The sequence below is a fragment of the Stigmatopora nigra genome, chromosome 12 (assembly GCF_051989575.1).
Source record: "Stigmatopora nigra isolate UIUO_SnigA chromosome 12, RoL_Snig_1.1, whole genome shotgun sequence".
Taxonomy (NCBI): Eukaryota; Metazoa; Chordata; class Actinopteri; order Syngnathiformes; family Syngnathidae; genus Stigmatopora; species Stigmatopora nigra.
In genome coordinates this window covers 7,467,874-7,708,831 of record NC_135519.1, presented here as the reverse complement: position 1 = coordinate 7,708,831, position 240,958 = coordinate 7,467,874, and the positions used below count along the sequence as shown (strand labels likewise).

The window sequence follows — 240,958 nt, the reverse complement described above, 5'->3', positions numbered from 1 at the left end:
TAGGAAACAACAGTGAGTTTTGAAAATGCTTTTTAGGATTTACTGGTAGTCATTTATTTACGACTGACCATGTTTAAAGCACTTGTATCCCTCCTTTCCATGAGACACCGTATTTTCAGGGCAGTTCCCACATCTGAAGTTTCCATTTGGAAAATCTGATTGGCACTTTACACCTCGGAAACACGGCTTGCCTTTACATTGGTCTGCAATGTTCCCACAAAACTTGCCACTGAAACCTTTTGGGCATAAACACCCTAACACCTGAGACATGAATGATAAAGCAGAAAATGAAGACAAAATACTAAATGGGTAAATGAAGGAAGCAGCCTTACCAATGTAATACATTTGGAGGTGAAAATAGAGTGTATATGTTAATAGAAACGTTCACCTGGAACTTTCCCTGCAAATGATTTTCAACGATGCTGTTAGACAAGCACGTCCCTCCATTGAGACAGTTGCAGATACGCAGAATGGGTGTAAACAGGGAGCTGGAGCGCATGTCGGAGACCTTAATAGTAAACTTGACCGGCTGAATGTTAAGGGGTGTCCAACTTAAGTAGCCATCAACTAGATTGGAAAAATACGAGTAGTCTGATTGCACTTCAATCATTATAATGCAGTTGAATAATGAAAAATGATCTCAATCAGAGCTTATCTGCCTGGCTCATCCCTCAGCATGGATAAGATACATGTTGATATGTGTGGATTTGGGTCTCACCACTGCCAATGGAGGCCTGTCGGGGTCTTGGTGAGAGTAGTGAATAAAAGATGGAATCTCCATTAGGATCCTGAGCAATGATCCGTATGTTGAGTGGAGAGTTGACCTGAGCATGGATTAGTGTAGGTTCTGTCACTATGGGAGGTGTATTGCCTACCAGAACACACACATACAAACACATACACGTACGTACACAACGCCCCATCGAATTTAGTCAAGGGCATATCTGATATTCTTGAATTACTAACAGACGTCTTACCATAGATTTGGGCTAAATGTTGGTATTGTTTCTCTGCATTCAGTGTTTGAAGCCCCAGGCTAGGGTTGCTGGATGCAAGACTGTCATGTACACACTGCATACTGTCTTGACAGGTTCTCCTTAACTGCTCTACTACATCAGGACTAACGCCCTCCAGCAATTCTTTGAGAGAGACTGGTTCAAGTGGATTCAATGGAGGGGAGGAAATTAGCAGGCTCTCTGGTGGTGGGACTGCCCCTATTGACACAATTACTGTAATTAGTATATTAAGTTTGGAATACAAAAGTCTTACATGCACAAATTATAATATTGTTTTTTTCCTCCCTATTGGGCACTCATTTATTGTTATTATTGGCTGCCATTGACGGCAGTGTTAGTTGGTTACATAAATTATAGTTGTATTGTATGAAACTATGAATGCTCTGAATGTAAGGCATGTCATTTGTATGCATCTTTGTTTTTTTAGCAATTTCCTCACAGGACAAGCCAAAGAGATGCAGTGCGTCTTCTGAGGGTGGGTCACGGTCGGTTGAAGACAGAAGACGACCATCAGACATGAGGAAGTCATCTGAGCGGTTAGTACTCCACAGGCCCATGAGACCAATTGTTCGGTTGTAAAATGTCTGGGGAACTTCCACCAGGGCTGCTAGTTGTTTGTGGCCTTCCACACGCCACACCAGCACATGTAGCCCACCAGCATACAAAGCTGCACAGCGATCTGCTGAAATGCAGCGTACTGCAAAGTCTTTCTCTCCTACGTGCACGACCCCTGATAAAAAATAATTTGTTGCATAAAAAGGTTATCGGTTTCAATTTCACACAAATGCCCGGAATTAAAATTTTGCATCATGAGTGTAGCTGTTACCGACAGTGACAAAAACTTCAGCATTATCTACAAACAGCTGCAGTCCTTCTCCTTTCTCAGCACATCTCCATTCAATCTGTAAAAATCAACCAAATTTGTGTTTTTTTTCTTGGTGTTGTGATCATTTTTCAGAAAGAAATCCAAATATTACACTTTTTTTTCTAGTTTCTATGTATTTGATACTGTAACTTCTAAAAGGAAGTCTGCTTAAGGAATGCAAAACTCAAAAACCCTGCACTGAACTCATGAATACACATCCACACTCACTTTCTGGTGTTATTTTTTCCATACACACACAAGAAGACTGACCTTGCCAATGCCCTGGTGGAAAGCAGCCATGCGCACCACCGCTGGGAAGTTAATGCTCCCTTTTTTGTGTGTGTGCAGCCGCTCAGTCTGCCCTTGCAGGGTGAAGATATTAGATCCAGTGTTGGAAGACAACCGCACTATTACGAACTCTCCCAATGCTTTGAAGGAGTACTCTATCCCATCGAAGGTGATGAAATGAAGGCTGCCATACACCATCGCTGAGTTGGGACAAAATCCATAAATTGAATTGAAAAGAGTTTGAAAAAATAGCTAAATATGTTACTGTATTTAAATGGAATTTTGTGTATGCAAGTCTTTGCGAGTTACATTTTAAATTATTTATTGTTATTATATTTTCTGTTTCGTTTTTTCTTTCTTTTCTTTTTTTCTGCAAAGAAGCGTGCTCATTACCAAGACCCTGTGTTGCCCCGTTGGATGACTTGGAGCCTTTTAAATTGAACGAAGTGTAACCTTTGCAGCGGTCAACGGGACGCTTTTTGAGGTAATGGTGGCAAAGAGGAGACTCAATACAACACCACTGGAAGGGTAAAAGATCTTCATCTGGAAATTAAAAAGGAATTGTGATGCCATTGTATATAAAAACCATAAAATTAGTTTGACATTTCAACAACTTCATTAACTCTGACTCTGACCCACAAATGTGCAATTGCAGGTATTATTACCAATATGTTTCTGGGCACTATGTCCTGAGAAGTAGCGCTCATTGTAGCCAGCCAGCAGTGGTCCCTCGGGGTCATACACACATCTTTTTCCTGATCCAAATTTGTTGGCCAAAACTGATCGGAAGATATGACCCTTTGCACCACCCCATCTCTGAGCTGCCAAAGTCTTCGGCTGTGATCCTTGGTCAGCGGTATCTTGCAAAAAGGACAAATCTTCCAGAGCTTGGGTCCGGGTACAATGACACGAGGGCAAGCCATTAGTCCAGTCAGTAGGATCAGGCTCCTTCATTGCCCATGCTTGGCACTTGAGTCCAGGGTCAATCTCAGACCCGCCACTTAGATCATACACCAAATGTCCAAACTTCCCCAAGGGCCCTTTAACATCTTGTGGTCTGTATCTTCCCCCCGAGCCAAAAATATTATCAGAGGTACTACTGGGCTCCTTGTGGATGTTTGTTCCATCCATATAGCCGATAACAGCATCATGATGTTCTCTCTGGTCCGGCCCCCATTTCATCTCTCCATAATTTAGGAGGGCAAAGGACTGTACTCCATCAGTGGCAAGAATACATTGAAAAGTGTTTGTCTGTAATGAACACACGTGGTGTCAGTAAATATATAGATTTCATTGGGCTGTACTAGAGCAAACACATACTATACAATACCACTATGCTTCACTTCATTAGACCACCACAAGAGGACGCTTACATCCAATATATTAATCAGTTAATCCAAGGTCAAAGCTTAGTTATGGTTTTAGTGTGCATACAAATGACAAAAGTGCAACTAAAATAAATATATATATTAAAAAAAAAGTTTTCATTACCTCTGACTGATTGACATTCTGGAAAGACACAGCCATTACATTGTCCCAAGTTATTTTTAGGATCCAAGAAGGTGTGAAAGGGACCTTTCCTTTCAGCTCCTCGAATTGAGAAATGTCATTGGCAGTACGATTGAAAACTATGTGGAAGTATACATCTGACAGATCTGACTCATGGTATTCCTTTGAAGAGATATAAATAAATTAATATTAGAAGTTTTAATAAAGGGGAGAGGCAGAATGGAAATAATTATTGTTCTAAAATGACCTCTTTAGTATGGAAACTAACCTTGTAAAATAAACGTCCATCGCCCTGGGTGAGGTCAACATCATCCCAGAAGACAGCCAAAAGAGACACATTCATATCAATGGGAAAGCCATGATCACCTAATGGAGCTGGAAACAGATACTGCTCATTTTCAGCAATGCACTGAAACTGGACGAGGCCATTATCAGAAAACTGAAAAGAAAAGAAAAAGATAAACCATTCCCAATCAAATTTGAGAAAAAGCAGCATTTCCTCAACTATGTCTATTTTCAAACATATATTTTATAACCTATGCCCTATACCCCTTTTTAAGCAGATTTAATACACGGGGGGAAATATTTTGTGGTGTTTGTTATATCACACCCTGTTTGTCTATTATAAATTTGAAGAAAATACAATTATATGACCATACAACATGCAATAAATTAGGTTAATGCACATGTTTCACATCCCTTTGACATAATAACTTACATAAAGTCTGTCACATAATTTCCCCATGAATGGAAATCCTATTGGTGGTAGAATATATGGAGAATTTCCATCTTTTGTGTCCATGAGTATTTGTCTATCACCAACATCTGCTCCAAATGGGTACAAGCGACTTTCTGTTGGTGCAGAGGAAAGATTTGATCACTCTGACTGTCAAGCAAACAAACTAAATATAATAATATATAATAGCCAACCATTCTGAGTCATGTTGCACACTACATTATCTTCTGGACAGGAACAGGAATAAGACCCTGGCAGATTTTTACAAGAAGTTTGCCCTGGACATATGGCAGGTGAGACGCATTCATCAATGTCCACACATCCTTTTTCCCCATAGCCATTGTCTTTGCTTCTACTCCAGCCTTGGTTGCAGGTGCATTTGAAATCGCCTACATGATTAGAGCAGGTGGCAGCAAAGTGGCACTGCCCATGGCCCTGTTGGCATTCATCAAGATCTACACACAAGTGCCCGATACCCACAAAGCCCTTCATGCATAAACATTCAAATGACCCGGGGGTGTTGTGACATTGAGCTCTGAGATGGCATGGGTTGGTGAATGCTACACACTCATCTACATCTTTGCACCATGTGCCATTTCCTGCAAAGCCCTGAGGGCAATGACACGAAAAGGAGCCAGGGGTGTTCCAACACCGTGCCAAGGAATGGCAAGGTAAATCTTCACATTCATTGGTATCAACACACTTGCCTCCATCCTCATGGTATCCCAAAGGACAAGTGCAGTTGTACGTCCCAAGTACATTGGTGCACACCTGATCCAAGCGACAAGATGTATTGTGTTGGCATTCATCTATATCTTTACAACTCAATAGAAACTGAACGGATACTGAACTGAACCCAGAAAAACATTCACAATTGAAGGATCCTGCTGTGTTTTTACAGAATGAATTCCCCGGGCAAAGACTAACACCTGGCTCTTGACATTCATCGACATCTAGACATTGGGTGCCATTAAGAATAAAACCTTGATTGCAAGGACAACGGTAAGAACCGAGGCTGTTTACACATGTGGACTGGGGTGGGCACACTGTTAAGTTGTGAGTGTCTGAGCATTCATCTACATCAACACAATTTGTTCCATTGCTCCAATAACCACTAAAGCATTCACAATAATAGGATCCGATTACATTAACGCATGTTCCATTGCTGCATATGTCCTCAAGATCCGCGTCATTGCACTCATTGATATCCATGCATACTTTTTGGGCATGGTAAAATCCAGTGTCACATATACAATGGAAACTGCCATTGGTGTTCAAGCATGTGCTATAATCAGGGCAAGTGAAGTTGTTCTGGCACTCATTAACATCCTCACACTCACTGCCATTGTTTTGATAACCTTCCCAGCACTCACAAGAAAAAGACCCCACCGAGTTGAGGCAGGTGGAGGAATTAGGACACTGAGTATAGTCCAGAGAGCATTCATCCACATCCAAACACATGGACGCATTGTTGGAGAAGCCCAAATCACAAATACATTGATAGCTCCCATTGACATTGCTGCAAGTACTGTTGTCCGGGCAGGTGAAATTTCCCATTGCACATTCGTCTATGTCCTGACAGTATGTCCCATTTTTGAGAAAACCTTTCCAGCATTCACATGAATAGGAACCATGTGTGTTGAAACAGGAAGAAAATGCCGGGCAAATTTCAACTTGGAATTGGTCACATTCGTCCATATCCGAGCATTCCAAACCATTGCCTTGATAGCCATCATTGCACTTGCAGTAAAAGGAACCCTGAAAATGGTGGCACTCAGAGAGGGGATGACAAATAGAGTTGGTGTTCTGGCAGGTGTCTTGTGTCACACATGTTCCTTCATCATACACCAGACCAACAATACACTGACAAGAGTAGGAGCCGAGGATGTTGATGCATGTCATATTCATGCCACAAGTTGTGTTATCTTGGCATTCATCCACATCCTGGCAATGAGAGCCATTTCCGTGGAATCCATCCAGGCACTGACATTGGTAGGCCCCATATGTGTTGAGGCACAAAGCCTGAGCGCTGCAGTTGTGTGGTAAAGTGGAATTCTGCTGGCATTCGTTCACATCTCGGCAATAAAAACCGTTTCCCTCCATTCCGATGGGGCATTCACAGATGAAAGATCCGGGGACATTCGTGCAGCTGGCAACCTTATGGCATCCTCCATTTTGGACTTGGCATTCATCAAAGTCTATAATTCATCCAAAACGGGATATCGTCAGCGAAGCAGCACCAAATAGAAATGAATAAAGCTGTCAGGATAGTAACTCTAATGGAGCAAAATAGCAAAATTGTGCAATGAATGGTTACGTGGAATGGACACTTACCAACGCAGTTCTTCCCATCTCCTGTGAAACCACTAAGACAAATGCAGACATGGCTTCCCACTGTATTGTTACACTGTGAAAAATCACTGCATTTATGTGTCCCTGTTTCACACTCATTGACATCTGAGGGATGAAAAAAAGTTGTTGGCTCAATATGAAAATCTCAGGTGGCTTAAGAAATACAATAGTATGGACTTTTGTCATGTCAAAGGATAAAAAAAACCCAAGATAAGCCTAACTGTTAATATCTCCATCTATTTTACAGAAGGACATGCAAACCTAACACAATTGTTGTGAAATATTAGGGTACCAGAATTGCATTTTTATGAAAAGCTGACTGTCTTTCAACTAGTATTGCTTTGGATATTGATGATAATAATGGTATGAAAAACATAGCAAAAATACTACCACTAATAATAAGAAGAACATGTTTATCCTTACCCGTACACTGAGTTCCACTGAGAGTATAGCCTTGCTTGCAATCACAGGAATATGAACCAGGGACATTTAAACATTCGGTATTGTTATTTGGACAAATGTCTTCCTTCTGGCACTCATCAATATCAAAGCAAGCTACGCCGTCGCCAATATAACCCAGGTCGCAAACACATTGATATCCAGCAGGTGTTTGGTGGCACAGTCCATTAATGTGGCATCCCGGGCGACAGAGAGGACTGGGTGGCACACAAGTGTCATTCAGGACCACTGTACCATTCAAACACGAGCAAACATGCGCTCCGGGGGAGTTGACACACGTCGAGAAATGTGGACAAAGTGTATCAAAAAGGATACACTCGTCTACATCCCGGCAGAAGAAGCCGTCCCCTTCGAACCCCTGCCTGCAGGAGCAAAAGAAGCCCCCGATAAAGTTGGTGCATACAGCCCGTGGATGGCACGTGTCCACCACAGAACACTCATCAATATCATTACACTGTGTTCCATTCCCTGCAAAGCCACGCTTACAAGTGCAAGCGTGAGAGCCGATGGTGTTGAGGCATGACGCATTAACATGGCAAGGATTTTCTGTACACTCATCAAAATCAACACAGTCCATGGTGGCAGCAGGTCGGTAATATCCACTCTGGCAGGGGCATTCATACGAGCCATCAATGTTTTTGCATTCTTCATTTATACGACATAGATTGTCTTGTTCCACGCATTCATTTACATCCTGGCAAAGAGTCTGGTTAACCAGGACAAATCCGTTCTGGCACAGGCAAGTAAAAGAGCCCAAGTTGTTTACACAAGTGGCCTTATTTCTACATCCTCCGTTATCTACCAGACACTCGTTGAGATCACTGCACTGGTTTACACCATCTCCAGTGTAACCCATCAGGCAGCTGCAATTGTAGATACCAGGGAGGTTGGTGCAAAGAGCATTGGAATGGCACTGAGTCGGAACTGAACATTCGTCCACATCATCACAGGTAAAGCCATCCCCTCTGTAACCTGCTGCACACTGGCACGTGAAGGAACCGAATGAATTAGTGCAGATAGAGTAGGGGCTGCACCGACCTGCTGCACATTCATCCAGGTCTTGACACTCCGACTCATTGAATATGAAACCACTGCCACAGTCGCAGAAATATGACCCAGCGGTGTTGACACACGTAGTAGTAGAAGGGCAAATGTTTGTTGCATCACACTCATTAATATCTTCACAGAATCTGCCATCTCCAACAAACCCCTCCAGACAGGAGCATTCATAACTCCCAAGTCTGTTAATACACACAGAATCGGGATCGCAGTCGTTGTCCTGAATGCATTCATTTATATCAACGCATGTCAGGCCATTCCCGACAAAACCGCCATTGCAAGTACACTGGTACGACCCTATGGTGTTCAAGCAGTCCGCATAGAGACTACAGATGTTGCCTGCACATTCATCGATATCCACGCAGCTCTTGCCATTACTCTCAAAGCCATTGCTGCATGTGCAACGATACGTTCCGGGCAGATTTTTACAGCCTTTGTAACCAAGCGAGGACGAGCACACCTGCGGAGTCTCCGAACATTCATCGATATCCAGGCACAGGTAGTTCCCGTTGCCCTTGTAGCCAGCATTACAGGTACACACATAAGATCCAGGGTTATTGGTGCACGTTGCATTCCAGTGGCAAATATTCTGGTTGGCACATTCATTTTTATCAGTGCACTTGAAGCCGTTTCCCTCAAAGCCGACTTTACATCGGCACCGACGTCCACCTTCGAAATTGCTGCAGCTTGCGTTGGAGTGACAGCCCCCGTTTTGTGTTTGACACTCATTTATATCCTGGCAGTTAGTGCCGTCTCCGATGAATCCATTGAGACAAAAACAAGTGTAGCTGCCGAACGTGTTATTGCAGCGAGCTTTCGCGTGACAATTGTGCAGGCCGCCAAGGCATTCGTCGATGTCACTGCACTGAAGACCATCACCTTGGTAGCCCATGACACACGCACAGGTGAAATTGTTTTGGACTTTAAGACATTCCGCTTGTTGATGACACTTGCTGCCTGCAGCTTCACATTGTTCCAGGTCAGCAACTGATTAAAATAAGAGAGACAGAATCTTGTAATTATGTAGGATTTTTTTGTGATTTTATAATTCAGTGTGTCATGTATGAATGAGGAACCTTTATTTACCTGCAGAGGCATATTTTAGCATTGCCAAGAGAATGATGAGACAAAAGAGTAGAAACCTGTAAGCAGGAAGAAAATGGATTGGAGGAAAAAAAATCTGGAATCATTTACAAACATGGGAATATTCCTCATTCGTTTTTCCTACATTATTAACATTCCGCTTACTCGTGTTATTCTATTATATATTACAAATGTTAGTCTGGGTTTGTACAATGACAAAATATATTAACTCATTGGTTTCCAGATCTAACGTGTAACTTCTAATGTATTGTTTGAGGGCTGTTTATTTACTATGAATGAGGAAGTTACAAATATGCTGAATAGCCACTTTCTCATTCTTCTGCTGTGAAATTTTCAGATTTTATTCATATTTTAATTCATTTGCTTCTATTAATGGCAATGGGCACCTACCAATGACAAACTGATTTAAATCTACAGCAGAAGAAGAATAAGAAGCACATGATTAGACATCTATCTCCGTCAAGGCCCGTCAATGAGTTAACTTACCTCGAGGGGATCATTTTGTAAAACATATCCATTGTGTGTAGGTAAATGTCTGACAGGGGAGACTAGTCCATTACAGAACATATCAAATAATAGGTCTGTATGCTGGTTCTGATTGTGTTACAATCTAGATGTCAATTTTCCCTTTGGGGCATGCACGACTATTGTTTGTATCCAAGGAGGAGTACTAAATGGTTGAACAATGATAATACTGGAGCAGACTCCAATTACAATTATGAACTCAAAATCAAAACTCAAATACAGTATGATCTAATTTTAAATACTTCTTTTCATTTTTAAAAACTAGAAATCAGAAACGATATAAATTACAAGATGACTAGTAACTCTACATACATATTTTTTTAACTATCCATACTTTACTGATGTCTGGCTGTGTTGTGTTCATCTTTCACTCAACAAGAAAAAATAATATCATGTTGCACCTCATATACGCCACAATATCATTTATTTAATTTATCAAGGAAAAATCCCAACACATTTGTGCTTTGGGGGAATTCATTTTCCGTGGACTGAATTTACTGCAATAGTTGAAATTTAAAATTATGCATCATTGAATTGAATGGATGTACTCACCGCATAATTCCCCTTCTCCTGTTGATCAGTAGTTTGTGGAAAAAATGTGTATTCCCCACCTTTGGATTACACTCTACCTACACGTACTCCTCAAAAACATAACTTTACTCTTCGAGTGCTGGCATCAACTTCTATTTCCTCCTTCTCTTCCATCGTGTTTATTCCTTCACCCCAGGGAATTAGGACAATAATGTGTACTGCCCTGACATCTTAAACCTCTGGGAAGAGGAACACCCATATTACCCTAGTTGTGTGTCTGCTTTTGTACACTATACTGTAAATGCATCGGTACCCTCACACATTTGTTTGTCTTTGCTACTACAATCAAGAATGAAAGACATCAAAATTATCTTTAGACGCTCTCACTCATTGTATTTTTTAAAAATAGGCCTGTTAAACATTGTATCCAATCAAATCGATGGAAATGCAAAAAAATCAATCCCCATCTTACTGTTATGGTTTTTCAATGAAAAAATGTAATCAATTAAATGTCTTCATTGCTATAATTGGACTTTTGATTGTTATGGAGACACAACATTGTGAAGAATATTTCCCATGTAAATAATCACTGAAACTGAGACTGAGTCATATGCACCAACTGTGACTCACAACAGCTCATCAGAAGTTTCTTGAAACTGGTTTCAGACTTGAAACTTATTGACGAAATAGCACAGTTCTAACACGTCATTACGTGACAGTTTTGAAATCCAAAGTTTCTTCTGATGAGAAGCCATTCTATGGCACAGTTTGAAAAAGGCAAATTGATTTGAGTATCTTAAACTTATAACTTTTCCACCCTAATTTAAAAATAGAAGATTTAATTGGCACTTCTCCTTAAAATGCTTCTGTAATGTTTTAACGGGAGTCTTTTCACTCTAAATATTGTCACAAAATGTTGTATAATAGTAAACATTTGTGGCACAAGCCGAAAGTGCGATACTTAAAACCAGTTTTCAGGCTACCAAATATGGTCACTCCGGAAAAAGCGCGTCTATAAAAAAACGCCCACCGCAACACCTATGTGAATTGCGTGACGTTGAAAGCAACTTGGGTTATAAATTCACTTCATGACTGTTTGTCTTGTTATAGACAAAAAAAGGCGGATTGAGTCAAGTCAACCAAGAGAGTTTCCTTATAAGACACGCCTGTTGCTGAGCGAGCCTTTACCTGACTGCGCGCGCGCGTCTTTCTGTCCAAACAGGTTTGACGAGGACACACCTGTAGGAAATAAGACTAGGAAGCTTTGTTTCTCAGCTCATTTTTTCAACCCTGTGGACGACGCTACTACAACAGCAAATTGGGGAAGCCTTTTTTTTTGGTTGTAATCGTACTCGTTTTATATCAAAAATGAAGATGTGGATTGCTCTTATCCTGGCCGTGTTTGCGGTCGGAGCTTCAGCGCAAAGTTGTAAGTCATGTTTTTTTTTTACCGTTTACTTGAAAGATCGCTTTCATAATCAAGCTTCATTTGAAGAAAAAAAGACGCACAATGCTTAAATGTTCCTTACATTTGAAAACGAAGACATTCGACCTTCAAGATTGAGATGATATATAGAAAAGTGGAATGAGTTTTTCTTTACCTGTTTAATTTACTTGCTCACCTGTTTGTTTCAGTAATGATAAATCAACTTGGCTGAATCTTGTTGTTTGAAAGCAATGGATGTGTTTTTATTTAATACGCCGTGAGAAGTTTGATTTCATATGTGCCACTTACAAAATGCATTTGGTTTCTGTGCTGAGTGGGGGTTGGGAATTGTTTGTACTCGCTGTCCCCCAGGATTTGTCTGTTGGGAGAAACCAACGCCCATTGCTGGAATCGTCTTGTGCTGATCGGTCGGGACCATGTTTGCTTTGGCTGGTTGATTGATAATATTTTATACACTGCTGTACAAGAAACCTTTATGATATAATCCATTGTTTTAGGAATTCAGTTTGGGCCTTTTCAATCGTTTTTTTTTTAAATTAAACAATACCATCATGAAAAAGTTCATTGAGTAATTTAACTTTGATCTCCTATTAGTTATTTTAACCTTATTAATTCACCCTCCCATCTTTTATTTTGCTGTACAGGTTCATGTAATACTATGAAGTGGGCCAGTTGCGAGGGAAATCCTTGCCAGTGTACTATACTGGTTGGTGATATGATGAAACAAAAGCTTGACTGCAATACGTGTAAGATTTTTTTTTTTTTTTGAAGAATCGCCAGTGTTTGATTTGCGTGACGTGTGATTTTTACACTTTTCATTTTCAGTGATCCCCAAATGCTTCTTGATGAAAGCTGAGATGTACAGAGCCAAAAAGGGCCTGAGCACCCGTACTGGCATTGGAGGAAAGCCTGTGGAAACGGCCTTTGTGGACAATGACGGAATCTATGATCCTGAATGTGAAAATGATGGCAAATTCAAGGCCAAGCAGTGCAACAACACAGATGAGTGCTGGTGCGTCAACAGCGCTGGTGTTCGCCGAACGGACAAAGGAGACAAGAACCTCAAGTGTGAGAAGCTGGTAGAAACCTAGTAAGTTGTTTCCGCCTCCTTTAGCAGTGGGGAAGCCCGGGGGCAACCTGTCATTTCTTTGTACATTCCTAAAATGTTATTTCTTGTAGCTGGGTCCGTCTTCAGCTGAAGCACAAACCAGTGACAGGTTCTCTGGACACTCAACAACTAAAGACGTAAGTACATGCAAAATTTTGATCAACAGGTCAAAATGGAGTAAAATATCTGTTTATACATACAAAAACATTTTTAGTAATGATTTAACGTACTCTTACAGTGCTATTGGTGATGCCATCCACAAGCGTTATAGCAATTTTAACAAGGACATGTTGAAAGAGATTGAGGTAAGTGAATGCTAGACTTTTTAGTTTATAATTTGATGTGTATTTGAACACCTGATGTTCTAAAGTTAACATTTTTTTTCTTCCGATTGCAGTATGACGCCGATTCCCGCATGATCGTAGTGGATGTGAAGAAGCCCAAGGGAGAGCGCCAGAGTGATCTGACAAAACTGGCTTACTACATGGAGAAAGATGTACAGTCATATGTAGTTTCTCAACATTTTTCCAAATGTTTGTGTTCTTTGTAATAATGTCATGACTCTTCTACTCAGATCAAAGCACTCCCACTATTCAAGGATCAGGAGAAGTTTGAACCTGTGGTGGCAGGCAAGAAACTGGAGATGGAGAACATTTTGGTGTACTACGTAGATGAGGAGGCCCCAACATTTACCATGAAGAATCTTACTGGTGGAATCATTGCAGTCATTGTGGTGGTTGTCCTCGCTGTGGTAGCTGGCTTGCTACTCTTGGTAAGTTTAAAAAAATAAAAAATCTTCATGTTTAATCTATGTCACTCACAATTTTATGTGTTGTGTTTTGTAGTTCTTCTTGAGAAGACGCCAGAATCAGAAGTACAACAAAGCTCAGGTCAGTACAACTTCCAAATGCTTGATATACTTTGTTTTTGCCTTCAAATCTATTCATAGTTGTTCTTTTTTTTTGTAGCAAAGAGAAATGGACCCCATGTAAAAAAATTTCATCGCTATAGGAGGCCAGAGTCATCGTCATAGGGGCATACTTGCAGTGTGCCATTTTACTGTTCTAATTTTTTGTAAAGGAACAAATATGAATTCTTGTTATTGGCTTTATTCATACTGCCTTCTATTTATAAATTTTGTGTAAAGTTTTCAGCACTCTACCCCTACTATACATGCGTTAATATCTCTGATTAAATAGCTGTGTTTTCGACACTGAATGGTTTAAATTCTGTTAGCTTGTACAGTTTCTTACAAATGTGTGTTGTGTTGGATTTTTTTTTTTAATAAAAATGTTTTAAAGGCAGTGGTTGAAGCTTATTGCGATGCATTTTAATAGACTACTAGGAGATGACTATGATTAAGAACGCTAGCAATTGTCATCCTTTTGGGGAATTTATAACAAGACTTCCAATCCAATTGAATATTTTGCACGTTCATTGGCAGAAAATATGAACCTCCTTTTTGTACTTTCAATAAATGGGTTATCACAACTTTTTGTTGTCTGTTTGACACAATGCGTTCCTTTTGAATTTGCATTGCTTCTAAAACTGATTTTGTGGAGCCTATGAAAACTTTTCATGCATGTGGCTTGTTTAGTTATTTAATTGGGATTTATAATTGATTATACAGTTATTTTTTTTCTGCTGCTAGTGAATGTTGACTGCAAATGGCCTTCTGGCTGATTTGGTGTCTGTGGATTAAATGACCTTGTCCTGTATAGTCAAATGTGTTCCTCAAATGCTATAATTCTGGCTAAAATCATAAATTTTTTTACTCAACTTGTATGGATGTTTAGGTGTCACTGTCATTTGTAGCTTCAAGTATACAGCAGTTCTGTTGAATTTACTCGCAATACTGATTATGAATCCAGCTTGTTTGGCAACAAGCCATGGTAGTGTTAAGTGGGAGGTGTGTACTATGCATTTAGGCTTGCTTTGTGTTCAACCTGACAGTCAGGTTTTGCCTTGCTTGTCGAAACCACCGTTTTCATGGAACAAATGACCACATCAAGACATATGTAAAGGAATTGATAATGCTGGCAAAATTCAAATTCCAAAGTGGTCAAGTCAAGCAAATCATGCAAAAAAGACAAGTTATTGTGTTGCCTCCTACAACTTAAGTAGAATACTATGGTGTGGTGAACAATCCATTGTTGTTTCCTCTCCCTAGAACAAATTGCTGAATTATAAGTGTTTTTTTTTTTTTAGAGTGAACAATAGTTGGTAAATATCTCAACAACCCCAATATTTAGTATTGCATATTTTGACATAATATTCATCGTTGCTTATGTCCATTTATTTCCTTTTCTCCTCACCAAATTACGACTTCCCCTTTGGCCTTCCCTCTTTTTATCTCCATGGCAACTGAACAAAAGCAAGTCTCAAACGAGTTCAGGCAGCTTAGGTATCGTATATCCTCCCCCTACCTTGGTTGAAGGAGTGCTGGAATGAGGGAGTGTCACTTGTAGTCAGGTGCCGGTTGACAGTATCAATACGCCACTCCCATTCACCCTAAAAAGGCAGCAGGGGGGTGGGGGTGAGGTTTTGGATGGTGTTCTAAATTTTGACCTGAGTGTTTAATCGCCATTACTGAGATGCTTTCCTGCATGTGCTGATTAGTCAATTGAAGACCAAACACAACGTTGTTATAGGTTTGTACTTTATTTGTCATAGTTTCATCACTTATACACTTTCCCAAATCAATTAAATATAATGTATTCTGACAAACCTCTTATTAACAAGCAACAGTGGGAGTATCGTATTAAAGTACCCTTATATTAAATAACTTCTATTTCCAGTTTTTAATTGAATTATGTGTATGGTAAGTACAATACCACAAAACAACAAAACGACAAAGCATCATTCTACAGCTTTTAACAATTCGTACGGGTGTTAGTTTCCCCTCCTCTTGGTTATTCAGTAACCACAAATGCCTGTTTCTCATTTAGAATGACTTTCCTGCAACCCACTTTGCCACTTCCAAAAGTATTTAGATTTGTCGAAACACAGTTTTGGCTCACTACTGACTTGTTAGACTATTCGAAATACCTTTCCCTTACCTTTCTACTTTCATGACCTTTCTTTGTTTATTAAATAGCACTATCTTCATCAAAGAATAATGTGCGCTCATCTTGGCACAGTTCCACACAAAAAAAGTCTAAATGTGTATCATTTTGATCATTGGTAGTTTTTACATCCCTCTTTCCTCCTCCTTAAACTTCAATGTCAGTACATAAAATGCAACAGACGCTGGAGATTAACGATGTGAACATTAGAGTAGTTAATCAGTAAACATGGTTGATTCTTCAGCCACTAAACTCAACGGCAACACTTAGACTGAGAATGCTTCAAGTTTAGTCTTCACCTTTGTACCCAGAAAGCTAGCGGCATCCCTTTTAAGCTGTATGTCAACTCCCAGACATTACCAGAAAGGAAATTCTCAAGTGCTCCCTACAGAGGGCAGACAAGGACGGGCCAGTTTCTCGAACCTGAGAGGAGGACTTTACTTTTACAACAAGGTTGGGGTCTTACTGGGACGGCCCAGTGCTGGTGGAGACTTGCTTCTGAGTTCTTTGCTCTTCAGGCTGATTGGTTGGGCCACCATGAGAGCAGGGGCAGATAGGTGGTGTGCTGCAGCCTTCTGCTGATGTGCACTGTTGATGTAGCTAGAGATGAGGAGGGTAATCTCTCTGATCTGGTGATGAAATCAATATTATTTTGATATTTAGCTTTTTTTATGACGATTTGACTGATTTCATTTTTTTTTGTGAAATAAAAAGACTACATTACTGCTTATTCACCTTGAACTCATCCATTGCAAACGTATGGGTTTCTGAGGGTCTCTCTTTGGTTGTTTTGTTGATGCTGCTCTTTGCCATCACCAGTAAGAAGTCCTGTTTGCAGCCGCCAAATGTCATCACATTTTTGTAAGGATGGGACACCAGTGGTTTCTGAATGAACAGAAATATATCAGCAATTTAACATATTTTAATTGAGGTTACTACTATGCTCTCAATTTTTCGTTTAATCAGAAGAACAGAGAAGCTCAGCAGATGCTGTAATAAACCAATGCGGAGGTGATGGGAAAGGTAGCTTACAATGGAGTTGTACTCCAGAACACTGATACCCTCTTCATGGACTGCCAGCCAAACACGTGTTGCTAGGTCTGGTGAGGAAGTGATTAACTGAAAACACATTAAAATCACACATTTGCTGATAATTATCTCATGAATTGCAATGATGCTAATGCAAGTGTAGTATGAATGAACAACATGGTTTAACATACAAAAAAAGACACTTACTTCAGCTTCAAATAGTTTGGCACCAAAGAAAGGCCACTTTTTAGCAACAGTCAGGTATATCCTTACACACTCAGATGAACTTCGACCCTTAAGTGACGACCAGCGGGCAGAAAGACGTTGGAGTAATTGTCTAAAAGACAAAACATTATGGTTATAAATTGTCCAAAAAAGATAGTTTTGTTACACAATTTAACCTCTAGTAACTTAATACCCGCTGTTGATCGTTTGAACTGGAACAGGTACAGTGTACATTTGACCTATCTTTGAAGATACTTTGCAAATTAATGTATTTTACTACCTAAGTTGTTCCTCGGATGCGGTCCGACGGTAGTGTTTGGGGTAGAATCTGTCCAGGACCTGTTTCAAAGTTTGGTTGGATTTAATTTGAACTGGTCCAGGAGTTGAGAATGGACGTTCAAAATCTGCAAACTCCAGCTGATAGGTACATAAAAACAGACAATAAAAATACAACTGGTATTTTTAAATGTTTTGATTTCCAAATGAGAAATACTCAAGAACTTTCAGACCTGGGCAAGTAAGGCAGCCATTTCCAGGGCCAACTCCTTGTTGACAGGAAAATGTCCTGCTATAATGGCTTCATTGATCTGGTAAGCCAACAATAACCTTTCTCGCTCTGACTCTCCTCTCACCTGACTGGAGAAGTATAGACTGGAAAAGTGAAGAGGTCAAAGGTCAGTTGCAAATCCATGAACGTTAAATGTGCATGAAGCAAAAGTGGAAGCATTTGGATAAATGTGATCGTTTAGTAGACGTGGGAACAAAAACTGCAGTATAATTTGTGGAATACCTGTTCTTGTAGGTGAGGCGTACGGTTCTGGTGTTTTCTGACTTGCCAGTGTTTTGCTCTTTGGACGCTTGTTCCCATTTGGATATAATATCACAAATCTGCCACAGACATGCAATTCAGAAACACCACACACACTTTCCAAGGAAAAATATCCACTAAGCAAACACAATAGTTCGGATGATTAGAAATTCACCTTGATGCTTCCTTGATGCAAGCAGTGTTCCAACTCTCGTCCAGTTGGGTCATCAGTGTACAGACTGAAACCTGACTGTCCAGTTTTTCTCATGCCGGTGTCTTGATTGAGGCGACACTGGAACTCATCCACTGTAGTTGACCCATCAAAACTTACCACCTATGAAAAGGCAATCAGTTTTAGCAAGATTTAACCCACCAAGCCGTTTCAGAATTACCATGAGATTTTGAAATGTCTTCATAACAGGCCTGCCTGAATCAATATGATCTTTTTTTTTTTTTTTACCTGGTACGTGTTGTTGAGAAAGTGAACCGGCACACTAAAGGGTAGGGAATGGTGATAGGGATTCCTCAGCAGAATAGATAGGATCTCCATGCGGGATGGTCTGGCTTGTCTTTCACCCTTCTGCTGGGTGCGTTCCATAGAACGCTGGCAGTAGATGGCATATTTACCCACCTCAGTCCTAGGCAAAAAGAAGGTATTTGATAATTTATATGGAAGTAAAAGTGTATTGTAAACATTTGCACAACCCAATGATACTACAATTGTATTATTTTCATGGGAGATGGCCTAGACAAGGGTTAATTACTTTAATGCTGTTTTATCACCTTGAGTCTGCATGTCTGTTGAGATGAAATTGGAGAAGCCAGAGGTAAAGATGCTGAGGCAGAAAAAGTCCAACACACAAGGCTAAAAACTGCCAGCCCTGAAGATTGACAAATTGGTTTAATGAAATCCAAATTTAGAACACTTAATTATTAAGTGTTCTAAATTTGTTATATTAAGTCTTAATATAACAATAACAATCAAATTGTATCTCAACGAGTGACTCCTTGATTTCTCACCAGTTAGAGGCATTCTAAAAAACAAGCCCATGCTCCAGGTGAGGTTTGAACACACTACCTTGCCATTGCTCTACAATATAATTGTTTATAAGTACTGCATGCTAGCCAATTGCACCACTAGCTCCCCAAGAAGTAGCAATGGTACCCCTTATTTTTTGGAAGATCTAATTTGCACTGTCATTTACTGTTCGGATTTCAATTGCTTCTAACAGTGGAAAATAAACATCTGAAAACACCATTCAGAAAGCAAATGTGCATGAAAGAATAACTGAACACAGTACAAAATAATACAGAGTGGTCTGATCTATTATATCAAATCAACTGTTTGATATCAGCTCCAGTGGCGCAATCGGTCAGCGCGCAGTACTTATACAGCAGTACTTTGTAGAGCAATGCTGAGGTTGTGAGTTCGAGCCTCACCTGGAGCATCTTTTGCTGACCCTTGTTCAATTTGGGCCATCAAGCATCTGCAAGCTGGGCAACAATGTGTCGCCCTCTCCCGTCTGCTCATGCTTTAAATTTAGGGATCAAGGTACTGTTGCCATCAGGTGGTGAGAATACGCACCTGCAGAGGTCCAGGGTGGCTATGGTGCTGCCTCTTTCGGGTTTGCTTGATGAGCTGGCAGTAGAATTCATTCTGAAGCTCGGGGTGGGCCAGACACACCTGCAGGGCGCTTTGAGCCAAAGAGACATGATAGTCGATGGCAGGGGTGTCGATGGCCACATTGATGAACAACTGACAAGTCTGAAACCCAGTACACACACCTAGTTGTTCAATATACACTTTCTATTGGAGGTTTGAAATCAACAACAATAAAATACATAGTGATTATGTAGCCACAAATTACCAAAGTACAGAAAGCGTATTCATGTAACACACCTTAAATAGTTTGATGGCTTCTGTTTGTAGTGCCTGGGAGGGCAGTGTGGTCAGAGGTGACAATAGACCCTCCTTACTGAAACATAATGTTGGATGACTCCACATTTGAGAGTCTGCAAGTCAAGCATGCATTAAACAGATGAAGAGAACATTTCAAAACCAAATCAAAGCAGAAAATAGTTTGAAAAACAATCAGCACTCATTCAAAAGCTATTTTTTTTTAATTAATTCAGATCTTAAATAAGCATTGTCACTTGAAAAGCTTGAAAAGCCTCACTTGTATCTCCATCCACTTGGAAGAGTTTGCCCACTAGTTTTTCAAACTCAGTGCCTACTTTGCCCATCATGGTTCCTGCTGCGACACAGAGGTGATACAACCACGAATCCTGAACAATACAATGGATTTTGTCATTTGGACATCAAAAGTACTTGCATTATTTTTTGGTTCTTGTATAGATGTAGAGTTAAAAGGCTGACCTTCTCATGGTGAGACTCGATGAGCAGGTACGTAGGTTCTTGATCTTGTGAATGGATAGCGATTGTAAAGGACGCTACCTGCAATGAGCCTCCACATGATTTCAGGCCATCTTCAGTGTCCCGAGACCTGTCCACTTCTTCTACTTGGGCTTCCCAAAGCTTAATCTGACCGAGAGGAAACTAAAAAACACACAAAAATAAAATGATCAAAGCAGGATGGAGTATATTTGCTTTTTTTTAAATAATACTCTTGGCATTTCTGGATGAAATTATACTTTTAAATAATGATGGTTAACATAATTTCATAGTAGAAAATTATAGAACATTTTGACCAGTACTGTTAATTTTGAGTTGTAAATAATGAGACAAACATTTCAGAAGCAATAAATCAATTGAATTTTACGGATGAAAAAGTGCAATCAACTCAATGTTAATCAATTAAAAAGTAGATAAATATTACTGCGTTTCACAAATTGTACCTTGTCCTCTTGGTTGCGAAAGTAGTACAGAGTTTTGCCAATCAGTGCACACCAAACCCGCTTCGAGTACCCATGCTTTACCTGCCAAGGACAGAAGAAATATACTGTATGCATAATGTAATAAAACATAGTGTGAAGAGCAAAATGAAAAAAAAACTTGGGAGTAAAATGTATAGTAATCAGACATCTTTCAATTTGGTCAAAGTTGTACAATAATGACGTAAACCTTGAGAAGGTGTCCCTTTGCACAGGGCCGAAAATCTGGCCGAGTGAAAAGTGGACTTGCAGCTTTAAGTCTCAACACGCTTTGCAGCACCATAAGCCATTCTTCTAGGAGGTTAGGGGAGTCCGCTTTCAGGTAGTACACTCGTTTACCCGTGACTATCTACACAAAACAATGATAAAAGTGGTGTTAAATCAAGCAAAAATTGTGTTTCAGCATCTTATATTTGGATTCCAAGATAAGGGATTTGGAATGATCTTAAACAGTTAATAGTCTGTCTGGTACACAGTCTGCTTGAATGTATAAATACCTGGAGCACTTGTTTTCCTTCCCCTCGTGCAATGCTGCTGGTGGTATTGACTTCAATTTGACCTTGAGGTTTTCTGATCACATCGCTCTGCGGAAACATGACTGAAAACAGTAAGGGATGTGTAGTAGAGAATCTCAATCCTTAGTATGTGGCAACAGTAACCCAAGGAGATGAGAAATAGCCTTATGGAAGAATACTGCTGCATCAGTCGGTAAATTTGCTACTGACTATGAATCACAACCAAAGTATCTAATAATTTTAAAATGAAAGCTTTGCAAACATGTGGAACTGCTAGATGTGTACTCACCGGGGATTTATAATATAGCAGCTCTCCATCTTTCAAGACAAACCAGCGTCGTTTCCATGTTTTCTTCCATGTCTTCACCATTTTCAGTAAGTACCCTGATTTTTCCATTGATTCCTAGAACATGCAATACTGAAAATGAGAATGAGACTGATTTGCCATCCATCCATGAGCAAAACGAATACGCACAGTCTTGCTGTTTTCTGCAGATGAGGAACATGTTTTGGGGAGTTTTTGCTCCGGTTCAAAACACTCAATATCGGTAGGGTAGGCATCAGGTGGGATGGCATAGTCACTCTCTGACGTCATTGAAGACATGGACACAGCTGCAAATGGGGGAATTTTCATTTATCCTCATTTGGGTAGAAGCCTATCCCATCAAGAGAGCGATATGAATCGCCATCATAAATACACTGTATACTTTTCTGAATGTATATCCCAAATACCTAAGTTTAAATTATTTCTTCTGTGGTCATTTTCGCCCATTATAAAAGACATGCACCTCTTTTAAGAGAGCGTGGACTTCCTGGATTGCTGCCCTTGAGAGAGCTGGAAGATGTGTTAGAGCTGCATAAGGAACCATCTTCCTCCCCAGAACTAGATGACTCCTCAGAACTGGATGACTCATCTAAGAACGGATTGTTGCTGAGCAGAGTGGCTTTCTTCAGGTGTTCACAAAGACAAGCAAAATATTAAAGACAGACAGACACTTTTGAACACTTGCAGGCACAACACACAGCATGAAAGTGTTGGATGGATGGACTTACCCCTTTCAGCGTTGTATAAACTGGTGCTGTCATGTTTTTATAAATGAGTGATGTGTATATGACATAGGCAGGACAGGATGATTGCAGAGAGGGGTCTATACATAACAGAGTTAAATAAACAAATCAGGCAGGGCTAGACTTTGTCATTAGGACAGTTATGTTTACTACCGTACCTTTGCTAGTTGAGTCTGTGCAGGATGTCTCAGACAATCTTATTCCAGATTTAGCCACTGCATAGATGCGACTCTCCTTTAGAGACATGAATACAAAATGTATTTAGGATGATGAGAAAATAATTGTATAAACCTACACATAACATTTTACAAATAGCATTGCATTTGAATCATGTAAAAACAATTTTGTTCAACTAAAAAAGATGTTCCTTATGTTAACTTATTGCCTGCCACTAAAAGTGACGTCAATTGTATTTGAACTGAGATGGCTGGCATTTAATAATCTTGTACTGACCAATCTGTTAAAATAAACAATATTACCTTAATTTAGAAACACAGTCTGACGACCCAGTTGGAAGTTAGTTGTAGATTGCTAACAAAAATACATTAAGTACCATTTTCACCCCCACAATGAAACTCTACAGAAATGCATATAAAATAAACAAGAGTCTTCACTTTCTTACCCAGGAGGGGAGTCTGTGTAAAGGGGGTGTTGGAGGTGGACCGTGACTGTCCAGGTTTATTTCTGGACACACATCAGTAGGAACCGGTGTGACGTGGACGGAAAGCTTTGCGGGTTTGGTACGATAGCCGAGGCCAATGTGAACGGGTGGTTCCTTTCCTGTTTCCATGTTGACCTCCTGCACTTGGTCAAGGTCAGTTTCTTGTGGCCGAGAGGAGCGCAGCATGCTGAGAGCATTCCGTATTTGGCTTTGCGCTGCCTCACTGCTTATTGGTGGCTGGCTTAGGTGCTTCTTGGCCATAGCGTGCATCAACCCCAAACCTGCTGGGTTCCTCAGCCTGGGTTGTTTGGGTGAAGCAGGGGTATCTCTCGGGTCTTGAGGTGGGTTAGGCCGCTTGGGAATGAGAGCTGGTGTGACAATGGGGCTGGGGGTATTCGCCTCGCTGGACGAGGATGACGAATCTAATCGCTGTGACTGGAATCGTTTGTTGAGCTCTTCAGAGGAGCAGTCCTCATTCCTTTTACATTCCCCGTGCCCTCCACTTGACACATCCAAGACGATGGGGCGCTCTGCTCGTTGCATGTCGTCGTCAAAAAGTGAGCTGCTGTCATCCGAGGCTGTCAGGTAGGCTTCACTGTCAGCGGGACTTAACTCCAGACCTCCATCTCTAACTTCACAACCACCTCCAGCTCCCGAGAGCACTGATGAAACACTACATGACTCTGGCCGGTTTACTCCATAATCCAATGGAGTAATATTGTCATTCTCCTCCACTTGCGTATCCAGCAGTCTGGTTTGATCTTGCCAATGTACTTCTGCATCTGCCGTTGAGGAGGCTGTCTGATTTGTTGTGTTATCTGTTAGAATAAAAAGGAAGATGTGTCAAACGGTACCTTACAAGTGCTAAATTTACGGGACATCCATTTGATAGGCCTTCATTGAATGAGATAAAATTCTAGACATCAAGGCTTGTAGTTTAGGCTCTGTACTCAGAATTGCATACTACCTACACCTATCCCAGCTGTAGTTTAATTACTTAAAGCATTCTTACCATCGTCTACAGTGTCGCCACTCTCAGTACTGAGGCTCCTTTGGGAGGGAATGGGTCCTTTCAAAACCTGTGCGCTTTTTCCATTCACGTGGAAGCAGCCAAATGTCAGGCTGCTAACACGTTGGGCTTCACCTGGCTTGCAGGGAACTGCCCGTCTACCGGAACATTTCCGTTCACATTCTGGAAAAATAATCAATGCATGAATTAGCATGGTAACAAACAAAGATATAACTTTACATGTCATACAGACCTTCCATTTTTTTCTTTAGCTGACTAATCTGTGCTTCCTGCTGTTTATTTGTTTCTATTAGTGCAGCATTCTTTTCCTCAAACTAAGAAGAAACATGAATTTAATGGTGATGAATATAACGAATACTTCATTGGCTTGAAAACAATTAAATTTATGTCATATTTTTCTTGATTTTTCGCTACCTCTGACAATTTGAGCATCACCCATTCCTTGATCTTTGCTGCTTTCTCCTCCACAGTCTTGGCATCTTGAATTCTTGACTGTTTCTTTTGCAAATAAACAACACCAATTTGCTTGGGATTACCAATACTTGGAGGGGATATTATGTTGTTGGATGCATTATTTTTACATTTAGCAAAATATATCAATTGATGTCTTGAGTATTTTACCTGCTCTTCCAGCTGCTGCTCTAACTGGCTGATCGTATCTTCCTTCTCCTGCACTAAGGCCTGAAGCTCTTGGCATCGCTCAAACCAGAGCTTCTCTTTGTCTTCAGGCTGAATGTCCGGAGCTCTCAGCTTCTCCTCCATCCATTGTACCTAAAGTTTTACACAGGTATGCTAAACCGAATCTGTAGGCCAATCTGTCTGATGTGTTACCTGCTGCTGAGCGGTAAAAGCTCGTTTTTCTGCATCAATCACTTGAATCTCGAGTTGCTGAATCTGTAACAGAAAAGCAAATTGACCACTTGTGCTAAATTGTTGTTTTCAAACGTGTTGCATAAGAGAACCAAGGACCCATTGAACAAGTACAGTTTTATATTCAGCCTCTTTGACCAGTTACATAAGGATTATGAGGTGTCACCTTTCTCCAGGTACAAACAGAACATTGTATGTTACTTCACCATGCAAAACTGTGCATGTCTGTCAATAGAAGAGTAAAGGAATGACCCTGAAATCTTCTGCTTACAGTTGTGAAATATGCTGGGAAAACTTTTTCGACTCAAACGCTGGATGGAGGATTATGTGTCAATGGAAAATCATAATGTGTTCATAGACAGTAATCCCCAAATATGTAGCTATATCTGCTCATATGAAAGTACAAAGACCAAGAGCCTCCTCAAAGTTTCCAGTGATCCTAATGAAGCTGAAACAATCTCCTTGCAAGTAACTCATAAAAAAAAGATATTTACTGAAAAAAAGGCACCGGGGACTCATATTAAGACTAAAATGAGGAAAATGAGAGGCAAGCTATAGAAAATACTGCAGAGGGACACTGTACTGCATTCAGGCATATTGTGGATGGCTAAGGCTGCCATGGCGGTGCTCCCACTTTCACTCTGCTTCTGCTCACACCAACAAACTAAACTCCTTGTTCTCGGAAGCAGCCACACCCTGCCAAAGCCATTCATAGTTTCCACAAACCAGACTGCCTCTGGACACATGACCGTTTCTGCAGCTTGACCCTCATTTTATGTCAGTATGCAGCTAGAGAAAGAGTTTCTTCAAACCTGGGTTTAGGAGATTATGCCACTGAATAAACCCACAGTCGGGTTTGGAAGTTGCTACTAAAAATGTATGTACCTCTAGGTATTATTTAAGGTTCTATTTAGCAAGTCAGAGTCAATTTACTTGGTTTATTTGATGATACTTTTATTTATCTATCATAATTAAGTGGAATAATAAAAGACAATAATTCTGTTTGTTGTAAACAAACATTTAAATAGTGAGTCTAACTCAGATTTTTCAATACACACTCGGCTTCTCCTCACAGTACCACAAGCCGCACGTCACCAAGTTGCAAGTATAGCATCTGGCAAAGAAAAGCATGTTAATTACAAGGCATCAACGCAGCACGCTATAGTTGAATTCTACACAGACACACACACACACACACATACACACAACTACATGCACGCGCAGACAGAAAAGTTTTAAAAAACGTGGCGTTTATAACACGATTAAATGCAGGCGAAATCAGTTCAAGGTGTGCACTTTGTCACATCCTGTGCAGCTCAAATGTGATTAATGGAAAGTATTGGTTTGATAAAACATTAAAACAAATATTATTCACTTCTAATATGAGTACCCATGGCTAGTGTTGTCTAGACACAAATATCACTTTCGCACCATGTCACCTTTGCAGGCCGCTCTGTGTTCAGATCCAAATTCTCCTTTGACTTTCATTCCTGGAATTCCACAACTGGCTCTCTGTGTCCAACCTCCCCTGAATTCTAACCATCCCTCCCCCGTCAGCAGCCAGCTCACAAAGCGTCTTTCTCTGCAGCTATGATTTGTCAGACCAGCAATAAATTAGCTATAGATACATATATACACACTGAGGACGAAAGGGATGCAGTTCAGCTGGAACATATTGCCCTTAAATGCTCATGTAACAATTTAAAGTAAAAGAATATGACATTTTTCCAAAACACATTCAATCATTTGTCAGAATAGGGGAGTACACCTGATCAAGAGTAATCTTTCCTAACATTATAAGCAGTTTTACACTATAAATTTTTATTGAGTCTGTCGTGATTGCAACTGGTGTTTCTAAAACAGAATCTATAAAAGAGCAACAGTAGTAAGAATGTTTCAACATTCAGAAGTTTGTGTTTTTTTTACTGTATCAAATGGCTATACAGTAGATTATTTCATGAAAAATACTTTGTTTCTTTTTGTAGCTATTACTCGGTATTTGTGGGCTGTCAGCACAAATAGGGAGAGTTTGAAGAAAGAAATCAATGAAGTTACATTTGACTGAAGTAAAATAAAGACACGTGCAACAAACTCAAAATGACCCCGTTCTTCAACAAACGGGTGTAAAAACGCATCCAGTTAACCAAACTAGCTATTTCCTCCCTTGGGGAGCTTAGTCTTTATGGGCCTCTCCCCTACTCTTTCTACTTTATTTTCATGCCCTCATTCTCAATGCGTCTCATGCTTTCTAGGATTTTATTACATCGCCAAGTCTGGAAATCAACAGTGTCTAATGGAGTAGTCAGCATGGAATCAGTGCACAACAGAAATAAACAAAGTTTGACAAATACACTGCAAAAGGCTATGTACAACAGATCTGCAATTTCCTAACTCATCTTCAGCGATCAAAAAGGGAGTTGCAGAGGCCTTTGTGTATCACCACACAGCTTTAAAATAACATGTTTTGTTCGCAGGGCTGGCAGTGCGGTAGCATAGCCCAAACATAAGCAGGGGACTGTTATCCATTACCTCATGGCATCAGCAATTTGGCCTAGACAGTGAGGGACTGACTATGTACGTAATAATTTAACTATTTTCTTTCCGAGAATGCCTGTTGATACGAAAATATGGACATAAAAAGAACATTTCTAACATTGTACTAAGATATTAGTGTTCATGGTGAAACTTCTGCCAGCCCAGTACTTATTAGCTCAAGATGGACAGCTCAAACGGTCCTTCCTGATTCATGTCACATGACTAAAGTCTTTATAATGTCTACATAACAACATACAAACCAATTGAAGGTATGCCCCACCTACCCCGAGGATAGGCAGTATGGAAAACGCTAACCCAGCATACAATTTATTATCACTTCTTTTTAACTCCTATTACTTGAATTAACTTCGATCCCCTTTATATCAGCACAAGTGAACCAGTTCCAATGTAATTAGGGGCCATGTAAAATACAATGTATAATAGTAAAAGTAAAAGTTAAAATAGAAAAAAAGAGCTTCGACAAACCTTGTCGGCAGTCAGCGCTCGAATTTTGATAATCTGAACCCTGAACTTCATGAGCAGAGCTTCGAGGACCATACACTTGTCCTTCCAGTCCTCCCGACTCATGCACTCCTCACCTTCTGCCATTATGCTTTCTCCCTGGAACACACACACACACACATAAACACATACTTTCACAATGAAAACGTTTTGACGTATATTTATTTTAAAAATCCAGAAGTCCAGATGTTTTGCTGTTAGTCAGCACCTGAAATGTTCCAATGCTGAGGTAAACTAGTCCAATGTAGGCAGTGGGCATATCATTTTGTTCATCCATGTATAGAAAATCATCAGTATAATTTTCCACTGCTCTCATTGGAAAACAGATAAAAGAGAATGACGGATGATGATTTTTAATGGCGGGTGAACACAAATATAAGCCTGGATTTCTGCTTTATATAATAACCTCTCATTACACAGCTGGCGTCTGAGCAACGAAACTACAAACATGCTGAGAAGGACTGTATGTTGGCTTCCACAGGGTTATTCTAGCTTTCACAGGGTTATTTTTGTCGCTTTTTTGCTGTGGTAAAGACGGATGATGGCAAAGCAAAAAAGCCAAATTTATTTGAATGTTTATCGTCTTTCAAATTTGTAACCTGTTTTTGAATGCAAGCTAATTACGCCTCAATCACGTCAATAGCTTAACAATATTGCTTACTATTATGTAGTATGCTGTTGGGAGAATTAAAACTGATGTACAACCCCTGCTGAGAAGGTCTGGTTGGTGAGCCATACTGTTCTCTAATAAGAGACATTTAAACCTTTGTATTCACCACTCATGATTTTTATTTAAGCTATTGTAGTGCACTGATTTAACAGATCGGCTGCCATTGTCAGCGCTAGACGTCCCATTCAGTTTCACCGGGAGGGGCAAAGGAAGCCAGTCCCAGCTAAATATCTATGGTCAATGGCACTAAAGCATAATTATTCATTGCCAGTTTTCCCCAATTTAAAGTAATTGGATGTCTTCTTTTTTAATGACCAGAAATAGTGACTTGCTGTATGCAAGTTTAAAGGTTGTGTCAAGGGACCACCACTGTTCCTGAAAGAGTTAACGATGCTATAATCTCTTATAACAATAATTTATTAGCATAGAAAGAATTTACAACGAGGTTATTCAATATTTCTTGAATAGATAACCAAACCTAAACTCGATGATGAAAAAGGATTACTTGAATAACACACGCAGACTATTGAATATGATAGTTCATTAGCATGGTTTTTAAGACAACAGCTAATATATAACATATCACATTTTCATAGTTTAGTATCTGCTTTTGAATAAAAAAAACAATGACTCATGCTATTCACAAAAAGTACATCACCAACTGGTACCACCAGTCCACTACGCGATTGTCCTCGAAAACTGTGACGCTGACACTAGAAAGAAGATTAATCTTTTTTTCGATTTAATTCAGATATTTATTCATTGATTTCTAACATCAGATTTTAAAGAGTTTCCCGACTTACCAGTGAAAAGAAGTTATGGGGGGCCGCTACACGCGGCGTTTCATGCCATTTCCAGGTCCATATATTTTAAAATTTCCGTAAAACGTCTTTAAAAACGACTTTTTTGTTTTCCCTTAGAGTTTCTGGAGGAAAGTTGGGAATGGGCTGGCGATTCGATGTGGTTTTGTCAACAGATCCAATCACACAAATTGTGGGAGTTTCACTGCGTGGGAGAAAGCGACGTATGTTGGATTGATGGAGAATTTCGACCAATCAGAACACTGAGCGCTATTTAAGGATGGGACCCACTTCTTACCGCGTTCAAATATATTTGCCTGTTACTACAAGGACGCAATCGTATATAGTTAAGCCTCTAACAATCCAAATATATTATTATTAATAATAATGATAATAGAAACTGTGTGATAATCCTTTGAAAGACTGGAAGTAGCAAATAATGTTCAACACGGACTTAAAAACTATTCAACAGTTTTACAGTCTACGGTTCAAACATTTTAAGATCATAGTAAAGCCAAGGGCGACCCCTGACGACGTTTCAAAAAAAGAAGATATGCACTACTTTAAAACGTTTGTTTAATTCTGAAACTAACACCACCGGAAAAGACGCAGTCGGAAGCTTGCATGGTGTTTCGGAAGTTGCTGCCACATGCGCAAGAGGAGGGGACGCAGTATACTTTTACACACGTTGTACAGTATTTACATTTTTTTTTCAATATCTTGACAATCCAAGTCATCTGTGTTAAAACTTTACTGAATCTCTGGGCTATTTAGTATAGGACACGGGGTGTTACAGCTGTATAGCTTGCAAAACGCGCATGTCCATTTGTATTACATTTGGAATTTTATTACGATTGATGTCGCTTATCACATTTGCGCACTTTTCCTGGTTGAGTTGAATGTGGCATCATGGTAAAAAAGAGAACCCCTAAAGTTGAAGCTTTAGTCTTGGAGGAAGAAAAATTGCACGAGCTGTTAGGTAATGTGTGGGGAGATCATTTTAATTATTGATGGACGGATAATGTTAACAGTTCTGCATCCTTGCCTATAGCATCTCTTTCTGTGGATGGAGGGGACGATGGCGTCAGACAGCTTGCCAAGACTTTGCACACTTGTTTGGAGCTCAATGATCCAGTACAACAAATCCAGCTGGTCAAAAAGGTGATCACAACTAACTAAGACAATGCATTGTTGTGCTCTCAATGGCAGGTGATGTCATATATTGGATGTTTTTATTCTTCATTAGGCTGGTTTGCTGCTAGAGGCGCTGAGTGAAGAACCAAAAGATGGAGAAATTTTAGGGTCTTGTCTACAGACATTGTCCTTGGGTTACATTTTTCTGCAGGCCAAAAACCCATTGCGACGTGCCATATCCAGGTGCAAAATAAGACTTATGACTGAAGAGTCACATGTAGGCACTTGTACTTTTTATTTGAAAACCGGAATCATATTATAACCCTGAAACACGATAATAGTAGTATATGATAATAATTTAAAATAAATTTAACTGACATAGACTTACCAGCAGTTTACTTAAACACTGGTACCATATATAGTTTGTCTTCATGTAGCATGTTTGTCTGTGTGCCTTTATTCAGTGCCCTCAGTTCAGTTCCAACCTGGCTTCAGGATCGAACCACAGTTTGTCTCTCCATGTGCCTATCAGACTGTATGTCAGTTTCAAAACGTGATCAATACCCACATTTTATAAACACCATTGCTGGCTGTTTGGATGGCTTCCCTTTAGGTAAGTGTGAAAGTTCTTGATATATTATATTCCATTCAGAAAATAACAAACCATCTGATCTAACAATGTTTTCAGGGGAGAAATGCATCAATAAACTCCTTCCAGAAGGTTTGTTTTTCTACAAAGGTTGACATCTTATATTTTGTGAGTGATTCAGTATTAACCTTGTTGTCTTCTGTGTAGTTTTGCAGTTTCTTCTTAATGGATTACATGAATATCTTGATCAAAACAGGTGTGCATTTAGACCACTGTTTACTGCATAAAATACGTGTTCACTTCATGTATTTTTATTAAAATCCCTGTTCATGTCGCCCTCTGCTGTTTTGTTTAAGGGTTGTAGCAGGTAGTCACATTGCTCAAGCCCAGTTGATGCATTCATGTCTGGCTGCAGTGAAAACATCAATCCAAGTCGTCCAGAAATGCCAAGGTTCTATTACTTCTACCTTGATGAACCACCCGACGCTAAAGGACACACTTAGCAGCCTGCTAGATTGCTACATACATATCATCACTGATGGTATGACAAAAATACTCAAAAAGAAACAGCAATAGCTGTCAAATATTTTACATAACTGACTTTGCACGTCTTTCTCTCTTTTCGTTGAACCCAGAGGACTTTTTGCAAGCAATACAGAGCACATCGGGCATGGCAATAGTCTTATTAATCCGCTCGGTAATGGAGTCTGGAGATGGAGTTGCATCAGTGGTAAGTTTTTAAAACACATATTTGAAGTGATTTGATCCGCATTGCTGGAACACACATAAAAAAAAATCAAAAAACAATTATTTAAAAAATGTGATACACTGATACATACTTTTTGTTCTTCCGTGAAGAAATAATTGAATGCATTGTATTTCTTTTTTTTGTTGTGGTAGTAGTACATGATTTAACAGTTCTTCATGAACACAAGTGAGTATTATATCAATATCCTTTGTGATTTCAGGTGTGCAGTTTGCTCCGTTGCTCGTCGCATGGCTTGGACTTGGCACCAATGTGGATTAAGCAGAGGTGTGAGAGGTTGTGTACAAGTGCCTGTCCGCCATCTGTGTCGATTTATCTGTGCCATGGTGCCCTTGCCATGCTAAATTGGAAGGGCTCTTCCACTGGTCAACACTGTGAGACTCTGCTCCTGTTGATCCCAAACATTCTGTTGGATCTAGATGTCAAGTATGTAATCAAGTTTTCCAAAAATATGTTCGGGATAAACTGCCATTGTACCATTTTTTAAAGCAGTACATGCACTATAGTTTTCTCTGGATCTCAACATAGATTCCTTGTATTTCCAAATATTTATGTTTCGTTTTTGTGTATTTTTCTGTCTGCAGCATTAAAGAGTCTGGTGCTGTAATGGTAGTAGTTCGTGTTCTGATGCTATGGGGCAGTATTGCCTTGGAATACCTGCAGGAAAGAAGGCATCTCTGTACCCTCAGCTTCCAGCAATCATTCAGTGGAGGCTCTAATTTACACCAACGTCTACTGGAGCATATCTACTCCCACTGGGAACATCCACTGGATGGAGTCCGCCACCATACATGTTCCCTGTTTCGCAACCTCCTCCTCCTTCATCAATTTTCAAAATTCCCGACCTCTGAGGCAAAGCCAGACAGTTGTGTTATAGAATTAACAGAAAGACTACTTCAGCTCGAGTGGCACATGCGGGGAAAATATGGAGCTTTAGGATGCCTTGTGGAGCTCTATGGTGCTGCGTACCTGCTTGAAATACAGCCACAGCTTCCTTCATGCCTCCTAAAAATGATGAGTGACCAGACATTAGCTCCATATGCCAGTGACCTACTGGAGAGGCTATTTATTAGCCATAAGGAACAGCTTACTGCAGATGCCTCGGCAGATAAACTGCACGCTACAGAAGACTGGATGGAATGTTGGCATCGAATGTGGGTTACGCCCCTGTTACTGGTGCTGTGTAGTGCAGGAGTGGACGAGACTACTTATATTCTGGATTATTTTCTACCCAAATTACTGCGCTGCAGCCCAGCCAGTCTAACATACATGGTGCAGGCCTTACAAGACAGATTGCCCTACTGCAAAGGTGAAAAGCACAAACTTAAATAGCTCTTAGGGTCTGTTACTGAACTAATCAACTTGTCCAAATTGTATTTTTGGGGATTCCTAATGGTAAATATTGTTTTCTTGTGAACATTTTCTAGGTTCTACTGGCAGCAGGGGTGCACTTGGCGCCCTGATGACATGCTTGCGGGCAGCTAGATCTCAAGGAGTGATGCAATCCCAAGCAGACGCTCTATGGGAGCAACTGGCACTCGGTCCAGTTCGGCAAGCGCTAATACATAAACATGATCAGGTAGGTTTCAACACGTAGTTATTTTTCAAGATATCATTATTTCTGATATATATCTTATATATATTCTTGTCTATATCTTGTCTCCTAGGTAAGGATGGATGCTTTAGGTCTGGTGTGTGAAAGCCACCGGAGTACTGAAGTTTTGACCTTGCAAGAAATGGCCCTTGTTCACCATTTCTTACTTCCCAACCTCAACAGCCAGTCACCAAGTGTCAGGCAGCAGGCAATCAGTCTTTTTAAGAAGGTCAGAAAATGGTCACATTTTTATCCCTGAATTCACTCACCATCACCCATATTTTTTGGGGTATAACTTAGATATTGGTAATAGTACTCAGCCTCTATTGATCATTTACTTATTACTGTTGCACAGATGCTTTGCAGAGTAAAAGATAGCACACAGATGTTGCTGAAGAGACAGAGCCCATTACAAGAGCCTGAACAAAGAGCCACAGACCAACATATTCTATGTCTTTATAAGGTACATTGTATACTACATTTTTCCTACATTAGCAGAATCAATATTAATTTGTGTATATTTTTGTGTGCTAGGAATTCCTGCACGAGTTATCTACAAAGTTGTTCAGTGTTTTGCTTCCGGGTTCTTCTTTCTCCAAATGCCTCATGTCACTCCACTTGCTTGGTTTGATGTCTGAACTCTTCACTTTTGGTACTGGTATGTAGTACACACTCAAATTTTGCTGGGAATATACGTTAAAACATGATGCTTGAACTTAAACCTCACAACTCTTACTATGGTAACCCAATGTCAACATCTTTCTGCCACTGTCTTCTCCTCAGGGCCTGATGGGTTTGCTCTTGGTGACGTTGTAACCCCTGCTTATGCTCAGAATGTCCTTTACTGTATAGCAAACAACTTCTTAGAAGTCAAACTACTGGCTACAACATTGCTTCAGAAACTTCCCGTGTCAACAGTGGGACTACAGGTTAATATAAGGCTTGTCTCTCTATTCACATAATATGCACCAGACAATTGAATTTAGCCATTATTTTGTAAAGTAATTTACATGTTTACTCATGTAATCTTTCTGATGTCTCTTTGGGGTTTAGGATCCAGACATGATGTGTGGTATTCTTCAGGCTGCGCTGGATTTAAGCACCAGTACCAATCCCTTTGACAGTGTAACAGCTGCCCATCTGCTCAATCTACTACTTGACCAGCCCAATTTAAGCAATGCGCTACTACACTCTGCCCAGAAGCAAAAACTTGACTTTCAGCTTCCCTCTACATTAACACTTGCACCTGATGATGTTCAAGAGTTAAACACGTTTTCTGGTAAAATTGTATTTTGGAACTCAAGCGTGCCATATTATTTAATTACATTGCTATAATGTATTTTTTTATGTTGTCTTTTTTTATAGTGATTCAGTTCTTGCTGTGCTGTCTACAGTTAGAGGTCTCCAAAGCCGAGCATTGCCTCCTGCAGGCCGCTGCCAACTACCCACTCTATGGCCGAGCCCATTGTATCACAGCAGTCCTTCAGAATCTTAACACAGAGTTAGCGCTCAAATTTATTTCTCTTATTTAGGCTAATCATCTTTTGACCCTTTGCCCTCTCGCTTATAGTATGCTTGCTTTTAGGTGTTTGCGTAACACGGAGGAGTGGAGGCGACTAGTGTCGGAGCTTATCGCCGTCTGTTACAGATTGTCAGATGTGGTCTCTCCTGTTGTCCAGAGTTCTTCTCCTGAGGGGCTTATACCCATGGATGCTGGTGCAGGTAATTTCTCTTTATATGCTGACTGATTACAACTTGGCGGAACATAATTTTTGATAATATGTCCTGATCATGAAACATTCACTAAGGGTGTAGTATTTGGGCTGCAGGGTATTGGGAAAAAAAGCAATCTTGGAAGTGGTGTGATGAATACAATTTCAATGGCAGTGTGATGATTGAATAGAAAACATGTCTGACACAAATAATTTACAGTTATTCATCACTTATTTTGTTTTACTGTTACTCCCCAATTGCTGTCTGTATGTATATAGCAGACACATCAGCAGGACTGCACAGAGTTCTGCAGGAAATTCAGCCAAGGGACACCAACGATTTCTTTAACAGTGCCAGAGAGCTGGATACACATGATGAAGAGGAACAGGAAGAAACTCATACAAAAACCCAAGTAGCACTAGACACTGGTAAGTTCCACATGTTTTGAAAATGTACACTCCAATATGTTAGAGCTAGACATGGTAACACAACAGAAATGCAGTAGTTGGACCCAATATTATGTAAGTTACTGTTACTCTGTTAGTGTGGGTGTCCCCTTCTTTATAAATTGTACAGTGGGATAGTGCACATTGTTTATAACGTCGGCATGACTTGTACAACCACAATTTTATATTTTGAGTGCTGTATGACTCATTTCGTTGTGTTATTTCTAGCGGCTATGTTAGTGATCTCCTGATGGGGGCAGTGGTTGTCTTCTTCTTTTCCACTCATCTGTCTCTTTTGTGTCCTGGAAAAGTGATGAAACTTCCCTTTTTCCTCTGCTTGTTTGTGCACGTGCATGTGTGTGGGCATGCTGCAGATGGTGAGGGCTACAGGGTGACAGCCCAGATGGTGCTGGTGTGTTGCTGGCGGAGCATGAAGGAAGTGGCCATGCTGCTGGGGCAGCTGTGTCAGAGCCTGCCACTGCACTACACCAGTGACAACGCACACACACGTCCAGGGCTCATCACAGAGGCACAGGTAACTCACTGATATTTCACTCCTTATCCTCCTGCTATTGCCCCATGTTGCATTTCACCAGGAACTAGGTGAATTAAAATTGATCGTTCTAAAAATTTAATGCAAAGTGTTACTATTTAACTCTTTTCCTATTCAACAAATATGTCAGGGTGTGCAATTGTGCTCAGATCTCAGAGAAGAGAGAGCTTATCACTTCTAAATAAATCGGACAGTCAATACAGACCCCCAAGTAAGCATACATTTATAACTTAGGGTATCAATTGTGCTTTGAACCCTGAAGTTTTTTGGTTCCTAACATCAACGCTTGTTTCCAAAGTTGGACAGAGATGTGACTTGATAACAAAAATATGTGAATTTGACCAACCTCGACTGCCATTGTGGACGTGTAATGGCAAGTCTAGACATTGATTGTGCTTTTACCAAAACCACCGCAGTGCCTCCCAGGGGCCCTCTGCTCTATTTTCAAGAAATGTCAAGTCTATTTTTGACAGAAGCTGTGTCATCTTGTATGGGGCAAATCAACTGAGACCACAAGTCTGACACTAAACTTCAAAGAATATACTAAAGCACATAGATTCGCTGACCCCTACATTTGTCTAACTATAAATGTGGGATCTGCTAATGCTAAACAGATAGTTTAATTCACCTTTAAAGAAAGAGAACTCCACAGTTGATTGCTCTTTAATTGGATGTCTTGGCCAATGGCGTTGGTTGTACTAAAATTCCCCTTTGAGAACCACATTAGTTGCGACTGGGTCCTAAAAACAAAATCAAAAATATATAATGATCAAAACAAAACAAACAAACAAAAAAAAACTAATATACAACAACTGATGAAAAACAGATTTATAAGACTCATTAATTCACAGATTCATTTAGGAATGCCTTGCCCAAGCCAATGTAATTCAACAAAAATGAAACCATAAAATCAATTTGATGCAAACCTACAAATGGCTTTTATACATTTACATTTGGAATCCACTCCATCTATCAAAAGTATGGGACATATTTCCGTGCAAGGTTGCCTTTAATGATTAAATATGTAAAAAATAAGTCTGCATTACCACTGAAAATTTTATCTTTATACACTAGTTGTAGCGAAACAGACAGTTGGTGGGAGTTTGTCTGTGTCATGCTGTGCCCTGTACAATTAGCATCTTCCCTCGTTAGTGTCAGACTTTCATTTAGGCACGACCCTGCTGCTTTAATGACCCTGATTCCCCTCCCTTTTTACTGCATTCTTTCCAAATCACTTCCACCACCAGCATGAAAACACTGGGCAATACGATTGTCTACAGAGAGAGACAAACGTGCCCAGGAATAGTTGTCTGAGTGGTTCAGCATGTTAATAAGAATACCAGACAAAGGCCGTGTTTGCTTTTGTAGACAGTAAAGGGTGTGTTTACGTGTGTGTCTGGTTGTTTTTACCTGTTGACTTTGCATTCAAACTGTGTAAGTAAGTGGGGAGTGTTATGTGCTGGATGTGTGTCTTTGTGTTAGGTGTTGTTTGAACACTGGTGTGATAATACACTTCATATTTGGGTGGTATTTTTGGTGGGACAAAACCAATTCACTATGTAACATAGTAGGTGAAAATAATACTTTCAAACACTAAACGGCGCTCAAGATCTTGTCTTTAGTTCTATACATTATTACATGAGAGGAAAATAATAGCCTCTCTTTCATATTCTCATCCAATGCTTTGTTTATGTATTTATCATGTCGACAATATACGCAAGGGTGTCATTTATACGTGGCAATCTCGGTCTGTTTTTGGAAAGTGGAGTGCAGATTCATTCAGCCCTACCACAGTGATGACATGCATGTAGTGTGTGAGTGGCTATTTGGAACTATAGCATGTCTCTCTCTGTCAGCCAGCATTATGTGTTTCATCTTCGTTGGCCCAGTAACAGTGGAGATGTTTCTATCCTTGGGTGGCACTATTACAACGGCACCTATTATTGCAGTATGATCAACAGAGTTTGAGATGCTATGTGCTGTAGTTAAGTTCCATTTAATTTACCTTAATGTTGACCATTCAAAATACAACTTTGTTGTATTATTCATACTACCACTGCTGATGTAGCTACTGCTACTCAGGGTATTACTAATACTAAAAAATGACTTTTTTGCATGTAAAATTTCACTGTAAAATTCAACAATCACAGACACTGTGTTAGGTCAAAAATAATGAAAATATTTGCAGAATGTATGCAGAAATGTATACTGATATAATATTTGATTGCAAAAGTGGTGTATGATATACAAACAAATCTTTATGAAAAACATTAATCACCATATGAGATTGTTTGCATTAAAATTATTGCATTAATATTTGTGCTATATTTAAACTTTAAATTCATCATTTCATCCGTAGAATGCAGTTCAAGTAGAAAGAACAACAAACATGGTCAGAGCACCGTCTAACCCATTTGGTCCAGTGTCACGGGTTGATCCATACATGTAATTAGACTTGGGAAACTTCTCTCTCCCCACAGGGAAGTTTTTCAGGGAAACAGGCACGCATGCAAACAGGAAGTTGATGTCTAAATAAATCCCTTCCCCCGCCCTTGCTTGCTTGGCCTTTTTTAAAATGTTACACAGACGGGAAGCTTCAGGAAGAAAGCTTTAAATACGAGGAACAACAGCCCGACTTGGCCTCACTCAGTACCGCAGTGGTCTGGGCCCGGCAACCTTGGGCATCTAACATGACTGCTGTTTTTACTCGCGTGAGGTCAGACCTGTCTTGGGAGTCCATTCTCTAACCTATATGTGATAAGTCATTGTGCTTTGTGCAGTTGTGGTTTAGTCATTCCCTGCTTTGGTGTTTTAGTGGTGTTTTTTATGCCTCCAGGGTCAGGGAAGTTTACTAAACTGTGATTTCGCTAAATGAATGGGCTGTCTCAGCTCTTCATTTTGTTTCTACATTCCCCCAAAACCTTGTTTTTTTTTTAGCCATCCATCCGTTTATTGGTCACAGAGTATGAGTACGATGTGTTCACATGATTGGAAATAGGGCCCGATTTTGTCATTTTCAGAGGATCACAATGGGGGGGAAAAATGATTGGGTTTTTAAAATGTATTTTTATTTTAAGCTTAACTCAATGCCAATGATGGAAATTGACATCCAATCCATTTTGACTGGGAAGACTGGTAGCCATGTTTAATCAGTCGAGTTGGATTGGGCGTCTATCGTCATCAATCGCAGTGGACCACAATCATTTTTGAAATGGGATTAATGTATACCACTTTCATTAGGTGTGAATGTCTTAAGTGCTGCAGACAACAAAATAAGGATAAGGAGATCCAAAAAAATGTATACATAATTCATATTGTTGCACTGGAACAAACCTTCCAGAACAAATAGAATTAAATTATGTGTTTTTTTCCCCCCTTGTTTAATACATTTTGGTGGTATTGGCTCGAGACTATCATCAGATCCTCAAAATCAGGTGACTCACATGCAAATATATGTGATGGTGACAGATACAACAAATCTCAATGATTCTTCAAATCATTTTTTGTTCCAGTTTGAGCTCATGCCAGTTATTATGAAATAAACTGTCACATTGTTAGGGCTTGTCTTTTTTTAATCAAAGGTTAATTGGCAAAGCCTCAGTCACTCATGTAATTTCTTTTTTCCCCCTCGGTGGTTTCAGTTTGTTTTTGGTTAAGATGCTGCGTCAAAGCCACATCCCAGAAAGGGGTCGTTTTGGAGTTTTGTTTATTTGTTTGCTTTTACACTCTAACCTTGCCATTCCTCTGTGTGCCCTCTGTGCCACCCCAGACTAAGCCAAGAGTTGGCGGCCTTAGTGGTAGTGGTGACACCACATCTTTAATGACAGGGCAATGGAGCTCCGCGTCCGCCTCGCCCTGCTGCCTCACCTGCTACACACTCACCAGTTTACATACTGCCGCAGAAATGGCACTAGTGTGTGTATGCATGTGTATAGTTAGAATAATGTTGCTAACACTATTACTAACTGGATGGTTTTACTTAGACTGGTTATTATGCGGATGTCTCAGCATCCTTATTTGAACACACTTGTCACGCTACTGCCATGCTCTTATGCTGGACGTAGTCGCAGCTCACTGGTCAAAAAATAAGTGGTGTCTCTAAAACAAGCCTGCTGCCACTGTTAGAGCGTTAGTTTCAATGCCAAGTGGAGAAAAGGGTAAAGTGTAGCTATAGTTCTTTTGACCATTTTATTGTTTGCCTTTAATTATCCTTGGCCATTTTAAAAGTGATATATTGCTGTGTCAGCATTTGCTTGTGGGATTACATCACCATTGGGGGAGTCAGATTGTTTTGGAACAATGGTTTTACTATTAATTTGTTTTGTTGCAAAGTCACTCAAACAAACATGAAGGACAATGTTTATAGGGGTGTTTTTTTCATAAAGAATTTAATGACTTCCTTTTTGTTTTAAGTGGACATCTGGAAAATATCTGGTTGTCTTGCTCACAGCTTTTGATTATACACCCACCAGCAGGACTCATTTCGCAATTGTTGTGGAAAAGTTATCTGAAATTTAAATGAACATGGAAGTTAAAAGTATTATCAAGCGGCATTTCAAAACAAATAGACTTCTGAGTGGGAGTACAACTCAGTCTACCATAGTGATCTACCTGTTGCCTGCATTACAAAATATCTTATTTCATCATGTCTTCTCTTCTCTCTCTTACAGGTGACTTGTATTGGCCTGTATTTCCGTCAGCAGCTTCTGCAATCCCGTCATCGTGGCGCCTTTGAACTGGCTTATGTGGGCTTTGTTCGCCTCACTGACATGCTATGCAGGTATGTGTTAACATACAGTGTTGAGGGCCTGAAAGGCTGCGGACATAACCCTGTGCATTAGAGATAACTACAGTAATTACTCACTAGGCATATTCAGTCACCTTTAAACCCATGGAAAGGTACCATAAACAATGATGGGTGAAGCAGTTTTTGCATCAGCCTACTGTTGTAATATATATATCTTTTGTTCTTGTAAAAGTCTATCGTATGAAGGATAGTGTCTCATAAAAGGATGTTGAAATTGTAGCGGTATGTGGTGTGTGTGTGTTCTGGTCTGGGATTCAAGAAAAGAAAGGCAGTGTGTGGATGGTATGCAGGCTGTGTGCTGGGTTATGGAGTGTTGATTGCAGGGTGCTTAGCCACTGCCTTTTGATGATCTGTCATGGGATCTGGCATTGGTGTGCCCCATTATGTTTTCAATCTTAGACGGTATCTCTGATGTGATCTTTTCTTTTTCGCTCCCCCCATCTTATCGTAGGTTTTCTATTTGTATTTATTTTTTTCATTACTTTTACTCTCATCTAAGATGAGATATAATACCCTGGACTGGTGTCACCAACGTAGACTGACTGCAGTATATATATACTGAAGAGCTGATACCTCTCTTTAATTACTATCATGCAAAAAGTCCAAAGGCTCGCAATCATATATATAGTATGTTTTTGTATGTTTAAGGAGCGGCAGTAAAGTCCTGCAACAGCTTCCTGCTAGCTGGCTGTCCGAAGTTTTGGAAGAGGTCAAAGCAAGTGACCCATCGTCAAAACTGTGTGCCACAAGACGCAGTGCTGGAATACCCTTCTATATACAGGTAATTGTGTTGAATGCTCAATTCAAAATTAATATTATTAGTTGACAGATAGTTCAAGTGGCACACGTAGGTGCAAGGACTAATGCACATGATTGTTTCATTTTTAGTGGTCTTTGTCACCTTGTGCATGGTCTTGTTTACTCTTAAATGTCGTTGCATGCAAGCTAGATACTGCCCTCTTTATTTTTGTATAAATAGAAAATCGTAACTTTGAAATACTGCACATGAAGTTGGTTCCTGCTATTTTGGGATTTTTGTTCCATTTGGTAAACACGACTCTATTTTGAAATCACTAGTATATTTCAATATTAAATCTCGTTTGACTATTTTATTGGCAGTTTTTATATCCAACTCTGCCATCAAAACAACAGCTGCAACATTCAAAATATAGATATACTAAGCCTAACTTCAGATGTATTTTTAAAATCATTACAGCTCGTAGAAATCCTTAAATGACACAGACAGCATATGGCTAATAGTAGTGGTCACCATAGCAAAAGGATGGGAAAAAGGGGGGTAGGGTTGAAGATGTCAGCTGAAGAATATACAAGCGCAATGGAAATAGTCTGAGGAGAAGATGAAGTCGACACCTTGGCAGAGGTTTGGCCTTCATGCTGTAGTCTCGGAATGACAGAGTCAGATCCGGGAAGGCTGCTTCTTGCGCTCCCTTCTCACTGGCCTGGACCAACCCAACAAACACTTCACAGGAACCAGACTATGTTTTCCTTCCACCTCCTCTCAATCCCATAGGATTTGTTAGGGCCAAACCTTGTTTCCTTCTTCTCTCCCCCTATCTCCAACTCTCCATACTTCTCAGGCCTAATTTTTAACCACAACTGAGGCCAGATGTTTCCCATCAACTCCCTTCTCAAGATAACTAACACACACACCAACCTTGCCCCAACATTACCTCCTCTCCACACTTACAAACTATGTCCTCCAGTAAAGCATTTGGTATGTCGTCATCCATCTTGTATTTGTATACTGTTTGCGTAGTCCATCTTGGTATGAAGAACAGTCCTAAATGTAACTAGTACCCAATCACGGACTTGAATGGTACTAAATTATTCCCATAATTTATTCACTTCAGTAATTTTTCAATACCCATTATGACTTTAAAACTTTTTATTATGCAGTGTATTGTTGAAAATACAGTGATCAATTATTATTAAGAGCTCTTCAATTTTCTTTTCCGCAGGCTCTTCTATCATCTGAGCCAAAATCTTCAACATGTAGTCTGTTGAAAATGACAATGAGAGAGCTGATTACCCTCGCCATGCCGTCTCCTGATATAAATACAGATAGTTCCACTGTTCCTCAGGTTTGAAAAACTTTTTAATCTTGTCATTACATCGATTGACTGCTTTCCATACTGTTAATTTGTGTTGCTTGCATTAATATTTCTTTTAAACTGAGCTGAATTTTGATTAAAGAGAATAAGCTTGTTAGCCACAAAAGGATCCAAGCCATTAGTAACATTTTACTGTACTGCTGTATGGTTGCATTAACAAAATTGTGACCTAATACCCAGCCATGTGCTTGGCTCAGCTTAATACTTAAATGCTTTCATTACAGGTCCATGCTCTGAACATCCTAAGAGCTCTTTACAGGGACACTCGTCTGGGAGAAAACATTATTTGTTTTGTGTCGGATGGAATGCAGGCTGCTGTACTTGGCTTCACCTCTCCTGTCTGGGCAGTGAGTTCCATGAATTTCGCCCCTCCTCGACAGCTGAAATATATCATGGCCACTTTAATTTTAGCTAAAAAGAAGGCCCCATAAAACAAAACAGAACTAAAAAAGTTTTGACTTCTAAATGTAGATCTTGATTAATTTGGCAGGAAATCTGAAAACTGGTGAAATATTGGAACTTCACTGCTGTGATTTTTTTAATGCATAGTTTTTAGAAGGAAAATGACTCTCACCTTTTATAGTACGGGTTTAATTTTCTATTTTTTACATTTTTCAGAAACAGATATTCATTGTCCCATCATGATTTTTTTTCGACAAATTTACTTGCAAAATAATTAAAAATACCACTTTGTTTCCCCATGCCATATATTCCTTCCATGTTTTTTACTCCTGTTTTATTTCAGGTAAGGAATTCCTCAACTCTTCTCTTCAGCACACTGATTACAAGAATCTTTGGAGTGAAGAAAGGGAGGGATGAACGTTCGAAAAAAAACAGGTCTACTTTTTTTTTTCTATTCCCGGCATAAAATGATCCATTCATTTTGACTGACACTTCGTTGTTTACAATCAAATTGTGTAAATGGCATCACATGATTAGGAGTAACAGAATCTTAATTTTTTTTGTTAAAGCATTCACTCCGCAATTGTTGTCAAACACCACCAGGGGACAGTATTGTAATACTATATTGCTTCATTATTTTGGCCAACTAACAGTCCTTTTTTCAGCCAAATTTTTAAGGAAGTTACATTTATAGTGTCCTGCTGGTAGAACTGCTATGGGAATAGTATGTAATATAAATTAGAGCAAAATTTAAAAATAAAAATTAATAAATAAATAAACGTAAACTCCTGTGAACTTTGTGCTTTTTCTGGGTACCAAATTGTGCACTAAAATTTTTAAAACTGCTTCAAGAGACAATTCATCAATACTCGGTTCAATACCAGTGATTAAATGCTCCATGATGACAGTTTATTCTTGTTTTGTTTGGGTAGATCATGGAGTGAATTTTCCTACAGCTTTAATCGGACCCCACATCATTTCTTACCCTTGTCAGGGTTTTTTATAAGACTTTGCGTCTTCTGTTTACAGGAATTTCCACCCATGTGTTTTACTTGACTCCAGATGTAATGCATGTGGATCGTTGCTCCATTAACTGAGCCCAGACTAAGGCCTCTCTGCTACGTGACCTCGCATTGATAGCGCTCTGATATCATCTTTTAACATAAATACAACCAGCTGACACGGAAAGATTGCTTACTGAGTTTCATCTCAAACATCTAGCCTTATCACAATTTGGGGAAACTAGCCATCTTCCCTGCTTGTAGATATGAAAAATCTATACACTCCCTGCTTGAATGCCAGAATTTTGTGATGAAAAAAAATGTCTAAAGGGAAATGGTGAATTAAAGTTTAGGCCAAAATGCCAAAATGTAATATACTGTATGTATTAATGTATCCATTTTTCTCCTTTTGTGCATCTGTTTCTTGCTTTAGAATGACTGGTCGTGAATTTTTCACTCGTTTCCCAGCTTTGTATCCATTCCTTCTGAATCAACTCAAAGAGGCAGCTGTCTCAGTGGAAAGGTGAGTGGATTGTAAAATCCATATTAACATTCTCATTTATCATTTTGTAGTGGAAGGTATTTTTCCATCTAGTTAATGCACCAGTTTTGTTGGCACCTGAAGACACTCCACACTTTAAAATTATCTTTAAAACAAATGTGTTTGGAAAAAAGTCAACACCTTAAAATCATTTTGTGAGATAAAAAAGTTCAGCTAATTTAAGAAGAAGAAGAATTTGTAATCCACCAAATATGCTAACAAATTTGCTGGTGTTTTCTGCAGTGCAAAGTTGAATCCACTGAGATTTATCTGCCTTATCTTTGCCTCCTCTCACAAAACTTTCCTTTTAAAAGCATCTGAATCATATAACGACTTTCTAGACAGCCTTATCTGACTATGGATCCAATTAATTGAGGACCCTTTCACAATCCCCCCACTCCCTCAGCTGCTTGTTTAAACATTCATGGATTTCCCACGGAACCAAAATCTCAACTTTTTGACTTTACTACATCTATATCAAGAAATCCTAGACTTAACTAAGAAGAAACAAACAAGACATAAGTAACTGCTCTTAGTCACATTTATTGTCATTTCTAAGTTTAAGCGTTTTATCATGTCTATTTTGACTAGTGTCTGTAGGGCATATATATAGGTTAATATAAGCAGTAGAGATAATGGATGGATGTCTTTTGTTGACAACTAGACATTTTCTTGTTATTTTTCTGCATACCGGGTTTATGTCATGTTTATGTCTACTTAATTATAGAATAGGAGTCTTCCAATTTTAGCAATTGCCTATTTCTGCTTGCAAATTTACACGAGCAACACTGGTTACTTTGTAGCGATTGTTTTTTCTTGGCAGGGAGCTTTAGCTCAGTACATTTTTTAAGCACAGTTGCCAATTGAAAGCTCTGATTTAAAAACAAAAACAAAATTCAAATGCCTTTATTCCAACAAAAAAATCCCATTGATATTTGTCAAACATGTAAAATTTCTTGTTTTTGTCATCCCTCATTAATGGGCCATGCTGACTAAAATTCTACTGCATGACGAGACGTGATCCACAGTAGTTAACTATGTATGTAATGTATGTTTGTATAGTGACAGTGGTCAAGTGAAGCTGCATCCCAGCCTCTTTTTGCTGTTGCTGGTTCTCAGCCGACTTTACCCATCGCCAATGGATGGCTCTCCATCTCCTCTGGGACTTGCACCATTCCTGCCGTTTATCATCAGGTAAGAAGTAGCCAAGTGATGATTCTACTTTAGAAGATAGTTTTCTTGGACATTAAAAAGAAAAAACAGGTATAGGGCCTTCTATATCAGGTAACAAAATCAAAATTGTCACAACAAACTAGAAAAATAGAAGAATTGCAAAGGTGTTTTATGTATTTCATTTAAGGACAAAGCTGAAATCTCTGAACTGTTGTTATTGTCTGTATGTGTATTTTCTGTCTGTGTTGGAGTGCCCTAGAGCAAGCTTGAGATTTGTGTGGGCAGGCTTAACATTCAGCGTTATGTTCCATCTGCCGCGTGTCCCTATTGCCATCGCTATCAATGAGAATGTAGCTTACATGGCAACTGGAATGCTCTATCACATCAAGAGGGTCACACACCTGCTCAGCCAACCACGATAAACTTCTCAAACAAAGTTTTTTCTGAGTTACACTGCCATTCTAAGTATGGAAACATACAATCATAAAGACAAAACACACGTAGTCTAAACGCTCAATGTCAGATTATTTACTTTCCTGTGCTTTGCTCTGGGTCTTCTGCAAATTATACACAACGTTTTATTCCCATAAGATATCACTTGTTTGTGGTCCTCCACAAAATACTGATGACACTAAAAGTTAAACATTTATTTTTCATTGTATAAATATTGTTACAGTCAAAGGCTATTTAATAATTGATACAAACATTTTTAGGAAATGCATTTATTTGTGATAAGCGTGGCATTACAAATAACACTCTTTAAGTTTTATATTAAATATATATGATTTAAATGCTTTTATTGTTTCCCCTTGACGTCAAACCCGATATTTGTCAATCGGCAGAGAAACAAAAAAAAACTAAGGAACTCGCAGTCCCCAAAAACACTGTTGGAGTCGATTTTGCGACTGTTTATGTTTTAAACTATCCTTGTACGTGTCGACTTGTAAGTTTTTTGTTTTTGAAAGGTTTTGTTGTTTGTGCTGTCTAATGTCAGACCTGCCGATTAGATTGGGACTGGTTTTATCTGAACTGCACTTTGTTTACTGGGGAGTCGAGCTTTAAGGCGAATGGGAAACTGTGGTTCTAACCTTCATTTTTGACATTCTTGAGATGGAGAGGTCTGCAAATATTATTCAGACATGTTCATCTACTGCACCTGCAAATCAGATTTGACCTGAAACTCACCCCCCCCCCCTCCATCTGTTTGGCTATACTGTATATAGAAATGTCACCAGATCTCTAAACCTTTCTGGTGAGCAAGTGCTACCATGTCATCCCAAATGCAACTTTCAGTCCATTTTTTTTTAATTAATTGACTGCTTCACTACATCGTATCGTAGTGTTTCTTCCTGTGTGTATCTGTTAGAATAAACCGATAATCATGAGCCTTGCTCAAAAGACATACCGATAATCTTACCAAAATAGCTTTTTGGTAACTTTGGCAAATCTGTTTCATATTGTTTTATGTTTTTGCTGCGGACTTTAGATCACTTTGTTGGAATTGGGACGTAACATGCCTACATGTTGAATCATAATGGTTACATAGAAACATAACACACAGTTTTAGGTATTTTTTAACCTGAAGGTCTCTTTTTTTTAATACTGAAAGACTGATGACGAATGTCTTATCTTCAACTATTTGTTTTTCTATCTCCCTCATTTTAATAGCAAAGCCATAGAGTTCCAAAATTTATATTACCAGTCCAGACATCTCACCTCCTTTTTTTGCTTTTACTATACTCCCCTGACATTTTTCTTTTCTGTCTGTCTCTGTAGTGCCCTTACAGTCTCCTGTTGTAAAAGATGAAAATCATCCATTTTTCTTTGTCGTACACATTTTAATGAATAGCTGGTTTGTGTCAAAACTTGAACTGAAATTAAAGTGCAACCTCGAAGTACAAACAATGTTGAGCAATCTAAACATATTCTAAGCAAATATAATGCCCCCAGCCTTTCACAATTCTTGGAGCTTGAACTGTTTGCATGCCATCTAATAGTAAATAATGGCACCTATCCTTTTACAAAAACTTTTATTTGCCTTTAGCAAGGTTGAAAAAACCAAACAAACTAATATTTATGTTTGTTAGTTACTATTTTCTATTTTGTTCCCATTGATGTAGCAATCCTTAATTTATATGACAAAAAAAATCAAAATCTAATCTTTATTTTTCTGTTATCCTGTTTAGTAGCTATTTTTATAAAACAAGTATTAGTTATATACTATATTAGTTTGTGAACACTGAAGAATTTGTTTCTAAGTAAACACGCAGGCTGTTTTTGTTTTTGTGTAATAGTATCACTTTCAGGGATCTACATTTTGTCCGAATGGCCAAATGGAGCCCTTTAATTTGAAATGAGTCACCACTCCACTTCCTAACTTGTGTTCATTCCCCAGTGACACATTTGGGTTCTTGAGCTTGTTTATCCAACAACATGCTGAAGTTTTAGCACAGGAAACCCTTTGACTAGTTTTTTTTTTCAAATGAAGCCCCAGAAGAGACTTACCCATGCCAGTCAACAACCTCCTTACTGACCCCACTGGGTACAGTTCTGTTGCGAAAATTACACAGTTCCAAACGGTCATTTCCTTTCACAAGTGTTGCATCAGGAAAACGTACAAAAGATAGTTAACACGTGAGCCTCACATGGCAATGAGTTGGAGGCAAAATAAGGAATGATCAACATTGTTATGTCTGTCAATTGTTTTGTGCACTTTTATATATGTACGGGGTAAGGTAATTTTTAGGGACTGCATGAGTTACTGAAACCTCTGTCAAACCTTCAAAAACATTTTAACCTCTTATTTTTATATTAATGTGTTGGTATAAGCCATGATTTTTTAAAGAAAAACTAATTTTAAACAACATTTTTAACGATTCAAATCTAATCATTTGTAGTTTGGACTCCAAAAATCATAAAGTTGTTGTGAAGTTTTGGTGTCAAATTCAAAATCTGGTTTTAAACAGGTTAATCTAATTGTGAAATCAAATGTTTTTTTCATTTGCTTAAAAGTACAGTTTTAGTGCCAATACTGCAGGGTTTTGAACATTTTCTGAGGGTTTATTTCATGAGTTTTTTTCACTCTTCATATTTACTTTATGAAGGTTAAATAAAGTGAGTTAGAAATTTGGAACATAAAAATATGTTATATAACTTTTGTGAAGAAATTGCGGCCATCTACCCTAATGAAATAAAGTGTAACTTATGTTTCCAAACTGGAAAATGTATGTTTGACAGCAAATACTGGAGTTCAGAGTACTTTTTGAAACAAAACAAAAACCCCACCAACGCCACCCTGACATTAAACATGTTGTATGTTTTCATTAGATTAGTCCCAACATCTTCCAGACACCATTCAACCTCCCTCTGCTAAATATCCTAACTGACCTAAGACAATTTTTGTTACCCTTCATTGAGTCAAAAATACAGAACAACAAACTGAGGGCACTAAAACTTAACCTTCTCTGAGTGCTTGATCTGTTAGTTAGTATATAAATATGACTGAATAACCCTGTGAAACCAACTTAACCTTGCGAAAGCAGGCTAGTATTCAACACAAAAAAACTTCCACATGTTCATGCCCATTTTTCCAAATTGTAATACCCCTAACTGCTATCTTTGTGTCCTACAGATGTGGCCGTTCTGCAGTATATCGGACCAGAGAAATGGCAGCACAAGCCTTAGTTCCTTTCGTACTGGTCACCCGTGTTCCATCCACTGTACACTCTTTACTTCAAACACTTCCAGTGGCTCCAGGACCCCAAATCCAGCACAACTACATTCATGGGACCCTACTACAGGTTTGCTTACTTAAACACACAAACATATACATATTTAGTATGTTGAATCATTTTTCTTTAGTATATTATTTAACTGAAGGAAATATTTCAGTACATTTCTTAAGTTCTTGGTTAAATCATTAATATTTTTCCAAATGTGATGAGTCAACTTCCCGTTTTGAGGATTGTATTTAGCTTGCCTCGTAAAAAAAAGGACGGTTGTCGCTGTATAAATAGTGCCATCATCACTTCTGGCATACCCAACCCAACCCTGCTAGTAATATCAACACATGCAGATGATAAGGTTCATGGGATTTCCCCTAGCCTTTAATTAAACACTACTGATATGGTTGACGAGGGAACTGTGAATGTAAGACGCTTGCGAGTAAGCCAATGCGTTAACAGTCAGGACAAAGAATGACAACTTTCTAACGTCCTTGATGGTGCAATTATTCCAAAGATTTCATAATGATAGTTGGAAATTTGTTCATGAAAGGGAGAAACATTGTGATGTTTAGTTACGTCCTTTCATTTCACCCACCTGACTTAGTTTGCAGTTGTTTTTTGTTTTTAATCTCAATTTTAGAATATTTCTTTTGGTATCAGGTCCAACATTAGCCATACACCACTTTTTAATTTCTTACAGGTGAATAAGACCATATTTATTCCCTTATAATTAAGGGATTTATGTGTTGATTGTTACTAGATAAGTCATCCTCTTTGTCCTGTCTTCTGTCTTACGATTTGCAGCCTGACCTTTAGCTACACATTTCTCTGTCACCTTTGTATATATTCCCAGACGTCTAAGTAAACCTTTCACTTTTACAAAGTGTAGGGCAAGACATAAGGCACCCTGCATTTCCATAGATTAGCCATTTACCATTTACAGTGTAGCCTTTGCGAGTGGCTGATGGATGTGAGCATGTTTTGGTGTGTGTGTGTGTATAACGGACAGCAGATGTTTTTGCTTAAGGGAGCAATGACTTCCTCTGTTATTGTCAACTGTTAGTGGAGCAAGTGTTGAGCTGGGAACCATCATGGCTACCGAAGCAAGCTATATACCACACTTCTGGCTTACATACACATTAAAAGAAAGACAAGATTCTTGCACTGTTTTCGGACTACCAACTTAGAATATTACTACACTACAACTTTATGAGAGCAAATCCATGCTGTAGAGCCTGTCATCGAGTAAACTTAATATGGCGTCAGATTTTAAAGCTCAAAGGAAGAATAGTTGCGAGTAATAAAACAAGCTGTAGACAGCAGACTTATCTTATTTCAATATTTTTCATGCTACGCTGTGTTTTTCTTAGCAAATCCCACAAAACTTTTCTTCAAATTAATCTAATTATCAACTTGAAAAACTAAAAACATAGCTATAATTCATCTTTTACATTACTATTCTCCATGAAAATCATATTTTATTTTTTAGTCCCTTGTTATAATTTGATTTACAAAAAAAGTTAACTCACATTTAGGGTTTTTATACTTTATACTTTAATGTTTTTTCTCTTAATTGGCAACATCCACACTTTCCTAAATATTTCTGAAGTTTTATGGGAATCCCAATTCATGTGCCTTATATTTTACTGGACCAAGCCATGCATGGACATACAATTATTTGCTCTTGCACAAATATGCTTGTGTGTGTGCATCCACACTCGCTGCATCATGTGGTCAGTCTGTGGTTGCGGCAGTAGGAGGGACAGCAGGGCAGGCTGATAACAGAGTCTGAGTGGAGCTCACATCCACCACCACTATTTTTACCGGGCCAAAATACGGATTAAGGCTCTTTGCAACACAAATTCTCATACAGAAATACACACACATATGAGTACTAAACTTCATGATGAGAAAACAGCAACAGTGCAGGTTGATAACAGAGTCTTAATGGAGCTCACATCCACCACTACTATTTTTACTCAGCCAAAATAGGGATTAAGGCTCTTTGCAACACAGATTCTCATACAAAAATACACACATGTGGGTACTAAACTTCATGGAGAGAGAAAAAAGCAACTGGATAGGCTTGCTTTTGTTTTGCTATACACATAGGTTTCACAAAATATATGAAACACATAACATATTAGTACTTTTATTAGATTTACCCAGTTATATCAACTGCAGTTTTCCCTTTTTTTGGACCCTCAGTTTGCCAGACCATTTTCAATGGAGTATTATGTAGTGTTTTAACTGAAAACAATGTCTTTCTTTTCTGTTAGAGAGGGGAAAAAAGACAAATGTTTTTCAATGAACTGTGTCCTGGAGTGAATAAATTTAATATCCTGTCTGTCTCCTCCCTTTGGTTGCAGTCATGTTCTGTATTTTATTTGTAAGGAGGAACCGGGAGGCTGCTTTTTCTATAAATATTCCATTCTTTCTTTTTTTATGGGCTGGATTGAGCTGGTTAAAACTCCATACAGGGACTTTCCAGTGTGGTCAAGTAATTGAACTTGGCTAATTGAATAATCTTGAAGACAATGACATGGCTTCCCATGATGTCTGATGACATGCAATACTTTTTCAAGATGCAAAGAAAGCATCATCATTGCTATTAAGGATCTTAAATCAGCAATTCTGACCTAATTTCCTCTGTATTATAAATATGGATGTTGCTGATTTTATCAGATCCAAGATTAGCCATCTTATTGTACTCTAGTTTCACAATTGAAAAGCATTTGAATGGTTCCATATTTGGTTTGGGATTCCGTTTGTCACTGACTTCTTGTAATGGAAAAGCCCTATAAAATGAGGGTCCAAAGACTATGCAGACTGTTTTTGTGAGCCAGTGGGTGTTGCCTGGGTGTGGAGACTGCAGGGGAACAGAAGAGGCAGGACAGGCTGAGTGCTACGTGGTCAGCCTGGTTTTTCCCCACGTTGCCTTCCTTGCATAGTGTAATGAATGGCTTCCTATTGGTCTGTGGCCATGGCCCAGACCTAAAGAGTATACTTACCAAGCCCAGAATATACACCCCAGCCAGCCAGCCACCCAGTCAGTCAGCTAGTTAGCCAGTCTTCTGGCCTTTGAACATTCCCAACCATCAGGGCATTACACTGTCACGTAACTTGAGTATTCTATTTAGTTTAAATATATTCAAGTACAATTATACTGTTTTGTCATAGGATAAATATTGGTATAATCATAAATGAATATTGTTAGAAACTTATGGATAGATGATGACCGATGAAGAACCTTTCGTCCAAGATGTGCCAATTGGTGTTTTATCGGGAACATTTATTGTTAGAAACGCATGCATCGGTAAAAATAAATCCTCTTAAATATTTTAAATAATGTGCAGTGATTTGGAAAATAGTACTTTTAGTCGTAATTTTAAATAAGCAAATGACCTGGAAAAAGTTTGAATTATCAATATATAGGTCTTGTCAGCAACTGTGGCGCAACACTATACTCAATGTTTTATTTTTTTATATAAAATAAAAATCACACATCTGTGTGTGTATGTGTTTTTTTTTTGTGTGTGTGTGTGTAGCAGTACTTTCTTAGTGAGGCATTGGCCTACACAAAATTTAAACCCTAAAAAAAATCAATTCACGTGTTTAGCACCATACCATCACTTGTTGAGTATGGGCAAAATGAGTCTTACATAATGAAGTTTGTTTACATGTGATTTTTTTTTCCTTCAGGTGTTGTTTCTGCTCAAGTCTTACCAGAGTGAGTCTAACAGACCCCTGCCAGCAGGAAATGGAATCGCTGAAGCTGTCCTTCAGCGCATGTGGCTTGCCTCTCGGTAATCTTAGACACATGCATGTACAGATAAGCATCCCTCAGACCCTCCCAACTGCCCCAGCAGAAGAATAGTTCGTTGTCCCTCCAGTCATCCCCTCCCTGGCCATGTCCGCTTCATGTCCTGCTGAGGCTTCAATTTCAAAGAGACTGCCTTCTGTCCTACTTGGACACCGCTCTACCTCTGGACCTCTTACCCAAAATTAAAGTCTTGAGATGGGGCACAGATTACTGTTGGGCCACAAGCCCTCCCCTTCTCTTTTTATTTCCTAGCTGGGGTCAGTCCAGGGTCTCGATTCTTGTCTGTTCAGAGAACACAAGGTTGTTAGTTTAGCAACTGTAGCCCTGCTAGCTTCGCATGAATACACTGATGAGTCTTAATTAGGATGACAAAGTGAATTCTTGCTTAGCAGAGCTGATGGCTTCTTTTTATGTGTTCGTGCAGTCTTCACTAGTACACCACTGATTTGAAGGCAAACACAAACAAAGAAGGGAACCCTCTCCCACATTTCAGCTTAGTTTTTCATATTCACTACTATCTTAAATCCTGAAGACATATACTAGTATGTTTTTAGAAAGCCAGTAAAGGCGTAGGTCTTCTTTAACTAAAAAGAAGTCTTTGAATGACTTATTGTTTTTGTGTCTCTAGCATATTTTAACCTCACTCCTTTAACTCTACCAAGTGAGTTGGGTTCTGTTTGGATTTGTTTTTGCTGGTTGATGATTAATTAGTTCAAGTTAGTTATCAAGTTAGTAGGATTAAACAGAAACGACACTGCCAGTAAAGTGTGGTGGAGCACATGTCAACCATATAATAGTCTTTTTTTTTGTCTTTAAACCCCCTGAATTCTCTGAAGCGTTAATCAATTTCTATATTTATTTTGACTCCAGTCAGAAGACAACAGTTTGTTTTAACTGACCTTAAAATCTGTTCCTAATCTTTTTATTTTTGGGCCACAACTGTACTCAGTGGTCTTTCCATCCTCAAGCACTATCTATTGTCTGTACATGCATGCTTGTGTCTTTAATAACTATTTGATGAAAAAATGATGTTAAGCTCAGACACTGTCTCCCTTGTTCATGCACAATTGTGGGCTTTCATAGCACCTTGGGCATAGTCTTAATTCAGGCTGCGTAGTATAAACTGAACAAACTGTCCACTTCCCAAATACGCTACGAGTCCTAAACACTGATATGAAGCAGCTGTAATATTTTTGTATTATTATATGTCACTCATTTATCAAATATGAGATTGTGCTACTCGGGCACATCTCATGTGACTAACAAGCTACTGCCCTATGACCCCTTTAGTTATGTTTTAGCATTTTTGGTTTGTATTTGAGGAGATGCCCTCTGTTTTCTGTACAAAAAGACGTAATAGGATTTAACTTTATGTTCTAATTTATGTCAGATCCTGGCATGAACTTTAATTTTATCCTCAATTTAAACAAATGCCTAAACTTTAAATGTCTAAATTTATGTTTTTCAAACGACTGATTTTCCTTTTTTTGTCCTTTTATTTTAGAGAAAACGGTTGTGTGGTCACTAGAGGAGCCTTTCTGGATGTTTTGGTCTGTCTCTGTGGGCCAAAGATTAGTCTTCTTTGTGGTGAGTAAATCTAGACAAAATACATGATCTATCCACTATTAATTATTTCAGAAAATATTGTTGTTTCCAAACTGTTACAGTTACATATTACTACATTGTGTATTATTATCTTTATGAATGTCAGCGCAGAACTGTTTGGAAATCATGCTTTCGCCCTAATTATTTGATTTAGCTTATCGATTTTGGGGGGTTTGGTTTGTATGGAACTAGAGTAACAGGTACAACAAACTAAACTAGGCTTGCTTAATCCAGGCCTAGATGTTTCTATAATGGTCTTGCATGCTTACATTCAACATCTCTGAAATGGACATTTAAGTCAGACATTATTCCAATTATAGATTCAGTCATAGTTTGATGCAAAATCATACGTTATCGTAGTTTGTCTTTCACACGGGATTGACACAAACATAAAAACAAGCAAGAAAATCATTTTAAATAAATTAATACACTGTGATCTCAGCTCAGATCATCATAAGCCAATTCAGTGTTTGGGTTGGACAAATGTAACAGGCCAGAAATGCTAAGGAACATATTTATGCAATGAAGGGGGAAGCCCTCATACAGAACCCACGCATGGAAAAGATTAAAAGTCTACACATTAACTCCCTTACCTCAGACTTGGTGGACTAGACTAGTTTTGCTGATGTCATCTTGTCATAGGGATATATATGAGCTCAATAAGCAACAACTGTGTTCCCATCCATTTGCTGGGACTCAAAACAGATGACCCTGGAAAGTTTGCTGGCAAGGCTGTGCACAGCACTCTCCATCTCGACACACTGTTAACAGAAGTCATACCTAAAAACCATTCAGTCAAGCGCCCTGCTGTGTCTTTGTCGATTTGTAATTGTGTGTATCTGTGTGGACGTGTGGCGATCCATCTCAGTGGGGGGCTCCTCAGGAGGAATGTGAAACCAAAGGCACGCAATCTTTGACAGATGGTGGGTTTGTGCCTTTGACCCAGTTTATTGAGTGCGATGGAAAAAGAGAGGCGAGTCAGGAACTTGTGTTTTTGGTTGGCCATGTGCTGAACACATGTTTGCATTTGACAGTGGAAATACCGAGGATTTCTCAAAACAAGCCAGTAGATTCAAGCTTATTCCGTTGTGCCCCCTTACATAACAAAATAAGCGCCTTTTCTTCTTAAGTACACAGCTTTTAAATACCTCTATTATTAGTGTTTTTTTCTTTTTTTTTGCTCAATTCCTCGTGTATTCACTCTTTTGCTAGATTGGAGTTTTGAAAAATGTTGCTGTTTTAAAAAGGTGCTCAAGCACACAAAGTAGTCAAGTGTAATCTGTGCACTTTCTCAATACTGGTACCACTCAATGTATTCCTTAGATTGCATTGGAATCTCAATTTACTTCTTGTTTTTTATGAAGAAAATAGTGCACAATATTACTATGTGTTACGGAATCAGTAGATATTTTGTTTTTTGAGATATATCATTTTACTGGACAGCCGTTTGACAGTAGCAAAACACCCATAAAACATCTTCCCATAATTAGACCTTTATCAACCACAGCACACTTGATTGATAATCATTTTTGATGGGTTTCTTAATCCTATTTTACCCTATAACTGACTACTTTCCCCTCATCGTTGTACTTTGAGATGCAGTTTTATTACCCTCAAATCTTGCCATCTTTCGTAAATCACCACTCTCTGTCTTAAAAACAAATACCGCCAGGCTGTGTGATGGGTAAGTAATTTACTTGGTGTAAACATTCTCTCTTGTCTAAGTTTATGAGATGAGAAATTTGCCCTCCGACTCTTTTAAAAAGACAAAGAAATTATGAATTCACAAAACAGTAACTCCACATTTCTGTATATTTTTCCACCGTTTTTTTTATTATTTTAACCCCCTAGCAAACTGTCAGCCAGTAAGCATATGCAAATGCAGACAAACATAGCGGCTGGGTTTTGTTTTTCACAGTCTGACTAATGACGGTAGAGTTTGATGTGAATTCCAGCTGTTTGCCAGCATTTTTCGACCACATGCCAGTTTTTACAGCGCTTTGGCCTCTATTCTAGATAGCCAAAAACGTTACTAACACAGGCACACATGTAAAACTACAACATACACACACACACACACACACACACTCAACATTTTCCTATTTTTTAAATGACCCTTTTACAGACCAAATGATTCATCTTTATATGCATCACACATATCCACACTCATGCTATACGATGTTGGCACTCACACTGATACACTGTTCAACAAAACACTAAAGGTTGTAAAATATTTCCACCTGAGAATGTATTGTGAGCCAATACATTCTCAGGTTGCCTATCCATTGGGTTTATTTGTATGATCATGATATCTCACGAATTCCCCGAAAGAATTTCATCAGATTTGGCACTATGGTCTACTTGCAACTCAAAAATGACACGATTAAAAGTCATGTTGTACATTTAACACTCTCTACCATTACCAAATAAGTTACAATGATAGTATTTTACACATCCAGCAACTATAATAAACCAAAGACTGCAGAATGGGCATGTAGTTAACAGTACACACACAAAAAAAAATAATACAACACATTATTTTGATATGATTTAGGGGTATCATTGTACGTAATTAGTATTATTTATTATTTTTTATAGAAAAACGGTATATGATCAGAAATGGATGCATGCAGACTCTGCTCCACTACTTTTAAATAGATTTGAATAAACACAAAGCTCATTTGTCATAAAATAAATGAGCATTTTCCTATTTTTTACTTCCCTCAACCGTGAAATCTTTTACAAACTTGTCATGACTTTTGATTTTTGTTTAAAGTCATGATATGAGAGTTTTTCCCCCCACACTACATGACAGGCAAGTAAGTATTCATGACACATATGACCTGGCCTATCTCAGTCATCCTGCCCTCTCACCTCCAATAATCATTGGTGTCATTACTGTGTTTCTGCCCACCATTATATCCATTAGACTATGCCTGTTTGGCCATGGACCTCCCTTTGAGGATCAGGTTCCATAGTAACTTGGCCCGTCTCCTTGGTAAAGTAGCCCATCTTTGCAGGAATGCTGTATTTCCCGCTCTTTTGTCAGGTTCCATTTTGACTTGTACTGCCGAGTTGGATTGAGTTGCATTGGGTTGAGTGTGTGTGTCGAAATGAGATAAACTATGCTGCCAAAGCAGTGATCTGTGTGGAGTATGGTGCATTACTGTAAGCAGGAGTTCACCATTTGTATAGAGTCAAGTTACTATAATGCTGCAGTGCCTCAAAATTCAACTTCCATTTAATTGTGAAGGGTTTGTGTGTGTTAATGTTTATGTTTCTTTGTGTTTGCATTGATCCCAAAAAGTGTGTATATCCACAGATGGCTGATTTGGCATAAACATGTCCATTTCGAAACACTGTTTCATATAAAAGTTAAAAGTGAAATAGCCAGATACCCTTCACTGTGGCTTGTCTGGCGTCAGCTTCATAAAGTGATGTATGAGTTTCTTTTGCTATTAAAGTTATTGCAGTGAATTCTAAGAATATTCATCATATAAATGTCTTCATAACTGATCTTGTTATGGACAGTGGTGTAAAAAATATTTGGTCGCTTCTCAAATGATTTTTAGCTAAAATTCCTGAAGGGGAATGTTGGCAATCAATTTGAGACCTCATCCGTTCATTTTCCATCACTTTCCAATGTAGTGCTTATTAACAATTTTTCGATAAACTATATAATTTCTAAATAAATAAAAACTAAAACGCTAGCGATGGAGGATACAGTGCACAAAAAGGCCGGTGACGTTACTCTTTAGGAATTCTGGCTTTCTGGATACCAGCAAAATGGGATAAAATTGTTTGTTTGTGCCTTTTTGGTGTAGTTTACAAAGAAAAGGACTATGGGTTGTGTGGCGCAGAAAAGTCCAATCTATGGAATTCAGTAAAGTAATGATTATGGTGCAACTTTAAGTTCCTTAGTTTAGTCAAAATACAGACTACAGAATCTGAATGTCAACTTCTGTGGAAATTGCAATAGTAGCTTTGTGGTGACGGTGGATCACTTCCTGTTTATTTTGGAGCATTTTGAGGTGACTGAAAAGGAAAGGAACAGCACAGAAATGGGAAGCAGTTTGCAAAAGTAAAACATTTATTTTGTTGATTGATAGTATGGACTTGACAGTAGAATCATGTGACCGCTTGTATATTTCAGATTCGGAAGTCAGCAAACTCCGTCAAGAGACATTGTCCATCCTGATGACCTCAACCTTGGTGACCAACAATAACCCCAACGACAATCTGAAACCTGGCAATATCCAGTACATGCTCAGCTTGACCAGGGTAGCAGTCAGTGCCAGCGTGGAGATTCCTGAACTTTGGGGGAGGCCTCACCTCACAACTCAGCTCCTGCCATGTCTGTTCAAGTGCCCACAATATGAAGTCAGGGAGTTGGTTCTGGAGAAAGTCTTGATGAGACTGAAAAAAGCAAAAGATCAGAAGAGGATACCAGTGTGGTTAAATGAGACCATTCAATTAAACCTGACAAGCCTAGCTCTCCATGAGACACACACCCAGTGTCTGGCCAAGGTGAGAACACACAGACAAATGAGTTTAAAACACAATGACATTATTTGCAAATTCATCAATTTTCAAATCCACCTCCCTGGGCCTTGCGTGCGACACTAATCGGCCACAGGAGCATGCGTCAAGCACACTGGCAGGGACTTGACTCATTTGGTCTTTACGTCACTTACATACTCAAGAATGGTTTGCCAGGCTTCCACTCTAACAGCTTTTGGAAAGGAAATTGTGGCCTAATTTACTATTTCACGACTAGGTCATATTGCAATGTGTTCATAAACATGGGACGGATTGCCAGCAGATTTGCTGTGTCCTGCTAGGTGGCTTCTGTCTGTCAACGACACAGCACACCACTGCCGGGATTATTTTTCACCCTCCTATTTTGTAAAAGCCTTTTAGTGCATATTTTGTCCATGTTTTTTGGTACTGTTCTCCTGCCCAACACTTAATTTTTCAAGTGTCAGTTGTGTTTATTGGACTCTTACTTGGGCCAGTGTTGTAACACACCTCAGGGTCATAATGTCAATTGTGGTGCTGGATAGTGATAAGATCTTGATTTAGACTCATTCATCCATGTCTATTACACAAATTGCGTTGGGCATAAACCATCAAAATACCAGAAAAAGTCTGTTGTTTTCTTAACGGTTCTTTCTTGGACATGTGCAACTGTGCGAGTGCATACCGGGGCTCATACACAAATGTTTACACATGTTGCGTTCACCCTCTCACCCTAAGCTCCACTCATGCAAACCCTACAAAGTAATATTTATTTTAAAGCCCAAATTGCACATAGGGGCCTCTAAAAGAAAATAACCCCTGATCTATGCTGGAGAAATGTCAACAATAGTTTGCAGGTTTTTTTTGTTTTGTAGTGGGGTCTCATGTGGAGGAAAGCAGTCTTTCCTCCACTGAACAAAGAAAACACTGCATAAAGAAATGGTGGCTGGGAATGGAGAAAAAAGTGGAAAATTCAAAAAATAAAATTGCAAGTGGAACTAAACAGAAGCAAAGATTTCACAGGGGTATAAATGAATGTAGAAGAGTGAAAAATAACTGCCTTATGTAACTTTGAGTGGTTGTTTGAGACAAGCAATAAAAAAGAGACAACATTAATATCTCCTAATTTATCTTCTGTTTCCCCTCAGGTCCTCCAAGTATTGAGTGTGTTGAGCTGTGATGGTGATCTCCATTGGACAAATGGTGTGCAGCATTTGTGTCAGAATAATTTTCTACTGTATCTGCTTGCTCTGGCTCAGAGAACTGCTCGCAGGTAAGAAGACTTTATGAAAAGGTGTGATAAGACAAAATACAGGGAGACGGACAACCATACACACACACCCATACCCTACAACTGTCTTTTGGTTCTAAACAAGCAAGGGGGACCGGCGAAGCTAGGCCCCCTTGCTTGTGTATACATATGTTCAAAAAGCTCTTTGACACTTGATTTTTCTGTTTGAGGTTTTTCCAACTGTCATTGACAATTTGTTTTCATAAGTTCACCAGTCAGACAGCCTCTTCTTACAAGCAGATGTGGCATTGGTAGTATTTGTGCAAATGCAGAGACTGTAATCCCTTTGACATCCGTTGACAGACAAACACCTCCATGACAAGCCACTGCTGCACTTTTCTCACCATTTCAAGAAAGTACAGGCCTGAGCTCAGATCAGGTTACAAAGAATATAAGACCTATAAAGCCTTTTTCTGACCACAATCCCAGACCCTGGGATCCACTTTCCCTTCTAGTGGCCTCAAGGTTATGATTAGATGCAAGGCAGGATGATATTGGGTTGCTAGTTGCCCTCATCTTCTATGCAATTGAATGTGTGTCTGGCTTTTGTGCTTCATGTGTCGGTGAGTACCAGCACACGTCTTTTGTAGAAAGTAAGCTAATACGGTCTTGTTGTTCGCCTAATTGATGTCTCTGGGATTTGCTTCTGCATTGAATCTCGTTATCATATTAAATGAAATACCAAAAAGTATGTATGCAATTCATATAGTTTTTGGCTTCTTAAACAAAAGGGTGGAAACCCCTTTAAATGTTCCCACCGAAAATAGTATGGAAAAAAAGGTTGAGTTTTCCTACATTAAAGGAGAAAACGCTGCTGTTCGTTGAGTAACCTCATGTAAGTTGATATCAACTGACTGCCATGTATTTGTGTGTTTTAGTGTGGAGCTGTATTGTGCGGTTATGACATTGTTATCCCAATTGGTAACCCAGGTTGTGAACTCTGATCCAAAGGTAAAACATCTCATTTCAAGAATTAATTAATTGAACTACTCATTCACTGCATTGACAATGATACATATCAAATCAATTTTAACTCCGATGGCCGCCATTGAAAGATCATGTTTCATTGCCATTGGTGATGATAGACGATTGACTGGCGATGTGGCAGGGATTGAACGATCCTCTCTAGCCCTCCCAGTCAAAATAGAGTGATGTTTATCACCGTCAATGGCAGACAAAGAATTATTAACCAAGTAATGACATTTTGTTTCACCTGCCATCAGTCTGTTAAATGACAATACATTTTAAATGTCTTTTAAATCTTTGCTAACCCTATCATGCAGAACGCAAGTCTAATCGCTTGCTTACGTCAGTGGAGTGAACTAGTGTGCTCATCCTGCAGTGAAGATCAGCCTGTGGATGTAAAACTCACCATTGCAAAGGTTTTGGTCAATGCAACAGGCACACTATTGACCAGCTCTGAGCTACAACTTGGTGAGTTCTGAATCGTAAACTAACTTGATGGGTGTAAAACATTGGCCAAAAAAAATAACCTTCCTGTTGTGTATTTGTTTGTGTTCCTATTTTCTTGTTCAGGGCTGGTCACCACATTGTCTCTGTGGAGGAGTCTGTTTATGCTGTTGCAGGACGATGACCAGGAAGTTCGCAGTTGTGCCTCTGACTTCATTGCTAATGTCCCAACTCATCTAATTAGTGCAGGTACGTGTTCACTGTTGAAATAGTAAAACCACTTAAAATGATTAATGAAAGCTAACTAGTAACTTAAGTAAGCGTGCCTTAGCAGTGGTTTTATGTGAACTTGCCCATCTTTAACTTTTATATTATTTATATCTATTGGAACAGCTTCACTTATATTTATTTATGATGTCACATGACAGATGAAAAAAGATACAGGATGATGAAGTGCTACATTACTTCAATTTCTTTTAGAAATTCTGAATCACATTCCAAAGCTTTGTGATACAAACAAGAGGAATGTAGCACTGTAATGCGGTCTTCTTAATTGAATGTATGACCAGGCCAGGAAAGACACATTCTTCCAGTAAATGAGAAAGCACAAAAAAACCCAAAAGAAATCCCATTCCACTCTCTCTAAATTGAAAACCCACAGAAACCTTGAACTGGAATAAAAAAAAATATATATATATTGTCTCTCCACTTTCAAAGCCTAAACTTGTTTGACATTCTGAAATTAGATGTGTACATATACGACTTAAAAATATGCCATACTGAATCCAAAAGTTCTAGGTTAATTTATGTTCTCTGGTCTAGTCTGGGGAGTATGATTTTTATTTATTTTTTATTATGCCCGGATATAAATATCGAGCCAACTGGTATCTTTACTACAGCCTCTAAACATACTCTCAAGCCTGTGCATGTCCTTTGAAGAATATTTTTTATTCAACAGAAGATAACACTCATATAAATTCCAAAATATAGCATGCCACTCCATCCAAAGGTTATTACAGTATATTTGTGCAATGGAGCTAACCTTTTCCTCAGTTGTCAAACAGAATACATATTTATATGTACTCTTTGTAGCTCAATAGGTTAAGTGTGCTAAATACAAGTAGTGGTGTGACAAAGCTATATATATTGATAAGGTTTTAGATAGAATCATTTCTATCTCAACAGCTTGTCGAGATATCAGATTTTTAAAAACAACAAAATACCATGCAAGAATAATGGTGTCTTAGGTTACAAGTTGAGTCATTATTCTTGTTTGTATGGATACGTTTGTTCAATGGTGAGGTTTAGTTTAGTGCAAAGCCCAATTTATTGGTTCTGTGCTTGCGTGCTAAATATTTGTTACTTGTTTGCACGTCCTTCTCATGTTCTGTCAGTTTACCGTGATGATACATGTTTGTTTGGTGTTTAGGTATTTGTATTTTATTACCTCATCAAGTCTGAGGTGTGAGTTGTTTCAGTAGGATACAATGCTTTGACTCCTTTGATATAATACTGAGGCAAATTCACACACTTATTAAAAGAGACAACAAAGGATCTATTGTCTTGAACACTTATTAATCTCAATTTGAACATATTCCCACACCAACACAAGTACCCGTGTAACCAGTGCTGGCCAAATACCTTTTGGCTAACAAGGCCTGAAATCAAACTCTGCTCAGCCTCAGTGAACCTCTAGCAGTACCAGTATGAGGGTAGAAACAAAGGGATAACCTTGTTCATATATATTACAAAGTAATTACAAATTGGCACAAAATGAGATGCAATTACATTGAAAAGCGATAAAACAAACAAGATTGCAAAGTGACAATAGACGACCTTATTTTAAATCCTCCACTTAAATAAATAAATTTCCGTTTGTTTACTGTCACAACATTGAGATGTTGCTGGGACAGAATAACAAATAAAAAGCACAAATTAATCACAAAGTTATTATACATAATTGCACAGGAATACCTATATGAACTGTTTGGGAATTTCTCACCCACTGTTTTGAGGACACAAAATGACCCACATTTACCAGGCCATTCTGACCTAGTGAATTATAAGACAGGTTATAACATAACCCACTTTGCTGACTGTAAAGGCACAAGTGGTTTTGTGTCATCTGACTTTCACATGTCCTTTCCCTTAGCTAATTCATTAACAGCAGGTGATGCAGCTGAATGATAGTGAAGGAACCAAAGAATCAAGACATTCATTAAACAGACCTTGCTCACCCAACCAGTACACTAGTAGGGCAAGTCCAACAGAAATGATTACGTTCACAAAGACCAGTAACTACTCTTAACATTTATTAGACATGTTCTTCCAGTGGCTTTTTGTGCAAAACAGTCATCTTTATTCATTCATGATGTTTGAAAATATCCATCTTTACATTTGCATAGCACAGTTCTTAGCCTCTTATGGATTATATCGATCTTTACATTTGCATAGCACAGTTCTCAGCCTCTTATGAATTATACATAAATCTGTTTTCCCTTTTGGTAGTGACTTATGAATCCGCTACAGCGATCTTAGACGATCACCGTAACCCGAAACCCTTATTATCATGTTGATTTTCACTCCTCTTCAGCTAATGTTTCCTGTCGGTGTCAAGATTGTTGCATTTGGTCTGCTTACTATTGACCAACAATAAGCGAAGGAAGCCAGAGCTGTAAAGACTGTTTTTGTTTCACACCTCTCTGTATCTCACACTTAAGCTTCCTGGTGTCTCGGTTCCAAAGTGCCTTGTGTGAGATAAAACAAGTTTCTCGTGTGAAGACTATTGTTGTTGGTTTGTCTGTTGGTATTCTCTTTGTTTTATTGGTGAAATCTCTGATATGTCACTTCCAATCTTCAGCAGCCGTTCCCAAAATCAATCACACCAAAGATGCAAAAGAGAAAAATGCAGAAATACGTATGTCCTCACATTACAAAATTACCATAGTGTTGGGAAAAAAAAGATTTAATATTGGAAGAAAATTGTTGTCTAACACCAGCATGTACTTGCTCGGGTGTATGAAGTCCACCAACCATTTAAATAACAACAAACAAAAGTTTCCTCCTATGAAACCAAAGACTATAAATGCAAAATAAAGTCAAAAAAATGTCTCAGTACAAAATCACCAGCTCATATACTTGCACGCACATGGCCATATGCGCACAAAGACACGTTGGTACAGTCACCTAACACTCATGCTGGCCATGGAAAGACAATCTCCTTGAGAAACTAGGATTTAATACCAAAAGCTTAAGGAAGGAAATCACATTACAAGATGTGAAAAAAATGCATGCAGCTCTTCTGACCCTTTGTTTAGAGGCGGTGCAGTTAATGGACCTTTACATCAAGGCTGAGAAGAGGTGGCTTCTTGGTAAAGAAAAGAATTTGTCACTCAAGCTCTTAAACTGCTAAATCTCCTTTAATACTGTACATTTAGCAGCATGTAATGTTCAGAGATTGCCTGCTCAGACTTCAGACTCCGATTTTACGCCTCTGTTCTCTAGAGGAAAATCAATATGGGTTCCCATCACTATGTGGGTGTGTTCTACTGTATGTGTGTTGATGGGGTGCTATAAAACTTTACACCCCCACCCCTGTCTTCTTTTTACTATAGTGGTGGTAGTGTTTGGATTTGTGACTCTGCAAACCCTTTGATGCCAGTAGTGTTATCTGAGTGTAAGCTGCAGTGACAATGGTCAAGGTGGGAAAACAAAAACAACAGCATGCGCTAACACGGTTAGGCCTTAAAAATGCAGTACATTTCACGTGGCATAAAAATATGCAAACTAGACCAGATCCTTGTTTCGGTATGCATACTTTTATGATATTTTTGTTTAGTGTGTTACTTTTGTGAGGTTTGTGAGTCTGGGACAAAGGCTGTGAAAACCCATTTTAGTTTTTCTTTTAGAATAAATTGCAATAAAAAAGAAGAAATTATATTAATCCGTTTTGTTTTTCTGTAAAAACGGAAACATTTGGAATATTATCTAGATGCAACCCATGTTGTATAATGTAATTATTCAATTCGAAGTAAGGAAAGATGTATTCAGATTTGACTTTATATTTATTCTCTTTATTATCTAGTGCTAACTGACAAAGAAATAGAGAGGCCAAGACTTAATGCTACTTTTGTCTATCATATATTCTTTCACCTTGCTTTTTGGATTTGCCCCTTTTGCTTACTTTTCTTAATCTGTTGTGTCTTTGAGTCTATTTACCATACAACAACCTTATGTGCAACGTTAGTCTTTTTAATTATTTTATTAAGTAGAATCTCCTTGACACAAAGGTAAAGGTCAAAGGTAGACTGAACACTAGACCTTTCAACAATCGCTAGTGTGGAAGAACTTGACCAAGCACATTTGTTTGTCTGTTTCCTCACCAAAAGAATTATGGATGTAGCATGTACCTGCAACCTTGTCTGACTCTTTTTTTTTTTATTCAACTTCTTGAATTTTGGTTCAACAGATGTGGAAGGTGTGACAGTATGTCCTCCTGTAGCCCTCGATATCGGTGTGAAGCTCTTGTGTCACCTTTTCGTACATTGGAAGCTGGTACCAGCGGGTGTCATTGCTGTGACGGAGTGGTTGCTAGGAGAGGAAGAAGGCAATGATGAGAACAGCGCAGATGATGTCTCCATTCTGGTAAAGCATTGCACTGATCAGGCTACCAAGCGCTTTACTAGTCCGACTTGTTCACTACAAAATTCACACATATATATTAGACGCAAGGCTTACTATTTAGAAGCTTTTTAATTCATTTTAGTCATGTAACTATTTATTAGTAGACTTCGCTGAATAGTTATAATGGAAAAGTTACTGCTGACGTCCAGTCCAATGATCTTTATAAAAAGGCCAATGATTAAATAAGTCAGCAGCTTCCTGTCCCCCCGCCTTTGATTTTTAATGGCTACCTCATTTGCCCCTTTCCTGCCTTTTCACTACTTCTACACATTTGTCCTTGTGGCCAAGGGTCCAAATGTGCGTGCAAATGTTTGTCCGTACGCTCTGCATGAGTTTGAAAAATAAAGTGGGGGTTGCTTACATAAGACTATTAATGAACACATTTGATTATTTAGGATGAAGAGGATTCATTGTTTGAAAAGGGTGACCTTAACCTGTGGGCTGAGCCAGTCCAGTGGGTGAAGATGCTTCACAGGCACCTCATTTCCCTCATCCTTATCTACAAACAGACCAAAGTATCAGGATGTAATGATCTGGAGCAGGCTCGGCAAATTGATGTACTGGTGTCTAGTGCCAAAGCCAAACTGTTGAGATCTAAACAAGCCTTAGACACCCTTCCAGCTCTGCCCCAATTCTCGTGCCCGATGGCATATGCCCGACGAGTACTGCAGGAGCAGAGGGCGACGTTAGCTCTGGATGTGCTGGACAACATGAGAGGAGAACTTGAGTGATATTGGAATGTTGGAAAAACACTATTCGATACTTTTTTCTTGAGTGGTCATTAATGTGACGCCTAAAGAAAGGATTTTTTATTATCATAATTGTACTCTGTGATTGGATATTTTTCACCATCGTCTGTTGATGTTTTAGATTGAACATTTTGAGATTTTTTTTTAAACTTCATCCCTCTATTGTGTTCATGTTCCTTGTAACAATAAAAGTGACGTAATGTTTTGGAGCTGCTAAAGAACCCTCATTAAAACACAGCTGTCCTATCAGGAGTGGTTCTAGCGAACAAGAATATATCACATTTTCTTAAGAAATGGCCATCTCTACCCTTCTCATTATAGTGTTTAACCCAACTACTCAAAACAAATGGGGCAAACGGTTGTTGAGCAGCTTTGAGCCTATTTTTAGGGTGGTAGTAGTAGATTCCAAACTCTTAATGCACCTCCCTTCACAAACACACACATTCGGTTTCATTTTCTTCTCACCCTTCATCAACTCTTGAGAGAATATTAAATCATGTCAAGAACTGAAAAATCAACTTGATATATTTTTAGATTCTCTTTTGCAATTATGATTCTAAATTAAAAGGCTGTAATGGTTTCTGGTGTGGGAGAAACTGGTAATTTCTACTAGCACACTGCATTTTACTCCCAATCCCATCCATTGACTGCGCTTTGCAAAACAGTCTGATGAGAATACTCTGTAGCACTATATATATACACTTCATTATCAAAAAGTTGTTTTTATTTTAACTACTACTAATTATATTAGAAAATCTATTAAAATGACTGTACACTATAGTGACCACTGTTTCTTAAAGTGTTAAAAGTAAGAACTCTGTCACTATGGCAGGATATTATTTTTATCTCACACCAGGAGGCGTGCTCTCCTGTTTTGTGTCAGTTACTAATGTGATCTCCAGGGGTCAGCATTACTCTGTTATTTAATATAGAAACCACATTCCTTCACTCTTGGGCTCAAAGTGAAAAACAAGTAGGAGGGGATACTTGTGAATAAGTCCTCTTAAAAAAGTTCTTGGCATATTGAGGTTTTGTCTGATTATTGAGCTGTAAGAATCACAGGTATCACTTGCCTTAACTATTCTAACACATTTTCTGGAAAATCAAAACGTCGGCTCAGTAGCTGGGCAGTTTTGATTTTCCTGTTGCTCACTAGGCTGTTGTTACCCTGCTCGGTACATTATGCAACTGGTAAATGCTAAAAATTGTCCTGCACTTTGCCTGGACTCCTCTTTGCTCATACTTGTGGTCTCACCCGATCCACAGGGAGAGTGAGCGAGGGTGAGGCAGTTTCCTTCCATTACAAATACATGCACATGCTTCCAAGTGAGACAAATTGGGAGGGGTACATTTGTGCTTTTTCAAACCCCACAGGTTTGTAGGAAGTCACAGTGTGTGAGGACCCATTTCCTATTACACATTGGGAGCCCTTAGAACAGGGGTGTCAAACTCATTTTTGTTGCGGGACACAATGCTTTCTTCAGGGGGGCACTATGTCGCTCACCTATAGAAATATTTCACTTATTTGGCTGTCATTGAAAAGGTGAGACGTCTAATCCATTTGGACTGTGAGGGATTGGACATGTTTCACTTTATTTAAAAAAAATATTCCCCATTTCAATTATCTTTTTATATATTTTTCATTTTGCATGAATTATATTTGAGCCAAGCAGTAAATGTACTTGACACTTTGGTGGGCCATACAAATTGAAGCGATGGGCCAGATCTGGCCCCCGGGCCGCCGATTTGACACCATGTCCAGAATTACCTAGCAAATATGCAGTGGCTTCAAAATGACAGTCCGTTTTTTTCCCCTGACAAAGTTCCACTCATGTTGATGTGTGATTTAAAAACAAAAAGGGAAAAAAAACTTTGGGATGTGATGAACGATGAGGGGGGGAGGACTTTGGGCTTGTATTTCAAGGCGTGGTGTTAAGAATAGGCGACCAACCGGTGAATGGATGTTTTTTTTAAATGAGGGAAAAAAGGGGAGGAGGAGTTCGCTGTAGCAAAAGTTTTCTACGACTTAGTTCACTTCGCCCCTCCCCGGCCACCGACAGGCATTTATAGCCCGCAAAAAAGGACTCGAGCCCGTAGTGAAGCACTTTTGGCTCATCGCTTCTCCGGGGGAGGAATCCCACTCATCTACTACTCCTCAACATCCCAAACTCTCCCCTGTCTTTTGCCTTCCTTCATCGGTCCCAAAGTTCGCCTGCTCTTTTGCAAGCCACTTTTAAAGAGTTCCCCTTCAACTTAAAATAGCAGTCGTGGCACAAAGCAGCGCTCGTTGCAGTGCAGCCTACTCGTTCCTCCATGAAAGAAGGAGTGCACCAGCAAATTTGGGGAAACGACATGTCTGCAAGCGTCTTATCCGCTTTCTACGACATGGACATGCTTTACAAGGTACGTCTGTTTTTCTGCTTCAACTTGTACTCTGATCGCGATCGATGCCATGTGACCGAGGCACATTTGCTAACACGTCCGCTCAAAAAAAAGTTTAATTTTGTAAAAAAAAATATTATTTTTTTTACCCCCACAGCAGGATAAAAGCACGAACATGAACGCCCTCCACATCAACAGCATGCTGGACAAGAAGGCAGTCGGAGCCCCGGTCACTTCCGCGGGCTCCGGTGGACCCTTCACGCCGGGATTTTTCCGCAGAAACTCCAGCAGCAACATGGAGGCGACAACCAACGGCAACAAGTACCCCATGAGCTCGTGTTACAGCAGCCTGAAGGAGAACACGCCGAGTGGGACGACCACGCTCATGAACAAGGAAAACAAGTTCCGCGATCGCGCGTACAGTAGCGAGAGCGGAGATCGCTCCGTGCTGCAGCAGAAGGCCGGCTCACAGATCAACTCGACCCGCTACAAGACCGAGTTGTGCCGGCCCTTCGAGGAGAACGGCTCGTGCAAATACGGCGAGAAATGCCAGTTCGCCCACGGTTACCACGAGCTCCGGAGCTTGTCCCGTCACCCTAAGTACAAGACGGAGCCTTGTCGCACGTTCCACACCATCGGCTTCTGCCCCTACGGTCCCCGGTGTCACTTTATACACAACGCCGACGAGCGCCGGCCCGCTCCGGCTTCCAACGCCAACGTGCAGGCAGGGGAAGGCCCCCGCGGCTACGGCCAAAGGGACATCCTCCTCCCCCCGCAGCAGCACCAGCATCATCATCAGCAGAACCAGCACCAGCAACTCTGCTACACCCAGAGAGACAGACCAAAGCTTCACCACAGCCTTAGCTTCTCCGGCTTCTCCAGCCACCACGGCCTGGAGTCCCCGTTGCTGGAAAGCCCCACGTCGCGGACCCCGCCCCCGCCCGCTTCGTCCTGCATGTCATCCTCCTCCAGCTTTTACGATGACGTGTTGTCGCCTAACTCGATGTCTTGCATCCACGGTGCCTTCAACTTCCCCGGGCAAGATTTAAAGACTTTACTGGCCCCGCTAGCCGTGCACACCTCCAGCGGCTACTCCAACAACCACTCGACCGGTGGCGCCCACTACGGAGGCCTGCAGGGCGGCATTTGCCCCCCGTCCCCGCCCACGCCCACCTACAACATGAGCCACTTGCAGGCGCTACGCCGCCTGAGTGAGTCGCCGGTGTTCGAGCCTCCCCCAAGCCCGCCAGACTCTCTCTCAGACCGGGAGAGCTACGCCAGTGGGTCCATCAGCTCCTCCGGGAGCCTCAGTGGCTCAGAGTCCCCCAGTCTGGACGCTGGGAGACGTTTGCCAATCTTCAGCAGGCTGTCGATTTCAGATGACTGAGTGGTTTTTTTTGTTTGTTTGTTTAATGTAGAGGAGGATTATGTCAGCAGCTTCCAAGCCTGCCTTTGAGCAGCCGGACATTTGAATCTCTACCAGCCTGAAGGGGTGATGGTCCTGCTCCAGACCTCCCTGGTGGGGGGAAAGTGAGGAAAGTTTCACCCACGGGGATCAATAATTGTCCTTGACCTGGCATTAGATTACTATGATCTTTTTTTTAATTTTTCATTTTCTGTAATATAGCTGTATTAAAAGTTTAGATAGCAAACAGAAGGCATTCCATCAGTGCCTTGCCCAAGGGCTCATGGCAGCCCATGTTCCCTATTGTTTTTTTTTTTGCTCTATCAGGCGAGTCACACTTTTCCTGGGATTAGATGACTTGACAGAAATAGACTATAGAAGCCAGTCGATTTCCTCCCATCCTGCCAAGAATATGCCTCGACTCAAAGTAACTTTTTCTTTTCCCAAACTGCATCTTGTTTTTTTTCTTCCTCTGAACACTTCAACTTCCATTCCATGTCTGTCTTCACACAGCGCCACCCAGTGGTTAGGTTGGTTAGTGTAGGTTGTTGCTTGGTTGAAAGCACTCTTGAGTTGGGTTTGTTTGGGGAAATCACTGCTGATGGTTGAATATATATTTTTTTAGCTGTTTTGAGTGATTTGCATAGCGGTGCATAACTGGCTATGGACTATTTAACTTATTTATTATCTTGTGAAACAAGTATAGGCTACATTGGTAATTTGTGACCATACTATATTTATCAAGTATGATGAAGCAATAGATCTATATTCTTTTATGTTTAAATTATGATCGCCATTATTAATCTGCATAAAGTGGAGTGTATGTTCTTTTCACAGTAATATATATTGTTTTCTCCTTTTTTTGTAACTTCACTTGGTTATTTTTTATTGTAAATGAGTACAAAAAAAATCTTAATTTAAGAAAACCTATGTGATATTTATTTCATTAATTTTGTTTCCTTGTTTACGTTTATTAAAGTTTGCATAATTGCTGTTTGCTTCTGAGCTTGTGTCAATGCTGTAGAAGGCTTTTTTTCTTCTGAGATTTAGATGATTCTGTAGAATGTAAACACAATGTGGTTTTATAGACCGTCCAAATCTTTAGGTTTTTTTTGTTTTGTTATTTTTGAGATCAGCGACAAAGAATCCAAGTCAATAAATCAACCAAAAAAGTATTTTTTTTTTCCCTCCCTCTCTTCTGGTTGCACGAGGTCACACTGTGATTCTAGCCACGTGCTTAAGAATGTAGCAATCCCATGTGCCCCAGTATTATTGTGTAGTGCCTATGGGGCTCACCAGCATGACATGCCTTTAAAATTAACCAAATAAAGTATTTTCTTACATTGCATCTTTTATACGCAGGTTGAAATGAATGTAGTTTTGGATTCTATTTTTACTAAAGGTTGTTACCACTTGGAGACTCTGACGACACCAACAACCGTAATCTCTCTTAGTCCCCATTCCTCTTCATTTAATTTTCTCATTTGCCCTGCTTTCTGTTTATCAAAATCTAGTCTGAGTGTTGAGTTTGCTGCAGAGGGAAGTGGTTGAACATGCCTGGTTTGTACATAGTAGGTACAGGGGGGATGCGCACTATGTACTTTTGACTACTTTATCAGAAGTAAAGCTTTTTGAATGTAACAAAATGGACAAAAAGACAACTAGAGTTGTTTTCGGGGAGTCAGTTCACTACAAATTGAGTGTGAGACTGTTGACTTTGTACTGTACATTTTTTTTTAGTTCTCCCAATAAAAGAAAAAAAATCTTTTGGAAACATCTTGTTCTTCTAGTCATTTGACAATTGAGGTCATTTTGGCTTAATCTGTTGTTTCCTTAAAGACATACGAAGTATTATAACAATGACACCTCAGTTCAAAAAGAAAAACAGCCTTGAGAATTCCAAATCCAGGACACGACAGAGCCCTGTATGGCCTGCGTCACTTCTAGCCTGAGGTCCTCATTGCTCTTCCTCCTCCTTCTTCTTAGAACACATTAAGTTCAACAAGCATGCACTTGTCATTATGAGACACAACTTTGTTCACAAACCAAAGCACTGAAATCTGGAGGTGGCCTGCAAACTCAAGCAAGGCCCTGCCAACAATATCCCACAAACTGGAAAGCTGTATTGTACTCTACTAGCATTATATAAATACTCAAGTACTTGTTCACCAGCTCGAAATGGACTATTCTAATGTCTAGACCACTTTCTAATTCCTGGCCTACTATGAGTAGAACTACAATACCTGTGCCAGTTTATCAGGAACTTCTAAAAGAATACTACAAGTGTTTTCTTCACACTGTAAAGTTATCAGTGGTAGCATAGGCATTAAGAAAATAAGAAGCCCAGCAGTCATGCAGTGCCCGGAGTTCACGCCAAGATAAGGGGCCTGATAAAGGCCCTTGCAAATATTTACCGTGTCCTCAGTATTTCATAATGATGTGTGTTTATCAGAGCAGACCTAAGGGGCTGCACAATGTTTTAGGCCGTGCCAAGTAGGAGACCTGTGGCTTTAATGTGTGTGCATATATGTGTGATAAATTATAGCAATGGGACCAGGATGTCAATCACTAAACCGACAAGTTATATATGATTGTTTCATGTGTGTGAGCTCTGTAAAAGATAATCTATTGCTCCATATGTAGCAATGTTTGTATGCACGCTGGGGTCTTACTGGTTAATGAGTCTAGAGTTGCGACAATGAGAGGAAATTCTCTGACTTGTGATTAGGGCAGGAAGAACCCTGGTTCCTGGCCACCACCCATTTCCACCTCTTCTCTGTCTTGCTGTTTTTCCTTCATCAGTTTCCTTTTTCTCTGTAGTGGTAGCCAGCAGCTTGGAGAAGTTACTATTTGTGTTCGACTGCCGTGTTAGGAAATTCAGCTCGTCCTGGTATTGTTTTGGTCATGCACAGGTCTGACCTGAGGTCAGACAATAATTGCGCCTACTTTCCCGACGTTGTTTTGGTCTCCATGTACCCCAGATGCATGGAGAATTGCCAACTAGGTATAAATTAAACTCCTCAGGGAAGGTTTCTCACTTTAAGACCTTAAACCCCCTAATAGGCCTAATGACTACTGTGTGTTTGTGTGTATGTATGTGTGTGCATGTGTGTGTGTGGGTGTATGTGTGTGTGTTTTTGCAGGAAGTGCTGGAGCCCAGCCAACCACAGGTAGCAGGCGGAGCCTGAACTTATATTTCCTCAAAATGGTGTCCGGCCTTCTAACCTCCACTGTGATTTGTGGTAAAACTCAATCCGCAAATAAACGCTTCAAGGTGAGCCAAGGTGAGCAGCGGCCAGTGAATACTGAGAAAGGTCATGTTGTTTGCTGCCATGTTGGGAGTTGGCTGATGCCGACCCAGTTCAACCGTTGCTGCTTGTTTTCTCCCCTTGATGCCTGCCCGTTTGTAAATATTTACCAAGTATCTTGTGAGGGGCATGAGTGTTTACTGCTGATGTTTGTGGCTCCTCAGCAAGTGTCTCTGTGTGCACGCGTGTGTACGAATCCTGTGCAAAAGGGATGCGTTTTGCTTGCTGCACTGTGTAAACCTTAAATAAATGTGTCAGATGAGGTACTTCCCTTGGTCTCTACTGTTTACTAACACAGGGCCTTGGCTGGCTACCTCCTGTGACCCCCTCAAATAACAGAGGCATGCAGGAAGTGCTTGTTTGAGTTGCCACACTCTATATAAAAGCACTGACATCATGTTTTTGCAGGCAGAACATTTTAGGAGAGACAATTTTCTGTGTTCTTTGCCAAATATATTGGATTCATGCAAAAAAACCCGTCCCAGATTTGATTAAATTCTTGGACTTTAGGCTGTGGTGCGTGGGCAATCGTTTCACTCTGCTGTAGTTAATTAGTGCATACGTGGGTCGGTTTTCATATTTTTCAAGGTCATGATAATCTTGATTGAAGTTTTAGAGATTGTGATAAACTTCACAGAGCAAAGCTTCTTAATTAACACTGGGGTAAATCATCATTCAGCAATGTTATGTCAACGCTCATTTTTCAAACACAACATTTTAACGCCATTTGACTTGACTCGGTCTGTTATTCCTCACAAAGACCGATCCTGAATAAGTGGAGGGAAACGTAGAGCTGGTCAGTGTCATATCACCACTAAAATGGGAATCAGTTATTTGTCAGCAGGAGTCGATCAGGATAACATGGAGGTTGAGAAAAGTTTTCAGGTGAGAGGGTGAAGAGACCAAGCAAGCACATGGAAGTCTGTCAAAACGCAGGCATGCCTCAGGCTGTGTCGTTTGAGAGATGCAGCTGTAAAATGTAACATGTCCCATCTAGTTGAGTAAAGGAGCTTTACTTAGTCCAGGCGTGGCTTCCAAACATGTGATTGGCAACCCAGCTCAGAAGGTGATAAGGAACTATCGGTGAGAGAGAGTAGTGAATGTAATGAGAGAGTATTGATGTTAGTGTGTGGAAGTGTTACAATAATTTTTGACTTTTCATTGTACTTACGCATCTTAATTTCCGCACACAAAATATTCTAATGAAATCTAAAAAGAGAAGTCTGTGGCTTACTTCCATTTCTTTTACCTAAATGCACTCAGGAGGTCAATAGCCTTACGCGAGACAAAGAAGGCTGTGGTGAATGAAGCTTTATGGTCAGTACTGCTGAGCAGACAGAGAACTAAGAATGAAGAGTATGGTATCGTTTTGTGGTGTTTATTTGGTAAATATATCACTATTGATTTCTCTCATTTGGGTGTTTTTGTAACAAGACAACCCGTGAGATTAGAGTGTACAGATTTTTGTGAGAGGATGCCCAAGCACCAGAGCAAGGCAGAATAATTACATATAATCATCCAAATGTTTATGTTGTATAAAACTTCGTAACTATGTTGAGAAGCTGCGTGTTGCTGCAATTGTGAACGAGGCCAGATGTTTTATGATTCACTGGGCCAGCAGTTGAGATCTGATTGTCATGCAGCAAAATTGAAAGACCCCTGATGCTATTCATCACACTTAATAGCTAGTGGTGTGTAACAGTTTTGTTTTGTGTGCATACATGTCATTGTGTTAACTTTAGAGTTGCATGTGATTTTGTCATGCGACTACCTTAACAAAAAAAAATTGAGAAAAGAGCATTTGTGAGGTAAACGTAGACTCAGACAAGGCGGATAATTTGTACATTCATACATGCATATTCAATGTATTGTCGATCTGTTATTTATTTTCCACATAAGGCCATTTATTGTTTAATCAGAAACTGGTCCATGGTGCTATAAAGGTTGAGAACAGCTGCCCTAGTGGGGTCAGAAAGAAAAATGTTAGTCTGATTCTGACGGTACATATAAAATAAGGACAAAGATTTATGGAGACCCCTATTTCTCCAAGAGGTAAAAAGTTCAGGTCACCTTTGAGGTTTGACCTGCATCTGGTAGAGGGTTTAAGGTCCTATTCCCGGATGCATTGTATGTGTGTGAGTGTGGGTGCTCCAACAGAGGAAGAGGGCTGTTGTTAGTTCTGCTAGGTCTAGTTGCAGTGTTCTTACTCACGTCCATATTTCATATCTACAGCTTTCAAACAAAAGGCTATGTTGATATAATCTGCCGGCCAGTCGGAGGAAATGAGTGTTTGTATGCTCACAAATGGTGTTTCTGTTTTTCTTTTGGTGTGATCCTGTTTTTCCATTAAGCTCATTAAAGTGTCCTGCTTCATTTCTTAACATATCCACACATCTATTTGTTCAACAAGAATTCGAGTCATGACCTGCCATTCAACAGGAGAGTTCCATTTGTTTCTGCTTAACATCCCTAACCCCCGGAAAAGTGTGGGGGTCCACTGTATGGGTAAATATTCTTTTCATTCGTTGGTTGCCATTGATGATGACCGATGCCCAATCCATTGGAAAAATTAGAAGCGACTGATGGCAAACTAATTTAAATTCACAGAGAGAGAAAGATGAAAAGGGCCATGATTGGGCATGTATAATCAAAAATGGCCCTGAAAGATGTAAAAATGGTCAAAAAGCCATGGTCACTTCCATTTATCCTCTAGTTGTTTGATTGGTGGAAGTCTTGGCTCTCTGGCAGTTTCTCACCTAACTAATCTAATCTTTATATTTTTTCCCTTTTTTTTTTTACAATACACAGCCAAGGCCTGCTCAGACTCTCTTCAACCATTGCAGGTATGGTCATCCATCAATGACCCCTTTAAGGGATGGTTGAGTAAAAGCACAGTACAGACCACCTTTATCCTGAACTCAGGACACTCATTCATGCTCTAGGGAAGGCGAACTGCAGTATGTGTGTGCCTATGTGTGCATGTACACTTACTCAAATACTACTGGGGAGTGAGAAAATACACCTCCAGCACTCATTTGCAGACTGTGTGTGCATCTGTGTCTTGAGTTTTGCATCCTCTATTACAGTATACACGCTCACCAATTGCAGTGTTTCTAGTAAACACGGCAAGATATTATAATCTTAGGTAGCATGATGGAGTAGTGGTACACACTCCCCTTTATACGGGTCTTAACCGTAAAACATGCTACTCCAATTCACTCAGACTTTATGTAACTTTCATTACCGAAAGAGACTGCTTTTTGTGTACATTCGCTCAGTTAAAAAGAGGTCGTCCCAAGTCACAAGTGTCTCATCAAAGCAACTACACGAGAGAAGAACAATGATTGTTTTCCCTCTCTAAGTGTGTGATAAAGACACAATCTACATAAAGAGATTCTTTCATTCAAAATAGGGCATATTTCTTCAGCTTCGAGGCCTCTCTAATTAAACTCAATGCCCTTTTAACATATTTACACTTGCTACCTCTGAGGTTCACATTTATTAATTTAGAGAAAATATGTGAAATCTAATACCTCTAAGGCAAAATATGAGTAGGATTATTAAGAATTAATTCGCAAATGCCAAGACAAATATATAAATATGAAAATATTTATCACGAATAGCGTGGGACTGTAATTAGAGAATCAACTGACTACGTTTTATTTGTTCATATGAAGCTGCGGCACCCTGTATTTCTTCTTCATGCAGCTTTGACCTACATTCTCCCTTAAACATTACCTGCTAATGTGTAGCACGTATGTAACATGATAAGAGGTGCTTATCTTTGGTACTCAGGTTCAATAAAACCACAGGCTAAGCAATCACTTTATCTTCTCAACAACGGGCCTCACAAACTCAATGGCACAATCTTCAGGACTCCCTAATACCACAAGATTGTCTTTGACAAACAGAGATGCGTGTTTGAGATCTACCTCTAGTACATATGGAACATATAAAAACCAAGGCTCTAACGGTTGTCAAGAATTAGACAGCAGCTTTACTTCATGTGTGCGTGAGTCATAAAACCAAACACAAAGGGTGCTGGCTGATTTTGCATCTTTAACAAGTTTCTGATGGAAACCAGCAGGCAACAAAGAGAAGTCAAATTAAAAACCTAAACGCTCATGTATCAACAAATATTTTAAATGTTTAAATAAGCATATTGTTTATTCAAGAAATCCAATTAAGAAGCCTCCATGAGCCAGCATTCAGTTAATTAAAAGAAGGTGATATGTTTTTGGTACACCAAAATCATATTTATCTCGGTGTTTCTGTCTGTCAATCTGTCTCATTCTTGCTTACTTTAACAATTGGTGTTGACCTCTCCCAGAGCAATTTTCCACATCTTGCATAACAATAATGAATGTAGTTCAGACATAAGCTGGAAAAAATTCATATGAAATCAAAGAAAACATGACATCTAGGCCCCTTCAGGCTCTCACTTACAATATTCATAATGACCCAGGTTGACCTACTTCTCTGGTCTATATTGGGAGAGCCGTCTTTCTGTTAACGCTAACAATGTTAATGTTTAAAATTGTAAGTAGACTTGTAAAAACATCATGTTCTAAATGGATCCTGATGTTTACTTCAGTGATGATGTTATTCATAAGTCAAGATTTGTTAATATTACACATACTACACTATGAACTTTTGAATTTGTCTGAAACAAACTGTTCATGTTTATAGCTTATTTTGTTGTCATGGTGTCTTGGCTTTAATTTAAACTTTGTAGCCATTGAGTGCAAAATGAAATACTGTGCAGTCATAGATACATGCATACATACATACACACGGCATACTATTAGATCAGGGGAGTCAAAATGTTTGACTTCCTCGATCACACTCCAGGGTGTATGCAGAGCAATCTCAGGCCCATCTAATAAAACACAGTGTGATTGTATGAATGCTGACCACTGAGAACTGCTTTTTACATTACCAAATACTGTACATTCCTCCAAATGGTAAACAGGTCCCTGCAGTAAAGGCTGCTATGTATGCAACTGCAGGCACAAGGCACACAACCTGTTGAGTTGAGTCACAGTTGAAGGGATAACTGTTTTTTTTTCTGTTCCAATGATTGTGTGTGTGAAAATAACCCGCCCAGTTGATCTATGCTGTCAGGAAGGTCGTAACAGCTGGAGGGAAGACCTAAATATTGGTTTGTCGCATCACACCTGCAATAGAAGAACGTCACCTTGCTTGCTTGTACGTTCACATTTTTGTTGTGTTTGTGTGTTTCTTGATGATCATTACGAGATAGATTGTGAATTTGGATGGTTGTCTGTTTTTGAAAGTTCAATGTGATTGACTGGTGACCAATCAAGGGTCTCCCCTCTGCTCAATGTTAGGTTGGATAGGTTATTGCTGCTACCTGTGACAACAAATAGATTAAATAATTAAAAATGGATGGATAGATGAAGAAGCAATAGACATTTATATCTTGATATATCAGACAGATGTACATAGTTCATGTGTATGTATGCAAACAGGCATGTTTCTGTTTCCCCTGTAATTTCACAGACAAACGTTTACATTTTTTCGCATGCAAATAGACAAGACTGCTGTTTACATTATTGCTTTCCATTAACAGCCAGACTAATGTTTATATTTTATGCGCATGCTGACATGTTTATATTGCATGCACATTTGAATAGACATACAGATATTTACATTGTTCAGACAACAGATGTAAAACATGCATACTTGTTCTTACATTTCAAATGACTAAAAGGAAATTTGAACGCAAATAATTTCTCAAAATGCTTTAAAAACTTCACCTCAGTCTACTTATATACTTCGGGACCTACTGTTGCTCCAACTTTGCCCTGAGGGTAAAATGGGGCAGTGTCATGTGCATATGTGTCTGCCCAGAGGAGGTGCATGACTGTTTACACACCCATCAGTATGACCTGAGTGTTAATCTCAGACAGCGCTTCCATCCCCCAACCTAGTCATTCCTCACAAGTGCAAGAGCAGCTGAGGTCTTGGGGTTAAAACTATATCTGCTCTCAGTCTGTGATACTGTTATCTGCCCGAGTGTTTGACTTCTCCAGAGAATGATTCCATACACCAGTCTGTTGAAGGTTTACATCAGAAGAATATCAACCAGGAAAGGAACATTTATTGCTAAAAAAATACCTCATTTAGTGCAGTTATACATGGATTTAAGGTGAATCTTTTATACATGATATTTGTATGGAACTGGTTATATCGTTCTCTATTACTATAGCAAATCATCTGACACCCACTGAAAAGGACAGACTACAATTAGTCGCTGCGGCCTTCCCATTTCAAATGGATTGGACATTTAACACCGTCAATGGCAAACAATGAGTAAAAGTGTCTGACCAGGCCTTGATAGTTATTACTTTATTGTCAAGTGAGCATACAGTAATTTAGCATTATTATTTTTTAAATATATGTATTAAAAAAGAAAAAAATGGTATCTAAATAGTATCACTGAGACACTAGTTATTACTAGTAATGGGATATTACGTTAAATGAAAAGCTCCATGCCTGCAGGGGCAGGATTAAGCAAGCAAAGGAATCAGTTGCACATTTAATTGAGTCTTTTCTCTTGACTGTGAGAATTTCCAATCGTTTTTTTTCCTCCCAAAGAAACGACTTATTCCTCATATAAGTGAACCCATTGCACCTAAACTTTGACCTTTTACCTTACAGATCAGTAAATTGATACAACAGAGGTCTTTCAATCATCTGTTAGTTGTAGGTTGACTAGAGGCGACACACAGTCGGGAACCTGTTACAACAGCTCTGCTAATGTTCTCCTATCTTAGTACTTTTCCACCCATTTTTTCAGCATTCTTCAGAGTTAATTTTCACTTACCACAAATTAGTCTTCATGTGATAGAATTATTTTAATGACAAATAACCCCCTGTAAACCATCATTATTGTTAGTGTTATTTTAAAACAAATAGACGACTATGTCCATATCAATTCAGTCTTTATCAGCTCATCAACAACAAGGGAACACATGGTTGTACTGTTTTTTTTTGTAGATTGTGTTGTATAATTTTCTGGCCCTGCAGTAATAACCCTCAAAGGTTTATACTTTTCAAGATGCATGACTAAAATTGAAGTAAAACTCTTTTTTTTTAGTTTATGGTTTAACATTTTTTCAGTTGCAGCTGGTTACTGTCAAATCTGATCAGGCAAAGTCTAAAAAATACATGGATATTTCCAGTATATCTTGAGGCTTGCTATTTGAGAGCCTTCTATTATTTTTTATGTGGATGCATTCGGGTGTGAGTATGTGTGTGTGCTTCTATTCTTTTCATATCGCAAGACATTCAAATGACCGTTATTGTTGGTTATGATGTGTTTGCTTTGTGTGGTTTTCCACCGACTGTCTCAGACATCTCTCACCCTTCGACCCCATCGTTAAAGGTCTGCAGCAGAGTTTGCTGGTCTGTATTCATGCCAGTTTAAAAAGTACACACCACAGACTTTTTAGGTTAGATCCGAACCAAACAGGGCAGGTGTGAATACGCCTTCAGTGTCAGGTGAAATAACAAGAAGGAGAGTGAGAGGAAGGCCTGAAATGGTTTAGGGTTACTGAGGTGACACAGAGTCACTCTCGGCAGGTGGCAAAGTGTGTGTGTTTTCACATATGTACTGCATGCCCATTCTTTACTGGTATTTAGCCTTGCTGCTGCAGAGCCTGTGTTCTTAACCATGACAGCTGCTAATCTCTTGGTCTTCTGACGAGCTGTCTGGCTGGAAATAGAGGTGTTTGCGCAATTGGATGTGTGCACATGTGAAATTTACTACTTCTAACCAACATTCTTTAGCTTTAACTGTGTAACATGGTGCAACAAAGTCTTCTCCAGTACACATATAGGCTTTAGCCTGGAGTGGGGTGAGCTTTTAGGGCAAAGGTTGATGAAACCCATCAACCTTTTAGCCCTCGATAGGGTACTCTTTAACTTATAGCCTTCTATTTAAAGCACTAGACATCTAATGCATTTTGAATAGGAAAGCAAATAAATACTGCCATGCCGACTGGTCAAAATGAATTGGACGCCTATTGCTGTCAATGGCAGTAAATGTTGTTAGTTACTATTCATGCATTCATTTTCTGAGCTGCTTTTTAATAATAATAATAAACACACATATAAGTCATTGTAATTGGGGAGCAGAACTAATGCATTTCTGTCATTTTTCATTCATTAATTTTCTCTTGTAATGTTGCACGGTTTGTGTAAAACCCATCAAGTTAGTGTCACATCATGGTGAGGTTGTTGTTTCTTCACTACCTGTTTTATTTTGAAATCATGGATTTCCTTTCAGAGCACTTCCCTCTCCACATGTCATCCCTGATTACCACATTTTTTTCCACCTGGATCCCATTACTCTTTGTGTAGAATTTGTCAGTGTGTCTTCATCTGCTGTAGTGGTGGCACTGCAAACATATGCTGAGGAAATTACTGGTCTAAGAGCCTTTATTGTAAGAAACTTGTTTCCTAATTAAATTTCATTATAATCTTTGTCCTCCATAGTAGGAGTAAGTTATTGTTTAATTGTTTTTTTCTTTTCTTTATTGGATCAATCAGGCTTCCCCTCTTTAGAATGAGATGCTTGAAAATAAGGGCATTTTTTTTCTTTTTTAACCCACAAGAAATTTAATGCATATAAATCTTGCCTTGACTTCAGTCTTGACACTGTATAATTATAGTTGAGACCTGGTGGTCATGACATCTGGGGTGTCCGCCAGATTTTTAATTAGGTAAAAAAAAAAAAAGTCAATTGCTGTGTAAAAAGTTTGTATTATAGTGTTCTGTATTTGTTTCAGCAAACTATAAGTAATATTTATCCAATCTTAACATCAACATTCAGTCTAGACTAAAGGCCTCTAGTGATACATAAGTCTTAATATCTGAATTAAATTGATCGTCATTTAATTCATCGCCAAGCTGGTCGCAGATGGATTTTTTTTCCCTCCGCACCGCTGTGAAGTACTTAATTTGATGTCCTTTTTTGTGCATGTTCAGCACAAAACCTTAATTACAGCTTGTTTCTCTCCCCACAGGCTCTCTGTTGCTTGGACGCCACATGACAAGCCTCGTCAGTGGGACTGGGTGATTGAGTTCACATTGTGTGCTTGCGTATGCATGTAAGTGAGTGAAGCAGAAGAAAAGAGTGCCCAAAAAAAGCAGGGAAGTGAGGAGGTAGAGATTGACGGGACAACCCGGGTTGTCTGACCACGGAGCAATTCTCCTTGCAAGCCTCAAGACCCACAGCTGATCATAGCACATGGTAATTAGTTTACCTCAATGAACACATGCACGCACGCACACACCCACACAAACTGCGTTGGGCTGTCGGTGGGGAAAGTAGCAGTGTAGTCAAATGACATAGGACTTTGTTACACATTATTGCAGTGTGGAAGTGGGTCAGTGAGTGTTTGCAAAGTGTCGTATTTGTCTTCACATGTGTAGAAAGCAGAGGTGGAGTCACACAAACCAGGGCACTCAACCCTGGAATGAAGCCATGTTGCTCTAGGGAACATTTGAGAGGACATTGGTTTATTGATCACCTGTTCTCTGGTATCTATATAATATGATAGATTTTAAAGAGATAAAAGAAGTATTGAAAATGTGATTTTTTTTTTAAATCAAATTTTGCAATGTGCTAAAATTGAGTAACTGAAGTATTTTTTTTATTGTTGTTTTTGTGTACACCAAGTGAATAGCGTATGTTTCTAATGTGACCGGAAATCATATTTTCTGTTATATTACGAAGACTTTAAGGCTCCAAATTAATTTTTCTTGCTTTTATTTTTACAGTTTAATGTCAAATGGGGCCATGTATGGAGAAAAAATTATCAACAATATACTCTTGTCTGGCAAGTTATGAATTTGGCTCTATATTTGTCTAATTCTAACTAAAGTCTGACAACTGATCAGCTGATTCAAATGTTTACAGCACTTATATGTGCTTTCCAGATTTTATTTATTTAACCTGATTATTCAGTTAATACTTTTTTCAAAGTATGAATGTTGTTTTTAATGAGCTACTGAATTCTACAGCTCACATTCAACAAATCTTATGTCGAAGAGGAGATGACACCAAAACAATAAAAATCTCCCATTGACATTGATGATAATAGACATGCAATCATGTGTCTCTTTTCATCTTTTTACTTCAAATTTAACATTGTAAGTCACTCAGGCTCAACCTTCCATCTTGCAAAATGAAGTCTCGGAAGTGTATGACAAAGCCTGCAGTACCAAACATAAGCCTTCAGGCCTTTCAGCCTTCTGCTATATGCTACTCTTTAAATTTGAGCACCTGCCCATCTAAAGCCCTTTGCAAGTCCGTACTCATGATGAATTTGGAGCGAGACAAAGAGCCAGGGTCATGGTGGACCTGATGTTTATGTGTAGCCATGTAAACACAGGTACAAACCTGTAAAACTAAGTTAAAGTGCACAACTGGTGGGAAGTTTTTCTTGTTTGAACCTGTTTGTGTGTGCAAAACCTATCATTACCGGGTTGCAAAACCACTCACAAATTCTGTCATACTTTATGCGAACTGAAGTATTCATGCTTTAAATGACTACAATCAACAATCAGACTCAGAGAAGCCTTGCTGTTTTAAATCCCAAACATGGTGACAAACAGGGACAGGACTTCTGAGTAGGGTCAACAAGATCAGAATGATAAAATCCCAGCCAGCAGCTCTCCATGATGCACCAAAAGCACATACAGCATTCATTGCCATCTGTGGTCTTCCGCTGTAGTCAGAGCACACAGTAGTACATATGGGTAAGATGACTACTAGCCATGTGAGCTCCACGGACAGGTGGTCAATATTTGGGTTTAAATCAGTGAGAGGATTTGTTTTTGTTCATCTTATTGGCTCCCATTATCGTCAAAAATGTCCAATTTGAAGTGGGAGGGTTGGCAGTGAATGAACATGCGCTCATTGATTGCCACGTTACTAATTCAAATGGATTAGACATCTACCATTGCTCAGCTCATTTCAATTCAATCACAGCCGCCCTGCAGTTTATAAAGATTGGACATCTACTACTGAATAACTCATTTAAATATACAGCAGAAGGATTAAACAAGGATGACTTTAACTCTATGGAGAGAAAAAATGAAACATTTATATAACCTGAAAGGTTTGTAACGTCACATTGGAAATATTTTCCTGGCTTTTTCCTTTCCAAGACATGGTGATTTCCAGTGTCGTATAAGACGGTGCAAAAGAACTGAGTGACAAGCACAAACAGACTAAGTAAACACTGGAGAGCTGGTGTGTATGTATGTGTGACAAGTCAATTCTAGCCTCAGTTATCTGCCTGAGTGTGTGTGTGCTTTTGGATGAGGCATGTGAATATGGGTGTCAGTGCAAAAAAGTACAACATCATGCTGACAGCCCTGTCCTCGGTGTTGTATGGAGAGTTGAATGCGTTGACAGTCTTGTGTTGTTTCATGGTCTTGCCGAAGGGGGCTAAAGGTGGGGAAACACTCCCACCTGCACCCACCTGGTCTTCATTTTGGCAGATGTCAGTCAAATATACAACCTTCCTCAGCATCTTGAAAGGAGTCGTATTTTACGTTTAGCTTTGCACTTATAAATCCACCAAGCGTATGAGGAAATAATATGTATGCTTGAATTAGAGGTGCGACAAAAAATCAATATTGCAGGAGAACTTCTATCAGCAAAGTTCCTAAAAGCATGCAAAGTTATTGCAATGAGAAAAAGAAGCCCAAAGTGTTCCCCCGGCTGTAAAATAGTAATTCAAACAAATGCATATGTTTTTCCTATGTTTACAACTTTAATTTATGCAGCCATCTGGTTTGAAGATTGACTGTGCAATATTTGCAAATGATTTACGTCCCAAAAGAATCTATTACTCGCATTCCTAACAATATCACATTCAAACAAAGGAAGATGCGATTTTTTTGTGCAATCCGTCTCCTTAGATGACCTCCCTCTATTTCTGCCATAATACCTAAACAGAATGTTAAAAAGAAAAAAGCATGTGACCAAAAAGGAAAATGTGTAGTGTTGGCTAACATTCTGCTTACTAACTGGAATCAAGATTGTATTTTTTTTCTAACAGGAGGATTCCTCTGACTTTCTATTTTTTTAATTGGCATACTTGAATTTGAGTAGAGATAACAAATACCACCAAATGGCCACTCGTGATTAAGAAGGATAACAGGATGACCTGAAAAAATGTCTTGACCATAAGGAGAGCAATAAGCAAAGGAAATTATAATTCAAGGACAGACTCAGCATCAGAAAAACACTGAAAGAAAAGGAGCAATCGGTCCTACAATCGCTTTTAATACAACATAAACTGCACGGTCACGAGAAGTAAATCATCTCATGTAACAAACACTTTTAAGATGCTATTAAAGTTTGCGTAAATGAGAACATACAGTCCATTGCAGCAACACGTTGGTCTATGTCAACTGTCCCTGGTGGCAAACATACTCAGACACTCCCTGACGGAACGCAATTATGTAGGATATCATTTACAGTTGAGTGCCTAGGCAATGAAAAGAGATTCACAATGGGCAGACTGTTTAATCTCAAGGACACAGTTTGATCATTTACAGAAAGTTTAATGTGTGATTCCTACTTTAAGGTAAACAAAGGCCACCCTAAGAATTTTTCTCTTTTTTTCCCAAACTGTTTACTGTAACCTTGTTTGATAATAATGTCCAAGTTCTTTTGTAAATTAAATAGATTTGTGCGGATAAAAAATAAAAATACAAACAAAACTCTGCACAATGGAGTGAGATTCAAAATGATTGCTCATTCTAACAATGCACTCTACTTGAGAATAAAAATAGAATAAATGCAAGTAATCCTGGGTATTATTTTCACTCTTCAGGGACATTCTGCCCTAATTACAAAATGGTTAGCAATCTTGCTTTAATATTGTCCATCTATGCATTAGATACCAATCTTTCCAGCAGGAATTTTACCAGTAAAACAAGTTTGGTTCAGTAGGAGGTCAAGGGTTAAAAAAGCAATGGAAAGGGGTAAGAGGTGAACCATAGAGAAGGAAGATGAGAATAACAGGTAGAGTTAAAAAAATAGATCAACACAAGAAAAAATGCACTTTCATTTCCATGTCTCAGTCTAAGGGGAACATTTATTGTCGTTTGTTAACATTTACAGCTATTGTCTTTTTTTGTGTGTAGTGCATATCCATTTATTCATATTTATTTCTTAGGAAGAAGAGAGGGCGATGCTGAAGGAGTGAAAGAAAAAAAAGGAAAGATACAGGGCTCGCAATGGAAAATGATGAACATTAACGAATAAGGGCACATCTGACTGAATGACAGTGAGAAGAAAAACGTGAGTAAAAATGAAACTTTTCTCTAAAAATAGTAGTCTTAAAGGAACCAAACCCAGGTGCACCAACACACACACACACACACAGCAGAGAGCCACGGTAGGTTGAGACTTGGCGAATGATCTGTGGATGGACATTTAAGAAGGTTTAACTTTAGCTCAGATAGTATAAGATAGTATGGACACACACACACGTGAATGCAACTTTTAGCAATGATGGTGTGAAGTCATTTCTATTTATGCATGGCCTGATAATAACTTAGGTCCAATTACCACTTAATGTAGAGCACATCTATACCAAGCTACTTCATTTATTTATACATTAACAAGGAAAGGCTTTGGATTTAAAGACATCAGAGTAAAAGATCTTATCCATATATATAAATGGATGGGATTTAAATAACTTTCATACTATCAGTCCATATTTCCATTTTGTCTGCGTCATTTCTGTCTTTCTGTCTGTCTGTCTGTCTGTCATAAAGCAACACCAACACGCACGGCTACCTACCGACATTTACACACTATGATTTATAGTCGCCATGCTGGCACATAACCGAACACGGGATGGATCCGAGAATGTTTCAATTTCTAAACTTATCTCTGACCCATGTGAAGGCTGTAATATAGACTAGGAACTGAGTAGTGACACCGTGTTTGCGTATGTCTATGTCTTTGACCACCATTTGAGTTTCAAACATTTTCAAGGACAGGTTAAACGCTGCTGTCATTTTCTTGCGCAAGTAATTCTGCTGCAGGGTATGCGATTTGTGTGTTTGAAGTGTGTGGTTTTGGGCAACTTTGTGAATGAAAGACAGACATGTGCAGTATGTGCTTGTGCAAGTGTGTAGTCATACAGTGTATGCCTTCTTGCATGTGCACTCATGCATGTCCTTGGGCCTTGCAAGAAGGTTTTGTACCATCTCACTCTCTCCCCCCCATACACACACTGGTGTATTTTTCCATTTGTGAGGAAAAAGAAGCTTGCAGGCCCGTCAAAAAAAGAGGAGATGACTCATCTGACCTGCATTTCACACACACTCATTGCACTTGCCTGGGAAACAAACATGTTGCTGTTATTTTCAACATCTCCATTTATCACTTCTGGATTGAGAAACCACACATTATACAAGATGAATTGCGCTCAAATGTAGTAATAAAATCAGAGTATATAGCAGTACATGTTACTTTAAAAACCACACAACCATCTTAATTAATGGAGAGGCAATCACTATATTTAGTTAAGCCATTTCTAGATATAATTTGCAAAGTAAGCAGCAAAAAAATGTCTATGTCCGACTTTTCCAAGAATTAACATTTAATCCGCATGATATTTATTGCATAATGTTTCATGTTGGTTTTATTATAGATAATTATATATGTAGTATACAAACGAGCCCATGTCTAGCATTATTGTATTCAGCAGCCTTTAAAAGATCTACCTGTAGAATTATTTCAGGCCCTCTACCTCCTGTCTATCTCAACTATGCTTGGAACGGAAGACATGGCTCACCAAAGGCCTTTGATTCATGACACTTAATAACCCTTTTCCCTTGTACTGTCAGAACCCCCCCCCAAAAACATTTTTTTAGGTCAGTCGTTGTTTTTCTTTGATCAAATTATGACTGAATTCAAACCGGCATGCTCATGACAGTTATTGGCATGTAACTACAGATCAAAGTTTGTCTCTAATTTAAGGCTACATGACATCTATAACTTGAGAAAAACATAATCCATACAAGTTAATACATGTAATGTGTGGTTCACTGCCGCATACTGCATTTAATCAGTATTATATAAAATTGCTGTTTTCTTCACTGCCAGTGACCTCGTATATTTTCACAAGGAAGAATTATGTGATGGCAAGTCCTGTGTGACTGAATGGTATCATTATGTTGTTATACTGACCCAAAAACAGTAATAATATGAATGGGCTTTGACCCTAATGTAAATAGAAATTATGGAGTGAATTATATTAGTTTGTGGATATTCAATACCGTAAGTTCTTGTTTAATTTCAAGCTTCCTTGCCAAGTACTTTTCTTCGAATGCAACTGAATGGATGAATCAAGTGTTGGTTTATAGAACAGCGTAGTCTTAGGCCACAGATGTGTTGTTTAGTTGCATATTCTTATGTCATCTTGATAAGTTTATTCCTACTATTATTTTTATGTGATTTATTACAGTACGTCAAAGATGATCACTGCGAAAAAGAAAGATTGCATGCAGTAGTCTAGACTTTACTCTTTGACAGTCCAAGAATATTTTCTGGTATCCTGCGGATTCAAACATTCAGCACAAATGGCATTTTAATGAAATGGTTTAAAACCAAAGTATGTCTACATCACTTCTTTTAGTTAGAAGAAAGTGTGAAATATAGTGTAGACCAGATAATTCAGTTATCCAACTCCTTTTCTGTTTCCATTTAGCAAGTCCAGTCTAGAAGGAAGGCAGTTAAAGACTGCTATGGCTGATAAAGGTTGACAGTTAAAGCTGGCTGAGACTTGTTTGATTTACTCCTTAGTTATGTTGCCAGGGGGCACACCAGAATTTTCCTCATCGTGCAGTAAATTCCTCAGCATCTTTGATTTGTTGTAGAGTAGTGCTTCTTTCTTCACTGCCTACCACTGAAGTATCTAAAAAAACAAAAACAAACAACAGCAGTTTACAAAAAAAAACAAAAACCGGTCAGACAAAACATGTCTGTGTCATGAAGATTATTTGATTTCAATATATTTTGATTACAAAACATAAATAAATCCGCATACTTCCTGAAGACAAATAAATGCATGTCAATCTTGGCCAACTTGTTTCTTCAGGTAAACAAGGAAATTACCATAACCTGGTCTAAAACAACCAATGACGTATCGCTGACACAAGTTGGTACAGATTTTTTCACAAAAATAGGTTGTTTACAGTTGAACACATCTTTTACTTACTCAAAACCTGTTTTAAAAACAAAGAGTTTATGGCAAGCAGGCAGGAAGCAAAGTACTATATGGCTGCAGTTATTGATTATGTGGATAACCCCCTTTTGTGTGTCTGTTGCGTGCTGCTTCCATCAATCACTGAGACTCATTTGCTGTTGTTTTTTTGCATGAGGGCTCTGCTTTTGTTCAACAACGAGTTTATCGAGCTGCCACTCTCAATGACGTAATTACCAGATCAGGTTTGTGTGTTAGTCTGAATTGTGTCCTACTTTAAAGATAGTAAAACAGAAATTTATTAAGACGCCTGATTGTTTCGATGTCTAACGTAATTCCTCATCAATTGTTTGTTATATCTAGAAATACATTTGGAAATGTTAGGGTTTATCACATTCACCAATGTCTTTGTTGGTGGTGGAGAAGGTGAATGTCAAGTCAAATTATATATATTTTTTTGCTCAACTGTACTTCTCCTACCTTCCGTTCCCAACAGCTCTAAGTCAAACTCGTGCTCCTCAAAGGTGCAATGTCACTTTTGTGAAAACATGCGTCAGCACGCACACATTCACACAGTTGACTCGTGACTTAAGAAATAATGTGTTAAAAGCCCAAACCTATTTCTTTCATTCTCTGTTCATCTTTGCCTTGGTTTGTCCTGGCTGGTGTTTGTCTTTGCCTGGCCTCCATTTAGGTCTTATGTAATGTGATGGTGAGAACCTGCTGGCTGAACAAACAAGTCTCCATCACAGAGGATTAGAAACTGTCAGGCGTGACCCACATACAATTGTGTGACACATCCCTGTAGGTAAAAATTGCTGGACAGTGTAACCCACAACCCCACCTTCCCCTCACACTCATACAAAGGTTACCTTCCTTCACATTTTCATACATAGTTGCACAGAGGCATCATGTTCAAGGAACAGGGCGTTCCATAGATAAATAGCATGGCGTAGGAAACCAGGTGATTGCAGTCTTGCATGTGTCACTGTTAAACCTGTCTCAAGGCCACAGAGCTCCCATTGTTCTTCTTTGCCTTTTGTTTAGGCTGTGACTCAAGCCTGATAATACTCTAATTCAGTTTGTGTTTAGAGGGACTTGTAATTTACTATTGTCCTCCAATCGTTTGCCATCTAATGACAGCTGCATATAAGCTATTGTGAAGCCTTTAATTTGTCCCAAAGGGGTGAATTCAACTTAAATTGAGAGGGTTGATGCTATGCGTGATGGAAGGTGTTTCCGCTCTGTTATGCTCCAGGGCAATTGGGGATTAGGTGCCTTGCTCGCAGAAAGTAGGACAGTGTTATGTCAGTATGCTGTATTTTTTTAAGGTTAAAACGTTAATTAATTTTTAAAAAAGTTAATCAAAATGGATAAATTCCATCATCTATTTTCTATGCTACTCTTCTTCTTAAGGCTGAGGTACTAAAACCTCAAATTTATTGGAATAGGCCAACATTCCAATAAATGCTTGACTCAATCAGAGGGTTTTGTACCTAAGTTAAAATCCAAGCACACAATAGTATAAACATGAAACATGAGTAAAATACTTTCCAGGAAACTGAATGACATTTTCATAAATACTTATTGTCTTTGTGTATTTCTTTTGTAATCTCTGACTCACAACGTCATTTGTCATGATTCCGCTCGCAGGCAGGCTACCCAGGCAAGCTAGAGCAAAGTCTTTAATAGCAAAAAACCTAATGAAATGCATTTTGAGAGAGCCAATCTGAACTTGTTACCGCTAGACATCTCCATGACAACATGGAGGTAACCACAACAACAGAAGAGTTGAACACAAGCAATCACGTCAACATCATCTCCTGAATGGCCAAGCATGAGAAATCAACCTTCTTTTCTCTGTCTTTTCTAATCAGAACACACTACGTGTTTGGCTGAACTTATTGTGATGTCAAGACTAAAAAAGCCATTGATACAATTCCCAGTTCTTGAAGTAATTTTAAGAGGATTTAGTTGTGGTTACAAACAGTGTGAAACACAAACATTTTCAGCAGTCACGTATTTCATATGTATGGTTTGGCTTCCTGCTCTCAGAGAACCAGGACTTTAGATAATTGGGAATGTGGAGTACTAGAAACACTGCCGCTTGCAAAAAAGCTTATCTTAAGCTTGCTCTGCATGTACTTTGCAAGAGGGGAGCAGGTGTAGGAGTGCGTCATCATGGGAATGCTCTTCCCAGTAGAACGCAGTGAACGCAGACCCACGGCATGCACGTACACCACATACACACTCAGCTGATTGCTGTTATTGTTTACAGTGCAGTTGTGTCATGACCCTCACCTTTGCACTACTTTCTTCATGGCGTTTCTTTTGCTTAGGTACTTTTGTATAGTTTTCATTTATATGCAGTTGAAGCACCTTTTCCTGTCAAACTAACAATTGTAGGAACCCATCGGTGAGAGGTTGTTCTCTCATCCCGCTGAAAACACACGTGCACACACATCCCTTCTCTGTTTTTCCTGTTTATTCATTGTTTGAGGATATTTAAAGATGCATATTATTACAGTCATTGCGGCATCTTGTGTTTTTCGGAGGTTCAATTTCATTACATTCCTCCATTTTTAATTTTCGGGTACTTTCTATGTTACTCGGAATATTTGTAGTAAAGCTAGTTTAAGAAAAGGAATCGCTATGTACATTATAGACCTGATTTTTGGAATGGAAGATCACATGGACTAGAATAATCTGTCACATTTGAACCTGTGAATGATTACATTTCCCCCTTTTGCCTTTCCCAGGTGTGAACCAATTATCTTTTCCCCATGCACATGTATGAGTTTCACTACAGTTTGCTTGTATTTAGTTCCCTTGCAGTTAATTGTTGCTGCTGTCGCTCTTTGTTAGCCCAACATTTTTGTGTGGTTGTGAATGTGCTTTTTTAAACTTATCAGCTATACCTTCCTTGCCTCCTGGTTTCCTTGCATTTGTGTCCACATTAAATCCACACAGACTGTCTCTGACAAATAGTTTTAACCCCCAACACTGTATTACATACTATTTTTAAAAAGGACAAACTGAAACTGAGCACGTGAATTACTGTGGATCGTTAATATTCCTCTGTCAACACAGTAATCTGAAAAACCAGACACATTGCATGTGTACGTTTCATTCGTTAATGACCAATGTCGGTTGTGTCTGTGTGTGACACTTGAGATAGTGTGGTCGATTAACAGTTTTCAGGGGGAGTACACATTTCCTGTGACCAACAGAGCAACATTACTCCCATAACTGGTCTTGGATAAGATCGAAAAGATAGCAATTGATTTACAAGTATTTTTTACTGCAGCTTTAATGCAAGCAACTGTTTTGGTCTGCAGGTTCATAAGAACTGGCATGTTTTTGGCTAAATGAACAGTAGCTCCATCTTTGCACTGGGTACCATTTAAAGTATTAGAGTAACCATTAGCTGCTCCTTAGGACAGCACTTTGTTTGTCAGCGAAATTTTCTACAACGTTCTGCAGCGGCCATGGTGACTGTGTAAAGTTTGTCTTTTGGAGATGTGGGTAACCAAGCCCAAATGTCTGCAAAGCGTGCTTTGTGTGTTTGTGTGCCTATCCAGTTGCCACGAGTCATTATACTCTTCTGAAAAGGTTAAATGAGCTTTCTAATAATGATTTCACGGCAAAAGAAGAATCAAACAACTCATGACTGACCTTATCTAACATAGTCATACAGAATCAGAACACAGAGTATACACACAGCTGGAGGTTGACCTGAATCCAGAGGTCCACTGTGCTGATTGACAGCTGCTTTAATAAGGCATGATTGGCTTTAATCTCACCTGAGATGGGCAAATTGCCGACCAATCATAATTGAGCCCTACATGCTCGTACACCAACCTCCACAACCCCAGCCTTTCTTCTAGAACAATGCCTACACAATGTCACAAACTGTGTCTTTACATTTCGTACGTCTTAAATTGAGCAGGAAATGAAGACGTTCTTTTTGATCTGTGGAGGAATTTCCCTCTCACTCTCTTGGAATGGCTGAGAGAGAGCCTCTCAATGCTGGAGATAAAAAGACTTGGGCTCCATTGAAACATTGCCCTCTAAACTCCCTGTCGAGCCCCTGGGGTCCCCATTACAGTTTTAGTTTCTATAGAAGGCAATGCAGTGCTGAACACTGGGCCTCCTTGTATTTTCTCCATGCCCCAGATGAGAGCCATTGACAAGACTCACAATGTCCTTTACAGTAGAGATGGGCTCTTTTCTCTGAAGGGTGGTTCAGCATTGCGAGAGGGGAACCTGGTTTTGCACAAGGAGCCCTCTCCAAAAGGGGCATCTACAATCTGTTGCTTGCTCGTAGCCCAGTCCAGCCCCTTCAAATCCCTTTTATTTGGAAGCGGCAACAAACAAGGGCAAATCGACCATGAATTCCTCGGTGCCTGGCAGCCCCACTGCCCGCTTCGGCTCTTTAAACGCGCTCTCCTTCTCTTAGCTATTCTTTAGCACTCACTAAGCATTCAATCTCCTCTTGCTCTCTGTTCTTGTGCGCCACAGAGACCCTGAAGGCCATTTTCCCCCCTTGGTCTACCCTTTTACTCTCAATCCCTCTATTCTACTCTGTGTATTATATCCAAGGACTGAAGAGGCAAATACCGAACAGAAGGTGAGAGGAGGAATAAGTTTTACTGGGCATCTGCATCTAATGTCCCATTTAGCAAATGCGGAAAGAACAGATAAGAAACAACAGAAGGGGTGTAAAAACATAATAGAAACCCTACCAATTAACACCATTTTGGGGAGTAATTACATGTAACAGCAGTGGCTTTACAATTAAGTTTACTTATCCAAAAACGCATTGGAAAATATCTGATCTCGTGTTGACAGTATGAGTAAACGCTACCCAACTACTCAACTCATTGGGTGACAATGACAGTGCTTCACATCCAACCCTTTGACAGTGAATGAACATTTGTTCATTCTCTACATCTTCCATCTTCCTAGGCCTTACTAACTCGGCACATAAAACTGAAGCGATTAAGTCATCCAAGGTCACTCTCTTCTCTCCGCACATCTGCTGCGTTGGGCAGCCAGCAAAGCGAGGGGCCGATTTGGGGCCTGGCGATCAAGACACTAGTCTTTGGGAAGACAGAGGGAGCTGGCAGTAGATTGAGGGGGTTGAGATGCCTCAGAGTAGTGTGCGGGTTTCCATGGAGATTCTGTCGTACAGTGTTTACAACCTCCCAATAGTGTGTCCAACCTCTCCTCCCATCCCTCTATTCCTCCACAGGCCCACTGTGTCCGTCCTCTTCTAATGTAAATGTTGGGGGCTGGCAGGCTGATGGGTGTGTGTCCGAGAAAGACTGAGTAACTTGTTTTGGTGCTTCTATTCCATCCTTCTGTGTCCTTGTGCAAAAAGTGCTTTACAACGTCAGCCTTTTTTTTTCTATATAACCCCCCCATCATCTCTCTTCATCCAGGCCTGCCGCCTGCCAAAAGACTGGTGTTAAGGCCATTTGACTTTTTACACTGCCGCCTATTGTAATAAGTGAAAGGAGGCTAGCCTCAAGAGCGCAGTCTGGCTCTGGCCAGTGGGCATCTGCCTATGTTTATGAGCCAATCCTGAGAAGTGTCCAACAGTTTGTCTGAAATGGACAATCTCAAACTGGTTTGCTTTGATCCTTCAGATCAAAACCTTTACTGGAATAGAAATAAAAGATTGGCTCGGGCCATGTCTTTCCATAGTTGTTTGGTACGACTACTTTTGGGACAGCAGGCAATTCCAGTTACAGGTGAAATAAAAAAATATTTAGATGGTTTTAAGCAGCTGTAAAAACTTTCAAAATTAAATATTCACCTCTACTGTTACCACAAAGAAAGGCTTAAACCCAGGATTTAACCATCCACTGTGCCAATAGACAGATCTCATCATTCCCATCAGTCCAGCTGTGCTTCTCTTTAGCTTCACTTCCGAAGCTCATCAAGTTCACTTTTTTACACCTCCCCTGAATCTATTCACACACGCGCACACTCCCACACACAAACTTTTCCCCATCAGTGCACTTGACAAGATCTTGGTCTACCGCTGCACATCAAAGCTAGATTGAGGGGAAAAAGGCCTCGGAAAGACTGTTAGGAGACCCCCTGCCCTTGTCCTCATCCCGGGACCCCCTGTTCATCTCTTTTGTTGTAACTTCTTCTCATTCCCTCTACTCTTACTGTCGTCTGAGAGTGCTAAAATCACAAGGCCCGCACAGTTGGTGCTAGGTTATCCTTTCACAGGGAATACATTTACTTGAAATGGGAAACATTAGGTGATAGAATATTCTACAGTATGTTTTCAGATGTGCAAATTATATTCTTAATCTGTCTATAAAACAACTAGACCCCTGTTGTCTCATACCAAATTATCACTCTACCTCGTGCAACCCAGTTATGTATCAGAAAAAAAAACGATTTTACATTATTAAACAGTGTGCTTAAGCACTCATGCGAAGAAATACAAGCGAAGCCTTAAAAGAACTTCTTGTCAGGCTTTAATGTTGCTTTCTGTGCAGCTGTAGCAGTGTTTTGCAGACATGCTTAGTTTTATAGAATGATAACACAGGAAGCACAAATAATTCCAAATGAAGATCAAACAAAAAGACAAGCATGCCAATATAAATAAAAACATATAAATGTTTCATTTCAAGAGAACACAAAGAGAGAGGGGTACAGATTAGAACATTTCTTAAAAGCTGTCGGTTGGTTCAGATTTAAAATGTACTGACTGGAAGCTGTAACCACATCAGTCAAAATACAGTACATGAACACTTGGGTGTACGTATTCAATACAAAACATTTACCAACTTGCGTGTGAATTGCAGCTATTGCGTGGGTACCGTATAACAGATAAAACCACACAACGTCACATTGCAGCTGAAAATACCACTGAAAGATAACATAAATGCATTTTTGCAAATCTGACATTCCAATATTGTTACAATGCAGATCAATTTATTCATCTATGTGTGGTCTTTTGTGTGTATGCCTTTGTGTTTATGTAATTTGCATGACACATGAGAAAATGTTCTGCGTGTGGTTGATCACAATTCACCAAGCTATTCATTGGCTCAGTGTTAGTAAATAGAACTGGACGGATGAATGACAAACATACTCCTGATGTGATTTTTACACATAAAACCCCTTTATTACGTAGCCCTTTGCATGGTGAAAACAGAATGATGATCCAGTGCTGCCTGGCATTGGACACTCCCATTGGGTCAGTGATGTTCCACGGCCATCAATGCATGCATGAGTAAGACATTGTTTTGAATGAGTACAGGATGTACTGAGTCCAAACGGAGCGAGATGACTCATTCATGGACTGCACAGATGGGACATGAGAGGGTTTGAGGAAAGCTGTGACATAAGCAGAATTCACACGCAGGCACAAAGCAGCTATTGACAGTCGTCCTCGGAGAATGATGTCCATGAACTGGGATGTCTGGTCTACTAACAATGGTGTTTGGACATTTTTTTCAAAAACTAAATGTAGAATATATACAAAATTTATAATATTTAATAAAATAATATTTAATAAAATAATTTCTTGGGAAAAACATCCAAACATTGATCTCAACATAATATGTGAGTAAATGCCTCCGTACGTATGTACCAGTTGCATTCATACATGACCACACTGTTAGGTCAAAGCATTCAGGTTATATACATATTAGCTCTGAAAAAACACATTTCATTTACCCATTTGAGTGTTTATGCTTTGTTATTCATTGCTCATGAATCTGACATCAATACCCTCATACCTCATGTGCCCCATCTGCTTTCCTACGCACGCTGCGGTTTCACAGCCTACGCTGTTGTACACTCACACCCAACGATAAAAGTGGTTTATCTCCTTGCTGTGGCATCCTCATCAACACACATGCTCAAAGTCTGTGTGTCTCTCTGTGCCTTTTTAAAAAAATTGTAGGCTGCTTTTCTGCTGAATTGACACATATCTAAAGTCCCCAGTTGCAAATGTATTGGGGTGTTGTTCGTTTTGCTGCATCATGGATCAGTGAAAGAACTGTCCTAGAGATGTTCTTGTACAGAGACACAGCAGAAAGACAAAAAAATGGCAGAAGAATGAGTTGGCAATTGACGCGTGGGGGTGGGGGTTAGACAGAGAAAGTGGGATAACCGAGCCATGGCGTGAGAGAGCAATTGTCCCTGCTGGATTCGGGTACGCTCCTGGTTAACCAGAGTTGGCAGCACCTCAGCTTGACCTTAACCCCCTTATGCTGCCTCTCCCTTCTGATCCCATTAGGGCCAGGCACCATAGCAAGACCCCCTCCTACACACACCCACAGTCCACGCACACATATGCAGACACACACAAGTCCACCACTAACAACCACCCGCCCTCGTTTTCCCCTACCGTATTGTATCCCCCCCCCAACTTTGCTCGGGCTTCTGCTATGAGGGGGCCCAGGACAACTATCGGGCCCATAGAACAAACGGGCTGCTAATGTGTGCAGACAGGACAGACAATTAGAGGCATGCAGTAAAATGCACTCGGAGAGCGTGAGGGTTGCATTATGCACTCTCGGATTGCACATAGGCCACCAAAAGGGCACCTCGAATGATAACTGTGAAGGAGAAGAACAAAACACTAACTTTACACGTCACTGTACACTCACTGTCTTTTGCCAAAATTTATCTCCGACATACGACAGCTCTAATTTCGGCAATTCTGACTATCATAGTAATTCTTAGGAGTAGGTTACGCCTGACTCTTGGTGCTCTGCACTGGGACAATGCATGCACGACATTCTGGAAGATTTTCTTCAAATCAATTTTTAGATCACATTGGTGAAGAAACTACGACATAGTTAGAGACTAAGAAGGAAGTGCCGGCCGCAAAAGCCCTAAAGGGCCCATGTAAACACAGCCTTGTCTGACGTTCAGTGCTATTTTGGTATGTTTTTCACACACACAAAGACACACATAATTTGCAGAATTTATGTGAGTGTGTGTGTATATATATATATGTATGTGTGTGTATGTTTATATATATATGTATGTAAAAAAATATAAATATATATATATATATATGTATATATGTGTATATATATATGTATACATATATGCATATGTATATGTATATATATAGTATATATATGCATTTATATATGTATTTTTATATATATGTATATATATGTATTACACATGCACATACACGTTGAGGCATGCCACCACACAGAAGCATGCCTTTCCTTTGGCAGGTCAACCAAGACAATCTTACTCTAGGGAAAGGCAGGCATGTTGCTACAAATAATCGGCACATATGCACACACACACACGTGCACTTTTGATTTCAAGCACACAGAACAAGTGTGGCACCCGAATTAATGCAGACATAGTCAGCGTTCTAACATTTCACAAGATTATTGGCAGCGTCACAATGGGAACTTGGCTCTTCTATGGCCATTTATAGTTTCAAACAACATACATTTGATGCATTCTGCAAAACATGAAAAAATTGAACGCAATATACGTTTTTTTATGTGTATGTCAAATCTATATCTATTAAACGCAGAGGAAAAACTCTGCTAATCCACTCATTCATTGATACTGCGGTCATTCCAGTTATGTATGACGGGATTGACACTATCTAGCTCAAATGAGAAAGCCAATATTTGTTTTGCATTCAATTGTCACAATTGAAACATGGAGGGAAAGAGAGAAAGCATATGTAAAAGAAAAAAAGACAATAAATAGGGTTACATAATGGGTTAGATACATTCAACAGGCTACGACAGAAAACACATGGCTGTTGAAGCCTGAGTCAGGAGGGTGTCGGAGACACTATAGTTGCATATGTGTTACTCAATACAGACATCTAGTGTTTGTTATGTGCACTTTATCCATTTTCATTTTGCAGACTAGATTCTTCTTCAAATTTAAGGCAATTTTGGATAAGCAAAAACTAAAGCCTGAAAAATCATGGGGTCACTATTACTACCTCCAAGACCGCAAAATGTAAATAATCTAATTTTGACCATGCATGTGTGAGAATACATGCAAACACAAGCAGGTGGAAGAAGCATCTTTGGCCACTCTGTTTTGGAGGTTTCCTCGTGGCCCAGCTGGCAAAAGTTACAGCAGGGTAACAATGTGACTGCAGGACAGGCCAGTATGGGTCCAGAATGAGGGCCCCCTCAGTTCAGCTGAAAAGCACCTATTGTCCTACTCCACCTCTATCAGAAACCATTAATTATGGGCCGTGAAGCTAAGCTCACAGTAATAAAAAAAAGAAAAGAAAAAAAAACTGGTCTTCACAATTGCACATGCACATACACACATAGGCAGACTCTCCTCCCTTGTCAGCTTCCAGCACATGAAGACTGATGGGAGCCCCACTCCCTCTCCCCTGCAATGTTGCACTCTTTTTTTTAATGAATCCAAGATGACCAGTTAGTATGGCCTTGTTACAACTTTTGCTTTTTTAGAATTGCACCTCAAGGCATAAGGGAAAACGGAAGGAAGGAATATACCCTCAAAGGTGATTTGAACATATGTATTTGTGTTTGAACTGAGATTGTAGTAATAGTTTTTGTGTGTCAATTCTATTTAGCACTTTTCAACTCAATGGCAGGTTTCCTTTGAAAATTTGTCATGAAAACATGTCCTGCCTTGGAATAAACTATCATTATTAGAATAACTTAAAACAAATTAGTTTGATAATCCATCTGTATAATTTATTGATGACAGAGTATAATGCACCACACATGTACATTAATAAAACACAAACATGATTTTTATTCAGCCAGCAAAAACCTGAAAAAAGCTTTTAACGTTAACTCTTTCATACATGTCTAAATTGATTGAACAGTTAGTGCTTTCAATCTCAATAAAAATATTCATGGCCAGTTCTACTAGATGAAATGTATTAGATGTTTTTGCGTCAATAACATGCATTAATTTAAATACTGTGGGGGGAAAAGTCAACTTTAGATTGTCGATTGGAGTAGTTCGTTGTTGTGTTCGTGATTTTTTATTCTTTATTGTTGAGTCAACAGGCTAACAAAGAGAAAACACATTTGCAAAGTTTCATTATTACAATGAACTTTTCGATCACCCCTGAGGGATGAAACATTACATTACACACCCTTCAATAATGTGACACCACCCAAAAGCAGTTATCCGATGCAACCTGTGGTTTAACTGTAATCAAAGCCCTCTCCCCTCCCCTCTAGCCCCTGGAGTTTGAATGCTTTCTTCATAACACTTTCTACACATCCACATCATAAAAGCTTGTCAAAATGCTACACACAAGGGCTCATTCAGAGCAAAGACTGTTGGATCCCAATGGCTTGGTTTGGCAGGATGTAGACAGTGTGTGGCCAAATCGTGCGTTCCATCATCTGGGCCTTTGAGAAAAACTCGAGTAACTTCATATGCTGACAGTTTATGAGATCCGAGTTGAGTCAGACCGAGTCATTTAACATACGACAAGGTGGGAATTAAAGTATCTGTACTGACTGCCAACTGTTAGCTAACTAATGATTGTTTAATGGGAAACATCGGTGTTGATTGAAATTTATGACTCATTTTTTCACAATCTTGTTCCATTGCTCTTCCTTTTTCTGTCCTGTCAAATCCTAGCATTCTCAAGGCAGATGTTACTGCACTCTGATACTCACGCATCTCGATCATAACGCACAATTTTGTTTTCGCTTACGCAGGAAATACCTCCTCTCTTCTCTCTTCGCTCGCTGACCCTCACCTCACTTTTTTCCCCTGGAGAGGTGATTACATAACGTATTTCCAGCACCCCCTCCTTCAACACACACTCCAGCTACACTTCATCAGTTCCTGTCCCTCATCCAAAGCCCCCCCTCCCCAACACACACACACGTATACACACACACACACACTAGATTTCCTCTCCTAGACATTGAACAGACTCTGCAAAGCGTCACAAACCTTCTCATGCCCTCATTCTTCTCTTGCCTGTCTCTCGCTCTCCCTCCTTCTCTCTCCCCCCTCTCTCTCTCTCCCTCTCTCTCTCTCTTTACTCTCTCACTCTCTCACTCTCCACTCTCTCTCCTCCCCTTTTCTCCCCTTTCATCTCTCAAACAAACACCCTGTTGCATTAATCATTTTTTTTTCTACTGCCCCGCTGACAATGGCTCTGTTTTACATCACTGATTGGGGATGTGACCCCACCCCTCTGTCTCTTTCTCTGCTCACTGCGTTTCCCATGATGCAGCGGTCATAGAGAAATGCTACTTCGACCTCACAGTTTGGCAAAGAGGTCACAGGCTGGGGTGCAGGAGGTTGACACAAAGGTCAGCCATGTCAGATGTGGCTGAACTGTGGGAGAGTGCTCGTTTTTTTTTTTTAGGAGTTGAGGCAAATGGACAATAGAGCTCACTGACATTCAAAGACAGACAAGAAGCCTCGTGTGAATGACCAGTTTGATGACTTTTGGAAAGCCCTGTTAGAGAACTGATGTATGGTGAAGATGCTGTGGATATATTATGCAAGTCTAAAAGAATTTGTCTGAGCATTTCATTTTGGAGAAATGTATAAAAATCAACATTTCTCCTCTAAGGGCTCAAGTATCCTAATTAAATCAGTTTTAGGCATGGAAGACCAATAAATGACAAACAATAGATTTTGGACCAAACATCCATTAGGCTGCCACATACAGATATATTTCTCCCACCATAGAAGTTTCAATTGCAGCAGGTTTAATATTTAACTCATTCCCTGCCATTTAGAGCTATAGACATCAAATCCATTGTAACTAGGATAGATGGCGTTGAGTGATTGTTTCACTGCCATTGAATTAGCAGGCTGGCTGGCAAATTGGACTGTAAGTGTATCATCGTCAGTGGTAGCCAAAGAAAAGGTTTATGGGCTTTCACATGGAGGTTTTTCAGACATGTTGATATTAAAATAAAACAAATTAAACCTCAACTGACAGAACCTGATGTACTCAGCCACACAATCACTCCTCTCTCAAATGCATTTTTAAAGAGTTTTCAATGAGAACATGCTTAGTTTGCAAGAAAACGTTTGTGGAATTCTTCTCATATTGCTTTTATTTTGAGGAAAAACTGACATGCCGTGCACAGTAGGTACACCGTGATACCTAGTGCAGTGTTCATTTACAGTACTAGTGTTACATTGCTTTTCACAGTCTCCCCATTGTTCATTCTTGGGTTTTCATCATGAGTTTCACTAAATGTCTAAAAAAAAAATGAGTCAAGAAAGCAATAAAAGCTTTTCTGGCTTTGTCAGGTGTTAGGCTCAGTCCACCACAGTCTGGGTGGCAGACAGAGGGCTAAGAGTGACTCAGCTGAGAGCCTTGTGACTCGGGTAGAGTAACTAGGCTTGTTTAGCCTCAAGTTTCATCAACTTCTGATGAACAAGCAGATCCTCGGGGTGGATAGTCTAGACTGGCACAAGGATGTTTAGAACTGGCATAGACTTACTGATCAAGCTGGCATCTTTCATACAGGGCAGGAGTGGGTTTTGGTGGGGGAAAGCATGGAAGCTGTTCTGGGATAGGGATTATAGTAGTTGGGGAAGTGGGGGTTGTGGACCCAAGTACTTGAGAGGGGAAATGAATGGGTATCATATTTTGCATCTCTAAAAGCCAGCGCTGACAAAAAGAGAGGCGCCAGCTCCCCTGCCTGGCCTGATAATGCACCGCAAAAGTAAAATGAGGGGACCATGCTAATGAGGCAATTCGATTGATGTGACAGAATGAGCTTCCAGTGAGATGTGGTGTGTGTGTGTGTGTGTGGTGTGTGGTGTGTGTGTGTGTGTGTGTGGGGGGGGGGGGGGTGTATGTGTGTTAATGAGAAGGGAAGGCCCCCTTTTCCCAGCAAAAGCCCCTACTTTTTTTTTTTTTTTTGGAGGAGGGGGTCATTTCAGGGAGGTGATGCCGATTAATGAAGGGCCACATACCACCGCATAGAAATGGCGGGGGTGGCGGAGCGTAGCGCTAACAAAGACAAAGGTAAATCTAAGGAAAATGCTAATTCACGTTTGGTTTTATCAGATTGGGGGCAGGGAATGAGGTGATGACAAAAAGGCGGAGAAGGGGTTAGAGTCGAAGTGAAATGAAAGGCAAGCGTTGAGCGTGCAAGAGATATTTTGGGAAATGGGCTTAGGGTCCATGCTTTTTGGGAGTGTGTGTGTGTGTGGGCACAGCTGAAAGATGGAAACAAAGGCAGCCAGCAAGGCCCTGATCCAAAAGGCCTCCAACACAGTGTAACTTAAGCTCCGGTTGCATATTGCTGCACTTTGGAAGCGTAAAGCTGAAGCAATTGGACGTTGACATAAACGGATAAACTAATACTATGACTCTCTCTTCAGTCTCTTCAGCATTTCAGGAACAGTTTGTTGGATTTTTATTTAAACAACATTTTGGGGTGCTTTTGTTACATAACCACCAAAGTTATAGTAATCACAAGACACGTTTAATATTTCCTGAAATATCATATTAGTCAGTGACATTTGTGAGTAGGAAGAAACTTTAGAGTTTGTTTTGTCAAAGAAAGAAAACTAATACTTTATTAACTTACGTCTCTTGGCATCTGCAACTCATCTGCATGAAAGGGCCATCCTTGTTGTCGGTATAGTATAATATCCAGTTTTTGTTTTTATTTTTTAAAACTTTTTGGTATGTATTGGGGTTAAAAAATAGTTTTTCCTCTCTCACCATTCATAATCATTCTTCAAAACATTTTAATCCACTTTCCATCACATGAAAAGAACTTATTGTTTTTTAAATTCTTGAAACTGATGTGACAATGCAGCTCGTGCTATACAAATACAAACAATGAAATCGTATTTGCTGTTAAGCAACAACTTTTGACAGACTATCCCATTAAAAATTCAAGCATGATGTATGATTATACCATACAGCAAGCAACATAACCACAAGACTACAAGGTGGTCTTGCATTCCTGCTGATTTCAGGAGGTTGCAGTGTGGTTTTAGTTGACCCACTTTTCCCCTAACTGCTGGCTGGACATCAACGTGTGGTTTAGCGTGGCTGAGAGTTCACACCATGGTAATAGTGCGTGGAGGGTTGTTGGAAGAGAAGAGTTAAAAAAAAAGAGTGATTAATGAGCGACTGTTTTGGCATCAGTGCAGAGAACAAAGAACCTAATTTACAGCACATGGAGGGTGGCAAAGAGTGTGCATACCAGACGGAAGATCCATAAACTCACCCACTGGCTAGGAATAGAGAACAGAAGAGCCTCTGCTTATCTGTTGAGATTGAAATAACAATGAACTGAGTAGTGCCAAAAAAAAGTTTAATGAACATATTCATTTAGGTTTTCAAATCCAATGTTATTAAAAATGATTCATGTGAGTGTGGAACGCAAACAGGGATTTGTGTGCAGATACGGGGGTAGGTGTCAAACATTTATTAATGTCAGGTGAATGTGCTGCACTGAGGAAACCGTGTATAGTACAATCTGTAACAGGTGGAAAATGTGTGTGTGTGTGTGTGTGTGTGTGTGTGTGTGTGTGTGTGTGTGTGTGTGTGTGTGTGTGTGTGTGTGTGTGTGTGTGTGTGATTCATTCAGATCAGCCACAGATCACATAGCAGTGTTCATTGCTTGAGTTTCACCTTTTCTGCCATAGTTTGTGGTGCCTTTTATGCAAGCCTTTGCAAATTGTTCTTGCTCCCATCCAAAGGCTCAGGAGCTCCTCTGACAGCTACAGCCTACTAAGCTTTCAGAGCCATTGTTAGGCTCAGTGTTTATTGAATATATGGTAGTGCAGGTCTGACATTTACACAGTGATGAATGAGTTATGATTTCCAGGGGGTGACAATAAAATATTATTGCTTTTACCACAACACTATTAAGGATATCTGAGAAAACTTTTCACTTGCTATGTAATCACTGAAGGTGCTGTTTGATACCCAAGTACTTTACTGCTTATATATTTGTTTTTCCAACCATCTTCATGTCACTAAACTGGAGCTTAATTAAATTGTTTGGTTAAATGGCAACATGCCAGACAGCTGGTTTTAACTGGTAAACAGCCATACAAAAAACAAGTTAAAGTTCAAAGTTAAGTTCGTTTAAACTAATGTTCTTGGACTTTAAAATTAACTATACTAATGAAAGCAGTCAGTTGCAGGTCTCCTATTAAACCTGCAAAGCATGAAAGCCAACAAAAATCAGTGGTTTCTTAACATAAGAAGGTCTATTTTCTCTCACAATTGTTATTTTTTATTTATTTATTTTATCAACAAGGCCCTTGGCCTCTCAGGCCTGCATCCAATAAATACAGAAGAACCACACAGGGAACCTTAACCACACATTGCAGAGGTCAGTGTTAACCCAAAACAAAGAATTTCAAATAGAGCCAGACAGACAGACCACTGCGGTATATATTTTCAATCTATCAACAACAACACAACCTCCATAACTCTGGTAGCGCAGATCAAATGTCAAAACACAAAGCCACTAAAAAACTACCCAGCTTCATTTTTATTTCATTATCAGGAAAACATATATCACATTATAGAACCACTTTCAAAAGAAAGAAGGCTTATTGTGATCAGCAAATGTCAGAAACGAGGGGAGACGAAAAACTGATTGTAATTTATACCTTATTTAAAAGCAGGTACTATAAAGTACTGTTCGAACGACTGGTTCCTCTCTACGTTTGTATTTGTCCTGGTAATGGTGGCTGTCATGGGTAATCGCCTGAGACAGCCACTGATTTACTCCAGGTGGCGCTTTGGCTATTGTCCAGCTGAAAGAGTTGCCCTGACCCCTGACACTTGACCCATGAGGGTTGCCCTGTGCCCTACCTAGAGGACAGGGTTGGAGTTGTTGCTGAGAGCAGAGGCAGCATGGGGATTTAACTAGACTGAGTGGTTTGTGTTGGAATTGGATACTCGCGCAACTCTCGAACTCCTAACCTCAAAACTCCACTGGTGATGTTTTCATGCAGCTTAACCATGATGGAAAGGTACCAATGAAGTTATTTAGTAACCACTGCTGACATTGTCTGATATGATCCACATTAAGTTTATTCTGGATTAATTCATTGCTTTGTGGTGGATAAAAATTATGGTGAAAGCAAAAAAACTTTTACTGTCTTACCTTTCCAGATAACAATTCTTTGTGGGCTGAAGAAGTAAGAGCCAATAATAGCTGAGGAACAAAAAAATAAACCTGATCATTGACCAATTATATTTGAAAAAAGAAACCAAAGCATTCCTAAGACTGGAAATTACATTTGTCTGGACTTTAAATGCATATTTCTAAGAGGAAATAGTTTGTTTGGGTCATATTTAGAAAACATGCAGCTTTTCACATTACAAATATTCAATGCAATTTAAAATTAGGTTTGGGAGGCAATTGAGAGCAATTGACTACACACTAGATATGGTCATACACCTGACCAGATGTACAAGTACATTTGTCAACTGACCTTATGACGAGCTAAATTCTCCGGGCATGCTTAAATATAGATGAGGTGACATGATAAGCGATTAGTTCTTGACACATGGCCTTTACAGCTTTTAGCACACACACAGACGAGGAATCCATAAACAGGCACTTACAAAAATGAATCCAAGATTAACAAACGACCTGATGAGAAAGAATGTTAATTAATTATGTTTGATTACAAGTTATTCTTATATGTCCGTGATCACTACTAAGAGGGAGGTTAAGCAGGGATCTAGGTGGAACCCGAATTCCTTTAAACATTCACATTTCATTATTTAGCTTGAGGAGGCTATTTTTATCCACTTTCCAATCACATGTACAGTCAAATGGCACAGCCTCTTGTGATTAAACCTATATATACACACACCAGTCTGTGTTATGCCCTGTCGAGAACTAGGTGGTAAGCGCTTGGTGCAAGCATCATGTTTGGTACATGATTGGATATGATGACGGAGGGTGAACTTAGGCAGCAGCTGTCACTCTGTTTCGGTGACAGTCAAACAACACATCTACTGATACAACTCACCAATACCCTGATGTCCACATGTAGGTCAAAGTAGGAATGTAGTTTGTCAAGTGAATGCACCAACATGGGAAGTCTACCAATAAGTGTCGTTTTTGAACTTTTTAAAAGAAAACCCAGGTAACTCATGCAGCTCGAAATGGAAAAAATAACTTGAAACTTATGACCTATGATTTAACCTATGTATGTAATATATACTGTATGATTTGCAAGAAAATTTGGAGCATTTACTATTCAGCCCCTCGGATAACTCTACAGAGACCTTCCTTTAAGACCATGGCTTTAATTCAAAATCCCCACGATTGCTCCCTTGGAGCTTCGAGTACTTTTTTTCTGTGTTCTACCAAACTGGCAAAGCGTACACTTGCACTCACAAATTAAGTGGCAAGACGAATTTGCTGGCGGGTGAAAACAGAGTTGCTCCCAAGTTGAAGTACACATTTTTTCACTTAATTTCTTCTGACAAAGTGGAAATGCAATGCCATTGTGATTTTTTTTTTTTTTTGTCAGTTAAATTTTCATATGCAGAAGTCAGGTTTTTTTGGATATGCTATAGGCAGTGAATGGTGGGAACGCAAGGGGTTGGAAGAGAGGATATGTGGAGCAATAAGGTCCGCTAACAGCATTAAGAGTTGATGGGCCAACAAGTGTTCCGACTATGAATGGATATGAATCTCACCCAAGCATGGTGACCTACGACTTTTGCCCAAAAGCCCTGGGGGATGCAGAGCAGTTATTGTCTTCATCTTTTTCCCAAACGTCTCTTGACCTGCTCTGTCTTCAATCTGAAGTAGCCCAATAGATCCATTTATTTCATTGCTGGATGTCTGAACATAAACTCCTTTTCTCCTAATATCTATTCACGCTGTTGTTCCCACCCATTCATGAACTATGAACAGAGCCGTCAATTCATTTGCCGGACATGACTGTATTGTGTTAGAATGTGAGGATGAGAAAAAAGAGACTGACTGCCTGTCCTTTTGAATGATGTCAAGAAATGGCGGATATCTATGAGGTCACAATGAATGAGAGAGGATTGGGAAAGCGAGATCAACTAGTTGCTCTGTGTTGCGGAATATTCGGACCCTTCAGGACATGGATAGTGCAGTTGAAAAGGTCTGCATGCTTAATTTAACTGCCAACCATCTGCCACTGTATATTGCTTCACATATTTACATTTTACATGAATGTAAAAATATCTCATCTTTCCTCAACCATTGTTTAACTAAGGGATATTGAATGTTTTCATTGTATGTCAGCAATATGACCCTTCTGGTTATATGTGGAAACTATAACAGAAAAAAAAATACATTCTGAATTCTGGCTGCGTTAATGAAGATTGAAGACATCCCAAACTTTCCCCCAGTCAGCACTAGATCACATTTCGATTTTTATAATGGACTAAATGGTTTTTCAGCCAAAATAAGATGAGGTGAAGTGTGACGAGAGATGCATCATCAGGCATTATTTGCCAATGGGAAGAATGAATGGGGAAAGAAAATCTATTTTGAGATTGTGAATGGCTTTCGATTAGTATTCAAAGCAATCATAAGGGATTCGATCATTTTTTTATTGTCAGGGTGTGGTGACGGGTTAATTTTACGGGCTCAGCAATGTTGTGGAGATCAGCGTGTGTGACGTAATTCATTGGACATCTGTGCTGCGATGACAGACAAGACACAACGGCCTTACATACGCAGACATGCGTAAATTGAGAGGGATTTTGACAGTCTCTCAACATGTTCAAACGACATTTGGCAAAACTAAATTACTTTATTGTTTTATTTATTACCATGTGATTGTAGACAAATGGACTGAATGACTTTGACTGCTAAACTCACTCATATTAATAGTGGAAGGATGAAAAGAACTATGATGGTCATCTATCTGTCTACAGAACTAAAAGAGTTAACTATAGACAAAACTGCACTAAAATAAATATATAAGAGTAGCAAAATGTAGACGAAAAAAAACATAGCTTCCTTCCCCTACTGACCTGTGCCGATCTGGGACTCAGAGACTCTGTACTAATGAGACGAAATGAGGCTGGAGCCATTCTGTGAAGAGGTCAAAGCGTGAAAAAAGTCAGCCATGTTGCTGTTAAAAATACCATTTGCAGAACATGCAATCCAGTTTCACAAACGGTCTCATCAGTGATAGAGTATTGGAAACACCAAAACCTCTAAATCTGGTAACTTTGTATTGCCCAAGGCTAGACAAACAAAGAATACATTATTCAACAAGTCTGCCATTCTACCTGTCAGTAACTAATAGCTGGGTTCTGACATGGATGTGCTGATTAAAGCAATGGGGGATGCAGCGGCTTATGTAAGGCAGAAGGGAGGTCAAGCAATACTGACATAGGACAGGCCTTAGTTTTACTCAGCATGGGGCAGAAATGTACTGGCCGTGACTCATGGGGTGATTGGGAGTCCGGTGGGGTGGAGGATAGGGGGGTAGGTCGAGCAGATTGAAAGAAGTTTATTTGCCTGTGGGTTATATAGGCTTCCTTCAAAAACAAACAGAAGTAATTTTGTTTGCCGCATGTTTTAGCAGCTGTGACCTCTCATATGACTAAAGCTTGACCTCATCCATGCAACCTTGGGGGAATTTAGCTTCTTAAATGACCAGTAATGAATGGCTTTCTTTTTTGTCCTGGTACAATTTTACTTCATGAGAAAATACTGCAAAGACTAGGCAAAGTGTTCAGGAGGTAGCACATAATAGTGGAAGGTAATGCTGTTGTTAGTACGTGTACATTCTGTCATACAGATGGAAGGGGCAAGATGGAAATGCCAGCAGTTTGCTCACTGGCCCATCAACCCTCTGGAACATGACCTACTAAGTGTCACACATGAGCAATAAACAAAAACCTCCATTAAGTACCTTCTTAAACAAACTCCGACATTTGCTCTTATTGGTGATGAAGGAATTTGACGTTTTGGGATGCATTTGGTGGAAGGGGTTTTCGTCCCACGGCAAAAGTTGCACACTCAAAGAGCAACAAGCACTAGACATCTCATTTAAAGGCTAAAGCTGTACTTGGACCAGACAATTTCCATGACTAAATGACAAAGATGATTGCACTGTTGCCATAGAGATTAAGTACAACAAAATATTGTGCTTGAAAATTCAAGACAAAGTTTAGCAACAGATGTTTAGTGACCACAAACTAGTCGTGATTTTTGGAAAAATATGACATTTAAGATTGTCCGAATTTATAATAAAAACATCAAATATTCATCCCTGTTCATTATTAGCCAAATAGAATTAGCCCATCCTAGAACACACTGCACAAGTACTATTCTACTAACATTATGGATCTAGACAGAAGGTTAAAAGTAAGCATGACTGGCATTAATCAGTCAACATATGCCTTGTATGTACTCCTAAAATTAACCAATAAAATAAGTTACGAGTGACTGTAACTTTGTACACAAGTAAATGCATGTAGACATAAACTATAATACATAGCCGGCTAATTATTTTACTGTAGATAGCTGTGGGCACAATATAATTGCCTTTTTCCTTTGCCTTTGTTCTGCTTCCTTCTTCTAATACTGTTTAATTAAATTTTGAGTGGCATCCCCCACCCTGTATCCCCTTAGTTCCCAAACACATCTTGGCAGCTTTCTCGCATTAAAGCATAGAGACGATGAAGAGAGAGTGAGTGACTGAACAGTGGGTGAATTCATGGTAGCATTGCTCTGCTTCTTATCAGTTTCCTCAGTCAGTGAATGCAACCTTTCAGACAAGATCCAATGCTGACTAAAAACCTGAATAAACTCATTTCAAGTTTACATGCAGTGATCAATTATGGGTCTGCCATGAACAATAGGATGAAGAAATCTCATTTAAAAACATCAACCAATCACTGCCACATATAATCGCTCCACAGTTCTTAAAAACACTATCCCACAAAAATAGAATTTCCCAAAACACAATGAAGCCAATATGGTTTTGAAGTTCCTGATACTCTTGCGGAATCTTTATTAATGCTGATTTATCCAAATCACAGAAACCCATACTTAGTGGCCTGTCCATAATGACTGGGCTTCAGTGCAGCTATGCACTGGTAAGAAACAAGTAAAATTGGAGGGATATTATAAATTATTTGTGGTGCAGGGAGCCCCCATCTTCTTATGTGTGTGTATTATTATAGTATATTAAATTGTAATAGAAAGCTTGAAGGACTGTCATTAATGGAAAAGTGTCTTGCTGTCAGCCCAACGTTGGTCTTGAGACGACGGGAACTAAAACCAGGTCATTCTGCCACAGAATCATTACAGTTGGGTGCAGTGGTTATGGACAGAGTTGGGGGGCATTGAGAATGCCAGACCCCGTCTCAACCACCTACCCCACTATAATCCTTCCAAAACCAAAGTTTCCCTTCCATGCTCGGTCCATGGAAAAAAAAGGCTCCCCGTTGTTTTTTGGGTAGAGCAGGAAAAACTTGAGGAGAAAACAAAATACTTCTGCCATGAATTGGAAATAGGACAGAAATGTGATGGATGTTATTGTTATGTCCTTTTCTCTAAACTATTTTGTACTTGTCAAAGCAATCGCCACTCACCTGGAGTTTAACATAGACATAGCAGATGTTAATTAGGCAAACGAACAAAAAAAATGCAGTGTTAGAGTGCTCTTTTGATTTGGTAAATAGACTTGCATTTGTGTGTGTTTTTGTATGCTTGGCAAAATAAGATGTTCCCAAATCATCTTTTTCTTCACCATCTTCAGTTTTTCATTCATGTTCACTCCTGTAGGCATGATGAGACAAAAGACTGAGCCAAGTGAAATCCTTAAATCTTGATCCCTTTCAGTCAAACCCCCTCGAGCCCACCCATTCACCCAACACTACCCATGACCTGTTACTCTTCCATCCTCAGTCATTTATAAAAATCCCTGCTGGGACTTGAATAATAGCCCTAAATTTCCACATGAAGAAAGACGCCAACAGCGATATTCTCTCCCCTGGCAAAGTTTACTTGTTTTCTAGCTGTGAGAAAAGTTGGTGGAGCTGTAGTTATGAATATTCATACTACTGTCTTCCTTGTCAATCAGTCAAAAAGCGCTGAGGAGGGAATTTTCCATTGGCTAAGTCACTGGACCTTTGTTAATTTAGATTCCAAATGTTTCTTAAAGTAGCTCTAAATTTGAGTTACTAACAAGCAAACTACAACAATGCACACTTTTCAACTTTAGCGGTTCCTCCTTTTAAAACCTAAGTATGTGGTATTTTTTGTTCTTGGTGGTGATTGTGATCTTTATCTAAAGTGGGCTTGGCCTTGGAACTAGGAGCTGAAAAGGGAGGAATAGCAAATAATGAGAAAAAGAATGGTTAAGGAGACAGTCTGGAAAAGAGCTCTGCTGGACACCTCTCTTGGAGGCATAATTCCAGCTATTCACAAATGGATTCAAATGCAAATGCAGAAGAGAAGATTCTGTGGAAATCCAACTTTTATGTGACAAGGGATAATATAGGATGAGGCCAGAAGTGTGCAAAATGCAGCTGTTATATTGAAGCCAAAATGAAGGGAAATAATAAGATACATTTTTGAGACAAGGCCCCAATAAACCAGACATAATTTTCACCCACTACAGCCTTTGGCCATGAGTCACTAAGAGCCGCAGCTAGAGCAGATGGTTTTACCATTGATGACTAAATTTAAAATAAAAAACAAGGTCAAAATTAAGCAACAATTTAGTTAGAAAGTAAACTCTTACAAACTGCGGTGAAGAAGGTTAAACTTTATTTTTCCCCAGTGAGTTTGTCTTTTTAGGGTTTATTTTATCAAAAATACAATTTTATTCATTGTATTCACCACATTCACGTAAAACAATCAACTGTGGTGTCTTTAGAGCCAATCATTGCTAATTTCACACTATTTCTTCCACCCTGTGTTATATTATCCACTTCCTCTTTGGTACCAATGTGGAGGACTTGTCCTCTGGTGGACAAAGAAGTTACTGAGACAGACAGTCAGTCAGTAACAGAACTAGTGTGCATTAAGACTAATTGATGCAATCATAATAAAAGTCCAGTAAATCCCCACCATTAGCTTTTTAGGAATAGGAAACTGAGGCTGGCTTTTATCACTCCTTATCCCCGCTGTTTTCCATACTGTGGCATGTCATCACACAGAGACGCTTTTCTTGCAGTTATTTTCAATTGAGCATTTTCATTTCATTTTCATCGATTCTTCACTGTGCTTTACGTTGTCTTCTTCTTTACACATCTTACACTGGACATGGTGTCATTCCATTACCTCAGGGGGAATTCCCTTATTTTCTGGTCACACTGGATGGGCCTGAATAGAGCCGGCTAGGATGAGAGCACAGAGTGGAGGTTGTGTGGGAGCAGGGTTCCTATAATGGCCAATGAAAGGCTGTTTTGTTGGACTCCTGCTGTTTGACAGTGGAGTTATGCTCCCAGGACTCATCTTCATCCAGCCACACCCACTCTGCCTTTCATATGGTAAGGGTTCCCTAATGGCTTTAACACTTGCCCAATTTCTTCTGCACTGCCGAGCAACCAACAGGACTACCCGCCCAGCCGTAACTGCCCCCGCTCTGCCATGGCAACGGTCCACTTCCAGAGCTACCCAGGCAACTGCTTTTACTCCAATGGACCTGCCCCAACAACTGCTTTTGACTCCCAATCAGTTCAGGTTCATTTCTGACTCTCTCTAGAGAGGCTAGAGAGAAAGAGTAGAAAAGGACGGGCTGAGATGTGTGCTTCTTATAATGCAGTAACCACACATTGGAAAATACACACAGTTTACTCTTAAAAGTTGTTGATATTGTGATGTTTGGCATGGGGGGGCTATTTCAGGTGACTTCTTTTTTTTAAAGCAATTCTTGCTGACTTACTTCCTCATGCTTTTCATTTTTTTACCTCTGTCAAAAGTAATGATCACTAGAAAAGATTTTATGCTGGTACCAAGTAGTAAGTCAATATGAGTGAATAGAAAAATGTCTGGGGGTGAATAGGTGACAATGAGACTCAAATGAGCAATGTATGAGATTAGGTTACATTGTAAACACCAAGTATTTTTTGTAGCTGTGGAACGGCTTTGCATCATAGAAAACTGGGATTATTGGCTCCCCAAATACTGCATTTCAATGAAAAAAACCCTTTTTCACATCAGGTTTATTTTCCATTTCCAACCTTTCTAGCGACAATGACTATGTTACTCTAGACACAACAAAGAACATGATTTCGGGTGTCAAGAAAAGGCACTCACTCGGAAAGGCAAAGAATCATTGTGGCGCCTCAGTGGACCTAATGTGTTGAGTTGTAGAGCTGAAAGACAGCTTCCTTTTCACGAATTGTCTACTTGAATTACAGAAAAAAACATGAAAACAATGGCAACTGCTCCCCAAGCAACCGAAAAGCCATTAGACAAACAAAGGATCTTATATTTTAAAAGTTAATGATTTTTTAGGTTGTTAATTTGGTGTTTCTGTACAGTTGATCAGCTGTTTTTACCACATTGTGTTGCATCAAAACATCGCGTAGCAGACAAGAATTAGTTGTTCTTAGGTTTTTTTTAATTGTTTCTAGCAAGATATTTTTTCCGTATTTTCCGCACTACAAAGTGCACCTAATAGCCTCCAATTTTTTAAAAGATGATTATGCGCCTTATAATCCGGTGCGCCTTATATATGAACCAATTTTAAAATGGTTATCACGATAAAATAAAAAATAAATCAGTTGATGTCAGTCGATAGGGTACATCATCCTCTACAGGTCTTGCAATTGCGGTAAGCAGACCGCGACTTCATTTTCCCCCATGCGCGATTCATGCTGGGATACATAGTTCTTTTGTCAATACACCAAGTATGAAGGTTGTTGTTAAAAGATAAACCGTGTCATGAAAATACTAATACATTACCCTGGAGAAAATAATAAAACAGTTGCTTATTCATTTTGGGAGTGAAGGTGCGCCTTATAGTTTGGAAAATACGGTAGTTGAAAATCCCACACAATGCAAAACAGAAGAAAAAAACATTTAATAGTTGTTATTCTTTTAAGTCACTGCTCAGTAATGCAATGAAGTTGTGGTCACATCTGATCCAACTCGCTTATTTCCCGATTGTGAGTCAGCAGTGAGGTCGTGAATGAGTCAGTGTGTGGGGGACTTAACATGTGGGTGTAAACCCTGTGGTTGGGAGTATGACTCAGGGGCTATTTAATAGCCCCTGGATGTTTATGTGAGCCGCAGGAGGGTGAGGGTGTGTTCCTGATGCTAAATTGTGATTGGCTAATATCAAGGGAAGAGCCAGAGACCATAAAGATTCTGGTCACAATGAAATAAAATAATTGTTATGTGGATAAATGAGAGCGCAAACATTTTGCCTTAAAACTTTCATTCCAATAATGTCACCATAAATAGCTTAATCTCTGACATAATTGTGTGACACAGCAAATGAATGATGAAATTTGTAAGTAAGCACTTTAACCCTCTCAGTCGAGTAACTATAATAATTTCTTTAAATTGGTCATTTGAATAAAAATATTTTTACCCTTTTTAGGGCAGGTATCTAGTTTGGCCATTTAAAATTAAAATTTAAATAAGAGTATTTATTTATTTATTGCCTTATATAGTTTAGAAATTATAAACAATGAATGCTTATTACGTTGCCATTGACCCGTCTAATGTTATCAATGGTAGTTAAAGGCTTGCCCTACAAGAGAGAAGTCATAATTCGTGCATGAAAGAGTTAAATATCAGCCTTGTCTTTTTGTTGTTTCTTCAAACAATTCAATTTAATACGGAAATTAACAAGGGATTGTTCTTGAAATGTCCATTGGCCACGTTAGTGGTCCATTGAAACACACGCACACACAAACACGCACAGCAGCAGCCAGAATGATTAGTCACGGAGTACCGTTCCCTCGCTGCGTTTATCAATTAACACTGCAAACGTGGGAAAGAGAAGTATAAAAAAATCCAAGAGGATTAAAAGAGAGATTGGCAGCAACACATGCTGTCTGACTCTTTCCACATTCTGTTACTTTCCTCTCTTCGCCTTCCTCTCTCCGCATGTTTTTGTCTGTCTTCTTCTCACTTGCCCATCTGTCCTTGCGTTCAAATCCCGTCTCAGGCCACTTGTCAAAGGTTGTAGGGCCTTAAGTTAATCCTATTAAGTTATTGGAAATTCTTGATAACGTTTTTCTTTAAAAATGAATACAATTAGCCTTAATTTATATCCTAAAGCTTTGTTAAAGCGTCACCCTTTGATTTTATGAAGCAGGTTAATGTAATGCACCGGTGTTTAAAAAATGTTTAGTTCCCATGTTGCCCACTCCGACATCCACACCATGGGAAAGACTTTCCCTGTAACGTCAACAAGAATAACATCTCCATGTTTAGCCCTCAGAAGTCGTTCTTTTGGTGAGATGTAGTCTGACCAAGACTGTGAGAATGTTGTGAGGTTTTAGCTTCACTGTTGTAACCATTATGGATCTCTCAGACCCCACATGGATCCAGCTGTTTGTTCAAGCCCAACTAAGCTCTTGGTATTAGTACTAATTTGACCCACAGAGGGCCAATTGAGACTGAGCGGAATGTCAGGATGAGATCAGTGGTGCAAATGATGGTTTGAAAGGCAGAGTAATGAAATGTATATGCTGGGACAAAAATCCTTCAATCTGAATTTCATTATAATTTTGCTAATGATACACTGTTTATTTTTGTAAATGTGGTGGTATATCAAACAGACAGCCTTTGTTGGTTCAGAAAACAATGTGTCTCAAGAGCTTGTTGTTCTGACTGCTGCTTTGTTGGAGATGGAGGGTCATGCATACTGATGTATTTTAAATTTGCCCTCATTTTTATGCACTCACAATGCTGGGGATTAATCCTTTCTCTCTCTCTCACTCAATCTCTCTCGCTCTCTATCACTCTCACAAGCCCCACGCTCTTAAAATGTTCATACCATGTTCTGAAGAAGTTTAAGAACAAATCTGTTTAATGTGCCTGTCTGGAAAAGTTTTGTACACTACTGTCATTATCCATAAATAAGGAAAAGTGGGAACAGTGGTCAGCCAAAATGTCTTCAAGAATGGAATCACAGCTCATCCAGGATGTCACAAAAAAATCTCAAATGACATGCAAAGAACAGCAGGCCTCAGTTGAAATTAGTTTTAACGACGCAAGACAGACATTGGGCAAAATGGCATTCACGGAAGACTCTACAAAAACAACGGTTGGCAAAAATAGAACATAAAAGTCACTGCTTTGATACTTCAGGACCTGGACGAGTTCAGGTCCTTACTAAAATCTTGAATCCTTTTATCCATGTGAAAATTCTGCATTTAAACATCTGGGTATTGGTTTAGGATGATAATGCATTGCATTTTCAAAGCCTCACACAAGTCCATCCTCTAAGTTTGTGTGCAAAAAGGAGTTGAACTATTATGTTAGCCTCATGCACGGTACTGTAAGTCTTCCTCCGTGCATCCAGGTTAGAGTCTACAACGTTGATAACAAATAATGAGAGCATAAATTGGCCTGAGATACGAAGCACAGGCAGCATTCCTTATGGGTAGAGTATCCCATTTCCCTTTGAAGAATGAAAACACACTGATAAGGAAAAGTAGGGATGTGTGTATTGAGAGCAATTGCGGTGATGATACCATAATATGGCAGTTTTCCAAATTCATCACACATTGGTTGCTAGATATTAAAATTGTTTAATAAAAGGTTAACCAAGTCAAAATGAAAAGATGCTTTAAAGAGGACAGGAGGGACACAGTAGAAAATTATTAAGAAAGAATCAGGAGTGTAGGAAGAGGGGGGTGTCTTTCCTGTGTGTTGATAAAGCAGGACAGGAAGGAAGCCTCCAGGAGGACCAGTAAAATCCACTTTCTGTGCCAGAGCCATTACAGCTGTATTGTTCTCCATCAGCTGTCTTTGGACTCTGTCTTCATTATCTTGCTGCTTTTGTCCCGGGAGCTTCAAGTGATGAGCCCCATTGACATGACAGCACATACTCAGGCATGCTTATGCAACCCCCCTAAGACATAAACGTACATGCACCTAATAGCAACCATGATCAGAATCTTTCCGCTGTTGATCAACATTAAAATAGTTGAAGCAGGACAGATGGACAATATTGTGACATTTCCCCGTTTAAAAAAATGCACCTTATAATGCAATGACCATGTAAAAGACAGGAAACAAATGATCATTTTTTTTCTTTTGGCACATTTAGGTGTTTAAGGGACAAGGGTGTGTTTGAAGGACACACTGTGCATATGAGTCAGTCCATAAAAGTTTAATGTATACTAAACACTGCCACACAGGCTCGTGTCCTTTTCAGCCTGCAATTTTTGGTAACTCGAGCAAAGTTTCTTGAAAGTTTATGTGGTGCAAAATTTCAAACCGCAGCTTGTCACAACATCCTTCTCATTGTCGGGCCCCACATGACTCGGAACCAGACTAACAAAATTTGAATGTTTCTTACTATTCATTTTGTTTTTGGAGGGAAAAAAAGAACACCCTCTTGGAAAGCCACTGAGATTGCTTGCTTTGGAAAGGAAGTATAAACGTGGGAGCATTTCATACATTCTTTCCTCCCTAGCTTCTATCTCTACTGTATTTCTATCAGTCAACTAATAGACTACACGGTCCTGATGTTTTCCGTGTGGCCATAAATAAGTCGGTCCCCGCTCTAACTTTATGGAATCCAGATCTTCTTGATCCCTTCCATGTGTTGCCCATGAGCTACAGCCCTGAACTTTGACCTAAGAGCCCTTGGCTTAGTTATCTCCAGCCCTAGAGAGGCAGTTAATGTACGTGCGTGTAATGGGTGGAGTTCATCCAGGGTTGATTTTTTTTTTGTTTCCCCCCCCACTCCCTGTGTATTAACTTACCTTCCATCTACATTTTCTGGCTATTTATTACACACACACGCACATACTGAAGCACTTCACTTAGCTCAAGTACATCAGATTTAGAAGGTTTTTTTTCTCATGAAACATGAGAATATATATATTTTTTGTGGGTAATATGACTGCATCCAGGCCCTGAAGCAGCAAAGCAGTCCTCCTTAGTCATGTTGGTATCTGCACTTTTTTCTCCCCTAATTTAGTAGTGTTTACCAAATAAAGATTGGGTTCATCTGCATACACATCAATGGACTAATCGTGACCAATCAGATAAAAGGATTGTGTGTTATCTACAGTATTTTTAAAAGAGGAGGGAAGCCAGTACTGTTTCCATGTCCACAGAACACAATCACAAATGGCTTGCCTACACATTCGAACAAGTGACTAGATCCTTGCCCTGTTCTCAGGGGGGACAAGGGGCTAGAACTCAAAGGTCATATTTACTCTTTCTTCACGCTAATTAAACTCCATTACCAGAGAGAATGGGGGTGAACTCAAAACATAAAGGTGCATATCTGCCCTACCGGTAGATGAATATGTGCCTGACTGTATCAAGTCACACAAACAAAACAGTATATTGCATCACTGTAGACTGACATACAGAGATAGTATACACAGACACATAAATATTCTCTGTAAGCTTGTAAAGACTCCCTTTTTTTCGTGCAACGGCCCCTTCGCCCATCCCGCACTGCTGCAGACCCTTGGTCCAGAGAAAGCCCTCTTTGTGTCAGTACGGAGTTGACCATCCGCTTCGGCACTTTTGGCTCCTCCTCAAGCATTGGCTGACCCACAGATCCCAGAAGCAGGCCAAGCCTTGCTCCTCTGTAGTTCATCCCGGACAAAGAGCCTCCACACTGGTTTGACTACTCACTCAACTCCCTCCTCTGTTCTCATCTCCTCCATCTCAACAGTTCACCCTGTCATTTAATTTGATGTCAATACCTTCCATTAATCCAAATGAAATTTGCCCTACTAATGCCTGATTTCCTATTGAATTATGTAATTTGACATTCAATTATTAAGTAGAACACTGTCAAGAAATATTTATTTGAGATGGGGTGGCTTTTCCTTCACTCGTGCTTTTCTTGGAAATTGTCTTCTTTTGAAAAAATAAGCATGCGGTTGGAAGAAAATTATGAAGAGTTTCAAGTTGGAATTGTATGGACATGTTCTTTTTTGAATCATTGGACATTATTTGAATTTAAAACAAAGTGAACAATAGTGGTGCCCCACCAAATTGTGTACGGAGGATAATGATATATTGCAAAGATTTTTTCATTTATTGTCCATTTCTCGCCATGTTATGGATGAATATTGATTACAAATGGCATTTTTGGGGGAAGAAAAGGTTTACTGAGAGCAAAACCTTGTTTATCATTAATTTTATGTTCATTATGTACATTCATTTTATCTCTTAACTCCAAATCCAAATTGGACAGCTGAACTGAAGTTTCTACTGTAATTCAATCTTTTCAAATGGGTTAATTTAATGAAATTGAATTTATTTTTTTTAAAAGGTCAAACATTAAAAAATATTATGACTTAAATCGTTTGCAAAGAGATAAGACATTGTTTTGATCCCCGACTTTTGTTCCTCATTTTAAATTACTTTCGAACCCTTTCAGTGACATTGACCATCATGTCCAATCATAAAAGTTATTTTGAATGAGGAAGTTGCGGTTGCGCTGAATAGCCAAGTATGAAGGACATTCCTTAGTCCATAACTTTTTCACATGATGGTAGACATCCAATTATTTGGCTCTTTCCATCCTTCTTTGAATTTAAGACTTTATCACCAATAAACATCCAATCCATTTGGAGCTGGAAGGTAGCGGTAAATCGCGAACGTTCCCTTGTTAATGCAAGCTTTCTCAGATCAAATTGATTGGATGTCTAATGTTGACAATGGCCGCCATTGAGTTAAAAGCAACTTGCAGTCACATCGGCCCTGTAAACAAAAGTCGCCTGTCTGACTTGTACGCTACATTAACAGTGTTAGTAAAAAACCTCCAGGTTGAGAAGCCTGTATAGACAAGAATTTTGCCATGGGGACCATGCGGCATGCAGTGTCTGTCAATCTGCCTAAACCAGGTTTTTTTGGGTTTTTTTTAAATGCCTTCTGGGTCATCATTACTCATCAGGTCAACAAGGACTTGCAAGTTGTCCTATTTCATGAATTAACCTGCCAGGTCGTCTTATTTTGCCTATACATATAATTTAAGTTACAAAATCAGGCATGTTTATCTAAACCTACTAGAGAGTAAAAGTTGAATGCAAAACACTACTAATAATAATCTGCTATTCTTAACAGACACCCACTTGGTAATTCATCTTCACTATTTGTATTATATGTGCATGTTCTATCACTTAGATATGTGGTTCCAGATGGTAATTAGATGGATGATTTGAAAACACATGCTTTCGTTGTGCTTGCAGTCAAGTCAGCATAAGAAAAGAGACCAAGCCCACACGCACAAATGAGAACAAAATAAATGTTTCCAAAGCTGGAAAGACAACCTGGTTATCCCATTTCAACTGCTCAAAAGGAGGAAGAACAAAAAAAGTGTGTAATCTCTCTATCTACTTTTGAATGAGTAGAGTTTACAGTCTTAATTGAGTCACAGATGTATGTTTTCAATGTTTAAGTAGCGCTTTGTATGTACATTTTTCAGGGAATGTTTTCCACTCTGCTATTATGCAATATTATATCAGAGGTGGGTGTTTTAATTGGGATTGCACACCTGGATTGGACTGTATTTAATGGCGTTCATGCAATAACTTGCATTTTCTTTTATAGAGTGAATATCCCCTAGTGTAGGTCTCATTGAGCTCTTCTCCACTCAGAGGAAATTGGCTCTTTTAACTGCCTAAAATCCAGTCTGAAATTGCTGCACCACAATTATTGAGGCAAAGCAATAATTAGTCCGCCATTAGTGTGAGGAGTGCCACACCTTTGGCGGGTGTTATAGCAGGTGTGTGTTCTTCCCCTTCAGCTCTATTTGTTGCATTCTGCTTCAGCTAACTATGACTTGCCCTTCATTATTCTGCATGATTTACAAGCATGCGCTCCCACCCACAAAAATAGCCTATAGACATGCTCATGTCACATCAGTAACCATATACTGAAGTTCCCTCGAGCAATAGGTTAATGTCAACCACCTCCAGATGCAAGGAGGCTAAGGTGCAATTTCCCCTACCTCATTCATCACTGTTAAGAAGTGCAGCTAAAATGAGTGACAGCCACATTAAATGTATACCCAGCTGACAGGAGGGTGAACAACAAAAGCACAGGTATCAGACATGTGGCCAGATAGCCAGATCTGTAAATCTTGTTTAGTGACTTTGTATTTTCTGCTATAATCATATTTAAATTACATCGTCCTCAATGAAGCATTTAGGACTCCGGAAATCGGTAAAAATGAATAAGACATATAGCGCCGTCAATGGCAGCCATCGCGTTAAATATTCAACCCTTTTGCATGACAGGAATGTGAAGTGATTAAAAAAGAAAGGACAAACAGGTAAAACCACCCAAGTCACTTTGAAAACTACTATCTCTCTTTTGAGGGCTGAAATCTTGCTCCCAGAGCTCTGTACATCTGGTTTGGTCATTTGTTATTATCAATGCATCACACACAGGCAGGAGAAAACACTCAACTCACGCGTGTACATGCACGCTCGTTTGCAAGTTGTCTAAGCATGCACACACATACACACACAACTGTCCAGATTGAGCCTAGGCCGTGTGAAGGCATGGAAAATCTCCCCTTACAATCACAATTCCACACAATCATTCAAGTTGTAATGCCTGTCAGAAATGGCTGTCAGAGGATATAGTCAGGACTCGTTACGCTCCATTGTCAAAAAAGATAGGGGCCCCATAGGCTACACCTGCACATCTATTCTCTGTTTCACCAAACAGGTTCTCTCACCCATCACATTGGCCTTTTCAACAAGCAGGCCTGCTTTCCGTACCCACTAAAAAGCGGTCCAAAATGGAGGGAGGATGTGGGGGATGACAGAAGAGGAGAAAAATACACAAAAATGTGATTCAAGCTATGCAAAAAGTACACTTCCATCCACTCCCAGGTTCAAAAAGCACAATAAATCTCACTGCCGATTAAGAATAAAATACTGTCTTCTATGCTTTGATTCAGAAATTTGTCAGGCAGTCTCCTGTGTCTTCTGCGACTGGAACAAGAATTACATGTAGAAAGTTTGGTACTTAAACAGAGCACAGTAATCGTCACTTGTTGTTATGGTCGACCTTTTTTCGTTCATACTTGAATGCATGCTAATCATTTATACATGGCTGTACGTTTATGGGGTCACCCTATATACAGTGCTTATGTGTATTGTCCAGGTCAAGTAAAGACTTGGAAATGGGCGTGGCCTACGTGGTTTCCCTTGGGTCACTTGCTTCACAGCAACATTCCGTCATATTCTCTCATTTGGGGGCCATTAGAAAGGAAATAGGGCCTCTGGCGGTCCACCCCTTCTGCTTTTCTCCAAACTACCCCCATGCTACGTATCCAGTCTTTATCCCTGATCCGCCCTGTTCACCTTCCCCGTGTTTTCACAGTGTTAACGATCAAGTCATGGCCCCAAGTGTTCCGGGGACAATCGGGTCGACTGCTAGTGTTGATTGTGATGGATGGGGGGGCTCGTACTAGGGCCAGTATATAGTACGTTTATTCATCTGTTTGCTCTCCTCTGTTTTGTAAGTTAAGGATGAGCAAGACTCTATTGAAGATGGGTACCAGACCTTGTGGTCATTTTTTTTAATCTCAATCCACCTTTTTTGGCATTTGGGGGATTCCACAGGCATTAAATAGCAGTCTTTTTGCAAGCCATTGATTAAATAATAAACTTGCCACTTCATGCATGAAACCATTCATGCCTCAGCAGTAAGTCACAGTCAAGGGAGAATTATGTTCCATCAAGAATCAAAACGTGTGAGTCCAAATTTTCTCAATGGGGACCAAAGATGTCACCAGGATTTATAGACAGTGCAGTATGTGTTTTGGGTGTGGCTTACCGAGAAAATGACTTAACAAAGAATGAGCGCATTTTGACGGAAAACATTATGGAATATAAAAGAAAAAAAATCAGGTCAACCAATTAGCATACAAAATGTGTGTGCATTCTTTTCATTAGAAAACAAAAGAGAAAAGAGTTTGTATTTTTACAAATTAAAATCAGACCTACAAATGAATGTTTCTTTTGAATTCTCTTAAGAAATGCAAACTTCATTTTCCAGTCAAAGACTCTTCTTCTGTCTCCTGAATGGACCTTTTCCCTTTTGAATGACTAATAAGACATCTGTTTGCATGCATGTGATCGAGACAACCATAAAAATATGTCATGGGGCACAGGTCAATGTAGCCTGAAAAAAAATCTCTTTGGTTAAACAATAAATCTGATAATAAATTTAATTTAAAATCACTCAGTATATATATTCATTTTTTGCAGGCCAGTGCTAAACAAGTCACAAACATGGCATCTGAAACCACTGCTCGAGAAGACGTGGCTTGAGGCAAGGTAATGAAATCTTTTCATACGAGGCTAGTTTTACCTGTGTTTGCTGACCACTTAGGGCCATTGGCGGCTTATGGACCATTTGCTTATCTTTAGGGTGAGTAATGTGTGTTTCTGTGTGTCTGTGGTTGCAGCCAGGCCCTGCTTGAAGTCATCAATCATTACAACCTGAGGGCTGGAGGACTGTGTATGTGTGTCAAGCGAAAACGACAGACAGGTAAGCGATTCATTTAACGCATGTGTGCTTGTGTAGGGGGGGGGGGTTGTGAGTAAAACTGGAGGTAGGTTGTCATCCTCATTTGTTGAATACGGTTTAGCACAGGAAAACAAGCTGGTGGCATGAAGTGCTTAGTGTACAAGCAGATAATACAAATACAGTATGTAAGATTGCTGGTTGTCCATTGATTGACATTGTAGTATATTTGTGGCTACACGACTAGAATTACTATGCAGTTTCTCTGCCTTGCCTAGATTTGTAATACTCATACTCAACTTATTTTGTCATGGTGTTTTCGACTGCGGCTTATTCTTTCTATTCGGTAGTCTGATTTGGCTTTCTACTTTGATGCTGCCGAATACTTTGAATGAATCAAAAGAAGCCGACTTGGTGACATAGCGAAAGAAAGTAGGATCTGATCAGAATCACACCAACAGCTGTGAAGGATAAAGAACCAGAACAGGAGGCGATCTATTTCAGATTTGGACGTAACATCAGAAGGAGGAAACGTTCCAGGTTATTTGGGCTGAGGTGAAGAGTCCCCCTGGAATGGAGTGAATGTGTGATTGTGCGTGTGTTTGTGTGTGATATTATGCAGAGTCCTTACGACTCAACACTCGGTGCTCATGGCGCTGATGTGGGTGGGCGGTGTCTCAAGGTTGGAGTGACAAGTCAGCCACTCAGTGGGCTCTGACAGGAGGCTACCGCTTATCTGCCTGACCTGATGACAGCAACATACAAAGCACAGTCGTGTGTGTGTATGTGTGTCGATTGAATTCACCATTATGTGACATAGTTTAGTTTGACATGAGTCACAATGTCATGGTTGAATCTCTCCGCCACATGTTTCTTTTGTTACGTACCTCATAAACAAATCTACATGTGGTTTCTAGCATGAGTGCTGCTTCTTATTTATACAATTTCCCAGTATGCCACAGCTGTAACACCCACACGCATGCAAAGCCATCCCGCCAAACACACAAACTTTTAACATGCAATTCTTGAAACATCAAACAACACTCTATGCTGTCCAAACTCCCTCCCTTTACTTCTTGGTGTCCCCTCTGACCTTGTCCAGACCTTCCCTGAACACAAACACTTCAGGACCTAACCCTTGACCTCACACCCATACCCAGTACACTGCAAAACATGGGCAAGGCATTCCACTGTCATTTTGCTTGGCAAATGTGGAGCAACACTTCACTTCCTGTGGGTTCTTATCGCTTTCTCTTTACCACCTAAAACTTCAGTCACAGAGAGCTGTCACCAAAATCCAACTCTGCCCCCTTTTCTCATTGGTGCAGATAGTGAGAAAATGCCTCAATTTTTAGGCACCTGGCGGGTGTAGCTTTTTAGACATGAGCACAAATCATTACCTGTTTTCAGATTAGAAAAACAGCAACAACAAGGGTCTATGGCATGCAAAACGATGAAGCATTCTATAGGGAACTCTATTTGTAACCCTAACCTCAAATGCGTTCCCATCAACGAGGCGTCTGGCAGAAGCTCATGGAACCAAGAGAGATGGCCAATCATTTTTAAGCACAATATAACAAATGACCCGATTAATGACCCGTAGTGAATAACCAGGTTTATTTAAAAAATTAAAAAAAACAATCGAACTCACACTATAATCGCGCCATATATTGTTTTACCACAAACACTATTTTCAACGGGATTTCCGAGGCAATCCTGTCTCTTGCGACTTGGTGGTGACGCGGTCCTAAACCAACAAAGTACCGCGTATATAATCAAGCTTACTGCTCTGCGCAAAACTATTTTAGGAGGCTATAGCTTAACATATAAAAGTACATTATGCAAATTATTTTGCATCGTTCTACTGGTTTTATTGTGGTTCTCCTGTGATATGTTCCTTTCAAACCAAAGGTATTTAATCCTCAGTATTTGAAACGGCAACCTTATAGTTTGTGGGTCAATCCCATCCATATAAAGTTTTATTTTGAGAAAGACGCAATCAAATCTGCCATATAACTTGTCTATCATAAATGCACTGGCAAAACACACCAACTTCGTTTGCCTATGCGAAACAAATTGTATTCTGTATTTACATTTCTGCAACCCTGCAATCCCCACGAGTTCTGCGGGGGTCTGCAGGGCGCCGGAGATGGCCAACCTTCTGTTCCCATGGTCTTTAACTATAGGCTTGAGCTGCAAATGACCACCTTAAGTCTGCCTCGACGGCCTTGCGTGGCGGCAAGCATCCTAACAGACCAATGATCGTCAAGCTAGTGACAGATGCGTGCCGTGATTGGTGGGAGCCGTAATTCAGGCTGTAATTTGCAAAGTGGAAATGTAGGTGACTAAGGGTTTTCCATGTGTGTCTGTGCGCGTGTGGAGAAGAGATGTGGTTGACGGCCACATGAGAGGACAACATACTCATTTGCAGCCTTCTGTTTTTCATCTCTTCCTCCTGACTCTAGCATAACGTCTTATGAGTTTATATGTATGACACTAGTTATTACATCATTTCCTTTATTCATTGTCAATCTATTGACTTGGGCTGGAGTCTGTTACGTGAGCATGTGTTAATTACTGTGCGTTTGGTGCTGTAATCGCAGTTAAGAATTCAAGGCACGGACGTAGAATGCTTTTTTTTATATGGATACGTGTGTCTGATTCCCGTGGTGTTAAGCTATGAAGAGGTACACTTTCGTTCAGGAGGAAACGGGGGTTAGAAAATCGGAAGCGACATTATCATTTTTATAGTGGTGGCAGCCAGATAGCTGGCCAGCTGTGGTGCTGAGAGACTGGCTTCAAAGCGCACACACACTTACACACATGCAAAAGCCAGTTCTCCACCTGTTTCTCTTTCACAATCGATAGCTTTGATGCTTGGAAACGCCAGCGTGATGGCAGTGAACGGGGGCATTAGGATACAGGGCTACATGACCCGGGGGACCCACGGGTGTCAAGGACTTTGATCCTTGTTACGGGGCTACATGTAGATTACCGGTCTCTGGAGGGGTACAACAACCCTTAAATCACCCCTCCTTCGATGATCTTATCCCAGGCCCTGAATTCTCCTTTATCCACCGCTTCATTCACAGCTCCACTAGTGATCCTTTGGGACAGGTGAACCAGAAACCAAACCCAGATGCTCTCACGGTCCAACAATGCTGATTATTTCTAAGTTGGAGCATTTATTGGTGGTTTAAGCCAAAATACACCAATGAATCATATTTTGCTATCACAAAAGTCTATTTGTGTGTGCATTTATAGCAGCATTTGACATACGTGTCTACATTAAATATTACTAATTTTGCTAGGATTTCATTCAAATATGATCAAATAACCATTGATTTTTTTTTTTTATTATTCAAGTTGAATCGAATTAAGGCCAAATTTGTAAAAGCAATGCATCGTATAGTTGTTGAAAAAAAAATCGAAACTGCTTGGTTCATACAAAGTTGAAATATGTTAACGGGGTGACTAAAGAGCCCCGACGCATTTTTAGCAACAAAATAAAAGTCAAAATAAGAGGGAGCTTTAAGATTTAAGGTCAAAACAAAATGTGCCTCTTTGTTGTGGGGTTGTAGTTTCAGTGAGCGCAAGTGGAAGAGCAAGATGAAAAGCGATTGCGACAGAGCGAAAGGCAGAATGAAATAAAGTTCAGCATGAAGAGGACGGCACTAGGCACAGAGCAGTCATTGTCAGGGTGGCCTGGATACCATTTTAATGAAGGAGCCACTATGCTCACACAAAGTATAAACTTCCACAATGATTAACACTCTACAAATATGCTCAAACAATACCAAAGCTTTTGGCAAACTTTGACACAAACAAATAGACTTTGATGCCAGCAAATTCCAGCAAATCCCTGCAGGTACATGAGCTCTGAACTACAAATACAGTATCCAACTGGTTACATATTTTATAAATCAGTTGTGCAGCACAAATACCTTGCAAACAAACTACGTTTAAATATTTAGCCTTATATGAGTTAACATCTATAGTCAAATGATGGTCATCCAGATTTGATACATTGAGGGATTTTGGTTTCTTGACTTTTTTTGCTGTCACTGGACATTTTCTGCTTGTTCATTCTGAAGTTTGTTTCAGCAGATATACAGTATAAAGTGTACTGTATATGTTGTTTAAGTACCTTTTTTAATATCCTTATGACTTTGGATTATTTTGTTATTTACTTAACTGCCATTGACAGTCATAGATTTCTAATCCATTTTAAGTGGAAAAGCCGTAATCATGTTTCACGGCCAATGATTGGGATGGCCTCTGAAAATGACGTGATTGTGCCCAATTTTCAATTATGTGAAATTGGGGTCATCACTCCTGAGGAATAATGAGCCTTTTTTTTGTATTTGAGTCATTTGGATGACACTTAACTTACCACGTTTTTTTTTTCCCATTATTTTGGCCATTGCATAATTACAATGATGTGATGATTTAGGCTCACCATTGTTTATTATGCTAAGAAAGTCAGTTACGCTAGTGGCTGGAATCACGTTGTTGCAGCAGCTGCCCCGTGAAGGTTATGTGTACACTGCAGACTGGGCGAAACAGGCATGAATGAGAGTATGGACATGGACGTCCATATGCGAACACACATATCCGCCATGAACCCTACAAACTCGCTCATAAATCAAAAGCCAAATGTTTTTCGTGCATGCCCAAAATAATATGGAAGATTGGAGGAGAGTGATTTTAATCTAAAATTGGAAGGCAGCCCTGGTGGCTTTTTCTATATATTTTCTTCTCTTCCTAGAAATGGATTTTTCCATAATGAGCAGGCAATTTTAAAATTGAACCATGAAATGACCCCCTTAGTTGGCAGTCAAGTGAAATAGGAGCTCTGATCAGGTTTGATCTTTTCCGCCATGAGCCCACCAAATGCTTAACATACAGGAAGCACAACATTCTTATGGTGACATGTCCAGATGCATATGAGTGACTGTCCTTTTGAATCAGTATTCTACCCTTAACTATGATGTAAACCTGCAAGCCAGATGTCACCCATGCAACGTACAATACAATCAAGTTTGCTTTTAAGGCCAGAAGTAAATCCTTATGAGAAGAAGCTTGAGAAATCTTCTATGTCACTGCCCCACTGTATCAAATTCACTCTTTCCCGCTTTCTCACATGCTTTATTCCGCTCATCTTATTTTTTTCTTTCTTTTTATCTCCCCCTCACTTACATAGCACATAATGTCTTGTGCAGCTGTCTTTCCAGGGCAGGTGGTGCGAGGGTGATATGATGAAGAGGTGAAAGAGAAGCGGAGGGAGGAAGAAGGGAAATTGAGTAGGGGGGGTTACGCAAAGGGGAAGTAAATCTTTGGGGTTCACTGCTACTGGAGTTGAATTCCTTCACACCAGTTGCTGAAAGGTTCCCGGCATATGTGAGAACGAATGCATAGGCAAACATATACACAACAGACATAAGTGACGATTACTTCCTGTCAGCTTTGCCCAATCCCCCTGAGGTTTAAAAATGTCAATCCCCGGAATGTACAAGGAAACGGGCCCTTTAACTCGGTCAAGTTTTTTCCCTTCATTTTATTGCTATTGAATCTTTACGCTTTATTGTCTACCCTTCAAAAGTTAAAACGTATAAGTGTGTGTGTGTGTGTGTGTGTTTGTGTGTGTGTTGGGAGGCAAAAGTACTACAGGAACTGCCAGAAATTATTTGTGCAGTACAGTCATTCAAGAATAAGAACATCATACAATTTTGGTTGTTTTATGTAAAACAGGTGTGATTCTAAGTTCTTAGTTGTTCTCATTCATGTTAACTTTTTTTTGGGACAGTGTTCTCATAAAATATGAAAGATATTGTACCTAATGTGCTTGTAAATGTGCAAATATCACGGCGAAATTATTCACAGAACATTTGGTATTAGAACAGGCTAATGCAGGTAAAATGTTATCCTGTTAACTATCAAAATATTACCGGCATGAATATGCTGTATCAAATGACATGTTTCTGCAATCAATGATCATGTAACAAGTCAGCAACTTTTTACTCACAATCAGATTGTTGTGATTGAGTATAGCTGCAGGGTTCTGCTGTTGTTTGGTGAATCATATTGCAGCATGCTGAAGCAGCTCCATCTGTGGCCGCGGCCTTCATTCCTATGCAGCCACATCAAGGTTTTGTAATACGGGGTGGGGGGGAATATCATTCTGCACCACAGTACAGCCACCACAGCCTTCATATGCAGATCCAACGGAATCTTAAGTTGGAGGATGTGGCTAGCAATCGCTGGCATTGTTTCTCAAACCCAGGGGTCTCAAACTCTCTTTTTTCGCAAGCCACATTTTAGTTACGCTTCTTTCAGAAGTCTATTATTTTGGACAACTCATAGAAATATTTAACTCATTTGGCCGCCTTTTTGCAGTACGAGACGTCCAATTCATTTGGATCCCGCCAAGTTAAAATAAAAACTAAGCTTGCCACGATTAGTTGGCAATCAAATAGGATTTTTGTGCCAATAAACCATCTAAAGACAATGAGTTGACCTCAAAATTGCCCAATCCTTCTTTTGACTCCTTAATAATAATAGTATTATAAAATGCCCAATGATAATTTATTTTCTTGAAAACGGCAAATTGTCTTTTTATCCAATGCAGTTTTAAATAGGAAAAATGTTAATATTCCTCAGTAATAGTTTTTCATGAATATTAGTTTAGTTAACAGTTCCCACAATCCACATTGTTGGGCCAGACAAAATGGTCTGGCAACCCTGATCTGGCCCCCGGGCCGCAGTTTGACCCCATTGGTGGCGAGAATGTATCATGAAAGCTATAGTAATATTGATCAAGTTTATTCTGTGCCTTTTGTTAACGGCTGTTTCGATTACTGTATACTAAAATAAACTCATTGTCTTCATCTCAAGAACAGGAAGAGGCAAATATTGAATTTTAAAAATTTGTTCTTCCCTCCCAGTCAAAATGAATTGGACGTCTTGTCTCATCAATGGCACTCAAACATGAGCATTCAGGGCCAGTCTTCCTAGCTGAAATGAATTGAGCGTGCTGGGTTTGTGTGTGATGAGAAATTTGATATCAACCTCAGTCACTCTCCATCTGGTCAATGACTTGCCTCCAGCCAACAATGGTTTGTATTAGACTGCCCCCTAGCGCTTTCCTGTCTCACGCCACCTCAACACATGCAGTTATCTAACAGGTACTATTAGCACCAAGGGAATCCTGGCTTGAGTGAAATCACCAGATGTGGACACAATAATGACTCTCTAAATCCCCTGTTTCTTGGCTTTGAGATTTTTCCCACACTTTATGTCCTCATGATCAGCTCAATTAGGGAAGCCAAACCGTGCCTGGGGAGTCGGGAAAAACTGTTTAGATATGAGTGTGCATGACTGGTGAAAGATGGAAAAAAGATGTGACATATATTTTGGCACAGGACTATTATATTGATGACTGAGGAGTATATTAATTAGTCGATTTGAGTGACTATTCAGCAATTACAGATGAGTTTGTATGGTCTGGATAATAAACATCACTTATTCATTACATCGATTTCAAAGAAAGTTATGTTTTTTATCTTTGAAAATGGATTCTTGAGCATCAGATGAGCATTTTGTCAGAATTATGCATGGCAGAAAGTCCTTGTCAAGTTAACTTGAAATCATATGAGCATGACTACTAATAGTGTATAAATAGCACTAATATATGCTGCACTAGATGTAGATGCATGCTTTGATCCCCCCCCCCAAAAAAAAAATTCCCCAAAATGTAATTCTTTACATATTTTTCATTTAATTTCAAATGGATTTTTCATATAAATTCCTTCATAAATCGGTTCATGCTATCACATAAGATTGGCAATTTATTTTATTTTTATTTTCCTTTAGCATACCGAAAAATAAACTAAAAAAATAACTTACCTACCTTTTCTTATCTACATGATTTCACTGTTATGACTGGCTTTCTGAGTACATCCATACTTCTGAAGTGGCCCATGATCAAAGCGAGTTATAAACTTGCTTATAAAATGCACCAGCATGTCATCATTTGATTTGCCGCCTCATCCTTATTGGTTCGTGTTCTCGGAACATACAAAAAGTTGTCTTTTTCTTGTATTTGAGAAGATTGTGGCAGTAGAATACTGAATGAGCTGAAGCATTCTGATTCATTTAGATTTTTTATTTTTTTAAACTTGTAAATATACACACATTGCAATAATCCAATCTGTTAAAACTAATGCCCGGATAGTTTTTTCATGTTTGGATATGTTTGGACAGAAGGATTGTAATTCTGGTTGTTTTTTGTCAGATTTCGTGATAATGTTCAATGGCTGTTGAAATTGCTGACTGGTGTAAACAACAGACAAGAACAGTTTCTTTTCAAATATTACTTTTATTCCCTGAACATTTTATCCCCCTATACAAACACATTTGAACTCATTGCCCGCCATTGACGGCTCTAGACACCTGATCAATTTTGCCTAGGAAGACTGGCAGCAATCTACCCCAGCCAAAATGGTTTGGAGATTAAACGCCATCAATGGCAACTAATGATTTAATAGTGGTACTTGGAGACAGAGCCACTACACTACAACATTATCACCCAGGCCCCTCAAACAGCTTGAGTGAGTTATATAAGACTTGGCAGACTCTTCCTCAGCACAGTGTAAGTAAATCACAACATACCATACCATGTGTCTGTAGTAACAGGTATTTGTGTCAGTGTGTCCTACAATCAGAAGGCAGTAGAATATGCAACGCCCTCCAAAATGTGAAGGCAGATGTAACAAGGAAAACAGAAAATATCTACATTGGAAAAGTTCCGCCTTGACGCCAAAGCAATGTTGTGAATCACATTACAAGAGAGGAATCTGGAGGCTGGATGTGTTCTCCACATTTCTGTCAACTGTTCCTCTTGAAGAGGGAGAGAGGTAAAGAGATAAGTGCTTTATTCGCCGTCTGGCCATTAGCCAAGAACATTCTGTTCTGCTTCATTTGAGTGGGAAATCAAGAATATGCAACCCATCCTACTGTGCAGTAACTCTGTGCATGTATCTGGCTGGAGCTGTTGTGAAATCACCAGTTTATCACTAGTAGACGTCCAATACATATAAATTATACAATTCCCTAAGAGTTAATTAAAGTCAATGCATTGAGGTTCAAAATGTGTTATTTTCATTTTTATTATTGTCCAGTAAGTATTCCTAATGGACTCCAAGCATCTATTAAACAGGTTGCACTGGAATTATACGACACCAATACAACTGTAAAATTAGTATTTTCAGTATAACCTTGACCGGTACATTTCAGAAACAACCTCTAACGGTTAGACTAGCAAAGGCATTGATGAAAGAGGAATAATGGACCTTACAGCTGAGGGCTAGAATTGCAATTCGAGATCAATGTGAATGCACAAATATTGTTGAGTTGGTGACCGTCACAAGCAAATAAAAAACGTTTGGTAAAACAGCATAATACGCAATTGCACTCTAGACAAAGTGTGTCCAGAATACTAATCAAATCCCAAAAGGGCTCTAAGTAAATGCAGTAACAACACATTAAGGCCACATCAAATGACTGAGAGCAAATTTGAAGGTGGTATTTGCCACTTGATACCAATATCTGTTTGCAGTATGACCACGACCAAATTTGAAGACCACCCAATCAACTGCCACCTTGCCGAAAAAACTAATATATAGTATCCTGCTAGTAAACTATCCTTTCCCCTGCCCTTACTTAACAGGTAAATTATGATCAAGAAACATTAATCTGTTTGAAAATGTGGAAAAGTTGAGCCGTAGAGTTGTTTTATCCAAATCAAGAAACTCACAAGGGGGCTTGCTCGTTGACATGAGCAACTTCATGGACCATTCCACCCCGATCTGATTTCATTACATTGTGGATACAAGCAATGACACTGCCAGAATGCAAAAAAAAAAAGTTTGCTGTCAACAAGTTTGAAAGGAAACACCACAATCTCCCAGGACATTGCAAATTGCCAAGTCTGACATTAGTTGATTTTTGTAAAAAAGTTAATGTCTTTAACATTGTTTAAAATCCAAGCCAAACCATGCTTTATCGCGATGTATATTTGAAATTCCTTCAGCACACACAAATGGTTCAGTGTATGAAAGGCCCACCTTTCTACCGCCTGAATGTGCAGCAGCTGTTGACTTCATGTTGACTTAGCCATTAAAGGCTAGAGCAGGTCTGAAATCAAAACCTGCAATGGCTGTTTACCTTGGAACGAGTGCATCTCATGACTGCACACTTGAACTAGGTGAAACATCTCCACGGCTGACAAAATCCACTCAGAGGTCTAGAGTGCATCTGCTCGAGAGAAAGTTGTCACTCAGAATAACAGACATTTCGTTTGGAATTGAGAATTGTCTCATTTTTTGGAAAATATTTGACTGATGTCCCTAAAAAATATACATGAGTCCATTTTTTTTTATTACCAACTTATGTTGATGTGATGGATGAAGAGAAGCCATATTTTGAAGTCACCTTGTTGGGTAGAGTCGTTAGAATAACTATGCTGGGGTGATAACAGTCCAAACACTGTTATAATAGTTTCTGCTGATCTGTGTGAAGGTATATTGTTTTTCCTCAAGGAAGCCAGTGTCTAAAACTATTCGCCTTGCAAGCTAGTCTGACATTACAGATTACGGACCATGTCTGCAAATGGCAGCATAAAATGTGAACAAATACTTGGAAAGGAGACATGCAGTCACACAATTGCATTGGCAAGAATTTATAGGCTAAGTTGCACAATAGTGTCCTCTAGCCTCTACTGTAAGTACATACAATGTGCCAGCTGGGTAGTTATTGTGTAGAGTGGCGTTAACAGGAAACATGTCGTAAGAGTTTGTGGTTTGTCATCAGACCTCCCGAAGCTTTGCTAGACTTAAAAATAATACAGACAGGTCCCTAAAATACATGCATTCCCCACTCAATCATAATCCCCCCCCTCACATCTAAACATTTGAGAGTACAGTAACTGCACATGCAGTTCCCGGCATATTTGAGACAATACATGTGGGTATGTGTGCATGTCTATGCATGTTTGTTTGTATACTCTCACTCTAGTCAAGATGAGTGGAGGCGTTGTGAGTGTGTTCACGTCTGGGTGTGTGCGGTAAGTTATGTTGGTAAAGGAAGCAGTCATACAAACAAACTTGTGGTCTGCTCTGTAAAAAGGGGCAATTTCCTGGTACTCACAGCCGGATAAAACTCTAGACAAGTTGAGACGGACGTGAACGATGATCGGCCTGATCAACTCAGTGCAATGTAAGAAAATGAGATTCGTGGATTAACCCTTCCTAGACAGCAATTAGACGTACAATCATGTCTATTTACGTCCTCCGGCTGGGAATTTTAACTGTTAGTAACTCATAGATGTCTATTCCTGTCAATATGAGGCAGTGAGTTCATATTTATTTTAATATATGCATTTTCTCCCAATTTGAGAGCTTAACAATTAAAATGAAGGCACTATTTTTCACCGATGACATCAAAAATGGAACCGGACATCATTTGAGGATTTACCTTAGAAAAAAAATTGAGCACAGATTCTTAAGTAAGACAGTTTTAGGGCTATGAAAGAGAGAAAAATACAAGAAAAAATACAAAAATACAAGAATACAGTGATAATATTATGATATATTACAACTTTAATCACTTATTATTGTATTATTTTCTCGTGCTATTAAAATATATTACTCCTAACAAAATATTACATCTTTAATCTCGTAATATTAGGATTTTATTCTCGCAATCTATTTTTTTTATTATCTTTGTTTGGTAGAAACCTCTAAGGCCTCTAAATGTAAATTACTTTTCATCTTGGATGAATGTGAATTAAAACAAAACAGTTGAGTCATGTCATTCACCATAAAATGTAAACAAAGATTGAGCACAAAATGAGAACATGTGTGCACATGCAGTCCACATTCAAATAATTCAATGTATATATGAAACCTTGTTATCATTTTGCGGGTTGGAAAAAAAATCATACTAAACACACACAGAAAGGAGGATGAAAACAGCACATTAGGTACATAGGCTTGGCTGTACATAACCTGAAATAAATTAACGTCACATATCCGATATTTATTTTGGAGCTGGACCAAATATTTTAACAGCCTGCTTGTCTAAGTATATAAAGTGTCGCTAGTTCAGATTTGAGCCACGGATAAGCTATGCATGTTCACAGACACACACATGCACAAGTCATTAACGTGCAACCCCAAGTCAAACCCTTACAGATTACTCTGGAGGTAAGCCTTCTGATGATTTTCATTTGAAGTGCGGAGAAGTGGCCTCAGTGCAGAACACTCCAAAATATTTTCCGAGCTTAATTTACAAACCTGACTTGAGAATTTTCTTCATCTGCACTGAGCTGTGTTTCTCTGCACTGAAACAAAGGAGGTTTGTATGTCTGCAGTCGGTAGGATTATAGTACCCTTTGATTGCTGAAAGACTGCATTCGAATGGAACAAAGCGACAAAAACGACAATTGGACGGTGCGGGGTGATCATGACCCGGGGCAAAGAACGGTTTAGGATGACGAGTGAGCTACAAGTAAAAAACATGTCAAGTCGTGTGGACATTTCATGCCAAGTTTTGACAGGCATCGCTTATGCGTTACGAATAAGCTCTACATGCCTTTACAAGATTTTCCTAATTTAACTCGTTTTACTTATCGGAAATCGAGACCGATCACGAGGAATCGAAACTGGGGGAAAAGGATCCAGATTTTAAGACGTATTATCACTACTTTTTAACAAAGCAAGTATTACTAAGTCAAAATACAGATCACATAAATTAGGTGACTTGGACTGTGTTGCAAAAATATGTGAGTAGGGTACACCAAGTCATTACACCATGAGCAAATTAACTATAAATGCAGTTCAGTATTCAAAATCCTCCAACTTAGTTCTATGATTTATGAACTCATATTGTACTTGTTGTGTGGTAGCATTAAAACACTAAATATAGGAGAGACATATGTGAAATTGATTCCACTCTTAGAAATGTTGAGATTTCTCTGATTCTTTTCTGGGCCGTGCCTTTGAACTGAAGCATATGTTAGACGCTCAGAACTCTAGCAATTTCCTGTCCAGCTGAGAGACACTTTACTATTGGGACATGAGATCAGAGTGAAATGCACACATAAAGCCAAGCTACATTCACTTTATCTCAGACATATGTTTCAATGAATCCATTCAAACGGTAAGATTTATAATGACTAAATATGTATATGGAGTGTGGGGTAAAACGTTGTGAAAAGTTGTGGAAATCTTACAGGATAATGTATATGATGTAGTATGTGGCAGATTTAGAACAATAATTGGCACAGAATGATGATATTGCACGAAAAAAATGAGTACCTGAAAAGAGTTGATTAGATGACGCTAGGGGAAGAATAAACACAACCATCACACAGACAGGGATAGCAAGCCAAAGGGAAATCATTAAACAAGAAACTGACATTATTTGGACCGATGTCAAACCAAAAAGTACAAAAAATAAAAAAATAAAAACTCAGGTCATGACATTTCAAGGCTCAGAAACTATGCAAACGCTACTATAAAAGTAAACTCAAAGCGATTGCAAAAATGCATTTAATTCTCATTTAGGCAGTTGTAAAATCACAACAATACAATATGTTATAGGGTCATATTTCATCAAGATTGTCTTACTTTCTAGGTTTGACCAATAAACCCACGCTTTATTCCAACTCTTACGTTATTTGCAATAGATAATAAAAGCATGGCTGCCAAAAATTTGTATCACAGCTTTTAATGCTGACAGCATCTCCACGTCTGGAAACCATACATTATTTCCCCCCTACATATACAAATACTCATTCCTTAAATCCCTTCCCCCCTTATGTATCTCCCCCACCCCCTGTCTTTGTCTCTGTAGCCTGAGGACTCTGATAAACACTGCTGATCCTGGTACTATGCTCTCTGAATGAAGTGTTTGAAGGGCAGCCTTTCTACTCAGGACCTTGTTTATTCGCCCTTTCCCCATCAACCGTGTTTAATGTCACCGTGGCTTTACTCCCCACACTCACACACATGCACACACAGTTTTATATAAGATGTCAAGCAAGAAAGCGAGAAGACAACAAGTGAGCTATATATCTCCATACATATACGTATGCATTGAGGTATTTTATGTGTTATTGAAAAGGCTAGCGATACGAGTAAAAGTAGGCATGCTAGTAACTTGGCACAGTTTTGGTATTGTTGTTTTGCACAGAAATCAGCCTTCCATCTTAAAAGGCTAGTGTGTATTTAGGGTTTTTTTGTGTGTGCATATAACCTGTTTCAACAGTAGGTTTGTGTGTTCCTAGGGTGGAGGTGTAGTAATTGTGTGGTGTGTGTGAATGTTGCAAGTGAAGCAAGTGGATGCAGACTGCTGACAGTTAAAATTCCCCGCGGCAAAATTGATTTGCCGACTCAAAAGAATAACGTGACTCAGCAACTTGATGAAATGTTCTGTGAGACTCAAGTTATTTGAGAAGTTATCTCGTTGATAATTGTTGGGAACCAATGTTCATCCTGAATGAAACTGTCACTTTTGGTTGTATAACAATTTAGACTTTATTCTTAAAAGTAACATATCCATTTGCCAATCTAAACTAGCCCCTCATGTCTAGATCCCCAAACCACCCTACCCCCCCCCCCCCCCCACACACACACACACACACACTCTACCATACATCTCCTGAGTTTACAACTAATTTGGTAGTCAAGTGGAACCACATCTGCAACCTATTTAAGTTGTTGTTGTGTTGAGCTGGTCAAGGAGTTGGATTGGACACCATAGCCAACCCCCATGCCTACCTCCTGGACAGAAGGATGTCAAAACATCTTTAAGGAGGTCCTGAACAGATGATGTTGCATACGTTCTCGAGAAGAGAAGCTGCACATTCTCCACATCAATGGTCGTCTTTGTTGCCTCTGTGAAAGCGACACAGTTGGAGCGCTGGCTATTTGCATGTTTCATTAATCCGCTAACATTAGGGTTTGGGTGGGCTTGTGTATTTTTGTGTGCAGTTGAGCGTTTCTGTTTTCAACTATTTTAGGAATACGATCTCAAAGAAAAGGAGATGTTCTGGAAAACCACAAAACAATCCAGTCAGAAATGAATGGAACACACTGAATAGTTGGGTGGCCAGTACAGTATTAGGCATGAGGTTACCATTTGATTGTGTTGTGTGTGTGAGAGAGAGAGAGAGAGATGAAGGAGGTGGTCAGAGAGAGGACCGCATGGACTTATACGTGATTTGTTTGGAAATGGTTAGTGTGGAGCAAGAATACTCTTAGGTTTCTGCGCCTCCTCTTCACACGGGCTCAATTTGAGCCACTGCATGATTGCAGTTATTCACTGTTCTCAGCATCACAGAAGTTAAGAAGGGAATGTTAAGAACAGCAGATGAATTTAATTCAAATCTTTACTACTGTATCGTTCCTGCCCCTGTCCAAGTTGCATCTTGAGGTGTAGCATTTACATTTTTAAGTGTAAGAATTTCTTCCCTGACAAAAATCAGAGTTATTTTTATGTATTTATTTATTTTTTAATAGATTGACAATCTCTCCTTTTGCACAGCACATAGAAAAGTGCCACAATTCACTACCAAGCAAACTTGTTGCAAATAAGAATGATGTTGTCTCAGTTTAATATGAATACTTTCTTAAACAAATGTGACAGGGTGATCAGGGGTACAACACAAACAAAACAAAACACTCAGGTAAACTATCTGATATTTGTTACTAAATATTATCCTCCCAAAAACCAAATAGCTGCAATATGCATTGACCTAATATAATTTTGTAACAGAAAAACATCCTTTACTGGTCTCTGAAGGTGACAGTAGTTGCCCTTCATATCCCTTGTCCGACAAATGAGGAAACCACTGTTCAAACAAGATATTATCAGTCGCTACTCTGACTCATCAGACTCATCTGACTTCATTTTCCTTGCTTTTATCACAGACAACACTTTCCCATGTGCACTATAGACAGCCTTAAAAAAGGGGGGGAGGTTGGGGGTTATAGTGTTAGCCTTGGACAATATCTATGGACTGGGTGATACAACAATATCCAGATCTCTATACCCTTGGGGGCGTTGATTTAACAAAGCAAAACAGGTACAGAAACACAGTTCAAACATCTGTAGCCAATAAACCAAAAAAAAAAAAGAAAATCTAAATATTCTCCAATTTCTTTGGACTATGGAAATTTGGCCTCACAAAAATATGCAGTGGGCTGAATCTGGGCCCCGAGCCACCAGTTTGACCGCCTTTCCCTGAAGTGTTCTTAACTATTCGAAACACAAAAAAGAAGCGTGTCAGGGGAATGAAAACAAAGCTTGTAGACTTGTATTCATCAACGAGTTGGATAAAGTGCATTCACATAGTTAAAGTTTTAAAGCATAGCCAAGAAAATATTGTGGAAAAATAACAGCAATAGAAGGTCCAAATTAGGTTTGAATTTGTAGCCGGCAGCTTCTTCATTCCCACCGTGATAATATTTTGCATGTCCGTTATGTCACCTTTGATTTCTGTTTAAATGTACATCACAATCCAACACGATTTCCCGCTGCGTTGTCAAACTGCCAACAATCACATTGCCGATTCTGTCAAGCAAGCACGTATGCACACGTGAATAAATATATATAAATGTGAGGGTGTATGCGCATGAGTATTTGCGATGTGGTTAGCTCGTGACATACTAGATATAGAAGATTGGAGAAGATGTGGAGGTTTAGGATTTCACTCTACTAAATACAACTTCCCAAATGACCTTAAGCATTTGTTGGGGTTGTGTTTGTGCACGAGAGTTAGGGGAAGAGAGAGACGCCACTGTAATGGGCCAGCTCAGTTTGTTTGCACAGCCACCCTGCAGACCCTGCAAGACTACAGATTAAATCAGAGAGGATGTGGTTTCACTTAACGCTTCAGTCTTTGCTAGGATATGAGGGGACTTATAGTAGGTAACATGTGTCCGCATGCACGCGTGGCTTTCTTTGTTTGGTTTTCTTTATATTATCTTGCTTTCATACCTGCATGAAGGTTTATCAGTAGTTTATCACTAGTGTCCAATCCATTTGAACTGGGAGGGTTGACAAATGTTCATTTGCTCCTAATTGCAGTCATATGAGCCAGTTTATATTAGGTCATCCAGGAAAGAAGTTAAAATACCTCGAGATAATAAAGCAAGAAGACAACTATTAGTAATTATATTGTTGTAACAGCAGCATATAGTGTGGCCTATTTATATATATTTTCTTAAATTTTAGGAAATTTGGCTGCTGTGGCTTTTATAATCAGGAAATTACTGTACTTGCAAAAAAACATATACATACTTTGATAACTACGCCATTTATTCTTGAATAATGTGTTAATTGCTTTGGAAAAGTGCCTTAGTACACAACAGAAACCCAGATAAGCAAAGGAAAAAGAATGATAAATGAGTTACCCTACCTCATAACTTTTCCATAAACAAAAAAATGCACATTAGTGCACCCAATTGGCTCCCTCTTAAAGTCTGTTTAAGATTTTTTTCATTCCTCCTCTAATTATCCACAGCAACAATGAAAATGGCAGTAATTGAGTGAAAACTAGAGTCAACACAGAGGTCAAAAGTTAAAGACTGAGATAGACCCCCTTGACACGAGAGCAATAAAAGGGCTTAGAGATAGGCATTCTCTGACAGACATTACTTAATTTATTTTACTAGTCCATTGAATGGTTGAAAGTTGGCCATAGATGAGAGGTAAGGAAAGATATGCCAATGGTCCAGAGAACTACTACACGTTGATGTTAGTTTTCCATTTCAGCTAAGATGAAAATCACTCTGGCGTCAGTGGCCATCATTTCACTGGAGGAAATGTGGTTACTTTGTGCTCAACAGTTTGTAGCTTGCACGAGCAGCTGCTTGCACTAAACTTGCATATGCTTCTTCTTAAAAGAGACATTTTGATGAACAGACCCAGTGATTGTCTTCCAAAACTCCCATGGTGTCCTTCCTCCTGCTGGCCCAGCCTCCCTGCTTCTTCTTAAGTTACAGTTGTCTATCTTTAACATCTGCAAGGAAAATTAGACCCCTGAAAAGATTTGCAATCTTTCAGATTGGACAAAGAACTCCACTACCTTTCATAGTAAATGACCTATATCAGTGTAAATATATATCTTTCCTATATCCTCCATTTCGAGCTTTTGCCCTCGGTGGGCGTTCATTATGAAAAAAAAAATCTTGAATTTCAGCACGGGAACTATTACCATAAAGACTTCAAGGTGGAAAGCGAGTGCGGAGGCCATTTTGCTTCTTCAATGGGATGTAATGAAGGCCATTGAGCAATCCTTGGACAGGAAACTAGGGGCCGTTGGGGGTCGTTGACAGGCGTCACAGATTCCCTTTTCCAGTCACTGTAGAGAAATCAGAGCTCTTCAGATGACAATTCAGCATCTCCTCATGATAGACATTCATGGGAGCTAACGAGTTTGTTGTTTTTTACACTTCCATAGAAGCACATGCTTAACTATTCTTGTGAGCAATTAAAAAATGAAGAAAGGAACCTGGCATCTGCCTTAATGGACATTTTGGGTCATATATCCCACAATTTCAACATTTTGGTACGGAACTGAGGCCGTCATTTTCTTTAAAAATGTTTTCATTCAGTCATTTTCTGTACCGCATATCCTCACAAGAGTTGTCCCCAGAGAAAACCCATGCAGGCATAAGAAGATGCGAACTCCTGCGAGCCACTCCTTCTCGCATGCTCCCTATATTTTCATTTTTTTATCATTAATTATTTTTGGATATTTTTTACATGGGAATACAAATCTAAATTGATATAATGGTGAATACTAGCCAACTTAGCTGTCAATACTCTCTCGTGTTACATAAATGAGTGCTTATAAAGGGTTAAATGTTGCATACACAAGCATGCCTGTTGTCACAGACATGCTCAAACTTAGCACAGATGGAGCAAGATGGTATTCCGTTGGAGGCAGGAAAAAAACGGTAAATGTGCGTCACACTGAGACAAACAAGAGGATTTGGTGAAGACAAGTGAAAGCAAACAGGCTTAGTGTCGATTGCATAAAGCGCCTTCATTTATGGCATAAGGAATTATACTTATTAACAAAAGTTTTATTTGGAAACACTATGTTCTGTTGTCCTTCAACCATCCATACTGTTTAACCAAAGTATGTTGAAGTAAAAGTAAAATGTTTCCCCAATTTCAGACCACCCACTCAACTTGAACTGCAAATCAAAATAAGACTGGATTCAAACTGCTTTTGAGAGATAAATGTGCAGTTTCAAAAGCAGACTTGCTATGTCAACATGCACTGATATGGTGGACCTGTCTTAATGTCTGTTGCAACAAAAACAGGACACCAGACAATTATCTGAACTTGAAAGGCATTTCAGGATAAAACCGCTGACTAAGGGACTGAATCCTGAACAGACAATGACTCAATAGTCATCACTTGTACATAAGATAGAGCGAGCCTTTTTATCAAATGCACTATCATTTTTTACCTTCAAAGTTCCATTATCATGAACTAAAATTCGAATAACAATTACAAAATCATACATTCACTTGCCAGTTCCATGAATATCCATGCAGAAAATCCCACACCTGGGGTTATCCCTATAAAGATTAACATTCCATTTTGTTAATTTCATACATATTTTATATTTCTACATCTTCATGAGCTAAGACTCGGCACGTAATATTTTAGGAATTTCCGTAATACTCATTCATTTAAGTACTACCATTAAAGCATCAGCCAGTATCTTAGAATATTGGCCTATTTTTTACCCAGTATCATGAATATCTTGAATATTAGTACCTATATCTTGAAATGTGGCCCTTGAAAGAGCTTCTTCCATTGATTACTTCGGTGAGCAAGTAATGTGCAGTGTGGATATTTTTTTTATTTACTATAGTTCATTGAAAAACATTTAAATCAGTTGTCTTAAAATACAAAATAGAGTATATAACACTCAAGCATATTATAGTATAGCTCTGAGAACATGTGCTAACTTAAATAATAGTCCTAATATACATACATGCACATACACACACATACACAGAGCAGCTGGCTGAAAGCTGTACACCTCAAACGCTGATAGACCCCCATTACTTTAATATGAAAATTACAACCACATGAAATTTCTCCCATGGTTGAAACATACAGCAGCTGGAAACCGCACTGTATGGCAGCCTGTCGATCCAGTTCTGTTTTTTTTCTCTCCCCTCCTCCCGCAACTCTCGATCAGGCACTTCAAGGTCTGCCAACCATAACACAGTTGGCACAGCAACACCCCCCCCCCCCCCCCACCGATCAGTGCTGTGGACGATAATGTTGTTTCTCTCTTTTTTTTCTTGTTTTTTTTCCAACATCAGTTCATTTAGCTTTTTCGTTTCTTTTCCGAATGGAAATTTTGAGGTTGACTGGTGTTGCCTGTTCTGAACTAACAGTTGTGCACACAAAGGGTAAGATGAGGGATGGGCAGAGGTTTGGAAAGAGACACTGAGAAGTCACAGGGGGAAATTCAATTTGAACTAGCATTGGGGGTGGAGGGATATGTTCAAAAAGCTTCCACATGTTCTCTATTTCAGTTGGGGTTTGATTCAAATGGAGCAAAGCGAGCATTGGCTCAAAACTCTCTCACACAAGTACTGACAAATACAGTAAAAACACATTTTCTATATTAACTATCCTTGTCTATCAAACACTCATATGAGCTATAAACTAATATGGTATGGACGACTTCTCTTTATAACTCTACTGAATACTTTTGGATATTCTAACCTATGCTCGAGAATTATTTTTACAGCCACTCACATTTTTATAAATGAATACTACTGCATTCAGTCTTTGGGAAAGAGGTAGTACTAAGATTTTTGTTGTTTTTGCAGTCAGGTCAGGCAGAATTTCTGCGTTGCCTCAAAAATGTTGAAAATATTTGCGTATCGTTGTTTGTAGTTTCCTGTTTGTGCACTCATTTGCTTAGTTCTTATACAGTGTAGTAGTAAAGTTCAATTTGCAATATTTGGTACAATGTTGAAACCTTTACCTATGTATCATATACTTTACATAGCTATATAGGATGTTGTGGTTTTCATTAGCTCCCCACTTGGGTCTGGTATAAATGTGCCATAAATATTTTGTTTCTGAAAGGACTCTGTTGCTGATGTAATGTTTATGACTAAACCGCTATACTAATGAGTGGAAATGCCAATGACAGTTGCAAATCAAATTAAATAAAAGCGTTGCACCATTTCTCTCAGTAATTGTCAAACAAATGTTTAGTTTCTCACTCCTGGTAAAAGACGTCGTCATGGAAACGAGCATATTGCAGATAAACACAGGACGCAAAGCCCTCCTCAGTTTGTTCTGCTCCAAACATGAAAGTACTTTCATGCTGGTGGAATGCGGCAACGTGTATATATCTGTGTCGATGTGTGTGAGTTTGTATATGACTGCCTAAAGAACACACAGTGTCTGTTTATCCTCGCCCTTGCACGTCATCACTATTGCTCAACCTTGAATAATTAGTTTTACCACTGCATTATATTCCAGAGAGAAATTTTATTGTTGTAAAACCCTGTAGGAAAATACCGTATCTCAGAATATATATGTACATTACAGCAATTACAGTATTGCCGTAAGATGTCATTGTTAAATGTTACAAAATACAACAAATTTGATGAATAACTTGCTCTTCTGCACTATGTAATGGATAATTTGAATGCTAATCCCAGCAAAGGCGAACCTACCAAACCATAAAATTCTTCTTAAATCCACTTCAATGTCACAAATCCACAAAACTACATTTATCCACTGATCTTTATCATCCCATTCATTTTAAACACACAATTTTATTGACAGCCTCTGCATTTAAAGACAAAAGACATTAAAAATAATTTAAAATACAATAGACTGCCTCAATTATTAAATCGTTCTTGTGTTGAAACAATGTGCAAATCATGGACGTCCAGTCTAGACATACTGTAAAAAGCTTGCATGTGATTGTGATTATGCACCTAATCTCAAAGAAATAGCCAAAGATCACCACTAAATTACTTGAACTATAGCCCGTGGTAGCTATTCACAGACATTCAAGTACAGAGTGTGTTGACCACCCAAGAAAAAGTGTGGAACAATAGATTATGTACTGGGTCATCGTACTGTACATCGATCAGATCCATAGCCGCTCCCTAGGTGCTCATACACTGTTTAAACACATGCACACCCATTTAAATTGAGCTAGTCTTCCCTCGCGAGAGGTTAACAGCAGCGCACATGTGGCTGAAAGGCTGTAAAAGAAACTTCCATAGGAACACCTCACTCAATCCAGTAGAGCTCTTTCAACACCTCATCAACAACATTTGCAAAACAGTCACCCGTGTATAGTGGATTAATTTAAACTTTACTGCAGCAAAGTGCAAGAACACAGGCTGAGCAGGAGCGTCATAGAATCAAACATTTGGATGCTTTATCGGTCTAAATTTGGCAGTTGGGCTGTCTGGCTCTGATGTTTGTTAACATTGCTATGGAAATGTTGGACATAACAATTATTATCATAACGGGAGTCGTGATGAGGGAATTTCCACTGGAAGAGAGCATGTATTCTGAGAAGGAAACGCAAGTAAAGATTGGCAAAATAGTGATAGCACGTACACATCCCTCTTTTCAACAAAAATGAAGGTATATCTATGTGAAGACAAAAAAAAAAAAAACTGAAATGGCACATATGCATTATTGTAGTGATCCCATAAGAGTAACTAGTGTTCTGTATATAATCATTTTTCCATATGTTCAACTCATACTTTGTGGATTTTGGCATTGTGAGCTTTGAATGATTATTAACTTGAGGACAATTTCCCGCTTCGCATACTGAACTTCTCTATACATCTTTGAGCTTTGAAAGGCTGACCTTGATGTCATGTAGGCATATTTTTCCGTGGCCTCCTCTTATGTGCTGTGAAGGCCCATATTTCAGTTGCATTCCCATTCATTCCACCCTCCCAGTCTTAATGGACTGGATGTCTAGCACCATCAATGACAGGCAATGAGTGCCGTGTATAGGTTAAAATAAAAAAACATAATTCAAAGGCTAATATGAATGATGACTGTGCAGGTATACACATGTTTTAGACCCATATTCTACATTAATACTAAAGAACTGGCAGACCAGTCTCTGCTCTGCTTCCTGGGGGTTGAGTAATAGCTTGAGAACTGCATTCAAGGAGAAAATAATACCAAAACCATTGTTCTCTTTTATTATGTATCATATTTTTGCTTGCTGATGACGACCGCAATCGCTCCCTCCCTCCTAGACACACGCGTGAACGCACATATCCTGCAATCAAGGGAAAGAAGGAAGGATTAGTTGGACATGAACTATGATTAATGAGAAAAATAAAATCGTCCGCCAAACAAAGCATTTACTTGGCATGTGGGTCTTGCTTTGAAGGAGGCTCCACTTTCTTGTTCTTCTTGTGGGCACTCTGCAAGCAAACGCACACGAAGCAGAAAGCGCACAATGTGCGCAGCTCCACGGTCGTCCAAACACACTTGCCCGCACAGAATACATTTTTCCATCTGTGGCCTGCCTTTCACTCTGACTGAGGACCTATAAATCAATGGGTGGAAGAAAGAGGAACCCTGGGCTTGTGTGTAAGTGCAGTATAAAGTGGCAGTGCGTGCAGATGTGTGTGTGTGTGTGTGCGTGCAGATGTGTGTGTGTGTGTGTGTGTGTGTGTGTGTGTGTGTGTGTGTGTGTGTGTGTGTGTGTGTGTGTGTGTGTGTGTGTGTGTGTGTGTGTGTGTGTGTGTGTGTGTGTGTGTGTGTGTGTGTGTGTGTGTGTGTGTGTGTGTGTGTGTGTGTGTGTGTCTATATGTTTGGGAATGATTTAAAGTGAACTCGAGAGCCCCCTGGAAGAAACTAAGGGCAGACATTTATTCATCACTTTACAGGCCTCTGTTGGAGAAACTCAAATATACAAAAACACATCCCGCTGCACTGCCTGGCAACAACATGCCTCTTATTGCATTTATACGGTGGCCGGGAAGAGTCATGCAGTTCAGTTCCCGCTCCAAGTACTTTAACAAAATTAAAAACACAAACCCCAAAAGTTGCAACACCACAAGTGGATTGACAATGGAAGTTTACCTACAATGAAAAATTCTTAGACTGGTATGGATATCACTTTGTGAGCCTCTTTTCCTTGGAATTTGTCATTCAGTCACAATTGTTGTATTGCACCAGCCACTAATGATATCACGTTGCTAAGAAATCCAATTATGCTTGTTTCTTTACCAGCAATTCCAGTACTAAAACACAGCAAATGAAGGAACAAGCATATGCTGGATTTCTTAGCAACCCACAGGATAAGGTTGTACGACTTTACCCGCTAACCTTCAACCTCTTGATTGCCAATGCATTGGGAATTTGGAAATCGCTTTACACTTCTCGTACATTTGTAGCAACATTTTCTCTCCTGTTTCAAATATCTATTACAGTAATGTGGAAAGCGTAAAATGACTGATTTGCATGTATGGCAGGATTTTCCCATCTGACGGAACGTCAGGCAGCTGGATGGCTTATGGCCAAGTCAAACTTATGGCCAGTAGAAAGAGAGCATTGGGATCTCAGTTCCTATTATACTAATCACTGGGCAAGCGAGAAGGAAACCTGATGAGAAGTCTTTCCTGTTTAAAATGGATAGAACTGGCAAAGAGGGATGATCAGTCTCACAAGAAAGACACGCTCCAAAAAAGTTACCAACTCCTTTATGTCTTCTTCTTGACCATGGTCCTCTTTCACGAGAATGTGAAGGTGAACCGGCAGGGGAGCTGCATATCACCCTCAGGAGCCATTTTCTGTCTCTGGAATGCTCACTTGTCGTGTGAGGATGAGTGCAGTGATGTCACGCACTGGCACACTAATGCTGTGTCAGGAAAGAAGGGCAAAAAGAGAGAAGGGGGTGCTGAAGGCAGCGGGAAGAAGAGAGGGAATTGCTGAAACGCCACTTTTTTCCCCCTTCCCACCACACTGTAAATTACTATGCCGGTTCCTTGATGGAAAACATTTGGGGGGCAGCAAAGAAGGGGCCTCTGAGACCCTGGAAATGCGAGAGCCGTGCTCTGTCAAGGTGGGGGAGGTTCTGGTTTTGGTGTTCTCGCAGTTAAAAGGGCTGAGGTCCCAGTAGACAAAGCCGAGGCGGAGAGAGAGCAGATGAGCCCGGCTGCTTCTAATAAAGTTTCTACAAGCTCTATATTTTATGGAAAAATCAGAGGCAGTATAAACAGGCTGGCTTTGCACACTCTTCTGGAGATAATTAGGTCAGAATAGTCCAATTTCCAGCATCTAATGTTGACTGTTTCTTGAAGTGGGACATGCTGCAATTTTCAAAATAATCTAAGTCTATTTTTTAACAATCCATCTCACAGCCAACTGATGCGTACAATCCATTAATAAAATTGCTAGAACTTTGATGTTTTTGTGAAACAAATTACCCTTTTTTCCAATATTTTTTTTGTAACCGCAAGGCAACGCCTCATTGATCTCATCATTAACACATCATTGATGTTGGCCAGCAGTTACTAAATACACATTTATATTTGTATTTCCCCAACAAGAACCAGCTAAATAAATTTAATTTATATATATTACAATACTATTATGTTGGATTGCATTGTTTACTATAATGTCATCCATTCTAAGGCTTTATTTCACCAGGTATAAAAATGAAAGAAAAATAAACTACTTGAGCACTTAAAATCATGTGCATTGAGTTTTTGCGGAAATACAAAATAATAGCCAAGTTATAATGTTGAGATGCTGCGAGAATCGTTGCATATGCATATTTTTCATCCATTATTGGTACCGCATATGGTACCACTCACACTCACAGTCATACCAGGGGCAATTTAGAGTGTGTAACCAGGCTAACATGCATGTTTAAGTAAAGGAAATCAGAGTACCCAAAGAAACCCCACAAAAGCCGGAGGAGAACATGCAAACCCCACATAGGAAGGTTCTGATTTGGTATGCTTCCCGATCTTCCCCTGCAAGTGTTTTCCAGTCAAAATTATGAGCTCAGAATTTAACTTTAAATAGCGAAAGAATAGGATGCTCATAATTAGTCTCGGTTGCATTGGCCATGTTACAAAAAAAGTTCAAGGGTTATATGGATCGCTCGCATACACACCTAAATTTAAGCCTTTCCCGGAGGCCAAACCCAACAAAGACTGGGGGAAAAAGGCCCCTGCTTTGGTCCGCTGTGCCGGCATAGTGCTGTTAGTGTGAAAATCAACAGGAAACACATGTGGAGGGTTCCATACAGAGAGGAATAGAAATGCAATGGAGCAGCCAGGAACCAGGCTGAGACCTAAAGTGACACTGCTTGTTCCCACTGACACTTCCTTATCCGCCACAAGGGCAAAGGTCGGGCCAGTGGGATACACCGAGCTGCTATCTGTGCTGAGCTCAGCTGCAGGAAGTGGCCTGGCACAGCCCGACGGATGGAAACTGAATCATTTCTCCAAATGGAAAGAGCCATCTGTGGGATTGTCATACAATATTGATGTAACGACCACAGTGGATAGTTACCATTGGTATTGGGAGTCGCCATCAGATTGAAGGCGGGAAAAACTTTTTAACAGTTTTTGTAAATGGTAAAAAAAACTGATTTATTAAGAATAGTGAACTGGTGTCATTTGACTTCAATTAGGAGGATTCGCACTCCGAAATAATCATTGACTCTACTATGTAACCTAACCTTAATCCATTTTGAATGTTGGTAAAAATTCACACAAGTATAAGAGAGAACCTACATTGGAAATCATAAATGTGACCCACTTAACAGCAGTTGGCTATTCTTTTCAAGCTTGGGCAAATGCTTATTCATTGGTTTTCAAGGTATTTATACTGTCGTCAACAGTAATTTTGATGACAAAACAACTCCAGAATCCACAGTGTAGCTGTTCCAAAAGATTGTCAGGTATGAGGCAATATTGTTCTTACATAACAGCCTCTAGTTGAATTCAGTTCTTGTTGAAGTTTATTTAACTTGATTTCCTTAAATAGGAACCGTATTGCATTGCGTAACTACTCAATGGACCAAAGGAGGGGATGATAGGAAAAAGGTGGGTTTCAAATTGGGTTATAAAAGGTGTACTTCATTATCTCGTCATACCTCCTACCATTGACCATCTTGCGTCTGGAAAAAAGGGGGTTACCATCAAACTAGGACTTCAAATTATCAACATATAGATATAATATGTCATTAAATTGCCAGTGATTTTGTGATTATATTTTCAATTATTTTCCTTTTGCTCTCATTTTCTGTCACACACAGTTTCATGTTGAAGAGAAAAATAGTGAGTAAATATTTTGATGATAACCTAGGGACTTTGCGTTCCTTACCTTCCCACGCCTGCATGTATTACAGAACGCTTTTGCAGATTTTTGGCTGCACAAAACATGTGGTCAGTTCATCCAAAATAAATGTGCAGTTCCATTTCTATGAGACAAAACCCCAGGAATCAGTCTGATGAGTTCTTCAGGGGGATTTTTAATAACTGGCTGGAGAAGTCACACACTTTGCAGACACAGCAACTGTTGGGTCATTAGAAAAGGTGCACCGACATTTCCACATGGATTTGTTTCTTGATCCCTAGAGCGGCATTGCTCAGTCTGACTTGACCACACTCTTAACGCAAACAAACAGGTGCCTAGAGGGGGCAGTGTGAGAATATCCGTTAGTGTGACGACAATGGTGAGAGAAGACTCGCACCAAAGGCTTCATGTATACTTTTCAAGGTCAAAATTATTCTCCCACACACTCGTGTCTGGTGAATAGCCTTCTGTGTGGCAGGTCGGCCACTTGGTTGGCACTTCCGAATGCCGGTGCGATTTTACGGAGATATTGTGGGGAGATTCCAGAGTTGTCACCGTCATATTTCAAGATTCCTAAGTTATATAGTCCTGTCAATTTGATAACACAGTGTGTCGGACTCACCCTCGCGACCTTTGTGAGAGTAAGCGGCTCAGGAAATTAATGAATCAGTGAAGTTTTTCCTTTTTATGTTTTTCAAATATGTGTCTAATGTCTTTGTCCGTTCTAGAACCATGCACAGATGTTGATGATCATTCTATGGAGATGGAAGGTGATGAGCGGTGAAAACCATGTCTACCGTGAGATCGTCATCAAGCATCTACATTTCGGGTGAAGAAGGTTTGTTGGGGATTTTTGGTGGCGTGTCACGAAACATGCTCAAACCAAATGCCAACATGAAAAAAAAACTATTTTCTCTTTCTCAACATCTGCAGACACTCACAGTTTCCACGTTCTGGCTTGATGAGCAACAACACATGTTGAGTCTGAGAGAATACTTATACAAGCCCAAATCCACAGACGCAATGACCAGACCCTTGTGTTTACGTAAACTATCATCAAGGTATGATGTTCTTGCCAGAGTAGAATCAGTAAAAAGACGTCTTTCTTGGCCTAAGTAACCTTTACTTTTTGTGAATACAGGAAATGACAGTACTTTTTAAAACTGCTACAGTCTGCAGCTTTCTCCTTCAGCCACTGGATGAATCAATAACAGACATTCTCATGCTGTTCGAAGGCCAGCAGTCACACAATTGCATGACTACACGTTGGGAAACAGTCTCAGAAATTAAGGTTTGTTCACAACTTTTGACCATTGATTGTATTGCACATATGAACCAATGGAGGTAAGTGCATTCAAAGTCAGACAGAGGTCAGACGTGTGACTTGTGATGACTGTGGGAATGTTCCTCCAGAGATCAGAACAACTGGAATTGCAATAGTCACAGGACCAAACAGGACAGCTGTAGGGTAGACATGGGAGAGCAAGTGATCCTGGGAACTGAAGCTCTAACACAAGGACACACACAGACATGTCCAGGCGCACTAGTGGCTTAGACATGACGCTTTATCTGGGAGTGCATGTGGTGGTGGGCAGTCAGTGGAGGTCCTCATAACTCCAAACTGCCCACAGCAGTAGAGTCAAATGTCAGTTGTGTCACCGCTGCCATTCACTTAACTCTGTAACCAAACCTCCTCTCTGGGGGCTGTTGGGCAACCGCTGCGTTTTTGTCTGGTCTAGGATCATGCACAGATGTTGTGTGCATTGGTGTGTTTTAAAACCAAAAAGTGTGGTAGTATCCCAGCATTGCAGAGCAGAGGGGTAAAATATACAGCAGGCCTGATTTCACGACACGCTTTGCCGCTTAAATTGAGTTATACTGACCAGAACACATTTACCACACATATGCAAACAAACACAGGCCTAAAGACAGACACGTACACACAAGACGCAATACATACGAAAACGTTTTTTTTTTGTATAAAGTCTAGCCTCATTGTTTTCCCCAAATTTCCCATTTTAATATTCAGAACCCAAAAAGCACATAATCATAAGAAATTAAATAACATGATTGAATACAATTTGGAGTAACATGTCTTACAAGATTGATTGCTTTTTAGAAAGTATAAATGATTCGTTTTTCTTGTTTAAAAAAATAGCGTGCTGTCCATTCATAATCATTGATGACCGAGCAATCACTGATTTACTGAAAAAGCAACAGTTGCAGAACAATCAGCCAGAACCTGTAAAAATTCCTGGAATTGGACATCAAACTGTGTATGCCGCAGGCACTCCTAAAATATTCAGATTAGGTTGCACTATAAAACCTAATCATGCATGGCATAACATTTTTGTTTTAATGCAGAAAATCAATTATCTATACACACTCAAATAAAATTTCCCATTCAAGAGTATGAAGCTATGTTCCAACTCCCTATGGATGAAATCTGTTTATTAGTCGCCAGTTGTCCGCTGGGTGGCTTTAAAACTGGCACTGGTTTGTTTTCCCCTGCGCTACGTACGGGAAAAAAAAGCCACCAATGACCTTTCCACCTCCCCACTTGGCACCAGACTCCCCTTGGCCTCAGATTGGCCTCTGTACTAAAGGCATGACATCTTGCTATACTTAACTGTAATCTTGGTAAAGTTATTGGGAATTCAATAAAAATAACAGCCACTGATTTTTTTTTTTACTACAATTATAGGGTTGAGTGTGCAGTGGATTTAGTTGGAATGAGGGATTGTAAAGTGTGTGGGTCTTGAGAAATAATGGGGGATGTAAAGACTGAGTCTCTTGTTTTGACCATAAAGTGACCACTAATGGACTAAACTAACATGGTTGTATGATTTGTGAGGGACTATGGGTCAACCCCAAAATTGTGCTCTGAATCCAAGATTCGTGCAATACAATCATTTGTTTAATTCCATATGCTTCTCACTCTGAAAAGCACACGTTTATTCCTCAACTGGGTCTTTAATTTACATGCAACTCACATGATTTTCTGCGGCCTTCACCCATCAAAAATCTTTCTTTGCTTCTACATTTGTAGATTCTTGAATTGTGTTGAACTCTCTGACTGTCATTGACGTTGATAGACGTCCAATCATGTGGCTCTTTTCATATTTCACTCGTAGATGTCTAATCCAGTTTAAATTTCAATGTGGCAGCGAATCGGCGTTTGTTTATTTTCTGCCAATTCCCCCAGTTAAAATGGACTTGACGCCTGTCGCTGTCAATGGAGGTCAATGAGTTCATTTGGGCAGTTTAACACATTTTCAAGATTTGTAACAACATTGCAAAAATAATAAAATATGAAAATAATGGTCTTCAAAATAGAGTAAACCTTTGCCGTAAATGGCATTCAGGTAAATAATGGCAGCATCGTGCTATCACACTGCAATTCATTCAGCCTACAACATTTCACTGGGTAGTTCCAACTCTTTTCCTTATTAGATTTGACAAGATGCCAGTAACTCTTTAGCAACCAGCTGTTTCTTATTTCAACTGGTCGCCCCCTTGCATCCAATGGGAAATGCACACCCTATCTACAACGCAACCTAACCGTTACAAGCATTATCGTTACAATGCATTAAGACCTGAATATCGCGCCAATAAGGCTCACTGGTCATTTATTTCAATCTAGTTGAACTAGGATGCCTGGCATTAAGTGGTCATTTTTCCCTGACGATGACAGCAGGGAAGGCCGGATAAACAAAGGTTCATTTGCCTCAAGGTCACAATAAATTGGACTTCTAGCGACGTCAATGGCAGCCAGTGAGTTAAAATACCTGTGTAGCCAATGCTGCACTGTAGTTGTTTTTTAAAAAAGTGATTTTTATAAACTTGTTTTCTGTTCCGTCCATTAAAACGAGACTTTTCAAGTATAGGCCTGCTCCTTGTGTCATGCATGGCACTCAACTATATGTCTAAAACATACTGTGAATGACATCACTGCTTTTTAACAGAAAACCTCCTTGTAGGCTCTTTCCATGGACACTCTTAGATGTGGTGGTTAATTTTGGTTAACCATTAAATGCTTCGTGTTGAGGTTCTGCTCAGAATTATTTTTTTCTGCATTGAAGCTAAAGTTAAACAAAATTAAGAACTATCAAAAATAGATATATATATAAAATCGAACACACCACTGGTTCTACTCAGGTACTTTTGTATTAATTTTGAGCTTCTATTAGATCATTTTATGCTTGTTATTGGAGAATCCAGTTAAATATTGAATTAAAAATAACCTGTGTAAGTGTTTTTGTTGTTGTTGTAAAATAGCTAATTTATGTTTATACTGCATGTCAATGTTAAAATCTTTCAATAATTGTTACTATTGAGGTTTTACAATGGGCGTGGTTTGGAAACTATTCCACATACACTGTATTTTTTTCTCCTATGGAAATTTGGCTTTGAAATGTACCCACATCAAAGTATGACCAAAAATTATTGCGGTCGTTCTTTTGTCACAATACATCTGTTATGAAGTGGTAAATTCTTTTATGTTGAGTACAGATTTGCTTTATACTGCATTTTTTTAGTGTTTGATTTTATAATGACTCACACAATAGATCAAATAATTTTTTTTAATCACTTGTCGTAACTAATTGTATTAATGGAAAAATTTTAGCATGGAAATTTATAACTCCACCAACTTTGTTTTTTAAACAAAAACTTACCCAGTGTGTAAAACATTTTAAGATGTGTTGTGCAAGAAAATTCACATTTAAACAACTTCCAACCCATTTCCTCCAACAATATTTCACCCATTTTCCATTTTACAACCACTCACACTTGGACAGCTTCAGTGTCACATTAACAAACATAACCACAAAAAGCACCTTTGTTCTTGCCCTATCTGAAGAGGGTGAAAAGGTAAACACATTCTTTGAGGAGAGATGAAAAAAGAGCTGAAGTGAATAAGAAGTGGGAGGAGAATGTGGAGTGGCAGGATGATAAGGTCTTACCCTAATTATCCGCTGGAGATATAGCCCTTATAGCATAGGAGACATGAAACACTTCTTATTCGGTGTAATAATCTGAAGAAAGAGAGAATATAAGAACTTGACACATTTTGCCATCTTTAAATACAACAACTAATTCCCCGCCCCTGACGGCGTTAGACGCCAAATTCATATTGACAGAGACGCATTGGACATCTAACAGCGTCAATGGTACTGAAAGTGACTTTTTAGAAGCCAGTCCTTCTAGTTTAAACACATTGTTCTAACACTAACACTAGATTAGTGCGTGCAAGGGAAAAATAGAGTGGTATGGTTGTTATTAACACTCACACCCTGAGGACATTAATCACACAGTCACACAAGAACCAAACCCAAACTGTAAACTCCGCCAAGGTATCAGCAAGAGCTGTGTGTGAGTGTGTGTGAGTGTGTGCGCGTGCTCGCTCACGTGTGTTGGGGTGCCTAAGAGTTAATTGTGATAAGACTGACCACATTTCAGCGTTTGTTTGCATTAAGAGTGGACTGTCCTAGTTGTAATCCAGACCAGCTGAGATTTATCAGGCCGTGACAGCGTGCGAGCTTGCATGTGTTCATTTGGGTGACCTGACATCTTATTACCCTTGGACACATCTACTGTTTATTTACATAGAAAAATCATCCACCGAAGATTTTCCATAGTTAGAATGTTTTCTTTTGCTGGGCTGTGACTAGTTGGACTCTTTTAAAAAATACTGCCTTTAACCACTGTCTGAAATTAGAGAAGCTGTAGACTTGAAGTCAATAACTAATATATTCCTCTTGAAATGTGGGTACTGCCTCAAATTTTAAATGAGCCAGTGGGAAACTGTTTAACCCTTTATAGGGCAACTGGCTATTTTTAGTGATTTAGAAAAAAATATGCCTTAATAATACTTGGGTTCCACGTACGTGGACATCATATTTTAGGTCATGTAGGCCTCCGCTTATGGGTTTGATCCGAGGTCACTCCGCACTGTGTGGAGTTTGCACGTTTTCCCCGGGCTTGCATGGGTTTTCTTCAGGTACTCAGAATTCCTCCCACTTCCCAAAATATGCAGCATCGGCTTCATGGTCCTTGTGCTCTGCGATTGGCTGGCCGCCAATTCAAGGTGTCCCTGGCCTGTTGCCCAAAGTCAGCTGAGATATGCTCCAGCACTCCCCATAACCCTTGTGAGGATAAACAGTGCAGAAAAAAAGTAAAGTAAAAATAAATAAATAAATATAACCAATTCTATTTACTCTTAACTCATCTCCTCCCGTTGACAATGACAGACGACCAATTCATTTAAAGTGGGAAGACTAGCTCTGAACGCTCATGTTTCCGTGCCGAAAAGGTTTGGCAGCCCATGATTTAAATGAGCCCAATATAAAGTGTGCGTGGGCTCTAAAGCTGTTGTGTTTTTTCCATTCCTGTACTTTCCCCATCTTTACACGCTCAGATGCTTTTTCCTCCTCTCACATAGTGATTGCTGTCTATTTTTCAATCGTTCCCTTTAGAATGGAGATCATGATATATAACAGATGCGTCTCTGCGCTCTAAACTTTGCCAATGGACTTTCCGCTAAATCAGTTGTTGAATGTGCCAACGCGTATCAGTGGAAGACAACTAAAGTGTTGCTGTAAGTTTCATATGCCATCACCATAGCAACTGCAAAGCTGCCCTCCTTGGAAGTCAGCGATCCCCTCACATTGCTTCAAAACAGGTCTCAACAAGCCTTCTTTCACTAACTAAGCCAGTCCTTTGGCAATCCCATAAAGGCCTCCATAACTGACTGTAGTCCTATCTAAACACTCCAAAATGTTTACCTCATGCGTTACCTCAGATCCACGGAGTCAACAAGACATATAGACATGTAGAACACTGACCACTAAAGAATTAAACTGACAGGCAGACTCAAAGGCAGCCAGCACTTGTCATTGGTCCGTGTTTTCGGGCAGACCAATACACGCACACGTTTCCAAATTTGGCAATATGTTTGGCATATACCAATGAGGATTTTCAATCAGTCACGTAAGTTTCATAAATATGTAACTATTATGTGAATGCTCATTATGCCTTGTTAAAGAAACAACACATTGGGAACTAGAAGCCATAAAATGGAGGATGTTTTGATCATAAAGAGACAGATTATTATTGGAGTCTTTGGCTGTAGTCCAAAAAGGTAGTTGTCTGTACTTGAGGATTAGCTTTCTCTCCACATTAAGCTTACTTCCAGCTTGTGGCTAACGAACACACTCAGATAAAACTGACATCTTCATGTCAGGGCCTGTTAAGAAGTGTTGAAATCATGAATAGCACTTTTTGACACTAGGTGAAAAGAAGTTTTATTAAGAGATTAATTGACCACACTCTCCCTTTTAACTCACCCATTCCAATTGACAATGGCAGACATTATTGAAATTGCTTTGAATGGTTATGTTTCATTGCCATTGGCGGCGATATACATCCAATCTACTTTGACTGTCAAAATGAATTAGACCTCCATCGTCATCAATGGCAGCCAATGAGTTAATTCATGAATGGCCATTAAACGGTTGGAACAGTATGAAGGTTATTCATCCGTTTCCTTAATTTCAAATGCCTTAATATAGCAAGTTTAGTGTGTGGTTTAGGGTCATTTTTAGTGCAACTCCAACTTTTTAATGTTCTTCTTTTCATCTGGAAACCATTGCATTTTCCAGAACAAATCCCATCAGGCCTTTCGAGAGAAATACCTGAATTTAACAATACAAATGATTTTTTTCCCCAATTTATTTTTGGAGGCCTTGATGTAGAAAGGAGAGGACAAACAAAACGAATAATCCTCTGTGAGGCTCGAGCTCCCCCAGTGGGTGTGTTGAGGCCACTCCAAAACTGTCCCGATCTGTTAGTCATGTTCTTATCTGACATCCATTAAAGCATAATAAAGAGCAGATGCCCTGGAGATGGATAGCTTACCATAACACCCACCCGCACGTACACGTGCACATGGCTAAAACACACATCTGCAGCATCAATAGAACTACTAGGTCTAATTGCATAACACTTGCCTCGTTCGCAATGGAACACCAGCAACCGTGCCAGGATTTCCTAAATCAAGATTTTGAACTGATACCAGACTATGTGCACTCTCTCAAAGACGTTATCTAAAGGATGTATCTAAGAAAAAAACAATCTTGGAGCACTGTGTGGAGGAGGAAGAGGTCAAAGGCCCATACTGAAAGTCATTCATAGTAGTGATGTCATATGGATGGGATTGAATAAAAATGTGAGCAACTTTTTTAAAAACACCTGTGGACACAGAGCTTTTGGCCAGGAATAACTGTAGAAGAAAAGAAAGAAAAACTTTGGGAAATTTGCTTTGTCACTGGAACTAAACGACCAGCCTGCCAAGAAAAACAGCCATCAAAGAAGGAAGCAAAAGAGAAACAGACAGAGTGGAAAGAATCAAACAGGAGGATAGGAAGAAGACCAAGGAAACAATGAAGAAACCAGTGTGAAATTGCAGTTTGCAGTCAGTGTGAGGTCAAGGCAAACAATTAAATCGACTTCCCTTTTGAAGCAATGTTGGTGATGATGCTAAAAGGTTGGAGGTGAAGGGCCAACTCAATGGGGAGAGGGTCGAAGCAGAAACCCGTAGCCAGGGAAACCAACGTTATTATGAGTACACTTTGTCCCCTGATGTCATGCTGACATTTTGGGGGTTAGTAGTCATCGTGGCCATATGTGGCACATGCATACATAGTACAGTAGAACAGTACAAATTGTGCCAGCCAAAAACACATTGGTAATTTGAGCAATTGGTTGTCAAAAAAGTTTGATGATGAACCAAGAAACATGAAAATGTCCAGAGTCCACTAACACATGATCCAGCAAAGTCCAGAGACGCGCCTCTCAATTATTTCAATGAAATAACAAATTTGTTCTCAGACTAGAACTCAGACTCGATGCTCTATATTACTATTTCATGCTTCTAACTTTTGATTGAAGCCATTTTCACCAATTTGTGATGAGGTGTAAATACATGGGCTTAGTGTCAAAGATCTTGACAGTGGGACCAGTCAAATATTGCGTGGGAAAGAGTCATGATCACAATGGTAATTAAGCATGTAAACACAAGCTCAACTTTTATACATCATACCTTTATTCCGTACACGTTCCCAAGGAAGGTTGTTGGTGAGCAACTGACGTTCACAGGCATGATCGGGCATGTGTTTTGCAGAAATAGAAAGTGTAACAGACCAATCATAGCCTGCTCAGTCATTATTTAACATCATTTAAAGGTAAACACTTCAGAGTGCCCTAGCATTCTTAATTTTTTCGGGTGTTTGCCACCGAAAGCTTTTATGCCATTGTAGACATGGCACAGTTGCAAAACAAAGCAAGCACACAAAACCATCTTAAACTTCCCGTGACATCAGCATTGTATTGTAAGACGCAATGGGAGCAAACACTTGGTTAGAGGAAACTTGACTGGCAGCCTTTGCACTCGCACATAACGGTTCACGGTTGAGAAAGTAAAGACAAAGGCGTGTGTGATAACGTGGACAGAATGTTGACCTTGTGCATGCTATGTTATCGTTGCCCTTTTTAATGTCTTTATAATTACAGAAACATTCCTGCTTTGAAATCCCTTCTACTGCGCCTCCTGTGAAGATAAAACAATATGTCATTGTTTCACTTGTTACCAGTTTCATGGGCTTTATTTTTTGGGTTATGTTGCACAACTACTCCACGAAATCCTTTAAAATTTGAGACAAGAAATTCAAATAACATTGTTTTCGTCCTTACAATTTGTAATAATGTAATGACTTTTTAAGATTCTTTAGCCTTGGTGTCTTGAATTAAATAATTAGGGGCAACATTGAGGTCATGGGAAACGTTACAGCAATTACCTAGAATTCCGTTATTTCTTGTGGTCGTGGAAGGGATTGTGCTTGTATCATGAGGGAACTCAGTAAATGTCATTCACAAAGTTCCACTTACTGGTCAGTGAAGACTTAAAATATGATTCCATCTGTCCACAAATATCTTCATAGGAAATAGGAAAAACTGGATGATAAATCACAACAATTTAGTTTCTGGCATTCCAAAGATCTACCCATTGCCTCTTATTTTTCCTGCCATTATTGCATCTTATAGTGTCAATCAGCCATGGCAATTCCTCTCAGTTTTGATGAAACATATCCTAGGCGCCAAATTTTTCTAAGATAATCCTTTCCGTACGTTCAAAATGAACTGAACAACAGTGAACGCATGGTTACGCCCAGTTGGTAGATCATCTCTGACATCTGTTTGTGTGAGCAATCAAGTTTGGGCCTTTTTTTTCGACTCATGAATCCTCACTAAATCAAGGCCCTCCCTTTACACGCACTAGAAGAAAAAAAGTTGAGTTGATAAATGTCCTTTCAGCTTGTCAACAAGTGCATGTTGTTTTACACAACAATGTCAAAAACAAGGACTAAAAATTCAAATTACTCCATCAAATGTCTTCAAGACACACTTATAATGTTTTTGGTCCAAGTGACACAATTGTGATCCCGTTTGTCTCAGATAAGAAGAACACTTATATGGACACACGGAAGTCAGTTCAAGGCAAATAATCATTGTATAGGTCTTATTTTTACTTCAACCCCTATTTTTGTCAACGGCTACCGAGAGCTGTGATGCATGAAAACTTTACACAATGAACGAACAGATCTGCTTAGACTTGCTGTGAAAAGACTGTACTGATATCATTCCTTCCAGCACCAGACTCTATGAAACTTTCCGTTTCCTTAGTCTTAAATGCACTAGATCTAAACTGGGCATGAAAATAGAACTCTTAACACTCCATTACCTGCATTGCAAGTCTATCTCAACCATTTCAAATCTGGAAAATATGCCTCTGTTGTAATAACTGAACTGTTCAATGCTGTTAATGTTAGTATGCTTATGTTTAAATCTACTTTTTGTGGCCTGTGTTTTCACACGACATAAGTTTACAGTGTGCCTTTTTTTCCCCTTTATACGACATTGTTTTTACAGGACTCTGGACAAGATCGCAGCCACGTTTGGGAAAGGCTGGGCCCTAAAATGATTGTGTTGCAAGAATGTTCTACTGTAGCAAAAGGTGCCCAATATTTTTTTTCTTCACACTGTGTTTCAAAAGAGATTTTGGACAGTTTTGTAATGCTCGTGTCTTAAAAATAATTTTCAGCATGTGGTCTATGCTGTGGATGTAACTCCATCAAATTCAGAGGGCGTTCCAGACCATTTTATAAATTCTCTTTAAAAGAGTCAATCCCAGTAATCTTTATGATCCAAAACACTCCGATTACTGTCAATATTTGTTATCTCAAGCATTGATCACATCAACCCAGACAGTCCTTTGTTGTGTGTGTTAATAAAAGAGAGTGTTTCATGTTTATTAAGAATGACAACCCCAATCCAAAGCCACCCGTTCCCTGTGACTCATTTGGTATGGAGATTTCAGTGTGGTTATTCAACAGTAAACACACATGATGTACGATCAGTTTACATAGCAGTAAATTGTAAGTTAAAATAGTGATCTTATCAAATATAATAGTGTTCAAATTGACTAGTAGTGCAGTAGCTAAATCTTGCTCTTAAAATAATATTGAAAGACAATCCTCCTCCAATGAGTGTTAACGGATAACCTGCATACCAGTATGATAGACCTGTTTCGTCCCCCCAAAAATTAAAATTCAGTCCTGTGATCACCTGCTCAAGGCTTTCATCTCCTGCTACAAGAGTGCTGAGAGATGAACAGATTGTAGTATGGGGGAGGGAGGATGGTAGGGTGGAGGGGGATAGAATTCCTCAATCCTATTCACACATGAACACAACAGAGATCGGATCATCACCTGCAAAGATAGGAAGACATGCACACACATCTATGAGCCATTTATTTGACTTTCCCACACACACACAAACACACACACACACACACACAAACCCATATACAATCACATTAGAATGCTAATCGAATGACTACTAATGAAAATTGAGGATAACACCGACTTGAAAAAAATCAGTTCCATGTAATGGCATTAATTTATTTATTTCAACCTAAATTCAATTTCTCAGTTGATAAATGTTTTCTCTTCTACAGTGCTTCAAGTCCATGTTTAGCATTAGTTATGTTGATAACTATATTTTATTTAATGTATTATTTTAACTATTTAGTATTCTATAGGTTCTATGTCTGAGAAAATGGTATTTCAGATATGTTGAAGATCTAAAATTGTATTTTTTTTATTTTGTACAATCAGACTTCAGCCTTTGTGTGATATCATGGCATCCTATCTTGGCCCGAGGCCTTCAGAATCAGTCATGAGGTAATGTAACTTTAATTGTATTATCAATGGAACCATTCATATGTCACATTCATCTCAAAGGATAATTTTTTTCTATCCCCTAATTGGTTGGTCATAGAAAACCTCTTTTGTCAATTCAGCACCCCTTTTAACATCATCATTACTTGAAATTTGCCTCTGGATGCGTAAGGACTATGCATGATATTTCAAGTAATTCTATTACTTTATTATTGTGGACATAATTTACACATTAATTTTCCTGGTATCATCACATCTATTCTCTCTAATATTACTAAACATGGTTGGTGGAGAAAGTCTGCAGGCGTGCTCTCAGCATTAGTTATTGGTCTGACCCCTTTAATTAAGTAACTTGAGGAATGATTGCTGCTGTCTTGAGTTACCTGAAGCCATTCAGACTCACGCATAAGCAGTGGCCACCTGAAGCATTTGGCAATATTGGAATAGTAGCCCCATCCCCCATCTTCTCTTGTTCCCCTCCACCGAAGCCTATTAAAACTTGCTTCGGGAGGAAACTCCCACTTCCTCCGCATTCCTGAAGGATTTTCCGTACAGAGAATAGTAAACAAACTTTTAAACAAAGAGTAAGTGAGGAGGGGAGGGCAAAACGGTACACGGACAAGTTAATGTTATTTCCTTCTAGGAGTAAATCAAAAGATGCTCTCAACAATGACTTCCCGGTAAAATGGCAAGACCATGGGTGTTCTTTTGTAACTCATTTGAGGTGTTTACAGTCCGCAGCAATAATGTCGGGAGTCGAAAAAGCAACAAAGGGCTGTCCAAAGACCTGGAAAACCCTCTTTGACTCCCCTTCGCCTCCTATATGCACACATTTCCTGGTACTGAGATGAGAAAGTAGAGGGAAAAAGGCCGCTTTATCAGCCTTGGGTTTTCACTGACCCGTGCCAGTATTTCAATGTTTCAACTTCTGCCTGCATTAATGCTCATAGTATGTGTCTGTGAATACTCCAAGCCTTGACTTTCTAGAGATGTGGGCGTCTACATTTCTAGCCCTTAACCCATTCTTTTCATTGGCAGCGATAGATCAAATCTATCGCAACTGGGAACGTTGGCATTGAGTGATCATGTTCCACTGCCATTGATAGCGATAGACTCCAATTCGACTAGAACGATCGTTGCCAGCCCCCGCCTCAAAAGTTAGGGCCTGGCAGCGATCACCATTAATGGCAGGCAATCTGATAATTTTGGAACTAACATTAAACTGTTTGAGAAAAAAAAACTGAAAACTAAATATTGGTCTATTCCAATCTGTTCATCAAATGAAAGTGGAAGGATTTCAATTGGCCCTTCATTCCTCTCATTTATCTGAAAGGATTTAAAAGTTTAGGTTGACAAACCTTTATTTTGGCATTAACTGACATCCAAAAATACAAATCATTATCAATATTCAAAAGCTTCTGAATGATCTAAGAGCTGACTTGGAGCCATTCGTAATATGGAGTCCTGCCACATCACTTTTGACAAAGCTCCTTTCAGTTATTTATTACCTTTTGTCTGGGTCATTGCTGCACATGGTGACATTTTGATGTGCCGCTCCAATTTTAGACAGAATAGTTTAAACGATCCAATTGCTACATATTTGGTAGTGTTAAATCAATTAAAACAATGCTTTAATGGCATGTCTGGCTTCCTCCAAAAATTTATGTATTTGCTCCAATTGAGTTACAAGTTCATCATCATTCCTACCTCCACTTGAAACTTAATTTTGTTTCCACAGTTAACTTTTGTGTATAGGTGGAGATGGTGAATTTTTTTTTTAATAATAATTCTGTAAACCATATAACACATAACTTCAATTTCCTGTACTTTGGGGACTCTATTTAGCGAAGATAAAATGCTTCTAACATTAACCTTATTTGCACACATATAAAATCTACCATTGTCGAACGCAGTCTTCATTTGGTAAGTTGGTTTCTTTTTACTCCATACAGTGGTGACAGTTTAAGCATCCATGTGACCTAGACACACAATTCCACAAACAACAAACCCCTCTTCCAATCTTAGACTTTTAGAAAGGAATATCTCATCATTAATCATAATGCTTCCATCTCACTAGGCCATATGAAACGTACGTTTACTCAATCCCTCTGGCAGGGGCTGGTCCGTAGCTTTGGGTCCTGCCTCGGCTTGCTCACAGGAATGTGCTATTGAGAAAGCACCGCAAAGCCTCCCAGTCATTCCAACCCATAATCAGATCCAGCTTGTCATCCCCCCATCCCATCTCTTTCTTTCTTTCTTTCTCCCTCACTCCACATCTCGACAAGCACACACAGCACACAAACACCCACATGGAGAACAGAAACCCAGGCACCTCCACTAGAATCAAACACCAATTTGTAGAAATGTAAGCTTGGGCAAACATAGCTCCGCACTGACTTGTAAAAGTAAATGTACTGGGGAAAACCAAAAGTACAGTGCAAAGAGAAACAAAAAGATGTCAAAGAACGCACTGACTTCAAGCATGTAGTAATCTGCTCTGTGTTTGCTTTTAGACTATGTACACTGCGATAACTGAAAATGAGCAAGCAAGCGTGTTGGCTTTAAGCAACAAAAGTATTATTTGGAAAGATTTATTCTGCTTGAATTTGTCAAGTTGTCCCCATGGGGCAATTGCTTTGTCAAAATGTAGCAGAGAACTTTCAAGTATAGTTTGTTTTTCATCACTTCCATGACTGAGGATCACTATTTCTTTCCCATGTTGCCACATCAAAAAGCCACCATCATTTTCAAGTGGGAATTTCTTTTGAAGATATTTGAATTCTTGCAGTTGTCATTTCTAATATTAATGTTAATATTTCTAAGTAACAGAAAAAAGTCCTAAAGTTATGCAGTGTCACCACAAAGAATAAACAAGTACATTTTATTATGTTCTGCAGCAGAGTTCTCTAACAATATCAGGCCAACAATGATCTTATCCTCTTTTTCAATGATCTAAACTTGAGGCATAATACACCAACATTGGTTTTCACATCTCTCATTCTGGTTCAGAGTCGCAGGAAGACCATATAAACAGCATTCATGAGGAAAGGAATACTGTGCAGATCACATTTAGGTACAGACAAACATGCATGCTACCTGCACAGAAGTAAGGAAAGAAACCCACTATGTACACCATCAATGACTCCATACCACCACGACTTGATTCTTTTTACCAATTTTCTTTCATAGTACTGTAACTCATGAATGTTTCAGTACCAGTTATGTGAACCGTCCAAGAATGAGCAACCTCATCATTCCTGAATATCTAACTGCCAATCTTTTCATCTGGTTCCACCTGGCTAGCAATGCAATCTGCTGATCTTTCTCTCTTCAACTCCCCATCCTCAGACCTCCCCTCTTTTTACAGCATCTTCTCACCCAGGCAAGCACAGGGAATATTTCTTTAAGCTCCCATTTCTCTCATCTCGTATCAGGAAACTCTGACTGCAGGGCATTTTAGCTGGCTTTCAATAAAGTCTTGGATCCCGTGACTGTATGAGAAACCGCAGTTTCGATTACACAAAATGAAGCACCACACAACCGTGAGCAAGTAAAAGGTGTTTTCAATAATTACTTATTATATGTGTTTAGCGAATCAGAAACATCTGTGCTGAATTCGACTGAAAGAGCCCCAAAGCATTCCTAAAATAGGAGTGACGCACATGGGCTCTAAAAGCTTCTCTCTCCATCTCTCTCTCTCTCTCTCTCTCTCTCTCTCTCTCTCTCTCTCTCTCTCTCTCTCTCTCTCTCTCTCTCTCTCTCTCGCTTTCGATCGCTCTTTCTCTCTCTCTTGCACACACACACACACACTGCGCCATTGTCACGACGGGTCTATTTACAGGCTGTTTTTTTAGCTGGCCACAGCTGCGGAAATGAATATCAAATGTAGTTCTACCCCCATAAATCAAAACCTTTTGCCATGTTCTGACTTTCTCCCGCCATTTAAAGTTAATTCACTTGGGCGGTGTGCATTACACTTACGCCCGACAGCTTAGTTCTTTCCTCAGAGTTTTAAGGACCTGAAGGTCAAGAAGACACAAAACTTCATCAAAGCTTGTGTTGAATGTACAGAGATTTCACAGTGCTTCAAGCATTATGTATGATGGCTGAGCAGTTGAACAGTTTTTCCCTAAAAATAGTAAAGTCGGATACAGGTTGTCCCACTGAAGATGGGGCCAGTGATGAAGTATATTATGAGCTCCTTGTATGAAAAGCAGTTTGACCTATCCATTCAGATTAAAGGTCATCCTAATATATTCTTTGTACATCTTAGTGAAAATTCCACACAATAGTCAAACTTATTAAATATTTTTTTCCAATATACTGAGGGCATTTTTGACCCAATAGTATGTCATTGAACCGTATACATTCTCCTTACTTTGCATCAAGCCCTCCACTATCAGTACTCATAGTATGTAAATGTAATGTATAGTCAAATAGTCATTGAAATAGTCACTCATAGAAAAAAAAAGTTGTTAGAACTTCAAATTTCAAGTCAACTAATTTGATTTTTCATGTTTTGTGGTATAGTTATGAAAGTACACTGTTAAGTAGTTTGATCAGAAACTAGTAAGTGAACAGGACTTCAGTCTAAGTAAATAGTATAGAACAAATGGCTCCAAGCAGTAACCAAAGCTTGCCCAGCACAATGGCTGAGAAGTCCTCTGACAACTAAGGCTAAGTTTACACAACAAACCATTTTCCAGTTCAGTTATTAAGATTTTAAAGCAGGGCCCTCAAACTTGATGATTTAATTTAATGTAATGCATTCAACATATTTACATGTTACCTTAATGATCTGAGCAATGCATTTTCAAAATAACAATTTTAGAATTTCAGTTAAGTCTACTTATCATCTTGAATTAGTCTATCTAATGCAAAGTTTTATTTCTGAAGTGTAGATATTGGCGTTTAATACCTACCTTCTGTCTGATTTGTATATGTATGCAAAATGATCTACTAAATTCTCTGTAAAGCATTTATTTACATCTACAGTTTAACTTTGGAAGATATAATTGAATCACTGCTCTATGTATGCAGGTGTATAAGAGTGCATTCAAAGCGTCAGAGGTCTTGGACTCGGCTTTATCTCTTCTTTTGAGGGATTAGTGGGGATTCAGTGCTGTCCAAACCTTATCCTGACCTACCAGCCAGGCCAAACCAACACACACACTCCAAATCAAGCTATGGGACAATAGGCATGGCTGTATGTTTATTTAACAGGTCTGGGTGCCTGATAAAGGGGGATTGGGGATGCCTCCTCTGATGTCTAAATGTAAGGGAGGGTGAGGAAAGGAGAGAAGCATTGCCAAAAGGCAATGACTGGTGTGTGCGTCTCTGTGTGTTGAAGTAAGACAGGGTTGGGGGTGAGCGGTCATTTCAGGCTGCGAGGTGATTGTTTATGTTTGCGATAGTGGAATGTGAGGAGGGGACGAGGGGACATGCAGCAAGTGACATCCTTCTAATACCAGGACTAATCTGCAGCGTAGGCACTGAGTGCAGACACACTTATACTAACAGACAGAAGATAGACATACCTTCCAGTGTTTTTATTAACAGTTTTGGCTTGGAACCATTCAAATTTTTTGTTGCATTTCCACGTCAAATAGACGTCCAATTCGTTTAAAGTGAGAGTGCTACTTTTTTATGTCTTAGTACTCCCCTATGACCTTATTGCAGTGCCATGTGGCCACGAATACGAATATCAGTATCGGTGCAACCTTAGTTTTAATCTGAGCAATGTGCTGGGAAGAGCTTATTTGTTTTAGACATCGCCTGGGTTGCTCATATCAGACATACCAGTTTAACATATCCAGTCACTCACTTACTGGTTTCTCTGCTTTGCTTACTAAGCCTTCTTCCAACCTGCCACTGAATAGTCACATTCATAGTTCCACAGAGGCAAAACACTCTTATTAAAACCGCAAGGACTTGCTGAGTGGCACTTTGCCAGTTTACACTTTATTCAGATCCAACAAATGTTATCATAATCGGGCTGCTGGAAGGCATCTCAAACACATTGACTTTTAAATATAGAAAGGAAAAACATGACTTTGAAGGGTAGCGTACAGTATGTTGGATTGAGGTTTCTGTCTTGTAGAGGTAAACGAGCCGCAAGTATAACAGCATCAACAGTCAGTCACATAAACTTGACTTTCAATATTGCTCAGCTTGTGCATAAAATTGTGGAGAATGGTGCTGAGGTAAAGGTGGAAAAAATCTGTGGGAGAGAGTTATGAAGCCATAGGATTGTAACGTTGAGTCCTGTCTATGATTTGTAGTAAGTGGGAAAACAGCTGCTCTTATAAACAGAAATGAAGAACAACATTGCTTAACGTTGCTACACATCACTGAATTCTTTTTCTGCCTATGTGGAACTTTTCTGTTTTCATCCACTGGCGCTGGGAATTCGCGGTCATGTCCAATTATAGCATGCATACTATTTTAGTGAAAGCTCTTCACACTACCATCAAAGTGCAAATAGAGAATCAAATGCTGACTACAAATTTTAAACATTAACAGTAAATATCCATTTGAGAAAAAGGTCACATGTGGGAGGAAAAAAGTTGTGATCAAATTTTCCATGGAACACTAGAGTCTTTGTCATCCATCAATGCATTATTCTCATCGAAATATGTGGAATACATACTTGTCTATATTTTTTTTTCTCCCACAGATCAAATTCAGGGATACCGCAAGGCCCGAGCCGCACCTGTAAGTCCACTTGCCTCCCCATCTGTAACCACAGGCGGCAATGAGGGGACTGGAGAGTTTTCCCAGGCTCAGCGAAGGTGAATATAAAGAGTAGTTTGTTCACGGTGCGCCTACATCTACTGCGCCATCTCTTTGAACCGAGCAGCCATGTCAGCAGCTCACTGCCCCCGACGGCCACACCGCCTTTATTCGCCCACGGGGAACGATAGGCTGGGCGCCAATAGATCCAACACACAACTAACGAGAAAACATATGTCAGATTGCTTGTGCAAAACTATTTGTCAATGTGTGCAGGTACAGTATGTGTACCAGAGGTGAAAGGGGGTCTCTAAAAATCCACCATGTGAAGAATAAGGTAACTTTTGAATACCCAAAATTAAAAAGCCCTATTTGGTAATTCTGGGAGATTTTATGCCCACATTCCATTATACTGTATATACAGGACAGTAGTAGTGAAGTGTGAGATAACTGTTTTCTTTTCTTTCTTGTGTGAAACTTGGTGTGATTTTATGCTGTAGACTGTGGTGAGCACCATATTTGTGTGGTGGCATAATAAATGTCAGTTATCTTAAATAATATTTACTACTTCTCAGACAAATATAAATGTTTTTGATCTTGCTCATACCCAAACACACTCGTTTTTATAACTCTCCCTCACATCAAAAATTGTTTTTTAACAAGTGGTTTTAGGTTAAAAAGAGAACTTTTATTTTTTGCATTTAATTTTTTTGATGTTTTAGAATTGGTATTTCATACCAGGATAGAAAAAGAAACGAGTGTGCAAAGAAGTACTGCCTAACAAATATTCATCTAAAGATTGAATAAATATTTCAGGTCAAGAAAGAAAAAATAGCGAGTTTATAAAGGCTTCTGGCTTGTTTGTGGATTTTAGATGGGAGTGTTTATTTTGTTTTTATTGTCCGCCTTAAGGATCAACATTTGGGATGCTGTGAATGTCAATATATTTGCACAGACTGTATTGATGCTCAATTAAAAAGGAACAGCTCTGAAAGCAACAACTGTGCTTCTGAGACAAACACACATTGGGTATTAACATATGAAAAGTCTTCTGTCTTTCATTCTGTCTGCCTTTCTGATGAGCTGAGGTCAGTCCAGCCAAGAATGTTGTTTGGCTTCAACTCAGAGGAAGTATTTTTGCCCACCATCAAGATCCCATAGTGTCTGTCTTCCAGAAAAACTTGTACAAGCAGAAATCAAAGAATCTTAGAATAATTCCCCCTTATTTGTCACATCAATCTAGGGGTCCTGGGACGTTATTGATCTGGTGGCCCGGGAGCTAGGTTTTGTTTTACATCATTTAATGAGTTAATTTTTAGACTGTGTAATATTTTGTGCCTAATACGTCAAGACACTTTACGCAAAATTCAAGCATTTTTCTAATTTTGTAAGTGCAACCTTAAAAGCAAAGATTCCAAAGACCCTTCCAAGGGCTGAGAGAATGTGAATAGAATTTCAAGTTTTCGCTGGTTTCAGGGTATGAAATCTACCCTTTTCTTGCTCGGATAGGTGCCTCTCCTTATCAGACCAGGCTTTCCACAACCTCCAGCAATTATCTCCAGGCCCACATCCTTTACCTGACAGCCCTTCAACAGCACCAGATGGCATTATGATGCCACAAGACATGTCATTACTCGTCGGATTTGGTCACATTTCAGCTTTGACACTAGAATTTTATGGAGTTCCATTACTGTTGTCACTGCTGCTTTCAGTCTTGATAACTGAAACTCTGTATCTGTCTATAGATCACAATGACCTACAAGCAAAATGCTTCCTGGATACAATAAGTGAGACTCTACTAAATTTGGTGTCACTAAAATGGAAAATGATATCAAAGGCATCAAATTCTACTAAAATGTTAAAGGAACACTCAGTAATTTTTTCAAAATGTTCTTGTTTTTTTAACAGTCTTTTGCATAATGAAATATGCATTTTCCATGATGACGTGCATAAGAATCCTGATTTCCAAGTTGCCTACAGTTCGACAGAACTACATCTCTGTTTCCAGTGGCTATGATGAAAAGCGAGCGATGAGGTAATGAATCTAATTGTGACCAAAGAATATCATCAAAGAGAGAAGTGACGCATGTCGTAAAGAAGGCAGTACATTTGTAGATTGTGTAATCAAACTTTAACCTTAAAAAAATATCGAATACCTTAACCAAACAGCACTAAAATCCTTTATGTTCCAATCCAAGTCACTACAGCAAGTATCATTCAGTCGTAATTTTCTCTGAAGCAAATATTCTCCTAAAATTTGTTGACCAGTAAATTATCAACAGAGAAATGAAGTCTGAAGTAATGATGCGATTTGATTATTATTAAAATTGTAGCAAAAATCTTTTAAAGAAAGGAAGAAAAGAAAAAACGATCAGCCTAAGCAAACAGAAAACTGGTGTAATGGGAGCCAGGAAAAAGCAGCCATCTGGACTCGAAGGAACGAAGTTGAAGTACTCGTTCTGATGTCAAAACCTGTAGTGTGTATGACATTTTTTGCTGTCGACATCTTAATGTCAACCTCAACACAGCAAACACTCGCATGCACACACACGTACATTGTCGGTGTTAGGCCAAGCAGAATGTCATCATTTCCTTTTGGCTACTTGATAAATGCTGTAATGTTGAAGTTTCTCTTGGCCTGAGGATGCAGCAGAAGGGGGGTGGGTGGGTTATGAGAAAACAAGAATAATGATGATTATACCTTTACATCTGGGACTTGAGAGCTGTCATATTGCTATGCTATGAGCAAATTCATTGGTAATCAAAGACAGATGTTTAATAAAACGTGGGACACATGCTCTGTGGTTTGTGGCATGTTGGAGGAAGGTTTGGATATAGGTCTTAAAACGTATTCAAATTCACAATAAGGCATCAAGTGCATTATAGTCATTTGAAAAATTGGTCAACCTGACATCATGCTTTTGCAGGTTTACATGAACAAAACAAAAAAAAATTGAATCCCAGACAGAAAAACATATTGAGACACACTCAACATGCACATTAACCAATCTGGATGCCAGATTAGGCTAAATGACATTTAAAATCTCTTGTTAAATCTCAACATTCCAATCTCAATTTCGTTCTTATGAGGGCAGTATGACTCCGGCCACAATGAAAAAAATTGCAGTTATAATGTAGTCAACTTAGAACTGAAAGCAAATACGTCTCAAGAATTTTAACCCAAAATGTAACACATGCCAAAATATTCATATTTACACCGGCTGTGTGTAGCGTATTTAAAACCGAATTTACAAATAATACACATTAAAATAACATTTTAAAAACTGTATTAGAATAGGATGTGCATTTGAATTCTCTTCATTTGGCCTTTACAGTTTGCATTGGAAGAACAAGCAATATGAACAACTCTTCATGTACTACTGGCGAAATATTCAGCAATGACTTTTAATATTGCTAAAATATCCTGGTAAGTTTCCTATTATTACTTTGATTCTTTTGGTCCTATATTGTCCTTTTATAGGGAATCTGTAATACTGTTCTTTGCACTGTAGTATAGTAGATTGAAAGAATTTAAATGATGAGTTGATGCAAAAGACACGTTTATTACATAGCAAAAGATTTTTTGGGGGGCTTTTTGTTTCTAATATTACAAGTTATTCCATAGTCAGCCTATATTTCTTTTTCTTTTATAGTCCATATAGACAGCATGGCAGCAGATTTTTTTGCACTCAATTCTCTCTGAAATATATGAAAATAATACAGCACATGGTTAGATATTTGAGGTACTCTCACAGGGCCAATGTTTTTATTCAAAAAAGAACACACAGCCAATCATATCTTTTTTGTTTGCTTGAGTTATTACATGTTCATAAAGGGCAGTGAGGGAAAAACTCTGGACTGCAGCAACACCTCCTGGTGAGACTAGTCAATAAATAGACAAATGTATTTGTTGCAATATTTTTGCATTTAAGGGCATTTGCTGCTCTCTGCTGGCAGTAAAACCAAATAGATCCTTTGACTGTGGTTTAAAAACAACGTTTTCTGACTGGATTACAATAACAAATCGTTTTAAGAATTACCAAGAATGTGGGTATGGTCTGAATGGAAAAAGCTATAGAAAAGAAGTGCTTTGCAAAATACTGCTCCAGGTGAGGCTCGAACTCACAACCTCGGCATTGCTCTACAATGTACTGTCATATAAGTACCGCGCGCTAACCGATTGCGCCACTGGAGCTGCGCTATAGTTGTTAGCATTTGCCTTTATAAGCACAAACATGACCAACCAACAAAAATGGAGGGGTGGATGGCAGTTATTTTTATTACGCTGTGAGAACTATGAAACCGACGCCGCTCCCACTTACGCAGGACATAAAGCAAAAAAAATGAAATAAATGACAGCACATTACGAGCTGATCGTCATACGCCTACCGGATGCAAATTTGGTAAATGTGTTAGCCATTATCTCCAGGAAGACGTTAGATTGTCACATATTACTTATGAATTTCAACTCAAATGCATAGCCAGGCAAACTGATACTTTTCACCTTCCATCCACCGTGAGGGAATTCTTTTACTAGATTAAATTTGACTTGTCATCACATACAATTTTGGTGTGCCACCCTAAAATATTTATTTATATATATATCTGTCCACACATGAAACATTTCTTGGGGTGCCAATGGCCCAAATAAGCTCCAGTTATCACATCCGTTATTATGAAGAACATATTTTTCATTTAAATAATCCATTTTATGTAAAGATGCAAAGACATGAGACTTTTGCTGGGACTTCTTTATTACGATCCATTCTACCTTGTACAAATATGAATGAGAAAATACCACATAAGGTGACTAAAGGTCTTGTGTTGCTAGCCTACGTCTGTGAACAAAAGTCAGATTCGGTGTGTTCCTCAGGTTCCTCGTTACAGTTGGATGTGAGGATGGAGCAGGCAGTGCAATTACAGCTAAGGGCCACTGGGTACTTGACTATAGGGTCAACACCTGGAAGGCAGTTAGACAGCTCAAATTGTTTGTGATGCACCTGCTCGTACATACAAACATCAGGCACTTCGCTGGGCGAATCGTAGAAGATCGGGTACTGCACGAAGGAGAAACAATATCACACCATTAGCTCATATTATTAAGTTGTCTTCATGGAGAGACTTCAGAAAAGCTTAGTACATTTGTGGCGCAATATCCAGTACAGATTGTCGTCTCCACCAGGTGACAAGAGAAACATCCTTCTTTCTCAAGCCTCACGTTTTGTTTGGTCAGGTGACATCCTGGCAGCATGGTCGTTGCTGAACATTTATGCCAACATAGTTACATAAAGGCCGCACACAGATAGACTCATGAAACAAAATAACACACTGCATAAATCCACATAACACAATAAATGGCACTACCTGCAAGGTCCAACCACCAAACACCAGAGGCGGCCAGGATCAAGGTCCACATCCGAAAGGTCATGATTCCAGAACTACACAGCCAACAAGATTAGTACACTTTGGTGCATTTATTCCCAATATAATCACAAGACATTTTTTTAAGTACATTCTTTTACCGTTTCATAACAAAATCGATTGGATGGAAACTTGTGGATAAATCCCGGCACAAGTGTGACTTACCTGTGTGTGTCTTGTGAAGTCAAGGGTGGTCTGCTCGCATATATAAGCTCTGAGGATGAGCGGGTGCCAGCATTTTTTGGCTCGATGCCCTTCATCAATGTTTTTTTGTATGTAACTCTTTCTGTGGACTTTCTGCAGTACAATTTGACCTCATGTTTCTAGAGATAAGTGTTTTCTGCCTTCTAATATCATGTACCACTTCAAAATTGTACTAATCCCTATTGCCAATTTAAAAACAAAGATCAGGGAAGCTTCCGGTACATGTTTTTTGGGCGTGTCCTTCACAGTTTAGTGAAGTAAAATGATTATAAAAAGTAACCACTGCTTTTATTCAGAAAGTGGAACTTTAATTTGAATGTGCACTTTGTGCCGATGGATTATTGTTGTATGTAATGTGATCACAATTTTAAACATCATCTCATTAAGTTATCTGCATCGCCACATGCATGTGCATGTCAGAAATGATCATGAAACCAAAAACAAAACAAGAAATAAAGGTCAATCTTCTTAGGATCCGGATGTATTTAGCTGAGAGTCTTTGCTTGGATAGAAGCACAGATCTTGTTTCACTGATTACCATGGGGCTTCGCCTCCTTGGGATTTCATGTAGATTACAATAATGGGACCAGTGGACTTTGGGTATAATCACTTAATTCTCTTTCCTCTATCCACCAGTTGATATCTGTTTTCCACTTTCCATCACACTTGTCTCTCTTCAACTCATTGTCTTTTCTACCATTTTCTACCAAGACTCTCCCAAAGCACACCTTGCTATATGAGGTGGCCTTTTTTGTTGAAATGAAGTTTAATTGTTTTTCTTGACTCAATATTTCAAAAGATCATCATCATTTTACTCCTTCCATTTTTCCAAATGCAAAAAGTTTGCACATAACCATATCCAAACTTTCACTCCTTGATCCGTTCATCTTGAAGATCTAAACTAATTTAGGGCAGTATGAAAAAACGGATGGAATAACGATGGATTTTTCGTTTTTTTTTTTGCTGTATATCCTGATTTAAGAGTGACGTTTCAAAACATACATTTGTAATGATCACATGATCACATTGCATTTGCATCCATCCGTGTGTGATGAGTGTCAGAAAGTGATGTTGTCAACAAGAGCGCACCGGCAGTCCTCGGCATCACGTGATCCACTTGCCCTGCAGACGTTGTAGCGCCCTGCACCGACTAGTGCCCGCCACGTAACTGCACAAAACGCCTGCAAGAGTTGGACTTTTCCAATTAAAGGGTCCTGATAGCGGCTGGGCGCTTGTTTAGCCTATAGCCTGAAGCAATTACTATCACTTTTTTTGGAAGATCGGGTTATCTTGAAACATTCCAGGCGGAAATGCTAACTTATGATTCCGGTTCAATGGGAAGGTTTTGAAGTACTCTCTGAAAAGTGACCATTGTTGTAATCAGGTCGGGGCTGTTATAATTTCTACTTACTGGCCTTTTGAGTTTCCTCACCGCTTTGCGAAAGGAATAGAGCACACCTACTTGGAGTATCATGAAAGAAATGTCAAGGTAAGTCAAGAAATAAAGTCGATCTCATCGCGATAGGCGTTTTTGTCCGCGTAAACAGTCGTGAGGAAGAAGCTAGCATTAGCTAGCTAACTGTCATAACAAGGCCCGTAGCCATCGATTTTTGGATAGGCCTTAGTATCACGCTTTGTTTTACCACCCGATTAATACGGCCACGCGCCGAGGATACTTTGCTGGTAAACCTCCGGAAAAAAATCAACGATCGGAGTGTGTTTGAAATGTGAACGAAGCCGTCCTTTCCACTGTAGTAGCAAGCTAACGTTGTTCGTTCATGCTAAGTTACCCTGCTAACATTTGCAACCTGTTTGCCTTGAAAGCCGATGGATATTTATTACGATGACTTCCTTGACAGGCTAGGAACGCGAGATGTTTATATAACAAAGTGCTATTGCCTGATTTGAGCCAACTTGGTCTGTTTTGATCACATTTTTTATGATTCTTGCACTTCGCAGCAACATGCCTGGAGGGCAGCAGCCCCAGAAACATTATGGAATTACATCTGCCATTAGCCTTGCACCTCCAAGAGACATCGATCACGAGTACACCAATAAACTCTGCGATGCAATGAAGCCTTTTGGAGTTTTTGAGGATGAAGAGGAATTAAATCACAGGTGTGTGTGCATTATTTGTCTGACCAAGCATTTTGTCAAGGCTACTATTCCACTTAACGAAAATTGGGCTCAAAGCATTCAATATAAATCCTAATGTTGCTCTCTTTTCAGACTTGCTGTCCTAGGGAAATTGAATAACTTTGTTAAAGAATGGATAGCAGAAATCAGCGAATTAAAGGTAGGTTGGATGTTAAATCAAACTGAAAATTGATCTAAATTTGCCACTGTGCAGGTGGTTCATGTGTGTATCATGCATAGATGCGAAAGTGTTGTGTCTGTACGACATGATTTAACAAATATGTAGTTGTTTCGGGCCAGTCTAGATGCCAACACATGATCAGAGCTGGCAAGCTCTCCGGAATACCCTCCGGACAAGCAACGCCAATTCCGGGACTTCTGACAACCTCACTAAACTCCAGAAATCCAAGAAATTCTCACTAAAATTTTAATTGAAATGCCTCGAAATTCCCACCATCGCTACGGCACCCACCATCTTGATTCGACTGTATTGTGAACCAGATGAATTCGGTGACACGAGTGCATGGTGAATAATCCGAGTTACTAGTTCTGATGAAGGATTCACCTGGTGCGACTTCAGTGTGGCAATCGATTCAGGATCGATTGCATAGGTAGCCTTCATCACTTTAACATTTGCATTTTTTTCATTGGAGAAGTATTATTAAGACTGACTAAACCACCAGTTTTTTTTTGTTTTGAAACAAATCCCATCATTTCTGGGGTTGTTCTCAATGAAATAGGAGTACACAGCAGTCTTATCAATATGCCTGCTCAGGATAAGTTCAAAATGGGTTATACTTTGTTCACTTTTTATACTTATTTTCATCATGCTGTACTTTTTCAATAGTTTGCAAAAACACATTTCAATTAAATGTGAAAGTCTAATAACAGTTTGATTTAAATTGTCCCATGTTATTTTTTTTACATTCTATGTCGATTTAGCACAAAATGCATTCACTCCCGATGAAAGAATAAAACAGAAATAGGACAAGGGTACTCCTGAAATGGGGTCGACGGAGGTTCGCAGCTCTGCATGACCTTCCTAACAAAAGAAGTCATTTATAATGATTATCTAGTTCAGTGCTGTCGCTCCATACGAAGCGGACTTTGTAAAATACAGTAGTCTTCTCATATTAGTAGGGAATTAATTCCTATTTTCTTTTCAACAGAACCTTCCACCTTCCGCAATAAGCAGTGTTGGGGGAAAGATATTTACGTTTGGTTCATATCGCCTAGGAGTGCACACCAAGGGTATGTCAAGCTGTACCACTCGGATAACCGTCGAGCTGCCCTTGATTTCACAACATAACATACATAAATGGCTCTTTCCTTACTCCCAATCGTGTTTGTTTTATAATACTAGTCTTCTTTTAATGTCAGCGTTAGATCCACGCCGTTGACTAAGCCATTTTATTAAATGTTCAATTCATGGAAAAGTGCTGATCAACAGTGGATCTCTTTGCAGGAGCTGATATTGATGCCCTTTGTGTAGCTCCTCGTCATGTAGAAAGGAGTGACTTTTTTCAGTCTTTTTTTGATAAGTTCAAACAACATGAAGAAATAAAGGACCTAAGGGTAAGGCGTGCTACATTTTCAAAATTTCATCAATTGATATTTCTCTCGAAAATAGAGTTTGTTAAGGCCCTAAAAAACTTTTCTTAGATGATTCATTTGAGACACAGGCATCACAATTCGCTTTACACGTGTTCACACATTGATACACGCATTCAAACACTAATGGTCTGCATTGTGGTGGGGAAGAGAAAGTAGGTGTAATTATTGTTTCAGATTGTGATAAAGACTTTCTTGATGTTTTTTCAGGCTGTCGAGGATGCGTTTGTCCCTGTTATAAAATTCAAATTTGATGGAATTGAGGTGAGATACTCTCAGACACGGGGAGACGATTTAATGAAGAAATTAATTACAATTATTTGTTTCCTCACAGATTGACCTGCTTTTTGCCAGACTGGCATTACAATCCATTCCAGACAACCTCGACCTCCGGGGGGATTCCATCCTCAGAAATTTAGACATACGTTGCATCCGCAGTCTTAATGGTAAATCACTTCACAAGTGCATATCCACAGATTGGTACACGTAGAGTGGTGCTTCACCACTTGTGAAAAGCACATGTTAGGAGACCTGATGCCACATCTACGTACGTAGTGGTCATTAATGTTTTTGTCATTCCAGGTTGTCGAGTGACTGACGAAATATTGTATTTGGTGCCAAACAAAGAAAACTTCAGGCTGACCTTGCGAGCCATCAAACTTTGGGCAAAACGTAGGTGGTCAATGCTTTATGTTCTCTTACTCAAATTCCAATTGCTCCAGTTGGCTATTGGAATATTGCACAGGGAGTTTTTTTTTAACTGAAAGTGTACATAACAGGCCGTGGGATCTACTCCAACATGTTGGGCTTTCTGGGCGGAGTGTCATGGGCCATGCTGGTTGCAAGGACTTGCCAGCTCTATCCTAATGCCGTTGCTGCCACCCTCGTCCACAAGTTCTTCTTAGTTTTCTCCAAATGGTGAGATTTCTGCATCCTCTCCCGTTGTTGTTCCAAAGGACATGGCTAGTTTCTTATCAGAAAGAATTGATACTACCGTATTTTTCGCACTATAAGGCGCACCGCATTATAAGGCGCAACCTCAATGAATGACACGTTTTAGAAAATTCCATATTCCATAGCTTCCATTTCACCGGTTACCATTTTTGGTTTACATTTACAAAATAGGTTTGGGATTTTGTTTGCAGGGAGTGGCCAAACCCTGTGCTTTTGAAGCAACCTGAGGACAGCAATCTGAATCTACCTGTATGGGATCCTAGAGTGAGTATACACATTGACTGTAGTGGAGAGTCTGTCAATTTTGTCTCAATGAGTTTGAGTTGGTTTACTCTACTGTAGCAATTAGGTCAATGTCAAATGTCAATGTGGTTTTGATAAGAAATATTATTTTTACAATGTCATGGCTGGCGGTCTAGTACTAACAACATCTCTTCCTTCCTTTTGTTTTCTTTAGGTGAACCCTTCAGACAGATATCACTTAATGCCCATCATCACGCCCGCCTACCCCCAGCAAAATTCCACTTACAACGTCTCCACATCAACCCGCACCATTATGAGCGAGGAGTTTAAATATGGTAGGCGTTGTTCCAATCGATTAAAAAAAACGCTGATATATTCTGACGTGTTAATTAGTTCTCCCATTCTGTTTCTGCTACAACTAGGTCTCAGTGTGACAGATGAGATTCTTCAGGGAAAAGCTGAATGGCCAAAGCTCTTTGAACCACCCATTTTCTTCCAGAATCATAAGTAAGTGCTGTGCTGACGATCATAATTTATACAGTGCATTTTTAGCTTTTGTATATTTCACTTTTGACTATTTCTCCTGTGATTTTCCTGACAGACATTACATTGTCCTGACAGCCAGTGCATCCACGGAAGAAAACCATTTAGAATGGTGAGTTCCATTTTAAAGTTTTGCATAGGTTCATCATAACCACATTCAAATTTTACTGTGTCCGAATGATATGAATTTACAAATTGAGCATGTGGGTTTTATGTTAGCTTTAGGAATGCACATTGTTAAAGAGTAAATTATTTTTATAAAACCAATCCAAAAGCAGATCAATTTTTTTTCTGAAGGATTGGACTTGTCGAGTCAAAGATTCGAGTGTTGGTGGGAAACCTTGAAAGGAATGAGTACATTACCCTGGCACATGTAAATCCCCAGTCCTTTCCCGGGTCCAAAGAGAATCGCGAGTAAGTTATTGGTTTTGTTTTGTCTTTATTTTTGTTTTCCTTTTGGTCCCAATGAGCAGAAACTCAATAAGGCTACTAAACAGTGTGATAAAGAAAACTAATATCAAAAAAACAGAAATCAATTCTATTTTTCTACACGTCTTTCAGGAATGACTTTGTTTCCATGTGGTTCATTGGAATCATATTCAAGAAAGTGGAGAATGCCGAGAGTGTGAACATTGATCTAACATATGATATCCAGTCATTCACAGACACTGGTTGGTCCTCTCAAATTGCTTGTTGGTTTTCACACCTGTCCTATAATGCATTACTCTTCACTGTAATGGTAAAACTAATAACACTTCGCAATATACTGTTCATTGAATCTAAATCAAAACAAATGTGCAGTGCTTTGAAAGAGTTTCAATCCATTAAATGTTTGCATCTCATTGTCTTTCTTGCTTTTGAGTCATGAACGTTAACTTCGACTAGAAAGGCCTTCAATTATGATTTTTTTTCTAATTGTAGCTTAATTCTGGTTGGCCAGACCACTGTTGCTAATTTCCTCCATTTTTGGACTATAGGTGTATATGTATAAATCGCAATGTAGTTTTTTTAAGCTTAAGTGTGAGATTTTTTTGTTTTTTTAAGTCAGAAAATCTACTCAGCGTGCACAGTAAAACTAAATGTCAAGGTGGGATAAATAATCAATGGAGAAAAAAAAGTATCATGATGACTTTTTCACAGCGCTGCTGTCTATAACATTGTAGGCTTATCAAAGCATTCCAAAATTGCTATAAAATTAAAGTCAAGTTTAATTATTTACTAACTATATGGTCAAGGGCGCATCGACACGTTTGCCTGATTTGCTTGCAAACACTCCAGTCTTCACGCAACTTAAAAAGCATTCCCGTTGTCTCCAGTGTACAGACAAGCCAACAACATCAACATGTTGAAAGAAGGAATGAAGATTGAAGCAACTCACGTGAGGAAGAAGCAGCTCCATCAATACCTTCCTGCTGAATTAGTTCAGAAGAAAAAAAGGGTGAGTCAACAAATTTGGTGTAATGTCATTCTCTGCTCTCTCATACTGATTTCCTGGCTTCTAGCAGAGCATAGCCGAGTTGAATCGTAGCTCCAATGGTGGGAGCTCAAAGAGGATGTCTTTAGACAACAGCCACCTGGACAGCTCAAGAGACACCGACTCGGGGACTCCTTTCACCTCCCCACCCAACAAACCCTCCAAGCCAACTTCTGACACAGATGACGGGTAAAAAAACTAAACAAAAAAACTAAATCACTACAGAAGTTATCTTGTGAGTAATATCGATTGTCCCTCTTTCCTCCGATTTAATCTTTTAATGTTATGTTTCCTTGGTAGTGTCACCCCTTCCAAGCAGCTGTTTATTGAGGTTGCTTCCTCACCCGGCTCGACAACAGTTCCTAAAGACCAGGCAGCGTCCATACCGGTTTGTTCTAGTGAGTATTTGTATTTATTTAATTTTTTTTTGTCAGTGAACTGTTTCAAAATATAATGTAAACAAACTAAACAATAATTAAAAGATATTTTTCCTGAAGGGGAATCCGCAGTTAACAAAGTTTTCGCTTCTTCCAGGTACTACTTCTGTCCCCGAAACCCCAAGTGGGAATGTGACGCCTAATGCCGCAAGCAGCCCCAAAGAAGAGCAAGAGAACCAGGACGACTCGATCAATGGAGCAGCCAAGAGACCCATTTCGCCTGTGCAGGAGGATGTGGCCAACACGCAAAAAGATTCAGAGGCAAGTAGTCTCGCTTGGCATGTGCACTCTCTCAAGGTATTTGACATTACACTCCTGCTTCTCTAACAGGTTCCCCCCAATGATGCTTCTACATTTAAGGAACCATTACCTCCATTGTCTGACACTCCTCGAGACAAACCCAACATGGTTGGCCTTGACCCGTTTGTCTTTTAGTTTTTTTGCCACTGCCAATATTTAACGTTCTTTTGTTTACACTTAGACTCCCATCATAGAATCAAAAACAAAGCCACTTCCGATTGTTGATACTCCTAGAGCACAGGTAATCCCTACCATCTAGTCTGTTAAATTGATGTGAAGAAGGAAAAAAAACAGGTATATTAATGCTACGTTAATATTGCCTTTCCCTAATAGAGGCTTCCCAGTATGGAGCTGCCCGACGCCTCCTCACCACTGCCGGCCAGTAACACCTGTCGTGTGGTGAAAAATTCCATCAAACTTGCCCTGAACCGTCGCAAGTGAGTTGGGTTTTTTTAATCACTGTTCAGTCTTGACTGCACAACAGGCCAATCCAAAGGGTTGTTCATGTTGTGTTTGTTGATTTGCAGCGTCACACCTCCCAAGCAACCAGTGTGTGAGCCCGCCATTACCCCTGAGGTGCCTCCCGCCAGTCAAGAAAGGGGCATGTTCATTCCCGTTATTGGTTCCAGTGAGTGTCTTGCCTTAAGTGCAGTTAACTGCTGAAGAGATGTTATATTTTTATATTAAGCAAAAACTGTGGATGTAAAAAAAAAACCGTCAGTCTTAATGGGTGCTGTTTGTGCCTTTTTATTAATTAACAAAATTGCATTTGTTTGTATTTTCCTCCGTAGAACACGTCTCATCCAAACACTCGAGCCACTCTGTCGGCAGCACCATTCCCACGTTAGTGAGCCGAGGTGCGGACCCTCTCAACGGAGCGGCTTCCAAGAGACCCCATTCACCTTCCTTGGAGGAGCAGGCAAAGAGGCTGAAAGAGACAGAGAAGGCCCGGATCCACATAGCGTGAGCTCGACAGTACCGTCTCCATTCCCGAGCGCACAGAGGTGGGAGCTTTGTAGTCAGGTCCAACACACAAGTTCACTTGACACGTTCAGATTGGCCAGTCTCAGCTGTCGCGGTGAAGGACAGTTGCCTCACTTCCAGATCTTTACTGGCTATCGAATAACAGCAAATGAGTGATTTGGGTAAACCAGAGGTCGGCAGCACTCAGTGGCCAGAGTGCTTTTTACACAACAGTCAACTGAGATCTCAGACAGCAGCATTTTTTGTTTGTTTGTTTTTGGGTTTTCTTTTTTTTTTTATACCAACACCGATTACCTTTTTTGTTTTGAGCTAAGTTTTAAAACAAAACTGCCCAAATGTTTGTCGAACCCCCCACCCCACCCACCCCATCCCATCCCTTCCACATAACTGGTGTATTATTTCCTTCCCAAACAGAAATGTGTACAGTAAATGTTGATGTACATAATGTCTTTGTCTTAAGAAAAGGAAAGGCTAGGCTCACTGTTGAAGCTGCTGGAAGCTTCTTCAGTATCATAGTTTTATCTAAAATGGAAAAATGGTTTAAAAAAAATATTTTTTTTTTGTGGCTTGTCCGAAAGTTGCTTCTGCCCTTAATGATTTTTCTTTTTCTTTTTTTTCTCTTTTTTTAAATACAAACACTGTAGTTTAGCTATAGCCGCTTTGATTTATTGAAGGCTCATTTGGAATTAACAGAACTTGGAACACCAGTTCTTTGGACCACAAAAACCACTGAAAAGGATTCCAGGTGTGTTTTCAGTCTTTTACTTGTGCTGTTGTCAATTCCCCCCAAATGGACCCTGAAGCACTTTTTTAAAGTGCTTTGTTACAGTCAAATAATAGTGAGGAAAATGAGACTTCCTGAAATGATGAAATTTATTCAGCTCTGGGTGTAGCCGCTTTGTCATTTGCTGTGGACTGAACAAAAAAAGTTGGCTTCCTTTTTTTATGGTTGGTTGCTTCAGTCTGAGGCTTGAACATGCGCTACAAGAAATGTTGCTTTGAGAGCTGCACGGCAGTCACCATCCCTGCCTTTTGGGTGTCCTAGCGCCCCGATCTGGAGCTACCTTTTGACTTCCCTGCCAGTGAAGTAAAGGTTCTGTGGTGCTTGGTGAAAACTGGTTCAAAGCTTTGCCATCTGTTGTGCTTGTGTGTAGGCATGCGTGTATTTGAGAGTGCGTTTGTGCGTGCGCGCACCAGCCCAAGCAAATATGGTTGTTTTGGAGAGAGACAAAATCCCCCTTGTTTTGGGTTTGAACCCTCTTGCGCCTCCTGTGGAGGTTCTTAAAAGGCATCACTTGGGGCCACAGGGAAGCCATCAGAAGACGTTTCTTCCCCTCCCTCCCTCCAACAAAATACATCTGACTCTGTGGATTTCAGCACTAAAATGTGACGTGAACAACATGTGCTGCTGCATTTATAACCAACCAGGAATGCTCTTCCTCAGAACAGTTACTGTTGCAACTTAGGCTCATTTTCCAACAACAGATACCAATTCCCCAAAATGTACAGATTTTTTTTCCAACAAAATATCACAATCTTCACTAATGGGGTTTTTCTTATCAATTAATTTATATTTGCATATTTGTACCATTTGATTTTTTTTAAATAGCATTCATATTAGGTAATTTTGAACAAAAAAAGCACCACTCTTTCAAACAACTGTTTTTGCTGTTCAGAAACATTTAACAAAAAAAAAGGTCATTTCGATGTTTGTTTCTAAAATGTATTGAAAGGGTATTTTTGTATGTGTTATCACTTCATTTAAATGAATCTGTTCTACCATTAAACCCCTGAAAATGATGCGTCTCTCAGGTTGTTTAGTTTTCTGCATTTCAATCTATGTCCCTACACTAGGTGGTAGTAATGGTTTATAATTTAATCCTTGGTGAAAGTTACTTTGAATACTGTGTGTAGTATGTCTAATCTGTAAAAAAAAACAATATTCTAGTGCCAAAAATATTTAGATCAGAAAAAATTTGGGACACTTTGTCACTTAGTTGTTTCTGTGGACTTGTAGTGAACAAACTCAAATGATGACAAAGAAACCTGTAGTCCCTTGCTGGTGTGGTGGTTAACTCACCTGTTTCTTGTCTGGGAGACCTGGGTTCAAATCCTGGTTGGGACACATTTTCACTTAGTTGTTTCTTTGGACTTGAAGTCAGGAGACTCAAATGATTACTAAGGAAAGTGTAGTCACTTGGTTGGCGCAGAGGTTAGATCACTGGACTCCCGCCTGGGAGACCTGGGTTCGATTCTCGCTGTCGTCCTTTGGCTGATCACTACACCATGTAGTCTGGAAAATGGAACAAGAAGAAAAAAAAACATGTAGTCTGGAAAATGGAACAAGAAGAAGAAAAAAAAAGAAAACCTTTTTTAATTTATATTAAACACTTAGTCATACTTTTCAGCAAAAGGTTATATTCCGAACTGCCTTCGGCAGTTCGGAAGACAGTTGAAGGACCTGTCTGTGCGAAAGGCGTTCTCGGGTCGGCCTTCGGCCGACCCTCGACCGCTTGCTTGGTCAGTGAACCGCCGACACCGGGAAGCGAACTCACGTTCTCTCCGTGCAAAGGCGAGTGTGCAACCCACTACACCAACTCGTGCCCCACTTATACATGGGTGTTGAAACGGTTTATCCATGGAAATGGGGTGAAACACTTAGTCATTTTTTGACAAAATGCTTCATCCACCACTGAAGACTTATACACTTAAACACTTAGAATTAGAACTTATTCTTTTAACTGAATAATATTTGGAAAATCTTTGCCTGCACTGGGATTTGAACCCAGGACCACAGGGGTGGTAGACTGATGACTTATCCACTGGGCCACCACCCGGTGAGAGAAAATGGTAGTACTTATACTTTTACCTCTTTCATTTACCTGAAACACTTAGTGATTTTTTTGACTAAATGTTTCATCCACCACTGAATACTTATACACTTAGACACTTAGACATTAGTACTTATTCTTTTAACTGAATATTATTGGGAAAATCTTTGCTTGCACTGGGATTTGAACCAACAACCACAGATATGGGAGACTGATGACTTATCCACTGGACCACCAACCTGTGAAAGAAAGTGGTAGTACTTATACTTTTACCTCTTTCATTCACCTGAATAATATTGGGAAAATCTTTGCCTGCACTTGGATTTGAACCCAGGACCAAAGAGTTTGTAAACTGATGACTTATCCACTGGGCCACCACCCTGTGAAAGAAAGTGGTAGTACTTATACTTTTACCTCTTTCATTCACCTGAATAATATTGGGAAAATCTTTGCCTGCACTTGGATTTGAACCCAGGACCAAAGAGTTGGTAAACTGATGACTTATCCACTGGGCCACCAAGCTGTAAGAAAATGCTGTAGTACTTGTTGTTTTGTCCCTTTTCACTCCCAGATCATACTTAGTACTTTATTGTATCTTCAAATGGGAAAAGTTACATAAGATTACAAAGCAGGATTTGAACCCAGGTCCAAAGATGTGGGGGGCAAATGACTTATTCACTGGGCCACAAGCTCCCAAAAATAATCAGTAGGATTTCTTGTTTTGTCTGTTACAATTATTGGTTAAATTTAGTTGGACATTGCTGTAGCCCACTGGACAAAAACAAATATGCATTTCTAATCATGCATACTAATTTGCAATATGGGATTTCACTACTAAATATCTTCTTTCTAAAATGAAGTCACTTTTTGCAATTTATCAAAATGACTAAGAATTAATTAATCAAATTATGTCCATTTTAAAAAAGTATTCCTTTTCTTAGGAATATGGTTTCATTGACATTTCTACTCAACATGCACCAACATTAATTTCAATGTATTTATAAACTTAGTAAACTTTATGTATATTTTTACAATATAATTTTTACTTTAAATAAAATAATACCCATGTCAAAGTATTGGTGTACCATAGCTGACCTGAACTATTCTATATACCCACAACCCTTTCTGTAATGGGGAGGCAGCAGCTCAAATACATCTTGAACTTTTTTCATGTGTAAGATTTGTGGAGTGACTCACAAGCTCCTGATTGGCCCTTTCCTGCGGGGATTTCCGCCCGGGCACTTCCTCCTCGCAATACACTATTCTGGTCCTCTCCTCTGTCACTCATTTGAAGTAAGTCAGAGTCCTGTGACAAGTGAGCAGTGTGTTTGCATGCACATCATGGATGGTGAGTAGCAACACATTCATTTTTCATTCAACAACACTACATTATATCAACACTCAAAGAACAAAATAACATGAATAATCTTTAGTAATGTAACATGTTTTGTAGTTACTATGACTGCTCCAGAATAACAACATGACAATGTTGTTCATCTCTAAAATGAAATGTGATCTTATTTTATGCAATCAATTGACTTTTTTGCTGTGTCAGGATATTTCTTCAGTTACTCCTTTTGCAATACACGGCTCAATTTTTAAGAGACCCACTATACAACAATTATTTTTTAATTCTTGTGTGGTTTTCTTTCCAGTTCTTTTGCCATCCATTCTAGATGACGAACGACACCTGAGTAAGTACAATTTAAGTGTCAAAGAACCGCACGTACAAAAAGCAATCCATCACTAAATGCATACCAGTAAACTTTCACTTCCCTATTTTGCTTCGAGGCAAAGGAACAAGCAGTATTTGTGTTGAATCGTTGTTGCATACATGATCTTGTGGAGGAACTCAAACATTCACCTTCGGATTGACACTAACAAAAATGTGATGTGAGCATCACATTTTTAACATTTTGAAAACGCTACACCTTGTTGTTAGGACAGAAATGTGACAGGGCTTGTTTTATGATGATGACAGCTTAGGTTTGTGAATGTATAGGTAAGAGAGCGTCTCACTCTGATTGGAGCCCGTGTCACGTCGATGTTCTGTCCGGATCATGTCAAACTTACTGGTTTACCTCTAGTGCCTCTCCTACAAGCACAGTAGAGCAGAGTCGTTCCATTTGGTTACCCTGCCTAGTGAAGGCACATATCTAAACCATTTTAGTTTATTGGGTTCAATATAAATGATATGTACAGTTAACCATTATATACAATTGCTCACTTCGATATGAAACTGTATTATGTGATGAAAGTGACTGAAGGTGTCTCTTTGAATTGGCATTCAATTGAAACGCCACAATTATTTATATAACAAGTTGTACTGCAACCTAAAACTATCCAGCGTAAACTGGAGTAGCACAGCATCATATATTTTTTTGCTCAAATATAAGTTTATTGAATGATGTAATATTGGGCAGTGAGTGTAGTGACAAGTGGCTAGCATATCTGCCTCACAATTATGAGTGCCAGGGTTAAATTCTTGGTGAGTTCTGACCTTCTTGTATGGAGTTTGCGTATTCTCCCCACACCTTTGTTGGGTTTCCCCAATTACTCTGGAGTTAAAGTACTCGATAATTGCAAAAAAAAATCTACACTTTGTTGCATTACTTGAAAAGAAATGGTTTCTTTCACTAATTATGTGTCCCCTTACTATGCCTTTCTTAGTGTCTGAGCCCGCCATCCGCATCTTTGAGCAGCCCAGACCGAGAGGAATGCGCTTCCGGTACAAGTGTGAGGGTCGTTCAGCTGGCAGCATCCCTGGTGAGAATAGCACAGACAGTAACAGGACCTACCCTAGTCTGCAGGTGATGACTCTAGTTTATACGTGATGAGAATCTATCAAAAGAATGATACCCTCATAAACCTTTTAAACCATTCGCTTTCTTCCCTCTTCAGATTTTGAATTACTGCGGCAAAGGCAGAGTGTGTGTTTATTTGGTGTCCAAGAATGAGCCTTACATGCCACACCCTCACGATCTGGTGGGCAAAGACTGCAAAGACGGTTACTACGAAGCCGAGTTCGGTCCCGATCGCAAAGTTATCGCGTGAGTTCCACCGGATCTGATCGAATCTTTTTTTTTCAGCTGTCAATCCAAATTAGATTATCATTGTGTGCAGGTCGGTTGCGAATGGTTTGAACGTCTAGCATCGTCACTGGCAACCATTAAGTTACTAGTAGAGTGAATGAGTCACAAATCAACAAAAAGAATACACACACAAAGACATAAAAAAAAGCCTGGCATTATGGGAATTCCCCAAGTGACATCACTGATACAGTCTGAACGTGTGGTAGAAAAGGAAAACTGAGTTTGTGTGTGTGTGTGTGTGTGTGTGTGTGTGTGTGTGTGTGTGTGTGTGTGTGTGTGTGTGTGTACTCAAACATGTGTAAATGAGTCAGAATATTTTGCTGTCTAATTTACAATTCCCTCATAGACATCACAACAGTAAACATTCACATGCAATGTAAATATCAAAATGGCCTGTTTTGTTGTTTCTCGTGTCATTTTGATATACAATGGGACAGATATTGTCAGCATGGCATAAAGAGGTCCCATGAAAAGCCATAAAATTGTATTTATATTCACTGTTTGAGTCACTGTTACATAACTGGAGCCCCTTCAAGCCTCCCAGACAGACTCATGTTTCCATGGCTCTGTCAACCAGAAAACAGCTTGTTAACTATACGTTTAGCCTTGTTGGAGATCTGTACTTTACCAACAGAGCGGCATTCTTGTGAACAAATGACACACTTAAACCTACAGCGTTTTTTATTTATGGCCTTAGTGTATATCCAGTTTTATTTGTACTTATTGTGATTTCCCCTAGTTTTCAGAATCTTGGAATTCGCTGTGTGAAGAAGCGGGAGGTCAAAGATGCCATTTTACAAAGGATTAGCAGAGGAATCAATCCTTTCAATGGTGAGTCTTTCATTTGAGAAATTATGAATTAAAGTTTCCGCAGTAACAAAGTCATGTGATCATCACTGTACCGACTACCAAGGGTGTAGTTTCTTGTTCATTTACTTTTGAATGATATTACAGTTTCTATCTGAAAAAATACATGTAAAATATTATGTAAAACGTTACAAATCCCACATTCATTGTAGTCAGACTGGTGGTTTTCCCTCGATACTAACCACAGCATAACCAAGGAAGGTATAAATGCTTTCCTCAGAAATTTTGCGTGAATGCTGCGAAATGACACAAAGCAGAAATAAACAGTATCATGTGACGCTGTGCGGGACGTTGCAGTGTTCGGCATTGTGACAACAGTACTTTGAAAGTAGTGTTGCACCATTATCGTTAAAAAAACATTTAAAGAAAAGATTTTCTTTTTTTAATTAATCGTTGCATGCTCAATTGGATGGATGTAATTTGGTACCAAGACATGACTCTGGCCTTTGGTGTGTTTGCACGTTAAATGTCTGCCATTGGATTGCGAGCGTGAAAAGTTGCTTTTGTGAACACGTATCCAACACTTGACCGGCGACCAGTCAGCTGAGGTGAGCCACAAGATGATGAGGGCAAGCACTATAGAAATTAAAGGGGAAACTATAAAGTGCAGTCCTCCTATAAATTCCCTTTTTTTAACTGCTGCTAAGTCAAAATACAGAGCAAAGAAGTGAAACTGGAAACATAATTGAAGTTAATACATAACAGCATATCTCCAAATACCATACTACAAGGCACCTGCCTAGAGGAATGTGTTCGGATTCAAATTAAAGTGCAGACCATGTCACTTTAATGTTATTTTAATTGTGAGAAAAGTAGCCCAGTATGACTGCTTGTACTACAAACACTTAAAATGACCAAAAATTACTAATCCCGAACCATTTAAAACATATCTAGTAGAGATTTCTCTCATTTTCCTCCCACTATTACCTCTTACGTATACGTAAACATTTCAAAAGAACCTGACCCATTTCTTCTCACGTTCTAGTGAAATGATCCCCCCCACCCCACCTTTCTTTCCATTTTGCGCCGGTGCAGACAGACCGTGGTGCTTCCGTGCACACAGACGTTAGGCTACTTCCCCATTCTTGCTAACAGTTGCTCAATCGGGCACATGGAAATGCCACGTGAGAGATGGGAATGTAGGATTCACTCAAAAGGAGTAGGAGGAGTTGAATATGTGTTGGAGAGGGAAAATTAGTATATTTTTTCATCATCAACGTTCATTTTTCAAACGGAGACAGTTATGTTTGACCCGTGTTGTATGTACAACAAACCCATGCAAATACGATCCATCCCTCTTTGGATCCAGGTTACGTCCACCTGTGTGGAGTTTGCATGTTCTCCCCGGGCCTGTGTGGGTTTCCTCCGGGTACTTCGGTTTCCTCCCACATTCCAAAATCATGCATGGTAGGCTGATTGGACACTCTAAATTGCCCCTAGATACAAGTGTGGGCATGAGTGGTTGTTTGTCTTTTTGTACCCTGTCTCCAGCACCCCCTGCAACCTCAATGCGGATAAAGCGGTTCAGAAAATGTGATGAGATGAGACACTAAAAAGGGAAAAATACCCAACAAGCTACCTTAATTTTTTTATGCCTTTCTATAGCTTTCCAGATGAATGATTTTCCATCTTGTGCATCTCAGCACACCAAGCAAAGATTAACATGACACTTTCTGGGCCCACTACAATACTTTCACACACGTCACAAGCCACTTGTCACTAGTGTTTGGGAGTCTTAACTCTTTGTCATCCACAAGTGTTTTGCACGCACACACTGACATTTTTCCACTCCTTCCACCCTACTGTGACGTTGCATTGTATCAAATTGTAAGTGGGCAGCTAAAAGTGCGTGTGCACATTCATATGCAATGCCTGTGAGATACTTCTACCTTCCATTCATCAGTTCTGCATTTTGCACCAACTATCCACATTTGAAGTTCCTTTATCATGTGACTTTTCTTTGTTTTCAAGTGCCTACGGTCATAATTGATCCAGCAGAAATGCCAAAATGTTCTTGCTCCGATAGTAACAATCATCTTTTTGTATTTGTATGTGTGTGCGTGTGACCACAGTACCGCAAGAGCAGCTGCTGCAGACAGAAGACTACGACCTGAATGTGGTTCGCTTGTGTATACAGGTTTTTCTGCAGGATGACACAAGCCCCTACGTACGTGTACTCCAACCTGTAGTCAGCAACCCCATCTTCGACAACAGTGAGTGACTGTTCAACTCCCATCAATTATACTCAACATTGTCATCAAATATAATAACAGACAAGGTAGTGCTTGTGTCAAAGCCATCAAAGCTCCTTCTACATTGAGCCGATGTAACGCATAAATCTTGCCATTTAAAAAAAACGCTGCCGGTCCTTTGGAGTTTTATAAACTTGCAATGTGTATCTCACACGCGCAGAGAAAGGGAAGTTATACGTGCACAATTCCTTTTCAAACAACAGTGGTACCAAGAAGCACTTCCTCTTCTGACAACAGACATGTGACTTTACTTGGTCGAGCTCCAGTTTATGCTTTGTCAATGTATTTATTTGGTTTTATCTAACTTGAGGCAGACACAGCAAATGTTATTTGACCGATGTGCTCTATGGCATGTTTAAAATGGCAGGGGCACCAAACACTGCAGAATTGAGGATCTGTCGGGTCAACAGCAACAGCGGCTCTGTTAAAGGAGGGGATGAGATCTTCCTACTCTGTGATAAAGTTCAAAAAGGTACTTTAATGGAGGTATAATCCCATTTATAAGGCTAGTAGTTATTTTTTCCAACTAAGAATAGAATGCACACGTGAATGACTGTGATTATTTCTAATATTGCATTTCATTTTTTGTTTAGATGACATAGAAGTCCATTTTTTCTGCGAGGGCTGGGAGGCCAAAGGCTCATTCTCGCAAGCCGACGTTCACCGCCAAGTGGCCATCGTCTTTAAGACGCCGCCTTTCTACAACACCTCCATAACAGAGTCATTGACTGTACACATGCAGCTACGACGACCCTCCGATCTCGAAGTCAGCGAGCCCTTGGATTTCCGATATCTCCCAGATGACAACGGTGAGCTGTCTAACCTGGACGAATCTCTTCATTAATTTAAACCTCTTTATTATTATTATATTTAGACCCTTACGGCTGCACCAAGAAAAAGCGCAGCAGAGACAACGTAATGAAAATGTCTGGATTGTCAGGTACCATTTCACATTGAATGATTGTTCTCAGAGAAAGTTCAGTACATCAATGTGACAAATGGGTTTCTGCATTTTTTTCTAGTAGTTCCGTTTTCAGACTTGGTGGTGAACAAGCAAAAGGTGATACCACAGAATACCAGGAAACACATGCAAGGTAATTAAAAAAAACAAAATAATTGGGTTTTATCTAGTGCACAGAAGAGACAAAGTGAAAAGATATTGAATTATTTTTTGTTAGTAATGGAGAAACGTGTAAATATTTCCTAAAAGTTAGCAAATTATCCATTGTTGGACATTTTTAACCATTTAACCTAAAGTTTTTAACTAGTAACTAGTATGATAAAACCCAAAGTTTCTAACTAGTATCTTGTCTATTGTTGCCTAATCTAAAGTTTCCTGCTCAAATATCAGTTCAATGAATTATTCATTTCAGTCAATTATTCTGGTAAAATGATCAAACCAAATTGCCGCAATTCCACCAAAACCACCACGTTTTTACAGTAGACTACTCCTATTATCATTCATAAAATTGGTCATCTGACGTAAACCAGAAAGTGTCCTAATCCCGCCAATTTTCTTTGTTTTCCAGATCTTAACATGTACTCTAAGCAGGTGCCTCCTACAATGCAACAACAGCAACCTGTGTTCCACCAACCCTACCATTCAAATCTTCCAGTCAACCATTCCTGGACAAACCCCAACCCGGTACTCCCAATGGATACAGTCTCCATCAACCCCTCCAATGTTATGAGCAATCTGTCCCAGCCTAAAAGCGAACACCTACAGCATCAAAACACCAGTTCTAATTTCCTGGGCGAAAACAATGTCCTCCCGCTCCTCTCCATGAGAGACTTGCAGTGCTTGGACTCGGTTCCTCAAGTTTCCGTGATGTGCCAACCCGAGTCCCACCCCCACTTCCCATCGTCCCACCAAGGAGTCTTCAATAACCGAGTCCAAAACTACACCGACAGCCAAAACCAGGGCTTTCAAAATGTGTGGAACAATTTTCCCGGCCACAATCCAAATCAGAACACATTTGAAAGCGCTCTAGCTGGCGCCGAAAAGGCTCCTCCTCGCCATGGATCTTTTCCACTTTTGGCAGGGATGGAAATGAATGAATTTCTGAAGGGCCAAGTTGGAAGAGAACCACAGTTCCAACTAAAGCAAGAAGCACAAATCTCAGTCAAACAAGAACCTAATACATCTGTGATACCCTTCCCTAGAGAACCTCACGCAAACAGGTACACCAATCTTATCTCTCGTCCTTCGAGCAACGGAACCGACATGGGCGGTTTGAGGCAAGACGGCAGAAGAAAAGCCCTACCCACTTCTCCCTTCCCGAAAGACTCTTATTCGAGTAACCACTTGACTACTGAGAGTCACTTCCCAACTTTGGATGACTGGCTAAGAGCTGAGACAATTGCACAACACACTGAGTACAAACATGACAACTGAAAGAAAGTGCTCTGATCTGAAGAATTCACATCAAAAATTAAAATGGATGGCAGTCCCAGGATGCTTAGGGAACATTTTCCTTTAGAGTGTGGAAGGATTTTAATTCCTTTCATTGCAGGGTCCATCAAATTGTGTCATTAACTGTTGAATTTGGGGGGAAATGGTGTGAGACTTTTTAAGTTACTGTAGTCTTTTTATTGCTGTTGCTTTTATCGGAATGTCACACATTGCTCGAGTGCAGATAGACTTTTGTTAATAAGCATTTTTCAAACATTTTGTCTTTTGAGCCAAAGTTCAGCACTTGCTGAATGGCTCATTAATTGACAAGGTACAAAAAAAATTCCTAGAAGGAAGTTGAAGGAAGCACAGAGTAGTGATTTTCCTCAGTAATGACTATGTCACACCAGTGATCGCCTGTGTCTTTCTCAGATGTTCTTGTCAGAGAGGCAGACAGATGTTTGACTGATTAAAATGTAAATATAATGTTTTGTTTTATTCATTTGGTTCAAGCGTCTTTGTTTTTCTTTTCTTCCTCATTTCTTGGATTCTATGTGCACTTTTAAGAATTGTTAACTGTTATTTCTGTGGGTTTTGCTGCAGGTTCAGATTTTAATAAACAATGTTATTCAAGGTCTCTTATTGTTCACTACTTTTAGATATCCTACATTCTGTCATTATTAATATATATATATATATATATATATATATATATATATATATATATATATATATATATATATATATATATATATATATATATATATATATATATATATATATATATATATATATATATATATATATATATATATATATATATATATATATATATATATATATATATATATATATATATATATATATATATATATATATATATATATATATATATATATATATATATATATATATATATATATATATATATATATATATATATATATATATATATATATATATATATATATATATATATATATATATATATATATATATATATATATATATATATATATATATATATATATATATATATATATATATATATATATATATATATATATATATATATATATATATATATATATATATATTTTTTTTTTTTTTTTAGGGTTATTTCTCTTCTCAAAAAATGTGAAAAAAAACAGAGCAAACCTACCCAAACAGACAACATAAACTATAATAAGAGTTTCTTGTTCCAAATTATTCCTGTTGACTTAAATTAAAACCCCTACACTTTTATTTATTAATGTATTGTTTTAAAGTTATTTTATCGAGTTCTAATTTAATCTACTAGCATATTTAATTGATTTAAATATGTAATTGCATAAGTAAATACTGGGGAAGGCCAACAATTAAAACATGTATAATTGCATTTGATAGTGCTGCCATTAGAAACTGATAATTGCCTTGCCATACATACAAGCCAATATTAAAATCAAAAGTAATATAAACACAATTATTAGTCATACCCAAATCCCTCTTGAATTTAAAATGTGATTTTTAAAATCCTAACAGGGGAATTTGTTAAAGTATTGCCTGCCATTAAGGTGCTAGATCCATTGGACTGGCAGGGGAGAATGACCATTGAAACTTAAGAATTCAGCGCCATCTTCCCAGTGTAAACATAAAATTAGACATCTCAGACTCATTGCATGGATGGCATGCAATGACTTAAATACTAAGAAAAAAAACAATTTTAGAGTATTATTTGGGGCCATATGCAGTGTTTTTCTATTTTTTTCATTAATCAAGTTAAACTAGTTAATATTTAATTTGAACATTATATATAATTATTGTAGACAGCATGTTTGAATATATTCACACCAAATGAAAGACAGTGCTTATTTTGAATAGAAAGAAAACAATGCATGTAAAGTGCTTGTCATAATTGTATAAGCCTACAAATAAACCTGTCTTTGATTATCCAACAGTAAGTAATTTGTCCCACTGGCTTACTTTTCCCCAACGGGTGCCTGATGTTTTTGTTTTCTCTCTCGACCACGTTGCCACCAGTTGTGACAAAACAAAAAACTGGTCCCTTTCTGTTATATAGCAAGTTCTTTCACAATGCTTACTAGCCTAATGTTGGATTCACCAATTAGACATTAGAAAACTTGTTTTTGAGTCTTGCTCATTGCACCACATTTTCTTATCATGTTTTTTTCTTTTCTAACAATGTTCCGGAAAACACACGTCAGACCTGTTGGACCACCAGTTTCCAGGCAAGCCCCACCTCATCTGGCACTAATTCCTCACCTTTTTTTTTTTAGGCCTGTCACAATCACAAGTTGATAATAAATGCCTGACAAGCCTGACAATGCAATGCAGTGTATAAAGTGATGTTATCTAATCTACTTATGATAATTGGTTAATAGCGAGCAGTTATTTTAGCATTTTTTCCCCTAACAGACTATTAGCTAGTGATGTCCCGACTCATTTTTGTATGTTAGAGTCAACTCTAATATCAGATTTTTTTCCCTTCAATTTGAAGAAATGTATACCAACAATATAGTTTTACAAAAAGGTCATTAGTAAAGCACTTGTTTGCAAAATGTGAATGTTAAGTGTCACATTTTCCGAATAGGCATCGTTGCTTTCCAATTATTTGGAGTTTTTGTGTTCTTACCATGAGCATGTGGGTTTTCTTCGGGTACTCCAAGTTCCATCTGTATTACATAGACATCCATGGTAGGATAATGGAGGGCTCCAAATTTATCGTAGGCGTGTGATTGATGGCTGGCGGAGGCTCAACAGCACACCCATTCCACCTGGTGAGAATTAGGCCAATGAGAATGGAAAAGAGGACATAACATGTTCCAAATTAGTTTTAAGTAGTGTTAATTTACTCCAGATCTTATTACCTGTATATTTGAAACAAAGAAATACATTAAAAAGAAAAAATATCACTGTCATGTATTGATAGTTTACGCAACGAGCAAGTTGGCACCAGGCTGTGGAAATGTTCTATAAATTTACATCTGTGTGAATGCCTATTGATAGTGCCTATAAATAGCCTCATCTCATCTCATTTTCTGAACCGCTTTATCCTCACTAGGGTCGTGGGGTGTCCTGTGCACATCCCAGCTGACTTGGGGCCAGAGGTGGGGGACACCCTGAATGGGTGGCCAGCCAATCGCAGGGCACAGAGAGACAAACAACCATTTACGCCCACACTCCTACATCCATTTCTTTAGATTGTGGGAGGAAACTGAAATACCCAGAGGAAACCCATGCAGACCCAGGGGGAACTTGCAAACTCAACCCAGATGGAGATGACCTGGATTTAAACCCAGGACCCCAGAGCTGTGAGCCCGACACACTAACCACTAGGGCCACCGGGCCACCACCTATAATGAGTGACATTCAAAATTTAAAAAAGACTGAGTGCTTTTTCCATGTATGTTGTCAATGTCGAATTGTCACATAGTTAAAGTGAGGTATTTCCTGTTTTGTGAGTGAGTTAATGAAGCTTACGTCATTAAAGTCTTACAATTTAATGGCTATAATTAAAACGTGCTGCAAAACGCTCCAACAATGTTATCTCAAATTGTTAGTTATCTAAGTAACTATAGTGACCCACAAAATGGTTTACAGTTTAAAATTTAAGATCTACATCAATGTCAACGATGGAAGCAAATGAACGTTGCCATCTGTTACACTTCAAATAAATTGGACGTCTTCTCACGATGAAGTCATTACAAAAAATACAAAAAGATTTTGAAAGAAGCATATTAAAAGAAGCTGCTTAGTCTTATCATCAATTACAAATATGTAAAAGGTCAAACAAAAGCTCTGAACATGAACCCCAAATACCAAGTTCACCACCATCCCACACTTTGACATCACAAGCCAATACTTTCTATTCCCAGGATACTGAGAGCTTAATCTCAGAAATTGGCCGAGCAACTTTCACACGCCTACATTAGTAAAACCACATAGGTATTTTATGTGAGGCGTCCCAACGTGATGCTGCAGTGACGACACTGCGCACACGCCTTCTCCACGGCATTGACATCACTGGCCATGGTTGGCCAAACCACAAAACGCACCTCTGCCCTCATAGCTGAAGTTGTGAGAAGCTCAAATCACGATGAAAACAGCCACTTCTTCCCACACCACACCATCGCTTGATTCTACTATTCACCACAGCACAGGGGGAATTTCCCATCACCTATCACCATAATATTTTAGAGAAAATTGCAACTTAATACAATTAGTTGCAACATGATTTAGCATCAATTAATTTTCACAAAGCATTAGCACCATTATCCATCCAAATTTCACATAACAATCAACCATTGTTCCGTATATACAATTCATCGTTGTATAACTGTCATATTTATTGAAATTATTGGTTGGAATAAATTCTAAGGAAAAAACAATAGACACACACACAAATAAGGCTATAGCAATACCTTGCAACTTTAATCTAGGTTTTAGTATCTGAAGTGTGGATTTATAATTAAATAATACTTTCTTGCAATACCTCTTTACTAGGATTTAGGATGGATTTAATATGTTCAACGTTCATATTGCCCCAAATATCTCAGATTTTTCTTGCAGATAAGGTTGAAGTCTTTGCATGGACTATTTTTCTTCAACCTATACTGCAGATTTTAATTTGAAATTGGCAGTGACCAAGTGTTGCACCGTTTTTACTATATGGCAATACATTATTTCATTGTAAAAAAAAACATGGAATCGTCCTCTGATACCTTTTCAACAAATAGGCTGAGAATCAAAGTACTATGTACCAAGTAGTATTCATCTATCTATGCATCAAAAAAAATATACAACAGATATTGTGGGGGCATTGGCTATTTATTTTACAACAGCGCTCTCTGTTGGGTAAAAAGTATAGTTCGTGTTTGCTGTAAGATACTGAATACACCGTTCTCTACTAAAATGCCACAAATTGAAATTACAGCCAAATACTATATTTTCTGTCTTTTTCAGCAATTGATTCAAAGGTTTTAAAGGATCTCATTAAGACGCGATCCAAAAATGAGATTTAGAAATTTACGAAAAGCAACGGAAGGCATCACAAGAGGCGTTCGCGTGCAATCGGTCTAAAAAAGACTTCAGATTATTTGACACTTTCGAAACATTTTGGTGTCATGGACCCGCATCTGCCTCCAAAACCGTGGGAACGGCGGATTCCCGGGATCGTTGGTACACCTATAAATTACAGGTAAACGTTTTTTATTGTGACAATTGTTTTTGTGGTAATCTTGTTCTATAAAATCGCGTGTTTGGCTAACTCCAAATGCTAAATACGTGTACGATCAAGGGTACTTTCAAGGCGATACGTGATAAAAGTGCTATGGTTTAACTAGATATATCCTCATTGTGTCTATACTTACGCGGTTCTTCGTCATCCGGACGATTTTGCAAGAATCTATTTTCATGTTGATTAAATAACTCGATTGCTTGGCCTACGACTGTGGCCTGCAATGCCCGTTTGTGCAATGAAGATGATATACTCACATCAAATACTTGCAGCGTGTTTTAAATGAAACTGTGTTAAATTAACACAAACAGGACAAATGCATGCAGCCATGCGTTGGCTTTCAAATGCAGAAAAAGTCAAATGTCTTAACTTCCGGGGACAGCTGTTGATATTTAAGTCTTAATAGGGCAACGGACTATTTTTAGTTATTTATAAAAAACTTTTTTTGGAGGGTTTCTCAAGATCTTTTGTCATTAAAAGCTACCAGCAATCCTAAATACTATATAAATTTTAAAATTATGAATCACTGTCTTGTTTTATTTTCAATACATTTGTGCATCAATGTTAATCGAAGCTAAATTAATTAAATTTAAAAACTAACTGCAGAAATACACTGGTTATGGCTCCCATTACATTGCATTTTAATTTAATAGTATTGAACTCATTGGATGCCATTGACGGCAATAGATGTCCAATCCATTTAGACTGGCCAGTTTGCAGCAATCATTCTAAATGCTCCTGATGTTTGAATCATAATTTGCTGGTCCTTTATGACTACTTCCTACATTCATTCTAAATCATTTCTTATCACAAACAGGTTAACAGACTTTGGACCTACTGCAGGCCCTTCTGTTGGCCCGCCTGTCCCAACCAGAGTTGCCCCTCCACTCCCCCCACGCCCTACGCAGCAGCAGTCCTACCGTCCGTCTTATAGCTCCTTCTCCTCGTCTTACAGTCCCTATGGGACCTCCATCTACGGGGCTTATAGCCCCTACAGCCCTTACGGTGGAGGTTACGGCCCCGGGGGTTACAATCGCTTCTCGCACCCGGAAGAGAACGCCCCGAGTCGCTTTGTACAACACGCGGAGGAAAGCAGCCGCGGTGCTTTCCAGTCCATCGAAAGCATCGTTCAAGCCTTCTCCTCCGTCAGCATGATGCTTGACGCCACATTTTCAGCCGTCTACAACAGCTTCCGTGCCGTCCTGGACGTGGCCAACCACTTGACGCGCCTACGAGCCCACCTCACCAGGGTTTTATCAGCGTTTGCTTTGGTGCGCACCTTGAGATACCTTTACCGACGGTTCCAGAGACTGCTGGGAAGGGGGTCTGCTGCAGAGATTGACGATTTGTGGGCAGACAGTGCAAGCGACGCCGTGGCAACAAGCGCAGCGGGAGGAATGGACCACCAAGCTGTTAAATCGTGGCCAATCTTTTTGTTTTTCGCAGTCGTCCTAGGTGGACCCTACCTCATCTGGAAATTATTGAGCTCTGCCACTGGATCTGAAGACAAGGGTAAGATTTGGGGAAAAGAAAATGCTCTCACATGAACAATAGTGTCGTGGATTTTTGTTTTTATCTTGGTATTAATAAGTATGACTGTGTTTTTTCATAGTGACTAACTGGGCCAGTGGAGAGGACGACCATGTTGTGGCAAAAGCAGAGTACGGATTTTCAACTTCATCGAATGAGGAGATTTCTTTCCAGGCTGGCGACATGCTCAATCTTGCACCGAAAGGCAAGCTCCAAACTGAACCCTTCTGCTTTGGGACTAATTTAGGAAATGTTACATTTAACAATAAATAAAATATTTGCTTTTTTTTTCACGTTTAGAGCAACAGCCACGTGTGCGGGGCTGGTTACTCGCCAGCCTGGATGGGCAGACGACCGGCCTCATCCCGGCCAATTACGTCAAGGTCCTCGGCAAGAGGAGAGGCCGCAAGCAAGCGGAGATGGAGAGGCTGGCTCAGGTGCAGCAAGATAACTCGCGGACAGTCCTCACCACAAATGAAAATCTTTCATCTGAGGCCTTGCTGGAGTCGGCGTACAAAGAGACACCGACTTCCACTAACGCAGAACCTTCAAATTCCAGTTTTGTGGTTAACATCCCAGAGAAACATGACCTGTAACGCTTCTGCTAGCTTGAATACATATGTATGCACATCTATTTTTGTTGCACAAATTTAGCATTCATTTACTAAGATTAACTGATTGACATTAATGATAATTTGTTGAAATACTGTCTCTCATTAACTGAATCACTGCCATGGTCGAATAATAGATATCAAATATGTAAGTCAGTTTTATTTGTTTATTCAAATTCTTAAATTACCTTACAAATATTTATGTGTGATGTTATGTGTGAAATACTGATGTTTATCATTTCTTGTATAAATTCTGATGGATAGCTAGTGTGCCCATCATCTTAAGCACAGAACTATGTCACCCTTCCAAAACATCACTTTAAATACCAAATATAATTATTTTTGTTAAATAAATGTTTTGGGGGAAAAAGTGTGTTATTTTGCTTAATTAAAACAGTTTGTGGTAATCATAAAACATTTAACTGTATTTGTGGTGTCGTTTCTTAGCAACAGGACTCAACTTCCAGTTTGTTTCCAACAGGAGTGAATAAACCAACTAAAGCAATTGTGGAAATTGCAGGATTAATACATTTTGATCATGCTGAGGCTTCTATCAAGCTTTCCCACCATCTATTTGGTAAATATTTTATTTTATATTACTGGTTTGCGGGTGTGTCAAATGTTTTCTGTGGCCAATGATGAAGTCGACCATCAGGCTCAAAATAACAATAGGAAAAAATAGTTGTGTAAAGTTTTGCAAACCTCATTACTTGCTTAACATATTTGATCAAACCTCTTCTAAATGTATATAACACAGTTTTCAATTTGGAAGGAGAAAAAAAGTCCCTAAAACCATGATATGTCTTACTAAATTACTAGGTAAAGTGAACGCAACACGCGCCCCACAAAATAGCCAGCATTAGCAATGCCCTTAACCACCGATAGGAGGTCTCAGCATCAGCATCATCGATTCTCAATGACAAAACACGCGCAGGCATATTTCCATCTAAGAATCTCAAGGAGAAGATCTCATTAGTAGCAGATAAGTATGCAACGGATGTATTACGCATCTATCATTTTCTGCATCGATTGATTTGAAAAGATGTTAGATTTGTTCACAATTGCACATTAGAGAGACTTGGCCTGTTAGCATCTTCTCAGCATCAATGTGACGAAGTAGATATGTGAATCTCGAGAATCGTGACAAATCGTGATAAAACGCTATCGTTTTGACAGCTATGATTAGGTATACACTTTTGGGATGTGTGTCAAACAACAGATATCTGATTTTACTAATGTACATTATTTTTCCTGCATTTGACCGTGTTTTTTCCCCAAATGGAAATAGTGTGCACTTAAAGTGAATATGTGTTCTGTTTTTCTGATCAGAGATGAGTCGCTGCTCCTTGGACAACAACAATTTACCCTTTGACAACAATGTCCTAGTTCTGGACATGGTGCTAGGCTCCCTATCGGGACTGTCCCAGCCAATCGACTGGGAGAGTGTGGCCAAGATTGTGCCAAGCTTCACTCCCAAGGAGGTAAATACATTATTGGCCAAATTGGCCAAATTGGCCGTAGTGGATCCTGGTTTTTATTCCAACAGATTCAAAACATACAGTGATGCTCACAACATGTCGTGCCATGCATGTTTTAGTGTGCCCTTCGCTTTGAGGAGTTGAAAAGTTGTGGGGGATTTCCCCAAGTGGATGACCATTGTAATGCAGTCATTACAGGGGTGCCATCAGATACACTATCAACTGTTCTGGATACTGGTCAAGCTGCAGCAATGCAAGGTCACCAGAGTACCAATAACATTACAGGTAATCTAGTTCCTCAAAAGACTTCTCCTACTATTTTACTATTGCATAATAACATCCTGGCAATTAAAATCGAATACAAATGTCTGCCTACACAGGCCGCAAATCAACACCCACAGAAAAAGGTCATTGTGCTTCTGAAAAGACGGACAAAAAGGTTTTGTCCGAGGATGATGAAAAATCTCCCAAACAAAAAGAGTAAGGCGGCTATTCCTTGTTTTCATATAACCGATTAAACGGCAAAATTGCTAATCAGTGATGCAAAATTGTCCCCACACAGTCCTAACATGGTTATCCACGTATGTGACGAGACTAAGAACCTGAAGCAAGATTTCACCTGTCCCAGAGATCTCCTGATTAAAGAAATGCGCTACTTTGCCGAGTATTTGACCATGGACTCTCAGAGATGGGAAGAAGTGGATATCTCGGTTCACTGCGACGTTCAGATCTTCGACTGGCTCATGAACTACGTCAGGCGGAATTCAGCCAAGGACAAACCTCGGCTGGGTATAAAATGCTGCCAATTCCTCCAGTTTCCATATCCCACGCACTAAATGAGGTGCCACTCGTATAGATGTGAATTGGCTTGACTTATCGTTGTGTTTGGTGGGTCACTGTGTTGTGTACGTCATGTGTTGTTATTTGGTCATATGGTGTTTGTCGGTTACAGAGCCCAGCAATGTGATCTCAATCCTGATCTCCTCCGAGTTCTTGAAGATGGACACGTTAGTAAGTGTGGTGATGTGCAACGCTGGGTTAAACGCTGTTTCATTTTTATAGAGCGCCTTGTTTTTCTGATCCAAGCAAAAGATGAACAAAATCTTCAGGAATATTTGGAAATCTTTAATTTTATTCCAGTGTTGCATTGAAAAAAGTCACAGTTTATTTTTGCTAACCTCCAATCTCAATAAACCAATATCTGGGTATCTAGAAAAGGGATGAAAAATTTGAAAATATCAAATTCACAGTGTAAAATTTAATATTTGGTCAAAATGTTAAATGTATATGGAGTATTTTTTTAAATATATATTTTTAATAGTAATTTTTTATACTGCTTATCCTTGAAAACATCACAGGGGTGCTAGAGTTTCTCCATCTTCTTTCGCAATGGTCATGTCATTTCCAGCGAGCAAATATACCCTTTTAACTTTGAAAATTTGCTCATTTAAGAATCATATTTGAGCTTTAACCATGTCCTACAATGTAATAAATATTTCTGTTATGCGTCAATTTATGTGCAGGTGGAGGAGTGTATCCAGTATTGCCATAAACACATGAGTGCCATTGTTGCCACGCCCTGCAGCATGAACTGCATCAACAGTAATTTGGTATCTCGGATTGCCGGGTTCTTTAACCACAACGAGGCAGATGACATTAGGGACAAGAAAGATAAGTTTAAAAGGTATAATTATCAATTATCATGGATGTTCATCATCAACTTTCTACACCATGTCGTCCCATTTTCATGTATTTTGTCCCATTTTCATGTATTTTGTCCCATTTAGCTGTTTGTTGACCAATTGATAAATGTGTTTTTCCCTCCTTCTTTTATATAGCAAGTTGTTTCAAAAGAAAATTGAACTTCTCTTTGACCCGAACTACAAGAATCGGGATTCCCCAAGAAATGCCTCAACACTTTACAGGTGAAAAGAGAATTTTTTAAATTTGTTTTTAAAGATTTTGCCATTTGAAATATAAATTTAAAGCAAAATTGAGCATTTATATCCAATTTTGATACTCCAGCTTCATTGTAAAATCAAGAATATTGTATCTATGTCTTTGAATGCATCTGTTTTAAAATAAATCATTTATTTTTTACACATTTAGGTGTGGTTTGTGCTTGAAAATGCTGACTGAAGACACACACAGGAAGATTTCTTGTGTTCCAGGCACCTTTAACATTGATTCTCATGGAGAGATTATCTTCACACATTCAAGGTATGACGGAGCAACTTTTCAGCTCCACTCAACATTCTCCAATCTACTCAAAGATCTCTTTCTATTTTTAATTTTGTTTTTAAATTTTTGTGCAGACAAAAGAACTGGGATGTCAACGAATACGTTGGCAATCTATACGAGGAGCTCAAATCATGGGTGCTGGTCTATTGGAGAATCTGGGGAACCGTCAACTGCCTCACATGCTCTCGTTGTCAGCAGGTTTGCAAATATAAGGAGAAAAATATCCAGTAGCAAAGACTTATTTATATTGTTTTGTTGCATTCAGGAGTTTATGTGTGCCGAGTTGACCCGTTGCCGCTACCACCCAGAAAGTGTGACATACCCCTACACTGGGTCAGGGACGGACAAAAACTGGAACGGGACGGGAATTTACCCCTGTTGTAACCAGACGGTATTGCGCTTTGATCCCACTGGGATGCCCAAGGTACAATTTAAGGACAAGAAAGGATATCTTGTTGTCAGTTTATGTTTTTTTTGTCAGTTTGAATGTGTTTTTTGCTGATGTGTGCTCTCAGGGTTGCAGAATGCGAGACCACATTGTCAACGTGCCATGTGAAGAAGAGTGTGATGAAGCCATGTTGGCTCAGACCAGAGTTCTCAATGATCTTCTGCTACATAGAGATGCTGTTTGTGTGTCTGACCCGTCCCCTGCTAATAGGTGAGTGCATATTTGGAGGTATTATAGTTTGCTGGTTTTACTTAGGCTTTGAGAGTAGATTTGCTAGAAAATGTTAAATAAATTAACTAATAAAACAGTTCCAGTGCTTTTTCATTTCTAGTTTTCATCATTGAATTTGGCAATAATCTTAGTGTGTAGCAAATAAATTCTTGTTAATGTGATATTTTTAATCATGCTCTTTGTGTTTGAAGTGAGTCGTGCCCAACTAATGTGGAGAAGGACTGTGAAGTCCTCTTGGAACCAGCACTGCTCAAAATCCAAAGAGGAGAATTAAGCACTGTAAGACCTTCTCATTTTCTCTTTCATTTTTCTTCTTTTCCTTTTTCTGACATGTGGTCCTTTCTCTTTTAACCAGTTTTCTCTTTTAAAAAACTGGAGTCTGCAGCTGGTAGGACTGCTTACTTTATATGACCCCCCAAAAAAGTCTGGTATACCCTAAACTGCAAATTAGACTTACTATACATAGTTTCATTCATTTCGTTTAAAATCTAGTACTGTGCGATATGACGATAAAACAATAAAAGTAAGAAACGTTCTATTTTTGATGGTGCCAACAGAACTAATACCAGTAACAATGTTGGTGATTGCGGTAACACTTTGACATGTGTGTTGATAGCTCTATATTAAGTCATTGGGTTCTGTTGAACAAGCTGCCGAGAGTTAAATTTTGTTGTCCAAAATGAAAGAAAAAAAGTACCAAAACAAGTTAGTACAATGCAAACATGTCCTTTCAGAGGCAGCAGTCTCTCCCATCAGAGGATGACGAGTATACAACCGGGTCTGAGGTCACTGAGGATGAGGTGGGAGATGAAGAGGAGTTGTCCAAAAAGCAAGGTGATGTTGCATTTTTTTAAATAGCTTTAAAAATCACATTCATGCCATTGTTACAAGTACACAAAATTAATTCATTGGCAGCCATTGCTATGAAAAATAATGGTTTGGAATAAAAGTTTTGACTTTTAAGACTGGTGTATATTAAATTAGCATCATATGAATAATAGATTGATTAATATTGGAACAAGTTGTGGTGTCTTTGTGTGGATTATATGTTTTGCTGTTTTCAATAATCTGGAATGTATTACTTTTAAACAGTTGGCAGGAGGAGTCATCAATACCTATTGATATACTATTGATTACGTATATATATCCAATGAGCACTAGCTCCGGCTTTACCAGAATGTTACCAGCAATTTAGGGCCACGTTTCCATGGCAATAGCCAGACGGTGGAAACGACACTTTGTTGGAGCAGGCTGACCTAACTGTCTGATGATGAAGGAGCCGTAGATCTCCTTCATCATTGTGTAAAACAAGATGAGGTTTTGTTGTTCTTTAAACCCAATAATGTCAATCAAGAACTTAATCGATGACTCCTTTTCCAAAAGCAACAAATCTGTTCAGTATGGTGAAGTAAAATTGTAATGTTTCATCATGAATCTATAAAAATAATATGACAAAAAAATGTCAGTAAAAACTAAGAATAGCTATTCATAGGACCTAAGTAACCGTCCACTATCTCTCATTTCTATTTATAGAACATTTTAATTTTTTTAACCATTTGACTTCATATTGAGGTGCACAATTGGTCAAGTGTGGCCCTTCATGCATATTTTCAGAAATGTGTTTGGGAATGAATATTGTTTTCATGCAACCTTTGATTCAACTATTTCTTTCTATGACCGACAGATGGTGTCAGATACCTCCTATGATTATTTTCTCATCTTCTTGTTTGTGTGTACAGCTGCAAAGAAGGCCAAGAAGAACAACAGAGTTTTGAAGAAGCAATTGTCCTCACCAAACCTTCAGAGAAGAGTCAAACAAACAGAAAAAGTGAGTCTTTGTTTGGATGCAAAATCTTAATGTGACTACAACCCTTTACTACTGTTGTTAACTATAACAATATTTCAAACTTGGTTGTTTCTTTACAGTTACAAAGCAAAGACAACACTTCTTTCACGTGAGTTTTAACGTGAAAAAAATGCATTTGACTTTAAGGGTACAACATTTCTGTTCGATAACAACGACTCTTTATTTGCTATTTTAGAGTGAGCATCTCGAAGAGTAAGTGGGATAATTCTCGGTCCATGAGGTACAACCAAGATGCTCAGAGAGAGGAAGGTAAACACACATTTAGGCAGTGGCCGTAGAATAAAAGCCTTACTATCCATTGTCATTTTTTAAGAAAAGAAGCCTTACTATTTATGGTCTCTTTTTTTCTGAAAACCCCCTAAATTAGGCCTAGTGATGACCTCGAACATGACATACGCACATCTTTTTACTTAACAGACCAGCGTCGCATGGTTGAAATCACTGATTACCTCACCAAGATGCGCTTTGGGGACCACGAGCAAAACGGATCCAAGGACACTAAGGAGGTGAGGCGGCTTGCGTTGAGCATCGTGTCGCAGTGCAGGCAAAGGACCACTTGGATTTATAGTCTTTCCTATGTCTACGCCACAGCCAGCAGGGGGAATCTACAGCAGACTGGAGGCACAATTCAAGAGTGCCACTCAAGGCCGACATGACAAGACGCCTAGGTGATGATGGCTAGAACATTTCTTTAAAAATTAACGACGATAAACTTCCAATCATTTTGCAATGAACTATACATCTACATTTCAAAAGTACATGTAGTTTAAAGTTAAGTTTTATCAAACACTAAACTTTTTTTTTTTTTTTGCTCCTCCGCCTCTAGTCTTGGGTTTACTCGCGCAAAATATCCAAAAATGACTGATACATGTTTTTCTGTGTCCCCTCATAGGCCAAAATTACGTTACGCTCAGATACGGACAAACATCGAGAAGTGATGGTTGACATGTCTGCTTGCTATGTGGCCATGAGTTGAAACCCCCCACATCGCACCCCCTTTTCACACCAAAGGGTCGTGAAGCGGCAATCGAGCGGCGCCCCTGCTGCTAAACTCAGGTGACCGTGAGGGGATCATCACTTGGTGCACAGTTTGTTTGTGCAGCTGCACTCAGTCCTTCAAAAACAAGGAGCTCGCAGAAAGCGCCACTCTGACTTGGTTGCACATCAAGTGTTTCTTAGAGGAGTTATTTTTGGACCACAAACAAGGAGGGGCTTGGGAAAGGACAACATGAGTGTGTATTATAGTAGCTCTGTTTCTTGGTCCGGCTCATCTGTCCACTAGAGTATAAAAGATGAAACAAGGTGAACTCACACGATTGGTGAGCTCTACGACCTCCCATCATCAACCACATCGCTTTCACTTGACATGTATGCTCTTCTACACTGCTTTTAACACAAATAAAAAGATCTTAATCGATTTGAGCTTTTCTTTGACATTGGACAAATAACGCGGAGGCTGGTAAAACTCTAAATTTTTTAATCAGTTCAAAAAAATTCACAACAAATGTAACACCTTAAGAAGGGATATTTGCCATTAGAGACTGGGTACTTATTAGGAATTTATACATTCTTTAGCCTAATCGTTTGTTTGGCCAGAACTTAGAACACGTGAATGAAAAACGCAAAAATACAAAATTAAATGTAAACCCAAATTATTTGTCATTTTTGCTCTATCGGTAGTGTCTTGACTCACTACAGCGTAGTAAACAATCTATATGAGTTGAATTGAACATGTTGAAAGCCGACAACCAAGAACCCATAAATACCTGTGCCACTTCTCTAAAACATCCCATTCACAAAGGTTCAAAAATGAGCAACAATCCTCTTAGAGGAAAACAAAAGCCCGATGTCGACTACGCGACAGTACCCAATCGCACGCGCGCACACATTTACACACACACACACACACCAAAGAAACAATAGAATAAGAGGAAAAAAAATGTTCCCATGGTATTAAAGATGCTATACAATTGGGATGATATGCACATAGTCGCGTTCCTTAGAAAAATGTTCAAACAACTTTGCCGTCAGATGCGGCACAACTCGCAATGAAAGATGCTGCCATCTTTTAAGCCTTCATTCATTAGCCGCTGCATTCGTTCCTTCCTCCCACCGAGCGGTGCGGTATGTGCCTCGAAACGACTCTCCAACTCTACAAGCCGTGATGCGGATCAAAAAAATGGGAGGGGGGAAAAAATAACGCTCTCATATATAAATATATATATGTCATATATATATATTTATATATATCAACAAGTATATGGGAAGGAAGCGGTGGGGCGACTAAAACAAGACTGTTGACTTGATCATGCAGTTCAGTGACGAGCCTGACTGGTAAAACGCAGGTTGTGGAAAGAGATTTAGAGGGGAAAGTCTTCATACAAAACGTGGATTATGTAAAAAGGGCCACGGTCCATTTACACGTTGGCGTTGTTTTGCACGGGCGGAAGCGGAGTCCCCGCTTTCACACCCAAGCGCCAAGCTCTCGGCTTTTGTTGTCTTTGCTGTGGTTAGTTGAGTTAGTCGGACAGTTCAACGGAGGCCGGCTGGCCGAGCGGGGGGGATCAGTCACACATCTCCTCGGGGATCTCGTGGGGGTTGAGGATGCCCGGAACCGACATTTGGATTTTGTGTTTCTCTTCCTGAGCCTGCCGAAGCGACGCTTCCCTCTCCTCCAGGAACAGGTCCGTCGTGTCCTCGCCGGCAAATTCCTATCGGGCAGAAAAGACGGGCGGTTACACGGAACCCTCTCAGCTAAACGGGCACGGTTTCTTTACCTTAATCTGTACGAGGAAGTCCCTAAGGTGCTCCTTGAAGGCAGGAATGTCCTGGTTGAGGCTGAAGAGGCCAGTTACAAATACTTTCACCTGGGCACTAAGGCACAACCAAAATGTCATGTTAGATCAGAGAAAAAAAGAAGATTTAAAAGTAAAGTAAGTAAATGTAATAACATTTGCAGCCATTTAAGGTACTTTAAGGAACTCCAATGCTTTTCAACACACTAATTTGATAATTTTTTTATGGATTAATGGATGAATCCTTGGATGCAGACTTACTCCTGCAGGTGAGGGAAGGCCGTCTTGAGCAAGTTGGCCACGTACTCCTGAATAAAAACTTGGTTGTTGGCGGGAGAGGCGGGGTTCAGTGCAGTAGTGATCTTGCCTTCTTCCACAAGGTTGAACATGTAGGCCAAAATGGACGCGTGCATGGTCAAACCTGAGGGTGATGCACACACAAATCAATGTTAGGGCTGCACGATTGCAAATCTCTGCTGCCACCATGCGTGCGAACGTACCGGCGGTGTGAGACGTGTCAGTGACCACCGAGAAGATGTGCTGGAGAATGTCACAGAAATACGTCTGGTAGAAACTCTGAGCGGCGGCTTCCTCCTGAGCCACGTTTTGAAGCATGGTGTAGAGAATCTGAAGACCTGTTCGAGGGGTGAAAACAGCATATGCTTTACTGGCAGTGGACACCCCTCATTCATACCTGCACTTTTCGCTTCCCAAAAGTTAGGACCAAGGTACGGCGAGTCCGGAGGTCTTACCGGTGTCGGCGACATTCCTCATGGTGTGTTTGAAGGCCCAGATGATGGAGTCCAGCACCAATTTGAACTGGGCTGGAGGGATGGCAAGGAAGGCAGGGAAGCAGTGCGAGTTGACAGCTTGGAGCAGGTAGAAGAAGTGGGTTCGATGCTCGGGGTACTCTTCAAAGTTCTGCTCAAACAATAAAGACTCCTTATTTCAAGCCCAGTTGAAAGACTATTAAAGACGTTACAAGGTCGACCATACTTTGTTGATCATATTTAGAGTGCACTCGAAGACAGCATCAAAGATTTGGGGTATCTCCTTGGTGATGTGCCCTCCCAGCTTGTTGACAATGGTGGCCATGGTGCTGAGGACTTCGGGCTCGCGGGCCGCCGGCACGTTGCGTTGATAGTCGATGAGGACGGCATCCAACAGTGGGGGGACAAAATTCTCTCCGACCTGCAAAGGAGACAAAAAAAACATGTTTTGAGAAAACAAAACATTGTAGCACCATTGCTGTTGAATGACATATGATCATTAGTTGTCGACTTCATTTGAACTGGGGGACTGGCCCTCCCAGTTCAAATGTCCATCGTCAATGACAGCCAATGCGTTAAAAAGCTTCAACTCAAAGTGTGTCATTTGCCAAGTTTAGGCCGTATGTGTTCATTTTAACAGCTGTGAGAGTCCGCTGGTGTCTACAGGGTCCAAAATTTGTCACAATTTCTCACCATCTGCGGATCATTAGATCGGCTGACCCAACCCGAGATCAGCTTCAGGGTCTCCCGTTTCACCGTCCTCATGCTCCGGATCAGCGGCTGCTTCGTCACCATCTCTCCTGCGCCACACACAGAGCAGCATGTTAAAACCAACAGAAGCACTTCAATCAGATGGAAAAGATTTTGCTGACCGAGTTCACCTCCTGGTGGCACCACCTGACAACTCAACTCTAGGGTGTAGGTATGGCTAGAATATTCGACTTTTATGAGTTCAAACCATAAATGTTAATTGGATCCTGATAGAATATTGGTCTAATTGTCAATGTGAATTGAACTTTACTTGCTTCACTTGGATTTAAGAACTGCATCGCTTGCAAGCAACCAACAGTGGGGGTCATTACAATAGGTTTGCCTAGTTTTGTAATTTTAATGGAAAACTTTCCCACCAGACTGCCTTTGTAGAAGGGAGTTAATTAATGTATTCTTTCCTGATGTCAGTCCAGAAAAGCTGCCCAATGAGCAAATTTGTTTACGTGAAATAGGAGGTTAGAAGACTAAAATTGTCTAGTTGAATTTAATTGTAGTCCTCAAATATCTCCAAAGTCCATTCACAAATGCCATATAATGAACACACACCTCCCATACCATTTGTCTGAATGGCAGCAGATATGTTCTCGCTGAGGCACTTGTACACATTGAGCATGTCGAGGTAAATCCGTCCCAGTTGGTTGACAAATGGGTGTCCGACAGCCTTACAGGCGCGGACGTTGGTCTTCAAAATGCTGCCTAGTTGTTTCACGGTCTCCGGGTCCTTCAAAATGTCCACATTCTGAAGGGGAATGCAGCAGGAGAAAAAGACCAAAGGATGAGATCGACTGAGGCCAGAAAGTGTTTCACAAAATGAGTCCGTAGGGCCGTACAGGACCACTTGAAAATGTTGAACAACCCGAAAATTAAATACCTGACGGACACCTTCCAAGTCAAACAAGTATAGGAGTTACCTTGGTGGCTTGCTGGATAATACTGTCCCACACTTGGTTAGGCAGCAACATGTACTTGTCGATAAGATGCTCCTGCACAGCTGGGTCTGTCTGAGCGCCGATCATGTAACCCACGGCTTCGTAGAACGTGTGCACCTTGGATACAAGCCAGATTAAGGTGAGCGGAATGTGACAACTGTGAAACTTGAGCACGTCTCTGTACTGACCTGCTGCGGCTGTAGGTCACAGATGATGGTGTTGATGTTATTGAGGATCTCGTCAATGAAGGGCATCACCTCTCCCACTTGCACTTGGATGAAGTGGCGCCGGCACTTTTGAGCGATCTTGATGAACGTGTCGCAGGCCATGTCCTGAACTCCGTCGTGGGTCTCTGATGACAAAGCAGCGGTTGGCAATATTGTTAAAGCGGAAGCGTGAGGCTGAAAAAAATGGCCACCTTCAAAACCTCACCGTGCATGAACTCAAAGAGCTTGTTGACCACCGTTTTGAGAAACTTCCAATGAGCTCTGAGAAAGCGAGGATACTGGCCGACAATATACATGATGTTGGAGGCAATTATGGCCTTGTTGTCCTTTCCTCTTTTCTGTTCACAGAGACCAAGCAAATCCTAGAACAAACAAGTGATAACAAGGTTTACTCCGGCACTTCAGAAGCCTGGCAGTGCTAAAAAAAAAAGAAAAAAAAATACACATTCTAATTGCTTAATGTTTGGAAGCGCAATGATGACATCACATGGTTAATGTGAACAAGCATGTCGCAGATCTCAGCCTTTGCGCAGAATTGCAATGGTAAATTCTTAAAAAAAATATATACATACATTAATATATAACTTGGATTTCTGTCATGATAACATTCCAATTTGTTGCCATTAAGAGTGAAATATGACAACAAAGTTATATCTAATATCTATTTAAAAACAAGAGCTTTTTGTTATCCTCTACATTTGTCTAACAAGTAAAGTTCATTCATTAGCGACTTCTTAAAAATACCTTAATGACTGTGACCAAGAATCGCTTTTCATCCTCTTCATGCATCGCACCGCTGATGGATCCAATGGCCCAACACAAAGTGTTGAGATTCTTCCAGGACCACTCAGTACCATTCACCTGGTTGTGAAGCTTTTCAGTCATGATGCGCTCTGTGTCTGCATAGTCCAAGTGAGTGAGGTACACTGCAAGAAAAATTCATGATCAGAGTTCCGCTGTAGAACATCATCTGCAGCTAGTCAAGTGGGAGACACGTCACACGGTAATATTTCTTATTTGGACGTGAGCAATAAGTATGCACAAAAAAATGTCAGTTTCTGTCAAGTTTGAACAGATTTAAAAAGAAGAGCTGGATTGGGTCCATGAAAGACTCACCAAGTGTTTCCCTCATGTTTTTGTAGAGGTTTATAGAATCTGTATCCTTCATAAACTCTCTAACCACCTCCCCCTGATCATTCTCCACCACCAGTACTTCCTCAGGTTTGGCCATCCGACTCACCATCAAGAGACGCACCTGTGGGCGAAAAAAATTATATTTTCAGTGACCGGTTCAGCCACAGTAGCGCAAATAATCTTATAATGGCAAAACGAGTTGTTTGAGAGCAGCAAAGAACAGTTAAAGAAGGATGGATGAATTTCAAGGAATTTATTTGGCCCTGTGTTACCTTGGACAATACTGGCAGGTAGAGTTGCCTTCGTGGCGGCACATCAAAGTGCTGGTTGCCAGATAGCAACGGTGATGTAGATGTGGAGAAAGGACTCTCTCTGTAAAGCTCGGCAGCTAGGTGGTTCCAGTATTCCAGACAGATTTTAAAGATCTCAGTCTCTTCCACTTCTGATACCAGCAGCATATAGTGAAGTGCCTGAAGCAGGATCAGCTCAAGTCAGCACCTTTTTGGATTCTGTAATGCTGTCCCCAACTCTATCCGTGACCTGCAACTTACCTCCAATAATGTTTCTCTCAGGCTGAGCCGCTGTTCAATGAGCGTTCCGTGCTCTTTTAGGAAAGTACAGAGGAAGAGACTGAGGTTCTGGATAAAGTTCTGCTCATCATCCTTCCCATTGGCATAGGCCAGCCGGATGTTAGTATTTAGGGGAAGCATCTAAACAACAAGGAATTGGATTAGATTTCTACTTTGTATAGGCCTAAAAAAGACAACTTGCTATTGTGCTTAACAGAGTCTATCATGAAGGTCACCTGCTTGAGCTGACACATTGTCAGAGTGAAGAGTGTGACAAACTGCTCCTCATACTGGCTGACGCTTACTCCGGCAATTTCTGTCAAACACTTCAACGTCACATTGCGGAACATGGGCACGTTCAAGAACTAGAAACAATCAAAAGAGATATCGAGTTATAAAATACCTGCATGAAACCCCATCCCCTTGCCCCCGCTCTCTCACTCCGGCCATTCCTACCTTATATACTAATGTGCTGATTAGCTTTGTTTCAAAGATATAACCCAAAGGAATCCAGTTGAGGAAACGTAAGAGGGTCTCCAAAGTAGCGTGGACCAATGGAGCATTCTGAGAATTTTCCTAGAGGTACAATATGATCAGATTCAAAATTAGTCTGGAAACAACAATGTTATGATAAAAGAACTGGGTTTCACATACCATTACAAACTGGCAAAGCTGGAATATCTGAGAGAATTCATTGCACATACTGAAAGACACACAAGGACATATTATGGACTGGCCAAAGCTGATACCAAGTCTTATGTATTTAAGTACATTAGTTAGCAACTAACCTGTCTTTTAAATGTTTGGCTTTGACCTGGGTCATTTGGCCACTGGAGAAGTCGAAGACCTCCTCACTGAGGAGTTTGAGAATGACCATATTGTTCTGACAAAGACTTTCACTGGTTCGACTTGCTCCTACAATATCACTGATGAATGTGGGCCAGTGCTTAGGCCACTCCTGCTTCAAGATCTACACAATCACACAGCACAATGATTCAAACCGTTTCTACAGAGAAGCAAATGTGCTCAAAATTACAGATGAAATAGTGAAGTCAATTTTTGTGACTAAAAATAGGTCATCCTTAAAATAAGTACAGTGTGTGCCCCTAAAACCCATTTGACGGTGTAAAACGCAATCTTACTGAAAGGTTACGTTGTTGATTTACCAGAAGCATGGTTCTTCATTTGAGTCAACTAATGACTCAAGTTAAGAATTGACTAAAAACTTGATATGGTTCTCTGCATTGTAAACGTAGGTAAAATCACCTTCTACAACCCCCACACATTTTTGCAATGAACTGAAGAAAAAAAATGGGGGAAAAAAACATGGAAGACAACTCCCAGATTACATATAACACTAGTGCATCGCTGCACAACAGAGGATTTGATGTAAATTATTATTATCTGTTGATTATTAACCCCTGCAAAAGTGGATCATTTTATATTTGGCTCTAAAGTGCATGTAAATCACATAAGACTAACAGATCAAGAAAGATTATTATTTTTAGCTACCAAGATTTTTTAATGCAGCCCATAACTTCACTCTGTCCTCGCATCTGTGACTAAACCACGCCTTTCAGTAATGCAGATTGGACTATTAAGGTGAATAATTTTAGATCATGAAATAATGAAAATAAAAAATTTAAAGGACACAGTGTCTTAATTGACATGTTTTTCTACATGCCAGTTTGTTAGGACATATTTTGAGCGATTGAAGAAACGTAATTACATGGAAGCTGCTATAAAAATCTTCCCTTCATTACATCCATTATGAGAAAAAATAATATTCTAGGACTTACCTGAACAAGTATCATGTTCAGCTTTCCAATGTACACTTTTTCTTTCTAAAAAGTTGAAACACAAAACATGAGCTCCTCTTTATTTCTTGGGCAACATTACTGACAGTAGTGAATGTCAATAATAAGGTTGTAAAAAGGTTCTTAATAGATGTGGATAAACAACACAAGAAAACTCCAATCACCATCTAACCAGGAAAAAAATCAAGTCCATTCCTCCACTTACTTTGATGTAGATATTATTATGCAATATCAATAAATGTTTGACACAGTTTAAAAGTGTTTTTCCGGCAGGCACTTTAGCTGGGAGTTCCAGTTCGTTACAAGCACCTCAAAAGCCTCACTTTCCTGATTATTCGGGGGTCACGCGCAACCAGGCTCCACACCCAGTAAAGAGAAACAGTGTTACATACCTCCACATTTGCAGCATCAGATGACGTCTTAATGATGAGACCGACAACATACTTTTTAATCCCTAGAAAACATAAAAGGTACACTGTTGACTCACTGATAATTTATGAGAACACCAACAAACTGCAAAACTGTGTGGGATGAGGACCCTGATGTAGTTACATTTCCATACAAGAGCAACATAGTCACCGTGAGAGGAGTGCATTAAAACCTGTTTTAAACCATTCACGGTGTCATTAAATACTGAATATATTTAATATATTATTCATATGGTTGGGTGATGCAAATGCATCTAAAAACAATGCAGTACTGCGACAGAAGGTTGGAAAAGACATTGTCATTTTCCACATTTGGCATCTGAATGAGCAGCTTGGTTAGAAGCTCTAAATGGCAGTTTTGATTAATATTTTGCTAATTGGACAGCACTAGTCTGAGCTCTGCTCTAGTTACTGATGGAGATTTATTTTATTTTCAGTTTTATCAGCATGCCCCACTGGGGGAAAGATGAAATTGCTTCAATTAAAAATATACTACAGGGACCACATGGTTTTAAAAAAAAAAAGTTGAAACCCCAAGTGGAGCTTGGTTAATGGTGCACTACACATTAACCAACTGCTTTTCCATTGTACAGTATTGGCCTGACCAAGCTAGGTTAGACTGTTTTCCACCTCACAACTGTCTTAAGAGCAAGCTAGAACAGCAATTCATCAGTCCGGCAATGATAATCATGATAACACAGAAGATAGGGGTCACCTATATTAGAAATTGAGAAATTGTATTAGAATATGTGATGGTGTGTTATAGCAAAGCATCATGTTGAGATAAAAAACTCAGTATTCTCCAAATGCTACCAAAGTTAATTTTTGGGACCACTAGGCAGCAACTATGGCATTAGTGAAGAATTGTAATATAATTTGAGATAATACCAGATAAAATTGGGGTAAGAAGTGTACCTTCACATTGATTCCTTGGAAGAATTTTCCATCTTGTTTTAATAACTGTTTCCAAGATCTGAAGAGCATAGTACTGCAAAAAGCAGAAACAAATGTTCAAATGCAGTGGGGGAAAAAGGGATGCAAACTTTGGGGCAAAGGGATTGAACAGTGCTGAAGTCTGCTTACTTTGGTGTTCATATTTTGTGAGAACTCCAGGATTGTGTCCACTCTTGTCCAGGCATCTGGGTGTTCTTTGAGGTGTGTCAATACTTCCTGTGCCATCCTTTGCTGAAATAGATTCATTCAAGACTATTGAATTACAGTCATTTACAAGGGGGGGGGGGGGGGGGTACAATATAGGCTACAAAGGCAAAAGCTGAGATTGGAGCTTTGAAAGTGTGAGTGACGATGTCATGGAAATTACCAAAATTGTAAGTTGCAACATGATATACCTGTGGGCCGACTCCATGATATAGACAGTTCACCACATTATCCAGCAGGTTGATATCCAGTTTCTGGTTGAAGTCCAGCAGCTGCTGTGCTGCATGGTCTGCTAACATTGTCATAATTGCTGGCATAGAGCTCTGCAACAACCACAGGAAAGGAGAGGAGGGGTCATGGAAGCAACAAACTCATTCAACAGGCAAAGTCATGTGCACAAAGTGTTTTGCAACAATTCCAAACAGGTGATAATCAAACAACAACAACATCCCTCGACTTACCAACTGTCAACAACCCTGAAAATGAACTAAAGCCATCACAATGATATCAAATTGTCAAATTCAGAAACGTTCCGCTCAGATGTAGACTAAAAGATGATACGACTATTTGTATATTGCACCTCGGCTGATATGATCTCTATTTGATTGTGAAGTAGTTAACCAAGCCACGTGTCGGATACACAACTCGACGTCACTTTGTTTACATCTTTAAGAAACAGCGCAAACCATCCAAAGTCCACCCCCAGCCCCCACAAATAAAAAGTGCGAGCAATTAACAATCGTGTTGACAATAGCAAGGGCAACTGCCTTGTCAGCGTTCATTCTGCACAACTTCACACACAGCATGCGAGACATTAAAATTGCCCTTCGGCTTATTTTGTGACGATGTGGAGTGAGTGAGTGGCTCACAGATCCCATGTGGTCAGCAATGGCGTTGTACAACCCCTCCCACCGCTACATATTCAAGACGCCATCAATTATCCTCAAGTAGATTGAGCTTTTTGGCTGTGCTTTAGCATGTTTCCCCTGAAATATACAGTTAGTGCTTTTAAGATGGTTGGCTGTATACGCGTGACACGTGACAAAAAGGCTTACAGTGGCGAGCAAGAAGAGTGCCTAGCAACACCAACTTGACATCCGCTGCCATCACGTACACGAGTGATGCTGGCGAGGTGGGAGCGGCGTGGATTTAATCAAACAACGTCGATTCCAAATCAAGTTCAAACACAAATCGGACCCCACGCGTAACTTCCACCTTCAACAGAAAGACCACGCTCGCCCCGCGCATGTCTATTTCCTGAGCCCAACTATGCTATGTCATTTAAGATCAGTTTCACGAGCACGGCGAAAGGCTAAACAAATAAAGACATTAAACAATAGCATTTCCGCTACTTATGAATGAATACAACCGGCCTTTCGACAACTTAGCGGTTTTGCACTTGGCTCAGTTTACGTACCTAAAGTCCGAAGCTCTGATTGAAAAGTGTGGCGTTAGCCAAAGAATGTACGAGATATAGTGAACACTTGAGAATCACAGTTGATAAGAAAAGGCTTCCTATTTCTGCAGCGTTGACTATCTCCAGCTCCAGCAGCGAGGGATGTCTGACTGGTATAATGACCACTGCTGTGGATACCAAAACTACTATCGAGACAGCAAGCTGTCACTCCAAGACATTTTAAGAAACAAAGCAAACATCGAATCACAAACCTAATAAATTCGTTACTCTTAATAAATTTCCAGCGGGGCGGTATGGAGGTTGTGTGCCTGCGCCTCCTTTCCTCTCTCAAGCAACTAACTCGCAACCGGTTGAAACCGGTTCAGACTGGGAGATTCCATCTCGGTTTAGTTTTCAGCCGATGGCGCCGCGTAAAGTTTGGACTGGTGTTCCGCCCACTGCGGGCGGTGATTGGCTCTAGCCTTGGCGCAGAAATCCCGGCTGTACTGTCATTGCTCAACGAACCTGTCCATCACTTTCAATTGGCTCAAGCGCCCACGCGACCACTCCGCCAGGAGAGAAAAAGAGGGCAGACTCCTATGTAGAATGGATTTCTTTAAGAGTCTCTGTCGGAAAAGCGAGCAGTTTAAATGCATCTTTAATTCATGTGAGGAAGCCGTGAATTACAAAAACACTGTCATTCACGTAGCTTCCATTCAATATCATACACGCGGTCGACCGTAAAAAGTGACGCCGTTTGATATTTCTGTCCACTAATACTCCGAATTGGGAGTAATTTATAAATGAAACCAACAAGATCACCACATGCCTCCGACAGGTACACTGCCGGTTTGTGTGACTGCGATGAAAAACCACTCTTAAGTACCATTCATGTGCCTGTTGCTTGTAAGCTGGTAATTTTCCACCAGCCACGAGTGGGAGTGGTTACACGATCACTAACGCACGAGGTTACAAAAAACGACCTGGGGGAGAATTTGCTTATAGAATGGGCAACGCTAGTGAACTAATAGGTAGGCTTTCGATGTACAGATCGCCGGTAGCCTCATAAATAGATTATAAAGTGGAACATTGCAGGATTAGCCCGTTCCAAAGCATACTCGGGGCATTGCTGTCAACGAGGATGCAAACATGACAGCACCCCCCTCCGCCCCCTCCCACTCTCTTTGGTCACGTGGTCCAGCGCGCTACTTGATGGAAAAATACTGGATTTGGTGTTGAGTAGAGAGACAGTACAACAACCAAGTACAAAGTCATTCACTGAGGATTTTTCTAAGGGCGTCTCGGACTTCACCCAGCAACAACGTCTTTACGTCTGTGTGAACGAAAATCGAGCTTGTTTTTGTTGTAGGTTTCATAGCAGGGAGTTTGCTTGTCCATTTAAAACAAAATAGGAACTCAGGTTATTTATTACTCTGCTTTATAAGTACTAGCTGGCCAAATGTACCTAAATGTAATGCAACCTTCACTTAGGGGTGACGTGATCGTCATCGTACGTTCAAACAAACGCATCGTCAAGCATAGCAGGTGAATTTTGGAGCAAGGCAGTATAGTCATGCTGAAATAAACATAGTGAATACTATAGTATAGTGTATATATATATATATATAAATATCGTGCAGGATTGGGGAACTCATTGCACTTCAGGGGATGATTATAACAAATTTAATGTCAAGTGGGTTGGGTCAAGAGAAATAATTGCATAATCGATACGATTAATTGTATTTTCCTCCCAATACAATATGATAGAAATACATCAAGATTATATATTTCATCAAATATCAACCTCAGATTTCTCCAGAAACAGCCAGTTTGCTTCAGTCATCAGTTTATCAATATTATATCATTATGAAAACAATCTTAAGGTTCATACCTTAAGATCAAAACCGGCCTGTTTATAAACATATATTGTAAACATAAACGGTTGAAAATATTTTATTTATTTAGCTTGCAGAGGTGAAAAAGATAATCTCATGGCTCTAAAAGCAAAGCCATATTCTTTTGTCCTAAGGCTTTTTCTCTGTGATTTTTCTTCACAGGAAAAGTAGTCATAAACAGGACCATTTTATTATTTCAACTTTTATTAAGTGTATGTACCACTACTTTAAATTGAGATAAAACCACTACATACAGTGCAATATGAGCTTGTTACTTTTGTCCATCCATATTTGATGGTATTGTTATTTGGATTTAAATATCAATGCTATTATTAGTAATGATAATGTTTTTATGTCATTTGAAATATGTTATTAATTAGGATCAATGTTTTTTTTTTAAGAAGTGAAGGACTTTTCAAACTTTCTGTTTATGCAAACCCTCTCAAAGCAAAGGGACTGGAATGTATTGTTACACATGTGCGAAGTTCGGAGAGGGTGGAGGGTCAGGTGGAGGCTGGTTGTAGCTTGTTTTGTCTGGTTGGAGCGTGACACTTCATTTACATACATTATCACTCTAATCTGTCTTGACCTCCTACTGGAAATCATTTAAAAGTCATTTAAAATGAATTGGTGATCTCACCGAGGGCTGAATGTAAAAGTTTTTTGAATTTCTACATCTCTAACAATTATAAAAAGTAAATACACCTGTCTGCTTTTGTATTTATTTTAAGTCAGGTTTTCTGAATTTTGTCAATACTTGATCGTAGCTGTAATATGCTTACAAGAAATTAAAATAATCGTGATCGTAATTCACTGATCATATTATATTCGAATCCATGCTCTCAGACAGTAAAAGTGGATTGGATCTTTGATCCAAGACTGCCGTCTGCTGGCCAAAAAGAGTAGCGTCTGGAGTAAAGCCACATTTTCTAAAATTAACAAAATTACACAAATGTGTCTTAATCAATCTGTGGAAAACAAATACTAATTCATTTTTAGCATGTTATAGTTGCTTTTAAACATTTAAAAAAGCTTTGTGCTACGCATTGTCATATTTTTATGTATTGTTTTAATAAAAATACATAAACATTAGGCAGCATTTAGATAATGTATTACCACCTCTGCCTTATAATTTGGAGAATTAGGATTTACAGTGCCTCTTGGGAAGTTTTACTGTCCAGAGTGGGCATGTTCTACCCTCAATATAATAGCATGGGCTTTCTCCTCATAACTCAGCTTCTTTGCAAGTTCCAAAAACCATGCATGTTGGATTATTTAAGACTACATTTTCTGTAAACTGGAATGGTTGTTCAGTTACATTTGTGCACTAATATTGCCTAGCAATCGCTCCAGGATGTAATGGCCTCTCATCTGAAGTATTATTAGGATATCCCCCCCAGCTCTCCCACTTGATGTCCCTGTCCGTGAAAATAAATAAATATTCTATATTTGACACACTAGAGAAGAACTTTAACAACAGTTCTGCCAAGTTGGAATTAAAATCACCAAGTACATGAAATAAGGCTTCAAATTCATGAATAATAATTTATACCTTAATACAATTTGTAGATGCTTTAAATGTTTGCTGTTTGGTCTTAATCTGTAAAACACAGAGGAGACATGTTTATTTTGTATTTTGATTGAAAATATCAGGGATATTTATTTTTATATATTCACTTTTTTGTATTTAGTTTTACAATTAGGGCCACAGAACAGTTCAATATTTGTGCTGCAATTTATGTGTTGCAAGTTCTAAAAGTGCTTTAAGTTTGTACATTCTTGTATTTTATTTACAAATGTATTTTTTTTCAAACAAAAACAACGTTATAAACTGACAAGTATGTCCAACTGTGAAACACATGGTACTTTGTGTGCTTCCATATTTCTGGAATATGCTAACATTTCTCATTTCACTGAAATATGACATGTCCTTGCTGCATTCTTTATTATGCAACCATCCAGCAGTAACTTGCAATATGATCCAGTCCAATATCAACGAGTAAAACTCGTGGACAGTTTGTTAACTGTGAAATTGCACAACATTAAGAAATTAAAATTTGCCCGACCACATGAAGCTATAAATTTTTCCTCTCACCTGTTTCTCATGAAAACATGTCATTACAAACTATTCAATACATAACTGTTATGTATGATGTTATTAACATCTCACCGATTACACCCTAAATTACACCAAAATCAGGCAAATACACTGAGACACCATCATCACCTTCATATAAATGGTATCTAACTAGTAAGCTTAGTAGCCGTGTGTAAAGTGTAATAATGTAATGATATTGTCATTTTTTTTCAGTATCATAAACAGAATTGGTTAATTGTTAGATTTACACATTCTGTTTCCACCTTTTGCTTCTTAAATGTTGTTTGATAATAACTTGCTGCTGCAAAGGAAGGAAAGAAGTGGGGGAGGAGGAAGGAAAAGCCCAAAGAGAGAGGGAAAGAGGGAGGGAAAGAGAGAGAGAGAAGGAGGGTGGCAATGAAAACAGAGCTGTGATGCAGGAGCGAATCACATGAGCATGGATCTGTTTACAAACTGAGAACGTACATAGACGTAAAGTAGGAAAACGAGGGGAAAAAAATCACACAAGGGATCTATGCTTTATTGTGAAGAATTGAGCTGTGTCACATAACCTTCTTGTGCTGGCTTTCTTGGCAGGAATGTAGCCAAAGAGATGAAGAGCTGCTTTCAACAAGAACCCCGAGCCTGCTTGCTTGGCTGGCTTTGTTTCTGAACATCCCTGTCCCTTTCCTATGTATATCCATAATTGGCCAGGTCAGATTTTCCCATCCAGAGAGGAAGAAGGCACTGTGGATATCTAAAAGAGGAGAGGATACGAAAGAAGGGAGGAAGAGAGACTCATTTTGAAAGGAGGACGAAGCAAAAGGTACTGCGCAATTTAAAGTTTCAAACACAGTGCTGTATGGGAATTGAAATATTCTTTTACTCAGTGGGATAATCTTTTTTCCTGTTTTTCAATACCAGTTATTGTCAAGCAGAACATGGAATTTTGACAATTTGTGTTTAAATCCCTTAGGAATGATGGAGGATTCTCTTTTCTGTTTTTGAATGACTTTCCCCCAAAAGAGTGATTGGAGACTTATTCCAATGATGACTTCTTGAAAAACTTGGTAACTCTCGAGTTGAAGGATTCACTTCAGGGGATAAAGTACTGTGACCCCAAGAACTGGATACTACAACTGGTGTACAGCCTCAGTCACTATCAAGTTGCCCCTTTATGGAATTAGACTGGCAACTTGTCTTAAAACATTTCTGACTTGGACTTTTGTACAATCCAGGATATTTAATGCAACCTTTTCAGTGGTGCAACGGTAAGATTTTCTTTCATGAGTTTAAAAATAAGTTGTTATTATATTGTTTCAATTTTAATACCGTTTTAAGTGTTGTAATGCCTTGGTGGAATTTGAGTCTCACTTTTAAAATAGGATACATGCTTTAAAGGGGCCTCGTGAATATCAGTTTATGTCAGCCCATCTTGCGTCTTATGTAAAAGATCTTCTCAAAATAAATATAAGTGTTAGGCCACAAATTAAAATTAAAGCTAGTGATGTCTTCATATGTTTTTGCATACGATTCTGAGCCACTTAAATTTACCTACTTAGTTGACCATTTGGCGTTTTACACCATGGCAAACGTGCATTTAACTATTCACAAAACCAGATGACCATAGATGTCTTGCTTGTTTTAGCATATTCTATTGCATTGTTCTAATAGTTAAATTTTTCTGTTCCTCCTATTTTTTTCAGGGTGTCGGTGTGACATCGCACTGCAGAACTCCGACCCCTCCTGTAAGATGACATCTGAGGAGCTTTTCAATTTGCCCCTCAATGTTTACGTCATCATTTTGGGCATTGGGCTTTTTATCGTAATGCTCATTCTCATTTTCTGCTGCTACATGCTCAGGTTTGTCAGAAAAGAACCACTCGCTTAAAAAAATATGCTGTACTTACGTCGAAAGCTTAGTCTCAAAATGTTTGCACTTTCTACTAGACAAATATTTCCAGCAAAATACTCACACACGTGGTATTATGTAATTCTTAACAAGATCTAATGTTTATTTACACTCCAAACCTCAAAATATCTAACATCCAAGGTCTACTTTTATCATCTTTCTGACCAACTTTTTGGCAACTCTGAAGGAGGTCACATGGGGTAAAGCTTGGTGTCACAGGCTCTTACATAAATTCTACATTGTTTCAAATCCAACACTTGTTCAAGGACTATTTCTACTTAATCTTGAGGCACGACTACACATGCGGGGATAATAATGTGCTCGTTACATAATTTGTACAATTCTGGATTACTATATACTGTAATGTGGTTTCACAGATTCAGGCAGAGAGAGCACTATGGCTATAATGAGGTAAGATTGTAATAGAATTTTAGCCCCAAATCACATTATCTCTGTTGTTGCAGATGTTGAAAGAATATATATATTTTTTTATATTACTCAACAGGTTGTGCTTAAAGGAGCTGGAAAGAAACTCAGCCTTGTTGGGGTAAGTTAAGTATGGGGGGATTGGATACCAGTTTGAATTCACTCAGATTCATAACCAAAGTGTTAAAACCACCTCAGTAGAAACACCAACACAAGTTGTTACAATTGTTACAACCTGCATGAAATATTTTAGAAGTCACACCAAACATGATAGAATGCTACAACAAGTAAATTTTCATTTGACACTTTAATATTTTCCCTTCACAGCAAACATGCGCCGTGTGCTTAGACGAGTTTCGCAGCCGGGATGAGCTTGGAGTGTGTCCATGTTCCCATGCTTTTCATCAAAAGTCAGTTCTCTCACTGTTGCATAATATGATTTAACACGAACACACAAAATACCAAGATGTTGTTTGTAAAATAGCCCATTCAAACACATTTGCAGAAAACACCCCAAAAAATAAATCCCAACTTGACTGACCTGTGGTTAGAAATTCCACTGAAGTATAAAAGTATTTTGCTTTCATGTTATGAAGCACAAAGAGATGCCGACATTTTATCAGTGTGCATGCACATTCCTAACGTTGCAATTTCACATGTTTGAACAAGCACATTATTCATAGAACAGCGAACATTTTATGCTGTGAGAGATTGCAGAAATTTCCACCACATTACAGTCACTTTTTAAAAATATGTTATATTAATAAAATCTGTTACCAATAAATGCATACATGTTAACACTCAATTTTGTAATGCTTTTTTTCAGGTGCCTAATGAAATGGTTAGAAATCCGAAGTGTCTGCCCCATGTGCAATAAGCCAATGTGCCGCCTCGAACCCGAGACTACACAAACTGCATAGCAGGCACGGGGTCTTCTGGAGGTCTGAGAGGGACTGGAAATATGAAATCCACAACCTGACATTGCTAAAAAAATAACACCTGTTACTTCAAATATACATCAACCCTAATACAGTAACATATTTACAAAACAAGTCTTATAGATGACACGTGTTAGTGTGCTCTCAAATAATTCTTGTAAGTGCATCAATTATTCAGATGTATAGCAATAGTTTAGGGTAAAAAATAACTACTTTTTTCATCGTTATTCACACTTTAACTGTTCATAGATATGGATTAAAAATCTTAGGTAAAAGCAATATTCTTAGCTTTCTGAGGACAAAGTTGTGTTTTTTTAAATGCTAATCACTCCCGTGGCTGTATGTTTTTCTTTTTAAACAACTATGCCACTATGACATTCAAGTCATTGTGAACATGTTTTTTTTGTTAATTTCTTTGCTTAAATTATGAGGTACAAAAGCAAATGAAAATACTAATGCAATTTATCATGCTCCCCTAAAATAGATAATTGTGCAATGCAGGGACAATTTGTACTAAAAAGTTGACCTATGACTTATTTAAGATGATGTGGCCAAAAAATGCTTGTTTTTAATAATTGCTTATTTATATATTTTAGGATGTTAGTCCATAAAAAGCCAGCCACAATAAATCTCATGTTAAATAGCACTTGGTAGACTTGAATGAAGAATGTCTTGATAAATTATTTGTCTAGAAATATATTTGTATGTAGGAATGTCCATATATGAAAATATATTTAAAATGTATAGATAGTGGTTGATTTAAAACAAAAATCAATACAAGCGTTGTCTGTTACACCTTTTCCCTAATTTTGTTTCATGTTCTTACTGTAGATGCCTACATTTTGAATCTATACTTTTAAGAACTTCATGAAAAAAGTGAAACAAACAAGTTGGAACATCCGGAATTCACGCACTTATTGTGAAAATCATAGGCCGGAACAAATTCTTTGACCCCACCATGACTGAGAAAGTGCGCGTTTCTTTTAGTTCTCTGGATCTGTAATATTGTAAAAACAAATTCTCAAGGGATCTAGACAGACTATTCCCGAGGATTTTGAGAAGTGACTGCTTAATTTGGAGTGCAACTCACTTTAAGAAAAATCACAATTTCAAGCAGCGTGCACTATTCAGTACTTTGGTGGCCGGCACAAGTTGACCACTAAACTTTTTAAACCTTTTTATGTTTACTTTTATTTAGAGTGATTCACTGGTTTTACGAATGACGACTGCATTGTGGAGGGATTCTGAATACGAGGTAACCATTTGATAATTTATCAGTACATTTTTGTATACAATGTGTCAATATCGTATTTACACTGTAAATGATATGGTGAAAAGAAATCGATAAATATGACCGCTTTTCTCCAATCGCTTGAGAGGAAAATTTTATTGAAACAAAATATGCAATTAAAGTTTTCCATAATACAGCAACGTAGTGCTATATAGGCATTTTAAATCAGCATCACCAGCCGACAGCAACAAATAAAACTCCACGTTGCGCGTTCGGTTAGGTAGTATTGTTATTGTTGTTGACGTCATTTTTTTTTTTTTTTTTTTTTTACCATTAGTAACCATGTGAATCACTGAGTCAACTCTCCACTCAAATATGCCTAACTGTTGCATTGTTGGTGGGTGCAAGATTCTTGCAAACAAAGATCTAGGGATATCCATGCACAAATATCCCCCAAAATGCACTTAGACGAGCGTGGATAAGGTTTTTTTTTTTAAATGGCTTGTTGAACCTGCAGAGACCCAGTTGAACAAATGGTTGGTGAGTGGGTCGTCCCAAAGGCGCTGACAGTGCCTTGCGTGGCGACCCATCGAGCCCTTTGTGACACTATACGTATATTAGTAAAGTTGCTTTGCTTTATCGAGTTCATTTAATATCTTTTCTTTTGGTTTTCCATCAGCCTAAGCTCCCCCTCAATCAATTCTACCCATACATTCGATGTGGCCTTTGCTGTGGCTTTCTCATCAATGCCACCACCATCACAGAATGTTTACATACATGTAAGTAGCTCCAATGGTGGGGGAAAAAACGTTGATATGATAACTTTTGTATTGTCTTTGTCGATGATTGATGTCCAAATCATCTGATTCTTCAGAAATTTACTCTGAATGTGAATCATTTCAGGACTAGAGATAGTCCAATCGATTGCAACTGGGAGTGCTGGCAGCAAGTTTTTATTTTTCACGCTTGTCTTTTCCTAGTTTGCAAAAGCTGCATTGTGAAACATTTTTACAACAGCAACAAGTGTCCTACATGCACCATTGTAGTGCACGAAACACAACCCTTTTACCACATCAGGTACATAATATATAGATTTCTAGTGTTGTAGTATTTTTCACTGTCTAAATTTTTTTTTCATAAAATGTGTCTTCCTGTAGGCCCGACAGACAATTGCAGGATATTGTGTACAAAATGATTCCGTTCCTGGAAGATTGTAAGTATAGTGTGTGTGTGTGTGTGTGTGTGTGTGTGTGTTTGTGTTTATGCAAATATACATAGTCTTATAAACTAATATGTAACATCTACATTTGGTTGATTGTATAGTTTGTAAGTTTTAAGCTAAGCCGTTTTATGTTTTATATTTCAGCTGAAAAAAAACAAATGGCAAACTTCTATCAAAAACGAGGAGCGCAGATTCCAATAGAAGGTAAATTTATCCATCTATAAATGGTATTTATTATTATTATTTGTTTATAGTTATCACTCCTTATTTAGAGTTCATGTTCAGTATTTAGTTGTGAAAGATTAATATAATAATTCAATAATTTAAAAATGTTTTTGTTACCTAAATTGAAAAATCTTGTTTGAATTCCATTCCTTGTGCATCACTTGTGCAGTATGCTACATAATGATGTATTAAATTAAATATGAATTTCAATGGTTTATGGAAAATGTTAATATTGTTTGTATTTTTTTGCAGTCACCACGTCTGCTCCTTCAAGGTGCAAAAAGCAAAAGAAGGATTGCACACAACAGTATATCTTCAGCATTCCGCCTGAGCTGGATTTATCTCTGCTGCTCGAGTTTGTAGGGTGAGTTATCTTGACATTCTTTGGAGATCCTTATGTTTTTCTGAATGTGGAATCAAATTGGAACACAACATGTTAGGTAAGCTATCTAGAGCAACAACAACAAATGATTGTAACAATATTAGAAGTCAACTACTGTGTCACAGAATGTTTAATATGCTGGTTCTATTCAGTCACTCCTTAAAAATATGTGTTCATTTGATTTTTTTCCCTTTCAGGGCTGAAGAGGGGATAAACAGCTATAAGGTAAACTACTATTTAACATATAGAATTTTTCCAGAAAATGTTAATTGAAGTCAAAATATTGTACACGAAAATCCAAAAGTAATGTTTCAATAGAGTATGTTATAATACAACATTTTTGGGTTACAACTGCTGATTTAAAAAAAAAAAAAACAATACAGCATTGAAACTGTATGGTTAAATTATAGAAGAAGAAGAGCTAGGGAAAGAAACTTGGAAACAACTCCATTATTTACTTCGGAGTACTTGAGTGCATATTTGGGAACATCATTATTGTTAATTTGTTGTATTTTGTAAATCATTGCATTTTCAGCCACTAGAGAGGCCTTATATCCGTGTGTCAAGTGAGGCCACCATCCGCCACGTGGAGCTATTCATCCGAAAGAAGATGGAACTCAGTCCAACTTGCCAGGTGAGTCGGCCAAGCTCACTAACAAGCTTAATCAGTCTGCACAGTTACCTTTATTCAACCAAGGTCAGCACAGAATTTGCTCAGTTGTCACATGTTCACAGACATTTGTGTTCCCTTTTGGCCTTAAGCTATTATAGTATCTAAGGAATGGGCTGATTCAAATTGTTTTCTTAACTTAAAATAACATTATTTTTTCTCTATTTTAGGTTGATGTGGTTTGTGGAGATCACCTCCTGGATCAGTATCAGTCACTGAAAGATGTTCAGAATGCTGTGGGATCTAAGGCCTTTGAGGTAAGCATGCCACTTTACTATACATTTCTACATGAAGGATGTGCGTACTCTAGCATTCAAGAACTGAATATCGTAAAAGAGGATTTGATTTAAAAAGCCAAATTATTGTTTTTTTCCCCTCAGGATGGTCTGTTGGTGCTGCATTTTGGGTTGGTGCTGTCTTGTTTGTCTTAAAAGGACAGATGGATCCAATGGTGGCATTGCAAACCTGTCGCTAGGCGGAATTACAACTGGACACTATGTGTTACTTGGGACGGGACTTTTGTGAGAATCTTTTCAGAACATAGTGCTGCTATGCTCGCTGGACACAGCAAGTATTTTTTTCTATATTTTGTGAGTCAATACATTATTTGACACATTTTCAGTGCCTTTTTTTATAGTGGAAGTCAATGCTATAAATGATAAATGTCACTCAAGAGGTACGACCACAACTGTGGCTCTTTAGTCTTAAAACAAACTTTGTTGTTAGTCTTTCCTTTTTATTTTTCTATTACTTATACTTTGTCAGGTTTACATTGTCAATTTTAGAATGTTGAGAACAGTAAAATAAGTTCTAGGAAAGAACTATTTTGTAAGTATGATTGCTTTAATAAAATATTTAATATTGATGTACTTGAAATTCACTATTAAGGATTCTCGGTTTTTTTTCCCCCTCAAAACTATTATATGCACTTATAAACAGACATGAAGAGAAAATTGGAAGGTCTACCGTTTACTAATCATACAATGTATTGTTTTATTTATTTTTTACATGAAAAACAAGCACTAATCTGTGTAAAATTTTAACACATTACTATTTTATCAATAGTAAAACACACCTGACCTAAAATAGGTGACATGTTGATACAAGCTTACATTTAAAACATTTAGAGTCCAAAATCGTTCTACATATTTCAGACTTATGCACTACATGAATGGTCTGATTTGTGAAAATGTTCAAAATTCCAATTTTTAACTCCAAACCATCACTTCAATTTGATTGCCTCTTTTTCTGTGCATATAAGGTTTTTGACTAGAACCTAAGAAATACAGTACAGGTTATTTGTCTCTTTCCCTATCTGCATCTGTTTCTTCAGTTGTTTGAGTTAATGTCGGCTTGGTCCTTCTCCTCCTCCTTGAGGCTCTCCTTCTTGGCTCCGTTCTTGTCTCGCTCGTTGCTCCTGGAGGAGGCAGCTGGGGCTCGGGACTGGTAGCTGTAACTGGTTGTTCCAAATGACAATCCGGAGTTAAAGTGAGTTTCTTCGCCTTCCAGCAGCTTCCTTGTGGGATTAAAAAAAACATATTTCAGCATGAATTGAAATTTACTTGTAACTAGTAGACGTCCCTGTTAATGGCAGCCAAGGAGTTAAACAGCATCATGAGTTTGATTCACTTATAGTGAATCATTCTTGGCCCATAATTTGAGGGTGATCGACTCTTAGTCATATGGTCCTCTATAGACGCACTATATTTCCATGCTTTTTTTATCTAACCACCTGTAAGCAGCTATCTCAATGTCCAGGGCCATCTTGACATTGAGCAGATCCTGATATTCTCTCAGGTGCTGGGCCATCTCTCCCTTGAGGTTCCTCAATTCTGTATCCAGTTGGCTAATCGTGTCCTATTTTGAAAAGAAAAGTTCAACCGTTATGAAAAAGGTTCATACAGTCAAAGTGTTGACTTTTGCCTTTTTAAATACTACAACCTTTAAAGCTTACTCAATTTGAGCTTCCCTAAATAGCAGGTGAAAACAGATGGCCTTCCTGTATCCAATTTAGCAGCAGTCCGGGTTAATCTAGATACACAGGATCAGTTCACTAAGAACTTTCACTGTCTGCAGCCAAGTGTCTTCCAGACTAAAAGAATTTCATTTAACTTTGACATGCTGTCCATTAAAGCCTTTGCATTCATATGTCCAAAGCAGGTTGGTATAAAGCTATGGTTCATTTCTGGAGCATGCACGTCAGCAGATGGCAGATTTCACTGCCATTCTCCAAGGTTCTTTTCCAATGGCTATTAGTAGTACTTCATTATTCTGGAAAGCATTTATTAAAATACAACAACAATCTTGGACCAACACAGTGAGTTAGAGTACTACTTATACCTGCAATACTGTCACTTCGCTGTTGTGAGCATCCTCCATCTCTGTGATTTGCCTCTCTAGAGACTCGTTGGCCCCCCTCAGGGTCTCGATCTCCAAAGTCTTGGCCTGCACCTGCCTCCTGAACTCATTCATTTCCTCCCTGCTGGCTCGCATGGCCTCGTTGCTCCTGGTGGCCTGTTCGCTAAGACTGACAAACTTGCTCTTGTACCACTCCTCTGCAGACTGCAGGTTTTTGGAGGCAATAGACTCATACTGGTTACGAATCTCTTTCAGAGCAGAGGTGAGATCCGGTTTGGCAAGTTCCAGTTCCACGGAAACCTGCTGTGCCTCCATCATGCCGCTCAGTTCCTGGATTTCCTCATCGTGGACTTTGTTCAGGAAGGAGATTTCATCCAGAAGTGACTCCACTCGGCGCTCCAGATCCAGACGAACGGTCGCTGCGTCATCCACATCCTTCTTAAAGGACCTCAAGGTTTGCTCAGTGTCTTCGCGCACGCTCACCTCCTCCTCAAATTTTGCAGTGAGTTTCTGAAATGTAGCAAGTATTAATAAATACACATCTAGTTATGTATACATGCAGTAGATGTCCTACTCTGAAGGCACAGAGGCAAACACAATAGAGAAGGAGAAGTTTCATAAATGTTTTAAGGGAGTAATTGTATTTGTGTCTTTGGTGATTCCCATTGTACCTGCAGTTCATCTTCCATGTTATTCCTCTCAATAAGGATGTGGTTCTTGTCCCGATTCAGTTCCTCCAACTGGGAACGCATGTCCCTTATCTCTTGCTGGTAGAGATGCGCAGTTCGTGATGGTTCGCTTTGCCTCTGCCGCAACGCCACCAGCTCGGCCTCCAGTACTTTATTCTGCTGCTCCAGGTGTCTGACTTTATCAATGAACATCGCAAAGCGATCATTCAAACCCTGTGCAACAAGACAAATTCTTCATTGGTATAATTCGCAGGTTTGCCGTTTGTTTTCAGGACACGCTGGCCTGCAAATATCTCGGAAAAGCTGGATTAAGTGGTTAGGGGAACTGAGGACTGGTCCTGAATCTGTTGTCCCCACAACCCGAACACGGATAAGCGGGAGCACCTTGACGGACGGCAATATCTCGATACAAATGAGTGGAAAAATATCAGTGATGTGCACGCCAGAGTAGTGTGAGTATGGCCTTCTCATTCGTTGTGTTACAGTTCAGTTGTCTATGTGTGAGAAAATCCTGAGTCACTGAAGTACCTAATGATGCTTAAAAAGATTAAAACAAAGGAACAAATGCAATTCTCTACGATGTCACATACCTGAAGTTGTTCTTTCTCGTTGGTTCTGATGACTTTTAGTTCATTGTTGACCACCGAAGTTTGGGTCAAATCGAGGGAGTCTGAGGCCACAAAAGAGTAGGAGCCCGGAGGTTGACCTAGCCGTCTGTACATGCCCCCGGCAGAGGTGCTGGTCCGGGACACGGCCATGGACCTGACCCCTGGGGACACCCGTGGAATGGAGCTGCTCATACGGGAGGAAGAAGTGGGGAACCTGGAAGAATCCCCAAAAATCTTTCGGTAAGAGGATGACGTGTATCGCTCCCTGTAGTTCATCTCTGTCATAGGTCAGAGCTCAAAGTAAAGTGTACTTAGAAGAGATTTGCGGCAGCTTTAAGCAACGTGTCTACGGCTGGACGAAACCATTTCATGTACAGGACATACCAAACAAAACGGTGCTCAAAACTAATCCCTGTTAGGAGAAAAAAGGCTGTTTTAATGCACTCACCCCACATCTCAAAACAAGCTCAGGCTAAGAAAAAATGTTGTCTTCTTTAAAATATTTGAATTTTAGTCAAATGTACTGTCATATTGCCTCAGGACAAAAACAATGATTGAACGCCATCCATTTTCACTGGAAATGAGTGGCAAGTCAATATGGAAAGCGTAATAACGGCCTAATTTACTGGTTATTACAATATCTGTATTTCAGCACCTCCACTGGATGGCCAAGGGGTGTCAGTACAAAACAAAACTTCTCTGATTTAAGAGCTAGTGGTGTGGAGGCATTAATAAAAGTGGGTGGGTTATAATGTAATTCTCTATCAATTAACTGAAAGAAATATAGAAGGGCAAATTATTATTGTGTAAAAAAATAGCAAACCATTTACACATCACTTTAAAAATTTAGCTCATACTGTATGTGCACATATAAATAGTGATTTTTTTCGGATAGATCATCTCTAGACGTAGTGGCGTCCCCCATAACCGCACGCAAGATGCCTCTCTGGGGGGGATGGGTGATCAGGTCTACGTGACAGCTCGCTGCTGTGGCGGCTGCCGCTTGTGCGTTATTGGCCACCGCTCCGTGTGGGCGTGGACACGACATTCTGACTCAGCTGTGAGTCACCACGCAACTTGCCCGCACGCCACACGCAGCAAATTCTGCTATGACTCCTGCTGCATTTATGTGTCCTCGGAAGAAACAGAAGTGCCCCTCGCTCAGCATTAGTGAAACAGTCTC

General features: G+C 39.3%; 13 protein-coding genes, 5 long non-coding RNA genes and 2 other non-coding genes across 38 annotated transcripts; 13 read left to right on the top strand and 7 right to left on the bottom strand.

Annotated features, from left to right (window-relative positions):
- The first annotated feature begins 11,496 nt into the window (after positions 1 to 11,496).
- Positions 11,497 to 14,490, top strand: epcam (epithelial cell adhesion molecule). The gene is made up of 9 exons (XM_077730320.1): positions 11,497 to 11,873; positions 12,536 to 12,637; positions 12,717 to 12,981; positions 13,071 to 13,136; positions 13,238 to 13,304; positions 13,397 to 13,495; positions 13,574 to 13,771; positions 13,845 to 13,889; positions 13,968 to 14,490. Exons 1-9 carry the CDS (start codon positions 11,813 to 11,815, stop codon positions 13,989 to 13,991), a joined length of 927 nt encoding a protein of 308 aa, XP_077586446.1. The 5' UTR covers positions 11,497 to 11,812; the 3' UTR covers positions 13,992 to 14,490.
- Positions 14,491 to 15,647: 1,157 nt separating this feature from the next.
- On the bottom strand, positions 15,648 to 29,881 carry plekhh2 (pleckstrin homology domain containing, family H (with MyTH4 domain) member 2). Its single transcript, XM_077730275.1, has 30 exons — positions 29,693 to 29,881; positions 28,184 to 28,318; positions 25,124 to 25,186; positions 24,914 to 25,063; positions 24,707 to 24,790; positions 24,525 to 24,606; positions 24,275 to 24,454; positions 23,224 to 24,080; positions 22,760 to 22,835; positions 22,587 to 22,681; positions 22,322 to 22,481; positions 22,009 to 22,145; positions 21,823 to 21,936; positions 21,516 to 21,602; positions 21,209 to 21,367; positions 20,983 to 21,063; positions 20,504 to 20,683; positions 20,304 to 20,412; positions 20,027 to 20,139; positions 19,712 to 19,891; positions 18,910 to 19,007; positions 18,587 to 18,764; positions 18,302 to 18,460; positions 18,109 to 18,206; positions 17,828 to 17,969; positions 17,599 to 17,735; positions 17,301 to 17,430; positions 17,097 to 17,183; positions 16,800 to 16,949; positions 15,648 to 16,693 (listed from the first exon to the last, which is right to left on the bottom strand). The coding sequence occupies exons 2-30, from the start codon at positions 28,304 to 28,306 to the stop codon at positions 16,508 to 16,510; spliced, it is 4,395 nt and encodes a 1,464-aa protein (XP_077586401.1). The 5' UTR covers positions 28,307 to 28,318; positions 29,693 to 29,881; the 3' UTR covers positions 15,648 to 16,507.
- On the top strand, positions 19,481 to 19,574 carry trnai-uau (transfer RNA isoleucine (anticodon UAU)). The gene is made up of 2 exons: positions 19,481 to 19,518; positions 19,539 to 19,574. It is a non-coding gene; the product is annotated as a tRNA-Ile (tRNA).
- Positions 21,682 to 28,679, top strand: LOC144205716 (uncharacterized). 4 transcript variants are annotated; one of them, XR_013328192.1, is made up of 4 exons: positions 21,682 to 21,760; positions 21,841 to 21,908; positions 24,926 to 25,079; positions 25,436 to 26,344. It is a non-coding gene; the product is annotated as an uncharacterized LOC144205716 (long non-coding RNA). The 4 variants fall into 4 exon arrangements; XR_013328191.1 differs by having other exon boundaries at positions 21,687 to 21,726; XR_013328193.1 differs by lacking the exons at positions 21,682 to 21,760; positions 25,436 to 26,344 and adding an exon at positions 27,415 to 28,679 and having other exon boundaries at positions 21,787 to 21,908.
- A 433-nt stretch (positions 29,882 to 30,314) lies between the features above and the next one.
- On the top strand, positions 30,315 to 68,924 carry thada (THADA armadillo repeat containing). Of its 2 annotated transcripts, none has more exons than XM_077729955.1 (37): positions 30,315 to 30,668; positions 30,741 to 30,850; positions 30,936 to 31,066; positions 31,288 to 31,436; positions 31,512 to 31,544; positions 31,620 to 31,668; positions 31,769 to 31,953; positions 32,048 to 32,142; positions 32,381 to 32,604; positions 32,763 to 33,487; positions 33,606 to 33,757; positions 33,846 to 34,001; positions 34,128 to 34,235; positions 34,307 to 34,430; positions 34,556 to 34,701; positions 34,826 to 35,051; positions 35,138 to 35,273; positions 35,358 to 35,494; positions 35,767 to 35,913; positions 36,306 to 36,466; positions 41,155 to 41,264; positions 41,940 to 42,072; positions 43,271 to 43,393; positions 43,648 to 43,770; positions 44,169 to 44,260; positions 45,260 to 45,349; positions 46,430 to 46,561; positions 50,172 to 50,340; positions 53,968 to 54,071; positions 55,593 to 55,675; positions 59,847 to 60,220; positions 61,360 to 61,484; positions 62,381 to 62,453; positions 62,786 to 62,936; positions 63,039 to 63,161; positions 67,381 to 67,556; positions 67,991 to 68,924. In XM_077729955.1, exons 1-37 carry the CDS (start codon positions 30,599 to 30,601, stop codon positions 68,324 to 68,326), a joined length of 5,781 nt encoding a protein of 1,926 aa, XP_077586081.1. In that variant the 5' UTR covers positions 30,315 to 30,598; the 3' UTR covers positions 68,327 to 68,924. The 2 variants fall into 2 exon arrangements, with proteins under 2 accessions (XP_077586081.1, XP_077586080.1); XM_077729954.1 differs by having other exon boundaries at positions 35,764 to 35,913.
- A 1,439-nt stretch (positions 68,925 to 70,363) lies between these two features.
- On the top strand, positions 70,364 to 73,905 carry zfp36l2 (zinc finger protein 36, C3H type-like 2). Of its 2 annotated transcripts, none has more exons than XM_077729890.1 (2): positions 70,364 to 70,747; positions 70,887 to 73,905. In XM_077729890.1, the coding sequence occupies exons 1-2, from the start codon at positions 70,658 to 70,660 to the stop codon at positions 72,111 to 72,113; spliced, it is 1,317 nt and encodes a 438-aa protein (XP_077586016.1). In that variant the 5' UTR covers positions 70,364 to 70,657; the 3' UTR covers positions 72,114 to 73,905. The 2 variants fall into 2 exon arrangements, with proteins under 2 accessions (XP_077586016.1, XP_077586015.1); XM_077729889.1 differs by having other exon boundaries at positions 70,367 to 70,747; positions 70,884 to 73,905.
- Positions 73,906 to 75,307: 1,402 nt separating this feature from the next.
- On the top strand, positions 75,308 to 155,795 carry LOC144204954 (uncharacterized). Of its 4 annotated transcripts, none has more exons than XR_013327970.1 (7): positions 75,308 to 75,405; positions 84,493 to 84,719; positions 88,666 to 88,790; positions 127,055 to 127,123; positions 127,255 to 127,337; positions 155,466 to 155,575; positions 155,671 to 155,795. It is a non-coding gene; the product is annotated as an uncharacterized LOC144204954 (long non-coding RNA). The 4 variants fall into 4 exon arrangements; XR_013327969.1 differs by lacking the exon at positions 75,308 to 75,405 and adding an exon at positions 83,764 to 83,910; XR_013327968.1 differs by lacking the exons at positions 75,308 to 75,405; positions 84,493 to 84,719; positions 88,666 to 88,790 and adding an exon at positions 124,043 to 124,145.
- On the bottom strand, positions 144,758 to 163,972 carry LOC144204957 (uncharacterized). 2 transcript variants are annotated; one of them, XR_013327973.1, is made up of 5 exons: positions 163,838 to 163,972; positions 159,702 to 159,773; positions 154,765 to 155,072; positions 145,594 to 145,740; positions 144,758 to 145,398 (listed from the first exon to the last, which is right to left on the bottom strand). It is a non-coding gene; the product is annotated as an uncharacterized LOC144204957 (long non-coding RNA). The 2 variants fall into 2 exon arrangements; XR_013327974.1 differs by lacking the exon at positions 154,765 to 155,072.
- LOC144204956 (uncharacterized) lies at positions 155,883 to 174,228 on the top strand. Its single transcript, XR_013327972.1, has 5 exons — positions 155,883 to 156,028; positions 165,724 to 165,808; positions 166,971 to 167,036; positions 173,710 to 173,824; positions 174,042 to 174,228. It is a non-coding gene; the product is annotated as an uncharacterized LOC144204956 (long non-coding RNA).
- Positions 174,229 to 177,866: 3,638 nt separating this feature from the next.
- Positions 177,867 to 177,960, bottom strand: trnai-uau (transfer RNA isoleucine (anticodon UAU)). The gene is made up of 2 exons: positions 177,923 to 177,960; positions 177,867 to 177,902 (listed from the first exon to the last, which is right to left on the bottom strand). It is a non-coding gene; the product is annotated as a tRNA-Ile (tRNA).
- Positions 177,961 to 178,501: 541 nt separating this feature from the next.
- Positions 178,502 to 179,461, bottom strand: LOC144205001 (gonadotropin subunit beta-2-like). 2 transcript variants are annotated; one of them, XM_077729019.1, is made up of 4 exons: positions 179,352 to 179,461; positions 179,130 to 179,203; positions 178,906 to 179,024; positions 178,502 to 178,822 (listed from the first exon to the last, which is right to left on the bottom strand). In XM_077729019.1, exons 1-4 carry the CDS (start codon positions 179,444 to 179,446, stop codon positions 178,598 to 178,600), a joined length of 513 nt encoding a protein of 170 aa, XP_077585145.1. In that variant the 5' UTR covers positions 179,447 to 179,461; the 3' UTR covers positions 178,502 to 178,597. The 2 variants fall into 2 exon arrangements, with proteins under 2 accessions (XP_077585145.1, XP_077585146.1); XM_077729020.1 differs by lacking the exon at positions 179,352 to 179,461 and adding an exon at positions 179,288 to 179,351.
- Positions 179,462 to 180,475: 1,014 nt separating this feature from the next.
- papolg (poly(A) polymerase gamma) lies at positions 180,476 to 189,872 on the top strand. 4 transcript variants are annotated; one of them, XM_077729011.1, is made up of 24 exons: positions 180,479 to 180,879; positions 181,350 to 181,508; positions 181,620 to 181,686; positions 182,696 to 182,777; positions 182,992 to 183,101; positions 183,348 to 183,401; positions 183,472 to 183,583; positions 183,720 to 183,809; positions 183,917 to 184,055; positions 184,283 to 184,355; positions 184,549 to 184,669; positions 184,757 to 184,841; positions 184,936 to 184,989; positions 185,175 to 185,291; positions 185,439 to 185,548; positions 186,194 to 186,315; positions 186,380 to 186,540; positions 186,652 to 186,749; positions 186,886 to 187,049; positions 187,119 to 187,196; positions 187,270 to 187,329; positions 187,422 to 187,525; positions 187,616 to 187,716; positions 187,880 to 189,872. In XM_077729011.1, exons 1-24 carry the CDS (start codon positions 180,863 to 180,865, stop codon positions 188,053 to 188,055), a joined length of 2,454 nt encoding a protein of 817 aa, XP_077585137.1. In that variant the 5' UTR covers positions 180,479 to 180,862; the 3' UTR covers positions 188,056 to 189,872. The 4 variants fall into 4 exon arrangements, with proteins under 4 accessions (XP_077585140.1, XP_077585141.1, XP_077585137.1 ...); XM_077729013.1 differs by having other exon boundaries at positions 180,481 to 180,879; positions 186,383 to 186,540; XM_077729015.1 differs by lacking the exons at positions 187,616 to 187,716; positions 187,880 to 189,872 and having other exon boundaries at positions 180,478 to 180,879; positions 186,383 to 186,540; positions 187,422 to 187,529.
- A 2,264-nt stretch (positions 189,873 to 192,136) lies between these two features.
- rel (v-rel avian reticuloendotheliosis viral oncogene homolog) lies at positions 192,137 to 200,143 on the top strand. 2 transcript variants are annotated; one of them, XM_077729017.1, is made up of 11 exons: positions 192,137 to 192,251; positions 192,559 to 192,597; positions 193,574 to 193,713; positions 193,805 to 193,953; positions 194,735 to 194,826; positions 196,935 to 197,075; positions 197,482 to 197,586; positions 197,708 to 197,923; positions 197,989 to 198,054; positions 198,140 to 198,208; positions 198,644 to 200,143. In XM_077729017.1, the coding sequence occupies exons 1-11, from the start codon at positions 192,236 to 192,238 to the stop codon at positions 199,507 to 199,509; spliced, it is 1,899 nt and encodes a 632-aa protein (XP_077585143.1). In that variant the 5' UTR covers positions 192,137 to 192,235; the 3' UTR covers positions 199,510 to 200,143. The 2 variants fall into 2 exon arrangements, with proteins under 2 accessions (XP_077585143.1, XP_077585142.1); XM_077729016.1 differs by having other exon boundaries at positions 198,137 to 198,208.
- Positions 193,497 to 205,091, bottom strand: LOC144205002 (uncharacterized). Its single transcript, XR_013327990.1, has 3 exons — positions 204,876 to 205,091; positions 202,139 to 202,280; positions 193,497 to 193,666 (listed from the first exon to the last, which is right to left on the bottom strand). It is a non-coding gene; the product is annotated as an uncharacterized LOC144205002 (long non-coding RNA).
- On the top strand, positions 204,407 to 207,025 carry pex13 (peroxisomal biogenesis factor 13). Its single transcript, XM_077729018.1, has 4 exons — positions 204,407 to 204,703; positions 205,560 to 206,254; positions 206,355 to 206,477; positions 206,573 to 207,025. Exons 1-4 carry the CDS (start codon positions 204,630 to 204,632, stop codon positions 206,866 to 206,868), a joined length of 1,188 nt encoding a protein of 395 aa, XP_077585144.1. The 5' UTR covers positions 204,407 to 204,629; the 3' UTR covers positions 206,869 to 207,025.
- Positions 207,026 to 207,766: 741 nt separating this feature from the next.
- sanbr (SANT and BTB domain regulator of CSR) lies at positions 207,767 to 214,565 on the top strand. 2 transcript variants are annotated; one of them, XM_077729372.1, is made up of 21 exons: positions 207,767 to 207,869; positions 208,213 to 208,364; positions 208,481 to 208,646; positions 208,742 to 208,841; positions 208,924 to 209,150; positions 209,314 to 209,372; positions 209,885 to 210,045; positions 210,200 to 210,286; positions 210,471 to 210,581; positions 210,677 to 210,800; positions 210,868 to 211,026; positions 211,118 to 211,260; positions 211,473 to 211,560; positions 211,637 to 211,669; positions 212,016 to 212,115; positions 213,021 to 213,109; positions 213,208 to 213,236; positions 213,324 to 213,397; positions 213,566 to 213,654; positions 213,740 to 213,816; positions 214,041 to 214,565. In XM_077729372.1, the coding sequence occupies exons 2-21, from the start codon at positions 208,215 to 208,217 to the stop codon at positions 214,084 to 214,086; spliced, it is 2,112 nt and encodes a 703-aa protein (XP_077585498.1). In that variant the 5' UTR covers positions 207,767 to 207,869; positions 208,213 to 208,214; the 3' UTR covers positions 214,087 to 214,565. The 2 variants fall into 2 exon arrangements, 1 of the variants encoding a protein (XP_077585498.1); XR_013328027.1 differs by lacking the exons at positions 211,637 to 211,669; positions 213,566 to 213,654; positions 213,740 to 213,816; positions 214,041 to 214,565 and having other exon boundaries at positions 213,021 to 213,236.
- A 43-nt stretch (positions 214,566 to 214,608) lies between these two features.
- xpo1b (exportin 1 (CRM1 homolog, yeast) b) lies at positions 214,609 to 225,582 on the bottom strand. Of its 4 annotated transcripts, none has more exons than XM_077729369.1 (25): positions 225,415 to 225,582; positions 223,938 to 224,069; positions 223,672 to 223,773; positions 223,504 to 223,576; positions 222,553 to 222,614; positions 222,143 to 222,187; positions 221,132 to 221,313; positions 220,998 to 221,046; positions 220,800 to 220,919; positions 220,580 to 220,708; positions 220,326 to 220,484; positions 220,047 to 220,244; positions 219,757 to 219,895; positions 219,385 to 219,566; positions 218,846 to 219,002; positions 218,602 to 218,765; positions 218,396 to 218,530; positions 218,031 to 218,223; positions 217,407 to 217,513; positions 216,940 to 217,134; positions 216,696 to 216,864; positions 216,444 to 216,578; positions 216,205 to 216,364; positions 215,926 to 216,022; positions 214,609 to 215,859 (listed from the first exon to the last, which is right to left on the bottom strand). In XM_077729369.1, exons 2-25 carry the CDS (start codon positions 224,061 to 224,063, stop codon positions 215,713 to 215,715), a joined length of 3,225 nt encoding a protein of 1,074 aa, XP_077585495.1. In that variant the 5' UTR covers positions 224,064 to 224,069; positions 225,415 to 225,582; the 3' UTR covers positions 214,609 to 215,712. The 4 variants fall into 4 exon arrangements, with proteins under 4 accessions (XP_077585495.1, XP_077585493.1, XP_077585497.1 ...); XM_077729367.1 differs by having other exon boundaries at positions 225,164 to 225,557; XM_077729371.1 differs by having other exon boundaries at positions 218,040 to 218,223; positions 225,164 to 225,557.
- Positions 225,583 to 229,511: 3,929 nt separating this feature from the next.
- LOC144205513 (RING finger protein 122-like) lies at positions 229,512 to 233,197 on the top strand. The gene is made up of 7 exons (XM_077729919.1): positions 229,512 to 229,940; positions 230,091 to 230,385; positions 230,821 to 230,977; positions 231,404 to 231,437; positions 231,532 to 231,573; positions 231,780 to 231,862; positions 232,279 to 233,197. Exons 2-7 carry the CDS (start codon positions 230,361 to 230,363, stop codon positions 232,370 to 232,372), a joined length of 435 nt encoding a protein of 144 aa, XP_077586045.1. The 5' UTR covers positions 229,512 to 229,940; positions 230,091 to 230,360; the 3' UTR covers positions 232,373 to 233,197.
- Positions 233,198 to 233,316: 119 nt separating this feature from the next.
- pcgf6 (polycomb group ring finger 6) lies at positions 233,317 to 237,000 on the top strand. The gene is made up of 10 exons (XM_077729917.1): positions 233,317 to 233,645; positions 234,301 to 234,400; positions 234,602 to 234,698; positions 234,779 to 234,834; positions 234,988 to 235,047; positions 235,321 to 235,432; positions 235,648 to 235,675; positions 235,986 to 236,084; positions 236,291 to 236,377; positions 236,501 to 237,000. Exons 1-10 carry the CDS (start codon positions 233,610 to 233,612, stop codon positions 236,549 to 236,551), a joined length of 726 nt encoding a protein of 241 aa, XP_077586043.1. The 5' UTR covers positions 233,317 to 233,609; the 3' UTR covers positions 236,552 to 237,000.
- Positions 237,001 to 237,083: 83 nt separating this feature from the next.
- Positions 237,084 to 240,075, bottom strand: LOC144205511 (alpha-internexin-like). The gene is made up of 5 exons (XM_077729916.1): positions 239,758 to 240,075; positions 239,150 to 239,380; positions 238,461 to 238,988; positions 237,853 to 237,977; positions 237,084 to 237,636 (listed from the first exon to the last, which is right to left on the bottom strand). The coding sequence occupies exons 1-5, from the start codon at positions 240,058 to 240,060 to the stop codon at positions 237,450 to 237,452; spliced, it is 1,374 nt and encodes a 457-aa protein (XP_077586042.1). The 5' UTR covers positions 240,061 to 240,075; the 3' UTR covers positions 237,084 to 237,449.
- Positions 240,076 to 240,958: the final 883 nt, after the last annotated feature.

Bases quoted from the DNA above. Each gene is read 5' to 3' on its own strand.
- plekhh2 (XM_077730275.1), bottom strand. From the start codon at position 28,306: ATGGCAGAAGGTGAGGAGTGCATGAGTCGGGAGGACTGGAAGGACAAG. The intron at 22,146-22,321 runs GTGCATGTCTTT...CCCCATTTGCAG, and splicing joins TCCACGCTCTCTTAAAAGAG to CTGTGTCCATGTCTTCAATG. The intron at 21,064-21,208 runs GTTTACGTCATT...TGTCCTTGGCAG, and splicing joins CAAAGGGACACCTTCTCAAG to GTAAAGCATGGGTACTCGAA.
- thada (XM_077729954.1), top strand. From the start codon at position 30,599: ATGGTAAAAAAGAGAACCCCTAAAGTTGAAGCTTTAGTCTTGGAGGAA. The intron at 31,067-31,287 runs GTGCAAAATAAG...GCCTTTATTCAG, and splicing joins TTGCGACGTGCCATATCCAG to TGCCCTCAGTTCAGTTCCAA. The intron at 35,914-36,305 runs GTAAGTTCCACA...GGCATGCTGCAG, and splicing joins CCAAGTAGCACTAGACACTG to ATGGTGAGGGCTACAGGGTG.
- epcam (XM_077730320.1), top strand. From the start codon at position 11,813: ATGAAGATGTGGATTGCTCTTATCCTGGCCGTGTTTGCGGTCGGAGCT. The intron at 12,982-13,070 runs GTAAGTTGTTTC...TATTTCTTGTAG, and splicing joins GAGAAGCTGGTAGAAACCTA to CTGGGTCCGTCTTCAGCTGA. The intron at 13,305-13,396 runs GTAAGTGAATGC...TTCCGATTGCAG, and splicing joins ACATGTTGAAAGAGATTGAG to TATGACGCCGATTCCCGCAT.
- pex13 (XM_077729018.1), top strand. From the start codon at position 204,630: ATGGACCCGCATCTGCCTCCAAAACCGTGGGAACGGCGGATTCCCGGG. The intron at 204,704-205,559 runs GTAAACGTTTTT...TATCACAAACAG, and splicing joins GGTACACCTATAAATTACAG to GTTAACAGACTTTGGACCTA. The intron at 206,478-206,572 runs GCAAGCTCCAAA...TTTCACGTTTAG, and splicing joins GCTCAATCTTGCACCGAAAG to AGCAACAGCCACGTGTGCGG.
- xpo1b (XM_077729369.1), bottom strand. From the start codon at position 224,063: ATGCCAGCAATTATGACAATGTTAGCAGACCATGCAGCACAGCAGCTG. The intron at 219,003-219,384 runs GTATTTTTAAGA...TGTTTGTTCTAG, and splicing joins TCTTGGTCACAGTCATTAAG to GATTTGCTTGGTCTCTGTGA. The intron at 216,865-216,939 runs GTATGGTCGACC...TTGTTTGAGCAG, and splicing joins CTCTAAATATGATCAACAAA to AACTTTGAAGAGTACCCCGA.
- zfp36l2 (XM_077729889.1), top strand. From the start codon at position 70,658: ATGAAAGAAGGAGTGCACCAGCAAATTTGGGGAAACGACATGTCTGCA. The intron at 70,748-70,883 runs GTACGTCTGTTT...TTACCCCCACAG, and splicing joins ACATGGACATGCTTTACAAG to CAGGATAAAAGCACGAACAT.
- papolg (XM_077729011.1), top strand. The intron at 183,584-183,719 runs GTAAATCACTTC...TTGTCATTCCAG, and splicing joins TTGCATCCGCAGTCTTAATG to GTTGTCGAGTGACTGACGAA. The intron at 187,717-187,879 runs GTGAGTGTCTTG...TTTCCTCCGTAG, and splicing joins CATTCCCGTTATTGGTTCCA to AACACGTCTCATCCAAACAC.
- LOC144205001 (XM_077729019.1), bottom strand. From the start codon at position 179,446: ATGAAGGGCATCGAGCCAAAAAATGCTGGCACCCGCTCATCCTCAGAG. The intron at 179,025-179,129 runs GTAGTGCCATTT...ATAAATGTTCAG, and splicing joins TTGGTGGTTGGACCTTGCAG to CAACGACCATGCTGCCAGGA. The intron at 178,823-178,905 runs GTACTAAGCTTT...TCCTTCGTGCAG, and splicing joins CTGGATATTGCGCCACAAAT to TACCCGATCTTCTACGATTC.
- sanbr (XM_077729372.1), top strand. From the start codon at position 208,215: ATGAGTCGCTGCTCCTTGGACAACAACAATTTACCCTTTGACAACAAT. The intron at 208,647-208,741 runs GTAATCTAGTTC...CTGCCTACACAG, and splicing joins GAGTACCAATAACATTACAG to GCCGCAAATCAACACCCACA. The intron at 211,670-212,015 runs GTAGGACTGCTT...ATGTCCTTTCAG, and splicing joins AAAACTGGAGTCTGCAGCTG to AGGCAGCAGTCTCTCCCATC.
- pcgf6 (XM_077729917.1), top strand. From the start codon at position 233,610: ATGACGACTGCATTGTGGAGGGATTCTGAATACGAG. The intron at 234,699-234,778 runs GTACATAATATA...GTCTTCCTGTAG, and splicing joins CAACCCTTTTACCACATCAG to GCCCGACAGACAATTGCAGG. The intron at 235,676-235,985 runs GTAAACTACTAT...TTGCATTTTCAG, and splicing joins AGGGGATAAACAGCTATAAG to CCACTAGAGAGGCCTTATAT.
- LOC144205513 (XM_077729919.1), top strand. From the start codon at position 230,361: ATGCAACCTTTTCAGTGGTGCAACG. The intron at 231,438-231,531 runs GTAAGATTGTAA...ATTACTCAACAG, and splicing joins AGCACTATGGCTATAATGAG to GTTGTGCTTAAAGGAGCTGG. The intron at 231,574-231,779 runs GTAAGTTAAGTA...TTCCCTTCACAG, and splicing joins AGAAACTCAGCCTTGTTGGG to CAAACATGCGCCGTGTGCTT.
- LOC144205511 (XM_077729916.1), bottom strand. From the start codon at position 240,060: ATGACAGAGATGAACTACAGGGAGCGATACACGTCATCCTCTTACCGA. The intron at 237,978-238,460 runs GTATAAGTAGTA...TTTTCAAAATAG, and splicing joins GCGAAGTGACAGTATTGCAG to GACACGATTAGCCAACTGGA. The intron at 237,637-237,852 runs GTGGTTAGATAA...TAATCCCACAAG, and splicing joins ATTGAGATAGCTGCTTACAG to GAAGCTGCTGGAAGGCGAAG.
- rel (XM_077729016.1), top strand. The intron at 193,714-193,804 runs GTGATGACTCTA...TTCCCTCTTCAG, and splicing joins GGACCTACCCTAGTCTGCAG to ATTTTGAATTACTGCGGCAA. The intron at 193,954-194,734 runs GTGAGTTCCACC...GATTTCCCCTAG, and splicing joins CCCGATCGCAAAGTTATCGC to TTTTCAGAATCTTGGAATTC.